Consider the following 231,678-nt stretch of genomic DNA (forward strand, 5'->3'; position numbering starts at 1 on the left):
GAGATTTTTATCTACTCAAGTTGTGTTTGCTGTCTCGATACTTCATCGTTTTGGATACAATTGTGCAGAAAAAATTTATATCTTTATCTTTTGATAATAATTTACGAATGTATTCTTCCTGCTTCATCCACTCACTAGGCTTCGAGCCGCTACGGCTAGATATTTAGAAAATGAAAGAAGCTGACACTCATCCAGTATGCAACTGCGGAGAAACTTGCAGCAGAAAATCAAACAAACGGCCGTAATATAGCACAGCAAGCAAACAGATTGTTTTGTACTTAGTGAACACAAACTGCACTGCATTCCGGTGCGCGTGTTGCATCGGAAAATTAAGCAGCGAAAAGGAAAACCAATATTTCTAGAAAGGAGAAGGAACCATCCAGAAACGATAAGTGATCGGGATCCCCTCAGGAGAAGTGTACAAATAAATTAACCCTAATTAATCGCACTGGGAAGCGAAATAACACTTCTATCCCGTTCGCCGGTACGCCGGTGGTCCCGCGGCTGTGCACAGCGAGAGCAAATTTAGATTAATTAAATGGCCGATTCATCCAACGGCGGCAGAACGACCAGCACCACTGGTTTGCTGATACTGGAGCAGCAGACACAGCCACTAGCCGCGTCGATGGCACCCTTGCCGAAGAACGCCAACGGCACCGACACAGTGTCGGACGAGCAGCAAAACGAGCGCAGAATGGCACGGGAAACAGAGGAGGCCAAGCGCCGCATGAAGAAACGAGTAGATTTCATGGAAGAGAACCTACCGCGAAAGGACGACGACGGCGGGTTAAAGGCGTTCGACGAGGTCGCTTATCGAATGTGTGCGCACACGAAAACAACATCACAGAAACCGATCCGGATGACTACTGCCACTATGTCGTGGGGTAGTGACGGTGGACCGGTGTACGTGGGGAGTCCGGTGACGGATGAAGATTTCGAGCAGCTAATCGATAGCCGCATGCAGGACCTTGAGGACATACGGTCTGATTCGGACTCAGACTTTGGGGACGATCATGGCTTACCGCCCCAGCGCGTTCCCGTAGTGGCTCGTCGAGGAGACGCTAGAGCACTTCGCGAACCCGTCGTGAGTGGGGGTAGTAGTGGTGGTGGTGCTGGGACCAATGTTGGTAGACATCCGTCTGCCTCCTCTTGGAGCGATGGCAGTAGTACGGTGAGCGACGTAGAAGAGGAAGTGGATCACGAGCAGGAGAAACTGCAGCATCATGAAACCGTTCAGGACAGGATCAGGACACGCACTCCTACGGAGCGAGCTCCATTGAATCTACCTTCGATGGAAGCGTCTGGTTCGCCTTTCCGAATGCTCATGACCCCGATGTGCCCGATGAGTCCGGGAAGGCGGTCAGATAGCAGCGTTTTGTTTGGGCCTTCCTCATTACCCATAATCCTTCCTTTTCACGTGCGCCGCCGATTGTCCGAATGTCGCGAAGAGGATGAAGAGGACGAGAAGCAGCAGCTGTCTTCACATTCCCCACCATCGGCTACGATCCGATCACCGGTCGCAATTCCTTCGATCGTCATTGCTACGAGCGGTGAAGCTGCACAAGAAACGGCACCGACAGTAACCTCCAAACCCGCCGCCGCGCAGGACGAAGAAGCCGAAACGGCTATCCCACGTAAATCGCGTTTCATGGTTACGAAGACAGAGGAGCAGCAGCAGGAGCAGCAAAAGCTACAACAGGACTTGCCTCCCAGTCCTCGGCTTCGACCGGAGACGGCCGCATTAATTCCAGTGCCAGCATCTCAAAACTCTCAGACGATCCACTTTCCCTGCAGCAGTAGCCAGCAGTACGGCAGCAGCCAGCGGACATCCGTGCATTCAATCTTCTCAACCGATGCAGCCGCAGCTCACCATAATACGCCACATCTCGATCGGCGCTTCTTCGATACATCACTGGTAGAGATCCGTCCACTTACTCAAAGCCGAAATTCGCTCTCATCGACGACGGGTGCTGACACGAGTGGCTATGAATCTGGAACCACTACAAACTCATCACTGTCCCGGGAACAACAGGCGTCTTCGTCGCGAGAATCACAACCTGCCAAGAGCAACATTCCGTTTGAATTAGATGAGGTGTGGGTAAAGCGTCCAGACCCGGTAACCGGTCCCTTAACAAAAGCAAAAGCTCCCAAAGCAAAAGAAGTTCTGTCGACGAAGGGCGGTGACCGAGCTGCAACCCTACCGGTGAATGCAAAGCCCAATTATGCAGCATTCACAGACAGTCCCGAGAAGAAAAAGTCATCCGCAGTGAAGGCAGCAAGTGTAAGTTTTGTTGGTGGAAGGTATTGGAATATTCTTCTTCTGTTTTTTGAAAAATTATTTTACTCAAATATTTGTCTCAGCTTTGACGAGAGAAATGATCCATCATGTGCAATTCATAAAACCGTAACTTCTTTCTCTTCCTCTATCTCTATCGTCTTGATACAAAGTACTCGATCTCTTGGACAGATGTCCTTGTCTAGAGGGATGGGGTGTGATAATAGTAACCTAGCATAACCTAAAAAGATAACAACGAACGAACAGAGCATGGGTTGATAACCAATCTACCAGTGTCACACTTAACTGGGATATTTCTGTCGGATGTGCAAATGCTTGTATTTAATTAATTTCATCTTTTACTTTCCTCCCAGGATGGAATCGATGGCGCTGCTGTGTCCGGACAATTTCAGCGTCCTTCAACGGCACCGGCCACTTCCGGTGAATCATCGACGCGTGCCTCTAAAAAGCAAAAGAAAAGCGAAAAAGAAGCCAAGAAGCAGGAGAAGGAAGTTATGAAACAAAAGCGAGAAGAGGCACGTCGACTCGAGAAGGAAGCGGCCAAGCTGGAAAAGCTTAACCGGAAGCACGAAAGCATATCGCGAAGTACGGAACGGGTCGGATCTGGCGGTCGTTCTGGATCGTTGGAGAGGCGCCGCAGTGGAGAAGAAGCGCCCGTACTAAACCAATCGACCGTGCACGGTAAGTCGAAAGATGCAATAAATGCCTGTCTGCTTTGAAAGGTTCAATATTGAAATATCATGAATTTTTTGTTTATGGTTTTATTTTTCAGGTATCGCTAGTCCAAATCGAAGACCGACAATATTCGATGTGTTTCGACCGCGAAAGGGTTCCGATTCGCGAAAGAAGAAAGATGATGGAAGTAAATCCGGCTCGGACAAGGACAGTACCGGCATGGGCAGTGGCCCCATCACCACTTCCGGGGGGATTATGAACAGTATGAAGGCAGCCCTACACGTCGGTGGGCGACACAGCCACCAGCACCAACAACCATCAGCCCAGACCGGACCTGCCGCTGCAGCTGGGTCGAAAGTGCGCGATGGTTCAGCACATCCGCATGCGGGCAGTGATGCACAGGTAGAATGCTAGAGCAATTAATTCACTGTGACTAGAGCTTCCTCTCTGATACCAAATGTTGGATTTGTTGCTTTTTAGTATTACCACACGGTAACGGCTGTGCGCCGGGCCGACGTCGGCAAGTCTCCTATGACGAAGGTGATGGATTTGTTTAGGCACCGTTCCAATTCGGCCGTTTCCGAAGCGGATAAACGCAAAGCGGTAAGTGATTCTGAGTTAGTTTTTTTTTTTTTTAAATAATACTTCTAGACAAAAGGGCGCATGAATCTTGATGTGTTTCGTGAGTTCATTTTCATGGAAGATAAAGAGTATATCTGCATAATTTTAAGCCTTTTTTGCATTGAAGAAAATTGCTGTAAGTTAGTGTCTAAACCTCTAAAGACACTACGCGACTATTGACTTGATAGTGTACCTATGTTTTATAAAAAAAACATATTATATAAATAATCCCTGGCATCAAAAAAAGAGTGTATTTATAAAACTTTTAGATAAACAATTCCAAAAACGCTTTTGAATTCGTACCCAATACGTATAAATTCTACTCGAGAAAAATCTATCACAATAACTGTTCGAAATAGGTTGACATCTAGATGGCGCTAGCATCGTCACTTAATGCTAGGTTGTTGTCCATGATAACATGTGCTGTTCAAATTGAATGAAATAATTTATATTTTATAGGAAAGAAACGAATTTGTCAAGTTTTACTTTTATAACTTTTGGAATTATACATTTGTTTGATGCATCTTAATATGCTCTAGATATGGTCAAATGACATCAAATGTTGTAAAGAAAAAATAACTGGAATTGAAAGGATTGATAATAAATAGCCCAACGCTTCAAACATTATCATCCCATGTCAGATAGATTATTGCTTACTTGTAGAATGATTGATACTAACAAAATATGCATAAGTAAATTAGGGAAATAATTTTCCCTTCTTTCCTTTGTGCAATTTAATGGTGCGAAGATAATCAACATATCAACAACAATGCGGCTTGTAAGAAGTGATGATCGTTAATATTGTAGAATTTTATTTAGTGCATATTAATTGATTCTGACTCTTATTTTAAATCATATATACAGTTGTCATACTTCATTTGGCAAGTCCATGCGGTATTTTCCGTGTCGAGGCACACATGAAAGAATGTACGTTATTTGTTTCCTGTGTATCGATCTTTTGTGTAATACGTAGCGAAGCACGTACTGTTTGGAAAAATAATATTACACCATAACAAATTAAGCAATCAAGAAAAACGAAATCTAAACAAATGAGCAAAAGACTTTCCACGTTCTGGGGATGATTATTTTATTCACCTTCAATACTTGCGAGGAGTGAATTGAGCGCTCGGATTTTTATTCTGTACTATTATCATTTACATAGCAGTTATGCTGATCCAACAAAGGTATTTGTTTAACAATTCTTCAAAGTACTCCCACAACATCTGCGTTGTTTATGATACCCTTATACCATCAATATTTGCACATTACGCAATCCAGTGTGTTTGTTACAACGATCAAAGATCACTTGGTTGAGTAAAGCTGATAAACAAAACGGACCAACACATTTTTATGAGCCTAAAAAGCTTCCACACACGACAGCAGGTCCCATTTTTAATCGAAGGTGATAGAATTATCAGCTATTACTACTCCATAAACACGCTAGTAGATAAGCAATAGATACGCAATTATCTTCCCCACACACAGCTATCAAGCAGTGGCAAACTGGAAGTACGCAAGGGCCAACCAACGCACCGCCATACGACGTCTTTGTTAAATTACGTCAGAACAAGAGCGCGTTACAAAGAGCATGGCCGGTTGAACGCTTACTTCCACGGCGTGTATGCTCTTACGTGGGCTTTTGTTTGGGAGGAGAGTCTTCAAACATTGCCATTTTTTTGTGTTTTCTGTGTTGTGTTTTCAATTAATTTGTTTGCCAGACACTAGAGAGCCATCCTCTTACTTCGAAGATGGCAGTGGTTCACAACAAAAATGGTCTCCTCCGCTTTGTAGTAGCACCCGAACCGTGTACGTCGCAAGGTCAAACGGTGGCTTGTTTGACGTACGTTCGGACGGGTTGGCAGTTTTTGTAAAAACCAACAACCTACAAACCGATCGATCACTCGCTGGCAGCAGCATCCGATTCAATTACTTCTCCATCAGCGCTCTCCACCATACGACGGAACATCGGCCTACCACCACCACTTGGAGCAATGGTTGCAGGCAGGTGGAGGGATCCATCGTCTCGATCGAAGAGGGAGTGTGTAAGAGCTAGACACTCAGATTCGCGCGCACAAATGTCACACTGCGTTCATTGGATCGGGTGGATCTTTGCGTCCTTCTCGTAAGGGTGCGAAACGAGCAGATTCACCTGGGAGGCTATGTGATGTAAATCTGTGTTTTTTTGTTTGTTTTGTATGCTTTGTACCGCGATTGATAGTAAAAAGATCGGATCGATTACGCTCGCATGGAATTTTCTCTTTCTATCTCTCCCGCTCTATTGGCTGTTTGGTTTTGCTTTGACAACTAGCAGCAGGCTAGCTACTAGCGGACCCTGTGCCATACCGATGTGGCGATGACGTCGTCGCTACTCAGTGTGACCGATATCGCACTGCGCACAGGCAAGCAGGCAGGTTCATTTCGAGTGAACGTGCGCGTTCTGGAAGGTAATGACGTTTACCGGTCGGTACACAAGACTCTTGCAAAGCGCGTACCGATGTTGTGGCGTTAGGTGTCCGACATCGTCTTTAGTCTGGCTGTACATTGCGTCTGAATAGGTCGCATTGCGCTACATACACACACGGGTGAACTCTAGTGATTATTGAATGCGGACGTGTTATGATCAGTGCGCTCTACGAATCGGTTGAAGTTTTGTTAGTACGACTTGAATAAGCTGTTTAAACGGATCGATGAGTTCTGGTGCTAGGTAGAACCACGTGCCCAAGTAATCTCACCACAGAATTCCACACATTGACCGGCTGCTTTCGGAACACGGAAGGCCATGGTTGTGACCCAGTTTGTTATTGAAGCCTCCCTTCTCCGGATCGGCCAGTAAAGTGCAATGTGAATGCACTTATCTAAGGCCACAAAGCGTGTGCACGACCACCGGCGGCAATCTCCGCCATCTCGTCACAAAACGAGATCAAGTGACGGATAGACACGCGTAAATATAGTAGGTGTTTGTAAGCGTGTATGTGCTCGGTGCGTGCATGTATGGAAATGGGATCGTTGCATTGGCCAGTTCAATCATGTGGTTTGTTATATTGTTGTAGGTCCGCCACCGTCCAAAGCTTGTCCGATCTCGCGACCGGACGCTCTCACCAGTTGCTCACCGTCGGATGGCTTTGTGACGTGATCTTCGTTCGTCTCTAATGCAGCAATCGATCATTGCAGTTGGTGGCTTTTGCTGCGCTGACCCACACCAGTGCAGGGTCAATCTGTTGCTGGGGTGGTTGATTTGGTGGTGCGTGTGATGGGCTAGGAAAGTGAAACTATTCGTATAGCGATTCCATCACGAAGCAGTCGTGAAAAGTGACGTGCAATGGCCATCAAATGTGGAATGTTTGTAAAATGGAATGATGAAGAAGGTTCGAAAGGATGGAAGTGTGGTGGTGGGGGGTGTAGTGTTGTGCTAGACATCGTGTGACAACCTCCCGACGTAGACTTTTGATCGCGAGAACAATTGCTCAATCAGAACCACTCGGTAGTGGGATACGTTTATGAAACTTCCGGCTTAGCAAAGAAGTGCGAAGTGGGATATACGATAGTGCGTTTCTTTGTGAAGCTTCATGTTGAGGCGTTGCATAAAGTTTTAGTTGGGTTCTAGTCGGAAAGAAGGTGTAGGTATTGTGCCATTTGAAAAATCTTTATAATATGTTTTGTTTGGCTGTATCGCTTCATCGTAAAGTCTTGAATTAAACGTATAATAATGCCAATAGTGCTAAACTGAACGATACTGAAAGGCCAAATGATTCAAGAATATTACTCCTCTTCGATTCGTCTAGTACGTGCGCTTATCAACTGTTGAAGGGAAGAAGTTAAAAAAGTGGAAAAACATGTACCTCCCCTATCTAATATATGCAACTACTCGATCGCCCATGGACGTCTGTAGCTGTTTTCGTGCAATAAAGCTGTTTTTAAAGTCCTCGAGGTTCGCCACTGTTGACAAAACACTATTTTTAACACTGGATGTCAATTCACAGCACTTCACAGTTTGTAAATGTTTTAATTGACATTTGACCAAACAAACCTCCTGTCTCTTCGGCTCTGAGTCATTTGAAGACAAGTGTGTCTGATTTTGAAAGCGTATATCTACCAATTGCCAGGATTGAAGAACCGGGAGCAGCCCCATTTTCCATTGCACATCAAGTGTGTTTACCTTACTAGTCCCATTAGCTTAGAGAAGGAATAGGTCCGTTGTTGTATCCTCTCCGAATGCACTTCGCAGTAGTGTCGGATTGAAGGTTGCACTGTGCATGCGCATATTGAACTCATCGCTATCGCTAAACGTGTGTTGCATCTCTTGGCTGCGGTAAACAGTAACACCAGGCTTATCGCTTGTCTACACCTCCCCCGTGGTACAGGGCTCTGGGACAACCTGGACAGATGTGATTGTGGCTTTAGGGGGCAGGAAAGGGTAATCCAATAGCCAATTGCTCAAACCGTATCGCAAAATCACTTCAAATTGTTTGCCTTTCCCCTTCGGCTGCTTCGGGATCCCGGATGAACTTTCAGCCGTCCCTGGCGTCCTCGCAACGTGGGTGATGAAAAATAGCTGATTGTTTTATAACATCCGGTTGGGGTATCAGTTGGAGGAATTATGTATTTATTTATAGTTCCGATTGTGGTGTATAAATATAGCCCAGTTTGGTACATATCAGTTTTACAAAGAAATTTCTGAAGTATGCTTGGATCGTTAAATTTGTGCTTTGCTGTACATTTCATTCAGTTTCATTTGCATGCAATTCTTCGTCTTTTACTGCTTGCCGGAACGAACGATATTCCATCAAACTCCGGAGAATGATCAACATCGATAAAAAGGAACAATCGAACTAGTTTTCATTCTCGTGTTGGTAACACAATTTGTGCAAAATAATATTGAATCGCTGGGCGCAACGCTAATATTTGAAAACTGATGATGTCTTGTGTATGCTCTAGATGTTTCCACATTGCCATCCTTGAGAGCTTGATAATGCGAACGACTCTGTTCGTAATACCATACAGCCAATGGAACAGAAGAGATATTATTTACTTAGTGATAAAAAACGCTTAAGAGGAGATTCAATTCAGGTTCATTTTTCCAAAGATTCTTGCTGAAAGGCTACCGAGACCGAGTTAGTTGAAGTGGGCCATAATTGTTTCTTGATGCGTGTGATGACGTTCGTTTCGATGTTATGCAACTCCGTGTTATTTTTAGCAACATTTTTAAAGCTAGCTTAAATCGATCTCTGTTTCATTCTCAGTTGTCGCCCCATCCAATTGACACCTTATTTAGAGGTAGCTTAGGGTCAAATGTATTCGCTAATGCGCTCTATTCAGCTCTATTAGTTAACAGCAGCGCTGTGCCACGGGGAGAACTGCAGCAGATCGTTAACTTCTTCACCCGATTAGCACCTTCCTCGGCTACAGAAGCTATATTCAGTTAGCGTGCTAAATTTCATTGTAAAGAAAAAAATCCTGAACGATTATTATTGCAGCAAAAATATACTTAAAAGAAACCACGGGAGTTGGCGAGAGGAGATCAACTAGAAGTTTATAGAAGATCGAAGTAAAGAGTAAATATTTATTCAGATTCATCTTCTCGCTTTCTTTTGCGAATGATTTATTTCTCTGCGAAAGAGTTGCTGTTTATTTTACCAACGGCGAAGAAATCCTTTCGCTTTGATAGATCTGAGACGTTAATAATCTGTCGATTGGGTTGATGGAAGATCTTTAATCTTCAAACTGTAAAGAACTTTTGGTTTTCTTATGACTGTTCTCTAAGAAGAACGTAGATAATTAAAAATATCTTAGTTTAAAACTAAATCTAGGCATTTAAATGAAGTTTTGCTTATACAGTGCCCTAAAGGGGACGTTAAGGTTATGAAATAGTTTAGTATGGCTGGAGTAGATCTCCGTTTGTTGAACGGCTCCCCAAAAGACCTCCAGCCTTTAGTGTTGCCAATTATTTGCATTTGCATACGGTTGTGTTTGCCTGCTCCCGGGTGCATTGAAAAAATGCTACGCCATACTGATGTACCGAAAGCACGTGTCTGTGGCTTTGTCGCTGGAGAGATGCATTTCCGACGTGATGTTCATTCCGTAAATTTTCATCCATCCCCTCGAAGATGATGAACGTACGAGTCAGAGAGTAGAACGACAGTTGACATGCTGAACTAATATATGCACCATTCGCGGTGACAGCAGGCGGTCGAGTGAGCTTTATAATTGCGGAACAGTTGTAGCTTGTTGTATGAGCGGTTTTTTGTTTGTTATTCGTTTGTTTTTGTCTCTCCGTCAACCGTCATGTAGACTGGCGATGTAATTTCAGACGATCTGCGGTGGATTAGATTTTGTTCGCGCTCGTGCGGAACAAAATGTCTTTGGATAGGCGATCCCGGATGTGTGCTAGGAGGATGGTAACATCGATTAGAAGTTACCCTTCATGATTTGCCGTGCTGCCCTTTTGCACGTAATTAAAGTCGTTATTGTACACTGAGTTGTTTTGGAAGTGGCTAAGAATAAAGTGAAATAGAAGGTTTTAAAGCGTGTAGATAGCCATATGCCAGACTTGTTCTGGTCTTGAATTTCTGCAATATCATATATAGCCATAATGGATGGAAGGATATTAGTTTACTTGTTAAAACCTGGCTCGTTCTCTATCTTTAACATAAGCATATCCGTTCCAAAAATTTGCTCCTTCTTCTTCAATAGCATCACAGCTCCTTCAAGTCTTTCCATTACTTCATTATCGCCCACGGATTTATTGTCACTCGTAAGCTCGAGAGGGGTAGGTCCGGATTTTTTTAACCCTAAAAGTCGAAATCAAAATCTTAAATTACAAAGCATTGTCTTTTCTTGGCTTAACGACCTACAGGGCCACACTGGCCGGCCATCTAACGGCTTACTAACTGGACTCATTGAAACTACTCAGTTTTAATAGTCAAGTCCTCACAACAGGCGAACGGTCCAGACTATTGTAAGAAGACAATAATATAGGGCAATAGAATAGAGAAGTGACTGAAAACACACGCTACAATCACACCTGTAGCCTGATTCGATTATAATGGATAACAGAATAAATTATTTTCGGTTATCGACAACACGCTGTCAGAGATAACAAGAACATGAAACCGATAAGAAAAACTTTGTTTTAAATAAAATGCAATTAAAGAATAGCTTTGTTGAAATACGCTTCATCTAAAAGTTGAACCATTTTGTTGTTTTTATTATGTTTACAATTGTTTCTATCGCTAGCATCCTACACGTGGATCTGTACTAGCGAAACACGGATGTCGTGCAATACAGCCAGGTTGATTGTTGTCAGCTTAAACACCGTCAATTGATACGTTGTTTTATATTTGTTGCACACAGCAAAACCTTCACCTCAATTGCGTCACGGTTCGTGTTATGCTGCTGGAGTAGAACCGTTCTTTATCAAGCAGCGTGTGCCCTGCATCCTTTAAAACGCGCCAATGGTTCAATGGTTTAATTTAAAACCGTCCGGTGAGCAAATAAAATAGCCGAAGCCAATGTTCTAATAATGGCGCGCATCTATGTGTGTCCAGAAGTCTTAAAACCGTTTCCCCTCATCCTAGCCACTTATCAATTCATCAGGCACGACGAGACGGAAGTGGGTTTCACAAGAACGGCCCTCGCCAATTGGGGTTCCGTTCTGTGCGGTGTTATCCATTGCTTTCGATGCAATTGTTTTGTTTGTTCACGCGAGCCGGTAGCCCCAGAGCACTTGCTTTGGAGGTCTCCATTTGCAGCAGGTAGAGATGGGACTGTGACATTCTGCAGCAATATGGGATGCGCATTTGGATGGCTGGTTTGAATATGAAATGCTATAAAGTGGTCTCCTCCCCGGGGGGAGGGTGTTCGGTTCAATTTGTGTATGTTTGTTTTATTAAAGCTAGAACTAGAACAGTGTCTAAGTGCATTTGAAAGGGGATCAACATTGTGGTTGTTGTCGATAGTAAACAACTGTGGTAAAAGCACATCCATTTAATGATAGATTCCTTTTCCCGTTCGTTTAGTTAGGCTCGAACGAAAATAAAAGTACGGTTCATAAAAATTGAGTTTCGTGCTGTACAGCCGTATGCTTCCAACACAATTATATTGCGCGTGAGTGAAAATTTAGTTATTTAATTGCGTGCGTAAGTGTGAAAAACCACCGGAAACGGTGGAGAGTGAAATTAGCTTACACAATCCGGTCGGAACATGTCGACCTACCTGAAAAATAAGCTGCTACGGCGGCAATCGGGAGGAATGGAACTTCCTGGCCGCCAGCATCGCAGCCGTTCCTTGGACGTGGAAGCCCTACAGCGGTCCGGTGTGCAGGCATTAATGATTGTAAGATGGATTTTAGCTTAAATGTCGGGGATTTCCTCCAGGTTAATCCCGTGGGTTCTTAATCGTTCATAGAATAATTGGGGATTTTAATTGAAATAATCATATTGCATAAATACGGGTGCTCCCATAAAATATAAACCATTCAATTATTATTTCAAATGCATTGAATTGCCTTCAAATTTGAATCAGGGGGCACAACAAGATCATCTATCTGGTCACAAAAATGATTACTTGCTCATATGTTATTAGCATCGTCTTTTTAATACTTTTTTCTCTATCTTCGTTTTTTTTTCAGAAAGCTGCCGCACAGCATCAGCAACAGCTAGCCGTCCAATGTAAGTACTGCACAAATAATAATACTTTTTTAACATATGCGAGCCCTGTCAGAAGGGGTCGCTCCAATCGTCAAATGCATTTCTCTGTCAACTTTAAGTATCATCAAAGATAAAATCAAATGACGTGCATCATCTATTTACTTATGTACACCGTCGCTCGTCTGTCTCTGTCAAATTAAATGTGAACAATATAAATGTGGTGGGCGCATTGCTGACAGAAGTGCACAATTGTGAACTTCCTGTTCGTTGCATTTTGACGCCATGTGTATGAATTTTCTCTTTTGGATCGTAACTCTCTCACGTGTTTGACTAGTTCGCTGGCTCGATATCTATGCTTCTCTTTGAAATTCATGTGATCGATCACGTCATCAACATTAAGCTTTCGCTCTACGGTATGGAGGAATTGTCTTTATTTACTGTATAGTGATCGATGTAATTGTGTTTCAATAATTTTTGTATGATGATGGTGGTATGGTTTTGATATTTGGCGCAGTTAAAATTAATCTAGGGACATCGTGGGAACATATTTTTGATTAATATTGAAACCTTATTGTAAATTTACTAAGAATCTTTACTAAGAATCCGAGGGAAGAGGCGACCGTGGCAGATCGATCTCCCGTAGAGAGCACTGACTATCCAACCACGTGATCAAAATTAGTGTAATACGCCATTTATGGCCAACATGACCTACGAATTGTGTTAAGCCAAAAAGTGATATAATAAATTTTTATAATTATTAGATAAATATTCGAATTGTTGGCCATTAAATTCGATTCTTTGGGCCTTTCTTAATATTTAAAACATCACTACGATTTTTTTAAATTTTACATGACATGTTAATTATTAAATTATTATTTAAAAAATACAATTCATTCAGTAATCACTTTTTTTTAAACTACGAAATTCTCTATTTATCGCGAATGCAACCTCACACACGCGTCTCCGATCAGAAGGGTTGATTACGTATTTGTTTTTGTTTTGCTTTTCCACCGGCTGTGTGCGGTTTCGTTGACAGATGTCACACACACATCGCTGTGGAGCGTTGCGAGCGTGGTACTCTCGAACGAGCCTCCTGTACCGCTTGTAGTATGCGTGTGCATTTGTGTGTAGCGTTTTTTTTTATCTGAATTTATGTTTACTACGCTGTTATGCGAAGGGAAACACAACACTCCGTGCGTACAGAGCATCGAATGAGTTTAATGAAAAAATCGAATATAGAACGAAGCAAAAGTGCGATAAATTTGCGTGTAAATCATGCAGAAAAGAAAGGAGAAACAGAATTCCGCCGGCTGGCTGATGTGACCACCGAATAAACACCCAACACACCAACTCGCAAGGAGAAGATGGGAAGAGCGGAGTATCGTATCCGTGGAACTGGTTGGGTTTAGAGTAACCTTGAAACGATTTTAGTGTGGTGTGTGTAGTTGTGTATAATTCTGTTTTGTTTTCTTGCCGATTGCGTCTTACTTTCCTCGGTAGTTCTCTTCTCTGCAACCTTTAGGAGGTGTGTTATGCCATCTTCCTAGTGTTTATCGTTCCGTTTTTTGTTATTTTCGCTTCTCAACTGTATTTCCTGTTTTTGAAACATTTGCCACGATTGTTGTTTCAAAAAAAAAAAAAAAATAAAAAAATACTGCTAGGGGCGGACCGACCGGTGAAAATGAATCTCATTTTGCACCGGAAAACACACACAAGTGCCATCGATTTTGTTTACTCCATTACACCAACCGAAGGCCGTACCGAATCGAGCATGTACATATTTATCAGTGTGACTCATGGCTCTAGAGTTTGGTAAAACGTGTAATCGAGTTCCCTGATACCGGCTACAGTTTGATTGATTGTCCCTTTCAGGCGTGTATTTTCTGCGAGAGTAGAAATGCAAACAAACAAAATTCAAATGCTCAGTTCACTGCTGGCTTACATCCTGGCCACCTTCCCATTGGCATTTTATTACCCATCGTCATAACGCCTTACCCGGCCGGTACAAACTGGTTATCTTGTTTGTTTGTTTCATGTTTTGCCTCGTGTATTGGCTTTTTATTTTTCTCAACAACCGTAGTTCCTCAATGCTCAGGGTCGAAGCATCTCGTCTCCTGTTTTCTCGTAGCTGTTTTGGTACTGCCCTGTGCCGTTAAATATTATCTAACCTTTTTGACACACTAACACACAGCCTGAGTTACGGCCAAAACCCTTGGCAATCGCGATAAACACCACACAACACAACAACATAACAATCGTTTATTTGAAATTGGAGGAAGTGTGATCACTTTTCTTATAGAACAAGGAAGACGTGCGGCATTATTGCGCAGCTTTTGCCCCACATCTGGCTAAGGTAGACAAGGTAGGGAAGCATTTGCGAATAGAAAAAAGCCGGTTTATTTCTTTTGAAGAATAACTTTTCTGATGAAACTGATGAATGCATAGAAAAGAATTCATTATTTTCAGAATTATAAGCCTTTTACTGCGTTTTCTTGAAAGCAAAAAAGGCAGATGAAAAGTGCTAAGAATGGTTTGTTTTCCTAAAACGCCGCATTCGAACCATTTTTAGCGAGGTGTGTGTTGCTTGATTCCTTGGGTCTATTCAATGTTGCACGCACACAACGGACGTATTACTTAATGCAATAAATCGGACCTGCATGCGAAGCATCGGATGAAAGTGTGTGCGTGGAGATCTAACCGTCCCTTTTGTACATCTCGTTTCACGCACTATGGGAAGTGGGTGTAAGGAAAAAAAAACTTGGGCTTATGCTTTATTGAGAAAATCTTGTCTATAATCCTTATTTTATAGACGAAAATACATATTTGTGTCAATAATTGAGTACCGATAAGTGGCGAGAGAAATCAATAATATTACCATGCTTATTGCTTATATTTGACACCATTTACACATCACAAAATTGCAACATAAACCACACAATTGATTTTTCTGCCTCTCGCTCATAGTGCAGTGGCGTTAGGGTTAGTTTGGTCGTGCGTATCCACGGCTCACCCATTTGCTCTGTGGTATTTGAAGCGAATGAAAGTGAAAGACGGACCTCATTTGTATCGTTGCGTAGTTGCCTCTAGCGCCAGTTCAAATTGTGTGTTTGTGTGTATTTCGCTGAAGAATTCAAATTAAAACCCTTCGAAAGTGTGCTGAACACAATTTTTATGTGCAAGGTATGGTGTGACATATGCGTAATAAAACTCTGGAATATAAGTGGAAGAGCGGCTACTACAGTGTCATCGATTCCATCTTAGAATTCTTCTACAAACAAAATGACAATCAATCTCGCTCTACGGTGCCTTAAAGTGTGGCTGTAGCTGGTATCAGTGTGCGTGCACGCATTCCTCTCGTTTCTTGAGGGCTTGAGTTAGTTTTTGGGAAAATTCCATTACATACAATTTTGCTAGAAGACGGGTTCTCCGAAGCCTTCGGTGTAAAAGCCAAATATAGCCCAAAAATCTTCCCCTTCTACATCGACCGCCGCTTTGTGTTTGGTGTGTGTCTACGTGACTTTCAGCGCTCCACCAACCGGGTCGCCCTCCCGCTAAAGCTCAGTAACCTCTACAGCATGCGTGTGGGGTGGGCTCCACTAATACGTGCGTGTCCACTACTATTCCCTCTCTACTTCAGCGTGAAACGGCAGCCATACGTAGTGAGTGATCAAACCCTCAAACCGCCGCCCAACTTGCTGCATTGAGCCCTGTTCGTAGCGTGTGTCTCTTTCTCACGTGTTTACAAAAATTAAATATTCATCTACGGTTCTTCTCTGGTACACGTACACACGATCGCGATCGTGAGAAGTGCTGCTGGGCCGCACTATGAGAAGCAGCAGCAGCAACACTCTCTAACGGGGTGCATTTATTGCCTGGTACGCACACATACGTGTAAGGAGCGGTTAATTCATAGCTCAATGTTGCCCTCAAACATTGATCAGTCTTCCACGCATGTTATGCCAGATTTTTTTATTGTTGTGTTTTTTTCCACGTATGCACGCGCGTATCTGTTTGTTTTGTGGTACGTGTGTTTATTGGGCAATCTTTTCCACCTTCTAATAAACTTAATTGGCGCCGTTTGCTCAACCGATCAATTATGCTACTTCCCTCGGGACACATTTCATGAACATCACATGGTGGCATCTGGATGGCGCGGAAGTGAGAGGGCATCCTCTAGAGAAGAAGTAGCTGAAGACAGATCATGGCAGCAAATAAAATCTTACGCGTGTCCGACTGCATGATTTGGACAACATCTCGTGATCTTGACGGGGAATAAAAATAACTTTTTCTTCGCAACCTTCTGCTCACCGTGATTGAGATGAAGTTGGGACTGTTTGGTCTAGATTATTTTATTTTGTTATTATTTCATGCTCCTTTGTTCGGGAGAATTCCGTGTATTGCCCGGGGCTGTATAGCACGCTGGATTGAATAAAATTGAACTCAAAGATAATGCAATTTGATTGCTTTCGATTGCACCAGGAAATTGACTCACGGTGGTGTCAAAAAGACAAAAAAAGCATTGTGAAATAAAGTAAAACACTTACAATTGCTCCTTTTTGTGCCAGTATCACCTTATGCACAATATTATTTTATCATTTTGAATAAATTGTGTTAAATAACTGTGAAGAGGTTTAGTCCTTGATGATGCTCTGATACCTAAACGCGATGGAAATGTTAACTCCTCATTTATATTACTTCCACAAGGCGTAGAAAAACATTCCGATCGATCATCCTAATGGGTAACTAATGAGATTTCTCTTTCTCTTTGATTGATGTTCCACCTCAACAATTGTATGAAACGAAAACCATCCTTTTGGTTCAGCATAACAGGAGCAACAATGCTTGGGAGAAGAAATTAGCAATGCTGGTTCTGTGTAGCCCTTGGGAATACAAAACAAACTAGAAGAAAAAAAATTGTTACATAAAAGTAATTACAAACAATATGAAAAGCGTCAGCCCAATCAACAGCTATCGTAGGAGTGTTGATTATTGCCTTTTTGTAGTCTTTTTTTGTGTTATTCTGCCCCAAATGAGTTCATGGAAATCGTGTCCAATTTTATGTATGTTCTGCTTTTCCCATACATAGGACAAAAAAATATCATCAAACAGTGTATAAACTTGGCGAACAACCTCTGGCTTCTTGTTTGCCCCTTTTTCGGAACCTTTTTGACACACAACAAGGATGCATCGGCCGAAAAACGATACTATTTCGAGGAAAACTCCGGCCTGGGATTAGTCCAAAACATGCTGTGTCTTCGCCACGTCTAATCGTTACCCGCATTAAGTTACCCGTGTACCGTAATTTGACAAGAGTAATTTGCAGGATCCTTGGCTTAAATGCTTCCCAAGCACTAAGCGCAAACCCAGTGTGGGAGTAAAAGGAGAACGCCCCGGAAGAGGTTTACGCTCTGGGCTGGGCACGTGTCTTATACCATCCACGCTTGCTTTTAGGTCTGATTTTCTTGATAGCATTATGTTTTATTTTTCTTTGCATGGAGAATTACGGTATGACCTGTTTTTATTGTGTTTTATTCTGTCTTAAGACAGATGTATGACCTTGTCAAAAACGGGAAGAAAAAAAGATTTATAATAAGGAAGGACAAAAAACCCTCAATAGCTTTACTCTGCAAAGAAGCAAAGGAAGCACAATAGCTTTCTTTTCTTAATGACAGCACAATATGAATAGGTTGACATATTATTTTCAGCAAGCAACGGGAGTGTCGGAAGCGGAAAACAAATGCAACAAGCGAAGGAAGCTTACGGTTTAGTAGCAGAGAAACACGGTTCTCAAACACCGGTTTTGCTTTGGGAAACAAATGGAGCCTGCAAAAAGGCGTAGTAGATTGCGAATCTGTACTGCTTGGTATAGCCATTTAATATTTATTCGCTAAAGACGCCCCAGACGCTGTTCGTTCACTCAAAGCTAATTTTTGCTCCAATCATCCCCCTGTGTGAAGTAAATTGCGCGTTATACCTTTTCCTACCTCAACGCAACAAAAGGTTTGACAGTACAAATTACTGTTTGAAAATGCTATTTACTCTCACTCACATATCGCACCATACACCGTGGAAAAAGCCCCTCGCAATGGAGACGATGGAGACGCCAAGTCGCTCGTATTCGTTGCGTTCGAACCTTACTCTCAAGGACATGGTCGCAATTTCACTCTCACTTTTATTTTTCCCCGAAAAAGCGTCATCATAGCTAGAACTCATTTCCCCGCTCGTCGGGGTGGCACTCATTTTCTTATGAGTGCTGTTCAACACATCGTCCCATCTTACTCTCCTTCACACGATTCGATGAAAAGCTTCAAGGAAATCACATCCCTTTCCTCGAGACTGTGTTTACGTTTCTTGTAGGCCCTTTTTTTGTTTTGACGTGCTGTTAGGTAGTCGACTACATTTCACAAACGTTTCGCCGTTGTCTCTTTCCAACAACCGCCACTCGTACTCATTCGTTCGGAACGAATCGCTGAGAAGCGTCTGCGCACAGGTTTTCGCCGTTTACGCGAGGTATTTTCCCGCGTGTTCTATTTCCTTCCTCCATGAGTAAGGTTTGTGTGTGTATGTGTGTGTGTATGTTCTCTGGATGTCACGTAGGCCACACACAGGTTACGATGTTTTGCGCCGTTTCTCGGAAGAATATAGAAGATTTTAAAGCTTTTCTGTATCGCGAAGAGCTTTTATCTTTTTTTGTAGAATGATGGAACCGGCAAAGGAAATGAGAAACACCCACCAATCAAGATGAAAATGGTTGAATGATTTTTTTTTTGTACCGCTCTTATCAAGATGAAATGCTTTGGCGTATCTTTTTCCGGGCCGTTTCAGCCAAGGGAAAAATGACCCTAAATCTCCGTGTGAAGAGTAATGGTTTGAATTGATTCTTTATTTTTTTTTTGGCCATGTTCGATAGCAATCAGAATTGCTCGTTTGAGCATACTGTTTAAATATTGTCTTTTAAAGCTTTTACGGTTGACGGTGTGGAAGCTTAGAATTTAGAATTTCAATATCACAAATTATCAAACATGGCAGAAAATAGAAACATATAATGTTTTATTCATGTAACAATTGTCTAATTCATTCCGGGTTCTATTTCATTGTGCCTTCTATCACGCTATCGGCATTGCCGCCTTTTTCATGTGTTGCACGTGATCCAGTTTAGTGTACGTCCTTTCGTGTCTTGACGCGTCCTTCGTGAATTGACGTCGTAGAATTACAACACAATCCTTGTACGAAGTTGTTTACTATTTTCATTCACCAAAAGGGCTTCTTAGTACGAACACCACTCCCTTGTGAAGCTAAACAGCACTGAAAGAGACTATATTAGGTAAATGTTGGCCATGGTCTATGTGTATACGTTGGCGTCGTCTGCCGGAAATGAAAAAGTTTTCATCAGTTTCCCATGATATGATCGTTTGAATCAGCCTTTTAAAGGTAGTTGCTGGCACGGCAAACTATCGTTGGCTTCTAGCAAGAGAGCGGGTGTATTCACGTGAGTCTCGTGACTGTTCAAAGGGTGGCCACCCCACCCCACCCCCCCTTTAGTTTCATTTCACATGCTTTTGGCAGTGTGCTTCTCATCTTGCTCTTAGTGGAGAGCTCAGTTATCTTGTGCTGATGGTGAGATGAGTGCACAACTTGGTACGCTGAGTGCAATTCGGTGTGTATGTGTGCATAGGGTGGTTTTTTGGAAAACCTCGTCTCAACAAAACTCATTCAATACGCTTTTCAAACTCGCACGAGTCGGACACAACCGGGAAGAGTCAGCACTGTGGAAATACGGTTCCACTTCCAGAGCGAGAGCAGAAGGTTGATGACGTTCTCCAAAAGCAGAACAGCGTGTGTAGCACGTGGACGGCTAGTGGTGAAACGGTGAGAACGGTGCTTGTTGCCAGTGCTTTTTGTTAGGCGGAATGGCAGTGTTGCAGGCGCATTTTTGCGAATTGGCAAAAATAAACAAACGGTGTTATATAAGAGTGGTTCGAAATTCTTTTCTTGTGTGCGGTGTCCGTGTGCTGTTGAAATGTGATTTGAAGTGTTCGGGAGTGGTATTTAGAATTTCGAAGAATTGGTTACGATATACGGGTGCGTACGTGAGCAAGAAACCCCTCTGCATTGACCTACATATTTTGGAGAAAAATGGAGAAACACGCACGCACCCTAATTTACTCACATTCCACCGACAAAGACCATGTGACTAGTGTTTCTGGATGAAATTTTCTTCCCACATAACCTAACTGTCATGAGTGCAAATGATTTCGATAAGACAAGTCTGTGTCTGGGTATTTTTCACGATGAGAATGAATGTTATCTAAATAGAACATTCTTTTTTTTTTTGTTTGGTTTGGTTGCTTCGGCATGCTGTTTTGATGTTTGAACAAGATGGCATAGCACCCGATAACAACAACACCGGTGAGATAAACAACTCACCGGTTGCGGGTGTACTATGTGCAACAAATTATGAAATGAGGAAACATTTTATGTTTGTCATTCCTTTTTTGTCACTGACAGTGGACAGTAGAAGGTGCGTTGAACTCACAAAAAAATCCTTATTTCGCTGTTCTCCGAATGAGAAACATCCCCCAGGATGGTTTTTCGGGGTGAGTGAGATTTCTGTTCTCATAGCTCACTCACTACTTTCAGCTCTGCGATTGCGGGATGATGAGACGCCTCGATAGGTGTTGGAGCAATGTGGACTAGCAAAACGCTTCAAAAGATGAATCTCAAACGAGATGCTTTGCGGTTGTTGTCTGCTTGATTTTCATCGTCAAGTGCCTTTACCTGCCCAATGCGACTCACCATCAGCGGTCCTAAGCTGTTTTTTTTTGCTTCTATCACCCAGCCCTCGGGATCACGGCAAAAAGGTGAATGTTTTTATCGATTTTCCCATCACAATCTTTTTGGCTTCTACGGAGCCGGTTACCCGGTGTCTTGGAACACGAATTTTGAAGCAATTTTGCTGGCGAAGAAAACTGTTGCTACGCTAAAGATAATGTTTTCGATATTGCTGATGATCGCTTGCCAGGATAGCGAGGTTTTCTCATTAAAGTTTTCATTTTCTAAGGTTATTAATAACAAAAGAAGGTTCACACTTTACATTTTTACTATTGATTAGTTTTTGGATATTTTGAAACATAAACGCTAGAGACAAAGAAAACCGGGAAACACTTCTCGTTCAGGTTTTCATTTTCCTTATGCATAAACGAGTAATCCATCTCGTATGGAAAGCAGCATTTCATTACGATCTATTATTCAGTACCAGTTCCAGGAAGTTCATCAACATTTTATGATGGTACATCGGGATATTTCCTCACATTTGGAAGACGGGTTTCTTCCAACAGAAATAGGACGTTCGTACAATCACGCTCTAAGCGACAGTTACAAACGATGACGGCATGTCTGGACAGTTGAGTGTGCGTGTGTGTGTTGTGGAGATTTTATTGATTTTTCCATCATTATCATCATCTTCTCGGGTCTGTATACTAGTTGGAGGAGGTAATCTAGCATCGTTAGAACGCCACACAAAATTGCGATAAACTGAACCAAAAAACCGACAGTGATAATGATAGTTTGTCCATCAAAATAATACCAAATTTGCTCTGTAAATAGAGTTTATCATAAATACCCAGAGTCTATAAGCAACACTAGATTTTTTATGTCTAAGCAAATACTATTTTCTGCCCAATGAATGCCCAAAGTGCTGCCGTAAAAAATGAATGCACAATTGCTGAAATTCATTATGAACTGTCAAAGTTACCCAACTTGAAAATAATTATTTCCATAAGCATTTCTTGCCCTTTGCTTTAGCCATTTAATTATTTACACATTTTTTTTTTCATATCAATCCAGAGTCTCATTTTACTCGAGCACACAAGCGTCAAATTGTCTGGCCGGGGCCGTTTGGCTGGTCAGTTGTGGGATTTAATTTAGCTTGAATCGAAGCTCTTTCCATCGTGGCGATCGTTTTAAGTGCATTCTTGGCTATTTTTTATTGCCCCGCTGTCCCGTACTACATTTCCCGCGATGTCACCCACCGTTGGATAAGTAAAAGAAATTAAATGGGTCCCAGAAAATGAAACGAAATGACACCCAAAAATAAAACCACAACTCTAAACGTACAATTCAATTTGCCAAACTGTACCTTCTTCTTGTACCCCACCGTGGGGGTATAGTATTCGAGAATGGTTTGTGCAAACGAATGCAATTGTGCAACATGACCGTCAATCGTTATTTGAGTGTCAGGGGAAGGAATTCTGTTTTATTTTATTACCTTCGACTGCAATGTTTCCTGTACGGGAAAGCTGTGTTTATGTTGTGCGTGTATGTCATCACATGTTCTGTCTCATCGGCTGCATCGGCACTAGAGGAAGTTTGGTGTCGGATTCTGCAAATTCTGCACTTTATTTCTGTTTTCCATAAAGTGTTGGTACTGTTGCACTTCACCCATTTCTTGAGAACGAGTTGCGGCCTAGTTTAATGTTAATGCGGTACAAATATAAAGCAATCAAACACTATTTTCATTCGAGGGGAAGGTAAGCTCCGTAGGGAAATTCAAAGATATGTATCGTAAAGATGGAATAAAAGTTCGACACATAAACAACTTTTAATTTAATCAAAGTCATCTTTTTTAGTATTCCTACGTTGATGTGTAATTGGACGGTGTGCGCTGGTGTGCTGGAGCCATTTACTTAGCCTCAGGATGTCCCTTTCCATACGATCGATAAGAGATCCTAACCTAAAGTTAGTGTTTCGTAACAAGTTCACATCTCTTATCATCGAACCCGATGGCTTCAAGGTTGCTTGAGTGTGTTTAATTAGTTATGATTGAATTAATTCACCAAAACCCCAACCATCAATCGAACGCTGTGTATCTCGTCTGTAACCGTTCAGTGCGTAGACTTTATGGGAAGAAGGGGTTCCATTCGAATTGAAACATACACTCACACACACACACACACGCACATTTTGAATTATGAAGCAATCAACCGAAAGAACTGGCCCTCAGCAATATCCATCCACAGGGAAAGGGTTTATGGCAAGAAGAACTGAAATCAATAAAGCAAATGAAAATAGTTCCTCCCCTCTACGCGCTACGTACTCTTATGTATCGTTTTCAGCAGGATGGTTTTAAATTTGGCAAGTGTTTACCCATTTCTCGTATAGCTTTGTTTGACCGCAGAATGATATTCCGAACCGATGCATAATGAAGCAAAAATTCCCGCATTGTAGTGTGCACCCACAACAAAAGGTTGCGAGAGAATATTGATTTTGTCTTTCTGGTGGAATGTATTTTGTTCTTTTTTCGTCATTAAACACATTGCCAGCTCACCACTATTAGACCTTGACATTCGAATGTTTTGGCTGCCGAATTTGGTTTCCGAAGATCGATCGATTGTTTGTCATGTGTTTTGGAAACCTAATGTAGTCAGTTTTTAAATTAGGGATGTTTCTTTTTTTTCGTACTAACGGTTTACTCAAAACAGTTTCAAAATTAGTTGCCTTCGTGCAGCGTGTATCGTGTAGTAGATAAGTACAGTTGAAGATAACAGGAAACTTGTAATCATGGTCTATTCCTAATTTTAACGACCCTTCTGTTTACACCCCATTAGTGGTAGAAGTACAGGAAGGACATACATATTACTTCAACTGAGTAGAGAGTTGTGAGTTTCATTCTGCTTCTGGAACATCATACTTATTGATGATAAAGTTGTTTAATTAAGCGTGATAATAATCTCGTACGATCCAAAGGTTTCCTACATTGAACGTTGCATTAGATTGTTGCATTGGTCCCGGCATCCGAATGTCACAATGCTATGGGTGATGAAATGCGTCAGATAACAAGTGAAACTTTACATTGTTGTCCATATTCCTGTTATGTTTTTTTCTCTGCCTTTCCTCACAACAATGAAGGGCACATTTGGAGCCAGCGCTCTGCTGCCATACACCCGCTATGATCAACAGGATGTTGGCGGCATATGGCGGCCATCTTGTCTACGATAGGAGATAGACAAATGGCAATAAATGGGTATGTCGCATCGTGTAACGCTCTGAGCGTCGTCCTGTTCGTTATGTGTCTCTTGTTTCATTTAACATTCAATTCCTTGTTTCCACGATAGAGAGTGTTGTTATCCTCGTCCGAAAGTTTTTCCTTCATTCTACCTTTTTTGTGTTTATTTTGTTTCAACAACTCGGAAAAAATCGAACGAGGCGTGTTGTTGGATGAGCGGAGGAGTTAGTGCGAAACCGACATGATTCCTCCATAAATTAGCACGGCAGGGGTGGGTTTGCTATAGTGTGTGAAGGTGTACTTTCCGAGTTGTAGATGTATGGTAGAAATGATGGAGGTGACCAAAGAAACCAAAGAATCGCCTTCGTTGACACGATTTTGCAGCAACAGCTGGTTCTGCGCCTCACGTTTCACATTAACATCCCAGGAGGGAGACATGGGAAACAAGCCATGCTAGTTTCGAGGTTTGGGTCGGTCCGAAACGCCATCGTTTAGTCGGTACACACAAGAGACGCAGTAACTCAGTCGCTGATCGTTTGTTGAACGCGAACGACGTGTTCCACACGCATTGTTCTTTGCTCGTACTGGTGATATTGGAGATAAGAAGTGGTTTACAGCGCGAAAACTATAAAACATGGACAAGAGACTTTCGGATGGATTTATTTACGTAAAAATAGTAGCCCGCAGATAAGATATAATGCCGGTCTACAGGGCTTTTTAATAATTTCCACGCATATTCTTATCTAAGTGTATGAGTAGCTACGAGCAAGAAGTGAAGTTCCTGGGTGCTTTTTGAAAATACAAAAAAGTGTGTGTCCCCACAGCAAACGCAAAGAGGATTGATAAATGTGCTTTGTATATCGCGACAGGTTTATCCACAAGGAATCCACAGAATGTGACTGTAGTGCGTGATAAAACCGTGTTTCAAACGAGGAAGCCTCCATCGGCAGCAGGTGTCAAATCAAATGTGTGGGTGTTCATGTGAAAGTGAGATTATACATGAAGCTTAATTGATAACCGCGTGTATGATCAGTGCATTTTAAACATTCAACCTGCAACCTGTATTAACTACATCTGCATTTAAAATAGTACACAACAAGAAGGGGTCAATAATTGGAGCACGATGCACGGTATCCAGCATCTTTTTCGGCAGCATGCGCTCGAGAAGCAGGCCAGTGCGGACAGTTGGCATTCGGCCAACTCGTCGAATCAGGTACTACAGGGTTCTACGTCGACAATGTCGTCGACGTCCTCCGCAAGTCAGCAACGGCCACCGAATGAACGATCGCAAAGCATCGACGAGTCGCAGGTGTCGCTGGCAAGTGAAGGTATGCATTTTTTATTTCGTCTTCCGTCTCAGAACCATTGTGTAAGACAACGACTTAAATGCTCGCTTGTGTGTGTAAACTAACTAGTAGAAAAACACTCGAAACACTTTAAAGAAGGTTGAACTACTCTCGAAGAGAAGTAGAACGAGTGGCGCTCGGTATATTTACGCCTCATAATAGGAAATGCTTCAGTGCAAAGTCTTCATTCGTATTGTTTACTATTTTTGGCCGAAAACGTTTTTCCGTGAATGGTCAATTAGTGGCCACGCGAAAGATGCCGCGGTTTGATGCAAAAGCATAAAATCACACTCGTGAGCATTTTATTTTCGCCCGGAAGATGGCTGCCACTTAACGCTCAGCGAGTTTATTTGCGTTCGTGATAGGGTTCTAAAAGCATAGCATAGGTCAATCAATCGTAAAACATTTGATTGTCTTATTTTACATACACACGTACGCGAGCAAGTTATAAATTTGTCGTACACACAAAGGTGAGGTTTCTTAATAGATTTTTGCACCACCCAATAGACTATCGGCTGGCGTCCAGTCCACGTCACATTATGACCGGTGCGTCAGTACGATCTCCTACGTCACCTCAGGAGTATTACAACTTGGGCGTCTCAATACCGCGCGGTCGCAAATCTCCCGAAAGTCGCGGTAGCCAATGTTCCGAGCTGAGCGCTGGAGCGAACGGTATCAAGCGCATGTCCAAGCGTGTGCCGGATCCGCGGGCAAATGCGTACAATCCGGTAAGTCGTGATACACGGACAAAGTACGAATGTTTGAGGAGAAATTGTGAATATTAGTTCTAAAACTCTCAACCACGTAACTGTACCCTCCACAGAACGCTCGACGAGGATCGCTGGAGAGTGCGTGTTCACCGCCGAACCATCATTACAACACTGCCGGCTATTTCCCGCACGATCTGGACGATATATACGAGTACAAGACGGATCATCAGTATTTCACGCACACTGGAGCGTATCAGCATCCGGCGTACCCACTAACCTCCGACCATCAGCGCAATCTGCTGTTCCAGCGTAATCACGGCTTCCATTCGCTGGACGAGTACGGTTCGTCCGGTGTGTCCAGTTCGAACAGCTCGAACAACCGGCTGCTGGGCTACCGGCATCGGTTCGATAATAGCAGCTTTGCCAGGAAGCTCACGCAAAGCATCTCGCAAAGCAGCATCGATAGTGGCCATTCGTCGACCTCGAAATCTTCGACCAACAACAACAACCACGAGAAGCGTAACCGCGAAAAGGGTGGAAATAACCATGGTAGCCACCATCATCACCACTCGATTACGGAGATGCTCAAACACCTGGGCAAAAAGGCACACATTTGGCCGGGACGCACGCGCCACTCGTCGATCAGTGAGGATCACCATTCGGAAGATCGGCGCATCGGTGGCGATGGTGATGGAATGATTGCACCACCGAAGGAAGACTTCCGGAGCCGATCGCGTTCGCTCGATGTCGATCAGACGCGCCGCATTCTAGACGATTGTGAATCGACGTACAAAATTTATAACAAAATTTTGCGCGAAGGTAAAATCGCTACCGGTAAGATGGGTGTCAAACTTAACGCTAAACGACGCTAGAGTGGGAAGATTGTGAAGCGACAAAGAGTCAGCAGGGGGAAGACTCCTGTTATGGATTCTCCTTTTATGGTGGACAGTATTGAAAATATTCATGAGGAAGAATGAGTCGCACTGCCGCTAGATTGAAGGTGATCACGAATTTTGTACGGTTGCTTTCATATCTCTCTTTCTTTAAAGTGAGGAAGACGCTGTACACTAACTTCTTGAAGGCAGTATAAGTTGTTATACAGCACGATCATAAAATGTAATCGAGGTATAATAGACTGCTAGATCACAACAACGAGCAGCCAATTATCTCTGGTGCTCTTTGCTGATCTCTCTGCTGCAGTCCTACTTCACGGCACACCAGAGCGCAATCTTCTGCGTTTCTTCTCCGGATTTATTGGTGGGTGTATATAAATAGGCAGCATGTTTTGTCGACTGCAACCACTTTTCGGTGATGGTTTGTTTCTCAAGCGGCGCGCTTACGTAAGCACGTGTGTGTTATCCCTCGTGTAGACGCGGCTTTTTAGAGTCGCGTTGGCGTGTGGCCAGTCAATTTTGGTGTGCAAACTGTCGCCCAATAACAAACCACCGCCAATGTTTTCGTATCCGTCCGTTTCTTGCACTGCGGTGGGTTGTGTTGTGCGTCTCTATCTCTTAGCTCCGGCCGGCAGGCACGGGTGTTGTTGTTTACATGAGCCTGGTAAACGGACGGAATTCGCCGGCTATTTGAAACCAACGCAATCCATAGTGCACCTTTGAGAATCTAAGTGATGGTGTGATGTGTTGATGAAACATATCCGTGCTGCACCTCCACGATGAGATAATCGAGAAGAAGCTATGACGAAAAATAAATTTACTATTGAACTGCTGGCATGTTTGACAGGCGCGCAAGTATTTGGTAGCGTATGCTGTCAGGCAGTGGGACAAAGTAAAAAATTGTTGAATCTTTTAAGCAAGCTTGTTAAACGCGAAGAGTCATGTTTGTTTTGTTTGATGTGAAGAATGATGGGGATAATGTCTTCAATCTCTACAACGTACAAACGTATTGTACGTTTGGTACGTTTGTTGAAGTTTGCAGATGAACTGAGGAATTGTATATTTTATTTCAGCAAGCAATTCAAGGAACTTAGCTTAACTGTGCCGACGTGGGGTTATTTTGGAGTAGTTGTGCTACTATTCCTAACTAACTATCCCATGCATTCAGCTTTGATACCTCATGAACTCAACTTTTATCCTCCTGACTTGGATTAAACGGGAAAAACATGTTTTGATGCATTCGAAAATCGGTTTGCATCGTGTGATGATGGTACGAGTGAAACGAGTGCGAGAGGGAAAAGTGGCCGGCTTGAAATCGATAAACAACACAAACAACTGGAACTAACCGTAACGTAGTGCGCGCGAGTGAGCAGCAACAGTGCCGGCAATTTTGTTTACGAAGTGGAGGCACGTCCAACACAAGCCCGCGTTCTTGATGATGGCGTCAGCGAAGTATGCTATTATGCAAATTTAGCTAGGAGTAGCTACGGGTTTTTTTAAACGCAACACGAGTGCTGCTTAAACTCCGCATTCTAACAACGACGGTGTATGGAGATCGCGCAATAGAGCAGCTTCATTCGCAGCGACAAACGGCGATATAAGCAAATCGGCAAGGGGCAGTTCAGAAACGTCCGCTTGTCCGGTTTGTGTAGGTTTGTGTGTGATCGAAAGGAGAGACACGAGGTCTTTTGCGTTGATGTTGTGTTTTCCTATCGATATAGCGATAAATAATTGGTGGGTTGGGTTCGAGTTCGGTGCTATATCGAAATTAATATATTACCGTAATTGGATTAATTTATTCGTCCGCCTACTCTGGTGGCGATATAATCTTAACGAGCGAATACCTCGATAAGCCAGTAGTGTCCCTTTCTAGAGGCAGTTCTTGCTGGATAATCGTGACTAAATTGCGCACTATCGAACGACATCTTACTGACCTGCCCCATCAAGAACCCGTGTGCGTGACGTCCTAGGGAACAACCGTTGCACCCTACAGGAGTTCCTCGTTTGATGTAAACCGGAATTCGCAAACCTACCTATCCTGCTTGCGTTTCTTGTAACATCAAGAGAGAGGTTCCCTTGTTGCTCCACGAACCAATGAATGTAAAACGAATGTTCCCTATTACACCGTCTGGAACACTCTCTTCCACTGGTCCGGTCCGGTCAAAGTCGACCTTCGAGCAAAAAACATCATCGAGTCCGGTCATTGCCGACCTCCTCCCGATACGGTCGTGAATTTGCAAATCAAACGTACCCATTTTTTTGCATATCCGCATGACCATGGTCCCTCGAGAACATTCATCGCAGTTTTTGAACCTCGTCGTCTGCGATGGTTGGAATGTACTGTGCGCTAGTCAGGACAGTTCGAAGGAGTAGTAACGTAATGTACGCGTGACGCATCAATTATCGGAATGAGTTTGTGTGTTTTTTTGTTTTGTATCGGTTTTAGGATTGATTAGTCACTTCCTCGTAACGCTTATGGTTGTCTGTTGTTGAGGATGTGTCCTTAGGTCATGATGCGCCCTTTACGTTACGTTATCAAAGGTCGCTTAAAAGCGTCGATCACACTATAATGAGTTATCAAAGACACAATGAACCAAAGCGACGCGATCACACAAACGTATGATGAATTCACCACAGAGAAATGCATTTGACGAACAATTACAATGCGAAATTATTCTAATTACATTTGTACCTTTACTTTCCCAACAGCCGCTCATATGCGAAGGGCTTCGGCCGAACTGGCAGAACGTCGACGAGCATCGTTAGGAGCGACGCGAGGACTTCGAGCGGACGGTACGCTTGATCCGTACCATGCAGCGATCCTGTTCCGTGACTCACGAGGGGTAAGTTAATGAATAAAACATGCATAATGCGGAAATCGCTTGATAATCTGTAGAATCGATTAAACTAATTCAAATCGAGCAAATCGTTGCTGTGATGTTGCGCGAATTGCATACCCCTTAGGCGCAACAGCAAAACAGCGGCGAGAACCACGTGGTTGGGTGAGCAACATCACGTTGGGGCTTGCTTTTCTGTAGGTGGCTGTTTTTCGGTGCTGATTCGCAATGAGATAATACGAAGACATTGTTTGCTGTTCCACTTTGACAATTATTGTTTATTATTTGTATGTATAAAGTTTGTGTGACTTTCTGATGTGTGGATGATTCTTAATAATGAAAAAGAGATTCATCGCTATCTATCTGTTTCTATTATTTCATCTACTTGCTACCGTTTGTCGTTAGGGCGACAATGATTGATATAATTCCTGCGCATTTGCGTTTGCCGCCAGCAGCCTGCCACTGGTCAGAAAAGTCGACCTGTCAAAGTTGACGCGTGAATTGTATTAAATTAGCACCCTTTTGTGCCATGCTTCCAACAGAGTTTTTTCGATGTTACGATCTATGCTAAAGCTGTGCTCTTTGAATAAGAAGGATCCAACTCGAAATGGAAGGCATATTGCTGTCTTTTTTTTTCGATTGCAAATTGAAAGTGTAAAATAGCTTGAGAGTCATATCGGAAGGCAAATAAACTTCAAACAAAGGTTTACACATCGATCGGAACATCGTTCCTGAGTTACAGCTTCTCGACTGGCGCCAATCGTAGTCTCTCCCCTCGTTAAAAGTGACAGCGAGGATAGGCGCGATAATTGGTTTTACTGCACAATAACCTGCGCGTTTGATTGTGCTGCACACAAACACACGGCGTGTCGGTGTGAGCTTACTAACAATTACTGGAAGGTTGTGTCGCCGGTTCCGCAGACCAATGGCGCGAGTTGCTGTGAAATTGATTGTAATACCCCAGGAAGCTAATGAAACAATAAAATTAGAGCTAGAGCTGCTTCCGATTGAATATTCTGATTTACAGCACAGACGGCGGAGTGCGGTTAATAATTTCTCTTTACAGCTTGCAGACCTCTCGATCGAAGTTCCAATTGTATTTGGCGTCAACTTGTCTATCAAGCTGTTAATAAACAGAACAAAAATAATGTTGATAAGCATTGTCGTTTGCCAAACCTGCCTCCATTTTACCCACACTTAGACGCTTGCCGATCGCTCGGTTCATCTTTTAATTGAGCGAGCGAAGCAAACACAGCGTGCGATGACTAATTGGCAATAAAAGTGTTCTCTGGCGCCCTTCCTCCCCCCAACCCTCGAACAAGGGGAGTGCTAGTGGATTGCGCAATGGGTCAAGCCGGCAACCGAGCGAGAGAAGGCGTGTGGTGTTTGTACATTCACCATCACTCTGTTGCTTCTCATTCGAGGCAACAATCTCAGTTGTTTACTGTTTACTTGTTGCTCACTGAAGAAGAAGGGTAGCGCAAGATTAAGATCACTTAATCATCCAACTTTTCCCTTTTTCTTGTAGTATGGATTGTATGGACCGGGTGTTTCCAAAAGAGAACACGAGGCTCGAAACACTTTGAGCTGATGGTCGTCAATACTCGGGTGCATCCTCACAAGAAGTTCTCATTAGAATACACAACTCAACTGCGAATCTCAACAAAGAAAGCTTCTTCTTCCCCATCGACATTTATACTTAAAATTTTGTGATACGCAATAGACAGAAGTGCAAACACAATCGCGCACCTAAAGCAACACTCTGCTGCCGGCAAAGCTGCTCAGTTATCTGAGCCAACTCCTTATCGCACCTATCCGGTTAATCATTAACTCTTCTCATGTGAGTGATAGAGTAAACCGCACCCTCCATCCGAGGCAAGCAACCCCATCCCTGGTGTTAAGTGAGTGAGTGCGTACATGGTTCGTTTGTGTGCACACGCACACGTAATTGTGCTAGCACCCTCGTGGGGCATTATTCGCAAAGCTATGCGCGGCGACGTTCCGGGATGTAATAAGCAGCTGATAAGAAACAATTTGCGCTGTAATGTCTGGGTGTGTATGGGCGCGCGCGCGCGCTCGTGTGAATGTATGAACACAGCATTTTTATGCCAAGCCATCACCACCTTCTTCGCGATTAGAACGCACTGTTTTTGTTTGCTGGTGGCATTTGGCGAGATATTCGCATACACTCGCTCTCTCGCTTTAGAGGTGTGTGCTGAATGATTAGGTTCGCTAAGGCGAACCAACCACACCGGGTCACTACTATCGCTCTTATTAAGCTTGTATGACGTCACACACAAGTATGTTGGAGGTTTTTGCCTATTCGGCTACTACTGCTGCTTACTGAGTGCTTTGTCCGGGAATGTGTGCACTACTTAGTGTCGACGCACGTCGTACGCATCGGAAAGGTTAAGAAATGCAACCATCTTGGGCGCCATCTCGACAGAAGTTCAGATATAGAGCTGGGCGGGCGATATAGGGTGATATAGGTGGAAGCAGAATTGTGAGTGTTATGAGATTGATAGTGAGAGGAACAACCGAGACGATGCCGCCGCCGCACGACCAGAGCGCGTCGTGTTTATATGTGTTGCACGAGTTGTGTATTGTGGCCTCGAAAACATCTACCGGGCGGCGCGCAGTTTGAGTTCATTCGTTCGCGAAACCAGACGCGTTCCGCGATCCGCGAACGCGACCCAACACACATACAAACCGAGAGTGACAGTCTGGCAGTGCGGTGTTGCAAATTTGTAAGGTCCATGTTCGTTTTAGCAGCCGCGTGTGCCGCGAAAAAGGACTAAAGGCGTGCCTTGGATCGTGTTTTGTACAGGAGATTGAATGTAGTATTCGTGTTTTTTGTCTTTCTAAGTTAATCAATTGTGCGCGATACAGAGGGTGTAAATACGGACGAACGATTGATTTGAAGTGCTTGAAAACATCGTAAAGTGCCAAACTTACAAGCGTAGGACAGAGTTCATGCTTAGGTGGACAAAGATTCGCCCCAGGGCGGAGAGTTACTACTACCGACCGATAACGAAACGGCGTGCGATTAATTTATTTTTCGCACATCATCACCACCAATCTTCCTGTTCACGTGCGCGCACATTCCGACCACCGAAACCAAACATCACTTCTTGCAAGTTGATCGTAATAAAATGTGGCCCAGCCCCCCCTTTAGTGTACGATTGGTGGGTGTGTGTGTGTGTGTGGGGGCGGCCAGAGGAATTAAAGTTCGTCGCAATTTAAAAACCCGACCGCGTTTTCGAAAAGAAGTCGGCAACGCACCTCAAGATGTGTGTTGTTGGTGGTGCGTGAGGATAAAAATAGTTACCAACATGAAAAGCCCGATCAACTAAACCGCTTTACTTCGGGTTGTGCTTGTTTGGGCACCGATAGCTGTGGCGACTGATTAAGGGTAAAGAAGGTACTACTCTTCTGGGTGTATGGATCCTTAGCGAAACTGTTGTGCAAAGTTTCTATCAAACCCAGGAAGTTTACAATCCTATCAGCATTTTTTATACATGTTGCGCAGATTGGTGGATGTGTCTGGAAGTGGATCTGTCTGCTAACATTAACAACTTTATTAAAAAAGGAGAAGGGAGTTTTTTGGTCACCGACTCTCGCTAATCGCTTTAAGCTAAAAGGGCAAAACAGTGCTCACTCCAAACTAGAGCCCGCAGCATTGACGAGTTATTCGGAGTTGAATCGGTTTTTTTTTTTTTTTGAAGAGTCCTTGAAATTGTTCCAAACCTGTTCATGAAATGAGGCTATTGAATGGTGGTTCGCAACCATCCCTTTCCGTCTGGTTTGTTTTGGACACATACTAACCACTCAGTTTACGGTTGTTGTTGACCTAGGCCGCCGAGACTAGGAACTCGGCGGCGAGTACGTCTGAAAAATGAAACAAGTAGTAGTTTGTTGACCCAAGTGCGGGGTCCATATTACAGATCAATGTTGATTTGACTATTCAAGGATTCTAACGCGTTTTCTTGTACACAAGCAATATTTCGCACAAAAGTGGCAGTGAGAAACTACTTAAAGAAGGCCCTGTAACGATAAAGATGTCTTGTTCTTACTTTTGAATTCGACACTTGAGATCAAGCAAGCAAATGCTACAAGTAGAGTGTTCATAATCTTGCATTACTTAGTATAGTAAGCCCTCTTCATTGACTAGTTACATCCAGTTAACTCGTCTAATAAATCGATTAGCATTCGTGTCACCGTATCTCTCGACAACTGTCCCTAATGCAATAAAACAGAAAAAGTAATGTATGTTGTTTTGCCCCTTCTCGAGAGCAAACTAATGCGCCCCAAACGTTACCAACCTGATGCAAAAAGGCACCTTATTCCCTTACTTATATTCGTACGTGTTCGCGTGGTGTGAAAAAGTGACGCGAATACAAATACGCATACGGCATTCGATGTGTTTGCGTTGCGCGGGTGCGCGCTCTGCTCTGTGCTCGATGAAAAGCTGAGATTGATTTCTGATCCGCGTCATCAGCGATTGGCAACGTGTGTTGGTGCTGCTGCTGCTGAACCTCTGGACCGTGTAATACCCTCAGCGGTGGAATCGCGCCGGTAGTTTGGCGCCGAGGGGTTAAGAAGTTGGATTTTTTCGGTTTTGGACCTGACAGTTTCGGTTCAGCCACGCTGTATGGTCGTGGTTATCGCTTCTCGCTTCCAGGGGGATCCTTACTAGGTAGGGGGAAATGAAGACCCTAGGGGTCGATAGGCTACACCCGGACCCGGTGATAATGAGTATCGGACCAAATATTTGGCTTACGTCCAGCAAGAGAGAGAGAGAGAAAAAGAAACAAAACCGCGCCGTTGCTATGGATGTGGAATGATATTCCTGTCAATATTCCGCACGCTTTAGGTTGATTCCTTTTCCACGTTCAAAGCGTAGATCTAGATCTGTTTGCGTGTGTTATTTCCGTATCAGCCCACGCTAAGTGAGTTCCGAGTCTCCGACGGTTCTTTGAGATTTTGATGATTTGCATCTACATGTTGCTTCTTTTATTTTGCTACTCATTGCACCACACTGGGCCGCCATATCTTATCTTTAAGCAGCAGGCGAATTGAGTGTGGGAAAGGAGAGCGAGGGTGGTTTGTTGATGCCGTGTTTTTATTGGACCCAGATTGAAGGTTTGTGCTTTTCCGCTTCATCACTGAGCTAGCTTAAAATCAGTAAGCGAGTGGAAAAAATAAAAACGAACGATTACTTCGAGTACTTTTACTTAAAATCAAAATACTCGAAACACATGGCATACTTGCAGCAAATGAGTCGCGAAGGTTGGCATAAAAATATTGCAGATTCGTAGATCCTATAAAAAAAAAAAAAAAAGAAAATAGATTAGATCCTCTTACGAGTGTATTATTTATTTGCGCCCAGTACACGGAGCGCCGGGAGTTAAAAATAATCCATTTATTTCAATTAAAAACATCCATAAATTGTTATGGACGTTGCGCGCCCATGCTGCTCTCCACCGTGGACCGACACGTGCGGTGTAATCTGGTTACATTAATTGAAGACCACACCGGAACGGGAAACGGGATGTAGCTGCCGGTTTCCGGTAGGAAGAGTTGTTTACAAACCCAACCCTCCCAAGCCCAGCCACCAAGGGCCAAAGGAAACGGTTCCTTTAGCTCTTGTGCTCTTTATTAAACCAGGGTTGGCAAAATGGTGCTAATAAGTGACGGTGTTTCGGATTGATGGATTGGTCGTTTTGGCTTCGTTGTCGTTTGTCGGAAAATCGATAGCCAGCAGCATCCCACACACACGCACACCACTCTATGGCAAAGTGAACACAGTGGTTGTAGCATTTTTTCATTTACTAGTCGTCGCGAATTCCGTAAACAAATAGCAAAGGTTAGTGGTGAACCAACACGCGTACAGTGGTGTGAACCGGGTGTAAGGAATAGGAAGATGGTATGTGCCTGCACTGGTGGACGAAACCCAATTGTAGTGTGTTACCAACCGGGGGTCTTCTAGCCGGAACCGTCGATCGCGATGATCTAGTTCGAAAAGCGGGTGCGACGATAGCGCATGCTATGTATTGAACGATCGTGATCCAGCAGCAAGTGTGTTGCATCTTGTAATAATACTAAGTGTATCTGTGTTCCGTTTCCTTTTCCTACCTCTCAATATGACCTCGTTTATCCTCGTGCTGATGGTGTGATTTTTACTTTGTTTAGTTTGTGCTACAAATAAGACGCTTTGATACGAATCGTTTCGTCCAGCGTGTAACCTGTACCTTTTGTGCCATACAACAGCCCTTTACCAAATGTACGTCTGTGTGTGAGAGGTTCTGTGCCATAGAGCGGTTAAAATGTTCCGTCGTTTTTCGCTGTTCGATGCGGCTCCACCGTCCAGCACGGTGTCCGTTTCGCGCCCGAAACCACCACCCGTGCCAAAGTTGCATCACTCTTCGTCCTGTGCGACGCCAAACACGCCCGTGCCCGAGTTTCGTGTGCCACCACGTACCGATCCGATCAATATTGCCGGTCCGGCCAACAGTGCGGATAGTACGCTCGTGATCAATGGCAATCGTACGCCGCACCTGTTGCGGGACGGGTCCAGTACCAGTGAGCTGCATCATTTAAATCAACCAACACCGGGCCATTCGCCGGGATCGGTTGGTTCCGTATCATCAGCCAATGCTGTCGCTGCACCACCGGCCGGTGGTGGCATTAAGCTGTTGTCATCTTCGCCGGCCTATCATCGCCAGCCGTCGATCGGTGGTTCAGCGCCTGCAAACTCGACTAGCGTGCTGCAGCAGCAACTGTTTGCCTCCATCTACAACCAGGGCTCGAACCGGGCCAATAATGTTCCGGTGGTACAGGCCGCTACTGCAGCAAACGGGCACGTCCGATCGACGCGTGCCGGAACAGCTCGGGAACGATACAGTTCCGGGCGCTCCATAAGCAGCCCTGTGTCACCGAACCAGTTCGGCGAGTGTCCGCTGTCCTCGTCGATGCCAACAAGCATTAAGTACTACTACACCTCACCGACCTGGTACTCGCGGTTTAGTCATTCACTGCGCAAGAACGTGCTGCGTCGTTCCACCAGCGCGCACAACAGTCAAAACGTAATGTTCTATGTTCCTTAAGATTTATTTAGTTTAACTTACTAGTTTATATTTAAATATACAAATTTCATTCTGATATGCAATCAATAATGGAACGTGTTTTTCGTTTTTTTTTCTCATTTTAGCTGCCCGTAGCCGATCCATTCCTGGAGAAGGTTCAACTATCCGATCTAGGTAAGTGTGTGTCTGGCGATGCTGTCTTGTGGTGCAAGATTTCAACAGTCCAATCATCTTTCTGCTCGGGTTTGGGATCTGTATTTATAAACCTTACGTGATCGATATTTGCAAACGGTGGTTTACTCCTCTCATAGACCACCCTGATATATGTGTGTCTTATAGCGGCCATTTGTTGTGCTGCTCACTTTTCACTCAAAGGTTGATAGATTGCCAAAACATCAACCCGTTCAGTGGAGAATTTTAAGGAAGATTGCTGCCACGGGCACATAAATGTCAAATTGTTTGTGACAGTTGAGAGATTTATTAGCATCCTTGCTTGCTACACGTACTGCAGGTGATTTGGATTAGATAAAATTTTGAAAATGTTAAGTACGCGTAATAATAGGTGCAAGGTGAAGGATAAACAGTTGGATGCTTAGAAATTCTGGTATAAAACGTATACGTTAAACATGTCATGATTTGAGACAAGCCCTATAACGACACTTCACGTCATTTTCTTTATCGTTATAAAACTTATAAAATATCCAACCTCAATGGTTTTAGCGCCATTATCAATAACAATGAGCATGCGTATGAAGTAAGATATACGAACAAGAGGGCGATCTGTAAACTACAATTCAATCGTTCTTCCGATGCTGCTGCTGTGCAGCTTACCATTGGACCCTGCAAAAGCGGCATTCCCGAAGCTCACCGGACATGCGCAATTAAAACTAGCGACGTGTGAGAGAACTACCTTGAATGTTTGCAATTTCGGGCCCGCACGAACCGTTCTCGGTCAAGATCGGTCAAGATCGCGGGCAAGATCTTCCACCACCTTTTCCCCGTGTCTTACCGAGCCTGTCTTATGATGACTGCTGCGCAGAACACATTTTGCCTGCGAGCAAAGTGTTGAGTGCGCATTGGGCTGCCAGGGACAGCTGAGGAGCGCAAGCAGCATCGCATCGTTTTGTTGTCGTCAGCGGAAGCAACTGAAGCTTGCCGGGACGGACACAGTCCTCGGATCAGTTCTTCGGTGAATGCTGGGAGTGCCTGTACACGGCACCGCGCAGACGAAAACAAAACCAAATCCAGTGTCGGTCGTGCTTTGCTGTAGATGCGTTGAGCAATTTTGGCTTTCCTTCCGTGACCGTGATTGTTTGCCGTGTTTCGATCGCTGCTGGAATGTGGTTCCGCTCATCGTCGTCGGTGTAACGCGTAGCTGTGCTTCAATATCTCTGTGATTCCGTGATCTCATACCACGGAAATATAGAATCCATTAGTAGAGCGTGTGTGAGTGCGTGCGTGTGTGATTAGGAGGACGTCTCGGACGAGTCTCTGCCATTTTTGCGTAGTGCGCGCAGTGATCGTTGTGTAAATATTATCACAGAATGTTATTCCGTGTATCCTACACAAAAACGCAATCAAAATTGGCCGGTCTAGCTGCTGTAGTACTGCGTGTTCTTACACCTACTAACTCAAAATATGTAGCAAATACAACAATCCCCCTCACGGTTTCAACCTCTGTCGTTCTAATAATGCACCTCATTCAGAGTACCAATTGTTCAATTACTTGAAGCGTTCGGTCTAGCGCTAACGGAAAAACAAATATCGAGAAGATTTTTTTGTTTTGTTTCTTTCCTAGGTTTAGGTTTTGCTTGCTTCGTTGTGCTTTTACTGTGTACTAACGTTCTGTCTGTACACCACATGATTGATGGTAAAAATAGCAGCATAGTAGGAAAATATTGGAAATCATTTACAATTGTCACACGCTCGTATACGCTTTAAGCAGTCGTGTTGTGCGTACGCGAGTGCATATAGGAAAACCAGCTAAAGCGAGACACATTAGCATATTTTACACGAGTCATAGAGTCGTTAGTGAGATCGGTATATTTTGTGGGATAACTATGATGTGTTTTCAAATTTATTGTATTCCTTTCTATGACGTCATAGTGCACGTAGTTGGCAACTTATATGAGATGCGTATACCTAAAAGCGATACGTATGGCTATGGGTGACACGTGAAGGACTCTTTCCTATCTAAACATATGGTCGCATAGAAAGGGGCACGTCCTTCCTCTTCTGCTTTGCCTATGACAGTGGCATTGATGCTGTGTGTTATTAATAGCCAGATGCGTTGAGTGAGGTTGAGAACCGTTATATGATGAATCAAGATCAATTAAATCGACGCATCACTGATATTTGCAGCTGCTGCTGTTACTTCTGTGTTCAACCTATGATTCATCTGTTGTAATTTTAGTCTGTCCTTGTGTGTTGTTATCACAAAGCATGTCCGTCGAATGTACAATGGTCTATAACAGCTGATCTTTATTTTTCGTCTTCTACTGAGTAGTAAAGGGATAGAAGAAAAGAGCTAACGATGTGCAGAAAACTGAATGATATTTTTAATCCACAAGTGGTGGTGTCGATCAGCACGGCCATACCCAGCAAGGATTGTCTAGACTCTTTAGTGTGCCATTGAATCATATTATGGGGCCTAGCGTGTTTAGGTGTGGCGTGTGGGGGATGCCATTGCTAATTATTCGATTGTCGTGTGCGGCACATTGCTTGAAGTTCGTATGAATTAAAGCAGTGTGTTGTTAGGTAGAAGGGGTAAAAAGAGTTAACAACGTGGCGACAGTTAGCCGTTACTACTTTAGAAGCTCACAAGAAAAAAAAATTGGGAGGGAAATCCTTCTGGGTGATTTACGAGGAGAATCTTTTCAGTAGCAGGTCGTTGCTCTTATTTGAACATTGATTTTAACGAGTTCTTGTTACTGTTTAGTAGAGAAATGTGTTATATGAAGAGAGAATACCGTAGGGGCTCGTATTCAAGAGATTCTGAGGTAAAGCTGCTAAATTGATATGAAAATTGCGCTGTCAACGGTCTAGTCCAACATTGCTCAAGAACTTAAGAAGTTGTAAAATTCTGTGTCATTTTCCCTTTCTTGGCAACGGGAACACCGATGTTAATTGAAAACGAATCTGACATTCATTAGATGCCATCAATTAGCGTCAGCTGTGCGCAAAAACACAAACCGACCTTCCTACCAACTATGACCGACCGGCAGGAGGAGAGTCGGTCCGCGTCCCGCTAGCACTAAAACGATTAGGTGGTCAGACTTGGGTTGTGTTCGCGGTAGTCATCTAAAATTAACTAGTTGTCAGTTGTTAGCGCCTTGCAGACGCCGTCAATAGTTTTGCTTTAAAGGCATAGTTTCCTTTGCGTCTAGTTCATGTACCTTACATACTTTTCGATTCTAAGATTGTGTGTAAATACCTATTCTCCTATGCCCTTCCCTTCTTTCTTTGGTCACTGTAGTATTCACAATTCCCCGTTGGTGTTTATTTCCCCTTCCTTAGTTGTGCGTGTATTGTGTGTATAGCTAATTCGTGTAGCCAATCGCTAACTGCCACCGATGGATCCCGGCATCGGGACCTGGAACAGTCTCAGTCGCTTCGGGAGCGGCATCAGCATGTCGGATAACGAACAAAGCCAGCATAATATGAGCATCTCGTCCAATCTCACCAGTTCCGCCTGTTCCAGTGCGAGTAGTCTTAGCCAGGACAGCAGCTGCTGTCTAGCTTCCTGTTCCGAACCGGACGGCAGTAGTAGTGGAGGATTTAGAAACAAAATCAGAAAGTATCTTATATTCGTGTCACACAACATACACAAAGATCGTTCTTGCTCTCATACAATTGTACACCGTCATGAAATGTGCTGTGTTACCACCATATACGTGTTTGTGTGTGTGTCTTTAATGCATGTTAATGTAGGACTTGCTTAATATCACCGAAACACACTCCAAAGATAAATCTGCAATTGCTTAACCACGCTAAAACAATGATGTCCATCTCGCAACACTCGTACAAAGTCAAACACCGCAACAAGTAATACACCATAATCTGCACCTTCTGGCGAGTAGTAATCTTTTGCCTAACGTCTCTACCTTGTCTTTATCCTCGTTGAACCACCACCGTGCAGTGTGTTATGTGAATCCAAACTTTAAGAAAATTAGTAACCATAAGAAACGCTCCAACTATGGCTGCAGGCGGCGCTGGTTTGCCGGCCGGGAGCCATGGCCCACGTTGCATTTCTATTCGAACTATGCCGGCCGGCTGGTTCTGGGGGCCGGCTACCACGATTTCTTCAACACCGAAACGTATCCGCTGGAGAGCATAAAGGAGTTTGAGGCAATCTCGAGCGCCTGGAAGCAGCATCTGGCGGAGCTACTCAAGAAAGGTTCGGGACAGAGTGAAAACATAAAGAAGGACAGGATTTATGGGATAAAGGGATAATCCGACCGAGCAGAGTCATAAATAGTCGTTTGCAGAAATAAGTTATAATTTTCATATAAATATTTGTTCATCGATACTAATTACTATTTGCCTTTTGCTGTCGCGTCTATTTTTGCAGAGGAAGATGAGTCACAGATTTTTGTCAAGTTCTTCCGGTTTCATAAGTGCTACGATCTGGTGCCGACCTCAGCCAAGCTGGTCGTGTTCGACACCCAGTTGCTGGTGAAGAAGGCGTTCTACGCGCTCGTCTACAACGGCGTCCGAGCGGCACCGTTGTGGGACTCGAAGCGCCAAGAGTTTGTCGGCATGCTAACGATCACCGATTTCATCAAGATTCTAAAAATGTATTACAAATCACCGAACGCGTCGATGGACGAGCTGGAGGAGCACAAGCTGGACACTTGGCGAAGTAAGTCGATTCGAGTCTGTCGCGTTCGATATATGCGCATGAGCTTATGCATTACAATATGCCGTTTTTGTTGTTGTGTTCCGTTGCAGAAGTGCTACAGGAAGATGTGAAAAAGCTCGTTAGCATCGGTCCAGATGCGTCGCTGTACGATGCCATCAAGATGCTGGTACACAACCGCATCCATCGGCTGCCTGTGATTGATCCGGTCACCGGCAACGTGCTGTATATATTGACTCACAAGAGGATACTTAGATTCCTATTTTTATATGTAAGAGGCAGTCAGCCAGCCAGTCTGTTCTCGGCTAATGGAACGACGCGACTCATTTGTTAACTTTCTTGTTTGCAGATAAACGAACTACCAAAGCCATCGTACATGCAGAAAACCCTCCGGGAGATACGCATTGGCAGTTACAACAACATCGAAACGGCCACAGAGGATACCAGCATCATTACGGCGCTGCACAAGTTCGTGGATAGGCGCGTGTCCGCACTGCCGATGGTGGACTCCGAGGGGCGCTTGACGGACATTTATGCCAAGTTTGATGTAATTGTGAGTTATCTTGCTGATGTTCGCTTGTTTCCTTTGGAAGTACAAGAATTAATACGTTCCCATTTCCAGAACTTGGCTGCTGAGAAAACGTACAACGATCTAGATGTGTCTCTCAAGAAAGCGAACGAACATCGAAACGCGTGGTTCGAAGGAGTACATCACTGCACACTAGACGAAACGCTCTACACCATCATGGAGCGCATCGTACGCGTCGAAGTTCATCGATTAGTGGTGGTGGACGAGATGAAGAAGGTCATCGGCATCATCTCACTGTCCGACATTCTGCTCTACCTGGTGCTGCGTCCCAGTGGTGACGGTATAGGCGATTCCGAGTCACTCCGTGCGACCGATCCAAAGCTAATGAAACCGGCATCATCATCCAGCAGCAGCAAACTGCAAGCCTCCAAGCGTGACAGCAGTAACGAAAGCATCGAGGAGGAAAAGGAAACCATCGAGGAGGATGCTGCTCAAAAGACTGAAATCGTCGTCACACCAACGCTAGAAGACGCGAAACAGGACGTAACGGCAGATGCTGAAGTAGAGCAACAGCAGCAACTGGTAGCAGATCGTAGTGACGAATCCGTCCCGTCCGAGCTAGCGGCAGAAGAGTTGGCTGAAGAAGCGAAGGAAGACCCCGATGATACAGCATCGACGCCAATCGATCGTAGCAGTGCCAACGATTCACCCGTCGCACAGGAAATGCTCGCCACCGATGTTCCGCTGCAGTCTGTCCAGCGGGAGGTGGGATTGGTTAGCGAGTAAACTGGCAAGCAAGCAGATGATGGAGGCAGCAGGCAACGACACGTTCGAAGACGTTCCATAAATTTGTGTGTGTGTGTGCGCGTGTTCTTTTTGAGACACGAAGTCGAAAGTCGGGAGTTTCTTCCATCTTTACTTTCGACGAGGGGGAAAAAAGGTGCGTGCTTGTTGTTGTTGCTACCTATATCTTTTTTTCTTCTTCTTGCATGTGTGTGATATCGGTTCCGTGTGGCCGCGTGTTTCCAATTGTAATGGAAAACCGGCGCGCACCGACACCGACGTAAGAAAATTTGGTCGAAGGAGATAAACGAAAGCGAAACTGGGTCGCATTGGTCGATGGTACGATAAATCCGTTGTAAAGATGTAGTTGTAAGTACAAACTAGCAAACAAACAAAATCCAATCAAAAATGCTTCAGCTGTACGAAGTAGAACACAGATAGAGGGAGAGCATTAGAACGAATGTGTAGAATTAGGCGTTTCGCGGATCTTAGGAAAACTCTTTTCAACTCTATTGCCATTTTTGCAACGCCAGAAAACCAAAAACATTCGCTTTGGCTGTAGAGTTCTACAAAAAGGTGATGGTCCATGTTGTAGTACTTTTTCCCCCTTACAATATTCTCTAATAGAAAAAGCAAGCTAAGGTACACACAAACATTTGGAGAGCATTATAGTAGAATAATCAAACGAGCGCGGAAAATTTTCGTCACGGTGCCGGTGTGGGATGTGAGCAGAATATGCGCGACACCCGTGACGATCTACCGATTATCTCATTACACTTTTTAAATTTCAATCGTTCTTTTCTTACTACCTAGACAGAGAGATGATATACAGTCCTTGCTAGTGGGGCGTTAGGGCTTTTGTTTTAATATACGTTTCTTTATTTTGAAAGATAATAGTTTATTCAATTTTAGCTGGATTCAATGATGTACGAAAAACGAAAGATTAAAAATGGTGACTGGTGTGTTGAGCGAGTGTTGTGTTGAGCAAAAATTGTACCAAATTTCCCCAGAATAATAAGGATGCAGAGAGAGGGAGGGAAAGGGCGTGTGCCTAAGGACAGAATTTAATATTGACATAGCATTTTTATAACCTTCTATTTCCCGAAAGGTTTTGGGGAATTTTCCTTGGTTATAGCTGTGCGATGGACAACATTCAATTCTGTCCATGTGTGCGTGTGTGTGTGTACACCCGTGCAATGCATGAAGGAAAAATGATGGCTTTCAAACACTAAGCGTGACTTAAATAATGCAGATTTAGTGTAGGTTCTGATTGGGCTCTGTTCGTATTCACAAACGATCGAAAGCGGCTGTTAACAGCGCATGCAAATGAAAGTGGAAACATTGTGGTGGTATGCAAAAACCAAACTTATTTGATAATAATTTAAAAATTATAGTCTGTAGAACAAGTAAAATATGTGCTGAATAACAAAAAGGTGGTAGCAGGCGCGAAGAAAAGTAGAACAAGAGAAATAGAAGAGAGACAGAAAGAAAGAGATACCATGGATAATGAATGGAAAAAGTGGAAAAAAGTTATAACAGCGAAAATTCAACCACATTGTGAATAGATAGGGTAATCTAGAAAAGAAAAGAAGCAAAAAACTATAGAGAAGCTAGCGTATACATATACAAGAATATTTCATATAATGCGAGCGGCACTACACACAACAATGAGATGAGTATGAACAAGATGGATCGATGCAATATAAAACAGGCTAAAGTTATGATCCGTTTGAGTAATGTTAGCTTCCAAAGGCATCATATACCCCGCTACGAAGAACCGAAACACAGGCAATTTATTGCAGAAATCGAATGTGTTTCAAACATTAAGGTTTTTGTTTTGTTTTGTACAATAATGATATGATTTCGGCTCTATTTACAGAGACAAAAACACACACAATTGAATGAAAATTGTGAAACGATATTCTGTTTGTGTGTGTTTCCTTGGTGTGGCAGATTGCGAATTCAAACGAAATCGGATTCGAAAACAGTCTAGCAGTAGCAACACATCAAGAAGACTCATAACGCGTAAATTTGGTGATACAATGATTAATGTGTGACGTGGTAAATCGAGAAAACGTTCCCCTAGTTTCTTCACACGAACGCGCTTAACTTTCCACCGATGCCGTTAAGAATAGAGATCGCTCTGCTCTAGTGTACCTTAAAACGCTTATTTTTCCCGAATTGGGAGAAATTTTTTCTCAATGGTGGAAAGCGAGCAAACATGTCGACATTAAGTTGTGCTTTATGGGGGAAAACAGGACTCGGAGGGTGTAGTAGAAATTGCCTGTGAAAAGTTTGAGCAAGCTCTAGCCCGTCAAACAGATGGGATTTCGTGCAAATTAAAGCCGAAGCGCATACTAAAACAAAAAAAAAGTTACGTTGTTTCGCTAAGATGATTAAAACCTAATGGAACGTTAAATCGCGATAAAAAAATTAAACAAACAAAAAAAAAAATACAAAAAAAACGATAGCCTCATGTAAGTACAGTGGTAGCGGCTATGACTTAAGAACATGATGATAAGAAATCTTCCAAATCGACGAACCGTTGGGATGATGGCACATGTGGACCGTACGAGGTAAGTTATATTTTATAGTTTTCTTCTCTATTCTGTTTTTTTTTATATTTTACTGCTTTTGAGTGAATTTACCATGTTCGCCGTAAGTTGTTTTAATTTTTTTTTACAATTGATTATGACGGTCCAATGCCGTATTGTCTTTTGTTTTAAAATTATTGCACCTAAAATTAATTTCCTTTCTTTCAAAAAATGTGTACAAACAGTGGAACTTGAATTCATTCATAAAATATATTTTCGATTGTCCATTGTGGGCACCCCTTCCCTATTTATCGGTCACTTAGAACAGTGACGCTTTGGAAGTGGTAACAACCGGTGTACACAGTCGTTGGTCAGCTCCCAATACCTCTTACGTACCGAGGACTTGTCTTGTAAGATTTAACTCTCTTTTTTAAGGCTAAAGGATTGTTAGAATCAGTTGTCCGAAGAAGGAACTTATTACTGGGTAGTACAGGAAGCTGTTGCATCGGTTAGTATAGGAGACGTAGATCCGATTAGCGGTTTATTCGCTGGGTGGATAGGAAGCGGTTGCGTTAGTTTTCGCCGTTTCAAGGCTGCGGGGGTAGACATGAAATTGAGACATATACAGGTTAAAATTGGAATCTCTAGAATCGTTGGGGAAGTGCTGATTAGTGTTGGAGGAGTCAAAGAAGAGTTTTAATAAATTATTTTCCAAAATTACGCGTATACACGGTGCTTCCCTCACACATTACAACTCATCGCGATTTTCCTCTTGATTTTGTTTTTCTTCTTGTGTTGTGTGTAGTGGAATTTCGACCGTTTCGACCGTCCCACGGACTCGCTGTTCCGGTATCTGGGACCCATTGCGGAAACGACTCGGCACAAACGTTACCGAACCGGACGCACTGTGGACCGAGTTGTGTTCGTTCGGTGTTTGTGTGTTTGCCGACGGATCCGGACTGGTGAGTGTAATGCGTGACGATGGTGTCGGTGTTGCGTCCCCCTCACTATGTGGTTGTACGTATGTGGGTGCAAGGGTGTGTGGTGTTCATGGGTGGAAAATGGAAAAACAAAAAACAAGCAACTCTGTAACAATGTGCTAACTTACTAAAACTAAATAACAAGTATGGAACAAACAGCTTTAAACTCCTATAAAACTGAACCTCCCAAAGTCAAAGAATACTCTTCTAATGACAGTTCAGTATGAAGTGCGAAGCGGCCTTCATAATAATTACCTATCCCGGGCCTGAATCTCCGAGCTAACCGTTACACCACGCGGCTTCCGGAAGTCACACTCGACCGCGAACGCGGCATCACCGGGCGTTACGATGTCCGGATCGTGCTGCACGACGACAATGTTCGAGTAAACCTCACCATTGTTCACCGTCTGGCACTGGTCGAGATCGAACTTCATCTCCAGCGTACGGCCGGCACGTTCCGGTTTGACGAAGCATGGTTTCGTTTGCTTGTAGTAGCTGCCCCGTGTGTACATTACGCCCTGGAAGTCCTCTTCCGTTTTTAGCTCGATGCGCATCGAGTCGGCACCGCACCGTAGGTTCACCTTTTGCAGACCTTGCGTGGAGGCGTCTATCTTGAACTGATCACCCAAATCCTGCTCGAAAAGGCTTTCTGGAAGGGGAAAGATAGAATTAATGGTAGATTTATTAGAAAATTGTGATACAGGAAGAAGCTATCAAGATATGTTAACAATGGAGGTGAAAAGTCTCAGTCAATGCCTTGTAACGATTTTAAATGTTTCTTAAAAGGAAGATCGGTTTGATTAGCAAGTCCTGTTAGAAGCCGATACGGAATACTATGTCTTCTTCTACTACATCTTCTTGGCATAACGACCTTCCAGATCATGCCGGCCATCTAATGACTTACTGGACTTGCTGCCATGTGCGATCGTTTGGTATTGTATCATAGAGTTCGTTCTAACTTAGCGAAAGCCCTGGCGCGAGGTAGAGGAAGATCACTAATTCTCTTTCGTGTTTCTTTATGATTTTTCGATCTTGTTTTCCTGTTTAGGCGTCTGGATAAGCTCTAAAAAGCTTAAAGTATGAGACGAATATTACAATTTCAAGAGTCATCCTTGCTTGTAGGAAGTCTTGGTATAGACCACCCTAGAACACAAATCAGCATTGTTATTTCATACTGACTTAAAAACCGGCAACTCATGTGATCATAACTTTGCAGATTCTTACAAGACTTTGATGACTTTAGAGCTTATTTCGCGATATTTTTATGACCAAAAAATTCACAACATAAAGCATTGACAGAACTAGAATACATAGGAAGGCACAGCGCTGATCGCGAAAGAAGAACACCAACACATGCGAGAAAGTGAATCGTACAACCGGTTCCAGGTGGTTGATTCTTCTCCAGGTGAACTACCCCACCTGACCATGGGGTCGGGTGTGTACATATTGTGGTGTTACGTGGTTACACAAAAGCTCTAAAGAAGCTCTCGCACGCACTGATGACGATCGGATAGCGGATGGGCGAAGAACCCGTTACACGCTGACGTTGCGCACTTACTGTACTGTCCGTGAGTCATCCTCCAAACGGATCTTAAATGATCGGCCATTTCTAAGCGATTTTAACCTATTAACATCCTATATAACTATACACACACCCAAGCACTAAAACACACTTGCTAGACACTGACCTTCGGGCTTGTTGTCCTCCTTTTTGGCAAACACACTGTAATAAGATGGTAGCAGCAACACCAGACAACACTGGAACAAAATGGTCGTACTCTTGGCCATGGTTGATACAGGTGAAAAGAAGGCACTCGATATTCTCAACTATTTATCCTGATCACTCCACTAATATAAATCTTCTTTTATGGTAGAAATCTTCGACTGTGCACGGAACACTGTGGGCCGTTCGACGGTCACTGGCTGAGTACGAGCTTAACCGACCCGCACCAGTCGCTATATATAAGTGTGTGTAGTGGTGTGAGCATCAAGTTTTTCCCACTACCGTTCCCGAGGGGTGGCGATCGCATCACCATCCCCGATGCTTCATTCCCGATTCGCTTCCTTCGCGCCATTCGTCGGCAACACGTGGAAGTTCGGCTCACTCGCAGCTTAACGCGTGGTTTCGTGCGTAACTGCAGAATGGAACGAGTCGACGATTTCCTACCGTATGTGTGTGTATACATTGCGTGCACCATGATGCCGTGCGCGTGCAGGAAAAGGGAGTTTTTGACCGATTCGCGCGATCAACAGAGCCCAACCTTACGTAATGCGCTGATAGGGCACGGAAGGATTCCATTGCTGGGAAAAAAAATGTTCGCTTTTCCCTACCCAGTGCATTTCCTTTCCGTCAGTACCTTAACAGTGCCATTTTTTGTTTCTCTGGATGGTCGGTAAATTTAGGAAATTGGAGATAGAGAAATATTGGACTCAATAATGGAATGCAACCGCAGTTTTTGCCTGCGGTACAGCATTCCTTGGGAAATGGAAGGAAGAAAAACGGAATTATAAAAGGGCTGTAAAGGGTGCCCGTTTCCGTCCTCACAGTCTGATCGTTTTTAATCAAAACCTTCCAACCGTCTTATCGGCCACGAACGATCGATCAGTCACACCACCACTACAGGGGGTGATGGTGTGAGCCAGGCTTTTTTCCGATTTCCGCGAACCATGCCAAACCATTTCCCCATTTATCGAATGGAAGGGAAGGACGCTGAGGGTAATTAGGATTTCCTAATGGTAAACAGTGGTAAATGCGCGCGAGCAACCACCTTCTTCGGGATGCATAATTTGCTATTTACCATTAACCTTCCTTTTCTCGCTGCTACCACACCACACAATGCAATGGAAAAGAAGGTTTGTGGCTCTATTTTCTTGTTTGCTTTACTGTCTTCATTTGCAGTGCGTGCAAGCTTGCGGCCGTGGGTTGTACATCGCAAGCACGTGATATTGCACGTGTTTTGCTTCGCGTTTACATATTGCGCGCCATAGAACAGAACATGCTTGTTTGAAGTCGTGTGACATGGATTATTTGAAGTGCTTTATTGAGCGAGAGATAAAAACTGGATCCTCTGTTCTGTTGATATATTAATTCCTTATGCAAAGAATAAGGAGGAAATCGCTTGTTAACAAAATACAGAAGGCTTACTGAGACAAAGACGCTAAAAAGTGCACGGGACTCATAGCGGTTCAGACACGAAATTAAATTCACGACACATTAACAAGAAAGGGTCCGAGGAACCGAAACGAGCGGCGTTTCTCAACGTCTAGTAATGGTCTCGAAGCTCGGAGGGTTCTCGCCGGGACGTAAAGTCTAATCGCAGAGAGAGTAGAGCCCCGGCGAGTCGATCCGATTGTCCAAAAAGGTTCGCTACAAAGCATCTCGGCGTGTTACATTCACGCTGCCGCAACGTATCTAGCCCGGGTAGTGCACAGCGACCGCTATAATCTACTGGTTCTAGTGCTCACAGACGTCCTAGTAAAAAAATCCTCTCTGTCAGATTAGACAGGAATTGGTCGCGTTCTTAGACTGGTTAGACTAGGCTCAATGCGTGTCAATAAAGACGATGGCCAAGTAACTTTAAAGGCAAATTTTACGAGCTGTAAGACGAATGGACTATTGTGCAGTGAACTAGATTATCTGGATCGATTCGCCGGTGCTACTATCGGGCCTTTGCCTATAAGTCCTGCCGACAACTTTCCACGGAACATCGCTGCACGACGTAGCGGACCGCCGTACCCGATTTGGCGACCGTCTGTTCCGTTTTTAAGCATGTGCCGTAACGTTGTTTGTGACTGTCACCTACCAAATATGTCCCGCACTACGCCTTTGAGGTATATTCGTGGTTTTCGTGGTACTTACTCTATGTTAATCTATTTCATCCGTGTTTAAATTCATGTATTATGCACTTAGTTTGATGTCCCGCTTAAAGGCGGCCTCACGTAGTCCGTTGCACTAAACATAACAAACGTAAATAAGAAACATAAAATCAAGTTACAAGAAACATAGAAACATGTCATCATGAATGGCCCCGGACCCAGCCGAGCCAGGGCGATCTTTTCAAGCCAGAGACGTCAGACTCTAAGCTCATAGTAATTAATTTACATGCTTCCGTCCGTAAATTTAATTTAAATTTTTGTATATTTGAAGAATCTCATGATTTTTATAACATTTTAGGAAATTTTCATCCTTAAGAAGAACTAGATTAAACGTTTTAGTTTATTCTAAATTGCTGACATCTTTGGAACATCCTCAACAAACTCGCTCTAAGGCCAGATGTAACTAACACCTGTTTTAAATTAAATAATTGTAAACGCTGACAAATATTCTCCATTTTACTATTAGATTTTTTTGTGGGAAGTTGCAAAAATCATTCCAGTTCACAATTTATCAAACGTAAGACTTGGCTTGAATACACTGTACTTGTACAATTATCCTCCTCGCCATCTAATAACAGTGATCGGGCCGGGTGATAGTGAAAGGGTTGTTGTTTTGCTTCCATCATTATGTTTCGCTTCACCCCACACAACACGATCGCTCTTGCACTTGGACTTGGGACCATCGTGCAAAACCGACTATAAAGAAAAGCGATCGGTTCATTTCCCTAAGCGAAATTAGTCTCTTTAAAAAAAGAGGGTAGTCGACTTTCACGCGAGGATCGAATAATGAGAACCTGCGGTGCCGTCGTACATCGTGCTGGGGCGGTAATTGGGAAGGCAAGGGGGAGTGGGTGGGCAAACAAAATTGAATCATAAATTTATGTTTCATTGCCGGCGCTCTTCCTCGAACGATTGCGCAACAGTCTGGGTGGCGCCCACTTATGTCACTTGTGGTTGGCCGGCAACACAATTACTGAGCACTTGTTGTTTGCCATTGTGTAGTAGACGGATTGCCGGGAACCATTATTCGTATCTGTTTAGCACTAATTTCCTACCATATCTGCACCATCGCGAACTGCCCCTAATCAATCAATCATCGCACGTTTATCGCTCGTCCGGACCCGACCATCTTTCACTTCCTTATCGACAGTACACTCCTGACGGTACGCACACGAACGTGGAGTGTGGAAAACCAGTTTTCCTCCGGTCGCAAAATGTGGGCTACTAGTGCGAAAGAACTAACCTGTGGAAGCTGTTGGTCCGGTTTGTAATCCGGAAGATGTTGGCAATCGGGGAGGGGGCAGCCGCTTGTTATTACGTCAGGGGATGAAACTGGTTCACTGGTGGGCAAAGAAACTCACTTTCCCGGTACGTGCGAAGAAAATGATGAAGTAAGTCAGTAAGTCAGCATGTTGATTCAGAGGGAAAGAGAGAGAATATTGAGTTGGAAAATGTGTCCATTAGCGATTAGTGTCCACTAGTCAAGGAATTGTTTCCTGGATTTATGTAAAGATATTGAATTTTTTTAAATCGTTGCAAAAAGACGTGAACGATCGTTTAGCGATCTTTACTTGGTACAGAAATTTCTTTCCAATCACTGCAGGTTTCATTTCACTATGAGATAGTTCCGAGGCAGATTTTGCTCTTCCGAAGCCGGAAGCGGCAATGGTTTTTGAGGCCCTTGGGAGATCGATGCAGTGGCAGATCAAGGAGTTAGGAGGCGGAAGGGATATTGGGACCCAACACCATGCACTAGCGGGGCTTTATCAAAAGTGCTGACAGGGTGGAGTTGGTGTGTTTCTGTTCCACAGGTACCATCTCCTGGTCGACGAGGCATCCCTCAGCTCAGGACCCCATTCGAGGTGGTGGCCCCACGTGGTCGCTCAGTCCACTTATAGGAATATCCGCCCCATAGATAATTGGACTCTTATCTAAAGCAACTTTATGAACTGGCATGCCCTTCTACTGACATGACCAACCCTTCGGACCGTAAGGACCGACATTTATTTTGTATTTCTTATTACGATTGTTATAATATTATTAAATGTTTGTAATTTGTTGTCTTATGTTGCTGAGCTTTCTAATTTTAGCAAGCCTAGCTTTGCCTGGTAGCTTCCAACTATCCCTTCTAATAATCTAATAATAATTCTAATAATAAGCTCTTTACACTGCAGGAAGCGATCAATTCCCAGCCGGACCGTTCCTCCCCAGTGAGGACTAACTATCCAACTACGTGGTATCGACAAGTCTAGTAAGCCATTCGATGACCGACGTGATATTAGAAGGTCGCAAAGCCCCATGAAGAAGAAAACTTTAAAAAAATAATGAGAAACAAAATTTTCATTATAATTTGCATTCCGTTTGGCAGTAAAATATGTGAATCGGATCAGGAGTGACCGAGTTATCACCGATTTTCCACGGGAATGTTTTGGTTTTTGCGAAATAACTGGACGGGGGGTGGAGGGATCGGGTTGAGGTGTTCCACAAAAAAGTGCGTGGCTCAAAGATGTATCAAACGGTATGCCGGACGCCAGAATCGGACCAGGAGTGACCGAGTTATCACCGATTTTTCACGGGAATGTTTTGGTTTTTTCGTAATAACTGAGCGAGGAGCGGAGGGATCGCGTTGAGGTTTTCTACAAAAAGGTGCGCGGCTCAAAGACGCATCCAACGGTATGCCGGACGCCAGAATCGGACAAGGAATGGCCGAGTTATCGCCGATTTTCCACGGGAATGTTTTGGTTTTTCCGGAATAACTGGGTGGGGAGTGGAGGGATCGCGTTGAGGTGTTCTACAAAAAAGTGCGCGGCTCAAAGACGCATCCAACGGTATGCCGGACGCCAGGGTCGGACAAGGAATGGCCGAGTTATCGCCGATTTTCCACGGGAATGTTTTGGTTTTTCCGGAATAACTGGGCGGGGAGTGGAGGGATCACGTTGAGGTGTTCTACAAAAAAGTGCGCGGCTCAAAGATGTATCAAACAGTATGCCGGACGTTAGAATCGGACAAGTATTGACCGAGTTATCGCCGATTTTCCACGGGAATGTTTTGGTTTTTCCGGAATAACTGGGCGGGGAGTGGAGAGATCGCGTTGAGGTGTTCTACAAAAAGGCGTGCGACTCAAAGATGTATCAAATGGTATGCCGGACGCCAGGATCGGACATGGATTGGCTGAGTTATCGCCGATTTTCCACGGGAATGTTTTGGTTTTTCCGGAATAACTGGGCGGGGAGTGGAGGGATCGCGTTGAGGTGTTCTACAAAAAAGTGAGCGGCCCAAAGACGCATCAAATGGTATGCCGGACGCCAGGATCGGACACGGATTGGCTGAGTTATCGCCGATTTTCCACGGGAATGTTTTGGTTTTTCCGGAATAACTGGGCGGGGAGTGGAGGGATCGCGTTGAGGTGTTCTACAAAAAAGTGCGCGGCTCAAAGATGTATCAAACAGTATGCCGGACGTTAGAATCGGACAAGTATTGACCGAGTTATCGCCGATTTTCCACGGGAATGTTTTGGTTTTTCCGGAATAACTGGGCGGGGAGTGGAGAGATCGCGTTGAGGTGTTCTACAAAAAGGCGTGCGACTCAAAGATGTATCAAATGGTATGCCGGACGCCAGGATCGGACATGGATTGGCTGAGTTATCGCCGATTTTCCACGGGAATGTTTTGGTTTTTCCGGAATAACTGGGCGGGGAGTGGAGGGATCGCGTTGAGGTGTTCTACAAAAAAGTGAGCGGCCCAAAGACGCATCAAATGGTATGCCGGACGCCAGGATCGGACACGGATTGGCTGAGTTATCGCCGATTTTCCACGGGAATGTTTTGGTTTTTCCGGAATAACTGAGCGGGGAGCGGAGGGATCGGGTTGAGGTGTTCTACAAAAAGGTGCGCGGCTCAAAGATGCATCAAATGGTATGCAGTACGTCCTGATCGAACCAGGAATGGCCGAGTTATCGCCGATTTTCCACGGAAATGCTGCTGGCAGAATTTTCCGGGAGTTTCTTTAAAATCCTCTTTAGTGTCCCTTAATATCGAAAAACACGTTGTGGAGATTTTTTAAAAAGTATTTTAAAGAAAGAAACCAAAATGAGAATAAAAAACTTGAAATTGAGGAAAAAGTTAAATTGTGCCGGAAAAATATTTGTCTTGTCGGAAAGAAATTATTTTCCAATCCAGTTTTAAAATTTCCATTTGCTACCTCCTCGGATTCATGCTCTCCTGTTACTCCTGGTCGAATTTTGCCGCATGAAATTGGGTCGGTTTTGACCGAAAATCTGCCACCAGGAGCGACTGGCAGTAACAGGAGAACATGCTTTCAAGCAGGTAGTTCGGATAGGCCGAAAATTTCCAAAATCTGTTTTAAAATCCAAAGTCAATTTAAAATTTTTGTTGGAAATCTTAAGTTTGGAATTCAACTTTTAATTTGGACCCGGGATTTTAAAACTGATTTTGGATTTTAAGCTTGGATTTGGAAATTTTCGGCGGATACCAGCCCCCGTTCGAATTTTGCCGCAAAAATATTTTCGAATTTTGGCACAAATTTCTTACCAAAAACGATTTGTAATAACAGGAGAGCATCCAAACTAGAAGGTAGCAGTTTCAGAAATGCTGCTGTGCTTAATACCTTTACAAATAGATGGCGCTATATGTCAGGTGTGAAATGTTTCAAAATTTCCATTTCGCTTGGTACTTTCGCAAATAGATGGCGCTTTAATTGACGAAAAGTTTCTGCATCTCTTTTTTGATTTTAGCGCCCTCTATCTGTCAATGTACTAAGCACCAATGAAAATATGAAACATTTCACACTTTGATATGTGGCGCCCTCTATGTAGCAAGGGACTAACCAGCGCAGCAAATCTGACCCGGTTTCCTCCTAGTTTGGATGCTCTCCTGTTACTACAAGTTGTTCCTGGTGCCAAATTTTCGGCCAAAACCGACCAAATTTTGATGCGACAATATTCGACCAGAAGTAACAGGAGAGCATGAATCCGAAGAGGTAGCAAATGGATATTTTAAAATTAGCCAGAAATATTTTTCTATCCGAGATGACGAATATTTTTCCGTACTATTTTAAGTTTATACTTCAGTTTCTAGTTTTTCATTCTCATTTCCCGTGGAAAATCGGCGATAACTCGGCCATTCCTGGTTCGATCCTGGTGTCCGGCATACTGTTTGATGCGTCTTTGAGCCGCGCATCTTTTTGTAGAACACCTCAACCCGATTCCTTGACTCCCCGCCCAGTTATTCCACGGAAAAGTGGTTTTTCGGTGGAAAATCTACGATAACTCGGTCATTCCTGGTCCGATCGGAACGCACCGCATAACCTTGGATGTGTCTTTCGACACGCCGATCCCTCCACCCTCCCCTGCTGAGTTTTTTTGTGGAAAACAAAATCTTGTGATGGAAAACGCTACGCTACAATGCGTTGGGGAAATTCGAATTGCATACTCACCAATTTCACCACAGTGGCTGCGTGCGTGACAATGGACGCAGCCGATGTTACTTTTCTCACCGCCTTACCATACCGCACAATGGTAAGGGCTTCTGGACAAATTTGATTTTTTTATCTCTTTCTTAATAACCAATAAATTAATTTTATAAAAACTACATGTTACTCCACTGCATTTCTGCTGTACCTTCAATCGGTTACGGGTAAGAATTTATTTTCTTTATATCATAATATAATCTTTGTTTTTTCTGCGCATTCGTTACGCGGTACAACGTGGTGTGTCTGTTCCGGAGTGGGTGGTGTTGGTGGTGGTTTTTACATTTTCTTCTCTTCTTTTCCTCCCAACCCCCCTCTTTTTCGTCTGAAACACTTTTTAAACGCTAAGAAAATGCACTCCGAACTGTACAAATGGCCTGCGCTTTCGCGTTTATGACATTCGTATTTTCACTTAAAATTTAACGGCTCTTTGCTGCCTCTCGTTCGCGCCCCTCTCGTCTGATTTAATCACTTTTTGCGTTTTTTTTAATACATTAGTAACACTACATACAAATATGGGCGGGAAAACGATAGATGGGAAAATGCACCTGTTTTGTTTTCTTGCTGTTTCGTTTGGTTGTTATTTGCTTTTGGTTAATTTTTTTGTATCCGCTCGTCCTTACATTCGTGTGCTATTCACTCTTTACAGATTTACAGGATTGTGGGTTCTTCTAGATCTGTTATTTTTTTGTTTTGCAACGATTTTTCCCTCTTTAAACAATTTGAATGCGTTGTATGTATACATGTTTTCATGTATTTTGATTAAAAAATAAATAAAAAAAAGTAGTAACTGGAACCTTAAGCACGCTCTACACCTCAACAGAAATAAGCCTGCCAACTACGATCGTTTTAGAGGTGAATGTGATTTGTATCGTTTTCTACCACACTTGTCACCGTTTCCTAGACAACTGAATATGCTGATGGTTTTCCCCTTAGTTTCGCCTTAAACTTAACATAAATTCACTGCTCTCCTTTCTAGAAAATAAAAGCTCAAGAATTAGTACTTATTTTCCCATTTCGCAACATGGCATTTTCCCCACTTTTTTTCAGTCCGTTTTGTATCGAAAAAGAAGAGTATTGTACAGAATAAACTGGTTATCATTTCACGCACGAGGATGATCTACTCCTTCTTGCTTGAGAATGGGCGTGGGGATTTGTTTTAATGCCCAGCAATACAGTCCCCACGTTCCATTAAGGGAACAATAATCTTTTCGCAAGTAAGTTAGTGAGGGAGTGAACATAACACATAACTAAGTTAACCTCATTCGTAAAGTTCCATGTGTTTGCGGAACGTTGGAAGGAAGGCGTTAATGTAACGGAGATATAAAGATGAAACGAAGACGGCAGCACAAACAAGATACAGTAGATTTTGTGCTTTTTCTCGATGGATATTGATGGATAGACTTGTCGGTTGTGGTAAGTGACTTATCGCCAAGATCCGGCTACTGATCCCATCCATAATTTGTTTGCGTTTCCTTTCTCCACGTTTCAAAACGGTGGGCATTTGTGTGCTTCTTTTCAATTAACTGCTTACCAAAACCTTTTCCTCATAACAGCAATGCAATTTGGTTGAGGAGCTAAAACACAAATAAGAAAACGTAAATGAAAATTTCTTACGTGCATATTTTGTTGTCAGCTTTGTTTAAATTTTCTTCTCCTATTTTTTTGAATACAGCTTCCTTCGTTCCATTTCAGTTTTGATATGATTCTGTTGTATTGTTGTGTAGGGTTTTTCTGGTTTTGCTTGTGTAATGTTTGTTATCATTTACTGAGGTTATTACTGCTGCCTTCCATGGTTCCTCCCTTCTATCTGCCTATCTATTGCACTATGGTTTTATGAAATTGTGTATTACCCTTCAACGGTCTTTCATATTCTTTATATTTCTTCTTTCTATTGCCACTGAATGTTGTAAGTGAATATAGGGATTTAAGAAAAAAAAGCCGTAAAAACAAAACTTAAAAGCTAAGCACTTTCCTAATCGTTATTAGCTTTACAAGCTAGCTCTAAAACAAACGCACACACAACACACACATACACGCACGAGATCGAGATCACATTTGCACATGACACATGGGGGCTTATGATGAAAGCCGTCTGACTAACTTTCGCCTGGAAGCAACACACATAAGCACGCAAAAGGTGGCTCCATTAAAACTTGCTTCTTTTCGCCCTAAAATCTTTGGTACGCTTTTTTTATTCACCGCCACTACACATATCAATCTCCGATGTGATATTCTCGATTGTCCTTTTACATCCTCTTTGCGACCTTTCTACTTATCATCGCTAAACGATATCGTAGGTTTATGTTAACATTAAAACTTAAAAAACAAAACTACAACCAACCACGGAAGAAATAATTACTGGATGTGCGCGCGTGTGTGTGTATCCGTGTCTGTGGCACACGTGTACACGTGCCGTGTATGCGTAAAGAAAACGTTCCTCAAGGAGTCACTTTATGCTAAGGCTGTTTCTCCTGCATATCAAAACCTGAGCTACGCTAAAAGCTTATCCACTAAAACTGTATGTACACGCGCGTTCCTAGTACCCATTGTGTACTAGGGGTTTTTTGTTGTTGTTGCTGTTTTCTGGTTGAGTTTTCCCCGTGTCCTTTTCCAACCCGCACTGTGGATGAACTGAGTAAAGAGGGGCTTAATCAGAGCACCAACCAAAGGAAAGCCTGTTGTTGAAAGGTGTTTGCTTCCGGTTCACTGAGGGCTGCGATGGTATTGCGCGATCTTCTGTAATATAAAAAAAAATGTAAAGAAATAGATTATCAGTCAATGTCAATCAGGGAGTCATCAAGAGCACCAAGGCATTCAATTTTTTATAATACACTGTTTTCATACTGTAGATTTAAATTTAAAAGTTTGAAATTTGTTTGCTGTCGATGGATTGTCACGACTTTTTATTGGATGGCCCTGTGTGTGTGTCTGTTCCTTAGAGGTTCTGCAATTAGCACTCATTGCTCTTTGCTTCATTTACAGGTGAAATATTAGAGCAATATAAATTAATATAAGCAATATAAGCAATATATATGTATATTGCTGAGTGAAGATGTTGAAAAGATTAAGGCGCAACGCATCTTGACGATCGATTATAATGGTTATGAGTTAAATAATTCATCAGAAAATGAAGAGGAACATCAAGGCTATATTGTCTCGCTTTTCTGCCTTAAACGGTTAAGATTATTAGTAATAGAAGGGCAGATTGGTATAAAAATTCAATCCAAATATAGAAGATAAAGCCGTCCAAATATAATAACCACTCAGAATAAGAAGCACTAAGAGCGGCTTCGAATAAATCGTTATGACGGAGAGCGTGACGTCGATTGAGGAGATCCTCAACAAAGTTCACTATGTAAGACTAGTAAAATTGGTTTGTCAACCCTCTATCGGAAGAAGGCCCAACGAAGATCGCAAGGTCTAAGGCTAACTTCAATTGTATATGTACATGGACAAAATTTTGATGAACGTTTTACGGATGTAGAGAATTTAAGCAAATTTTATTGCGCGTTGAGTTGTTGCATAAATTTTAATTATTGCTTTCAAGCTACCTGTCGAGACATTCCTTGAGTTGGAGGGAAAGCAGTTAATAATTACATATAGAGTGAAAGCACATTCTGTTCTTTCTTAGGCAAGTTACAGGATTTTGATCAGTATAATAAAATTATTCAAATTGATGATTATTGTGTGGCAGGGAAGTGATTCTACTATTCCATAACGGGAATTGAAAAACTGTATACGTGGGCTGCTGCATATATTTCTGGCCTAGGCCACAAGAAGTGTTTGACCCGTGAACATGTTTGTGCAATAATTTTTCACAACTTTCGACGTGGACTATCAAAGACAAGACTGCTTTGAAGAACTCAAATCGTTGTCTGGCGATGAAGCATCATCCTATAGCACTGTTAAAAACTGGTGTAATGAATTTAATCGTGGCCGACGCTCGCTCAATTACGAATTTCGAGAAGGTCGCCCAAAATCAGCCGTTGTGCCTGAGAACATTGATGCCGTTCGAGATCTAATTGCACAGGATCGTCATGTAACATACTGTGAGATAGATGCATCTTTGGACATTTCTTACACCAGCATAAACACAGTTTTTGTTGTCGTTGGATCCCGCACATGTTGACAATCGCTTAAAAATAGGCTCTCGTGTCGATTGGTACAACTAAATGTTGAAAAATACGATCATAGTGCTTCAAAAGATGTTCACAGGTGATCGTCACAGGTGACGAATCATGGATCTATGCGTATGAGCCCGAAACAAAACAACAATTGGTCAATGTGGAACCTTCAACCTCGAGCCAAATCCAACGAAAGTTATCCGTGGAAGAAGCACTTCGAATCAATTGGTTGCCTGTTTCTTCGGCAAAAACGATCACGTGGCGACTGTTCCACTGCAAGAACGTAGGACGGGTCAATTCTGAATGGTACACCACAATTTGTTTGCCAGAAGTCTTGGGAGAAATTCGAAAAACGAACAACAGACGACGAATCATTCTTCACCATGACAATGCTAGCTCTCACATATCGGCGCAAACCATCGCTTATTCGATCGGTCAAAACGGCGAATTGATGGGACATCCGCCCATAAGGGCTATGGGATTTGGCACCCAATGACTTCTTTATGCTTCTTTATGCCCAATGACTGATGCTCGGCAATTGTGCGCCACAGTTATGTTCGGCTTTTTCTTCTTTTTCAGTTGACCTGCTAGGTTACGCCGGACATCTAATGACTAAATAGTCTTATAGATACCACGTAATTGGAAAGTCAGTCCTTACTACGGAATAGTGATGAGAAAGTTCCGGAAAAAAGGTACGGAACGGAACTGGGTCTTTTTGGAAAAGGAACGGAACGATTTTTTTCGTTTATTTATAGAGGCTTTGTGTCTTAGAGACTACATTCTACATTCGTCTCTCAATGGAACGAACCTGGCACCAACAACTCTAGTTTCTTTTTTTTTAGTCATGATCGTTCCTTTCGTCTGGTTCGTTCCTTTTGCTTTGATCGTTCCTTTCGCCTAATGCTTTACTTTAGTTAGTTTCTTTCCTTTAGCTTTGAACCTGCCAGATTCAAAATTTCGACCCCAGTTCCGATCGTTCCTTTTAAGGCAAGGAACGAACCTGCCAGGTTTATTCCAGAACGCACAACTCTTCTACGGAAGTACAATTCGAATGGGATTTGAATCCCGGCACAACCGTGTGAAAACCTCCCAACTGCTCCTGCTACACTTTCAGTATAGCAAGTGTAACAAGAAAAATCTACTACACCCAGAATTGCACGAAAAAAATCTATTGATTATGCAATTTTATCATACAATTGGAGGATACTCAATAATGTTCAGCAACAAAACCAGCTAAAAGTTGCCAAAGCTCTCGAGGGCAAAACGTGCAAAGAAAAAAAAAACCTCACAAGCACAAGCATTTCGAAAACATTCCTGTGCGTGTTGTTGTTGCTGTGTATTTTAGCTTCCCTGTGCTTCAACAAACCAATTTCACACATACCCGGATTTTTTTTTTTAAGTAAACCGAAGTCCGCAGAGCGCGGTTGCGGTTGCTAGCGTTTAAGAGCCACCCAAAGTTTGGCCTCTCCTCTATAGCTGCGCTTCTGGCAAATCGTCTGAGGTGGGGGGATGGGGGGAAAAAAAGCGACCCGAACGTCGGTATGGAGTTTTTGGTTGGGCTGCATCAGGAGTGTTTGGATTCCTCTTGCCGGATGGTTTAGAGTGAAACCGCGAACCTGCGGTGAACGAAACCACCACACACACACACACACACCGAAGATTGATAACTTTGAACATTTTACATTTTGATCCGCTTTTTTATTTCACCGATTCTATCGCGACCGTATGTAGATCAAGTAATGGAAATTGTATTTTAGTAAACCGAACCATATCATGCAGCAAACATTTTCAGCAATCAAAGTACCATTTAGTGATGCAGTTGGAGCAAATCCTGTATGGAAAGCTACAGTAAAAAAAAAATGGCTCACATGTTGAGCGAGAACCATTTTTGCCACACACGTACTTCACACGCACGCAGGAACGTGACAGGAATGCGTTGGGTCAGATTAGGGAAAAAAGGAAATGTGAATCAAATGCGTACACTCGTGTGCCGCAATGTTGGATGGAGCTGGACGGATGAAACAATATTTGTACACTTGCGAGCATTATTACCATGCGCGATGTGGTCCATTTTCTACCCTCCGTGTTGCACTTAAAGAACTCCATTGGAAGAAGCACCTCGTAAATCTTCCGTAACTACACAGAGTCTATTTTAACTGACACAATCTTTTTATGTCCGGATAGAAGAAAAATAGATCCGGCATAAGGCCGTCGCATACACAAATTAACTTTAAACAATTAACTTTTAGTAGTCAATTGCTATCGATTGTTTTATTTGGAGGGCAGAGCGCGTCTTTTTTTTTCGTGCTGGGAATGGATGCCTAACATAATTGTATCCATCGCCAACGGGACCGATTGGATCAAGTCACGACCATTTGAGTGAACAATTGTCCATTAAGCAGTGAGACTCATCCCTCTGTCTCGCTGATGGATCGAAATTTAATCGGTTTCGTACGGTGGAGAGCTCTTTTTTGTTTCCCGTGGTCCCCCTATTTAAGCAACTACATCGGAAGCGAACCACACACACACACCGTGGTAGCGCGGTTTTTGTTCGTTGATAATAAAGTTGGCGACTCAATTTGCTGGCCAGTGATTCGATTCACCCATCGCAACACATGCACAGCTGACCACCTGCGGCGGTGGCGCTTAGCAATTGTTTTCGCTCGCGGTAGACCGATGATAGCTTCCCGCTTTCCATCTGGTGCACGCGTTTTGGTTCGATTCAGTTAACTTACTCGACGCTAGACTAGCAATAGATATGGTGTTTGAATACTTTAAGTTAAGATGTAACACACAGCAGTGCATTCAGATATAGGAGTTTGAACTATTCAATGGTACTTTTGAATCACTCAGTGGAATTTTTCAACTGAATAATCGAATTTTGCAATGCAATGCAATGCACTTAAAGGAGATTTGCAATTCAACGGTTGGAACTTTGCAAATTCAACGGTTGGAACTTTGAGATTACTCAGTACAATTTTCGAATTGTACTCAGTACAATCGAATGATTTGAGGATCATCATCAGAGGAGAGGAGGGATCGTTTGGAGCTCCCATGTTAAAATAGCAGAACGAAAAACGCCTTCCAATAATTTTTTGTCATCAGCACGTCGTATTATAAACATTTGAACAGGCTTAACGCAAAAATTGGTTGAAAAAGTTGATTTAGTCATAGCTTTAATCTTTTAACCAGCGCTCATTGTAAAATTTCACAGTCGTGTTGCAAATTTCATTGCATTAACGTAGCTGAATGGAATATTCCACGATATGATTACAAAGTTTCCCAAAAAGTTGGCCATATGCCACTATCTTACATGTTAATTCTATGATACAAAAGCTCCATTATGTAGATTGCAACAATCAAATTATTCAACAATCTATTTGAAACATTCCCTTAAGCGGTTCTACTATTTCATGACCCCGAAAGACCTGTAAGTGCAGGAATTAGTTGAAATATTAAGAAAAAGAAACAATTTTCTTCGTGGAATAAACTTAAATTCTTACTTTGTATGTTAGCGTCAATATTGCAGAAAGTTCTTTGGCAGAGCACCAACAAAGTTGTATGACAAGGCCTTAAACGACTATTCGCGATAAAGAACTGAATGTCATAATAGAACGAATATAGTAAGCTAGTAGATCGGCAGGTCGGTAATTCAAACATACTTTGTGCTCGATGAAATTAAGTGGGAGTATCAATGGGAATCTCATGTCTAGTCTGGCACATTTTTTGTTGTCCTATGGGATTCTCCAGGAAAATGTTAAAGACCATTAAGAGAATATTTTGATGTTTAAAGTACAGTACTGGACAAAATAATTCATTCGCTTCTACTATTCTTTCTACAAGCTCAATATTTCCTTCAATGGAATAGTTACAACAATGCTATCTTTAGGAAAGTTGTTGTCCTATTATCAGTCAATAATGTTGTAGAAGTGAAGTTATTAGAATTAACCATGACTTTCTAAATATATACCATCTTTCAGGAAAAGACGAGGATCGGCATGGACAAAATAAATCATACACCAGATTTCTTATTCACATGTTATGCTTATTTCAAATATCTACTCTTAATTTTTGAGCCCTTAATGTTTGACATGACCTTCAGCCTTCAGCACCGCTTCCAATCGACGAGGCATACACTATCAACGAGATTCTGTAGATATTCTGGAGCAATTTTCTCCCACGATGTTTTCAAAACATCAAAATAGTTGTCTTTGTTGGGGATCGATGTTTTGTCCACTTTATCGTCCAAATAGCACCACAAATTCTCTATCGGATTCAAGTCCGGACATTGAGAGGGCCATTCGAGCACCTCAATACGGATAGATTTGAAGAACGCAGTGAAACCTCCAAATACATTTGCGGTCATAATCCCCTTGATATTCACCAAACTTCTGACTCCAGACCACGCAAACGATCCCCAACCAGATTTCTAGCAATACCAGACCTGGCCGTCTTTTATGAATAAAAAAATAATAATAATAACCAGATTTCTCACATCGAGCGAAATTTGTTTTCCTGACATTTTACACTTTTCATATGACGCAATATTTTGATCCTCTAGCTTTCCAGTAAAAGAATCGTTAAATAAGCCACAGGGCTGGTAGTTTTACAGTGTTGCCAGAACGTTAGTTAATTATCTCGGCAAGAAAACAGGGTTTTTAAGTGTATGATTTATTTTGTCCATGCTAAAAAACCAACAGTTGGCTATAACAACTTCTTGTATGCATATAAAGCTATTGCTGACAATTATAAATCCTAACAAGTAGTATAACAGCAGAACGAAACCCGTAGTACTCAAAATGTTGGTCTTGTTGTGATATATAGTAGAGGATAGAAAATTAAATGTTGAAACCATTAGCTTGAAGAAGCCCAATTTGCAACACAAATCGGCTTTATCATCACGATGTTTGATTCAACGTACATCTCACACATAGTAAGTAACACTAAAATGTGCAGAAGAATGTTACTTTCGAAAGTTTGCACTCACTCGTTCTTTTCACAGTATGGCACAATTTTCAACCTTTTAATCAACCACATTTTTTCAATCCAATGATTAATTGATCAATCAAACAAACCACACACATCCAACAAACAAACCCGTGAATTTACAGCATCAAACGCATTAACGTAGTAATTATACGCATTATTACACTGTTACACATTTTGGACGCAATTCACCTTCAGGCGCAGTAGCTACAACAATTGACGCTTATATTTTCCACCCAATTGATACATGGAGTGTGCCTCAACACTATTGCTTTTCTCTCACTTCCCCATAGCCTAAGCCTACAATTCAATGTTAAATCGCCCGTTAAAAGGCGACCCGTTTCCGAACCGGACCATAATTGCTATCATGACCGGATATTTCGCATGAACTTTTACCCCCGTTCATTCTTCCCTGGCCCAACCAACCAACCACCAGCGCCGTGCTATGCTCAGTCAGTCGCGGCGTTGTTTTGAGGGGGGGGCTGTCGCGCGATTAAAAAGCGCTCTCATTAATTAACCATTCTAATTAGCAGGGAAAGCCATTTACATTTCCCGCCATAGCTTTAGCGCTACAAATCTGCTCATATCAGCGTTTTTTTTTTTGGTTGTATTTTTGCATTTGAATTTCCATGCGGATGTGGCGGGAGTTTTCTCATTCAGCCATTGAAATCCGGTCTACCGACGGTGGCGGCTGCCTTCCATCCATCCTATGACGCTGATGATGCCTTCTTCTCCTGCTGCTATTATGCGGGGGTATGCCATATTCAGTAGATTTAACGGAAAGTTCAACGAAGCGTCAACCCGCCCATCAAAAAGAAGGACACCATCGCTAGAGTGGAATTTAAGCTGAAAGGAGCTACGATGTCTCGGGGCCTCCGATGATACGTGTATGTGTGTGTGTTTGTGTGGCATACTTGAGCAAGCTCATCGTCTGATGTAGGCTACTTATGCATGCCCGAATTTCGCATATTCTATCTCGGCTTACAACGGCCGCGCCTCATCGGATCAACGGATAGGGAAGGATGATTTCGCGCACATACATATCTCGTTTGCCTATACTAGGCGAACTCCCGGATCGGTCGTTGTTCACGTAAAATGACTTCTCTTGCGCCAGTGATGAAGGCTAGGGTTTGGGTTTGCCGAACGAATGTCCCTTTTCCTTCACACTTTCCCGCCCCTTCCTCTATATCTCGCACAGCCGTCAATCTTCCTTGGAGGCAACAAATAGACAGCATCGCCAATGTTTTCTGATGCGTTAGAATGATTATGCTTGAAAATGAAGAATAAGGTCACCACCAACCGGTTCTATGTTTCCCGATGACACACCAAGCTGAAGCCTTAGAACGATGATGATGCAACACGACACGATGTGAGAGATGGAATGTAAATATCGAAATGTATGAATGCCGGCTGCTTTTATGGTAAACTCCGGCTCTGGTGGGTGTGAATCCAAAGTTGGGTCGTGCTGTGTGTGTGTATTCCTTCAAAATATAGTCTGCGAAAAGATAAACTTCTCTAGCGTGTGTGTGTGACGAACTTTTTTTTTTTTTTTTGTAAAAACTCTGACATTTTGCGCCCTTCTGTTCCGGAGCTCCAACAGTGTGCTCTGTTTTCTACCACCATGTGCTTTTCTTTTAGTATGAAATCTGCACAATCTGGAAAAGGGAGCTCTAACCGACCAGCCGGCATTATATCGGAGTCGGAATGTCACAACAGAACACATCAGCAGCCCGGCCGAGTTATGCCGGCAGCCACATCAAAACGACACACACCACTTCCCGGGGGGGGGGGGGGGGGGGTCAGAATAGCTGTGAACGACAGCATTCATTCAGCTGAGTAGAGCGAAAGTCTTACGGGTCGCATTTTACAACCAAAAACCATCGTTCGTAATCACCATACACACACACACACACACCCGCGCGTTATCGTACATTCTCACCACAGGACGAAGAAGACGAATGTCCTAAGACCATGGGGAAGAGGCTGCTGTTTGAAAGGAAATCATTGCCAGAGGTGAATGAATGATGATGGCGCTCGATTAGGCCTATATAGCACCATACAAAATTACATCTCTTGAAGGATAACGCCCCACATCAAACCATCAGAGCCACATGTAAAGGAAGCTTATTCTGCTTTTTAGAAATAGTTTTCCGGATAGAATGCTGTTAGTTCCTGTTATCGTGTACAAAGTTTTGCCAGTTTAAATTACCTTTCTACATAAGTAAAGTTTCGTTACGTTTGCGTAAAATATGAAATATGAACAATAATATTTGAGATATGAATTTGTTTTGGTAATTTACCACAAATTAAAAAAATGAGCAAAGCATCCAAAATTTGTACTAAATAATCATGAGTATGACAGCAGCGCCATCATCAAAAGGTAAACAAATATACATTAAGTGTTACAGTGCTGCAATGCATCGGCCTAAAGTGTAATTGATTTTAAGAAAGTTCTCTTTAAAACCCTTTCCATAATTATTCATCCTTCTGCGGCTGAACGTGTGCAAGCTTCTTTTGTAATATTTTTAAGGTCTAAAAAATACAATAAACTACTAAGCAGTCGGTCATGTCAAATATCGCACAAAATGTCGTGCAAATTACACACGTTACATCGAAATTTCAACAGCAAATAAATATGTTGCGTGTCCATTGTGGAGGCGAAATGTTTGATACTGCCAAACTCCCCTGCTCATGTATTGCTCAATTCACAATGTGCGTATCGAATAGGATGTTCTCCCATCGAGTCCAACACAACGTAAACCTTCGACCTAGCAGCAGCAGCAGCACCAGTAAAAACAGGCCCAGTCCTTGCCCGTCTAAAGGACGTGTTACAATGCTGCAGGCATCTCAAATTCGCAAGCTGTCAACCAGTCTCTCTGCACAGAGAGTTGTATGCGAACGATTCCGAGCGGTAAACACGGGGCCATACATTTGTCCCGTTGTCAACGGTATCATCCTGAGGGCGGCATCGAATAAATGTAACGTGTCCTTCTTCATTTTACCAGCCAACACTCCAAACTGGGAAAGCTCGGCAGCGCGCTTAGGGGATGAAGTTTGATCCGTGCGGGAGCCAGAATCATCGAATGACCTGTAGCGTAGACGGCCCGGAGCACAAAGTACACACACAGCCGGTACCCCGTTGAAGGTTTATCGAGAGCTTTTCGGGCATGGGTAAAAGGAGCCGAGACTGCAGAGATACGTGAACGTTGAAGAGTTGTTTCGCGTGAGTGACGATACAATGCGACAGCTTCCGGCGGTTCTCGGTATTTTCCCGGTTTCCCACTAATATCCCTCTACCTTCCCCAGGAGGAAAAGGCCCACAGTAGTAGCAGCGGCAGTACTATTGTGCTTCGTAACGTTCCCTCTATTCCGGGTGTTGTGAGGCCGAAGAAGACCGGGAGGCACCATCAAAGGCAAAGGTGCCAAGTTCATCGAAGCAAAGCATCGTTCAGCCTTGTAATTCTCGGTTTACCCGGCTGGCTATAAGGGCCAGCAGGCAGAACAGCACGACGCACACAAACACATTCTAGGATGCGTGCATGGGCTTTGCGGGTCCGGTCGAATCGATAAAAGGGGCCCCATCCGTTCTGCAATGTTTGGTTTGGACGTGCACATGACAAAACGAAGATTTACAGCTCAATAACGTCCGGAGACCCTTCGGGTCATATCACCCGTCTTCTAGTCCCTTCCAAACAGCCGGTAGTTGGGGATAGCCACGAACGATTCAATGGCAAGCATATTCTTGATGGTTCCTTTTCGGGATCTTATGGTGATTGTGTTTACAAACCTTCGTGGCTATTCATCTCCAGCAATCTTCAGCTTAGCCCGACAGGAAGTCGTCTGCCGGTTGATCAAACGAAATCAAAACACGATGGGTAGAAGGATGGGGAACATATATCACTTTCCGCGCCGCACCGGTGGGGGAAACCAATTGGATTGATTAAAACACTTTTCGATTGATAGGAGTTGAGAGATATGCGTTTTCATTGCAATCAATCAGACGAGCATGACGATAAAGCGTAACATTGTTTTAATCGATTTCGTACAATTATAAGTACGAGCTTTAGAGGGATAAGAATATAACAATACAGCTGTTTGATCATGCTTGTTCAAGGTAAAAATGTCAGTCCTTGAGCTATATTTTTCAACCATGAAGAATTGAGCTGAAAGTCATATCTTTTGAAAGGGACACACTGCTTTCCATTCAAGCACCATCTAGCAGCAAAGTTGTCCTCTAGGAACAGAGCCCTGTAGTATTTAGTTATTAAAAAAGTTTTTAAAGATTCATAGTAATAATTCGAAAGGATGATTTATCTAACTGGTTTCCCTCCTGTTCCCTCAATCAAATCAATTCCAAATTGAATTGGAAACAAGCGCTTTGCAAACAAATATAAAAGTGCTATTTTAATGAATAAAACTCAACCATTACACTTCCGTCAGCCTTTTACGTGGACAAACAAAGAGACATTGTTGTCGTCGATGCCGCAAAATCAATCATTCTTATCTCGTGGCTCCAAATCCTCCGAGTGGTGGAAATGCTTAAAGAATCAGGGCTTCACGAACGATTCAGCACAAGAAAGCACAGAATCAAGCGTAAAAGGAAATGTAAAAATGATTACCTAAGTGTACCTTCAGCTTTCGCCGGAATGTCACCTCAAGTGCCACTTTCCTTCATAATTTACTTTCTTCAACTGATTACGGTAATCATCGGAATCACTTGCACACACACACACACACATATCCTCCCATCACCATCCATTCCTTCCGGTGAAAGCAAGCAATTTAACTAGGGTTTGTTCTTTTCCGATACTTTACATCGTCGTCCTGTGAGGGGTGGTCGGTGGGGTTTGCTTTTGCAACAAAATCCCTTAAAAGAGTAAAAGAAATGATCCAATTCAATGCGGAACACACAGAAGGGAATGGCAAATTATATTTGCATATCCACCACAAAGTGACAGAAAAGTGGCCAGAGGGACGGGATGGAGGCGCTTGCCATGGCCTATCATTATTAGAAGGTTCAGTGATCCACAATCTGCCATTGTGCGCGTGAGGAGGTGATTGGTAGAAGTTCTGTTGCTTGAACTTAAATTGCGCGAAATAAAGTAAAGACGGAATAGTGACGTGTGAGAGTGTGTGTTTTTGCAGCAGCTAAGAGAACACTGCGTCCGGGGCCACGCAGCAGCAAGGGAAAAGCAATATCCAACTCCCCCGAAAAGGGGCGACAACAGAAAGCTCACCCCAAACGGTAAAGCAGTCTGCAGCAGCCGCCACAAAGTCGGATACAAGAGCAAGGTTTTACGATCTGTTTACGAATGCATAAATTACGGGGCAGACAAAGGAATGCTTCATCATTGACAGAGAAAAACACACACACACCCCCGCTCCGGGAGACAGAGAGATATCCCAAAAAACCATCGCCGTCGTGATGGCACAGCATTTGTCTGCCTGCCCGTTTAAAGATGGTATAAAAAGGGACACCACCATCCACACCCCCGAAAAGGAGGTTTATTGTTATAACAATTTATATTTCTTTTTAAACGCAAATGCACACCCCTGTAAACAAATTTGTGTTAAACTGTATCTAGGCATTTTAAATTTTTATGAATTCTTGTGCCAAAATGGATCAAATGATGCTCAGCATCTTTTCCCCCATTGTAAACATTGTCTGGTCCGGTCCCGTCCGGAGTGTGGACCATTCTGCACCACCCACAAAAGTGGGATTTATTAATTTGTTTATTCTCGCTTCTCGTCATCACCCAACCGTTCTCATAACCGTTGATGAGATCCGATTAAATGCAAGCAATAATAAACAAAATGTATAACTATTAATCGATTTTTTCTGTCTTTTCAATATCCCCCACACACCAAAAAAAAAAAACCTTCAAAACCCTCTCCACAAAAAACGCAAATCTGACTTGATCAAACATTTATAATACGATTTTATTGACACTTCATTATCGGATGGACACCAACTCTCTAGCTTCCCTCTGCCTGTACGGGCGTCCCATCAAACAGGGGGTGGAAAATGATGCCCGCTTGTGTCGTAATTTACATATTGATTTCATGAAAATAGTCCATTCATTTCCTCCCGAATTCCCCATCATCCCCGATGAAAGGATATTTGCTTCCGGAACGTTTGCGCGGTCCAGCTGGTACGAATTTTGTCAATAATTTTCAAACGATCCGAGGTCTTCATGGGCTAATGTAAGTAGCTTAGTTTATACAAAAGCTGTGCACAAAAAAAAAGAGTGTGAACGCGTGAGAGAGATGAGAATTTTCCAAATTAATTTATTTCCAGTATTTTCCTGATCCAAACCCTTGCCGCCGTGCGATTTACTTTCTTCTAATCCACGGTATGTAGGCGAGCGAATATCATTTAATTGAAAACGTTCCCTGAACCTACCTCTCCCACATCAAAATACGGTGGTAAGAAAATTGTAGCCCTTTGACTCTGTACAGGGTTTCTAATTTTGCACGCGCCTTCCATGCAGCACCAGCAGTGCTTTTCCCCCGTAGAGAAGCGGAGGGCCCATTAAAATAAAACAGAATCGGTGTGCCCCCGCTGGTGGCCCTGAGCTGGGCAATTAAAATTCAGCAAACAAAAGTCGTACAGATTCGCGCGAATTCCATACACATCCCGAAATGTTTGCCCATCCGTTAAACTCTTTCGCAAGCTTCCGATGGAATCCCAGGATGATCAACTCTCGAACGTATGATGTGCTGCCTGCTTGTGGTTGGGTGCAGATGTACGACTGTGCACGACTGGAAAGCTTTTGGCAAATTGAATAACGTTAGGAAATTTGGTGGCTTTTCACCCACAGTTCCACCCCAAACCGCACAACGATGATTCAGCATTCGGTTGCTCGCAATAAGGCGCACTGGGGCAAAACACGGCGGGTGAATTCGACAGGGATTCTTCATTACTGAATTCGGGACAGAGCAGGGGATAGGCTACGGTGTTCGGGCAGCGACTGCACATTGGATGCACTTTGCCCAGCACGCTACATTCTACTACTGAGACAGACGCAGTTCTTGGCAAACGTATAACGGCGGCTATTCGTAAAGTAGATCATTTTATAGTGTACTGCCACCGAGGACACTAAACACCAAACCGAAGCACCGAAGAGTTCGGTTCGATTCGGAGAATAAATGAAACTGTAGTGAGATATGGTGAAAATTTCCCAGGGTTGATGAAAGGTGCATAATTTAGACTAGTTTACGAGGACATAACTTTCGGTACGGATGAGACGGGCACTCATACACACATGCACGCACACACACCACAAATGGGGAGGTTTACACACAACAAGGCACAAGATAATAGTTTTCTTGCAAATACAACTAAAACGCGACGATCGGCCAGACCAGCCCAGTTGTGTCCATTTATATCGTTTTGCATAGACAGCAAACTCATCAAAATTGCATTCCTTTTTCGCAAACTATCATTTTGCCCGGGACGGGTCGCCAGTTGCATGAACCTGCAATAATGCATATTGCATTTCGGTTCGGAGATGGCAAACAGTTTCATTTATTTTTTATCAATTTCCATCACACGGTGGCAAAAGTTGTTCTTCAAGCATGAAACACGGGTCCAAATAATTATACAAAACGAAACCCAGAATATATAATTTTAGCGAATGGATTGAACGTTTTGCTATATGTTTTAGTGCAACGACAGTATAAGCTTAATTATCAATTTATGTTACGATTGAATAGAACAGGTAAAAGAATATATTTTACCTAAATTATTCAAATGAAACTGTTTCTTTTGCTTCTCTTTCTGTCCCATGGCCCTACTGGTTACAAGTGTCGCATGAATTACAAACCAGAACAAGAATTACAATATCTTCTTTCTAACGATATAATGATCACACAAAAAATCCTTCGAAGAGGATCTCAAACTGAACACAACGAGTTTCCTTTTATCAAAACAACTACGCGATCATACCTCACGAATCATCTCATTAATCTCGAAAATTATTCATCAACATTACCACGAATTATGCATTCAAATTACTTTTCAATCCCCATGGCTGCCTGCCCCCAATAACACCAAACTTTTATCGTAATCGATGACGCCTCTGGTTCAACAATTTCTCCTAAATAAGCAACTCACAACCACCGGTACACAACGAGAAAACAGGGAAATTCTATGTGCTACAGCAGAAGAGTACAGTTCCCTGCCAATTGAGGAAACACAAATCACATCACCCTCTTACTGGGAGGATGAGGCGTTAGGATGAAAGCGAATTGCTATTAGCCCTTAAGCACTACCACCACCGAAACTAATAACAACACAACATCGGTGATGATCGAAATAATTGTACACCTAGGCCCCCCAAACGACCGTCCTGCAGACGAAGACGGTCACACAAACGGAACAATGGAGGAGAAGAAGGCAACCTTTCATCATAGCCACAAATTTTCCACAACTGCGACAACAAAGACGTCGCACCAAGGGTAACGCCTCTTGTTAGCGCTTGTTTATCGCAGCCGCCTGACGAAAAGGTGATGGTGAGCTTTCGGGTGGGGTAAGGGACGAATTAAATAGGCTTTCATTCAATTAGTAGCATCCCTTCGCGTTATTATGCGCGCTATTTCCGGCAGAGAAATAGGAAGCACCAAGTTTAGTTGTAGCACGTGGATCGACTAGATGTCGCCAGTAATAGAAGCGCACGGTCGCACTACTACTACTGCTGCTTCGCGGTAACGAGTTTTCCCCGATGCAGACATATTATGTATTTCATATTTCCACTCACACGCGCACACCACAACGCGGAATCTGATAGTTTGCTGGTTTCGGTTCAAAATAGCAAATAAACCTACGATACAAGAACTGCGCGCACGAAACAGCAGTTCAATTTCCGGCACATTTCCCACCCTCCCTGGGAAGCTGATCCCTATTCGTTTCGTTCGAAGCATAATTAGAAACCACAAATGATGGGCCGAGAATCGGAAACGCTAACGATGTTACTCGAATACAATTTCTTTGCTGAGCTTCAGAAGCTGCATCGCTCATGGATTGGAATTTCAAAAGTGTTGGTAAAACCATGAACAAAATGCAGTTTGAAAATACCACCAGAGCCTTATCTTCGGGAATGATATTCATGCACGAAAAAAAGGGAATTTTTGTAGGCAAATTTATTGGCCTCGTTTTCCAACGATAGCAAATGTTATACACAGAAGGCAGCGGCTCCGAAACACCAAATTAAACACCCATCTGGAGGGAACGTGTTTCAACGTGGATAACCTAGCTCCTTGGCGTGCTTGTGCAGTGGTAGAATTCAGCACAGTTGAATCGCTTCTTTTTCGCTTCAAACGATCGATTTCCGATCGATGGTTTAGCTGGGGCCACCACCCCAGGGACAGCTAAACCACTGGCACCACGAACACTGCAACATGGTGCTGCAGCAGCAGCATGGTGGCGTGTGCATGGCGCCAGGAAAAACCCCCTTAAAACGATTGAAACATACCGTGAAAAAGGAGGACGGTGGTACATACAGGATGGTTGGAAAATTTCGTGCCTTTTCCCGGTTATAAAGCCGAAGGGAGAAAGAGCACACCGAGAATACGTGCTCGAGATTTCTTTCCCGTCCTTCTACACTAGAACTGTGAGCTCTGGGCCAAATTCAAAGGGATCAAAAGCTGCTAAGAAGCTGCTGTTCGATTTAGTGAGAAATGAGAATGGGTGAGGACACACAATGGGGAAAACGTTGCATTGAAAGCATTGGCACCACACAACAATAATGTCTAAGAAGCATAATGAAACAACCTCCAAAAAGGAAACCAGCATGGCTCGAAAAAAAAAATTAAGAGAGTGTTATCAAAACCTTTATAGTCCTTTAACAGCTACATGACTGGTGTTGTAAAACCTGATATAAAAACTTATTTGGCTGGAAAAAACGAACATCCTTCCTACTGCTATCACAGAGTGCACCCATTATTTCGAGACATTTCCTCGTGGATGTGCAGCAGTGCTATAAAATACTTAAGCAAAAGCTTTTATGAACTCTTCGTCTCAATAGTGTCGCTAGGCAGCTCTACTCCTTTTGTGGACCAACTGATTAGATCAGGCCCATCCACTCCGTGCAGTTATTGCACCGCTCGAGAGTACGTGTTAAAATGGCCAAGTCCTTCTTCTACATACAAACCACCCCTGAAGACATGAAGAATTGAAAAAAACATTGCACTATCAGAAGTCACCGGTGTGGCGGAAACTTTTCCCCCTGCTAAGCCCATGTATCCCTTCCGTACACCAAAGCAGAGTGCTTTCATTGGTGTGAAATTACATTCTTTCGAGGTTAAATCAAAGGAAACATCCTTCCTCTTGCCAGACGGGGGCACACAGCGCAACACAGCAAGTGTCTACTCACCGCAATATCCAGCATCAAGAAGTCTTCGCGTGTCTGCCCGCTACCGGGAGGCCGCACCGCTTTGACCCACCACCGAGACGCGTTTGTCGGGCAGCCGTCTATACACTACACTATTGCTCTTGCCGCTTCCTTGGGGAAAGCTTCCCGCTTTTTTCCTTACAATGTTCAAAGCGTTTGGCTCTTGAGAGTGGATCACTCCTGTTCGCGGCGTCAGCTTTATGCTGTACGCTGTGCTTCGAGGTTCTTTCCAACAAAGTGTGACGGACGCGCCACCCCGTCGAGTGAGTTCCTTCCCGTCGTACGACACTAATCACTGAAGAGAGCGACGACAGCGACGGGAACAACAAACCGGCAGCAGCAACAGAAAGGGTAGCAGCGGCCGACTAGCTAGTGTACACCTCGCCTGCACACACGTCCTGAGCTCATCCGATTCCAAGTCACATCGCAAACATTGTGTGCTTTCTTCGTTCCGGGGCTTGATTGCTCACCGCATACATTGCCGAGCTCGAAACGTAAACGAGGTCATAGGCCAAAAGGACCGTATACACATCACAACGCATCATGTGAACACGGGTGCTCCGTACAAAGGGCGACACGCTTATAGAGCTGACATGTCTGAGAAGGCTTGTGCCTTTTCCGTTCGCTCTGTTTTAAATCTCAGTCGGTCAGACGTATACACACACACACACACTTCCTCCTATCGCTCTGTCACTGCTTTCAAGATGTTGCACTCTGAAAATGGCAAAGAAGAAAAAGAAAAGCATAAATGAGATGAAATTAAAATATATTCTAATGAAATTAGCTAACAGTGCACACAGCATTCTGCGCCCAAACTGTGTGCCCTGCTTTTTTATGAATCCTTTCGGAGTGTTCCGAGGAGTGCTTTGAATACTGCTCTTTTTGTTGAAAAAGTATGTATGTTTTTATAATTTTTTTACGTCTAAAAAGGATTTATTAACGGTAAAGCACCGCAGGGATTGAAGAGGAATTTTTTTAACTGAATGCAGAGATAAAAAAAATCAATCTGTTTGTAGAAATGTATATGCACAGGGAAAATAAAAACATAGAATAAAAAACCCTCGCATAACTTTATCCAAAATCAAGACGCAAAACAATTCTACGGATAATAATAAAGCTTGCCTACCACTTCTTTAACTTTTCAAACGCGTATGCTTGGATCGCATATACAGGAAAGGACCTTCCAACCGCCTCATCGTATCAAGAAAAGAGAGACAAAAAAAATACACTGGAAGGAGGAAAATATGATGAAATTGATGCAACTAAACTGGAAGTGGGTACGAACAAGACGAAAACTCGGACCCGTTTTCCCATTCGGAAAAGTTTAGCGGTTCAAAAAAGTTTCCCATTTTTTTTTATTTCGCTTTCATTCTTCACCGTACACTTCAACATGGAAGCAAGAAGACATTTATGTGTGTGATAAGGCAACGGTTGTGTGTCCTGGTACCGGGAAGGGTCGCTCTGTGTGTGTGTCTCAGTAGTGTAAGCGAACGAACGAACAAAAAAAAAGGGTTCCGAATGTTTTAATCAGTCGGTCAACTTTTCACTTCTCAACATGTCCCTCTCTCCCCCATTCTGCTATAGCTGCTTTTACTCTGTGTCGGATCTTGGATCGCCAGAGTATGGGTATGTTTGGTAAGTGAACCATTTTTTTGTACCTTGGGTTTTCTAGATTTCGGTGTACACACGCATACAATGTCGGATTTTACTGGCAGTGGAATGCATGATGTTACTACGAGACCCTGAGGCAGTACACCACGGGAAGGGTTTTTGTCGGCAAGCGAAGAAGAGAAAATTTATGTTGACTTACAAAAATCTGGGTGCACAAGTAACAACCTTACATTTTCCATGCCGAAGAAACGGCTTTGCAGAGAAGGTGCGCAACTGTTGACCCTGATCCTCTCTTTCCCGAGAACAAAAATCGGCAAGGGACATATTAATTAAGTTTATTTTATCTTAAGCAAACATTCCACCCGCACGCAGTAACGCAACTATGCAAAATATTTCGCCTAATAATCTGCTGAAAAACGATTACTCACATTTTACCGAACATGGCCAACAGCGTTCCAAATATCAAATTCCCAAAATCAACACAGACCACACCGTAACAATAACGGCGCGAGCATAAATTGTGAACCGCTGCCAACTACTACCACAAACTTCCCGGTTATAACATTCCCGCGGGCTGCACGTTTTCCTTATCATACTTATTGGTTTAGCGCAGGTGATGAAATAACTCGCGAAAGACAGCAAACTTCCGGTGTTCGGTTCGTCCGTGGCAACATAGTACCGTCGTCTCATCCCCCAAAAAGCAACAACACCACGGTTCGTTGCTGACAACAGAGCCTGGATGGGGTGGAATGTTTTTGATCCGATAAAATTCCTTGTACCACTCTCGCGGGTTACCGTTCCGCCTAGGGTTTGCTGCCGGTTTGTCCCACGGAAGAAGGCGACTACGACGCCGGTGACGTGTCGTGATGTGTCGAAAACTTAGGCCTAGACAACTACCACCTTCCATTAGATAATGCACTACCGACTTTTGGACAGGCTAAGCTGGAGGGAAGAACTTTTTGGAAGCACTTGGCATGGAAGCATAAAGCAGAAGCACTAGAGCAGATGATGGTGGCGTATGAGCATGGCGTACTGAATAATGTTTCGTCCTTTTGCGAGAATTTTCAATTTTTTGTTGTTGTTGAAAAATATTCCCGCTTTTACCGATCCACGCTGGATGGAGTGAAGGATGATTTGGGAGGGTTCTGCTTAACCCACTTTCTACCAGAATCAAGCTCAACTCTTCAGGAAACAGCCGAGAAACAGCGTGGAAAATCAGGTGACTATCTTCACATTCGGAACGGTTCTTGTTCCGGTTGAGCAAGAAGAAAGTGACAAGAAGGCGCTACTCGATACAAAGTGGAACCTGCTCCACTCGAATTTGTCCCTTTCGCCCTCCTTTCTACTTGTATAATACAGGACGTCTCGTTTCGAGAAAGTTTACAATTCTGGCACGTGCAGACATACCTTGCCTTACCATCGCCTCCCCCATTTGGCCGTTTGTGTCCCTTACGTTCACCGATAAAATTTGTTGTTTGAGTTTTTCCTTGCTTTTCCATATTTTTTCCGCTCCTCTTTTTAATAATCACATTGTTTACCAGCTTTCTCACAGCAGATAAAAACGGAAAAGTGATGGCAGAAGAAAAAAAAACTAAAACGGAGCAACACCAAACAAGCGACCATTTTGCTTCCGCAGCCATCCTCGAAAACACTTATCACTACCCAAGAGGATGTATACAAACTACCCACCCCCACACAGCATGAGCTTTTGGGAGGGGATCTTGGGTGACTCTCGATGTCAGGACACCCTCCAAGTACCGAACGAATAACCAACAGCCACTTATTACGCGCGGGTACGACTGTTATCATTATGAACAATGCGAGGCCACAATGTATCTTTTTGGAGGGATCTGGGCACCTTGGTTTTTGGAGCTTGCTGGATGCTGTTGACACGGAACTTGAAACCTATTCATAAAACTTGGAACAATACACAAGACGCGCCAGGGGTTTAAACGCTAATGATAATAAGACCCACTTGGCAAAGGGCACGATGGATGCAAAACGAAAACATCTTTTTAAGATGAATCTTAACTCTGCATAGCGGTACAGTCGTCTTATGAACACTCCAAAACAAAGAGACATAGCAGTACGCACAGTGCCGTGTGTATCGTGTGCAAGCTTTGCAAATATCGTCTGTGAGAGTATAATACGTTCAAACAAATATACTTCTTTCGTGACTTTCCAGCTGCCCGAAAAGCTAAGATACAAACACACACACAAATATTTGAGGACTCGAGCAGTTCGCCCGAAGGTCTCAGTGCTAAACCGGCTCATAGTTGAGGCGGTCACGTGTTTCGAGCCTAGATGGTACGAAAGTTGGGACATGAAATTTTTTGCCTACGAAAATACAGTGCAAATATCCTTCGCAGAAACGCAACGGACAGATAAAGGATGATCTAGGAGCGTGCGTGTTTAAGATTGTCCCTCATTGGCCATTAGATGGCGTCGCCATTTTGGAGGAACATCGTGAAATCTTCGAAAATGGCTCTCAATGTCATCAACGGTGGGCCCACGTGTGGGGGGAGAATAGCCATCCGGTTGGATGGTATAGCATTACATTATTACCGGCGTCGACTCTTTGGTTCTTTGGAATCGAATTCAATCCTTAAGTCTTGTACCGCCGGCAGGAATGTGGGGTCTGTCGAAGAATTAACGATGGTCACTAATCAGACCAGCTTTTCTTAGTGCCATTGTTGGTCGGATCAACTTATAGCCACTGAAAGCAATAACTATGTCCAGCCGAAATTGAGCTTTCCTTGAACGGTGTTGTACTCGAGAAAAGCTAGGAACCATTAAACAGCGGGCCGGACGCAACTGGAGTCATATTAGCTTTTGATGTTGGTTGGTGAAATCTAATTTAAGGTAACAGCACCCATAAGGACACCAATCGCCATCGGGTCATATTGTCATTATGCGTCGGTCTGCACGCGTATTACTTACAGCCTATTCATACGTGACTTGCGAAGCAAACAGGACAGTGTGGTCAATAGGAATGTGTACAACAATGTTCCATGTACGCATTTACTATCGAAAGGATGTAAAAAAAAAATTCAAATGAATTTAGAAAAGCCCCTATTATTATTTATTTTGAAGTGTAGTAATCAAACAAGGCCTCGGGAAAGTATTGGGGGACAACTCAGAATTTCAGCTTACACCGAGCATAAATAAATGAATAATCAAATATCCTGAGCATGAGTGTCCATGTACATGCACATGCTGAACATACTCTAGGCTTACGGAGGGAAGATCGATGGGCAAATCTTTCCATTATAACACAGGACGACGAAAAAGGTTCGGTGAAGCTAGGACCAAATGATGACCACCTTGGGCAATATTATCGTACTCTTGATTCACGATCAATAGACAGCACATAAAAGGCATTCCCAATCTGATCGAACGTGTTGATATTATTGCTGTAAGAAACAGCATTCTTTGAGATCTACATTTAAAGCATAAGAAACAAGCTACTATTTATGCGTAGATGAGCAACAGTAAAAAAAAGAAGCGTCATTTTTTCACGATCGTTCAAAATTACAACCGTCATAATATGACACATTTTACTAGGGCACACACCATATTCAATCATTCCACCATTCCTTGAAGCTTGGTTGGTCTCGGTACTCCGTAGTAGGGGCGCTTCGTGCAAAACCTGCACACCGTACCGAAAATCGTTGCATGGGAAAATAAAAACCAATGCCCCGGCATAAAACCGCACGAAACACGCAAAGGAAATTATCCGTAAAAAATAATGTTATTCGCGTTGATTGCAACATTTATGTCGCTAGTGACACGTAACACGGTTGCTGGAAATTGTTGAACGAAGAATCGGAAAGGAAACACCTCAGCCTGTACAACCACATCGTGCACCTATATATGAGCGACACAACAGAAATCATTTCCCGTACGACGAAACATGACCGCTTACACGATGAATCCTCGCGACGATGCGCCCGATTTTATTTCCACACCTCCTACTGTTGGGTTGGTTTTATAGGTTCGAGTAACATCCAGCACCGGTAGGAGCACCAGGTTCGATTCCGATTCGTTTCAATTCCTTGCATGCAACTTCGCATCCCATCCCATTCTTCCAATATCACTAATTGCTAGCATAAAACCGATAATGACATTACGATGATGGCCATTCCGGAATCGTTATCTGGTCGTTTTCGTGCCGATGCCGGGTCGCGACGGGACGTGTGCCTCCCCGGGAACGTGTAATACCGGGGTGGATCGAACTAATGAAGAAGATGACACAACGACGAAAACCAATGATTCGACCGTTGAGTGTATGAAACTAAGAGTATTTTCGGTCGTTTGGTGGTGGTTCGGTGTGGAAAATGTGTCACTGGAGTAGAAGAAACGGGAAACGAAAATGTTAAGAGAAGAAACATAGAAAAAGGACACCGAGCATCGATGAACCGTGAACGGAAATGTACCGAGCGTGGGCACCCAAATGCTGCTGACCTAAGCGTCATCATATTTGATTTTAGGACGAACACAAGCCTCTCAATACTCGTTGGCACGTATACGAACAAGTGATTTGCACCTAATTTTGCAGAATTTTTGATACAACATGAACCATTTTCGAGCTGCCAGAAACATGTAGAACAATGGCCATTTGAAAGCTTTTGATGTTGATGGGTTTTGAAAAGATATACTTTTTTGTTTGTTTCGTCAAGCTCAAAGCGAGATGCGAGCATTTTGTTGATTTACTACAGCAAGTCAAATCTAATTCCAATGTTCGAAAGAGCATCCTATAAACAAATGATTTCCTCCAGGGCTCTTATCCATCCTTTTAATAGCCATATGGGTCGTAGATCCGTTCAAACGCTTTCCAGAACGGTAGAAAAACGGAAAAGTTTATTCTGTTAGTCTACATAATCCTTCAACACATGATTTGACACGGTCCGTTTGGTAGAGACTAAAACTTCCCCTGAACTGTACGGAATTTCCACAAGGGTTTTTTCCCCCGGTCAACGAAACTAAGGCTGTGCTTTTCCCATAATGCGCACACATGTGCACCAGCCCGTAATGATGGGTTTGGTACAGAAAGGGAAGGAGAAAAAAGCTAGAAGGACCTTTTCCTTCACGCACTAGATCCATCCATCTGTCACAACCCATGTCTTAACATCGGGATGACCACCTTACCCGCACACACACATACACGCTTCGGAACTTCTCAGTGTCAGTAACATTCCCCGCGACCATATGTTGCCATAAAACGGTCGGCCCGGTTGATCGTCAATAAACCGAGCACATGACTGCGTGTCCACCACCACCAAACGACCCGGCGATCAAGTAATTGAGGAATGGAAATGAGTGACTTTTATGGAACTCCATTTCTTCTACACCCTCGGGAAAGTCCTTGGGAAGGTCATGCCAGTATAAGATCGGAGGTAAGGTTCCGCATATGTTGGAGATCCGAGAGCTACGACCCATATTCCATCACCAGGGTTATTGGTTTCCTTGTCCACCATCTCTGCCGTTCCCTCTCTGACTCTATCTCTCGTGATCCAAACGATTTATTTATGCTCATTTGCAAACCGCGTCAGCCATCCTCTTGCCATCCAGTGTGCCCGCTAAAGCAGCTGTAGTTAATGAGCGACTATTGAACATCTGACCGAAGACATCGATAGATTTGGAAGACCCATAAAAACATCTATTGAAGTTGGGTGGTCCTCGGACTGCGGAAGAGTACCACACAATGATTGATTCCGGGTGACATGGGTTGGTCAATAAGATACGGGGGAGGGGACTGGTCGTTGGCGGTTGCACGACCCCCTGGGCTGTGGTATAAGTGATTCCAGCCATCAAAAGCGAAATCACCAGAACACATGGAAGAAATTTATATCGGAATAAATTATGCAAATAATGTCATCGCGGATTGTGAGCTATACTGAGCTAAAAGTCGGTTTGTAAGGTAGCAATCAACGGTGTGCGGTGTGATGCATCGAAGTGGTTTTCGTGTACAGCTCGACGGGGTATAGCGCCGGAATGACGCTTTTAATGAAATTAAAATTGTATTGCATTACAAGCACACAAACCAAACTGAGAGTTAGTGTGTGTGTGTGTGTGCAGTTTTGGATGGTAGATTATTATTGTTACGAACTAAGATTCCCAAACTGCAACAACAATATGGCAAAGTCATAGGAAACCATTCAGAAACAACTCCAAACTGAAGTGGACATCCAATCAATGCAAATGTAAGCGATTCTTATTAATAAGAATTCCATGGCATTACGAAAGAACCTCTGGATTAAGCAATTATTTCTGATTTGAATGATTTTATTTATTATTTTTGTGGGTCAACCCAACTAACGCATGATGCAGTCGATGGGAAGCTTTGAAGGAGTAAGTATTGCAGAATTAATTTGGGGTAAGTGGATTTTGTTCTGTTGTCAGTGTTTGTAACAATACCGCACTGATACGGGTATGGTCCGACACCTCCTGAAGATTAATATAGGATATCCATACCCTACTCTGACTCAATTTGTCCACGGCGTACAGAACGGTAACATATCTCTCCAAATATCTGAGCTTGGGTATACGAAAAAAAAACCAAACATTTGGGGAGGGGGGGGGTTTGTATGGCTAAATTGAGCGGGGGTGGGGATGACCAGCGTCTGTTCTCCATGTTAGGGGCGGCTGGTTGTCTCTTCTGTCCTGGCATCCGAAGGGACATTAACCAAGGATGCGTAGGCCCTCCGACGTGACAGTCGGTTGGGGGAGAGGCCTTGCAAGCCACCCCTAGAAAACAAATAACGCAACGAAAAGTCAGCAACAGATGTTACCGCCACGGACCAATCGATACAGAAAAATCTCTACAAGGAAAATCTCTACCGATCTCTTCAATTTCTTGGCTTCGCCGATGACGTTGACATCGTGGGCATAGCGAAGATCTGTGAGGCGTACACCCGACTGAAACGTGAAGCAGCAAGAATTGGATTGATGATCAATGCTACGAAGACGAATTACCTGCTTGACGGAGGCTCTGATCGTGATAGAACCCGAGAGGGAAGCAGCGTGTTAGTCGACGGCGACAACCTCGAGGTAGTAGAGGAGTTCTGCTATCTTGGGACTGTCGTAACTTCGGATAACGATGTCAGCAGCGAAATCCGGAGACGCATTGTTCAGGGGAATCGTGCCTACTACGGCCTTCACCGTCTGCTGAGATCCAGAAGACTTCGAGACCGCACTAAATGTGAGATATATCGCACACTGATTCGTCTGGTGGTCCTATATGGCCAAGAGTCTTGGACCATCCGAGCGGAGGATGCAAACGCTCTTGGCGTGTTTGAGCGTCGTATCCTCCCGACCGGATCTTTGGCGGTGTGTTCGAGCATGGAGTGTGGAGGAGAAGGATGAACCACGAGCTTGCTGAGCTATACGGAGAACCGGACATCCTGACGGTAACAAAGACCGGCAGGCTAAATTGGCTGGGGCATGTTATGAGGATCCCGGAGTCATGCCCCGCCAAGAAGATATTCGTCAGCGACCCCCAGTTCCGCACGAGGCGTCGGGGAGCACAGCGAGTTTGTAAGCTGGATCAGGTGAAGGGTGACCTGTCGGAGATTGGGTGCCTACATGGACGGGAAGCTGCAGCCAGCGATCGAGTTTCCTGGAGCTCTATGGTTGACCGGGCCATGTCACGACGACGTGCTCTTAAAAAGAGCAGGCCAACATGAGAGAGAGGATTTTTTTTCCAAAAAATCTTTGTAAATGTCAAAATCCGAATGGAACTATATAAAAACTATCAAGGTCCTATCTTTCGTCGTTTTAGATGGGGTTTCCCTAAACAGTAGTGAGTGGCAGGATCAGAGTTTAAATCCCATTCGGACCCGTAGTTGGTATCAGCAAGTATAGTAAGCCAACCGTTGGACGGGCGTGCCAAGTAATTTGTACAAATCTTCATATGGCGTTCATGTGTTACTTGTTTACATTTTTTCTTTGCTGTCTTTTGCACACCATTTGTATGCCATCCAGCGAAACTCAAATAAAAATGGATTTTCAACTGCTATGGCTCACCCCTAAGGAGCCATGGAACTGAATCCGTATGCAATCAACAACAACAAATGGCAAACAATTATCATAATACTACCAGCTCTCCATTACCGATAATACCAGCTACTGCCAAGAGGTCGCTTGACTACTTATTAAATGGCCACTCGCAGGGGATTGTTCCGGGAAGTAGTTGAATACAAATTGACGTAACGCAGCGCTTCTATTGCATTACTGGTCTACAATTGCACAATACACAAGCAACACGTTGCATTCGCAGCAAATTAATTCATCTCCCGTTAGTACCGATCGTTTCTCTAATTCGTCATTCATCAAAACTGAAGCGGGATGATAGTGTAGCTCCCCACAATCATACCAACCGACGGACAGAGCGACTGGGTAGTTGAATTAATGAATTTATGGTTTTATGTCTGCTGTGAGGTTTTATTCCTATCTGTATCCACCTCTCGCCATCACCCTGCCGATCTCCGGTGCCTTGGCGTCCATGTAAGCGATGTTGTGATAGCTGACGACCATTTAGTGGCGACCAATCAACGGTAGCGACACACCCGACAGCCAAACCACGCCAGCGTCGAAGCTTGTTGTTGACGATCGTTCGTTTTGGCGTATTTGCCGGAAGCGAACGACGCCAACTTTTTCCAGCGAAGAAGTACTACAGTGTCTTCTTCAGTATGGAGATAGAAGCGTGCAAAATGAGAAATAATTGACACGAACCAGGGGGCCGTTTGTCTAGTGCCCTGTTCTGATGGGTTCCAGCCGCACAATGAACGTCCTGCTCCCCAAATGAGTATGGTTGCTCCAGATTCCCAGGCAAAAGAAGGAAAGAAGATGATAAAAATTTATCTCGTCACAAGTATTGTCCGGTGGAGCAGATTGGCAGAAACAAGGCTGGAAGATACGAGAGGGCAGAATGATAGAGGTCAGACACAAACACTGGTGTCAATAGCAAATTAAGTTACTCGACGCAGAGACAGCGCTCACCATTGCGTACGCTTCGAGAGATGGACGCGAATCTAATCGAGCAGGACATGATACCGTGTCAACTGCGGGAGGTTCATCATCCTTTTGGTGTCTGCAACGAATTTCGCTCACTAGCCCGGACGAATTGCGTACGACAGATGAACAAATGGGCATAAGGTTGTTCCCGCTTACTCTCCTTTTTTTCCAACAACATTTTCTGAGCCCCCATGACGATAGTGGGTCCTTTTTTTTCGGGTAGAGTTCGGATCATCAATACTACGGTTTAGAACAGCACGCACGTCGTATATCAAGGCCCGAATGAATGTTTTATCGTTGCCGATGTGCGTACGATGTTAAGGATGCTGGCTGAAGGATGTATCCAAACAGGCGGAAGGGATCGATTTATACGAAATACCATTTGCGAAGATGTGTGATGGGAATTAGAAACGCGGAACAAGCCTTTCCGAACATGGTTCGACATGACTACGGCGAGCCTGATTACGTTTCTTCCTCATCTGCACTGCACGCATGCACACATACACACACACGCACTCAGCACACGCTATTTCGGACGATGGTCACGAAACGGTGGCAAGCTGGTGCTACACAGTTCATCCTATAACCGATCGAATTGGTTATTCCAAACTCCCTAACCTAATTCTCTTCAGCTCATCATCATCTCTGCCGAAGACCTAAGGGGATATCTGAAATGACCGTGCGTTCGGGGGACGCACCCGACACGTTACTTTCACTATCGATAGGACCGCGTGTCCGTTGAACCGGAAAGAACATACCAAATCGCTTCCCGCAAAACGTACCAAGGACATTTCATAATGGAAACCGATGAAACGTGCCCTTTCCTAGAGTGAGGAATGGAGAGAGAGAGAGAGAGAGAGAGAGAGAGAGAGAGAGAGAGAGAGAGAGAGAGAGAGAGAGAGAGAGAGAGAGCAAAAGCCGACGTCCAGAGCCAAACAAAATGGAATGGATTCACCCTTATTGGATTACGGATTCTCGTGGCACAAAATAGCGTGACCGCCATCGAAACCGCAACGGCAAAGCACAGTGTAGCGCCTTCTGTCCAATCCCAGGACAGAAGAACAAGCGAACGATAGTCATGGTCTTATCCTTGTGTATAATAGAGGTGACAGGTTCCGCTTATGTTTCCAACTCAATCGAATGTTTAGGTCACATTCCATTAACTCGTGCGATTGAGACTTGTGCGGGAAAATCATTTCATTATCCTTTCTGCGTGTACAAAAAAAAAAACTTGTGACAAATTGTGGCAATCGCGACTAAAATACAACGAAAAGTTAGTTCATTTGTGTACGCACTTGTTTTTCACAAAACCCATTTCAATAAATATTAAAACAAATACACATCATCATGCTCATGTGATGGGAAATCTTTTTCAGCATTAATCACTTCGAAGCGCGCGTAAGAACAATCTACCACGAATGATGGGTGTTTTGGATGAAATTTAAAAGCATTTTTCAAAATGACTACATTATCTACTTACATGGCGTTGCGACACATTCATTTCCGGCGACGCGAAATGAAGATGACTGGGCGTCCTAAGGACGATGAAGCTGGATGAAGCCATCGCGATGAAGGCGTGTGTGGTGTGTGAGCACATGGCATGGTGACACGTTGACAGGTTACATTAACTCGTTAACTGGAACATTTTTACGTGTATGTGAGTGTACTGTACGAGTTTCACATTTCACTTTTCATCACTCGTCGGTGGTAGACGGCACGCGTGCCCATACTTCTTCTACGCACGACCGTCAGGCGCGTTATTCTCATCACTCGTCGGGTGGTTTTCTTTTATTTTTGGTGAGTCGTTTTTTTTCCAGTACGGTATCACAGTAGGACGACGGAGAAACAGCGGAAGTCAACCTTCATCCGCATCCGTGGCCACATCTCAGATGCTACATTTGCGAGCGAACAAACACTTGCAGTGCCACCATTCTAGCATTTAACGTCCCATAATTTTTGCTCCACAATTGCTTTTTTCACACGATTTCCTTCCTGAATCCACTGTCGGTGCGTTTTAGGTTATAAAACTCGTACCACTTGCAAACCGTTGCTTTAGAAGCGAACGTTTTAACATTTGTTTTTTTTTTGCACATGTTGCCACCATTTTGTGTTTATACCTGAGAATGCATTTGTGCGGATATGCCTACAGGAGCGAGCAAAACTCCACCGGCAAATATGAGTGTTTGTTTGTCAGGATTTGTTTAAGTCCGCTATAATCATTCTGTTGTTGGCTGTAACTAATGCCCCGTAAAACGGTCTACACTGCACGTGGTTATGCTAGTTTTCATAAAGCTAAACTAAAGCCTTACACAGTATCACCACTTCCTAACGTCTTCAACGCGGATATGGACGCTGGGGATCGTACCGCCGAACCAACCGCAAACACGATGAACAAGGATAGCTCTGCACGTCCAGCGCTTTACATTTTCGCTTCAGCACCCACGTACGTATGGCAAGTCGATGATTCTTAAGCATAATGTGCAACACCGACAATCGGTTTGAATGGATTTTTTAAAAGCTTTTACTGTTGTCGCTTGGGTGCTATACAACTGGTGGGGAATCCATTCGCCAATAATCTATTTCATCCTCTTTGCATCTCTGCCCGTTCCCATTGGCCAGTCGCCATGTCACAGCAGTTCGATTCAGAGCAAAGGAAAACGGCAACGATCCACCCTTAGTGTGTTACCGTGCGCGAAACATTGCGCACATCGATAATTCGAATCCTTTCCCGTTTCCCGACGATTCTATCGCTGCAACAGCTTAGTTGCACCGACCGTCGGCGTGTGTGTATCCTCGCGCTTGCGAATGCGTTGCTTATTAGTCTTCTTACGCCTACGTTCACTGCTAGGACTAGTCGTCAGATTGAGCTTAGCACTAATGGGGTTGTCAACGTCACCGTGTGACGATCCAGCGTATCTACCACCACCACTTCCGGCGCGCTGATGATTGATTGTGTTTTGATGAGCAGCGGCGGTAGCGGTCGCGGTCGCGGTACTGTGGTTGCCGCTTCCATTTCCGCTAGACACTCCTGCCCGAAACGATGATGTTCCGATGGCCGGCAACGGTCCACCGCTACCACTGTCCGATCGCCAGCGCCGTCGTCCTCCTCTGCCGCCGCCGGTGGCGATGATACTACGGTCGTCCTCGCCGGGTGTCATCGCCGAGGCCGGACGAGTCCGTGGGGGCCGATATCAGTGATGTTCGTTGCTGGGCATGTCGTCAATGTTGCTGTCCCAGTTGAACTCCGTCACGCCGTTCCGCACGCCCAGGTTGCCCAGATGCGCGAACCGGACCTCGAAGTCGTTATCTTTGGCTTTGAGTCTTTCGAATCTGTGTGAGAGAAGGGGCAAAACCGCATAACATCCGTGGCACCAAACACCGGGAAAGAGAGAGAGGTAAAACAAATAGAAGAATATTTTAGTATGGAAAGCGAATCGCGTGGCTGGGCGCTGGTGACGGTAATGGATTGTCAACTTTGGGCTATCGGAGACCTCTAAGCCGCTCTGGGTGTATTGGGTAACACACACACACACACACACCAACAGGTTTTAGCTTCGTGACTTCCTGACGAGACGCACCGTACGGGGATGCTTTTCTCGTGATTTTGTTATTTATGTCTAGCTGCCGCTGAAAACGATTATACCCGGAGTAATCGATAAGCTAATGTCCTAACCGCTATTTCGTTGTTTTCTTTTCGTTTTTGGTTTCAGTTTTGAAAAAAGGATATGGAAAACGCTACGGATCTACACTGCAGGAATATTTTGGTAACGTCTAGAAACACTTAAAACTGTCCTTCCTCGGACCTTTATCGAAAGGAAGCATTTAGCCAACTCCTAACGCGCGAGCTTTTCTACCTGGTTTTCAAGTAAACTTCTCATTTTACAACTTCCACCTTCACATTTAAAATCCTAATAAAGTTACAAAAGCACAATAAAAACAGTTTACAATTCAATAAAATTCTTCGCCTGGCTCGCGCTTAAAAAAGTTATAAAATAACCAAGTCCATAAACTTTCCTTTTATCGCGATGGTCAGTTAATGCGCTTCGGTCGAGCATAATCTGCTCAAAACGACACGGTTAAGCCGCAAATGCAATAGTGTTACTACACACTTCTTACACTTCTCTGCACTGCAGCAACAGCAGCACAACCGGCGTACGCCAGCATTTCGGGAAGGTGTCAACAAACGAAAGTCTTCCATTTTCCCCATGAAAAGTATGGTTAAGCTACCGATTTACAAGGCTGCCACCGCGTGTCGGTTAAGCAAATGCAACCTAAAGCCGTGGCGTGCGGTTGTCTCATAATAATTCGCTGGTTTTTATTGCGTCAATCGTTGGTATGCCAAGTCGTGTTTAGAGTTAATAGTCGCTTTGGTGGTCGCGCCAAATATTGAAGAAACAAAAAAAAAAACATGGACAACAGAAAATAAACACTGCAAAGCGATAAACGCACTCACAGAACTACTACTAAGCCCGATCCGTTTAGCACCTTTTGTCAGGATTGTATGGCAAGGATGGGAAACATGGGAAACCGTTTTGCTAAGGGATTTTTCTGCTAAGGGAACGTTTAGGGTATGCTAGCAAGAATTTATGTTTCTGTCAAAACAACACACACTATCGTGTAACTGTCTTCGACTGTCTGTTAACTTCTTGGCCTCAATTTATGGTAAGATACAGCTGACGAGCAAGTAACACACACAACGGGCCAACTCTTATCTCCAGTCATTTATCACACTTGAACGAGTGCAGTGAAGATTACGTTTAAGACGAAGTGTGCCTCAACAAGAATAGTTTTAACATGCTGAAGCGACCGCCGATGAGTCTTTAGCATGCATTGCTACCGGTGGCGTATTTTCGTACCCCGGGAAGGAAACAAAAATCAAGCCATCGAAATATGCATTACGTCTCATACCAGAAGGAACACCAGACTGTAGGATAAGTTGCAAGGAACATGCATCGCTAGATAGCTAATACGAACGGTTGACGGTACGCGAAGATGAACCTGAAGTAACAAGCGAGGAAAAATACAATTGTACAAACAGATTGCATGTCAGGATGGTATTAGAAATAGCACCACCGCATTCTCACTCTCTCGACCACCAGCAGTACCTCCTCTACTACTGCTCCCAGGCAATCAAAACGTTCCGAACGAACGGTTTGGAGCACTTTCAATTAATAACTGTTCCGCCCAGAACGGAAAGATACACCGCGCACAAGGGAACAAGCTTTTTCTTCTTCGTACTGCATGTAGTAGTACATGTTGGCCACCGGAAGAAAATACAACCTGCTAAACGAAAGTGTATCTAGAAACCTGGACCGGATGATATCAGGGACGGGTGAGAAAGTTCTTCAGCGCTCACAACCCGTTCGTCCATGGCCGCTTGTACAGCAGTTGCACGCGACTAGCTATTTCGTGCTACGGCCTGCTAATAAACGCTTCGAGGCCGGAAGTGCCCACTTGCCACACGATACAAAATTGGACCCCATCGAATCCTTGTATCCCTTTGCCGTTGCCCTCATCGTATCTAACTTGTATGGAAGGAATGTATGGTGGTGCATACCTTTGGAACATTAGCTTCTTTGCAAACGCGTACAGTTCGAGGTCAAGCGCGTTCAGCTGGTCGATGCGGGCCCGCTGGACCGGTGTCAGGCTGTTCATCGTCACCGTCGACACGGTGGTGTTGTGCTGCTCGAACGGTATCGCGAACCGTAGGTTGAACGTTTCCTCGAAGATGTACTGCGAGATCTTCTGGTACTCGGTCAGGCCGAAGTACGACATGGCCGCTAGGTTGCGTTTGGCGCTGGCCAACATGATCCGGTCCCGTTCGGCCGCCGGCATGTACGTTTTGTTGTAGCAACCGACCAGTGCCAGATCGGCGAGCATGCGCGTCTGTCGGTTGGCGGCCAGATTGTTTTCGCACCCGGCGAACTCATCCAGCGCCACACCATTCCAGTTGGCACCTGTGCAGGAAGAGAAAGGGAAAAAGAAAACACCGCTCATGAGTGGAATATTCGATGGACCATTTTAAAGCTACACAACCCATAAAGTATTACCAAAACATTCAAAATGAGTCGATGGTCTACGAGAGGTGACAAAGTTTTCTCACGCTGTAATATTACACTATTCATTTGCGAGGCATAATTTGGGCACCCGTAAAGGCCATTTCATCCGCTTTCGTCCACTTTACGCGCATGAGTGTTTTGTGTAAACAAGCTGTTGATACCTTCGCCGGTAAAAACGAGAAACCCCAGCGGGGTCTAAGCAAACATGCATAACCGCGAGGTCATAACCAAACATCTTATCCGCCTTCAGCGTTCCAGGCCTTGGCTTGGTTGACTGGCTGTGCGAGATGCGATGTTCACATTGGAACGCTTGATGCTGTGTTTAACCAAACAATCAAACTCTCTTAAGTACTACAATATTTGATTACATACGCTTTATTGAAACAGTCGGAGTATGGAGTCAAACATGGCGCAAGCAGATGAAAATTGTACATATGTTTCGTTTTTTCTTCCCCAATTCCTACATGAATTAAGGAACCCCGATAGCCCCGAAGCAATACACACATTTCAACCCGAGAACATCAAAAAGACAATAAAAATGTTTAAATTTCATTACCAAATATGTGCGCGTGATTTTATTATCGTCATAAAATTCGTTAAGGATTCTATATCTGTTAACACCAAAGATGGCGCGCCGGAAGAACTCTTTCACAGACGCAGTGAGTGTTTCAATTCCCTCAAATTAATGTTGATTCGATTTAATTTCATTGAATTGATTGCAAGTGCTATTTGCATTCGGCACTTGATTGATATTCTCGCGAACATAAACTAAGAAACAGAATATATGCAACGAGTGCGTCTACAGATTTTCTTCACTCGTCATGTTCTTCTATCATCATGAACCGAAATAATCAACACCTCTGGAATGAACATGGATTAATGAGCTACGTGTTTTGCAGAAACACGACTCACAGATCTTATGCACTTATACTAAGGTGCCATCAACAGATGTTTCCCGTGGCTTATATTGTTTAAGATGATTGGAAGAAAGTTTGTACGGCAAAACTGGGACGCTTGATTGAGACAATCTTAAAGGATTGGATCACGGAATAATTTTAATTACGTTTACGATGGAAAGTGCTAATAACAACAAACTCATCTAGCCAAATCCCAAAAACACAATCAAAGACAGCGAATACATTGACGTACTCGAGAGTGCAACATTTTAAACCTCGAATGAGTGGCAAATCTATCAATCCTTGAGTAATTGTGTGCAGCACACACCCTAGCTTGATTATGCTGACGACGAAGTACAAATATTGATAGTAAACTTCACTTACGGGAACACCTAGTGCCGTTCGATCAGTTAAGTCACGTCGTCCGTGACCCATGAGAGTATGGTGATGCTATGATGAGGGACGGTTTGTTGCCATTCGACACGATTGATTGCACAGATCAATTTCGAATTCAAAATCATCAGCCACTCTCATTGTTTTATTTCTCCTATCGCTCATTTCACCACGAGAGCAGGCAGATCGTTCGGTCTGTTCATCGTTAACCCTACAGTCGTGCTAAGTAACGCTACAGAATCAGAATCTTCTGCCTCTAAGCATGCACACAGCTCGTGCAATTTGGTGATGGATGCGTTTGCTGCGCTGCGGCGACTTCACTACTAAGACGACAGATGACCAACGTCACAAACGTGGTGAAGAAACTGCATCAAGCAGTTATCTCTAGCATCATAAAAAAGTGTTGTTTACACTGATGTCTATCTTTCAGTCGTCATTGTCATCGTGCTGTCATAGATGGTCCTGATGGTGTGTGTAAATATAGCATTTTTATGAAAATCCATAAGCATTAAATTACGAGAATGTGAACTTCAACCACTTCTATATCCTTTGGGTTTGATCCTTCATCGCGAACACCCTCGCACAAGACACAACAACAGTTTGCACGGTAAGACCACGCTAGACGAAAGCTTCTACTCGAAAGACCAACCCTTCAGGGACCCATTTCTTAAGAATCGACCTCATCTTCCACGAAACTAGGGTGGAAGGCGGACGGGATGCTACGTCTCGCGCGCGAGTTAAAGTTATTGGGTTCGGGAATAGATTGTGTGTGTGTGTTGTGGAAGTCATTCCGCACCTTAGGAACGCCGTTCGTTGTCAGTATGCAAATTTACAATCGTTGATATTACTTTTCACCACGTGGCAGCAATGAAGAGAGCAGCATCAATAAAAGCCAACCCAGAGCGAGTCAAGAGAGCCTCCGGGTCCTCCGAAAAACAAAACCCGACCAGAATTGGCTTCTGGTGGCGAGAAGAAGAATATCATCATGGCGCCAGCGACTGTTAGCTCCATTTTGTATCTGCACCTTGTGTCTAGAGTGCGCGAGTTCCAAGAGATGTTGCTCCTTCGCTGTATTCCTTACTTTCTTGGCCTTTTATTTGCCCCGTACACGGCGATGATACGCTTTACCGCCACACTCAGTTGTGCGCCAAAAGCTCGCTGAGAAGCATCAAAGCGTGTAGGAAAACAATTATATTCGCGAACGTTGGTGCGGTTGGCAAATACATTTGGGAGATGGTTGGAGGATCGAACAAAAGAAGAAGAAAAAAAAATGGGAAAGAAAAGCACATCCAAAAAGGAAAACCACCGTCAAAGCGTAACGCTTGATGATGCTTCGTTCTCTTCTAGGTTCATCATTTGTACTGCGCCTCTCGCCATCCTTTCCCCTGACCGCGAAAGTAATGAATGTGCAATACGAGAAGGAAATGAAAATTACATGGAACTTTTCAGTCTCCCAAAGGAATGCGGCTTCCTCGTGTTCTCGAAGCGGTGAGAACTAAATAATTCCCCAAACACGATCCACGACGGTGGTCTCTTTATAGAAACACATTTGTGGCATGTAGAAGAAAGAGAATGTACACAGTGGGATCGGTTGACCAACGCGTTTAGGAAAATATATTACGTATTTCCACGAGAAGGAAAATGGAAACTACCATCCAACTAAAATTGGATAAAAACAGTGGTTCGGGGCAGAAAACATCATTTTCCTCAATCTCGACCACGAACGGTCATTGTATCGTGTCTAAGTACATACCACCATCCCCCTTCTTCGTTACCTTCCCAATTTTGACGTACAAGTTGCAGCAATGAGGACCGCATTTGGACGGTTTCCCTAGACTAGCCGAGCATTTTGGGACAATAATCGGAGTTTTTTTAAATACTTCCATAATCTACACAAGAAAGTCACCTCCAAAAGATCCATGACGAAGAAGTGAGGACAAAGATGTGAACCAGTTTTGAGCAAACGGAAATACGATGCCAGCCCGTCGTCCCTTTGCAGCTTCATCTTCGCCTTTTAGTTGGAAAGAAAACTGGAAATCTTTCGTCAAACAAACGATTATAACTCAAACAAAGTATATCCCTCCAGAGATTGTTCGACATTTTCCGGCTCACATACAGTTGCGTTGAATCGCAACGCCGTACACATCGTCGTTGTCGTTCGATGGTGGAAATGAAGTTTACTTTCGTGGCTGGTTTTATTTTTCTCTTCCATTCCATCCGTACAATAGTTAACGAAGAATTATTTAAGAACGAATTTTCATTACATTGTTACATTTGCAGCACAGTCCCATACCGACTGGTGGTAGAAAAGCAAAACAGAGGACGGAAAGGATATCCCCATCGTGTCACTTTTATTTTCCAGGTCACTGAGGATTGGGCAACTTTGTATGAGCGTGTTCGTTAGCTTCATCGCCAGGCGGTGTGTTCGTATATGCGCCAGGCTCTTTAAATCAAAATCCCAATTTTCCATTTCTGTTGGTGCTGTGACAAAATGTGTACGGTAAGGTGAAGCAGCAACCGAAACGAAGACATCATCATTTGTAGAACGAACGCACACACCATCCAGCGCGGAACACACCTTTTGGTGCCGACATCTTTCAGCGAAGAAAAATGAAAAACTTATTTTTTGTCCGGAAGCCAACAAATGAGAAGAAGGCACAGAACACCGGCGGCTTCAACTTCCGGATACACTAAGGCAAGACAAACACGCACACACGTACATATGGCCAGCGACACATCAAACTTCCATTCAGTGTTTGGCTGTGCGCACCAACCCGTGGTACGATTATTTTCTTATGCAAATAGATGCATGTTAGGGAAGATTAAAAACTTGGCCATGAATTATTCATTTCCTATCCTTTGGTGACAAGCGTAAGGAATTTTCTTGCTATTTTTTGCCTTCCCGGACATTGAAGCAGAAAAGCATCGACCGCAAACGGGTGGCCCTCACCATGCAAACGCTCGTTATTTGACAAATCTAACCATCATCAGCAAGCGTAATCAGAAACGGCTTTCATCCAGTGCGCGCCAACGAACGTTATTGGTGGCTTCCACTGCTGGAAGAGTGGGGAATATTCGAATCACGTGGTACGCGCTATCCTCCAATGGTTTTCCTGCATTATGAGCTGATCATACACCGGTTAAACCATTTTTGCAACACGCTCATTGCAGCCCACATTCTTCCTAATTTTGCTGTTTCTTTTGCTGTGGGGTGCGCGATAAAGCAGAATGAAAGCGATATCCATTTTCCATTTTCATGTGCCCTAACGCGGACCCGGGAGTGATTGGAGAAAACGGGCCAGTGCATGTACGTAAGCCAGTGACAGTGTTCTTCCCGCTCAGGACAAATACACGAGCCAGGTACAAACCGATGACTTGCAAATATACACATAACCACAATCTGCAACTGAAAGATGATTCTGGAGAAATTTGCAAACATACTTTGCGAACAGCTAGACATACATTTCCGCGCTGTGAATGGGAGGAAATTTTCCGCCAATTAAAAATAATGAGCATTGGTGTCGATTCGCCAAGCCAAGGAGGATCGTTTTCCTTGGTGACGTTATTAAACCATGAAGCAATGCCGTTGTTATTTCCCACCCTCTGCTTGAACACTGTAATGTAGAAAAGTTTTATTTTTGTTTATAATTTATCGAATGATTGAACAATCAATTCTCCTTTCAATTATTATACATAACATGGTGTAGGGGACATAACGTATATATAATACGAAATAAATAGGCGGAAATATGTACAATTGGTACTATCAATTCGCATACCAATAACCTCAAACGCAAGTGGCTTTCAGACTCGTGCGTTCTGCCAATGGTGGGCCCGCGAGCCATAACATGCTAATGCTGAAAACTATATGGTGTGGTGAACACCAAGGAGTATCCACAAGAAAAGGGGTTTTCTTGGGAGTCAATTGTTAGTCTCCACGGCACGATAATCCAAAGAGGCGCCAACCCCTTAGCAGACATAGAGAGGACAACTTTGGAACCATACTTGGCAGTAACAACATCCACAACCGAGCTCACCCGGAATAAGGTGCACTTGAATTGAGGGAGAAAGAAATGGATTCTCCAAATAGGATAAAAGTTTAATGAATTTTTAGGCTAAATATAAGACTAGATTTTAAGGAACACGGCCTGGTCGTCATTACGAAATAAAAAAAAAGCTTCAAACGCATTAAATCTTAACCTAATTCGAAAAACAATAACAATGTAAGCATATCTTTTGGAAAACGTTCACTTTTTATTTGTCCTCCAAAGGAATGGCTTAAACCGATGCTGATAGATGAAAATATTATTTCAATCATATTCGCCCAGCTAGCAGACATATTTTATAAATGAGTAATTCGTATAATCCCTTCACGATTGGATCAAATCATTCAAAGGACTAAGCGAATCATTCTCCATCATAGCTCAACCGGAACAATCCGTCAACGGTTTTAACTGCGTCGTCTATGATGGTTTGGAATGGGAAATGTTGGATCTATGAATCTCATGCTTCTTCTTTCTTCATGACCAGTTAGAGCATACCGAGCATCTTATGGCTTACCAGAGTTATTGATCCCTTATAGTTGGGATAATCAGGCCAAAATACGGGGAGATCTTTGGTCTTGCCGTGTAAAGACCGGTACCTTCGTCGTTTCTGTTATTGAACCATCCCATGAATCGCATGAATTTTTATATGTCGCTGTTACCCCAAGCTTAGATGATGTTGAACAATCTTTAAGGGTAGCAAAAGATCCAAAAAGCTCATTCTGGACAAGCCTAATACGAATCTTCCTGGGTCGTAAAGCAAGCAAAAATAATTATTTTTCCATGATAAGAAAGGTAAAAATAAATATCTCAACAAAAACGTAAGAAATAGATAAATGAACAATGAACAACAGGCTCAAGACAAGTCAGACAGAGAAGCCTAATCGGACAAATATCTATAACCACGCATTGTGCCCAGCTTGACCACCCATCGTGCATCGGTGCAGCACTCAGAAATGGAAATTGGGTACACTCAACCCATCTTGAGATAACCCAAATTGCAGACCTCGTGAAATCGTACCATCCAGTTGTTGGCGGATAAATTTATAACTCCTTGGCATCCACACCACCCCACGCGACAGCCGCCAACACGAACCCTGTCCATGCCGAAAGACAACAACGGCTACACCATTGTGAACATTCGTATAGTTTATGTCTCCACGCGATGATGATGCCCGGGAAAACGGTGTAAATTTGTTTCCACGAGATGTGCACAAAAACGAATTTCGTTCCGTTCTGGTGCGGGGGGCAAATCGTTGCTAGGGAAGATAACTCTAAAGAAAACCGCAATGAATTCCTTTTTATTTCCATCGTTCAATCGGATTTTGGGTTTTCCAACTGCCAACGAGGAAGAAGGATAGTGGTGCAGGACGGAAAAAGATAACATAAAACCGATACGGGGTTAGAATTGGTGTTACGAGTTTTTGGGTAGAAACGCATCACGGGTTCGTGACTATACAGGAAAAGCAATTTTCTTCTTTACCGTTTCCTTTTTTTTTCTCCCCTGAATGGCAGAAAGAAAGTGGAAACTACGTACAAACGGCACATGTTGGCACCTTGCATGTTTGATCCTTGAATCCGGAAACCGGATGGGCGTCACTAGCACTAAAAGATTTTTCGTGTTTAGTTGAAGCACTGCTATCTGAAAATTCCGTATTTGACGCTTTCCTTTCTGAGCTTATATTTTTGTACGAAAGTGGTGCACGCATCGCCATTTTGTGTGTTCAATATTCATAAGCAAATTTTTTTTCAAAAGATTAAATATAGATCGACTCTAAAAACCGACCAAATAATGGAAAAACTTGCACTTTTAACAGGAAAATAAGATGAAATATGTACATCCTGGCAAGATTAAAACGTTTCTTTACGTTTTTTCTATTTTTGTTGCTCTTGAAAAGCTTGTAGAATTTTCATTAAGAGAGATATTCCACTAAGAAATGTTCATTTGATATAAAAACAGCATCAACCACATTAAAACGTAGAAGCGTTCTTAAAAATTGACCGGCAAAGGAAGGGAAACAAAAAGTTGCGTTAATAAAACGGAATTGCAGGTGGAGCTAAAAAGGATACTTGAGCGAAAACCGAAGACTAGCGTACACACCGACAAGAACTGTCCTTCCGAGAACAACGGCAACCGATGAGAGCACTCGAGAACCGAACTTCGGAACGAACCAGAACACCGACCAGATGTATAAATCTACCATTATCCGAGCAAACGCACGGGGGAGAGAAGAGATCTGCCAAATCCTAGAACTGATCTACGCAGAAAGGGGAGGAGGTGCGCGTAAGAAGGGTTGCCATTTTCTCTATTCATCTATTTCAGATCCGAGAGCAAAATAAACGAAATCAAACGCGTCTGAAGATTGTACGTGGCCAATGAGTGGTGGTTGGCAATCCCCTTGGGTGTGCTTTTGCTGCGTCGGGTTTGTCCTTCGCCGAACAAACCTGGCACGATTTGAAGATGGCAACAGCCACAGAGTCGGTGGCTACGGTGGCTGTGGCTAGCTTTTTCATTTGCCTGTGTATTTGATAACAAGACGGGGCTCCTCTTTGCATGATCTTGACATATAAATCTTTCAATCGTGCTTACTCTTGCGTCGGAGGAAAATATAAAGATGAATACGAGGAGTAAGAGCAAGTATTACAGAACAACAAAACAAAACAAAAAACATTATCTATGAACCCAACGTACCATAACTGAATATCTTTATATTTTCACCATCAACCAGCCTCAAAATACCCTCGGAAAGACACGGACGGAAAATAAATGTAAAGCATCCGAAAGAGCAATTCAACTCCAGGGATAAAACGGGGCACTTTCATGTGTTTGCATGGAAAACTCCTTTCATCCGACATTTTTCCTCTTCCACGAGCACACCACTTACGATCAGCATTAGACAAAGGAAAATGGCAGCGAAAAGCTCAACAAAAAAGGCAACGCTCTATAGCCAGCTCAGATACCATATTTAATCGCGTGTTCGGTCGATGCATTTACCGAAGCTAAGCCAAGTGTGTGGAGCTAAATTTGGCAGATCCAAGATCAAACAAGACATTATTTTGAAACCGAAAAAACGATTAACCTCACTCTTATAAACCTTGGTAAAATGATAGCCTTTTATTGAAAGAATTTATGCTAGCCCAATACGTTTTCCAAGCACATCAGAGTGCACCACTGGACACTTAAGTTTCCAAATTTTGTTGGTAGATTCAAGCTTTCGAATGCTTGATGTAGTACTACAGTGCCCGAAAAGTAAAGTCACTTTGCGTTTTTTTCTAAAATGGGTTTTTATTAGACCAAATGAAGGTCATCACCTTCGAAGTAATCCCCTTCCGATGCAATGCATCTCTTCCACCTCTTCTGCCTTTCCTCGAAGCAGGTGGAAAACGCGGATGCTGGGATGTCCTTTAGTTCCGCCATCGCTGCGGCTTCTATCTCCTCGATAGTGTCAAAACGGTGTCCCCAAAGCGGCCGTTTTAGCTTGTAGAACAGCCAGAAGTCGGCTGGTGCCAAATCTGGCGAATACGGTGGTTGCGGAACAATATGGGTGCCAGTTGTTGCGAAAACTCCCTCAAAATGATGGCCGTATGGGAGCATTACTGTGATGCAAAAACCAGCTGTTGTTTTTCCATAAATCGGGCCGCTTTCGCCGGATTGAGGTACGCAATCGCCGCATTACGCTTAGATAGTACTCTTTGTTTGGCCCTTTGGTAGAAATTCCTTGTGAACCAACCCACGGTAATCAAAGAATACCGTCAGCTCGTTCGGGGAACACATTTTTACCGACCGAAAAACAAAAGAACAAATAAACATAACAAACTACAATCCGCTAATAGGACGATAGTGCGTACAATCTACGGGAAGGGAGAGGTGAAGGGATCAAAGGACGATTCCCATCTCTTTGGCGAAGTTAAACAGAATCTGCGCATATTCGTAGTCCTTCTGTCCCATGATATCGCGCATCGGCACCGTCAAAAACATACATTCTTCTGTACATACATTCTGTGGGGCTTCTGTTGGCGCATGCCAAATTTGACATCAAATGTCACCTTACTTTTCAGACACAGTAGTATATTAGATCAGACTTGAACGAAAACTTGGTCGAGGTGATCGACAATCAAATCTCTCAGAGTCTTCTTCTACGCTTTGAGGCAAATCCATTTGTAAAGTATTTAAACATATTCCAACATAAAATTTTAACAATTGGATAACAATATTAGTTTCGTTTGGTTTCACGTAACATAGCTAATTTAATTTAGATATAAAATAACGTCACCTTAAATGGCTTCAAAGCAAGGTGGGGGCGCATAGTCATGCGTAAATTCAAATAAGCCGAGCACACATAATCCCACCGACATGGACGGATGGATAAATGAAAACCCATCCCCCGTGTCTTTGCCAGGAAAAGTTCATAATGCTGTGGTTGCCCAAAAACTGACCCAAACGAATACAATTGTTTCGGTTCGTGTTTCATCCTCCAGCAGTACTTTCTCGTGTGCCATTGAATTGTTATATTGAAATTTTCCTGTTTCCGTTTCCTGACCCGCGGCGGCGAATGAATTGAAATGGAGTGTGTAGAAGGTACGGCGAGAAAACCTCATCACACCACCGGTCAACGTCTATCGCCGTCATTGTCGATGCGGAGAAATGGATTCCGTCGGGAGACACAACTTGATGAAATTAAACGAATTGCCATTTCCGGCCATTGGTATTTATGCAGCTCTTTTTTCCCCCCTCCCCAACCGGATACGACCAAACTCTGATGGCGAGTCAAAGTCTACCAATTTTTTGACGGCTCAAACGTCCCAAAACATTTTCGGGTGGGTTGCGCAAATGGACGAAAGTTGGAAATCCGAAGGAAATGAGCGATCGAGCTTACCAGTACAGAAGAAAGTAGTACGTTCTATTTATTCTTACGATTGAAAGTTTGAGGGAAAAAAAAGCTCAAACCCAACCCTAACCACTTTGGTGACATCTAACTCCCACGCTCCAACAGTCTCCCTCCGCTTCCGGGGACAAACGGGAAAAGGATTTCGTTTTTTATCGTTCTATTCTGAATGGAAAAAGTTTTACGAGTTAGCACACAAACGCTTTCATCCTTGGGAATACTGTGAAGCGATGCAAAATAAAGAAAATTTGCCGAACACCAGGTTTTCGTTTTTCTCCGCCTCGACATTTCCATCCTTCAAACGTCGAATCCAAACAACAATAAAATGTAAAATGCAAAGTGAGTAAATGCAAATGCTGCTCGCTAAATCCGGAAAAGGGTCTTTACGAGCGAGCGACGGAAATTCAAATTATCTTATCCTTCTCCCTGCATTCGATGATTAATCTTTTTTCAATCGAATTCATTCCTCCCATGTTCGGTGTGTATACTCTGAGTCTAGCATTTCACAACCATTACACATGCCATTACATTGATCAATATCCCTAGTTTCGCATCAATGGACGGCTAAATTGTACCGGAGGATGTGGATGCAGCAACAGGATAAATTTTAAACTGATAGAATTTAAAACAACAAACTGACAGAAAACTCACGAAACAAAAAGGATAACAGACCAGTTTTCCGGGAACTTCCTGTGCAGTAAATCGTCCTTCCCGGTTTGGTTTGGGAAATGTTGCGTTGTAAAATAACATCTAAAAAACAAAATGTAAGGACATTTGTCCGTCGGTGTATATCGGGTCACTATGTTTAACCAATAAAAAGTCGTTGTAGTAGTAAACTCTCGCCACGATTGCGAAGATGAAATGAACAAAAAGCCAGAATGCTTTGCCAGAACCGTGTACACGGAGAACAACACAACGCAGTAGGGATTCCCGAACCAGGTATAAACTTTTTCCCCATTTCCTGCTCTTCGTACAAGGTCATAGCGTTGTTGCAGCTAACTAGGGCGGTTATGAAAATCGTTTGCACAAAAAAAGGAAAAACAAACTAGTTTCCCTCACAATTTGTGCTCTCTTTTTTGCTATAATTCTCTATTTTCGCCTCAACGTAACGCCACCGATGGCAGGAGTGAAAGGTGAACGTCGAACGGCTGAAGTTCATTATCCTGACAAAGGAAAAACTCTAAACCAATACTTCTCTATCCATTCCTTTTCCCTGATGGATGTTCGCTCGTTTTTTCCCAGGAGTGTGATCAGGGATAGATTTTTTTTTATTGTCCTTACGGAAACCATTTCCTGGCGTTGCTTTCGCTGATTATGATAAAAGGGGAGCACAATTTCGTGCCCCAATTCCCAACGTATCCCACACCGAACGAACGAAACGGAAGAAACTGGGATAAAAACGGTGATAATAATAACAGCATCAGTACCACATCACTTTCTATTGCCGGGCGGGAATGCAAACACGCGCAATCGAACAAAACGCGATATTGCTGTGCTTCAAAGCACTGTGAGAATTACTGGGAAAAAAGTCGATTTATAAATGAATGAAAAGGTGAAAATAATATTTGTGATTTATGAACTTTCTCTCCCGATTTTAATCATCCTACAATGCGTTTTAATTGATAGGAAATATACATCCTGAAGACAACTAATTAAGGTCTGGTTTGTATGCAATTTATACGAGCTTTATAATTTCTGTCCGCACATACCACATACCACACATAGAAGCTCGCTTTAGTGTAGTACTCGAGAATGTGATCAACATATGCTCGTGCACCTATAGTTTACTTTTAACATACTTCAGATTAGTACATGAATTCAATTCCAATATGAATTTTAAAAGACTAGTCAATTGGCCCAGTTACAGGGCTAAGCTCCGTGGTATATCTTAACACCAGGGTGTACGCTGTTCCGGGATGCATATTTATATTCAAATTTGACCGGCCAATAACTTAAGATCTGAGGCATTTCGGGGAAAATGGCTAGCGTTTTTATTGGAGTCGTTCCGCGAAGATACTGATCGATGGTACAAATAGATCTAAAATGTTCAACACTGCGCAACAGTTTATTCTGATCTGAATTCTCTGTAAATATCGATCTCGATGGTTCCGATGAAAATCTTCGCAAAGATCGCCCACATACGCGTCCTAAAGGCGGTGGGAATTTTGAGGCATTCCTTCAGAAAAGCTGAAAGCGAACAGTTCACGCAGCTGCGAGGGAAATGAAACAGTTGCCTGGAGTGCACGATTCCACTCGACATCGTCTTGCAAAAGTCCGGCTGCAGTGGCTGCCTTCCGCAAGCAAGCACAAATGGTACGTTCTACTGTCCGTAGATCCATAAATGATGTTGGACCTCTGCACATAGGACAGTAAACCATGCAGCCGACCACGATATCGGTGAGATAAACGCGGGGAATCCACTGTTTCCCAGGACTGTTGTACCACAGCAGTCATCGTGTTGACTTTGCAAAACGATAATGGGCCGGAACTTTTTGATACGTCAATCTGCATGTAGCCACATCGTTGGCCATTAGCTCAAAAAGTTAGTTAGCGTTAGTTAGGTAGTGTTATGTAGTGACGGAGGTGGTGGCCGCAAGGGGCCTCGCCAATCAGGCGAGGTCCCTTGCGCCACCCCGGAGTCCTCCAAGTCCGGGTGCCTCGTGTTCCAGGGGCCTCGTCGATCACGGGGAGGAGGGAGGTTCTTCGGCCAAGACGGGCCCCGCCAGACAGAGGGGACTCACCGATTAGGGTGTCACACGGGTTAAGGAACCTCCTTTGAGAATTATACCCCATGGGATCTGTTATTTCGGAGAAAATTTGTAGATATCATGAATACGGAGAAACTTCACATCCAATTCGTCCTTTCCGACATTCGACATTCGTCCTTTCTCATACAATTTGTATGGAGAAAAATTTCACATCCAAGTAGGGGTAAAAACTACGCTTTTGCCCATTGCAAAATTTGTATAACGATGTATAAATCGAAAGTTTAACCAGTGTATTGAAATGTTTATAGCTACACTCTGTACATGTTACATTGCAATAAAAATATAGTAAACCTGCAAGCAAATACATTTAAAAAAAATTCCCGCATATTATTGTCTGAAAATTTTTTCAATTAAACAACAAAAACAAAATTAATCTGTACATATCATTCAGAGAGTGAGAGTTTTTTTGTTAGATAAAAATCCCACAACTCAACAATCTGTTTGTGGAAACATATCGCTTATATTGGTAGAAAACATCAGCCGCATTCATTTGATGTTCGAGTAGATTGGTGCTGTGTTTCATCCACTCGATCCACTGGCTTGCGTTAATCAAACATGATAAATACGTTTCAGGCTTCAATGAGTATTTCTCATTTTTGCTATCGGTGAAAAGTGGTGAAACTAAAACACTCGCTTGATTAAATGCAAACATTTATTTGCTTCCATGCTAGCTGTATGAAAGCGCACGGTATGCGAATGATAGGATAATACCCATAGTATTCTGTTTGTTTTGTACAGTTTTCGAATGCAAAACACTGTAGTATATCGTTTCCGAGGAGCACGCTGGTAAGAGAGAAGAACAACGTGTTGTCACATAATGCGATTGAAAAAATCTGAGAAGTTAAATCTGCAGTCGATGCAACAATTTCACTAATTTAAGTTTGATTTTTTGTGATTAGCATGCCAGCAAGCATGAAATTCAATTCCTAGAAGTTCATTCAATTTGCATTTTGCATGCGAACACGTTCGCATCGATGAGTATTTGCTTAAAATCATGATCGCTTTATAGATGCATCTTTTCCAGCAACAGTTGAATATAGTTTTTTTTATGATTCATCAATGTGTATAGCTGAGCCCCAAACACTCTATCAGCGATTTTTGGGATTGTTTTACTTATTTCTTCTGTTGACACAGTGTCAGCGAGCGATACGCCACAGAAATATGTAAATCGTAACCATCCAAACTCTCTAGAATGTTAATGAACTTTTCAAAAAACAAAAGCTAGCAGAATGCAAAATGCAACACATGCAAGAGACAGTGTCTCCTGCCCAAATGAAACCATCATCCTCCAGTACGTCTCCCCGTTTATGTACAGATCCAATAGCGAATTCTCGGTGTGCATACTAATTGCTGGAACCCAGTGGACGTTACCAAACGCAAAAAGATTCATCGTGTATGTTATAAAGATTATTTTTTGCACTTCGCTGCCCTTCTTGCCCTTTTCGACAACACGTGCTAAAACAACTATTTTCCAGTTCATCCATTTGGGTTCACATAACAACTATTATGACCCTAGAACTTGTTCAACGTTCCTAAACGGAAGTATGCCAGCGGATGCCAAAGCGTGTTAATGGACCCGCACGCATACGCACCAGACAACTCACCACAAAGGGCACACACGGACACGATGGAACTATTTTTATAATCCCCTGTCCCATCACACAATCGGGACCCGAAAAGTGACACGATTTGAATGGTTCACGCCGGAAGACCTGCCCAACCTCGTTCCGTTTCAATTACGGTGGTTTGCAAGCTTTACACTTCAAATTGATATCCCGAAGCACGTCCACAAGCTCGTCGCATCCCGAGACGGATGGTTGCCGATGCGCAACAAATGATGGCCCATACTACCGCCAACATCCTTCTGGGCGCTTTGCAGACACATTCCGCTTGCACAGACCTCATCCACGAAATCTTTTTCCCCAAACTCAGTCAACCGTGTTTGTAGATTTAAGCACAATTCCATCCTTCTCTGTTCTGGATGCCATGGCAAAACGGACGGAAGGGAACGAAGGACATCCACGCCACGGTCCATGGTCGACGAGGGCAGAACTCTTGTACACAGGACAGGAGTTTCGTGCCGTGTTTGGGTGTTTGGATTTAAAAATTCACCCCACGTCCTTCTAATTACAATGCAAGACACGACTACGATCCGACAAACAGTGGCGAATATGGTCGTCGTGATCCGTGGTAGATTTTTCGTCTGCTACACAACGACACGGATGTACAAATTGTCGGAATGATGGCGCGAGTGTCCCCCACCGGGAAAGTGTCCTTGGATGCATTACCATGCAACACCGGGAGCAAATCCGTACATGCAGACGAAGGAGCGCATATGTTTGACATGGACGGACTGTTTTTGCATCACGGCCACGTTGCAGCTTTAAGCTTTCCATTGATCGTAATGGCACGTTCTGCTGCGAGCGAGAGAACATGCCAGCAACAACAAAAAAGGGACGATAACATCCGGCAAACACTGTGTCGATTCTCTCGAGAGAATCAAAAATGACAGACGCACACACATCGCCGTATTTAAAACAACAGATGCTTCGAAAACTCCCACAAGAATGCGCATTATTATTATTTCCCAGTTCCGGAACTCATTTTCAAACTTACCATTATAGCAGGGCGGAAGCTCGTCCGGCGTCGCGTGCCGCCCGAGGCACCAGTGGCGAGCATTTTTCCACGTGGCGCCACGCTGCACGTGCCGGAACTCGGACAGATAGCGCGCGATCGGTTCACGCAGCAGCGTGATGTAGAAGTAACGACGTTTGGCCGTTTCGCCCTCGTTCTTGTCCAGCTCCTGATCGACGCAACCGGTCAGTTCGGTCCAGTCCGCGTGCAGACCACACTTCCAGCCGGTGGAGTAGCGCGAAAATAGCCAGTTCTCGTTCCGGTGCGGTCGGAAGCAGTAGCAGCGTTTCTTTTTACGCTGGCAGGTGCATGGACGCTGGAACGAGAGAGAACGAAAAACAATGTGAGTGATATTGGGATAAATGGTGAGAAAAGGAAATTATTATTATTAAAAAAAAGTCAACCATTGGTCAACATATTTAATCGATTGATTAACCTACTGTCCAATTACGGTGCTAATCTAATGCTAACCTAATAAAAAGTTCTCTGTTATAATACTCTTCTGAATATTCTTGCCATCAATTTTATGTATGCCTTGTATTAGATGGAAACCGTTGGAGATCCTTTGCTTCCAGTCCCTACTATAAGCATTACGTTAAAAATTTTCTTTTAAATTTTCAATGCTCATAATGATTTATAGATTTTGCACGATTATCCTCAAGTAATGTATACAGCTTAAAGAAAAATTCCTAGCATTCCCTTTCACAGAAGTTACTTTATCTCCCTGTTTGTGTTAACATAACGTAAAGATCAAGGAGATAAACCATCACGGGACGAAAGGGCGCAAAGAAGAATAGCCATATGCCTCACACAACCCGAAACGAAACCTTAAAGCAATCCCATCCCACCGATCATCAGTTGCGGCGGTTGTCGATGGTGATAGAATTTGTTATCTGCGCCTTTTCCAACCGCCGCTGCGGTTGAATGCCCGCATCACACAACACTGCAACCTGCCGGATAGCTGGCTGGCTGACTGGCTGCAACAACAAAAGATACACGACTGTTTCCAAACGGCGGCAGAATAGGTTGTTGGCGAATAGCACAGTGAACAACGTCGTACCGGGACTAAAAATAGACCCCGAAGGAAGGAGACGTGAAGGTGATGACGTGCAAGCACTGGGGGATGCATTCGGATGAGGCATTTATTTGCATTTCACCCTGACCAGCAGCACTCCCTGCGCCGTTGCATCACAAGATCTGTCTGGACCCGGGTGCAACGGCAACAAGACAACAAACACCGCGCGACCGGCTACCGGGGTCGTTTCGTTTTAGGGATCTTAAGTTTATTTAAATTCATTCATCTCCGCGTTTGGAGTTTTCCTTCGTCGTTTCGTCTTTCGTCCGCGCACTCGTTTCCGTCCCAACCGGCCCACTCTGTGTCCGCGTGAGGAACACAAATTTGAATCAACAATAAGTGCATAATTTCATTGCTTTATTGCGCTCGGGGGTTCTTCGCGTTGTGTTTCTTGGTGTGTCTTCTGAGGAAGCTACTTGAGACACACCGTTTGGCGACCGACGACAGCTGGATGGGTATGGAGAAAATATAGTAAAAGATAGTGTTTACGTACAATAGAAACGGTACGAATGGTAATTTACTGTGCAGGGAAAGCAGGAAGTAATGCTCCTGTCTGGAAGATGCCTTCACTCACCAACACCAGATTGAAATGGAAACATTGCACGCAGTATTTATGATCCGAGCGTCTGCAGAATGCTGCATATGATTGGATAATTACGATAACCCACAAGCGATTGGAACAAAGCACGGATACATCCCGAACGTTTCGTGGGATGTGTTTTCTTTTCCTATGTATAGAACCGAAAACAAACCAGCCAGCAGCATCAACCGGCACAGCACACAGTTTCATTGGAGTAGTAGCATAATATTTACATTTTATTGCACTTTTTTCCTTGGAAACAGTTCTATACAATACATCCGCTTGAAGTGAAAAGAAAGCACACAAAACAAAACAAAACGAACACTTCACATGCATGTGCAAGATCGTTCTTTCCGCTTTCCATTACAAGCAAGACTGCACTTTAGGGGATTTGTTTACGTAGCACAATTATGGTATTGCCCATTTCACTGCTGTTCGTTCTCAACCGGTTCCCCCGTTTTTTTCGGCCTCACATACCCTCTGTATCGCACTCTCGCGTTCCGGACGTGATTTCAAACCTTTCAAATGCCAAGAAGCAACATTTAAATCATCATGTCAGAGGATTTATCACAAATAAAATCCTCTCCGTACAACAACGATGACCAGAGATAATGGTCAGTGATTCGAGGAATGCAACTGCAAACTGCATGGTCCACCATAAACCAAAGTGTCCCTCGGCATGGACCAGAGAGTCCCCGTGGGTGCAATCATAACTGCAAGCACTGTGTGTGCACTTAAACACACCCACCGAGACTCGCACACGTTGCTCGCAGTAAACGCAACGGACCATTTGGCAAACGGATTTCAATCGAGGATTGGGTGGGCCTCGTTTATGTGTGTTCTCCATTGCAACTGCACTCGAATTCAACCGGGTTACGGGTCAATGGACCGTAACAAACATATATCCGGAGGAGATAAGCTTCCTCGTTCCATTCGTCGTCCTACTCTTACCACATTCATTTTTCCCACTGTGACAGAAACACCGACGAGATATGGAATTAATATTCCGAAAAAGAAACATACATTAAAAATGACAACATCCGTTCGTGCAACTTGATGTCGCCCGGTATAGGCCAAGCACGCACTCACACGGTCACGACAGAAAACGACGCTGACAACTTTACGTTGAGCAGGAAAGGTTGAAGCTCATCACGCTTGACAGTACACCGGTACCCATATCTCCAGTACAGGCTGAGCGAGTACAAACGCAACCGTACATCACGTCAATCAGGAAGATGTGCTACCGATAGATGCCAACAAATCCAAAGCACTGCGCCACTGTGCCGAGGAAAACGCACAACCGTGCTTAGTGTATTACACATCTGGCTAGCTTACATCGAGAGGTAAAATCTTAAATCCAGCACATGTGATGCTTCCCTCACATCAAACGATGCTGGCGTTGTTTATCGGCCATGAGACAGAAATTAGCTCTCCTTGCAGATGATGATGCTGCTGCTGTGCATTGAAAAACCAGATCATGACGCACAAACCCTCACCTCGATGGTGGCCTTGACGAGCGAGCGAACAATCGCCAAGTCAAAAAATGGCAAGATTAAGTTATTTTGATAAAACTTCAAACCCTAGTCACCCTCGTGCAACCCCAGCGATAGGAATCTAAAATTTGGATAAAACTACCTACAAAACTCCCTCTCTAACCGTGCGGAATTTGCTTGCCGGTTCGTCAAAGTCAAGCTTTGTGAAGAGAAGCACAAGAGCGGAAGAAGGATGTCTTTTTAGTTGGGACAAACACACAAGTTAATTTAGATAGACTTGATTTTTCAACCTCCCTGTCAAGATTGCATGCAGTGGGAGAATTTTCTTCCTTTTGCAAAGCCGGCGAATGAAACTGAAAAATAAACGATCCCCGGCGGTTCGCTTACGCCTGTAGAAAGCGGAAGAAACACAGGTTGACAAGCTTTATCGAACTTATCTTAACCAACTCGTACCACCACCCACTGGGAGCCGGTGGGTAATGGTAACACATGCAGACAAACGTACACACCAAAAACCCATATCCACATCATTTTACCTCCCGTGGCGAAACAGCGAGACTTTGGGGATCATATTGCCTCTAAAATGTATCCGACGTGTTATCGCACCAGCTCTCTGTTTTGGCTTATGAATGTACACGATCCCCGGCTATATTATCCTCCGCAGGCGACAAACAAACTTCCAATTTTCTTCCGGCACCAACCACACTAATCTGATGGTGGTCACACGATGCATACGGAAACTTCATCTTGAAGAACGTTACGCGGCAGCTGTACTACGATGCGAATGATGGTATGCTGAAAATTTGAGGCGTTGTACATTTGAAGCAGTGACACCGCGCTGTCCCTGTCCCTTCACTGTCACATGTTCAAGATGCTCGTCTGTCTGTGACGCGCACGAAAATAGAACTGAACATATGATTTACGAAACATCGGCACACCTATACTTCAAAACGTCGTAACTGACTTCAAAGAGATTTGGCTGAATCAATAACAAACTACTGCTTAGAAAAATTAACGACGAATATTATTAGCATAAAAATTGCATACCGTAACTTTTGACGGATTAATTTTTAAGCAGAATAAAAACAAAACTAATGTGAAATGAAGAATGCATCCACTGTTGAATAAAAAATGTAGCTCTGTTCAAAATTTTGCAACTAGTGCGTTAAAATGGAAGTTTTAATTTTCGATTTACAAACCCCCGTTTAAACGAAGCGTAAAATTATTGACAGTTTTTTTTAATATTTTTTTTTTTTCAACCGAAAACGGTTCATACCAGACTTATGTCGTCTGGAATAAATCGCGACTTACGGTCGGAAAACTAGCTGCCAAAATGGCGATATAATTTTTCTCGATAAAAATTCGCGCACGACCTGTACTGTGCATCCACAAGCATCATTTTCTCACATGGGTCACATGTGTGCTATACAAAATCAATTAACAAGTTATGAAAATAGATTCAAATTAGGCCATCACTACCGTTGAGTGCACCAGCTGGGATTCGCTGGCAACGTCACTACAAGCTATCCAGGATGGCAAAGGGATCACAGTGTGGGGAAATTGAACTGTTACAGTTTTAATCGAGCAACTTCTATTTTCCTCCAAACTTTAACAAGTAATATAACCAAATTTGAATCTATAAACCAAACATAAAAAAGAACTTATGAAAATCTGAAAGCGGAAATGAAGGCAAGGTAACATTAAATGAAAGTGATGACATTAAAGCAGGAACAAATACGGAAACGATAAAAGATATGCCCGATAGTATAGGCACGATTTCTAAATGACGTTTCTACTGAACGGATGACCGTAAAACAACTGATTCTTGATATGCTTGATTGTTTACATTCAAAGCTACGAGCTAGTGCATTGAAGCTATTATTTTTTTCAATATCGCCTGTTAAAATGCGAAGCATTTCCGTCGATAAGCGCAAAAGCATTATGCACAAATGGTGCTCGACTCCTAACATTTCGCTAAGTCAATTAGCGAAACCGGAAGGTATATGGACCGGGAAAAGCGTTCGAGCAAAAGAAAGGAATGTTCCATTCGCAATGTGGCTCAAAAACTGGGTACATCAAAAACGGACAACGGAGACGATGAGGACCGATACCTACATCTGGGAGTGTTTGCATCGACGTTTGCTGCCCATGATACGAAAACATGCTGGTCCAGTGTTGTTTTGGGCCAGATTGCGTCTGCTCACTATGCCAAAGATACGATCGCATCCTCGGAACTGCCCTCAAGCCAGGCCGATTGAGTTATTGTGGGATCTAACCAAGGCACAATTGAGAAAGCATTTTGAAGTTACGGAGAACATCGACAGTTTTCAAAAAGACTGGAAGAAAGCGTCGAATATCGTTCTGTGCCGAACCAAACGGGAGGCGTCAGATCAAAAGTGCGTTCATAAGCATACGATTGAATTAAAAAAAATGTTGTTTTTTTTGGGAAATAATCCAGAACACACCACAAACACTGTTTAGCAAATAAACATTCAATTTCTGGAACAGATTTTATTTTTTTATTTACAATTGGTTATGATGGTCCAATGCCGTATTGTCTACAGATTTTATTTGTTGTCTAATTTTTAATCGTGCTCATACTTTCAGGCGACCCATTAGACAGATAAAGGGGAGTTAAAATCAAAGATGGAATAAAAAAACTGTTTGAATGTCGCGTTTCCAAAGCTGATCGCTACGGCGAAAGTATCATAAGGGAACATTCAAAAACGACAGAGAAATATGACGCCGATTAAAATTTTTGTAACACTTTCTACTAGCCATGCTGTATTTTTCCTGTGAAATGATGAACTAATTTCAACCATCCCACAAGACCATAAGAGACATTTTTAAATTATTCACAGTACCTTCAAAGCATTTTGAAGCGTATAAAAATAGCACAAGCGAAAGGCGACCACCAAAGGGAAAATCAAGCGATTGTTAAGCGGTGCTAACACTCTGCAGTAGCAACAAAAAATCCTCAGATTTCCTCTGGTTCATAGCGAACAGTCAAAGCGGGCTAGCGAACCATGGAATGATGGACATTGTTGAAAAGAAGGACAAAAACCTAAAGCACCGAAACGCGTAACATGCAAATACAACTTGTCGAATGAAGGCGACATCGGGTAGAACAAGGGATTTTGTACCGTCAGCATGAAACAGCATTCTGTCACAAGAAGATCGATGTGATAGGTTATCGCAGTGCAATCATTGAATTATGATGCAATGGCATCCGTTATGCCGAACTTTGAAACGCTAAAGTTGCAGCAGCAGCTTGACGACTCCTTTCACAGCGTTCCCCCACCCGCTCTATTCGGTATGGACCGATCTGATTTCATGTAGAAAATTCGCCTCAACGAACTATTGCCCGACATTTTTTGGGTTTATTAAAAAAGACTCGCAAAAAATATGTATGGCGGCTACTCGCCATAACAATCTCCACCGACGGTGGACACCGTGTACGTGAGAGTCTATTGCGGGAGGAAATGCATCGAAACGTGATCGCGATAGTAATTGCTGGCTTGCGCTAAAAATGATCGATTCACCAATGCGCGCGCGTTTGCATGTACACCACACAGTCTTCCACTATGACCTCCTCCACCATTAACCACCATCATGCGCTTGGTGTACGTACTACAATCCTGAAGCAAAAAAAAAAAAAATTGCTTGGCTTGGTTTGAGCATTCCCGTACTTCCATTCATGAACACAATTCAAATAGCACACCCCAGGACTGCTATGAAAAGCGACGGGCACCAGTTAGTTGTAGCGCCATATGCGCTGACTCGACTAATACCGGTAGTGCCACCGTCTCCTCTGCTTCGCGTACAACGTTTGTGCAATAGAGTTTCCCCCCAAAAAAAAAGACAAAAAAAAAAACACACACACACACAATCTCCGGTGCATTGCAAAACCGACGAAAACAGTGTGGGTGAAACGTGCGTCTGTGGTCTTTTTTTGTGGTAATTTTTTGTCTGCTGCCAGGAACAGTTAGTTCAACGTTTCGCACGTCTCTATCCGTCAACAGTTTTATGAGCCGCTAGAGTAGCCATACGATGTCCCCCCTACCCATACACACCGTGTGAAGGAACCGCCTTGCGATGCGATGGAATCGACTACGACGACGCAGCACTCAATGTCCTGGTCTCAGTCGTCTTTCACGGGTCTTTACCCCAAAAATCGAACACTCCCTCCCCGAGCACATTTGTGCCGGGTATAAGTGATTTTGACTATTTTTCATTCTCGATATTCTACGATGCCGAGAAAAAAAATTACTCTGAATGAAAATGGAAACCCCCCCCCCCCCCCCCAATGGTGATAGTTTTCAATTTACCAACCATCCCGCTGTCGTCATCGGCGCTGTCGGATTTCAATAGTTTTGGACGCTTCTATTTGCTCGCTCGACGCTTCGGATCGTGCTCCTATTTCCGCTAGTGACAGTTGATATATTTCGTGTGCCCGGAACTGCGTGGAATCTCGTTGAAAGAATTCTCCAAATATCCCAGATCCGACCGGCAAATCGAAACTCCGTCCTAGGACTTGTGATATCCCCCCCTCTTTTCCCGAGTCCACATGCAACTTGTTGCGGTGTTCGCGAGAGAAAAACTGTAAGCAGGAAAAAGATCACCGCCCCCCCCCCCCCCTCCCCACCACACACACACTCCATCAAAGGCGCACGACCGATGGGAAGATCATTTGTGAGCTGTCAGCATGGGTCGTTGCGCTTGCTGGTGTGGAGCAGAGAGAAGAAAGAGAAGAAAAAAAACATATTTCAAAACCCATTGCCGCCGCCCCGGCAAACACCACAACAACAAACCGTGCGGTACGAGAGAGGTGCTAACAGTTTAATAATGTTTTATTGCCAAACTGCGCCAAGGGTGAAAGTGTTTATGTTTCAACATTCTTACGGTGCACTTGTTACGAAGCGGCTGCAAAAAAGAAAGCAACACACCCATCTCCCCCCCCCCCTCCATTTGCTTCGAAACTGGTGAAATGGAAATGTTACACAGCGTGGCAAAAAGTGTGTGGAATTCGAATTCGAGCAGACTGAGTTCTTGCAAAGTGGAAACGTACTTGAAAAAAATGCGTACTTTTTTCGTTTCTATTCCCCTCACGCCCCCTGCGCGTTCGCCACTCAACAAGCTGGATCTAATGTTTTTTTTTGCCCATCCGATTGAAACGTCTCGAAACGCCAGGCGACGGATGAGGTGTATAGGGCTGTGCACCGTATGGCGCCTCACAGCAATAAGATGTTTGAAATTCTTGGTTTTACCATTCCACCAAGTGGAATGAGCGATGGCAAGACAACAATATATCCGACATGGTGAACGGTGGTGGAACTGAAGTTTATTGATCGTTCACTGCATTTTACATCAATTTCAAATTAATAGCCATCATAAATAAGCATGTTGAAATAATGTGGGCACAGAGATTTGCGTTACGGAGGGACAGAGAAAAATTCATACGCCGGACATAAAAGATTATACTTTACTGCGCTAGAACAATTCAATTCAATTTGTTATAGTGCAAAGAACGACGAACAGCGGGGCAAGTAAATAAAAAAGGAACAGCTCTGGTGGAAGTTATCGTTTCACAATAATTTCGAACGATTATTGACAGAAACAATATTTAGGCTGAATGGAATAAAAATACATAGGATTGGTGGTTTGACGTCTTTTTTTTTATTTTACAGTTGACATTACATGTGTTTTATGGTCTGCAGCAGAAAGCTTGCCGCTTGCCATCTGCTAACACTTGTAATTTAGTTATATCTTATCAAATTACATAAGTTAGCGTAAATTGCGCGAGATTTGAGAATTTCACCAGAACTCAGTCAAGAAAAATCTGTACTAGTGATGGGTAAAGCCTCATTACTTCGATCCCGAGTCATCAGCACAGCACAGCTTCATCGTTCCGATTTTTTTGCATGGTTTTCCGAAGAAATGTGTTTGTTTCTACCTTCCAATAAAATAAAACTGGCAGGGGCATACGAAAAGATAGGAACGATGGAGCTGTGACACCAGCCTAGCACCGAAATAATGCGAACTAATTGCTCCGGAGTAATCCGGAGTTTACTCCACACTAATTCGGATTAACTACTCCAGAGTGGTTGGGATAAATCTCCAACATAAACTCCAGAATTGACCACGGAATGCACCGCGCAATCAATTGCAGGTTACTCCGTATTACTCCGTCAAGTCAATTGCTAATTTTATTGAGATGAATATAATATATAGGAGACTACTCGATACGAAATTTTATCCAGATTACTCCGGAGAAAACTCAGGAACAAACTCTGGATTACTCCGGAGCAAACCCCGCAATATTCCGCATAAAGCTCCGGATTTTTGCAGGAGTAAACTCCGGTTTTTATACGTCGTAGTCGGGGTGGATTCATTAATCCACTCCGGAATTCCCACCACTAATCTCTACCTTTATGGTGCGCCTCATCTAAGTTTGTCCAATCTGAACCGCTTAAGATACTTGAATTGCACAAAAACTTGCCTTTTTACAGATATTTTTTGAGTTAGCTTCGAGCGATACGTATCAAAAATATTTGCAAAAAGGATTTCTACATGAGATTTCCAATTTTGATTTTCATGCAATTGGTTTTATTGAATTTTTATAAATAATATAAATAATATTGTATTTTCCTTTGTTATGAGACATGCTTCAGAACTGTTTATTTCTATAAAAAAGAATTCTCCTTAAATACGAACAATTCTTAAAACAAGCAGCATCGGTCGTGTATCAACGTTTGTCTGGCACGAATTTACAGCAAAAGAAGGCGAACTTAACGATCTAGCAATGAATTACGGAGCTGTTTCTTGTACTACAATAAACAATGATAGCCCGCCCTGTTCCCAAATCAGCATCAAATGCCTCTTCTCTGTAAAGGTAAAAGCCATTCCCATCGTTCAACCAGCATCTTGGAAGATTCTTCTACCACCCAGAACGCATCATCTTTATCGTATCGTTCCACACAACACTCGCGTTATGTTTACATCGTCGTCGCGAGAAAATATTTCACGCTGTGCAAATTTATACATAATATTACTGCTTCGTGGCTCGACGCTCGGATTAAGACTGTCACAGACCATCTTCCAGGCTTTAAGATGCCCTCGAACAATAACTATTCGTCATCCTAATGGGCACCTTTCGGCGTCGATCACCCTCCTTTACCAAGCGGCGTAGAGACAAAGTTAGTGCGAGTGCTTTCCTTCTTCCTTTGCAAATGACTTTGAGATAGCAGGATCCACATTTCCACACACCAAAACACTCTAGGTTTCATTCCTTTTTTCCTCCCCACCATCCCGATAGGGCATGATTTATTTTGGGTGCGATATTTATGTTCCATTTAGCACTTTTTCTCGTGCCCACTGTTATTCGTTTGGAAAAATTTAATAGCGACTGCTAGCGCACCAAGGGGAAAAAATACATCGAAAAGATTTCACTTTAGACGTGTCATTTAAATGCTAACATGGGGTCATTTTCTGATTTTGGCTTCGTTTATCGTGGCACATTTAACACCGCATAAGTGAGGAGAGAAAACCAGCCGCTCAAAATCGAAGCTAGTCTCGTGGGGAAAAAGATGTTTATCCTTTCTGTAATCACCGCAAAATCGGGTTTCGTTTCTTTACAATACACACACACAACCAAAACAACCGACCGTGGACACCGTGGGGGCCAACCGAACGCCGGGAATGGGTTGTGCACACTAATCGGCATGGAATGTACGGCGCACACACACGCGCGTACACTCGTCGCTGGAGAATTGCTATCGAGACACCCCGAAAAACGTTCACTTCCTTTCCCGCCGGACTCACCTGAGACCGTGCGCCCGACCGTTTGGGTGATCAAATTACGAAACGGAAATAATTCCGACCAAATAAAACCAACAGGTTGGCGCCAAACAGTCAAATCCAATGGGGCAGTACTGAATTAACCGACCCCTCCCACCCTCTCTCTCCCTCTCTCTCTGCTCCCCGAAACCGGGCCGAAAAGGGCAGCGTACGATTAGAAGCAGCAGCACCGATACAGTAAAACCCCACGAGACGTGGTTTGGGAGCGGAGTTCCCTCCACCAAGCAGCATCATCGTCTGACCCATTGTGTGTTTCGTGCTTCGAATTTCCGGAAGCCCCCTTCGGTAGCAAAATGAAACGTAAAGCATCGTCGTAATACCCAAAAATAGGTTCACCTTAGGAAAGCGAAAAGAAGATCGATAATGCCGGGCGTTACGCACCAACCGAAATCGAACGAAGTACAACACATACGCCCTCGGTGCGGTAGACACCCGGGTCGATCGACAAATCTCCTTTTCCGCTGTGTGCCGACATATTTCTCGACAGCAGCAACAAAAAAAAAACCCCCCATCTCCAAATCCGAATCACAACCGAAAACACCCCTTAAACAACAAGGGCAAAACAACAGAAAAGCGGTGGAAGACAGCAGCAGTCATTCGGTCGGTCGGTTGGTGTAGTTTCAGGCATCAATCCGTCGATAAAACCGACATCGCGAAGGAGGACGGTTTGCGTCTTATAGTGCACAAGTGGAAGTCGTGTGTATGTGTATGTATCTTAGGGTTGAAAGACGACTGCCGTAGACCTTTGCCTGCTTCCAATCACCTGCCGCCATTCCCTACCAACTCTTAACGCCACCCCGAAATGCGGATAAGCCACAGGTTTCGGGAGTTTATGGGACACAATAAAAATAGATTTTCGGCCATTTCCTGATTTAAATGTCAACGTGAATAAAATAATGAGCGTACGCACCACCGACGGGAGGTGAGGTCTACCGTTCAAACACACAGTACCGCACTTTGGCAGGTTAATTCTGACACTGATGCAAACGGACCAAGGGTGTAAGGAAACGGAAAATCGATAAAAAAAAAAAAAAAACAGCTGACACAGGGTCATAGCTTCTATTGGAATTGAGCCGCCTGGTAAAGCTTTATGAAGGGAATTTATTTGTTCGTTTCGTACCGTTGGCTACAAAGCAGTAGTAGGATACTGATGAAGTAATGCAATAAGATCACACCTTTAGTAAGCGTAAGGTAGCAGCAATGGATATGGAAACCTTTTTTTTAATAGAGACAAAGATTGACTAGATTTTACACTGTGAATGTCAAACAGTGAAATACGAGAAATACTTTTGGAAACCAATTGTTCGTTTCCCACTTAAAACGCCATATTTGTGTTGTACTAATTAACGAAAGTAAATCAAATGGCCAATGAATGTTTTTGTTACGACTTTCAGAAACACATTAACTGCTCCGTCTTCCAACAGAGAGCAGAATGATGTTCTTACTTGCCCCAACAAACGATAAACTGTTGGCAAATTTAGACCGGGTCCACCGATCGCCTCCGAAATGGAACGACCGTGGGCAATAAAACTGAGAAAATGACAGGAGGAATTATTTTGACACTGTCCTTTTACGGTGAACCTGCCCGGCGACGCACGGATCGAATGAAGAAGCGCATGTGTCAATCCGCTGCCATTTACGGTGACCGAGAAGACACGGTCAATGGTACCACATTCTTCTCCCATCGCCGCCTACCTTCTCCCATCATAGCGTTCCATTACGCGGCCCGATTGTGTGCAAGGGTCTGTCTTGCTAACCAAAAAAAAAAAAACTGTCTCTCGAGAAAGAATGCGTCTTTCCCGGGAGACCACCAACGATTTCAGCACGTATCAGCGCTTTGTCAGTGATACCGGCTTAGTGACGGGAGGTAAGCAGAGTAAACCCAAACGATTTTCTGTTTCCTTCATATCACCCCCGTAGCATTACACCATAAAAAACATAATTTACGTTCATTTTCACAGTTGCGCGAGCGTACCACAAACAACACTACCGGTTGGCAAACGATGTTGGTCAGCAGAGACATCCAGCCACCCGCCCCAAAACTGAACCAAAAAGAACACTCCAAACACAATGTATGCTTCTCCTGTTGTCTGGCTGTGTACGCTTAATCAACGTCGCACCAAAGGCTGTATATGAATGGGCAGCATTTTGTAGCAGAAACCAGAAGCGATGCAAAAATTTGGCTAAAAAGGAACTCACCAAAATATGTTTGGGGTACTCCGTTTTTTTTTTCTTCGGCAACTAAACATGCGTTCCCACATTCATGAGGGTAATATCCGGCATGACTGAAGCACAGACTGGAAACCGCATCGAGATGCATTGTTTAGTGGCCATTGTGGATTGGGACAGAACAAACGATGAAAAAGAATGATCTTCCAAAGGTTTAAATAATGCAAAGCGATTATGTACTAAATCCCGCACTGTATGTATCGTAACAGGCATTCAAATTTTAATTTAAACCGCAAAAAAAAGCGATACAGATGACATTTTTGGGACAAATGGCAAACTGCCATAAACTCTATGTTAATTTAGTAAATTAACCAAGAATAGCCTTTGAAAACTGGCGCTCAGGGACCGATCTTTTATGTGATATAATTTTCACAACAAAGCTGCTTTCAGAGGCTGGACATTGCGAAAATATCTGCGAAATAACCTTTCAAAACGACCATTGACTCTTAAGATAAAGCTTAAGATAAAGAGTGCTCTGGATAGTGTCCTAAAACGTAAGAATGTTATAATTTAACTAACTGCAATGGATCCATAATTCGAAGAGGGTTTTTAATCGATCGTCTACGTCCATTTCCCATGGCTGATGAATGATTTACTTTAACCAGAACTATATCAACGCTTATACAGTATGGGACAAAACAAGTGCAGCTCAAATAGAGCAATAGAAAACGAGACATTTACTGCAGCAACCAGCTCTCAAATTGACAAATCATAGCGAGTGTATTGTGGACAAGAATCATTTTGTGCTGATTAAAACAGCTGCAACTTCTCGCTTCTTTGAACTATTATCTCTACCAAGCATCGTTTAAGAACTTCGTTTTACGTTGGAAAAATATTCGCTTGCTGAAAAAAGTGTTTATTTTGCATTATTGTAACATTACAAGGTAAATACACGTTGGGAATTATTGAGGAAGGTCAGTACTGACTTCTTTTTATATTGTTGTTACTAGACACCACTATGACACCTGACAGCCTTGCAGGGAAACCACCACGCCAAGAGAGGACACTATAATTGTACGAAGCATGAAAAATGCTTTCAAATCTTCGTTCAAGGTGCGAATGGATATGCAGCTATCTGTTTTGGACCGGACAATCAGACGACGCATGCCGCTGAAACCGGATTGTTCTCTCGACGTCCTGCGAAGAAACCTCTGATCTTCATTTAGGAACCGGAAAATAATATTTATGTTTGCTCAATCTCATATTGACTGGGATGTGCAGTAATGGCGGACGGTTCTGTTCTGTGATCAACATCTTTGGAAGCGACAGGATTTGCCGTGTACGTCGACCGACTGGAAAACGCTTAGATTCTCGTTACTGTCAGAAGACGGTGAAGCATGGCGGAGGCAATGTCATGGTCTGGGGATGTTTTTCTACGAACGGTCTTGGCCCAATTCATCAAATCGATGGAATCGTTTTATGTACAATTACGTCCCGAAAAATGTTATGTTATGTTACCTTATGCTAAATGCATTATACCATTTAAAAGGATATTCCAACAAGACAATCATCCCAAACACACCGCCAACGTGGTAAAATAGTGGTGTAAGGATAATGAAATCATGGTGATGAACTGGCCGCCCCAATATCCGGTTATGAACCCTATAGAGAACCTGTGGGAGATCGTCAATCAGCAAATTGATCGTAAAGGTGTTCATGGGCAGCAATTCCACAACATTTTATTAATCTCCTGATCGAGTCTATGCGTCGCAGCTGCAAGGCTTTTTATCGAAAACAAAGGATTTGTAACGAAATATTGAAAGCCAATTAAAATTTGGCAAACAAACACGCGAAGTTGCACTTGTTTTTTTGTTCAGGAGAAAAACGTCGATTTTTTATATTTATTTATTTTTTCATGAATTGTTATTTATATATAATGAAGTTTTTGTTATAATAAACAAGAAAAGTGCTGTGTCAATCAACTTAAAAACATCTTTCAAACAATTGACTTATTATGCACCTTCAAAGTAGGGTTTCACGATTGGGATTGATTGGTTGCACTTGTTTTGTCCAACACTGTATCACTTGGTTCAATTTTAGTTTTAGTACGTTGCACAAATGTACGCATACGAGCAAGTACACATCATCCGACGCAACATCATCCCACACTTGTACGAAAAAAGCGCAGGAAGTAAGGCACATAAAATGGATTCTCTTTGCATCGACTCCAGCGAGAGCTCGCTGTTTTTATGTTTCCTGCTTTTTAATCCTACGTTTAATGGTTAATATTAGTGCATTTCAGTCGGCACTAGAACGACACTATGGCGCGTGCATACACACACACGCACACTGCCGAACGGTGGGAGACCGTACCACAGCGTTTGTTCCTACAAAAACATTCACTCATATGGATGGAGGAGGATGATTGCTACTGTCACTGGCATCATCGACTGTCTATCAAATTGGTTGACGTTCGATCAACTGGCTTTTTTTTTACTCAATAAAATGGTTTCGATTCGTACTTTTATTTTCCTTTCAGTTTGCCCTTTTTTACCCGGGAATTGTATCGATTTATTTCACCTAAAACCCGCTCTTCCTCCAGTAATAGTGCAGATTGTGTCGATTTGTGACATTCTAACCTTTCTAACAGGGCTCCCCTGTTTCAAGCAATGCTCCCGTAAGAGTCAGCAATCATTTGCACTGTCTAATTGGAAGAAGTTCTTGCAATTTGGCTAACCGACTTAAGGTTTCAAAAAGTATCTCCGGTTCCGAAAAAGCGCACTTTTCCTCTTTCGCTTTAACAGAGTTGTTTGTTCCGAACCGAACGGAGAGATAAAAAAGGATTTTCTAATTTACGAAATTCCATTCCAGTGCCGGAATGGTGTGTTTGTGCCATTCTTTGTTGTGCTTGAGTGTGTAACATAAATCACGTCGGTTGAACGGTTGTTGTACTTTCATGGAAGACAATTCCCTTCCCTCGGTTTGGTTCATCTGCGCCCCTACTTGGGGCGGGAGCCACCGTCACCGTACCGTTCGTGGTACCAGGTGGGCACATATGAATTAGTGCTGACAGGGACAGAACAACAAAGCTGTGGTCAGTTAGGTTGGACAGTGGGTAGTCCATTTCAGTTTTCAGCCACCACCTGGAGTACACAGCGAGCGCTTCTCCATTTTGGAAAGTATCCGATCAGGTTAGAGTGAATTGTATGTAGTACAGTGCAGTATCTAACTGAAGAGGGCAAGAAAATCATTCAATGCCACACAATGTGCGATGCGGGAAATGGCGGCAATGGAAACAAATGGTGCGCCGTACAAACGAAATCATTAGACAGCGTGGTACACCGATGCTAGTTATTCCATCCGAAAATGCTGTCCCTCACCTTCCACAAGCAGTTGGGACCAATCGAAATATTTGCTGAGTTTACGGAAACAGGATACTGCTTCTGGCCGTTCCAAAATCGTCGGATGCTTCGTTACTGAAGAAGATGAAAGCATAGCCGGAAAAGAACAGAAGTGTCAAGAGGATCCACCATCAGCCAACACAAGAAAAAAAAGGAAAATTTTTCATCCTGTGTGTAAACACACACCGCCACACAAGGAAAGACAACATTCCAGGCCAGAATCCGACCGTTGTGACGTGGTTCGTTTCGTAACGTTTAGACTTGTTTTGCTTCTTGGGCGACTTTTTTTAACTTTCAACGTTTCAAGTGCGCAATCTTCCTTAATTTCTTCCCAAACGAAACAAAGAAAAAAGGGAACAAATAAACACGCTAAGGAAGTTGCTACCTTTTTTGGTACGAGGACAATATTCCCTTTTTTTCTAACATAAAAAAGTATAATTTAAAAAAATCGGTCATAACGAATTTGTTAAACAACGGGAGGAAAACCTCTCCGCGGTAATCCACACAACCACACACGGTTTAATCCCCCCCCCCCTCCCCCCATCTCCCACAATACTGTAATTCCTTACCTTCAGGTCCAGATCACGCACCAAATGTTTGCCGAAGGAGGTGCCGCCCGTTTTCTGGATGTGCAGAAACACCATCACGTCGTGTGCGTTCATGTCGAACTGGAAGTCATCGTTCAGCACCTCCTCGTAGCTGAGGCCCGGGTTCGCCAGCAGATTCTGCTGGACCGGTTTGCCGAGATTATCGTGCTCGTAACCAGCCGTCAGCTCCAGGCCGGACCCACCGCCCGGCATCCCGAGCCCCACCGATGAGGTGACTTCCCGGCGCGAAAGGGCACACACCTGTGTATGGGGGAAAAAAACAGAACATTAGATACAGTGAGAGTGAAACGATTTACGATCCCCGAGGGGAGAATTTTCGGAGGATGGAGATAAGTATACCTGAAGGGGGTTATGTACACACTTGCGCTTTCTGAGATGCGAAGAAAGAATGGGTTAAGCATACACAGCGGATAGCATCGTAGGAAATCAAACAGCAGCAACACCTTCAAGAAGCGTCCTCCTCTGCCAGTCATACAAACACGCGCGCAATCTCAATGTTTATATTTGCTCTCTAATTGAAATGGCTAGAACGCGACGGCCTGCTAATACCAGTGGACCTACCCCAACCCAGTCCTGCCCAAGATTATTCAAGCTAGCAAAGACCGTTGACTGATACCAGCGGGAAGGTAGAAACGAATGACCGCCGAGTCCTGGAGAAAGTAATCCACTGGTTCGTTATTGGATTTTGTTTTAAGAAACACTTCTGGATTGCTGGTTTCCACTCGAATTTCTTGCTCATCTCAGCAGCAGCAGCAGCAGTTCCTTTTAGCAAACCTTTGCAATTCATCCAAGGACACAGCGGCACAAGTAATCGGAGACATGAGCTCGCCCCACAATGTTCAGATGAGTCAGGGAAAAAAAGCCAAAACAAACTCGAAAGAAGAACTTTTTTTGTCAACGAGATTTTTTTGCCATTTCTCGTTAGCTGCTCACAATTTCTGTAGTAGCGAGCTTGTTAATGGAAGTCTTAAGAAACAACCCAAAGAACAAAAAAAAACTTTAAGGAGCCCGTGCATCACACACACAAACACACACACATGGTCCTCCTCCTTGGGGTGCGATAATTTATGATGCAAAGAACCCAACTTTGCAAACAACTTTGCCCAGCCTGAAGAAGCGCCAGGCATCAGAAATTACATCATCGAGTACGAAACACTTCATCGTCTCCTGTTTGTGTGGACGGAAAGTTTACTGACACGTAAAATCGTGACGGCATTGGCCGAGCTGGAAAAAAAGCACCATCTGTTGACACATTTGACGACGATTGTGTCTGGAGCAGCAGCAGCAGCCAAGCAGCAATCGAATTCCGCGCTCCGTTTCGTTTCTGCACCTACAAAACTACAAAACTTCTCATGGCACGATTACTGGACGGGTTTTGGAACTTTATCAAAACATCGTTAGCATGAACGAGCGTGGAAAGTTTGTGCTTTTAGTGTGTGTTTTCTTCAGTTTTGTTAGAAGAAAACCCCACTCACCCAGCATAGCGGAGGCTATCTCGTCGAACTATTGCTGTTAGCAGTGCCTTTAGCTTCCAGTGCGCGGCACGTTCGCTTCGGTTAAACATCTTAAAAGTATATCAACTCTTGTCCAACTTACAGCAAGTGAATGCTAATCAAGTCGAACTGCAGTAGAAGTATGTGTGGTAAATGAATGCTGTTGCCTATCTCAGTGACATCCTCTGGCATCGTTCCTAGCGCTACCTTCCCATCAGATGTGTTCCTGGGATAATTTTAAACCAGTGAGTGAACGATAGCCACAAGTTTAACAACAATCCGGTGTCATCTGTTTCTGTTCCGCCATCGACCGGCCATGTTCTACAAGTCCTCTATCGCAACCTTTTCTCAGCACAACTTCCCCCTTTCCTTTCGTCCGACCAGTCACAGTGATATATAGTGGCGCTGCCAAAAATGGCGAAATTATGATTGATATGGGAACGTTTTGGTGTCCACCAGCCAGTCGGCCACAATATGCAACACAACAGGGCCCAGTGACAGTGGGATGGAGATGGATGAATGATGAAATCAACGCCACACCGAACCGAAACCACACAAGTTAGCCGAATGTGTCCAACGGTACAAACACACACACACGAACAACATATGTGGGGCCACTTTTCCATCGTATGATGATGGTACTACCAGGTTTCTGGTTCGCTTGTTCGATGTACACGATGTCTGGTTAGCTGATGGTTTTATGAGACATTCCAACATTCAGAACCGCCTCCTCGGTTCTTTCTCGATCTGCGCACCCCTAGCGGATGCCTAAATTGTAACGGTCGGCTGAACAAATGAGATCGCATAAGGTTCTCGTCGGCAGCAATTGTTGATGGCAGCTTGAACTCGTGATTGAATGCTAAAATGAGAGAAATAAATTGTCCAATAGACCGGTGGCCGGGGCTCGTAACTCACGCACAGCACCGAGTGCCACTAGAGTTTTTGATGGAGGGCTCCGGAATCAATCACCCCTCCAAGGACGAAAAGAGCAGGGACCGAAGGCAAGGCCGAACTGAATGTGGCCTTAACTTCTACCACACAGAGAAAAACGACGGCATTCCCGAACGTCCCAAAACATTTGTTCGCTGCATCAAGAGGGGGCCGCCACAAAAAAAAAAGTTCTGAAGTCCGTTTGCTTCAGAAAACCGTTCTCGCAAAAAGGCGTCGATATGGTCTGCGGTTTCCAATCGCGAAAAACACGATGTTACAGGAACTATATACAACCACAGAGCAACCAAGGAATTTGTTTGGTTCGACATTGCTTCTCAAAACGTACCCGCCACCTACCAAGCGCACTTCACAGCATCGATGAATTTTCGAGTGTTTTCGCTCGAAAAACAAAAACCGCCGGAAAAACCAAAAAGTCCGACCGGTACACTTCACTTCATAGAGAGCAGGAGGGACGGGGCACGAGGTAATTTCCTTCTTAACCGCGGTTTGAAAACTGTATTTTCTAGTGGTGCTCGCTTGCTTTGGGAAATCTACAACGGGGTCCAGCATTCGAAAAAGCTGCTACACCGAGAAAATGTTTTGCAGAATTAAACCCAAATCAAACTACAGGAAAACGAGCGATATTTTGAAGAAAAGTATACACCGGCTGGTAAGCGACAGGGATGAACTGATTTGCATGACAGACGGAGAGCGGTCGCGCAGGGTAGAGGGGGTGGTAAAATAATTCAACAGCACAGGAAGCGGCCTGGCGGATGTGGTAGAATTTTAATCAAGAAATTCATTTCTTGGCCACACAAATTTAAGGTTAGTCTCGTTGGCAAACAAAACCGCAGCGAAAAACTTAGCGTCGGTCGGGTTATGCTTTTTTTCCCAGCAAGCTTCGAACGATCAGCATTTCCTTTTCGAGTATTTCCTCTTGTGAAGATCGTACCCGTTTGTGGATGTAAGAAAATCATCCAACTTTTTGGAAAAAAAACTCAGGTTTCATGTCTTACACATGAGGTGAGACGAGTATCGTGTTCTTGGTATAATTTTTCGTGCATGTCTTGCATATCAGTCAGATATTAAAGTACTGTTCATTTAGAATTTGGTCACTCTATTTTATGTATAGTAGAGCCCCCAGTGGTGCTATATGGAATTTTTTGACACCTATGTGTAGGTATTGGAGCATTCTTCCCTCTTATGGAGTGGATTTGGCATGATCGTGCTTGTTTCAGTTATTATTAACGATGGAGCTGCAACGTAGATAATTAATTGTGCACACTCACTTAGAAAATTCAACTTGGTCCGGGAGAAAACTCTTTAAAAACACGTCTTCTACTTTTGAATATGTTTTGAGACGGTTTCGGAAACGTCAAAGCATCATTAGAAAGGTACATAACAATCGTCTTTCAGGGACAGTGGATCGTCAGCTCAACTGAAAGTTGTTGAGAGCGTTACAGGCTAACTTTGGACTTTCGGATGGAGATATTGCTAAAAAGTACAGTGCAGCATGAGTGCCGTCAGAAGAATAGGATTGAGTGCAAACTACCGTTCTTTTCGTCCCTCAAAGCAACCAAACAGAACTCTGAAGCATATTACATCGCCAAACCACGTGCTCCAAAAAATGTAGATCCAGATTCTAACGAGGTACGCGGGTTGCGTTCTTATGGATGACGAAACGTACATAAAAAAAAGACTTGAGGCAGGATTCTGGTCAAAAAAAATTTTAATTATAAAAAAATTCGTTGATCGTTCGTTCAGACAAATTTGGCCGCAAACTCATGGTATGGCATGACCATCTGCAGCTCTAGGCACAAAACACGGTATTTTTTAACAAATCAATCTATGAACTCGACAGTTTATGAAGATCAGTGCCTGGAAAAGTGTGGTTTACTTTTTAATAAAGCTCATTTATGCCCAATTAAGCTCTTTCCATATTTGCCAACTGCCCAACACGCATACTATTGGAAAAAAACAGCCATTAAAGTGGATAAACCAATTGTGAGGCAGCTTATGATAAGTATCAAAAGAATGTTGCTTAAATTCATCCGTACAGAAAGAAATAAAATTTGCTTGAATTTTGTGATAAAAAAACAATAAAAAACCTTTCGTTTGATGTAGAAATTATAATTGAGCGTTGAAAATTTCTCTTTTTACAGCCTGTGATGAGTGGCCGTTATGAGTCCCAGGATCACATCTTCCCGAAAAAGGATTTAGAGGACTGTATTCCTCATTCTTATTCTTCGATGACACTAAGTATGTTTTGGATAAACTTTTTTATTTGCTAATAGTTTAACATGAAGAGATAATTAATTACTGACCGAATTTTAGTGTTCGGATTCTGCAGTGTAGTGCAGCTTCCCGTAAACCTTTCTTGCTATACTAGTTATGGTAATAGCATTCAAAAAGGCACACTTAATCAACTTGTTTGAACATATTTCTAACTGCTTAATTCCTCTCAAGACATTCTGTAAAAAGGAGCAGGAATTTTCAGATACTTGTTTGACGATGCGGTTAGTGAGAACATCTCCGCAAGAACCGTACAGGGGTGGCCCGGTGATAGAGTCGACAACGGCGCCGATCTTCACACGGCAGGACCGGGATTAAAATCACATCGGGATCTATCGCCGCTATAGTGAGGACTGACTATGCAACTACGTTCAACGATAAGCGTTGTGATGGGTAGCGGGGGGCTCCGAACTGGTAAGGGGGCCCCGAATCCACAAAGTTCTCCCTGATCATCAGATTCAAAAGGGACTCAGTAGCGTATCAATGGGTGGGCGGATTAGGCGGTGGCCTAGGACTGCTTCGTATAATGGTCCTCGTAACAAGGGCACATTTAACGATTCTTGCTGTCGGAAACATGTCTTCTTGGGACATAAAAGATACACACCCCCGTCAACACATTCGATTTTGATAGTGATGGGAACCGATAACCATTCCTCCAAGGGCAATCAAACAGCATGATCTGTCAGTCTAGGAACCCAAAACTTAGTAAGTTAGTTACTCAGTTAGTCAGTAAGTCCAGTAAGCCATTCGATGGTTGGCGTGACGAAGTTGGTCATTAAACAAAAGAGTACAAGAAGAAATGCATAAAGGACATGATATGCTCTAAGTCGTTTTCTACTATTCTTTGTTTATGAGGTTACAGAATAATTGATAATAACAGATAATTGTCGTTTGCCTATAATTATTGCTAAATTGGTTACAAACTGTACATTTCAATATAAACCCAGAGTTAGTCGTTATCATTTGGACTAGATATCAGGAAGACATTCCTTTTTCTCTTCCTTTGCTGAACCATCTTCAACTTATGCTAGAAGCTAGATCTTACCTGATCTGGACAGTAGTAGCCAAACCCGATGATGCCGGCAATGGTGAGAACGAGACATATGAGGATGATCGGTCGTCGGAGCCTCCAGCGGGGCTCCATCTTCTTGATTTCGTACACTCCACTGGACAGTAGCAATGTCAGATCACTATCTACCTTCACGGAAATACTCTTTTTCATATCCAACGAAGGGATCATTACCTTCTTCATTTGCACGGTAAGTTGCGTACACGCGTCGCTATGTCTCTATGTGTATGTGTGTATTCCTTGATAATTTCCTCTTTTCCTTTCCCTATCGGATCACTACTCCAGCTCGGATGTGTGTCACTTTGCGCTTCACGGATTACGTCTTCACTTTCCCTCTCGCTTACGGTAGGAGGATGGTGGTTGTTGGCTGTTGCAACAGGAGCCAACGTACGAAAGTTCACACACGTACGACCAACACTACTGTCTTGCGTGGAGGGTGGGAAACGTACTCAATGAGGTGATAATGATATGATTGGTAGACCGCCACCGTCGCCGCCACACAACAATTGAATCGAATGATCCACACACGCACACACACACACTAGATATGCCAACAAACCCTTTCCGATCGCGGACTCAACAAAAACGGTCGATGAACTCCCTCTGGTTCAGGTAGGGGGTGTGCTTCGAACAGATCGGAGTATTACTTCACACAGTATTTACAACCCGGTGGGCCCTCGTTGCAGAACAAAACAAACACAGTACGCGTTATGTCAGAACAACACAATTTTCTTCACGGCCTGCTGCTAAGTGCTGTTGCCAATCGACCATAGTGCATGTGTGTGAACATTGGCGTTCCGGTTATGGTGCTGATTGTTTTATGCTTTCTATTCTTCTCAGAAATGACCTTCGCGAGTCTGCACACTGACTGCACAAACAAAATGCACACAGTAAACACCATACACTCAGGGTGAGTCACCGACGAACAGGGACGAACTGGGACAACACAGTGCACTTTTTGCCTCCTTCGAAGCGTGAGTTGATTTAGTTTTACGGCAAAACGATCGATGCTTCCGAAAAGTGGCTCCCACCCCGCTGAACTAAGGGCCACATAACTCTACCTCACGATGTTTACCACCACAGCACCATCTCGATGGCATCTTGCGTGTGTGTGAAAGCAGGAGCTGCCGATTTCTAGCTGACCTATCAAAATTAACACCCCAAATGTGCTCGTCTACATCTATCGTACATTCGGTGTTCCATCTCCATTTCTCTCTACATTGGATAGTTATTTAACGCCAAATTCGGATCCTTCTTCGCATTGCCATCTAGGGCCACATCAAACACAGCGGGCGAATGGTGTGGGGGGCAGAGCAAATAACATTTGGCCTTCAGAGATGGAAGTAATTTCGGTTCAAAGGAAAGAAGGAGAATCTTTCCCTCCCGACGTCTCGCGGTTCTGGCTTTACCACCAACGAAAACAACACACTTCTCTACACAACACCCCACCGTACACGATTGTGCCCATGAGTGAGTGTGTGTGTGTGTGTGCTTGCCTCTGCTGGATAAGACAACAGCAATAGAAATGATGCTTTGTTTTGCTCGCTTTTGTCACACTATCTCTGCCGAAAGAAGGATGCTTTCTAGGACTTTCTGTAGCACGGAAAACACAGCGCACACACCACGGTAATGCGCTAAGTATGCACACGCATCACTATCGAAAAAGAGTAATATCTTTCACTAGCAACAAAACGATTACGACGGCCGCGCGCGGAGAACCGTTCCTTCGTGTTCCTTCGAGTTTCGCGGAATTTGTTTAACTGTGGCCATACACCGTGCATGGAACGGAGCTAGGCTCGCGGTTCGTTTTCTTACCAACACATTGACAGACGCGATTTTGACAGTTGCGAACAACACAAGCCTATTTCAGCACAGCAATAACAACATTAGTTTGTTGATTGTTTGAAGCATATTGTGCGTTTTAGACAAATGAGAAATTAGAGAATAATTCTGGCTAGGGATATTTTACCTTGTTTCAGGGAAAACTATATCCTATGGTTCATTAAAGGCTGATAAAAACGGATGTTGTTTCGAACACGTAATTCGAACATCGAATGACTGTGACAATATCATTTTGCTGTCATTTCGCATCCCAGTGAAAATACTAATCGTATTAAATAAAATGCATATCCAATGCGGTGATATTTTAATTTAAACCGCTAAAGAAGTGTTCGTAAAGATTAATCAAAGAAACGAAAAAACTTAGGCAGTTCGAGATGATAAACGACATCAGAATATGAAAAACAAAATTGCCAATTATGTATCTTTGATGTAAAACTTTCCACTCGTACTTCGAAGCACGTGGGAAGAGATACAATTATCCAGCTAACTTGTAAGTTTATCAAATTCCACACGAATGCTTGTATCATTTACCTTGATTCCAGGTGAACTTTCTGATTAAATACCTACTTATAGCGGGAAGATCCAGAAACGTAAACGAACAACAGTACAACTCCCTATCGGTGATTTCTTTTTCTCCTACGTACTGAACACGTGCTTCAAGGTTGTTTGCGTTGTTGCGCTTCGAACCCTTTTTCCCTATAAAAATGCGAAATATAATCGTACAGATGCGAAACTAAGTGCAAACGCCACAGTGCCGACACACGAAGCAAAGCACGTGTCATGCACTAGGTTAACGTACAGCAATTCTCATGTAACGATAATTCGTTAAACAAATGGGTAGCAATGACGCGACAACCACATCACGCTCCCATTGTACGCACTTGCATTAATTACCGCTTTTCTTTACTATCATAATCATCTTGCAAGAGAAGCTAACATAAAAACTCTCCTCCGATCTTAACCGGAAGCATTCAAAATGTTTCACACAATCGTGCAGTGCGTTCTGTTCTGTGCTACTGTCTACCTTTACCGGACATGGAAAAATCGTCGAACTTGGCAGCTATTGAGCCGTTTGCCTGGTCCTCTGAATTTTCCACTCATCGGTTCAATGTACGTCATCCCCGGGAGGAACACTTCCCAATATCTTCAAACTTTGGTCAATCTAACCGCCACGTATGGATCGGCTTACTGCATCTGGCTCGGACCGGTACCGGTGGTGATCGTCAGTTCGGCTGATCATGCGCGAACGATTCTGACCTCACCGTCAACTGTGGATAAAGCGAGCTTCTATCGATTCACACCACTTCAAGGTATTTTTTCGCTTCCTGCACATAAATGGCGAGCCCATCGGAAAATGATCCAGCCTAACTTTAATCAATCGATTCTACGCGGTTTTATACCACTGTTTGAGGAGAAGGCTGAAACAATGGTACGTGCGTTAGGCGAGATGGTTGAGACGGGTCAAACATTCGACATCTATCGCTTTACCGCTAGATGTACGTTGGATATGATTTTTGGTGAGTGATTTTTGCAGCATGAGCATAACAAAATGCTAAAGCTAAAGTGTTTGGTGCCATATTATCCTTTTTTAGCTACCACGCTAGGAACTGATATGCATATTCAGGAATCTTCCACGTGTAGCTATCTGGATGTTCTTGAAGAGTAAGTTGCTCATTTCTCAGCTCTAAAACTTTCAAAACGGATAAATGTGTCCCTTTCTTTCCCTAGGCTATTTGAAGTTGTAACCATCCGAGCGGTTGACATTTTTCTTCATCCCCAGTGGCTTTACCGGTGGACGTCTGTGTATCAAAAGGAGCTGAAAGCGTTGGAGGAATTTAGCCGTCCATCGAAAGCGATTTTAAACGAGAAAAAGATATCCTTTACTCCGACGAAAGATGACAAACAATTCAGTTTGGTTGATCAGTTAGTAAGCTCCACGCTCGATAACGAAGCTATTGAGCACGAGCTAAACACAATCATATTTGCTGGCAATGAAACAAGTGCAATGACCGTAGCCAACACTATCCTTCTGCTAGCGATGCATCCTGAGGTACAGGAAAAACTTTACAACGAAATTCGGGCTCACTGTGGCACTGCTGTGGTAGAAAACAACCGCCACGAAACTCTAAACCGGCTCACCTACATGGAGATGGTACTAAAAGAGTCGCTACGATTGCTACCAATTGCGGCCGTCATTGGCCGAAGAACGACGAAAGAAATCGATCTTGGTGAGTATCGTCTTCCATCGAATATTGATATCGTTATCGACATATTTGATATACATCGAAATCCTATCCATTGGGGTCCTGATGCCGATTGCTTTCGACCGGAACGCTTCGAAGCGCTACAGTACGACCGATTTGCACTGCTCCCGTTCAGTGGTGGATCGCGGAATTGTGTCGGTTTACGGTACGCTTGGCTTTCAATGAAGATTATGTTACTTAAGGTACTTACACGCTTCCGCATTGAAACGGATCTAAAGCTGGAAGATTTAACCACCAAAATAGCACTTACGATGAAAATCTCAAACGGACATATGGTGCGCCTGAAACGGAGATAATAAACTGTTCGTACCAGGCCAGGGTATGCAATGGGAGCGTATGATTATGGGTTCTATTTTTCGATTTCTTTGCTCATGTTTTCGATTTTTGCCTTCACATCGTCCGGAATTTCAAGCTGCTTCAGGTTATCCTCCCCAATTTCTTCTTCCGTCCTGCGATGGGAATAAATTACGTTAGAATAGCGTGCTCACAATATTTAGGCGATACGCCTTACCTGATCAAAATATCCACCACATTCTCCACCGCAGCCAGTACGGCTCTATCACCCTCCGGCCTGCATTCAAATTTGTGCAATTCGCGCAAAATCTCGTACGTACCGTGGTCTCGCAAATGTTGCCTTCCCTTGCGTGTCGCACACAGCTGTGCTAACGATTCTACCAGCATCTTGCGCACATCCGGATCATCCTCGCGCTTCTTATCCGGGCCGAGATATTGCAAATCTACCGGCAGCTTTTCGTTCGTCTCATCATCAAATTCTTCCGGTCCGGCAAGTGGCAGTAGGATAAATGGTAGAACATCCATTTCCTCGCTTAGCAGCCATTCATGCTCAGACGAATCAAAACACACGTTTTTAAGCAACCCGACAGCACCACCCCGACGTACAATACTTCCCTCGTGATGTACGAACGGAAGCAACCGGCCCAGTAGCCCTGTCGTCTGGTTGCAAAACACGGTACGACCGGCTTTACTTTGCGACACGTTGCTAAACAATGGACTGAGGTAATTAAGATGGCACTTTTGCTTGTTGTAATTAATGCGCGTAAAGCACGTGGTTAGCTTTTCCAACGCAAACTCTATCGCCAGCAGATGCTTCAGGACCGATTCGACGAGATGCTCGGGACGGGTGATGTTGCACAGTACCATACACCATGCATCGCTCAGCTTGCAGTTCTCGTCCAGTATCGCTTCATATGCGATTGGTATTAATCGTTCGGAAAGCTAAAAATCATACAAAGATCATTGCTTTAGATTTGTTTCCTTTTCCGGAAGCAGAGAACGTATTACCTTATCTACTACCACAGCGGCTCCAAACTCTTCTGCCGTAATATTAACAAGACACAGTACAGCATCCTTCGCTACGGACTCATCAGTTGTTAGATCAAGCAGATTATTTAGCAATGTTTCATTTGTAATGAGCAATTTGATCCCTTCCACTGAGCCTGTAATTCCTAAAAGTGCAAAAAAGCCGATCAATTACAACTTGTACATACAACAGTTCGTGGTACTACCATACTTACCAAGCACATGTGAGAGAGAAACGACCCGCAGATCGAGACGAGCAGATTTTGATAGAAAAGGGACTATTTCTTCTAGTGCTTCCATCGTGAAACAAACACCAAACCAAAAACACTTAAAAAGATGGACTAAAAATTACAAACGGCAGGTCCGTTCCAAAACTACCCTTGAAATGGGGGTTTGTTTTGATATTAGCACATGCGACTTGTTTTGACGCGCACGTGCGATTCAAATGAGCGCGATACTGATGGTCATTTCGGGTGACATGTTGGCGAAATTATTTTAAAATAATTTCTATAAATTAAAAAAAATGAGTTTTTTAATTTATTATAATTTAACTAATTCATATTAAATCGGCAGTATGTAAAAAAACAGAACAAAATGTTGAATTTTATTTGAATTGTGTGACACCGACTAATGTGTGCCTATGTGCTATAAATTTTAAATTCAAATTCTACAGATAACCGCACCCAGTGGCGGGTCTAGCGGTACGCGGAGTAAGCGGCCCCCTAACATCGCTTCGACGGGCTAAAATTCGAGCTAATGATTGCACCCAACACAGTCGCCGCTAATATATTGATGCAAATTCAACTATAAAATCATCAAAATCACATTTTATTCGACAGTTTTAAATAACCAGCAGAGTAAATCCGCTCAATTCGGCACATTATAATTAAAAACATTCAAACTTACAATTTTGCTTCTTTTCCACCATGCACGTGTACCGCTGTTTCAAACCGATCACCGATAGCATACAGTATTTCACCCGGTACTCGCTGATGTTCTCGGACCAGCTCCGCTATAGCATTAGCAACCTTCTCTTGCAGCGTGACCGGACTCAACGCATCATCGTGCGGTATCGGTTTACCAAGCACCGTGCGCAACTTCACCGGGAACCCACCGTAAATGGGCAGGACGGGTATTTTCAACACGCTGTAGAGGCGCACAAAAGCCCACCGTGCCACCGAAACCGTACGGAAGCATTCACGTATATTAACCGTAAACATGGGTATGATGGGCTAAAACAAGAACATGCTTACAAGCGTGTCTTCCTATGCGTTCCTTTGGGATATGCTGGTCAACTTACCACCTTCGCTTCTAGTGCAACTCGCGCAAAGCCGGTACGACTTTTCCACAGCACCTCGTACGCACTATCACCGAACTGTGCCTCATACACACCGCCCGGTGCAATGGACAGGAGCTCACCGGCACGCAATGTTGCCACGCATGACTGCACCGAGCCAGAGGTAACGCGCATTACGCGCGATACGAGACGCCAGCCGGGAATGTGGTCCAGAAATCGATCGCCAACCGAGTGTATCAGCCGGTCACGTTTCAGCATCATTTCGGCTGCGAGATAGTACATGTCGATGGGCAATGCACCGTGATAATAGATTAACAGTGCTGGCCCGGTTTCAGGTAGGTTCTCCAGACCGATTACTTCGTATCCTTGATGAAGAAATTATAAAAAGAGCCGTTAAATCTGTAATTTTTTGGACATTAATCTTTACAAATAAATTACCATGAAATATTCTGCTGTGAAGGTGCCATACGAGCGCCATAAACTTTCGAGCCGCCTTCCAGAATTCATCCTCATTGCTATCCCTCCAAAACTTTGATCTAAAAAAAATGGAATTTTTGAATTTTAAACCTAATTTTCACACAAAACTCTTCACAAAACATCCACGGAGCTTACCGAAGCAAATTGCAAATGTGCAAATAGGGTACGGACAATAAAATCAATAACACATACACCCATGGCAGAACGAACACCACCAGCAGAGGGAGCGATAAATTATGCATCCATCCGAACCAGTCAGGAACTGCAGCTGCCGGCACAAAGATATTGCTACTAACTCTACTTTTCTGTTCAGTTTTTTAGTACCAATACTTACCAATCAACGTACTGCCCAGTCCAGTGGACATCGTGCCACTTTCGTTGTCCATCTCGTATGAGCCCTACGTAAAAAGATCGTTCCGTTGTGTCGACCTATGCCAACATGCAAAAACTGCAGCATGCACTCATTGTCGGTAAGGGTGAAAGGTTATGTAAAATTTGCAACCGCCTGACTGGCCTGATGTACTCGCACGCGTAAAATTACCGTTGCGCGGGTTATCTAAGGGACGCCTTTTCACTCACTCTCACGCTCTTCGTGTGACGGATTGGTTGGTCTTATCAACGGATTTTGTTCGAACCTCGGGTGATCTAGTTAAGCGTATCGTTAGTACCATGTGGCCCAGCTGATTTTGCTAAAGTATACAGCTTTAGCACGGAATAACAATTGATAGAGATATGTTAAGTTTTTTTTTCCTTTCCTTTGATTCGTCTGCCACTGCGCCCGCTCTGACCCAATGCGTCAAAACAGAGATATGCAGCAGACGAAAATCGATATCGCAACGTGCATGTACACACCTGTTGAACTTTAGTCGGACAGGCCTATCTAAAGGGAAAAGGAAGAATACCAAATTAAAGGAAAAAGAGCAGTGAATGTGATATGTTTTAATGTTTAGGAGATGTTAGTAATGCTGTATGGCTTTTGAGATTACAGGCCAAGTCTTGTGTTCCATGGCTTCGGACACAGAAAGTACGACTGGTATCTAACTCACTACCACGTATTTATCTTGGAGCGTCTAGACGAAGAAATGCTTGAACCTGCTACGTAATCGTACCGAATAAGGGATTCGCCTTATGTGGTCGCAAAATAAGAGCGTAAATAAAGACGTTTTGTGATGCCTCATATCTACTGGTGGTGGCTTTTGAGAAACACGAAGGAGCTCGTTGTCAGTTAGTAAACTGTATCTAGTGAAAAATGTGTTAATATCTTTTTTTCCGACAATACGGCACTGGCCCGTAATAATCAATTATAAATAAAATAAATAAAAATCTTTTTTTCCATTATTCTGTTGGCAAGAGAAAAGTTTTTTGTTAATGGCCTACAAAAGGTTTTTTGGCCTTCTATTGTATCCAACATCCTTGCAGGGCTACGATACGGATGGTATTCGATACCTAGTCTGACACCGCTATTACCAACGGATCTCTCTGTAAAGTGCGTAATACATCATGTATGCCATGCTGGTAGAATTTAGTTTCGGGTAAATCCAATCGGGAATTTATACACGATTGCCTATTAGTGCTACTGTGAGATTCCGGTTTACCGAACGAATAATTCCACAAATCGGCCTGTTAACCAAGCGGTAATACCACCACACGATACGAGTACTGAAGCAAAAAAAAAAAAGAAAAACAAAATATCGATTGTTGGAAAGCCGCATACACTTACTTTTTGACTTCAACGCAAAAACAAACCTTCACTCACAGTTTCGATGCCACTGAAACTAAGACGCTGGCGTGACATGCTGCTCGAATAAACTATTTGGGGTGCGTAATTCGTAAGTGAATTAGCGTCTGGTAGAGACGTTCAATTGGCGCTGCAATACGATATGGAGAGCCGAGAGAACTACCCGTAATTGATGATTGATGCCCGATTTGCGTAGTATTTTTCGGAGGCTTGCCTCTTTTTGGGACAAGCAAAACAGAAGCAAACGAAACTGGTTAAATCTCATCCATTATTGTACACATCTATTAAGTACAGACATATTAAATACATCCGGTCACTTTGTTCGGTCACGTGCTGTACGTCCTGCAGCACACACACACACATACAAACACAGTAATAGCACCTACCAAAGGGAAAACAGTTAACTGTACGGTAAGGAAACAGCGCGTCTTGTTCATTTAGCTTTCGTCTTGCGTGTGATAAAACGATCCACCAGTGCGTGAAAGATACTGCCCGGGATACGCTGATGCTGGTTGATAAGTTCCTCGATCGCAAACGCCACCTTTTCTTGAAGATCCTCGGGCGATAAGGACGGATCGTACGGTATCGGTGCGCCCAGATGTGTGCGGAACTTGACCGGAAAGCCACCGTAGATTGGGCGCACCGGGAAGCGTACTGCATTGTAGAGACGGATGAAGAGTCGTTTGGCAAGACCAACCGAACGGAAGCCTTCGCGAAGATTTTCTGTAAACATAGGAATAATTGGCTAAGGAAAGAACGATATGATTAATTTGCAATTTTTACGAGTTGGACTCCTTCATTTCTCACTCCTTACCGCTTTCGACTCAATCGCTACCTTAGCGAAGCCGACCCGTTGCCGCCAGAGCAGCTCATAGTTGCTGTCACCGAACTGTGCTTCGTACACACCGCCCGGTGCAATCGAAAGCAAATTGCCATCACGCAACACGCTCGCACACGACTGAACCGTACCAGGGCTGATCTTCATCACACGTGCCAGCAGCTTCCAGCCGGGCACTTTGTTCAGAAATCGATCGCCAACGGTATAAATTAACCGTTGTCGCTTCAGGTAGACGCGTGCCGTAAAGTAATACATATCGATCGGGATTGCTCCATGATAGTAGATGATAAGCGCGGGACCTGTTTCAGGGAGATTCTCCAACCCACACACCTCGTAACCTGTCAGTGAGATAAGGGAGGCGCGAATTATCAGTTATTTGGCAAAGTAGCTGGATTGGGAAGTTCATTCCGTACGTACCATGAAATATCCATCCGTGGGCATCCCATACAACGGCGACCAGAGTTCGCGCCACATCCCAGAAGTCAAAGTCACCCTCATTGTAAACCTGCAATATAAATCGACTGTTCCAAAATAGAGACGTCGAATTATTTATACATGGCTGACAGGAAGCTCCAGTGACCCGTAGTGTTACACCCTTTGCTTACCTGTGCAGCTTGTAAATGTAGAGAAATGATATGGTACAGTAAATTAACAGCACAAATGCGCAAGGCAGTAGGAATGTAACCAGCACCGGTGTAAGCAACCGATACAACCATATCGAGTAGTCCAGGTCTATGTATTGTCCTGGGGATAACAGAGGGTTTATTGGAGACGGTAAAACGCTTGTCCCAATTTGTAAGTGTCCCTTATTTTGGTGGCTTACCGATGTACGCAAAAAAGGTAGAGTTGCCCACAGTCTCATTGCTCAGCGTTATCAGTTCGTCCGCCGAGCTCATCTTGACTTCCACTTCCACTGAACCAAACACAGGATACACCGGAAGGTACACGTACACCGTTCAGTCTACTGCAAACTAAACGAGCGACAGCATTAGTTAAGGGCAATGGTAATTAACCTGCAGCTGAGGGTGGCTCAAACTTACCCGTTTTTTTCAAGCGAACCACACGAAGCAGCACACCGCGCTGCTGGCCGAATACTTTCGCGTAGGCCAAGCAATGGAGTGGCGGCAGTCACGGAATATCGCACCGACCGTCGTTTGTGGCGGTGGTGCATTTGAGACGCGAGAATGTCAGGTGTTGGAATGTGTGTTTGAAACGTCGGGCTCGGCCTTGCACTTCCCACGTTTCGGTTCGCTTTTCTTTCTTATCGGTGGCGGTCACAAGGGACGGTAAAGATGGTGATGATACGAACCATCAGCACACCATGCATTGTGTTTCTGCTTTGAGGGTGCTGCACTGAATACACACTTTGTATGGTGGCACTTTGTTCCTTTGATCGATTCCTTTGTCGCGCGCGCGTCTGGTTCCACAACACCACAGACTGGTTTTGTTTGTTTGTATATACTGTGAGTCTAGGCAGTAGCAGCCTTGTGGTGCGTTTTCTCCTAATTACGAATCAATCGCGTCAATATTGTGAATGACACATCAAAATACAAAAAAAAAACATACAAAACACGATAAAACCACCCTCTGCGCACACCATTATTTTCGCGCAACCCCCTGTATTGGAGGCATGTTGTTTTGTTTACGCCACCCGTTTTTGACAGCTGATCGGGTTACCGGTGTTTGTGTGAGATGAGCAGTAATGTATGTGTATGTGAATAGAAGGGGGTTGTTGGTGTCGCGTACTACTGTTGGGAGAAACGTCAAAATTTAAATTGCACAGTTCGCTTTCGTTATGCAAAATTTCTCTTCCGATGCTATTACATATTACCTTAAATTTTCGCACTTTTTCAAAGAAATAATTTATTCGTGGTATTTTAGAAATTACTATTCATGATGACACCAAGGGAGTTTTTGAGCAGATTTATGAACCAAGTTTCCCACAACACAGCATAATATAATACGGAAAGAACTTTTTTTCTTGACCAGGCTTGTGGTATTGAATGTGAAGTGTATCGTGCAGATGATTTCCTTCTTGTACAAACAATTTATTCTTCTACATCTGCTATTTTAATTGTAAGAGGACGCTGCAGTTTAACCAATTTTTCGAAATAACTGGATAGCAATTCATCTCTAAGCCAGTACACGGGAATAGTGGAAAATTGAGATAAAAACTATATGTTGTCAGTCGGATTTGTTTCATTTGTGTAAGGAGATGGGAGGAGACATTTTCTATTTGAGTTTTTTCGAAAAAGAAACACAAAAACAAACGCGGCATGGGGAAATGTGCCGGGGGAGGCTTCAAGATTGGTAGAAAAAATTAATTAATTTGCATTATGCGCTAAACCGTTGCCGGAGAACAAAGCAGGGACAATCACCCAACGACATTGTTTTACGTCAGCTTCTTCGCTTTCTGATAGAGCGTGTCGACCACCTTGCCCATGTGCTGTATCGTTTCCAGTGCAGTCTCGTAGGTTTTGTCGACAGGCGTCTCCTCAAACACAATCAGCACACCGATCCCCTGGTCCAGGATGCCACTAAACTTCTTGTCCAGAATCATCTGTGACAGCTTCTTCTCGACCTGGGCGATGGGCAGGGCAATCTGTTCCGCGATGAAGCTCACCTCACACTGGGAGTACGGCTCGATAATGCGGCATAGATTTTGCTCGAGCATCGTATCGTACAGCGTGCCCAGATGTGCCTTCACAATCACGTCATCCTCCAGCTCCTTCTTGTACTGCTTCAGCGCATCCTGAAAGTCGGCCAGCGAGCGTTTGTGCGATGCTTCGGCGACCGCCTTCATGGCGTCGATATCGCGTCCGGAGTAGGTAATAGCCTGCAATGATTTGGTAATAGCATCCATCATATTACATTTTCGCTGCCCTAGGACACACATTTAGGTAGAAGATATTGAAACATACCAGCTTGCCACTGACAATTTGATTCACATCATCCGATTGGCCGAGCATAATCTTGCACAGCAGCATATACTTTAGTGCAGTCAGTGCCTTGCTGCTCTGCACGGAATCGAATCCTTCGAACGCTTCGTAGAAGTAGGAGAAGGCGGTTTTGAAGTCACGCTCATCGGCCGCATGCAAAATGCCCGATTGCAGATCGAGCGTAGCCTGAACCTTCGGTGCACAGTAGATTGCGTTCGCTGTAGTACGCGCGGACGTGAGAGCAGCACGTGCCTATGACGATTAATACCGGGATGAATTAGCTTTCTTGTATATGTTACGGTCGTCTGAATATCTTACCTTCGGTAAATTGCTCAATGCGTGATACGTTTTGCTCTCAAGCAACTGTACTTCGACGAGCAGATTTTTGTCGTCCAGCTTCTTCAGTTCCTTTAACAGCTGGCTACCTAGGTTAAGCGCCTCCGTGTACATGCCCGTGTCGAAGTACAGCGCAATGAGCCGCGCTTCCAGCGACTGCCGGAGGAAGGTGCGCTTTTCCTGCTTCGCCCACTCAATGCATTCTTTGCACAGCTGCACCTCTATGCCGGTTTCGGCTTCCAGGTCCAGGAATAGGTCCACTAACGAACGTACCAGTTTGGCAGCTTTCGCCTTGCTCAGGAAGCTCAGGAACGGGCGGGTCACTTTGATCAGATCGGCCAGCTCCTTGGCCTTGCCCTCCTTCTTGTACGTTTCGCCCAGTTCGAGAATTTTCTGTTCCTTCTGTCGGATCTGTTCCTCATCGTTTTCGTCCACCTCGAGATCGCGGGCAAAGTTGGTAATATCCTGTCTGTTCAGTGCGTGCGATTGAGCACGGTCGATCAGCATAGCGCCAGCCATCTCGGTATGCAACTGTTTTCTAGTACTGGGCCCTTCGTGTGTGTGTTCTGGTTGCTGTCGTTTCCGCTACTATTGCTGGTTTGCCCTTTGTAATGTGTAAGCAAACAACTCTTCTGTCACAAACTACACGGTACTGTGTGATTCAGGGTTTAAAACGTTGAGTGACTGAAAGTGTTTGAAAAAAAAAACAATTCGAATCCGTTTTATTTCCAGCCAACACCATTATTCACGCACAAAGGAGGCGGAGAGGAAAGAATGCGGTGTGTGCGGAGTGTGTCTCTCGGTTCGAGGACAATGACGTTCAAAATCGCACAAGTCATCGGAACGCTACGCCGAAGCAGATGTCAACAAGGATGGATTTTGTCCATTTTACACTGCAAAACACACGACCTTCCTCTTGTTCCTTACTTTGGTCTTTGCCACACACACTTTACTTACCGAAAGCAGAAGGATTTTCGATTGCTGGTCAATTATATTTCGTGAAATTCACGCAACAATAAGACGAAATCGTTCGTGGGTGATTGGTTTTTGATGAAGCGGTTTGACAGCACGATTTCTGTTCAGTCATTCTTATGACATTTCGCACGGGACGGTTGGCAGCGCTGGACTGAGAATGCCGCTGTGTCGTTTTTTGAAGCGTTCCGTTTTTCGTTCCAAATTTTTACCGCACTTTTCCAATATTAGAGTTTACAATTGAGAACACTTATGAGCACTTGATAAATGAACACTTGAAATTATTCCATTGAAAAAATTGATAAAAACTAGTCCGACACAAAAATTAGGAAAGCACAATAAAACAGGCTCAAATAAGGCAAATAATGGTTGTTACTTCAAGACTTTTTACTGTATGAACATTTCTGTATCTATTTCAAGCCTCCAATAACAGCTTTTTTCAATATATCGAAAATAAAGAAATATGAAAAATTTAAAACTAGAGTTTTACAATAACTTTTTCTTCCATCTTCCGGATGCAGGGGGTACAAGGGTTAAAACGTCTGCATCAAAATGAAACGTCTTGCGTCGGATGTCAGAATATTTTCCTATTGTCAACGCATTCGCTTGCAGGCACACAATCCAAACGTGGGTAGCAGAAATAACTTGTGAAAATCCATTAAATTCAGGGTAACTGCTTCAGCCAACAGGTAATTTTGGCTTTCCGCAACCGGTACTGAGTACCTGTAACGTGAAAAAAGTGTATAAAACCCTTTCTGTTGACTTTTATCTTCGTCAGAAGTAGCTCGAGCCCGTCAACACTCGGATCGCGCCGTAGACGTTCTGTGAAACTTAGATGCAGCAGTGAAGTGAAAAAGTGGTAGTGTTGAAAAAAATAAAGGTGACGAATACCCTCGGAAGAAATAAAAAAAGATTGCTGAAATTCTTGCCGTGGAATCTATTTTCTATGAGGTGAGTTATGACGAGTGTTTTCTGCGAGCGATATTTGCTTGTCTGCCAGGTTCATGTGTTATTTTGGTGCATAAAACCGCACACTGTTGAATTTCGTCATAAATGGCGGCGTTCACAGTTCCAAAAATAGAATCACACTTTTGTACCATTTTTTCATACTTTCTTGAGGATGCGAAGGATGCAACAGATGTCGTTTGATAAAAGTGAATAATTTGTATTTTCTTTTCTCCAGAAAATCGCCATATTGAAAACGCCATTCCCTGATACTTGTTGCTTGTGTGTGTGTACGTGCGTGCGTTTCCGACGCGCCCGAAATTGCGTTTCTGTTTAGAAGAAGTTTGAAGCAGTAGAACCAGCCGTACCAAGACGCGCAGAAATGAATGCAGGCCTGAGCAAAATACACTTTGTCAATTCGACGGGTGTTTCGCTGAACGATCGGTTCACTTCCATGACCAAGACGCAGCATGTAGGATTCGGACCGATGCCGACCGGGATGGATGTTCCCATTCCCCGACCAACTTCAGTTGCCATGGTAGACAACAGCAACCGTCGACTGATTGATCAGTGGGATCGTTTGCATGCCTTACACGCGCTGGCTACTAAGGTTTGTTTGCATGCATGTTGTATGTAAAGAGCGAGGTTAAAATAAAATCTTAATCGTCCACTTTCAGGCCACTACCAGCAACATTCGTCCGGCCCGACAGCGGCTGCAGCGCAATACGTTGGCCCAGCAGATGAAGCGTAATGTGACAAGGTTGCCCGGAGGCGTACGTCGTTTGCAACGATCAAACAGTTTTACCGATATTGCAACGTAAGTGTTTTACGATTTTTCTCGTTCATTAATATTAGATGTATAAGTTGATGCACTTTGAATATAGGTTAACATTATTGAACATTAATGGTACAGTACAGCCGTGTTGAAGAACGAGTAAGAGAATCATTTAAAAAAATTATCCTTGAATATAGGTTAACATCATTTTCGTTTCTGTTCATCGAATATGTTGTCATAACTCAAGGAACATCATTTTTAGTGCCACAAATCAGAACAGAGTTCTCTTTCTCTGTTGTGAAGCAATGGTAAAGTACAGCCCTGTTGAAGAACGAGTAAGAGAATCATTTAAAAAAAATATCCTTGAATATAGGTTAACATCATTTTCGTTTCTGTTCATCGAATATGTTGTCATAACTCAAGGAACATCATTTTAAGTGCCACAAATCAGAACAGAGTTCTCTTTCTCTGTTGTGAAGCAATGGTACTGTACAGACATGTTAAAGAACGAGTCAGAGCACAGTTTTTTGGTTGTAATTATCCTTGAATATAGGTTAACATCATCTTCGTTTCTGTTCATCGAACATGTTGTCATAATGCAAGGAAAACCATTTTCCGTACCGTGTTGTGAAGCAATCGTACAGTACAGCATTTTAAAGAACGAGTATAAGCATAAGTTTTCTTTAATTACTTCTTGAATATTCAATTATCCTTGAATACAGGTTAACATCAATTTCGTATCTTAATCGAAATTGTTGTCATAATTCAAGGAAAATCATTTTTAGTGCCACAAACCAGAACAGAGCTCTTTTTTTCTGTTGTGAAGCAATGGTACAGTACACCATTTTGATGTAGTAAGAAAAATGTTGCAGCTTGCTCTCAAATAGACGTTAACAACTCTTTTAAATTTGATCGCCAAATTTGGTGTCTAAATTATGGGCAGCATACACTGCGGGAATATGTCAGACACGAAAGGTTTGGTCGGTCGGTCCTGAAGCAAAAGGGACGGTACAAGAAAACGGCGTTAAATGTATTCAATGCTCCTTGGATATAGGGTTACATTATATTCGAATGCTTTTGATTTGAATTTAATGGAATAATTCAAGGGAAATTGATAGGAAGAAAAGAAAAGCCAGAAGCACAAGCTTTTAGTGCTTTGATTTCTGGGACATTTGCTTCATTACATAAACATTTTACTTGGACATTGCTGTGCTTTTGCAAGTTCTTAAATATACCGCATTTTGATATGTTTTTGTATAATCTGTATATATGTGTAACCATTAATTTTCGATTTCCTATTATCATCAACAGGATGAATGCCGACCGTGTGGAATTGTTGCAGAGAGTTCGTGGTCGTACTCCCACGATCTCTTCCCGGCTAGGGGCGACACGCACCGTACCACGCGGGCGCAGCATGCAACGTGGACGTAGCGCGTCGCGCACTCGCAGTACATCCCGAGGACGTCAGCCATCGCTGACTCGTTCAAACTCGCAAACGAATCTGCAGCGTGCCGGATCTCGCACTAATCTGACACGCGCCGGATCTCGCACCAACTTGACGCGCGCTGGATCCCGCACCAATCTGTCACGTGCCGGATCACGTACCAACTTGACCCGCGCCGGAAGTCGCAACGGACTGAACACAGTGCGTAAAACCATCGCACCGAACGATGCCCGTCGTCGCATTAACCGCAATAATCTGATCGCCAATCGGCTGGGCACAGTTAACGGAGCAGCCGTCACACGGGGCCGTAGCCGCAGTCGAAGCCGTGTTCGTGGAGCAGCAGCAAATAATATGCCGACAGATGTTGCTGCTAATGGCCGTGCACGATCACGATCCCGCAAACGTGCCGGATCTAGAACGCGCGCCGCAAGCGTAAACAGTCGGCTCGGTGCGAACCGTACAAACGAGCTTGTCGGCACAAGCGTTGGCCGAGTCAATGGAGGCCGGGTGACAAAACGAAGCCGCAGCATCCGCCGAGGTGGTGCGGCAAATGGGTCGACTGTCGGTGCACGCGCAGGACGCCCGCTAAAGAGGTAAAGCTTGTTGAACGCGTGCGACGCGTGCTGTGTACACTCAAAGCGAAGAAAGGCGATGACGGAAAGCTTATCTCTTGTCCGGGGCCCGGGGTCAGCCAGTGGAAAATGGAAATCTCAGAGAGATAGAACAAATCCCAGAACTCTGACAGTAAAGATGGGGAGCAGTATTCAGTCTCTGTCACTGACACTCCGTCAACGGTTTCTACTGAACCAACCGATTAGCCGGTCCAAATCGTCCTTTTCTACTGCAGCAGAGTTACTTCTCTAACGATTTTGATTCGCAAAGATTCAAGCTCATTTAAGCACTTTGGTGTGGATGCTGACATTTGCGCCCTAGCGACAAAAGGATACAAACACAGAGCATAGTAGGAGACAACTCGTAAAAGAACAAATCGTCACCTTACCTACTTCTTTTCCAAAACGGATAGATTTAGTCGGAAATCATCGGGTGTGCCAACCAACCAACGGTCTTCTCATTTTAGCTCCGGAACTACCAGTGGATAGAAACGGCATCTCTCACCTAATGTTGAATAATGATTGTTTGCAGCAAAACCATCACCGGTTTGAGATTGACACCGACGAAGCAACGCTGGTAAGAGAGTGCTGAGCACTCCTCGAAGTTGTTGCCGTGTTCTTTTGTCGATCGGAAGGGATCGATAGCACCGAACAGGCAGAGAACACACACAGTCGAGTCGATTTACTGCGTTTGCATACTATTATCTACCTGCCGTGCTCTTTCCAAGAACACGTGTGTGATATCGTGGTCTCTAACTCACCGGACTGATGCGCTGTTAAATGTTTGTGTTTCTGGCAAGAAACAGCTCAGCAAAGAATGCCATCCGCCATCCTTTGGAGTGCCGTTCCGGTTTGCTAAGCGTAGCTGAGATTTCGCGTGCGAGTTTGCATTGGAAAAGTGACACAAGAAGACTCGTCGCCTGCTGAGGTGTGGACACACACAGATGCAAACGTGATGGGCAAATATGAGATTTCCATGGACTGAGAATGTACACGGAAAAAGGAGAAAAGGACATTTCCCAAAACATGCTGCTACATCTGCTGTGTATGTTTGGTGGTGAGAGCGGGTCTGATGAGGCTGTTTGGATGGATTTGTGCTGTGTACTGGTGAGATAACCTTAACGAAACACTTATGTGGTTTAAACATATTTCTGATTGAAGGTATTAGCCGGTCGAGGGGGATATTTGCTTTGCCGCTATCGCTAAATGTAATTGTTTTCTTTCGAGTCGTGTGCCCATCATGCATATCTCGAAAAACTGTCCTGCTATACGACGATATTCCACCAAAAAGACGCTGTGGGGGAGATGTGATTACGGAGTGGTCTTCTTCACTGGAACTTGGACCTTTCATTAACTTCCGTCTTCGGTTTGACGACTTCGAGTGTGCCATGGGTGTTGTCACACATCTATGGGGCCAAATAATGAAAACGAGTCTCTGTCATTATTTTCTTTACAGAGAAGCACCCAAACGCAAAGGAGTCGCAAAGGGAGGTAAAGCAACTGGTCGAGTGGCAAACAATGGCGGTGCAGCTAATGGTAAGGCCGCAGGTGCCGGTGCATCCGGAGGAAGACGCGGACGATCCCGCTCGCGGCGGGAAAACTCACGCGTTCGTGGACGCAGTGGTAAGTGAAAAGAAGCCCCAAATTTGCTTGGCGATCATTTTGAGTTTACATGTTTGTGTGCTTTGCTCTTTCCAGCATCGAAGAATCGTACCGGGCATGTAAAGCAACAGCCCAAGAGCCGCGAACAGCTGGACAGCGAACTAGATCAGTATATGGCAAATACCAAGTCATCGCTCGATAAGGAAATGGACCAGTACATGAACGGCTTCGGTTCTGCGCGCATCTGAAGCAGTTTTTCCCAGATCGAACTGCCATACTTTTGGAAAGCACAACCACCAGCAAGGCGTTTAAAAAAAGCTAACTAAAGTAAACTGTAGCGGGATAGGACTACCCTATAATTCTACCCTTTAAATGGTATCACTTTCGTATCGTAAGAAGAGAGTAGTGGAGATATGCATAAAACCTCCGGGTAAACATTTTCAATTTATTACCTTTACCAGGCGTGATGGTGACTTACAGAATATGTTTGAAATTAGGTTTATTTAACTATTACCAGTAACAACAAAAAGCAAAACATATTAATTGTATCGTGTACAAAGGATTCTCACGTAGTTGTTAACATTACATGAATAAAAAGCAAAGAAAACGAATTATAATTTACCTTAAGTAAAACATTAAACAACATGTGTGTTGATCAAAGATTTTAATGTTGACTGATGACGCATAAACATAGCTTTCTATTGTGTTCGTTGTCAGCGGATAGACGCACATACAATACAGTACCGCTTCGCACTGGATACTGTGTGTGTGCGTGACCTGCGCACGGAAGCGTATACGCGTACGGTTGTTTGACAGATTTGTCAATGACATAAACAAAAACAGTGAAGTTCGCTGCCGGTACACGACGTTGAACCGGGAAAAGTTAAAGAAATAGGATAAAATTTTATGTGATAAGTACTAGCGGAACACGTGAATTGTTTCAGACTGACGTGTAAGTGTATGTATACAGGTGTTGGAAGAGATTAACCAATTGCAGCGACAATGAGTTACGAGGAAGGAACCCAACAGGTGAGTGCGCGTTATGCTTCGTGTGATATTCAGTTAAATGAGGAAGATTGTATTTAGTTTTATTTGCAGGAAATTTTCTTAAAAAGAAGTATTTAATGAAACGTTGTTTCATTGGACGATAGAGAACAAATTGTATTATAATGATAGCATTTTGCCTTCCAGTAGCACGCATAAATCACATTTACATGATTGTTTACGAGTTTTGTCATACTTTATCACCTTTCAGTCCCATTAAACTGATAAGTACTAACAAGCTTTAATTGATAACCAGGCCCCTGTAGGAAGGGAGTGAAATTGTAGCTTTGTAACGTTCCCACACCGTTTTAATGTACCATTTAATTCGTTCTCAAGATTGGTCCAATGGTCGGACCTGTGAACCCTAATGCAACGTATATCAACCCAATCGTACGCGCGCTGCTTTATGAGCCGCCCCGCATGAGCAGGACGATAAGCAGGGCGAATGATACCGAGAGCCAAAGTTTCACTTACACGGCTCGTTGGGCACGTATAGCGTAGTGATTGATGCGCTGTTACAATTTTATCATCGCATAAAAGTTTGTAATACCTCTGGCTTTAGGACGGTAATTCCATTACCAGTGGCTCAAGAACCACCGACACAATAAGATCATCAGAAAGGAGAAGGACAAACATTGGAAAAAGCATATCGGGAATATATTTTTGCGTAGCTCGTTTGCACAAGCAAGCTTAATGAAATCTTTACAAAGTCAATTTATGATGCTTCGATGATGTACCTTCGCAATGAAGAAGCTTGTCTTTGTTGCTCCTTTATGTTTGTTTTATTTTTTTGCATTAAACATTAAACAACGGACGAAATTCTCGTCTCCGCAACCAACAACAACACACACACACACACAGACCAGTGGGGTTAGGTTGGGTGGTGGTATGTGGCAATAAAACAAAACGACTGCTTCCGGGGTATTCGTCATGCATTGACGGGTTAGTTGTGTTTTACATCTTATGCAAACATTACTCCAAAGTACGTCATGGGGAACATGGGGAATGTACCCTTTTTTTCACCATTAGTATGCCCATGTACTCCACAACACAAGCTGCTGGTTAAGTCTTTCCTTATTGAATTCTCCTCCCGGCAATAACCGGATCTGTCTTCCTGTCTTTTGGGTTCCCTGTGGTTGGGGCAGGAGAATCGGTATGCTTTCTGCATCTGCACACATTCTTTGTTTCCCATTTAGTGACGTACTTTCCCGCCACGCAGTCTTTCCCTCTCCAAGTATGAGGCAGATCCGGGAAGATTTACTTCACGGTCGCTCGGTGCTACCTGGTTCTAAGTTTTTCCGGGAGCACCCATAAGCATGCGACCGAAATGGTTTTTGGTATTGCGCAAGAGTGATGTTGTACGGCAAAACCACAGAGACTAGAGGGTTTTGCAAATCGTCTTGCCCGCCCAACATACATCACACACACGCTGTGTTCGTGAGTGATGGTGCTTATCGCGGAAATTCAAACCGTGCACCATTCCGACCATAAATCCACCAATTCTTTCGCTCCACGTGCTTGCTTACCGTGTAGACATATCTGTGCTTCATCGCACTGTCTGTCTCCCAGTGCAGCCCCTACCCAGAGACCAGAGGTAGCAAGGACTAATCTACTGAGGAATAAGCGCGAAAGGCAAATGTCAACCAACGAGTATTTCCCTGCACACTAAGCACACTCGATGATGCGTGTGTAAACGTAGTTGAAAAGATTATGTTTGATCGCTCAAAAAAGAGGTAGACACCCTGGAGTATATCACCCGAGCTATATGTGTGACACCTCGTTCTTCGCTGTTCCCTGAGTGCTCAGCCAAATTCCAACGGGGGAAAGTTCTGCTACAAGCGTGGATCTCATGCTAAATCCTTTTCAAGCTTCTAATGCAAACAAAAAAAAAACACGTCTGTTATTCAAAGTTGCCCGTTGATGGATACAAAATGGCCCCATACGGTAGTACTCACACTCCGGATCTACTGTGTGTATTTGGGTTTGGGTGCCAGGTGTCGAAAGAATATCATATTCCATGGTTCCGTTAAAACAAACAGTACACCTTACCCCGGGTGGATGTAGAATAAAGCGAAATCCTGCGTACGGTGAAATAAGCTTACCCATATGCACCCATGGTACGTCCCCGTTCGTCGTTACACGTCACCTACGAGTACTGATTGTTGTTTAGACCGTTGCATATCCCGTGGTCTGGATACCAAATAAACCTGAATGAGCTTTCGGCTTAATCACCGTCGCCCCGATGGTGATGCATAGAAGATGGATAAGAGAGTGTGTGTCTATGTGTTTGGATGCTTTTATACTTCTTGAGTAAGTTCTCGTGTAAGAACTGCAACCGCGTACCTGTCCAAAGCCATGCAGTCGGTTAATGCCGGGGATAACTCCGTCTAACGTCGTGTAAAGAAACTCCCGAGACGTGCACAACCACACAGAACTATAAATAAAAGTATGGCTACACTTTCTTTACCACGAATCCTTTGCTGGTGGTAAATGAAAATTGCCGAATAAAGGGGGGAGTTGCACGTTAAGACAAAGCTGAGCAAGATTGGTTTATGTACTTTTTTTTACTATGGGGTAATTATTTACTGCAAAAAATTCCAGCACAAACTTCATTAGATTGAAGGGCCTGGATGGTGAAGAAGTGAAGTGCATTAACGCTAAATAAGTATCTTTAGAATTCCGATGGCAAGCTGTAAAAATTTCAAGCTCCCCTACAGCTTGATGCTCTTTTATCTAGTGAAGGAAACATTTTCATTCGATAAAACTAACGTAAATGGAACAGCTAAAAAAACACCTTAAGAGTGCACCTCATGTAGTCCACCGATCTGGATTTACGGTAGAATCAATGCTTCGAACAATTATTAGTAACATAAGCTAGCATTCTTTTGTTTTATATAATATCACATAGATCGCTGATGAATAATTCCGTGTTAAGATCTATGCGTGGTATCTTTCTGATCAGTAAAATATGTAAACTAGGACGTGAAATTTTTTTTCTTTGCAAGATAAACGTGCTGTTAATATGTAAAAAAATAAAAAAAATCTCGCTTGTGTTACAGATCACATTCACTTTTTGCTCGAACATTCACATTGTCTTATTGTTGAATATTTTAATTAAAAAGGTGCCTTTATGTCTTCACAACAAATATAGTTGAATACTAGAAGCCTTTTCAAATAAATAAATCCATATAATATTTTCTGAGGCGAGCCCGGTTGTAAGGTGCCAACGGGGCCAGTCTTCACACGGCAGGACCAGGGTCCAAATCCCATCCAGGACTCGCAGAGAGGACGAACTATGCAACTACTACTGGTATCAGTAAGTCATTAGCTGACCGGCATGACCTTAGAAATTTTGTACCATCAATGCATAATTGCTATCACGTTTAAGAGCATGCTTAGAAGGTGTAACTACTCTATCACCACATTTATATTCATTTATAGCTACTAGTAACCTGCTTCGCAGAGCGAAAGAGGCACATATCACTAAAATTCATGGTGAACAGTTAACTAAAAGTACCGAAAAGAAAAGATCTAATCAAAAACTAAATTTTTAATAAAAAAAAATTAACGATTTTTTGCGATGAGAACAGCATAAATTTACGGTCCACAGTTTACGACCCGTCGGCCCAATCGGGTCTCATCGAAGAAAAAAGGCTTTTCCAGTACATACTCTTAATCTAAACACTTGGTAGCTACACAATTCAGTCGGTTGTTCTTCTCAAGAAACCATCACAGAATATTTGAGTTGCAGTAGATTTTAACACAAATACTAACTAATAACTCTCCTATCCTCCTTTTATGAGGAAGAAGAACGTTTGTGCCAATTGTTAAAGGATTCCACGCTTCGCATTAGACGAACAAAACAGCATCGCTAGGGAAAAAAAGTTTTATTTCCATACATCCTACGCCATAACAATCACCACTCCCCAGTGATCTTTCGTAGCCCATTGCAGTCATTGTAAGTCATTTTGTCGGTCATTCATATTTAATAAACAGATACGACCGACCCACTAAAGATAAATTAGTTCCTCGCTGCTAGCAACATCGTTTTTATGCGTTTCCGCGTTAGTTCCAGTCTGTTCAACTTAATTTGCTACTCGAAGAATGCTTACCCAAGCCCCGACGAACTACATACTTCTCGGTGGTGCAAGCCCTTCCCACCTATCCTTCCCAACAAAGAACAAAAAAGAAAAAGAACAGACCATAAGAAATCAGAAAGACGAACTCTCTCTCTCTCCCTAAAACTGTCGATTCCAGCAGTATTCGCTATTAATGTCCTGTTATGGTTTTAGGTTGCCGTTCTTCGGTACGGTTCTGTGCTACTGTTGCCCGGTAATGCCTCAACAGGGTATCATCTCTCGCACAGCAATTTCCTCGATTCAGGTTCGGAACGCACCACCGTCTCCCGACTCGATAAAGCCCCTAAATTGCTACAATTCATTTGCTACTTTTGCTGTGCTGTTGCTGCCCAAATGCCTAAAGCCTAGCAGCAGTAGTGGATTCTGGAGGAGTTGACGCAACATGAAACATCCCGGCATCTTCCGCTTCTCATTTCCAGCCGCTTTTTTTCCTCCGAAACGGAACGGATTGATTGAATAACATCAATCAATTAGCAGCGGGACGGACGACACTTTGACGTAAGCGACGTAGAGAAAGCGAGAGAAGGAGCGAGAATGAAATAGTGGCCGCCTTGTGCCGAAACGAATATCCAATATCGGAACCATCGGATCGAGCGTTGTTGTGGAGCTCTGCGGCAAATGGAGTAGATTTGCCCTTGTTTCGTTGGTGTGTCCTTCTTTCCCACGAGCTTCACGCGAAGCGGCCTAAGTGGATTTTGAAGACACTCTTAAGGGATTTGTTTTACCTCCCCGGGTATTGCACGGGTTGTTCGCTTGTGCTTCTGAGTCCGTTTTCGGCTCCATCATCCATCAGGCAATTTGATTGAACCGAGATACACTGCCGAGGGTGTACAATGTTTCCTTCGCCCGGTCTTGAAGAAGTGCCACGGGTGAAAGTGCAGCCCCCGAGGGAGGAGCGGAGGTGGTTTCTTTTTATGCCACGAAACATTGTCGGAACTCGTGAACTCGTCTTGTGCGTCATGGACACGGATTTACTCGCGGTACGCTATCAAGTTATCGTAATCGTGAATTTGCAACATAAGAATCGCGGGGCACGGCAACAGCGGCAGCAAGCGGAGAATGTAAAAGTAATTTGTATTTTTATGAGCGATCGTAAAAGCTTCCAGCTCCCGCCAGGCCGTCAGGAGTAAATCCGTCCGGGTGGTACAGGAATTTCGATGGAAATAATTCAAGTTGCGCACATTAACGCGAACCATTTTCGGGGAGCGAAAGGTCGTCGTTGATCATCAGCCCGGGTTCGGTGAGAAGGGCAGCAGCCACCGGGGCAGGTAAACGAAGACTTTCGCGTATCGTTAATTTCGTAAATGAAGAAATGAACCAGCCACGATTGTATCCTGAGCGAATGGTACTACTGCACTGCCACTCAAGAACCTGTGCCCCAAGTGCCCCAAAAAGCGTTCGCGTTTGCTGTAGAATTGAGCTTTCTGGTTCGTGCCCGTGGACTAGCATTTCTACTGCCGGTGTGGGACACCATTCTAAAAAAAAGGAAAAGATCGACAAAATATTATTTCCTCCCCCCGGCCACTCGAGGTGAGTTCCATCTCTCTCCCTACCCTTTTTGGGTGAAATAATTAAGCAGTGCAGTGCTATAAAAAGTTAATCAAACGATTGCTAATTTGTTTACCACCGGGGTGTGTGCCGTGTCTGTTTTTTGTTTTTTGTTTATTCTGTTTTATTCGCTACCGTTTTGTTTTGTCCTCGAGGTGAGGTCCTGCTTTGGTAGACGGGGCGGCGAGTAAATTTACGGTTATCCGGTTGTCACTTTAAGCTGCCCCTTCGGAGTGGGTGAAATTGAGGTTCATTTTTTAACCAGCTCTTGGCTGTTCTTGCAAAGCGTTACCGAGCGATTAAACCACACGAAAAGGTTGTCCCATGGTGGAAATGGTCGAGTAGAATGTTGGCCACCGGCAGGATGGTAGTCGCCTCCTTTGCCTTCTTGTGCCCTGCTGGACCTGTCCTGTGGACCACGCTCCAACCTCACACACACACACACATACACACACATACAGAGCCCGGTGTGTACCGTTGATCATTTCGATTGTTATTTGTTTTCTGCGGTCCCCGGTTTGGTGGGAATTCGTGAAAAATTCGTGATAATCATCAGCATAACGAATATCCCACGTTTTCCCACCAGTCCACCGGTTTGGGTTTGGGAGGTTCTCATTCATTTGTTTGAATAAATATGCATACCAACAGGGTTATCTTTTATTCCCTTTTTTTCATATCTTTTTGCTGTCCTGTACCATGGGGACGAATATACTTGTCTGATCGCCATCGCTCGCCCATAACGAGCAAAGCGCTCAACAACAACAACAACAAAGAAGCAAATGGAAACACCGATAAAAGGATATATTAATAAAAAAAAGATGCACAAAAAAAATGAATAACGGAAACCACCCAACTCAGATCACTTGGTCAGCGCCGTACTTACGGGTACGAACGTTTCGGTGAGTCCGGGGCGGGTAAGCGCTCTGGGTATAATTTACTTTTATAATTTATTCCATCAATTCGCGTGGGCTAATTTTGGCGTGGGCCCGCTGAGCAGTAGTAACAACAACAACAACAACAAGGGGGAAAAAGCAAACAGAAACGAAAACTCTGCTGTGTGTGTTTGTGACTTTTGGAGCAAATGTAGCACTGGGTATGAGGACGTTCACGCTGAAATTGACTAACTGACATTCAACATTGTCAGCGCAACATGGATAAGAGTTTTTGGTATGCGAGTGTGGGTCATTAGTGATGATGAACGGGACGGCACGGGTCAATAGAGTCGATAAATTACTATGGCAAGCATGGTGCGGTACCAGTTTTTGCTGTGGGCTGATTATTTTCATACAATGTTGTAATAATCTGCTATCGTTTGATACATTCGAGGAAAAGATTGTAACGAGGAAGGTTTTTTATGTACGTTTTATAAAAATCTTTGAAGTGATAAATTACATGTAATTAGCCTTTAGCTTCCCATCGATCGTTGGTACAGAATTTTGGCTATTTGATTGCCATAGCTGGGGTTTAACATAGGCGAATAAATAGTTACATATGATGTGTAAGCATTTTCTCCATGATGTGGCGGATTTAGCTCTTCAGGCAGAGGCGGATTTAGCCCTTCAGAAAAAGCCTTAAGCGGAAATAGTTGTGGAGGGCTCATCATTATCCAAAACCAAAAGTTTTGAGTGGGGGGAAGTGGTTCTTTTGATGTTCCTCCAGACATCGAGGAGGTGGGGGAGGGGTTCTCTTTGTTATCAGAGTCACTTCCGTACTTCCCCAAACGTCCGCTCATTCCGCTTAAAGGAAGATTCGCCTCTGGTCACGTCAGTTTGATTCAATCAAAACTTGGATATCAAACGCATAACTCACGTGTGACTGTTTGTCAGAGATATCGTTCTCAAATTAAATCAAACTACAAAAAAGACATAAATACGAACGACCGACAATATGCGTAAGCAATAAGCTTGAGATTAATTAAGCTTGAGCTTTCCTTAAATAAGTTTTTTTACTGATATTAAACGACAATAAAAAAGTGGAAATTTTCATTAGCGTTATCTGTTGAATGTACAATAAAAAAGGAACAAATAAATCTCAAATAAATGATACTTTTGAAATATATTTCACTGCAATTTTAGCCCAGATTTTGTTTCCCAAATTGCGTTTGCCCTTAAAGCATCCTTGCCACAGCCACAGTCCACCATAATTCCTGCTCAGCCAGCCTGATCCGATTACTCATGCAAAATGGTAATAAAATGAAGCATTTTACTTATACTTCAATCAGATCAGCTTTTATGACGCATACCATGTTGCACGCCCCTAGGGGGAAAATGCTATAGACTTTTGGGGCTAAAGATGAAGAAACAATCTCCTTTCTTTTATCTGCAAATGTGACGTCATTTGGCTTGGAGTATGATGGTGGTTGAAGCCTCGTTTCTTCCCTCGGAAAGCCTTGGAAGAAAATTTATTCTTTTACAACAATCGTAACACAGGTTTGGCGCGGAGTGGCGATACACATGTAGAGAAATGGGTATGGATGAGACGAAGATTTATGCGTTTTCCGAAATAGGGAATTCACAAGGCTCAATGAGTAGTTTGGCCGGAAGCTTAAGCTCCTCTGTGCGCCCCATTATTGTGTGTCGTAAAAGTGCCCTGGAAGACAGTTGTCGGTCAGTCAGCCGGTCAGTCGAGATGAAGCTTTCGTCGCTACTAATTGCACACAGCAGCACACTAACTACCGACTGGCAAAAAACGCCACTTGACAGTTCGTCGCTTTTGACAGCGTACGTCCATTCGTCGCCTCGATTGTTTTATGGTTTTCCACGTTACGGGCAACACCCAATATTGCTATGAGGCTGCTGGCTGCAAGGCTTCCTCAAATGAAGGAGAAAAACACACTCTCGGCATGTGGTACAAAAGGACATTTCGGATGCTGGGTTACTCTTCCCACGCTCCCCTGCTTCATCCTCCCTGAACGCTTGTCACCTTTTCCACCCATTGTTGTCTGGGGGAGTTTCGGCCATTATCGGCCAAATGTCCTTTTTTCCTTTTTTTCTCTTTTTGTTGAGAGTGTGAGTGTGTGTGTGTGTGTGTGTGTGTGTGTGTGTGTGTGTGTGTGTGTGTGTGTGTGTGTGTGTGTGTGTGTGTGTGTGTGTGTGTGTGTGTGTGTGTGTGTGTATAGTGCTTTCACATTCAACTCGGTCCCACGGTGTGGTTTGTTTTATATCATCGGTTTGCCACAAGCAGTCAGTCCAACTGTGGGAACATACACACGTACTTTGCCGGCACACACACACACACACATACACCCCGCACGATGGCCATAGTGTCAAATGACAACGATTTATTTGCGTCACCAGTGGCATTAATTTTATTTCTCCCATACGTGCTGAATTGCGTATACAATTCGATTAAATGGCACCCATTTCGAGTTCCATAGGTCCATTGTCGTCGTGTCGTCCCCGCAGCAACATCAACGTCCAAATGAGTCTCCCGAACTGTGGCAAAATGGTAGTGCACATCGTCGGAATGAAATTGCAATTGATGGAACAAGATGAAGTTCGGCTAAGCGGGCACGAGCAGCAACGGGAAAGGTGGGTTGTAGCCGTGGGAAAAAAAATGCTCCAGATACAGAACTATCCGAAACGGCAAGACAGTAGCAATCGAAATGGAATCGAGAAAAATAGCCACCAGTTGGTGGAGACGCCTGGTGGTGCTGGTGGTGTTGTCGTGCAGGGACAAATTCGATTTTGGGTGGAAAATCGAATATGTGAACCAACCGTTCACAGTTGGATGGTTGGATTTTATTTACTTACCGCAGCGCAGCACGCGCTGTGCTGCAGTCGGTCGGTCGAATTATTCCTGCCGATTTGTTTGCCATCATCGCTGCTGCTGCTGCTGCTGTAGTAAATGACAGTTTTTCTGAGGCGAAAGAGGAGCCCTTTACTGAAGCTTTCGAGCAGGGATTTACGCTAGACCGATTGCAAAGGGAAGGGAAAGTGTTGCCGTAACCGGCTCCGTGCGCGCTCCCTTGGAAGTCCTCGGAGACGGAAATGATATGTTATGCGTCAGTCGGTCGGTCGATCCCCGGTGAAATTCCCGCGAGGTTTTTGGCCCCCCCAAAATTGTGGAGAAATGGTGACACGCTGCGGAAACGGTCGACGTCGCAGAATAATGCAAAAATGACACGCAGCAGAGCAAGTGTTGCGGTTGTCTATTGATTATTCAGCCGCCTTTGGTGCTGTTGTTGAGCTTGTTGTTGTTGGGGCCCTGTTTGCGCAGCGACTTTCCACCCCAGCCGGACCGGCAGCCGAAACTATTCTGGTGCGTGTGCGTTTTTTCGGGCGTGTGTTTCTTTTCGTGTGTCGCATGGTTTGGCATAATGTGTTTGCGGAAGTGCGTGCGTGGCATTGGGTGAAAAGGGGGGTGATTGGAATTGTTTGATGTAAATTTTGAAGCATCTTCACAAGCAAACGGCTGGTATGCATGCTGTGCGGGTATTATCGAGGATGAATTTTTGATTCAATTTTGATTGGAATAATGTATTGTTTTTGAATGAAATGACGAATAGGAAAACCACCTACCTGATCACATTCGGTGTTGAAATGAAGTTTTGAAAATTTAAATTATGGTATGGTTAAACCAAGCAATATTTTCAAAAGGAGACAGCTTATTTATATTAATTCTTGTTCGAAGCATTTCAAGTGCAACATGCATAACAGTTAGAACTAAGTAAGATTAGAAATAAACCTAAATTGTTCATTCATTTTTATATTCTATGTCCAGAAAGAAATTTTTGAAGTGAATTACACTAAAGAAAGTAAATCAGAAACGACCAAAACTTCTTAAATTTTCTGGAATTAGTTCAACATTTCCATCTTTCATTCTTCTTCTTGGCTTAACGACCTTCTAGGTCACGCCGGTCATCGAAATGGCTTCCTAGACTCTCCAATACCACGTAGCTGGTTAGTCAGTCCCCTCACTACGGGGGGACGGTCCGGGTGGGATTTGTACCCCGGTCCTGCCGTTTGAAGACCGGCGCCGCTGACGCCTACACCTTCAGACCGCCCCAACTTACACATTATGGTATTACAGGCTGTCCTTTTCGAAAAAAAATTAAACAATAACCAACAGACAATTCACAAAAGGCTGAAATTATTATTATAGCGTTTTTGCGGAAAGGGCGATATTAAAAAATGTATAGCAAAACATATGAGGCATTTAACTGCCTGACAATTCAATGAGATCATCTGTTTTTCTTATGCATTTGGCATTCAAACATAAAATTATTGAACAATGGAATAATAATTACATGCTTCCTAATGCGCAAAGTTACCTGTCTTTTAGAAAAAAAAAAAACATAAAAGATAGGTTAACACTAGAACTATCGCGATTTTGGCGCGTGTAACACTACCACGAGGGGAGGGATGGCGCGGTGATATAAGCGACAGCGGCGCCGGTCTTCAAACGCTAGGACCGGGGTTCAAATCACATCCGGGCCCGCCCGTCCGTAGTGAGACGGGCCCACGCCGGTTATTTCGATAACCGGCGTGACCTTAGAGGTCGTTAAGCCAAGAAGAAGAACTCGAAGAACCGCGATCAATCAAAATGACTGGGCGTTACCAAATAAATATTTTTTTTTATGATCTGACTATCATTTTCTTGTTTCTTTAAGTTCGTATACTTATCTTAACACACATTTGATTGGTTGTTACTTACATCAGAATTGAAAACCCATCAAATAGAACAAGTTTAATAATTTATCCTGTTGCGTTACAACCTCGAAGATTCAAATCGTTTACAGCAAAATGATGCCTTGATCTAGCTAAGTCTTGTCACTCATAAAATGTTTAAACTATACTTTATTTCTTGTATATTATATCTAATCTTATAGTTGTATGACAAGGATTACGTCTGCCGGTTATAAATAATCATATTTTTGTGAGAATTTCGCATTGAAATACGTTGTTTATCGTTACACAAAACCACCAGTCAAAATTATTGGTAAAGATAGAATTGCCCATTAATCCCATTGCGATTTTTAATTTTTTATTTCATAAAAATAAATATCCTATTAAATGTGTAAAAGTCATGCGTCAACATCGACAGAATTATTGAACTATAAAAAATTAATCCGCTTGAAAGGTTTGAAACCAGTCAAATTGAGTTAGTTCTAGTGTTAAAGTAGCTACTCAGAAGAATAATATTTCAGAAGGATTTTTAGAAAATAGTTTGAACCAAACAGATATCTTGTAAAATCGAAGTTTCTTCGATGTAGTTCATGATGAGTAAAATGACACACATTTTGAAATATTAAAAGATGTTTGCACATTTTGCTTTACCGCATGATATGTGCATTATGTGTCATATTTTATCTATTTATAATCATATATTTTAAGGTATTTAAAACTTCATTCAGTCCCATCTCATCCCAACCTTGTTGACTTTAACCTTTTTTTTTTAAGGTCTACAAATCCGTCTGTCATTCAGATTGCAATTTAACTAACCCAACATGACATTAGACAAGCACATTTGCATCTTGCAGTCGCTTGAGTGCATCCACTACAGCAAATTGCATTGGGAAAGCTCTGCAGCCGGATTGGTTAAATGTCAAATCCCGTCCAATCGCCTACGCACCCACACACACACACACAGCGTACTAAACCAGTTAAACTGCCCCGTATGCATCTCAAATCTGTTGCGCTGACATTTGGAAACGGGTTGCAACTGTAAACACACGCACACAACAAGTTCGTAGGTCAATTAAACCGTTTTCGTACGGCCCCCTTGTTTGTCGGTCCCCAGTAACCCGATACCCGTTGGCCCTAAACCAAAACGTTGCTGGATGAAACAGTCTGTCAGGAAGCTACTTTCGAACACCGAAACCATCCATCCGAAGTTGACAGCGTCTCTCGGGAGGGTGTCAGCTGCAAGACGATAACACGATTTACGTGCTGCATACGCACTCTACCACACCCACCACCCACCAAATCCTGCGTATTGGGCGGTATTCGGTAGGTTTGCCACAGGCGAATATTGATCAACCATCGTCAGCGTGCTGAAGTTGCAACAATAACGCCACCGTCAATAACAAGCAGCAGCAGGATACAAGTTTTGCCGGTGTGCTGTTTCTGATCTACCCCTCCCCTTAAAGCCTCGCTTGGTGTAAGGATGATCGAAAGCCGCGAGATCCATGGCACCGATACAGCAGGAGCAGTAGCGTACCGTTGCAATGCGGCGAACGGACACTGTTTCACTGTGTACGGTAGCCGTGGTGGTGACTCCCGATGGGACCGAGGTGTCTATTCGGTGGTGCAAAATTAAGTGCTCCCATGAATGCTCACCGTGGCCGATAGGCGAACAATGTATTGAAGCTGCACAGGCAGAAGGATTAGCACGGGGAGAGGGGACGTGTGCGGAAGGCTCTATATCAGCGTTCGGTTATAGGCGTACCGAGTGTGCCGAGGATTAATCTGCATAATGCAGAAGCAGGATGTATGGGAATGGGCCGGATTGTGGAAACGAGGGACGACGGCTAAGGGTGTAAATATTTTATAGAGGCACGAATATGCGTGCCCATGCCCACTACGAATTGATGCAGAAGTGGCGCATGGGTAGGCGAAATAGATCGTTGCTGGAAGTTTATTGAATAATGCAAAGAAGATGGCCTCGGTGTGCCGGTGTGCGATATTGGTTCTGCCGATATACCGATGGAAATTGTTGCCTTGCACTTGCTCCCTTTCTGTCTCTGCCCTGTGCTATACTGCTAGTCGTCAACGAAGTTCGTTTTTGCGTTTCATGAAACACGGCAAAACTTTACGATCGAATTTGGGGATTTTAAAGGCTTACAGTTAGCATGACGCAGTTATTTAACAATAGTTCATCATTTGAGTCAATCGTACGCGTTTGGCGTGTAAAACTGATAAGAATGATGTATTTGTTTCAATAGCAGTATACGATAGCTGCACGTAAAAGCTAGTAAATGTTGGAAAATAAATTTTGGCTTGTTTGATTTCCTGATCCTATGCATATTGTATCATAAACAAATTCTAGTATAGGCAAAACATTTAGCTCTAGAACAAAATTATAACTTAATAACGGTTCTACTCGATTTATTTATTTATTATGTTGACTTGTCCGCCAATAATGGCTTAACAAACCAAGTATTCTTAAGTAACTAATAGGAAGAAGAGGTAGAAGGTACTAAGAAGAATTGTGACGATAGGAAAATTCACGAAGACGAACACTAAAGCGAGACAGAGAGACATTATAGTTGAACAGGTGGTACATCTTGTTGAAGGCCAATAGAGCCCTGATAAAAAGGTCGTTCGAGCCATAAAAATGCGAGGCGAGACGGGACATCAAGTTCATTTAACAGGAGCCCTGCAATGAAGCACGGCACGGATATGGCAATGTCTTTCTTCCATGAGCTCAAGCCCATGAAGTCAACAGCGAACAAGATAGGGAGGAAGTAATGAGAGTGACGAAAGGAGCAGTGTAATTACTGATACTTTCCCTTGTATACCTTACAGACTATCCAAATATGAGTTCATAAAGGCAAGAAAAGATAACCTAAGTTATCCTGTCCATGAAGCAGATAAAATTATCCTCTGTTGGCCCTCCAATCCAATGCAAGCCCTCCAAACATCCTCCAATCCTAACCAGGGATAACAGTATCATGGATTGAATGGTACCTATTTTTCTATTTTATAAATTAGTTTTAAGTAGTATGTCCAGATTGTCCTCCAATAATAAATAATGGTCAATGGAAACTGTCAAAGCTGGAAGCTTATTGCGCGCCAAAAGAAGCCCCTTGTTTTTATTTTTCGTTTGTTAATGTGTAAGTTTTTGACAGCCAGTTTTTGCCACGCTTCAAGTCACAACATCAACCCGGCTAGGAGTGACAATTTGTTGTCGGAGCTGCGCCAAGTGTTTTTGTCCATATTGACCATGTCCAAGTTTGTGGAGCAGCGCGCATGTATCAAATTATGTTTGCGCAATGAAATAAACGCTGTGGAAACATGGCGGATGTTACAAAAAGCCTTCGGGGAAGAATCTATGTCGAAGAAAAATGTGTTCTCCGAACGAGCCGAGGCCCAAGAAGTCGCGCCAAAGCCATTCGAAAATCAAGGTGATGCTGACGGTATTCTTTGATTACCTTGGGTTGGTTCACAAGGAATTTCTTCCGAAGACTCAAACGGTGAACAAAGAGTACTATCTAAGCGTAAAGCGGCGGTTGCGGAACCTCCATCCGACGAAAGCGGCCGGATTCGTGGAAAAACAATAGCTGGTTTTTACACCACGATAGTCCACCGTCCTATACGGGTATAATTTTGGAGTTTTTCGCAACAACTGGCACCTATATTGTTCCGCAACCGCTGTATTTGCCTGATTTGGCACCAGGCTCCACCGACTTCTGGCTGTTCAAGAAGCTAAAACGGCCGCTTCGGGGACACCGTTTTGACACTATCGAGGAGTTAGACGCCGCAGCGACGGTGGAACTAAAGGATATCCCAGCATCCGCGTTTTCCACCTGCTTTGAGGAGTTGGCGAAGAGGTGGAAGAGGTGCATTGCATCGCAAGATGATTACTTCGAAGGTGAAGACCTTCTTTTGGCCTAATAAAAAAAAACGCAGTCACTTTATTTTTCGGACATAGCTAGTCCAATCCAAAAGAAGAACTTTGCCTTTCTGCCATACTGTCGCATTGAATGACGAAAAAGCCAATACTAATTTAAAAAAGCACGAAACATTTTTGTTCGCAAACATTAACATCGGCATGTCGAAAAATATTATCATTTATCCTTCAATTTTAGCAGTGCAGCAATCGGTTATAATATTTTCTGCATTAAAAAAAACCATGCAACAAAAAATACAAAGCATATCCAACCCAAAAAACGGTCCCTTTTGCTGGTGGTGACTTTGTGAAACAATGCAATTTTAATTACCGCATGTGCCGCGTGTTTACCGTTGGTGACGGCTCCTGCTCGCCTACATATGTCTTCCAGTCGGATTTTATTGCATCCCGGGCTTTCAAAATCATACCACCCTCCTAAATGCGCGTTGGCACCGGGCTGCGGGAGTATTGCAGGCAAAATGTATTCGATCGCTGGGTACGCAGAAAGAAGAAAAACGCTTTTCAGTCAGACCGCTTTTATCTACTTCGCGCCGTGGGATGAGTGTCAAATCCCGGCAACTATTGTGCTCACCCTGAATGCGATGTACATTAAAAAAGCAAACGTTATTTTATGCACTCTTGTGCATAATTAATTTTCACTCTCCCTCTCTCTCTCCCTCTCTGGCGATCACTGCACGCGCTCACTTTATCATTGCCACTCACTCGGTTACACTTGAGGCGGTTTAGGCGTGTTGGCCAAAATTGGTGAACAATCAGGTATGGCGAAAGGCGCCCGATCACGCTCGACCGGCAACCCGGTGCAATGCGTGCATTGTCGGGTCGTGGAATGCTTGGCACTGTGCAGCACATGCACTGGGCACCGGATCCGAGCACATTGGCCATTGGTGGTGCCAAAGTCGAAGGTCGCTTTTGTTTTTCTTGGGATTTTGCACGATTGTTTTAGGCGCGTATGTTCGAAAGCGCGCGTGATTCATGCTTTTCGTAGCCACGAAACCCAATTGCTTTTTTTTTTTGGGGAAGAGGAGGAGGAGGAAAAGGGGTATGGTGTCGCTTTGGGAGGTACATAAATAATAATATCGCACAAAACGGATGGCAGCAGCAGTTTGGGAACGCCACACAAACTGAAACCTCGGGGCTCGGTGATGCATATCGGACGGGCGCTACTACTATCGGGCATCAATGCACGCAACACGATGCAACATGCACCCTTATGCGCGAGAACCAATAAACGCAATCGAGGTCAACCCGCCACGGAAGGCCCAACTAAAACCCCGCCATAAATAACAGAAAAATGCTGAATTCTGCTGTACGCTCGCAAGAAGCCGTGTGGCTCAGGGTTTTTAATTTTTCGTTTTGTTTTTTTTGTGCTATTCTAATGATGTGTATCCCACGCTCACAGTACTGCTCACTTTCACGTGCATATTGGAAACACTAAACCGGGGGAACAGGTCGTTGTTTTGAACCGCTTTTATCAGTGCACCGTTCATCAAACAAAATGGTTCCATTTTGCTGCTCGCTTGAATATTCCCGAACCGGGAGAGGGATCATTGTGTGGTGTTGGCCCTTTTTTTTGGTGTGCACGAAGCTCGCGTGCCATCACGAGTTTCTGGAGCCGGAAATGCGCCAAAAAATTGGTTTATATTTGTTTGGTTACGTGCGGGACGGCCGATGATTGGAGTGGGTGTGGTGCATTTCAGTGCATTTGCTGCGAGTTGATTTCGTGAATGATGATTGCATGCTGACAGCGTTAATGCAATGTTTAGGTGGGAGCTATTTATATAAGGTGTTTGTTTGCATCGTTAATTGAAGATGTTTTATATGCAAATAGACAAGAGTTGAGAGTTGAGTTGTGTTGTGCTGTCTTCATAGTGCCTAAAAGTATGCAATGCGCTCTGTTATGGATAAATATTGGTCAAGCGGAATCTGTAGCGCGGTAGATCAGTTCGTTTATTTATTCGTTTAATTAAATACCTTTGTTCGGACGCCTCCGGAAATCAGACAGCAAAATAAAAATATAACAAATTGTAGAGAGGGATATACAAAGAACACAGAGAAAGATATACAAGAAGCTGTCGTTATGCGAAAATTAAATAATATCAATCAAACAAACCACAAACATTTTATGTCTCGTTTACAAACAGAGTGAGTAAGATACTATTTAGCACAAAACGTTTGTCAAAAATGTAGTAAGAAAATAGAATAAAACAAACAACTGATTTTCGATACAAATACAGTGTTGTAAACCTCGACAGGTCAGAATTCATTAGATGGCAGAATTCGTCGGACCTTCAGGACTGAAGAACATCCATCGCAACTTTACGTCTGCTCATTTTTAAGAGCATCGATAGTTCCTCTACCGAAGGTATGGCCTCGAAGTCTCCAACATTATAGTATGGGAAATCTCCTCCAGAATTCTCTTATCCCAGAATGTGGAATCGTGCTTGCCTCTGATATTTGTTACAAATTTAACAATGTATTCTGGCATTACTGACTAGCCATTCTGCATGAATAAAAAAATAAGACTTGAATAAAAATCCGAGCTTGTTGTTGACAATTGCATTACCGAACCTTGCTATCCAATGCCATTATTCTACAATGTGTGCTTTCGGTCCATGCCCTTATTACTTTGATAAGTTCTAAATTTTCTCGTGAATAACCAGAAAGCACACCCAATCCCAACAGCACAGCAAGCTAATTGAGCGCACCGCAAAATGTGCTAATTGTGTGCGCGTTACCGTAGAACATTATCCATTTTGATGGATTGCATCGAATATCACCGGTGACATTAGGCAGTGATTAGATCGTGATTAAGTTTGCCCTAAAATCCCATTGAAATCCGATCTCATCACTGTCCTCGCGAAGCCTAGCGCCCAACACAAACGCAACAAAATGAAAGCCACTACAAAGGGGTTGGTTTTCGTTTCGCCGCCGTGAAGGTGTGTGCGCACATTTTGCGACTTGATTGGTTCCAGTGGCGTAATTCTATCGCACGTATGTCGGGCACGATTGACCGCACAGCAGGCCTGTGTGTGCCGCTGTGTTTGTCTTGACAATCGTGGCTGCCCGGGCCGAGAGATGAGGGGTTTTGTGGTGCTGCGTGTTTATTGTAAACAGCCTGGCCTTCACCATGAACCTTGGGTTGGCTTGTTTCAGAGCACAATAAATGTTTGGGTGGCAGCATCAGCTTGTTCTGTGCGGGGCGCTCATGTTGCATGCAGGCTTGTGTTAGAATGGGATATTATTTCTCATTTTTTGGTTAAAGTTACATGAGCATTGAGAACGGAGCGGAAACTGAAGGTGTACAATCGATCGTCATCAGCAAATGGACAAGCTTGACTGAATGCTAAATTGTTCGGCAATAATATGAAATCGTGTTTGCTTGAATAGAAAAGAGGCAACACATTTTGGACCGAATAATATTAAAGTTTACATATTGTAGAGTAAATAGGAATCAATCTGTATACTTAATTAAATGTAACTTTTAATCTAGCTTTTACCAATTGCTATTCAGACATACAAATAGAGAAACGCGCTCTCAACCGATGAGTCATCAATTATTCATTCTATAAACAAGCTTGAAGCGGGGGATTTTCAGCGGGGGATTTTCAAGTAGGTGGTGAAGCCCTACAATCGTTCCAGACCGATCACCGAACACAAACGAACCTCAGTTCAGTCGACAGTTGTAAGCGCACTGCATACGATCACTATCAGCACCGGCTTGTTTCAGAAGATTAGTGTTCTTTCGACAAGTGTACTCGCCAGTGTAGTGTGGCGGGATTGTGAAGTGATTGTGAACGGAACAAGTTAACTAACACATGAACTAGCATGTCACTGGAAGCGAATATTGCTGTTAGTGAGGTATGTTGTATTGATGCTATTGATTATGCTGACCTCAACTTCAAGGTCAGCATTATCCTCATCCGTTTTTCAAACGGGGTTGGAGTGTGGAACATGAAAAATACATTGATCAAAATAATTGTATTGCTAAGTATGAATTAATGTTCGTGCAGTTCAATCTAAACAATCTAAAGGTGTGTTAAATTGAGTGGCATTTGAGAAAAATCCTGAATCTTAATATACGTCTGAAACAAAAATCCTTATTCTTCAAATGCGAACAAGCTTTCACGAGAAGCACATTTTGGAGAAAATTTACTTCACAGATAAAACGAGAAAAAGCTGGAAAAAATAAATGCAAAGCTTGCAATGGCGTACAATTGTACCATTCGACAAACGGTATGCTTTAACATTATTTGAAGTTAATTAAAAAAAAGAGCCTAGCGAGTGAGCTTAACGCATAATTGAGCTGGGACATAATTATGCATTTTTTCGACTTATTTTTAGAACTTTATCTTTGCGCAGCATAATTCCGACAAACAATTTATCAATATATACCGGCCGTTGGAGGGGACAAAAAAGTTTTACCGGTCCCAGTTGCTTGCTTGCTTGCTTGCAAACTAATAATTGGAAAAGTTGTCGCTGTTGACGGTTCTCGCCATCGACTAACCTTCGTGATAGTAACAGTCGAGAATGCTCGTCTTAAACTTTGCCTCGTTAGCAGCATCTATAATAGCCAGTGCCTGTATCAACCCTGGCCAACCGATGTCATGCAGCTGTCCCACACACATGCCCATTGCGTCCATCGCAATCAATCAGTCAATTATTATTCTAGCATCCGCGTTGGAGTGTTGGAAAATAAAACCACGGCAGGCTTAGCCGTTTAATTGTGACCGAGAGTTGCACAGCTAGACAAGACCCTGGCCACGGTCGTACATTATGCGAGCGGTAGAATTGTGTTCGTATGTCCTGAGTGGTTGCAAAACCATTGTCAACACTTCCAGTTCCAGCCAATATCGAGATGATGAAGCTGGATCTGCGCTGCATGCGGTACTGGCTTCGAAGGTGACAGTTTTATGACATTTCGAGAGCACAACCGATGTTTCCCAAACATGTAAAAGTAGAGCGTACACAGTCCCAACCGGCAAAAGCGAAAGGTCAAAAGGTAACTATGTTTTTTTAATGTCACTACGATTAAGTGGCCTTTCCACATGTTAGTGTTGGTTCGTTAGCGGGAGAATTGTTTTGATTGAGTTGCTATTTTTGTTTAAATTTTCTGTGGAAAATGCTTCATAGAGCAAAAGCAACTGTTGGACAACTCTATCGACAATTTTATTTAAAAAGGGGCAGTAAACAAGTGCCAAACAAGTTCAGGGGGAAAATGTTTGCCATAAATGGAAGTTTATGTTTATTTATCTTATAGTCTAGACCGCACGCGATGGCTCTACAATATTTTTCTCTTTCGATACATATTCTTACCATTTAATTGCCTCATTTCATACTAAACCAAAATTTATTATATAGTTTACTAAGAATTCCTAAAAATTTGCCATATTGGTAGTAAAATAATTAACAGCTTATTTATCTCCCTAAAGAAAGCCCCTCAACGAGGCATTCAATGTAGCAGCAGCAGTCTTGCAGAGAGCACCTCTGCAAGTCAAGCGGAATCCTCGAGCCGGCAATGAATTTGCATTGCAAATGTCACCAAGGAAATGTTTTATTTGCCATTTTTTTGCCATCTCCGTCTTTCCCGTTGCACTTCTCCTGCTTGACCTTTTGTGGATGCACCATATGCAATGGATGATGATGGTGATGGTGAGAACGGCAATGATGCGTTGCATACCTTCTTCACTCTGGGCAGCGTTACGGATGAATGTTTAATTAAGCAACTGTTCCATTAGGTGAACCAAATTGGAGCTAGTAAGTTAATTATGTTGATTAAAGTGTGCAGCACGAGTAAACACAATAGAGGGAGATAGCGCGAGAGAGAGAGAGAGAGAGAGAGAGAGAGAGAAGGGAAGGAAAGTGTTGAAAGTAAAGCAAGCAAAACAAAAACAAACCATCGTTTATTTCCCATTTTTGTGCCCTCGTCACACTACATCCGGCCAGCCGAAAGCTTTTAAAGTACGCGAAGACCCATTAAATCGACCACTCCATCAGCGATCCTCCGAAATGCGAAGTGTTTGGCGAAGAGAATTTATTATTTATTCACACATTAGCGCGCGCGCGAGCCCCTCATCGTTCCCTCATACACTGAAGCCTTCTGCTTTCCTTGCTATATTGCTACTGCTAAGTGCTGAGTAAACTGTTGCTTTTGCGAATCTCAATAAATTTCCCATGAACCGGTAAATGGCAGGCGCATGGTGCTGCTTTTTCTTTCTTTCTTCTCCTTGTGCTTCGCCACCGGTTTGTGTGCCGTTTGCATGGCTGGGACGGGGTTTTTCTTCTTCAAGCTGGGAGCAATTGCGCCTTTTTTCCACTATCTTCTCGTTCTGCCCTCAAAATACTTTCCCGTTCGATTGGTTTGGGTGGAGTTTTGGTAAAGGTAAAGGGTTAGAGACATAGCAGGCATACACGGACATACATGTTCACCTACCGTGAGACCACACGTACGCCGGGCCGGTCTTAAAAGGCAATAATCGTACAATCGTCAAGAAGTACTTTGGGCACCCGTATATGCCTCATTCCATCCAGCTCGAAATGTTGGGAGTTGAGTTGTAGGCTGCAAAAAATGGCCCACGTGTTGATGGGGAAGAAGTGGCGAGAAGGAGAGAAAGCGAGGCCGAAATGTTTAAGTTCAGCAAGCATTGCGCTCACTTTGTACAGAGTGAGTCAAATTTGTGCTAGTCTCAAGACATTCGGGTAAAGAGATTATGTTAAGTATTCTTTACATATCAACTTGATACCCACTAAAAATACCCACATTGTGAAGCTGGTGATCATATCCGGAGGTTCATGAAACATCGGCATTCTACCAAGTCAAACCCCCAAAAACAACATGACATTTTATTTGTTCGACAACATGTGTACCACACACTGTAAGGAAAGTGGTGTACTACAGAAAAAGCAAAACAAAAATTGCTTTTTCTTTTGGGAAGCCTTGTCGTCTGAACTGTGAACCCTTGCCACGATACCTCTCCTCGTTTGCAAATGGCTTATTTCTCACCTCACACAGCATAAACGAATGAATCATATCACCTCGACGGTAACCGGGAGGGAAGCAGTGTGTGATCATTGGAATGATTCGATGTTTATGCATTCAGAAGATAGACTAGACATGGGGAAAAAGTCATGTGAAGTGAAGTCACAAATGTGTCTTCGGATGACTTTCGATGGGAAAAACCCTAAAGCAATTGCTTTCTCGCTCCTGTCCACTTTTCCAATTCGGTTGCATTTCCCCCGGCATGGGGTTAGCATTTCTTGTACGACCCATTTTTTGATGACAGTTCATCTTCCAGGTTTTGTGCGAACTTTCCAGGAATGAGCTGGAAAGCCGCCGCCCTCCTTCGGATTTTTTTTTTATTTTGGTCGAGAGAGGTACACAGTTGGCCCCAAAAGACGATTGCCAAAAGAGTTGTGTACGATGCTCGACATTTGCCAAATCCCAAATGGCCCCTGGTGTGCGTGTAAAACCGATTCACCGTTTCCATGTTTTGAAAGACTGGCTCCGTAACCGAAAACCGAGACCATTGGAGATGTGTCCCGTGTATGCAATGGCGGCCATAGACTCCGAACGCCCAGGACACATTGTTTAGCTTCTGCAGAAGGCAGGCCACACACAAAAACCAGACCTGTACGTGTGTGTGTGTCCGTGTGTCTGCATATCTGTCAGTGTGCCCTAGTTCGTTTCCGTTAGTAACGGCCAAACGGACACCACTGGCTTGCTTGCTGCCGGTACGGTAGTTCGAAGCCCTTAAGTTCGGACTCAAAATGAGCCAAAAATGGAACACACCACACACTGAAAATGGGGAGGTGGCGTTTTATTCCGATTTTTCCCAGCTCCACCCGTACAATTGCTGCCAACTCAATCCCCTTCCCTGGACCAAGGCAGGGAACCTGCAACAAAGTTCTTCCAACAGTCTCAAACAGCTATTCGCAAAGCAGCAGCAGCAGTAGCGGTAGCGAGCAGGAGGAAACGACAGAGATAAGTTGTAGTCCTGTTGGTCCTGGCACTGTCCGCCTCCCATCTCTCCCCCCCCCCCCCCCCCTCTTTCTCTACCATCTCTACCATTTCCGAAAGGCACTTGGGTTGCACACTTCAGTTGGATGATAAATATTTGCACACATATTTGCTGACAGTTTGCAGCACTTTCGGAGTTTGCGTTCGTGATTGTAATTTCGTTTCACTTCCGCCCATGCATCGTTGCCCGACGCACCACACTCCCCATGGAACAATAGACGCACCAGCACCTCGCTCCTGTGCCCAGCGCCGTCAAATAACCATGCGGCTGACGGTACACGAGGCCCGTTTAGCATGTGTGGAAAGCGACAGGAAGTCCGGTGTGTTCTTTTTCACCCTCCTTTTTTTTCGGTATTGTATATGTGTTGTTTGCTTGCTTGTTGGCCGTTAGATTTGAAGCTGGGCTTGCTCACTTAGCAGCCACCTTCCGGTTACAATGTGCCAACCGAGGTCTAGGGTGTAAGTTTTTTTTTTTCATGTCCTCCCCATCTCCAGAGCACGTTTTAGTATGCGTGTCAGCGGAACATTAGAGACAGACGGCATGGCGACGACGTGCAAGCTATCCCTGTCGGTCCGAAAAGTAGGACCCCCGCACCTAAGTCAGAGTGTCCGATTTAATTTCTCATTAATGCGCAACACACTGCTAAATCACGGCACACAGAGGTGCAGCTTAAATTCATTGCCACGCTATGCATGGGGTTTCGGCTGCTTTCCCATCTCTTTCACGCCGCCTGTGCAGAAGGATTTTGATTAATCTACCCAACCGTATGATGGTGGTCAATTTCTAACTTTGTCTAACCACGAACTTTTTGCGAATGTTTCGTGTGTTTTTCACCCTTTCCATAGCGTTGCTAATTAAAATGGAGCACGAGTTGTACGTGTTGGTGTCTAATTCGTACCTCATCCAACCGAGTGGGCTCTGTACGAGTTGAGATTATTTAATTAACCCCCTTGAGAAACAAGCATTGTGTGTGTGTTCATTTATTTCATTTTATTGTGACGGTTCTACATTGAGGATGGAATGAAATTTCTTTGCCAATGAAAAATCAGACCTTCTTGATGGATCGCTTTTAAGCAACTTTGTAGCGTGATTGAATATGATACTTTAACTGAGTTGAATAAGTATCAGTCACTTAGGGCTGTGGTTCATCTGTAATGGACAAAATATAGCAAAATTATAAGCATTTCCTTTAACCATTCCTGTCGCTTCTTACAATTATGCACCTAAGGAATATTATGAAAATTTTGAATATCAGGATACAGTTTTTACTGATGAGGGTCGACAGTGCTTACTAATGAAAAGTACACGAACCACATAAGTAAAACCCCGACTGATAGGGAACGACTGGTATCATATTAAACGCAAACCGTATCCCTGTGGGAAGATTTCTTTGATTGTATGGAATTAATGAGTGAATAATTCTTGTAAGTTATTTGAGAACCGCACAGAACTAGTAGAAGTTAAATTTTTAGTCATTGTATTGATTTTTGATTGATTTTTGATCATCTAGGTATTAATGCAATTTGTAACAAACCAGAATTGCGCTTATTCGAGTCCGCTCGATCTAGTCCGCTAGATCGAGCGGATTGTTTTCGAAATTGAAAGCTTTATAATGAAGAATTGATAACTCTTTAAAATTTTAAAGTTTTTTCTATCGTTGATTATTACTTTTTCTCATATTTTTGGCAAATGGAGGATTTCTTTGAAAAAAAAAAGGGTTCTTTGGACGCTATGCATTCATCAATCCATGTTTTCACTCCTCCAAAATTGGAGAAGTGCTGTTCTGCTAGGGTATGTTGCATCGGTTGGAAAAGATGATAATCAGAAGGCGCCTTGTCTGGATTATAACGGCGGGTAGGGCGGAACATTCCATTTGAGCGATTTAACATATTTTTTAATTGGTGTAGCCACATGTGGTCGAGTTTTACTTGAATATACGGTCTTGGTATCGATGATCCCTTGGCTTTAGTTCGTCGATCATCCCCATAGTTTTTAAACACTGGAAAATGGCTGGCTGAGTTACCTCAAACACCCTGGAAACGAGCGTTGTCTTGAAGTTCTCTAACTTCATGTTTCAAGGAATTTCCAGAGCCTTTCCTAGTACAGAAAAATGCCACTTTTAAACCGTGCAAACCTCCAAGTTTTTTCACAAACTTCTATTTATATACGATGACTTTCGGTAGCTGATTTGTTCATGCAGTACTAATAATGATTTACGACGCTTGTACTAATGTCACACGAACTTATTTATAGTCCTAATATAACGAGAGTTTCATTTCTATTATTGTTGTATATAAATTAAAAATATATTAAACAGCATTCAGTAGCAACACTTTGCAACCCACTGTGCATCGATTACCATCGTTTGTCTTAAACTTTTACAAGTGACGTAAATCCAACTGCCGTGTCACTGTCAGTCAGCGTGGAGTCACTTTTATTTCAATTTGAAAGGAAAGCTTAAACTTGCTTACAAAGAGAGTGAGAGAGAAAAGCAAAAAAAAAAACAACAAACCAACCGAAAACTCAATTCCCATCTCGCCCAATAGCTTCAACCACAATCAGATTCGCAAGATTGCATAGAGAAAACGACCTGGCCCAGGCGCCTTGGCGTTTTTTTTTTCTTCTCTTCTCCACATTTCCAAAACGAGCAGGACGAGCGCTAAAAACATCTTAATGAATTTTAATGAGCGCTTTTTTCTTCGGTTCTGTCCCGCTTACCGCGGCTGTTGCGTTTCGGGGGCCCGGTATCCTCTCGTGCTTTGACCACCGCATTTAAGAAAACTGCCTGAGCTGTTTAAGAGCCGCCGGGTTTGTCATATCGCACGTTGGGTGCCGCACAGAGGTTTTGCAGAACCACTTCTCGTCTTGTGGAATCGATTCCTCGTCTCTTCTTTTTTTGGGTTCTTTTTTGCTAACGCTGTTAGGCCGGGCATTAGGGAAAGAAACAGAAAAGTCATTTGAATGGAAGTATCTCACAACCGGGTCGCCGGCAGAGTAGAAAGAAAACCGGGAAGATGATACCGGGAATACCGAACAGCCGGGCTATAAAAGGGAAGCTGTGGACCTTAACCGTAGAGAGAATTGGGCCCGGCGAAGGGGAGGAAGGTAACTCCACCCAAAACAAGCTCCCATTTCGAACCTGAGGAGTTTGTTGCAAGGACTCATAAATTATGCATACCGGGCGGCGGGTGGCTGGGGTCTTGAGCTTTCGGCGTGCAAATAGCTTTTCGGTTCGCATCGGTCCGGGTGCGTGTGCCGGTTTGTGCGATTTCGTTTTTCTTCTCTCACGACAGACACACAAACAAACTCACAAACACACACACATATATAAAATCAGGAAACAAATCACAGAAGAAATATGGAACACAATCATCGACGGTCGGAATACGTTGGCTTCCTAACAGTTTTCTGCGGTCATGGCAAAACATGGACAAATGGTAAGAAATAGGCTGCGGTGTGTGTGGAAGCGATCGAAATGTAACCGAATTTTGGCATCCGTTTTTGATGGAAAATCCTCAAAGTATCATCGTCACAGTCACATGCAACGGAGACAAATGGAGCTTACGGGTGGAGTGATTTGTGAGCAGGAGTGAGACAAAATGCCAATCCCCCATCTATCCTGCCACGCGTATCTACACGTGTTGCGCCAAGTGTGGTGAAGAAAATGTACGCGTGAGTTTGTGTGTGTGTGTGTATGTATGTTTGTAAGTATTTGTGCTGCGAACAAGTCAGCACCGGGAATCTGATTTCGTAGAAATGCGGTAACGCGCACGGTAATTCTGCTGCTACGTACCATCGTCGTGTCGCTCTGCCAAGCAACCGGGTTTTAGATGAAATTTCCAACCGAATAGCATTCAAATCCTTCAGCTTAAGTTTTCCCATTTCTCAACTCCGTAGCCTCCGTTGCTTCCGTAGCTAATTGCAACGGAACAGTTTCGGTGGTTGGTTGGTACGAGTCGAGAGGTATTTATAGACTTTCCGTTTTTCCTACGGTGGATCCCGGATCCCCCGTAATCGTTTTGGGGACGGTGTGCGAGAAAGTGTCTGGATTTCTTCTTCGTTATTCCAAGTGAGTGGAATGTGTTTCATAAGTGGCTTTCATTGTTTTAATATGTTTCGGCGAGAGGATTTAATCGCACCAGTCGTCAGCGTATTTTGTGGCCGTTTGAAATCACTTTATTGCATACCACTGGGTGGTATTATTGAATATTGCATTTTGCTTGCTGCTAGCTTGGGAAATATCCAATTAACGCGAGAACAGTTGTAGTAAAATCTACAAAAGCAATGAGCCATGTACCAAAGATAGCCACAGTGTACTTGTACTGTCAAACATATATTCCAACCTGATAATGTTCGGCTACATATTTTTGGTGCTCATTATAATGTACTTGGAATTGATTATAAGAGAATTGTTAGCCCAACCGCTGTACAACTTATTCATTTTTCCTTCCAAACAACATCCCCCTTGATCAATGCAGTATGTATGGACGAGCTGCTGAACAGTATTTCTGCGACTACTTATTACGATGAATTTGGAAATTCAACCGAATGTTTTGGCTATCAATGGATAATACTTTGAAAAATGCGCCAAAAGCCAGATTTTCGCAGTTATTTTTATTTGAAAAATTCTACGAACTGAGAAACATTGTATCTTTCCAATCCTTTTTCGTTCTTCGCCATTCTTTCTTTGTTATTTGTTGTGTTGTCTATGTTTTTTGAAGTGTCACGGTTGATCCGATAACGAAGCAACAGCATTCGGGGACAATTTCCACACTGCCGTAAAAGGGGAGGCAAGCGTACCTTACAGTACAAGTACAGTTCTCCAATATAGTTCAGTTTCGGGTTGGATTTGGTCTTCTCCTGCTGGACTGCACAGCAGAACACTGTACTCAGACAAATTCTTGTTTGTACTGTCCATGATAATTGTTGTTTTGGTGCAGTCCAGCCCCAAATCTAAAGGTCGACAGTAGAAGAGCACAACAATAGTCGCAAATCGGAAACAACCACGCACGCATTGATGCAATAGTCAAACCAGTTTCACCCAAACAACCAATAAAATACATATTATTCCATACATCTACATCATCAGCAACCACGTATTCAGCACTCATCCACAACCGAGCATGCCCGGGATAAGGCAAATAAAGAGGAAATGCCTTTTTGAATATTTCATATGTTACACATAGCACCCAAAAACAGTGGTGACAATACGGCGTTAAGCCGTAATACCATAATTGAAAGGAATATTAATAATAAAAAATGCACGAATCAAACTTTTTCATGCTCCTGGTTGTTTTCATTGTTTGCCAAATTGAAATGAAATTAATCTTGCGGTTTAATAAATTATTATAAAATTCTATTTTTAATTTCAAATTATTGCTATGTACTACAGCATAAGTCCACCACAAGGTTTATAAGCATCAAGGTCACTTGTTATGTTTACTGTGCAGAGTATTATAGGTTTCTCAGAATGATTTAGTGCTCTACCGAAAAGCGGATTGATTTCAGTACCTTCTTTTGCAACACTAAATAAATTTTGTTATAAACTTGTTCGGTGGAAATTTTGAATTTAGAACAGAATGGATACATTCTATCCATTTTACCTAGTTGAGTTATAAGGAAAGGTAGTCCTACAAAGAGCGACACACTGTAAATAAATGGCATACGATTCGAAAGCTCAAAATGACACAGATATTTTTAGAAACCTCATTACAACCGCAAAACCCCATTTTCATTTCAACTGCATTGTTCTTTAAACACAAACTAACTCAATTTGTATTATATCAAATTTAAAAATTTAAATACCAAAGCTTGATAACGAGTGGCCCAGCCTCAATATCAAAGAGCATATAGTATTATTTTATTTAGTTCAAATGTTACGGATCGCATCATTCTTGTGCTGTATTTTGTACGTATTTCTCGAGGCATTTCCATATCAGTTTTTTGCTATATTCTGGGTATGCTCGTTCGGATAAAATATAAAAACAATCTTGAGAGCATGTAGATGCAACGCTTTAAAAATCAACCTAATGAAACGCATGAATTCGACCTCGGGAAATGCTTGCAATCGCTGAACCACGGACGTCTTTTAGCTTTTGCGACTAACTTCTATTTATGTGTCGAAAATTTAACGCTGTTTGTGATGTCTTTGAGCACGGGATTTCTTCTGCCTAGTTCTTAAATCGTGTCCAACCCAACCGCTAGTTTAATTTTGCATTGAGATGCCATAGAAAATGTGTATAATTATGTAAACTGTGTTCTAATTGTAGCACGCTGTCGAGAGGGCTAAGCAGTCCATCATGTTAACATTTAAAAAATTAATTAATTAATCAACCTTTAAAACATCGGATGAAAAACAACGGATTGTATGTACAACAGTTCATGAAGCACTAACTGATCAAAGGAATATCTCAAACAAAGGAAAGGAATATATTATTTTCTTTGATATCACATAATGCCATGTCATAAAGCTTCGTTCAATTATTCCACTATTTAAATCCGCAAATGATCAGAACGTGTTTAATAAATGCCAGCCTTGGTTCGAACCATGTCTGCAAAATGAAACATACCGTGTTATTGAAATTGATTTTATCATATTACGATGTAAACCGTAACCCCAAAGTTCTCTTTTACCCCCTTCTCATGCTGCTTAATGCAAGTGAAAGCATTATGAGAAACATGCAATGGGTTAATAATAACCGCTAAACTTCACTTCAATCTCAACCGAACCAACCAGGCCCGTCAACTTCATGCCGGGCTTTTGCCGAACATTTTCAACCCTGCCTAAGCTCGCATCTAACTCACCCGCCCCAGTGCCGGAGTTTATTTCCCGGCCACATTTACGGCGGACACCACAGCTGTGCTTCCGCTGCACGACGGCTAGCATCGGCCGCAAGCACCGCGACGTAGACGGAGACGAGTTAATGATGGAAATATTTTCGGAAAAGCATCATCATACCCGACCGAACGGACAGCATAATCGGTTTCCATCCGCCTGTGCGTCTTTGCCTGCTGCTGCTGCTGCTGCTGGACGTGAATATTTTGTTTTCGACATGTTCTGTTCAACCCAGCCCACCGAACGTGGTCCCGGTTCGCCACGGTTAATCTACGGTGCTTGTGCTTGTTGTAATCGCGGCACGGTTACGGCGAAGAAGAAACACCGGCCAGGATTGCAAGCAAGCAGCAATAGGAAGGGAAAAAAAGGATGTGCGCAACGAGGTCTCATTACTCGTACTTGGGAGTTTATGCCGGGCGTCTACACGACCTACAGTTGGCTCTCAAACAGGCTCCATTATTTTGAAGCTTCGAGACAATCTTCGCACCCGTTTTTGGCGCGCCGAGAAAATAATCCCCGGGTGAAAGCGAAGGAAGTGAAGCGCATTAAAGGAGTATTTAATTTTCTCCCAAACGGGTTCTTGCCGGAAAGCGCCAAAAGGAAACCGAACGATGCTCGAGTACGGCAGGAGTCCATTGCGAAGCTTCCACCACCGAACCGGTGGCGTCGTCGTCGTCCGGGCAGCGTTTCGTGTGGTCAGGGTGAGGCAGCGTTGGGGCAAGGTTTCCTTCACCGTTCGCAGACTCGCAGCACGATAGAAGAAAAGACTTCCGTTGCGCTGTCGTTCACCGGCAAGGGCAAGGGATAATTCACAGTGGCGCTAATGTTAAAAGGATTACGCCTGAAAAAGCCGTATCGTGTTGTAAATGGTCGTTCGCGTTCCGCCGGTCCGCCTGGTTACACCGACAGCAGTAGCGGCCTAACACTTTTCCCAGTAGCTTTCTTCGCAGACCGTTCTGCTACCGTTAGGGAAGCTGTTCTGAAACGGTGGATTTTCACACGCAATCAAAAAGAAATTTACCTTACAATTTGAAGCAAACTTTCTCGCTACACACTAGAAAGCATCGGGCGCGCTAGAAAGGAAAATGGCCAACCTCGGGCACACATATGGGGCACTGCATGTGTGAGTTTGGAGGATAATGATACGGTTAGGGTAGCGATGGAGAGTGACAACGACGACGACACAAAACAAAAACAGACTCACACACGCTCCTGGCACACCAAGTAAAGTCGTTTGGATTTAGTTTAACTATTCCGGGCAGCATCTTAGGCGTTAATTTGCTGTTAACATTCTATCCATTGCTCGCACCAAGCAAGACGAGAGACGGCCATAATTTCGATACATACATGGGCTGGGTTTTAAATGGATTGTGTCACTAGAAATAATACTCCAGTGAAGCCAGAGCCTCTACAAGATGTCTCCTCTCAGAAAGCGTCGCTGATCTCCGATCGTTGCACCTCTTCCTGCGTGTTTACAGCCCCCCGGACCATCGTCCGTTACGGAACCGATACAAACAGCATTTACAGAAACTGTAGAGCTGTAGTTTATTTAATAGTGTTTGAATAGAGGAAGCAGTGCACGGAAAACAGATCCGCAGTTTAATTGTCTTAATGCTGTTTTCTATGGAGGAAAACGTTCCTCTTGTCATGTGGTTAAGACCGAATGGAGGCAGCAGCAAATCGATCCCTTTTCTAATGTCACTTAGTGTGTAAGTGACATTAATAAAATTAAATGTGTGTAAGGCTCATAGAATCGCTTTCCAATTCCAACCACAACCATCTTGTTGTTTGTTCCTTCCTTCGTGTTGCTTTTATCCTTTGTTTATCCAGATCCAAACAATAATTCTTATGGGGAACTATTGAAAAGACGCCTTCGGTGCTGCGAATTGCGTTATCTATTTACTTCTCTGAAACAACAACAAAACAATCGAGCAGAAAGCGTTGATGACGTCATGCGGTTGACACCGAATGGGACAAAAAGGACTAAAGTAGAGTCTTTTAAGTGATCGTTCTGTCAATTAGCTTCTCTATGACCGCCACTATGAGCAGTTATCTAATAAAAAGGCGCGAATAAGAACAACAATATAGGCTGTTTCTATAATAGTGCATAAGTAATTCCTGGCTAATGCAAATATTGACCTGTAATAATTTTTAAACGCCGTCTGTACACAGACAACATCTCACTTTGGACTGATATTTCCCAGCGAGTAAACCTTCGAGTTCGTGATTCAATAGTAAATTATAACTCTTAACCTTTGATGTATTGGGCAGTAAATCGAACACCATTTGCAAAACGTTCGCGACCGGAACCGGCGTACTTCACATCCAGCGTTGACGTGTGCTTTTTTGACCTACTCTAACTTCCTTGGCTAGCTCGCCCACAGCCAACTGTCAATCTGGCCTAAAAATTCAAATTCCTTCAAAAAAAAAGGCCCAACGTCAAATGCCAGCAATCCGCGGGCGTAAAACTTTCCCTAGCGCCAACCGATAGGGAAATCGCTCCGTTCAACCGTGCGCTCCGTGCACGGAACCCCATGCGTAGCAACGGACGTCATCGGGCGTTCGGTTCACTTGGTAGAGAGAAACTATTTACCCCGTTGCTATGGTCACCGTTCGGTAGGTTTCTTCAATAAGCACGTTGCCAACGCGGCGATACTTTCCGGGCGCACGGGAAAGTCAGAACCGTGGCGACCAGTACGACGGGTTCACATTTTCACGTTTTCCTCCTGTGCGGTCAGACCGGTGCGCGCTCGGTGATTGTTTCTGGCAAAGTTCCTGTCGTGATATAATCCCCAAGACGTGCGCTCCGGTCTCTTCAGGGCAGAGCCTTTTTTTTTGTGCAAGCGTGCGTGCGTGCGTGCGTCCTTGTCCACCGAGCAGTGTGCTTGTGTGTGTTCGTGTGCAGTACATGGGCTTGTACTGCAGTGTTTTCGATTGCCAGTCACCAGTTAGTGCACAAATTTTCCTCTCTTTTCCAAAACGGTCAACCGCAAGGCTAGAGCGTGTGTGTTTCTGAGATCCGTCGCACCATAGACAAACTAGGGGCCGGCAGCAGGCTAAACCCGATTGGCTTAGTAGAGAGTGGTGGTGGTAGTGGTCAAGTTGGTTGGTGATCGAGCGAAACCGTACGACTAAGTGACGTACCACCGCATTCTTTCCGAATCGTACCGTCGATTTGTGTGTGTTGTTATGGTGCTTACCTTTGACAGTTGGCTAATTATTGGGAGATGCGTTTGTGCCGTTGTTCCGTTTCGTTTTTATTTTCTTCTAATCTTCATGTAGTGCTAATTTCTGACCTTGTTTCTATCAGTGTACCTTACCTCTAACCCTCCCCCCCTCTTTTACCGACCGACCCCATTCCGATGTCAACCATGTTTATGCTCCGCATGTCCGTACTGACATCGGAACAGGCGTTTGGGGCTGTGTGCTTTCTAGAAATTGTTTGTTTTCTTTTCGTTCCCGTCTGGTATTTCTAATCTGTTTTTTTTTTTTCGTTTGTTCCCTCAGACAACAGGACTGGGCCTGTTGACCATAAAAATGGGGGTCACTTGTTGGGACACCGAGTACTAATGAAATGCTTTTGTTTTTGTCTTTCCATTACTTTCGTGTTTACATCCAACACTGCTTGTGCTGTGCTGCGTGCTTTTGCTTCCTGTCGACTTAACCATGATTAACCGCCCGCTGCAAAATCCTTAACATGGGATCAATGTGCTCCCGCCCGCCGGTACCCAGCAGCCGACGGAGCTCCCGGACGAGGACTTTATGACGAATCCTTCGCTGGCCATGGACGCTTGTTTCACCGCTTTCGACAAGGATGGGTAAGCAGTGTTGCTTGTAGTAGTTAGGCAAAGATGGATGCTTTTTTGCCCTTCCCTTACAGAGTACAAGTTTTAAGAGTTCCAACGAAAAAAATGGGGTGAAACATACGTATGAAGCTCAGTTATTACGCATGAGATACGTCAAATGAGAAGCTTAGTAGTGAGCTGCAAGTGAACGTGAGACAGATTGCGTGAGAACGGTCAAGCTGGTTTATTTACTTTGTTGCCTTTTGTAATGCAACTTTCTTCGCTGCGTACCTTCTCGTTACGATGATTGTACGATAAAATATTTATTTTCAAAACATAATAACACTACATTGTGCAACTCGGTATTATAAAAATATTCTATTACAACCTTGAATAACAACCAAAACATAATCATTCCCTCCTGCATGTTGGCAAACCTTTCCTCTCTGACGCTGCACACTTTCCCAGGTGATATCTTCGATTCACGTGTCCCCCAGTGTCATTGCCGGCGTGCACGGTTGAAGGTCCTGCTCGAATGAGTTCTACCCATCCCGGACTGCCGGTCTGCCCATTTGTTTGCCATTGATGGACGCTTATATTGAACGGTGGCTCCCCAGGCGCAGCAAAAGCACCAACCGGAGAATATGTCGCAGTGGGATAAAAATAAATCCGTTTTATGGCAATTCAATAAAATGCACTATCGCGCAATACTGGGGCCGCTTTGTTGTCACCGTATGCTTCAAATATGCGGCACGTACGTAACATCATCGAGAATGTCCCCAAACCGTGCAGCAATAATCGACGGGCACGCGCACGGACTGTGGTGTAAGGTTGATTGGTTGATTTCATGCCACCGCGGAGGGTGGGTTTATGTCGTCAAATGAGCGAACAATTCAACCGGTTGGATGTTTGTGTTTGTATGTGTGTACGGTTTTATGGTACACCGTACCGCTTTGATATGGGCGTATAAAAATTGACACTTGCGTGTTTCTCGTTTTCACGCGTCGATGATTCACTCTCGAAACCGAACTCTCGACGCCGAGTGAGATTAATACGGTTTTGATTGCGGATGCTAAATCAACCTTTACGATTGCATTGCTCCCAGTCATCGCCGTCATACCTGCCTGCCAGACAGTGCATAGTTATGACGTATGTGGTTGCATTTTAACTGCCAATAGTGGCATACCATTTAAATCAATCGTAAACTGGTAAACTGATGATTAGCATATGCTAAACGCTCAGGAAGAGCAGCAGCATGAGTCCGTGTGTGTGTGTGAGTGGAAGGAAAAACTGACTATTAAAGGGCATATCAATTATTGCAACACTTGCTACATTGGCCAGGAGAAACAAAGCCGATTGGATGGACGATTGGAAATCGACCTGTATCGATCCCGACACACATTCCTGTTCATCATGAATCAAATTCCGGCAAATTCCCGGCGTACATACACGTATACCGGGAACAGGAACGTACACATCCTCTTCATGCTGTCAGGTCACGTACATGAACGTACAAATCGTAGCAATGCACACAGCCAACCAGTAAGTAAGCGGCAGCTACCGTGGCGTGGTGAATTGATTTTGATTTATAACCCACCCACAGCTCCATTCCACCCATACAGCACACACACACACACACTACACGGTGTTCTTATTTCATGCAAATTGTCCTCCATTTATGGTTGATAGCATAGAGACGGATAAGCTTCAGCAGATACAGATCCAACACTGGATCGTCTTGCACCATCATCATCATCAGCATAGAAATGCGTGGGTAAAATTTCAAATCATATTGCTTCCATGTGCCGTAAGAAACAGGACGTGGAAATTCTTCGCCTTGAACGTGGTGTTGGAAAAAAAGGAGTAACGGTGAAGGAAAAAATTGCTTCCCGCGATTGTGAAAATTACTCGCGCGAACATCGCTGCACGAACCGACAAGGTGACGACCACGGTCACCTCAGCGTTCCCCAAATTTTCTTTCTCCCTCATAGTGTGTGTGTGTGTGTGTGTGAAGCTGTTGTGTTGCTGCAAGCGCCTCGCCACGGTGAAAGGAAAATGTATTACCTTTTGAACGGGCAATAAATTTCAAATTTTCTCACTGTTTAAACGCCCTGAACGACACACACACACATAACATCGACACGGGGGTACGTTCCGGTCGTGGCATGTCGAACTATTGGACGTGAAGCTTGTCGAAGTTTTCTTGCCAAAAACTTCCCGCCCGCAAAGAAGTGGCTTCCGGTAAAGTGCCGTACCATTCGCTCCCTCCGGGATGCTAAGAAAAAATGGGAAAACGCACCAGAGAGCTAAAGGTTGGAAAATTTATGTCTCACGGTCGGTTGAGATGTGACCTTCTTTCCCTGGGGATGTGGTAAGCGGCCGTGGCAAGTGTGTGTGTGTGCATCGGATGTTGCACGGGCAAGCTCTTGTCTTGCCTGGCTTTCGGCACAAAATTTCTCGCAAGAAGAAAGGTAAGCCTGGGCAGCCATAAAAAAAACAAGATTTCCTTCCAGCAGGCGGCGACTTTGCTCGAACGCGTCCGCTGCAACGCGCGTCGAGTGCAACAGCAGCCCCGTAGCACAAGCAGTCGAAGCTAACCGGCATTTCCTATTTTGGCAAGGCGAATTTCGTATCCCACCCCCCTCCTCGTGTTTTATTCCTATTGTGTGAGGCTGTAAAGTTTTACGAGTGCCGGAGTGCCGTGCTGCTAACTTGACTTTCGGTCGCCACGATTGCAATCGGCAAAGCAGCAGCAGCAGCAGCAGCAGTGATTGTACGTTCGCGCTAAAATACCGATAGCATCGGCCGTGTCTTGTGCCGCTTTCGACACGTATCGTAGATAAATGTTAATCCGCCCTTTTGTGTGCTCCCGGCGCCCGGATGCATTCGGGAAAAGCGGGGAATTTATAGTAACAAAACTGTGTTTTTTTCGGGAATCATCTTTACCCGTGGCACAGGGATATGCGAGAATGGAGAGGAGAACGAGGTACTTTTTACGATCGTTATTGTTAACATTGATGGGAGGGTGGGCTGGTTTTATGGGTGAAAGTTGAGCTTTCGATTGATTTGTGAAGTTAAGAGTTTTACGCCGCTGCCTTGCCGCTGGTTGCAGGCAAATGATAACTGCAACTGGGTGTTTTGGTTCCGATTTTTCTAAGGAGCTGTTTATCTATCTGGTGTACCATTCGGCAAATCTTCTTTGTATAGTTGAGACAAGTGGTATGGTTTTCTATAAACGGGTGAAGTTTTTCTTACCTCGCTCGGTTTGAATAAAGCTTTTGAGAAAACAAGAAAGATTTATGCCTTATAACCTATGACAGCTGATCAATGTAATGGTATTAATGCTTTACGATAACGACCCTAGTCATCTTGCGGAAATTCTTTAGTACAAAGGTTTACAATGCTCAGTCCTGTCTCCAGCGATAGGTGCTTTTCGCAATGCATTTGATGAATTTGGCATTTGTTCGATGTACTAGTGTTGCTTATAAACTTTTACAGAAAGTGTCTTTATTCATGGATTTGACTTTGTTGTCCGTTCACTTGATAAATAACAACAATGCATGAATTTACTCAAATTAACACTGAAGTAAAAGCTCCTCTAGCCGGAAACTGTTCGCTTTGTAGACCAACCGCAGGGGAAAAGCTCTCAAAATAAATGGTACAATAAAATATGTAATTAGTACTCTCAAGATCATTTGTTCTTGATGTACTCGATTGGAGATAAAGCAAGAAAAAACATTGAAAACTCCCGAAAATGTGGATGTGGATTGACGGAAAGTTAAACTAATTAGTTTTCCAAGGAAACGGATATTGTATCATCAACTTAAACATAATCTGGGAGTAATTGGAAAGGATCCTGGAGGACCATTACGGTAAGAAAACCATGGTTGATGCAGAACGGACATTGGATCATAAAATCTCAGAAAAATCTTTACACCATGTACGAGAACGCAGTATCAGCTGCAGGTTTCACTGAAAACATAATCGATACACTGAAATGATTGATTCTACACTGCCTGTACGATTCTCTTGATTTGACTGTAAAACATAGTTGTTTACTTCAATCGACGATTCTTGCATGCTAGCCTTATTGGTCATATTTAGGGTCATATTAGACAAAGAGAAGGAATTCGAAAAATGGATAAGCTGTAGATGGATGAATAATCCATTACCGTTTACTCGCCTAATTGGATACCAAGAAAACGCCTAATTTGTTGCGCAAAAACGAAGCCTTTAAAATTGTAGTGCTGGAGAATATTGGTACACTGTCAGCAGGATAGTCACCTGTAATGAACGATTTTACGAAAGTACATGATTATTCGTTGTAAGACATATATTCGAATAATATCCCTTTCGAACGAAAAATTCATTTGCATGTCTGTTAGCATCAGCAAAAAAAAAAGAGCGAACCGACACTTTTCAATCGCAATTGGATATAATTGGATTGCATTGATACGGTTTCTTTTCTTCTGCTCCCGAAAGAGCAGGAAGTGATAGCATATAATAAAATAAACTGCACAACAATTTTAGATCCAGGCTAGTGTGCTGCTGTGCACCGTGCCAAAGGCAGAGCAAAAACATAGCGAAAAAAGGCCACGAAGCTATTTCCTTTCCCCCTTTTTTATGGTGCAAACTCCAGACGCTCGTCGCTGCGAGTTGCACCGGCAACATCGGTGTCTTTGTGTTCGCGCGCTGCTTCCCTACAGCGAAGGCAGCCCGGTACCTTGCCCGTGTTTGCATACTTCATCCAGCGTTCGTTTAGATACGGGTGGTGCTTCACGCGCTCCCGGGTATATTTTTGTCCCAATATTTCCGTGTCCTCATCAGCGCCATTCTATTGTGTATTCGGGTTCGTGTGTCGCCACGCCAGAAGCGAGAAAACGGTCGGAGGCGTGTGTGTGTCTTTGTATGTGTATCCACAATCCATACAAAGCGAAACAGCAGCTAGAAAAGGTGTTGTGTCTCGCTATCGGGGTGCCACACAGATGCACCAACTGCACAATGAGGCTCTACGCTGTAGGCTGCCGGAGCAACCGAAGCAACCGAGACAGTGACGGCCAGCCGGTGACAATGGAACCGACAACGAGTGACACTCGATTTGCTGTCACAATATTCCAGTGACAATGATTAGAGAAAGTCTGTCGGGCTAGCTTTCCAAGAAGGGGCGGTGGGACAGTGTGAAAGAAGCAACAGCCCCCGGTTTGCATCCTTCCCCGAACCCTCATTTCCACGACCTTTGTCATGGTGGTGGTGAAAAAAAAAACATAGCAACAGTAAAAGAGTTGCACAGGAAGTGTTCAGGTTCGGCTCCGTTTTGGTTTTGGGTTTTCCATTTTTTCCCCTTTCTATTTCTCGTACCGTACGAACGGGGGGGAAGGGGACGTTGCTAGGATGGGCCCACTTCTAGGCTAGTAAGTCCATGCCATGCTGACAGCTGCCTCCCTGTCCGGTGAAGTTCGTGTCTGCTGAACTCCGATTGTGTTTTCCCATCGTCTATTGTTTTCGAACCCGGCCATCAAATTGGAAGCCTGTCATCGCCCGGTATATACGTGTGTGTGTGTGCCTTTGTATTGCTGTACACCAGAACAACAGGCACACGAGCGTGCACACGTCACTCTAATGGCTGATGGGGTGATGGGAGAACATATTGCGAGCGTTTTTCTAAGGGCGCATATTATTTGCCACCCAGCTAAACTCACCCATTTTTCCGCGAACTAATTTCACCAGACACGATCGGTCTTTTGCTTTTTGAGTGCTGTGCCAGTTGGGGCGTGAAAGGATATTATTGGCGGTGATATTTTGAGCGTTGGATGAGTGAAGGAGCAAAAAAAAAAAGAAGGACGCAGGATACATTTGGGCAAGGAAATGTTTTAATGTGAATCTCAGCGGTTGGAGGATTATTAGGTGATAACTGCTGATGGCAGAAAGATTAACAATAGCGTACATTCTTTTGTTAGTGGATGAATGTATTATTAAGATTTATTATTTTGATATAGGTTTTATGTTATCATTATGATATTATTAAAGTTATGAATTATGTTGTAAGTTATGTTAAAATTAGGAATACACAAGAAAACAAAAGATATAAATTTAAATATGAAAATACGAATAGCAAGACATAGGCATTCGGAGCAATGATTCAATATGCATAATTACTGGGTTTTATTATTTAAATCTTGCGATTTCTAGTTAGTGGCGTATATGTTTTTACGATGCAAGCAATAATCAATCTTGTATAATCTGAATAATTGAAATAGTCTATAATAACAGACCAACCTACCAGCTTTTACAATCGTTTGTCTACCAAATGTAGAAAAGCATGAGTTGGAGAGACCCTGTGACGAAGAGAAATCGGCGCAAGTTTTCACAGGGCAGGACCGTGGTTCAAATCTCATCGGCACCATGCTTCACTACGACTATCTGACTAACTTTTGACTATCCAACAACAACCAATAAGAATATTCGATGACCGGTTTAATCTAACATTTTTACTACTCCCGTTTACTGGTAGGCCTCCAGACACTGGATCACCGCAGAAAAAATGCACAAGCTCTTTGTGTCGCAAGACTTTTAAAACGATCCGTCAACGCTATAGACGTACATAGAGGTACATTAAAAACACAGATACGGCGCCAATGGCCCAATAGAAGCTATGAAAAGAAAATTCAAATATGTGTACAATATGCTTAACTTTCCCCTTTAATTTCAATTCGTTAAGCTGCTTGTTGAACCGATGAATGGCGGACAAATTAACTCATTCTACAATTGAATAAAAAATAATAAAAAATTTGTTCAATTGCCATAACTTCAGATTCGGAAGATCGGTAGTTCCTTCATTAATTCATAATTGTCATAATTTAAAAAAAACAAAATCTCATCTTATTTCATTTCAACAACCGATTGTCCCACAGCCTCTCGCCTTCGTACAAGCGCTAAAGGTCCTTCCAAATGTCATCCACTCCACACCGCAAAGGCACCGGTGGCGCACGGCACAATGATTCACAATTGCCTTTCAATACTTGCGAAAGGGAAAAGTTCGATCCGAACGAGACGGGTCTACGCGGCAGCGCACCATTCAAGCACTATCAAAAATTGTGCATATAAAGTGCAAAAACTGCTCACCCAATCACCCATTCCACGGGCGTTCCTGTGCACCTCAAAGCTCTCAAAGCAGGAATAACTATACGGAGGGGGCGCGCGTTATTCGCCACCGAAGCGAGACGCACAGGACCGAATCCTTCCGGGCCGGAAAGGCGGCGACGGTAAGAGGAAGGAAAACATTTCCGGATATCCGAAGTAATTTATTTTTTGTGTGTCCTTCCTCGTGCTTTCCGAGTCCTTCCGTTAGCCCAACAGCAGACAGAGCTCTGGGCTCTGTGCAATGTCAGCTTCAGGCTCACAGCAGCAGCAGCAGCACCAGTAGCAACTCTACAGTGAACGGGTTGATAAATTTCGATAGCGTGCTACCTTTTTGGATGGGTTCACTTTTTTGTGGCCTCTTCCCTTTCATCTCTCTCTCTCTCTCTCTTTACCTGTTCGGTCCACCAGCTGTGTTCGTTTCTGTGCTGCCATTTTGGAAAATCCGCTCTCATACGCAGAGCAGGGCGAGGATGTTGTTTGCCGTTTATTGGGAAGAATGGTGAATCCGCACGATTCCCCGGGTGGCTCGAAAGGTGGAAATCTAAAAATGGAACCCCTGTGCCCTCTTCCCATCCATAGTTGTTGGAGAGAAAAAAAAGGAGCGAGAGGGCGAGATCTTTTTTTTTCTTTTCTAACTGCATCTATCTACCATCCACAGGAAGCTAGGGGTTATTGGACACCATTCGTCAGCTCGTGGCAGTGATCAGATCAAATAAATAAACCCACAGAGCTATGAGGGGATGTTTTATTTTTTGTACATTCACAACACACCATACCCTTCTTCGCAGGACATGTGTGGCCTGTATGAAGGTGCGAGTGTGTGTGTGTGTGCATGGAACCGAATAAAGGTTAGCAAATTTATTCATGGCTTGGAAAAATTGGTCCACTTTGGTATATCCCGCACAGGGACGGTTGGGTACGAGATATCCCACGAGGCAACAAAATTAAATGAATCGAAATCGAGTTATATTTTCTCATTTGCGGTTATGATACCGCCATTAGTTTTCATCGATGGACATCAATTGTTTTCATTTATTTTTGCTTCTACCCAACCGCTCGGCTGGCTGGCTAGCTGAACGGACGAAGCTTCCGGTACCTAGCAGAGTATCCTATTTATGTATTTATTATCAACTTTTACATTCTTCTCGGTAGCATGCCGGGTCGGCAAATCTCTTTAGCCCTTTTGCTTTTTTTTTTTTGTTGGTAAATTGGTAAGCAAAAGGTTGTTGCCGTTTACCGGCAGCAACGACGACTATGTAATGTTCTATTTTGTCCGCTACTGGCGCAAGCACGGCAACGATGGACCTTTGGCGCACATTTTCACTGATGCATGATCCTCATCATCATCATTTTCGTACCCGGCCGGCATGGGTAACCGGTCTGTACAAATATGGAAATTTATTACGGCTTTATCCTAAAGAGGGATCCTCTTACTTCCTTCCTTATGATGATGGGTGAAAATCTTTCTTTGTTTTACAGCGATATAATGTTAAGCATTTTGTTGCTGTGTGTACCTTTCTTTTCTTGCCGCTATTTTCGGTCTTGTGGGAAAGACGTTGGGAGTTTAAGGTTAAACAAATGAGAAAACCTGTATGACCAAATGTCGCTTTCAGTGGGCGAAACCGTTTTAAGTTCCTTGCGCCAGTTAACCGCCAAATCTCGCCAAGCGAGGATGACCGTAGTATACTGGGGGGCAGATGTTGATGGAAGGAAATGGTACAATAAACGGAAATAAAATAAAAAAACAAACCACGACATCAGAGGAAGTGAGGTAATGTGCTAATCGCGCGCGCCTCGTTTATCTGTTGGAAACAGTACACTCTCCTGGAAATAGTTTTCCTCTGTGCGATAAACACACACACATAAACATACACGCGCGATGTAATAAATCACTCATAAAGCGGTCCCCGTGTAAGATACGGTCGCTGATACGGGGACACGCCAGAGGACAGCTCGCAGGGTACGGTAGGGTCTCATGTAAATTGTTGTAGTTTGGACGCTGCTCGACGTGTTGCTGGCACTGGCAGTGACAAAGTGCCGTTGAAATGTTGTCATAGTGGATAAGGCAAATTTATGGTGCTCATGTTTTAAAACGCGCCACCGTGCCGTAAGTTGATGTTAAATAGTTGTACGAGTGCAGTTACAACAACGCGTTATGTCGCACAAGCGTTTTGGTGATTAGTTTGTGGTACACCTGTTTTTTTGGTTTTACAACGTCGGGTCGAGGGAAGTTTAATGTTTGATTTTTGGGTGAAAAGGTGAAAAGGCATCCGTTTGCGCGAATGGGAGGTGCAAAAGTGACATTTGATACGTTGTTTGTTGTAGGGTAAGGTAAAGTTTGACACGGATTAGCAATTCAGGTTTATAACACCGTAAGGAATATCGTTGTCTTTAGTGTTGGATGTAAGTTGAACGTTTGTTTTACCCTCTAGGATGTTATCTGTGGGAACTGTAAATCGGTATGTTTGATATAATCACCAGTTTCTAGCAAAACTTTAGTATGGGCGAGAATTTCTACCAGAATTACTAGAAGAATTTCATTAAAATGATTTCGTTCACTCTCTTAACCACAAGAAAAGGAAAAAAGTAAGATAAAGAGTTGAAGATAGGGGAAGATAGGGGCCTCAACATAGTTCGACACTACAGCATTAGAAATCCTAACGCTAATTGTGTGCAAAATGTAGGCGATATAGGGAACACCGGCGCCGATCTTCAAACGGCAGGACCGGAGTTCAAATCCCATCCGAACCGTTCCCCCGTGGTAAGGACTGACTAGACCTAGAAGGTTGTTAAGCCAAGAGGAATATACCAACGTGACAAGCTTCAATACACCAACGGAAGAGAAAGCGGTCGTGTTTGGATGTTTGGAACCTATATATTCACTAATGTTTTAATATAGTAATAATATCATTCATTAATCACCAAAGCATGGTTGCTCTGAATCTTCTTTTTCTTCTTCTTCTTGGCCTAACGACCTTTAAGGTCATGCCGGCCGTCGAAATGGCTTACTAGACTGCCGATACCACGTAGTTGGTTAGTCAGTCCCCTCACTACGGAGGGACGGTCCGAATGGGATTTGAACCCCGGTCCAGCCGTTTGAAGATCGGCGCCGCTGTCGCCTAAATCACCGAGCCGCCCCCCGTTGCTCTGAATATCGGCGCTTTATATTGTTTATTTACTCGCTTTTACAAAGAAAAATCGCGTATTGCGAAAGAATCTTGCGTAATTCGAATTATTTTCGTGAGAGTTGGAAAGGTGACAGAGGAAAATTCGAGTCAAACAGAGTCGCATTGGAAAAATTATTTATTTGTCTGTATTAATTTAGAAGCAAAATAAGGCAAATTTTCGATTGTCGACTTGATTTTGGACTATAAAATCTCTTAATCGACGAAATATGTATGTTTGACGGAAGTGTCAGTGAGAGCATTTTTACGCAGAGGCGTCTTGGATAACCAGATCGCAAAAATAACAATTCCTTTTTAGGCAGCGTGGTATCCCAGTAGACGAAGTCCAATTATTATTTATTAAACAATTTAAAAATTTTATCAGAAAGCGCTTACCTTCAGTTCCAAGGAGCATGGCTGGACAGTTTACCTAAAAAGAAAAGAAAATATATCATTTTACAAATAACAAACAAAGAAAACCAATAAACAACCAGATCACTTTGCAATTTCAGCAAGTAGTTACATTCCGTACGAATGTATTGTTAATACTTCTATATGATTTTCAATACTCGATAATTATGCAAGCTAGTATAACACAATAGTTTGTCTTTATTGATTGCAAAATAAAGTGTAATAATTTTACTGCAGTTTTTTATTCATAAGGGACGACAGTTAACTTAAAAGTAAGATACTCCTTTCATCTTTGCTGGGAGACATTTCCTTCTCCGAGCTGTGAAAGGGCACCATATCCCGGGTTTGCTCGTTTGTTCCGTAGCGTATATCCCGTCATCCAAAGCCAAAGTCGTGTTCATAGCGAGGGTAACTTATCCCGGGGTGTGTGTGGGCGATTCCATGCTCGTAATCCTGATGGTAGCGGGGGTCTTGATCGTTTTCCATATCGAAGGTTCTTTGACTGTGTCCTTCGTCACCCTTTCGCCGGTTTGTCTTTCCATAGCATCGGTCGGTGCAACTTGTTCTACGTAGTTTTACTGCAGTTAATCTATTAAAATATACAATCATTGCAAAAAACAGAACGTCCACAATCCGCAATAATTCGTTACTGTTTTATCCAGCTTCAATTTGACCTTTATGTGAAAATCCTATGGAAAGACTGAAAATACATTGAATGGAATGGAACTACACGATAAACAATGGAAAATCAAATCAAGTCCGACGCAATTTGCCCGTTACATTGCCCAATGACTGGACAAACACTTTAATAAGTTATTTCAGCACTAGTAAAATAATCACAATCAATAGTAAATAATCGAAAAAGAAACCCCATTCTCGCAACCTAACTATCAAATTGAGTAACCTCAAATAATTATTAACCTAACTATCAAGTTGAGTAAGAATCAGCGTCGAAAAAAAAAACCAAATTTTTTGTAAAAACCATGTTCGGTCCCCACGCGGCAACACTAGATGCCTTGAGCTTTATGCATACAAAGCGCACACAAAGGCCAAACAATAGTCGCATATTCATCACCCATTCTCAGCATGTGAACAGACTATGCAGAACGACCGTGCCCATCTCCCATGGGACGGCGGCAAATGTGAGACATTGAACATTCGGATCGATACATCGTACCCCGGTGGTACCGCGCGTCCCATTCGGTACGGGTGTGAACACATGAAATTCAATCAATCCCATACACACACACACACATACACAAACCCGGGATGGCGAACGTGAGATGACGAAGCGAGAGTGTCCTATGCTGTGTGGCATGATTCGAAAGTAATTAGCGCTAGTTTGACGAGGCTATTCTTGAAAGACAATAATGACGCCGATGATGATGATGATATTTTGATGGAAATGAATAGATTTGCGAGCCTCGCTTTCGAAGTCGTTCGGGAATTATCGTATTTTCTCCTCCTGGCACTATTGCGAACTATTGCATCGAGCAACGGAGGATTGACGTCATGGGTGAGAAAATCAGCTTTCCACGCTGCTCCGTTTGGGTCCGGTCCCCACACATCGGCGCACCGGTGACGGTGACGTTTGATATTAAATTAGATCCCCATCAACACTGACCCCTGGATCCATGCTCGTGGCAAGCTAGTTGATGAAGAATGTTACCCCATTTATGAGCAAACCGGCTCGTCTGTGTTAGTTTCATCGTGTTGCATGCATAATTAACATCTTTTGTTTTGCAAAAAGTTGTTTGAATTGTTGTTTTGCAAGCACTTTACAAATTCTCCCCTCGAGATGAACCATTTAACTTAATTTCTTTTTCGCCGCTTGTTGTGTATGGGGTGATGATGAACCGCTGTGCTGCCTCAAGTCTTGCAGCAAAAGTGGCTCCGGTGCGCGTGAAGAGTAACAGAGTATTTAAAAAAAGACGCATTCCCGTAAGTGTGGGAGGTGGGGAAAGAACTGGAAATAAAGAAATACAATTCATTCATTGCACACACATACCAGTGTGCTTACCAGCCAGCTATTAATAGGGCTGTGAAAGTGCAGCAAGAAATTAGGAAATGATGGCGAACACTAAAGCTTCCCTCTTCCAGGAGATGGTGCGAGAACAAAAAAAAAAAGTTTAGCACTCGTTTCGATTTCATTTCCGTTTTGAACTCTTTCTTTGGGGTTAGTTTTCCCTTGACACCGGCCACAAAACCAGCCAGTCACCAGCCAGGCGAACAGGCAGCACATGGTTCATGGCAATTAAACTTTTCCCTCTACAGCTGCTTAAAAGACAGGCCATTTTTCTTGAAACTTTACCACTTCCCTGTCGCACGACAGCTTGCTTCCACGTCGATCCCTCGGGGACAGCAAACATGGATCTGTTTTGCACGTCTTAAGCAGAAAAGTCGACCGGCGCGCTGCAGTCGGTGCAATTATTCATGCGATTCGTACCGCTGGTGGTACACGTTTCCTTGTGCACACAGAAACTTGTATAAGCATTGTTTCGCTGTCGGAACGCCGGTCGGTGCATTTGGTTTACAAACGTCGTGTGGTGTGTTTTAAAAGTGTACCACCATTCGAGTGTTTTACCGAGGGGCTAACCTAAGGCTGTTATTTGTTAGCCACCAGGCGTCTCCATCGGAATATAAAGTTCGAAGGAGAAAAAAGCAGCAATATTTAGCACATGGTGCCCCCGTGCGCTGTTTGTAATACAAATAAAGCTGCCTGCCAATTTGCGATGGTTAGTCATTCTCGAAAAGGAAAACGGGGGAGAGGTGAAATCACGGAAACTAAGCTTTATTTACACCAATTTTACAATAATCATCGACATTTGATCGAAGTTTCGGATTCGCTTTTTTTTTTTTCTCTCGTCCTTTATTCCCCGAACACCGTACCATGTAAAATACACACCGACAAGGATGGATGACAATCGTGAAAATGTGAAAATCATAAAATTTGCCCCTATCCATGGAATACCATGGAGCGGATGCAAATAAAAAAAAGAAGCAATGTAGAGCGGATATTGATTGAGCTAGCTGGCGCAAAAAGGGGATAGCGAAAATGGTGTTTGCCGGAAAACTTTTCCCCGAAGCGTTGTCAAACGGCACAAAACAAATGCCTACGTCATGGGAATGCTCACGCGCGGTTCGTGATCAGCCACGGCGGGAAACGCTGAGCGGAGAGGGAAGAAAAATGGTTCCGGGTTCTGGCAAACAACTAATCGACGTTCCGACACGATATTGAATCCTGCTACTGCTGCTGCTGTTAGCTTTAGTTGGGCCGTGGGGGGTTTTTTCACCCCGTTTCCCGAGCACAAAATCCCCCTTTCGGTTCTTCGGTTCAATGTTTTTCCTCGCGATTTTCATTCCTTTTCCCCTTTTCCGCCGGCAGTTTTCTGCGCCATTTAAACACGAGGTGTATGATGAAGGAGGAGACTTCATTCCTGATCCTTCCCCCCCCCCCCTCCGTTTCGTTCCATTTCCAACTGCTCGGAGGAAAATGCCAATAGTTTTAAATTTCCGCTGAACATGCAAATGCTCCCCTCTGAAAGGGAGAAAGATCGCCGTGTGAAGATTTATACGAGTTTGAACTTGGATAATTGAGCAGTAATCGGGAGACCAAATCTACACCGGTGTCCCTGAGAGCACCGACGGCAGCAGGGCCACTGCTGAAATGTGCTGAAATTAGCTCATAGTTTTCGTGTTTTTGCTTCTGTTTGCTTCTTACTGCTTTTATTTTGAGAGACATATCATGCATTCGTGCCATGGGCAAGAAAATGGTTGCCCTTACCACCGCTGCCTTGGGGCACTACCTTGGGATTGGCCACGTTGCCCTTTGAAGCAGTGGTAAAGGACCCACTCAGGAAAGCAAAATTTGTTACAATTATACAATCTCGGCTAGTACCACCCCTCACGCGGTGTTCGGGGGGGTCGTTTCGCGTGTCCTGCATGAAAGAATGGAAAACACGCTCAAACGGTACAATGCAATGGTAGGGAAGTGGATTGTGTGGAATGAATTTTATTTCGGTGCTTTAGTTTGAATTTTCCTTCGCTCATTGAGACCAACTAAACAGCGAGCAAGAGGTTGCGTTTGATGAATTGTGGAGCAAAAAAGTTGTGCCGCTGATAAATCTAAGCGATCAGATTGAATCGAGTTTAATGTTAGCGTGTGGCATAATATGCGAAATGTTCTGCGTTTTTTAAGTAACAAAACTTCTTATTTAACAATATCTTCTTTTTTTCATGTAGTCTCTAACCTTTAGTGACTTCTATAATTGTGTCATAACTTGGTTACTTGAAAATAGATTTTTTAAATATTTAACATCTTTTGACTTCTTCTTCTCAACGATCTGCTGGTGGTCTTGTGATGCAGATCATCTAATGGTTTACGGTGGGCAGGATGGGAAAATCTTTTGATTATTGACAGACACACGTCACAGGAGAATAATGTTAAACATTAATAAGAAATCTTGATTCGAAGATAGATTTTGACTCGAAAATAGGAATTGTTTCGGAAATAGGAGAAAAAGTGCAATGAACTCGAGAAAACGGCCATCGCTCCTCGGCGGGGAAAAAGAAAAATTATTAAAAAGAGAGCGCGATGGCTGAACTTGCTATCTTTAAATCAAGACCAAGAAGTATTACCGCGCTTTTTTAACCCTCGTTGACATGTAATAGATTTCCAAGCAAACGTTAAACGTCTTTACTTAGAGGAAAATTGTAATAAGATAATAAGGCAAAAATAGTGTTCGCTTGCTTGTTGGTCGTCGTTGAGGAGCCGACAAAGTTGCATCCGCAACAGGGGCATTTCCTACCTGTTTCTTTGCCTTATACCGGACATGTTCGGTTGCCTACAATATCATAATTGTTGTATGTTTTCCACTTTTGATGAACTAACACATATTTGATGAAGAAAAAACACAGAAAACGTAAGTTAAATTAACACTTGACAACCCAAAAAATAAGCCCCATTTTAACCCTGCATGATAAATAAATCAAAACTTTATGAATAATGTCATCTAGCATCATCTCATCGTATAATATTGAAGTAAACAGGAGCAATATGTTTATTGATATAAGCAATGGTTTGCATAAAATTCCATTACACACCCAAAACAAACCGAAAGTACCCAAAAAGTCTAGCAGAAACCGTACGTGAAATGTCACACCAACGCTGCCTGCTGGCTGTAGCTGGCTTCTAAAGCTCGACTAACTGATTTACATGTTCCGAATTGCTCGTACATGCCCCTAATTGAAAACAATCGTCCCATCTTCAAACAGTGTAAAAGCACCCCTAGCAAAACGGTTTGATTTGTTACTTGCCGGCCCTCGCGCCGACGACCGCATTTAGAGCTCACGAAAACTTTCTCTTCATAAAGTTGTTCATATTTGCCTGCAACATACGCTTTGCCATCCCGTTTTTGATGAAACCACGCTAAAGTTTCACGAGCGCCAACGGTTCTGGGTGCAGTAGCGTCAACTGTACTGCAGTCTCCCGTATAAACGAACGAACCTTTGTCGTTTGGCTGATGCTGATGGTGACGTGTCGTGGTGGAATTTTTGATGAAAGGAAACAGCAACGGTAGCAATAAGCGTCCTGGTTCAACGATTATGATTTCTATGGAGCCCGCCCGGTTCTGGGTGCCGAGCATAATCACAATCCTATTAGCGCTGCAGCAGAACCACCCATTTTCACGTAGACCAACGCGTGTAACGAGCCAAGATAAATCCGGGTAAAAGTTTTCTATCAAAAGTTGCCCAGCAGTCAGTTACATCGGGTTTGTGTGTTTGTGTGTGTGTGTGGAGAGAGCAGAGAGCAAAACAAGAGGGGAGCAGTAAATAATTTTTCATCCTTTCTTGCGTACATTTTTTTTTCTGGGTTGTTGAATGCCAACGCCCGTAAAAACGGTATTTGTCAAGTAGTTGTGCATGGTGGTAGCAAATCATATCTCGCCCGGTTGATCATTGCCAAGTATTGTGTCAGCCTCGTACACCGATCATCACCGGTCCCTGTCCCGGCACGAGATATAAAGTGCAAAAGAATCTCGTTTTGTTTTCGATCTCCCCGTTTTTCTTTTTATTTTGCCCAGCTTCAAACTCACCCTCTCTCAATGGTTCGTACCAGTTTCCCTCAAAGCCCGTAGCAATCGGTGTCGATTGCGGTGAAGCATAAAAATATGCAAATTAAACCCATAAATTGTCCATGGAACGGAAGGCGAAAGTACGCCGCTGCCGGGAAAGGAATAAAATAAAGTTGTCCATAGGAGCTGCTGGCTCGATCGTAGCCGATTTCAAACTTTGGTGTGTGTGTGTGTGTGTGTGCTCATGACACAAATCAGAAAATCTTCAACCGAACTGTCGCTATTCCCAAGATGCTGGGAACGGTTCGCAATTTTCTGTGTGCAGCTTTCAAATGAAATAATCCTCACCACACAACCGTGTAGTCAACAGCAGCTGGGCAATACGGAAACTCGGTTTTTTTTATTGCGGACTGGGTGTGTGGGAATGGGAGGGAAGCGGAAATGGACAGGGTGAAAGCTTTCACCCGGTCTTGACGCGTCGATGGACGCGTGTTCGTCGCGTCCGCAAATGGAACTGACACTAATAAAGTTATAAAGTTGAGTTATTCATGGTGCGAAATAAAATTCAATCCCCATTCCCGGTAGGATTGCCTCTAATAGGAAGCCGCGCCGCGGCTGGTGTGCATGTAAGACGGTGACTGAGGTGACCAGCCCGGCGTGGAGCTGGCGTGCAAAATCAACACCCAGAGAGACGGAGAGAATTTATTTCCAACCACCCGCCAGTATCGATGTACGTCAATCAGACGCTTTGAGGCTTGTTTTGTGTTTGAGGTTTTATTCTCCGAGCCAAATCTGCACTGACGGCCATTTCCTCCCATTCCGTTTCCGCACACCACCACAAGTCCGTTTACACCTTTCTGATCACCGTGTGGGTTGGGTGGGTCAGAAAAAAAAGGTAAAAATAAATACCATGAAATAAAACCCACACCCGCACGTAAAAAAGAAATACAATGCTCCGTATTGATTTATTTAATTTGCATCGTCTACGGTTTCAGATCGGAGCGGTTCTAGTCGTCCTTCGGTGAAAGTTTTTCCTCGCTCGAGGGCGCCCTTTCAATGTTTCCTTCCTCCCGTTTAAACGGTATCGCGGAAAAAGTTTTACAGTTCACTCGACTGCATGTAATGTGGAGGTCTCCGTTCCATGGGACCGTGAAGCAAAACTTCGATAAAACCTTGCACATTGACCTTTTGCATAGCAAAAACAACAGCAAACAAAAAAAAAAGTTTTGCTGCAAAATTGTACTCTCTCCCGTAGTACCAAGAAAAACGCAGCATTGTGTGGTTCATTTTTTTTTTTTTGGTTGCTCTTAAGTTTGTTTCTAATTTTCCTCCCACTGCTCTTCGCTCTTCCCTTCACAGAGATGATCGGCTTTCACTGAACGAGTTTACGCTGATCTGTCGGGCACTGTTCCGGAATGATAAAGGTCACATCTACGTGGTACCGTCCGATCGGCTGGAGCAGATGTTTGCCGTGTTCGACAAGAACGAGGACGGTTACATCGATCGAGAGGAATTTCAGTTCTGCTGGAACCAATGGATCAAGACGGTGAGTGTGCTACCATACCATAAAAAAGCGAGTAAAACAAACCCCGTATGCCCTTTTGCAATCTTCTAAGGTTATGATTGTGTTTCGTTCCTCTCGTGCGCGAAGAATCGAATGTTCGCTCCCCATCCCGCTCTTTGGCCCGTGCGCACCGAGGAATGTGTATGGAAATTAAATTTATTTTCAAAAAGCAACAACACGACAGTGACGTAATAACGCCCCGCGCTTCGTGTGTGTGTTTGTGTGCGCCCCCGGTGCAGTTGTTGTTGTTCAAGTTCAATCGCTCCGCAAGCAATCGTATCCCTCCCGGACGTGCAAAAATGGCAATCGATTTCAATCAACGTTCTCTGTTCCGGGGTGGTAAACCTTCAGAGAAGAAAGCTCACCGAACCCGCGTTCCTCGTGCTAGCAGCGCGCTCGGTCGGAATGGAAATGGAAATGGAGTTCTCGTTCTTGAACAGCAGGAAAAGTACGCCGCGCTAGTAGTTCAAAGGCCACCGCCGTTCGGTGGTGAGTGGCGCTACTCAAGGCCAACGAGGAAACGAAGGGAAACACTTGGGATAGGAAATGGCAATGAAAAGGGGTCCAGAGGAACGAGACAGAAAAAGTGGAGAAGCAAAAAAAAAATCTGACTCGTAACTGTATAGCCAAAGCCAACCAATCCGGAGAAGTACACTAAGCTTGAGTATTGCTTGGAAGAAAATCAATCATTCCGGTTGCGCAGGAGTCCTTGGGACCGGATAGACAGTCCGGGGAGACGCGGGCAGGGCGAGGGAGAGCAATCTGTCTTCATTCCGCTCGGGATGAGTTGAAGCATTTGAAGTCAAACACACTGCACCACCTGTGTCTGCAAGCTCATCCCCCCATCCCCCCATCCCTACTTGAGAAACACAAAGGAGGAGTCCCAATTTCCTTCCGGAAATGGCAGTTCTGGTTTGACTGCTGGGGCGCTCTAGAATCGTATGGATTGCTATAGCTTTTGGGTGACAAGTGCAATAGTGCAGCTAACTGACCTTGCTGTATTGACTTTTCGTTTAACTGTTTTGGGCTGTTTCATTTGCCACGGCAAATCAAGCAATTGCTTAATTGCTTCTTAATTGTGCGCAGAATTTTGATACAGAAATATACAACATTTGACTGAGAAATAAACGTGAAATATTGGAAAAAAACGATTTTATCGGCTCTGTTCTGATTTTTGTGCGATAAAATTGCAATAACTAAGCATCGCTAAGGTATGAAAATTCCCATATGTTCTTCTTCTTCTTCTTCTTGGCCTGCTCAGGATTGGGTACGTCGCGTAGACATGGCCAGGTCGCCAATCCGTTTCCAGAAACCTGGGTCTAGGGCTGAAGCCTTTCATCCACGGCGGCATCCGATCTCGGACAGGTTTGACTCCACTTGATCCAGCCAACGAGCTCGCTGTGCTCCTCTACACCTTTCCTGGTGGGACATGACTCCGCCATTCTCATCACATGCCCTAGCCAACGTTTCCTTCCGGCTTTGACTACCGTCAGGATATCAGCATCGCTAAACGGCTCAGGAAGCTCGTGGTTTATTCTTCTTCGTCACACGCCCTGCTTGGACACACCGCCAAAGATAGTCCAACAGCATAGTCCAGGTCTCGCACCCGTAGAGGACTACCGGACGTATCAGTGTATGATATATCGTGTATTTCGTCTGTTGTTGGAGTCTTCTGGATCGCAGGAGTTTCTAGAGTCCGTAGTAGGCACGATTCTTCGGAAGTTACGATCGTACCAACGTAGCAGAACTTCTCTACCACCTCGCGATCGTCGCCGACAACTACTTCCGAATTGGGCTCTATCACGGTTAGAGCATAGTAGCTCTTAACAGCCTTACAAACTTCCCAGGGAATCCTTACTGCTGCAGGCCGCCTTGAACGCCTGTGCGAACGGTGGTGAACGGTGGAGGCATTTTTGGATGATCTGCTGTAAAGTAAAGATTTAATCGGTTGTCGATTCCAGAGGTTCTTATTACTTAATCTGAACCTCCTAGCGCCTATCAGGAGTCATTTCTAAAAATCTTATTTTCTTACCTTCAGAAGTGAAATCCCTTATACGCAAGGAGGCGCAAGGGGGGAATCGCGAGTCACGCAATTAATAAGGGGTTTGGAATGTATCTCAAAAAGGAAATTCGTTGCATCCTTCGGGATTTTTGTTCATAAACTACTCTCTGTATCCAATAGAACAAAGCCTCAACCTGACGAGTGTATACATTTTCATAAAAATTGACGTACACACTGCGAAATGTTCATTTTTGCCAAATCCCTTAAAGGATTAACGATTCCCGAAAACTCCAATATGCCCATTTCACACTATGTGACAAAGGGATCGAACTTTCCTTTCATCGTACATCATGAAACGGAAATAATGGAAAACCACACAGAGCACAGAGTGCTGATTTGGCAAGAACAGACGCACTAAAAACTTCAAAATTCTAGCAAATCATGCAGATCCGGTTGATGGTGATGGAAGCAAAAAAAACAATTCCATCCATTTCAATCAACGTCAATGCTTGTCGGCTTATCAATCAACGCGGCAAAACCGGGCAAAGGGGCAGTACAGGCGTTGAGCACTGCTGTTAACATTTACGACTGACGTACAGATTAATTAAACCATCGTGCACCAAGTTTTGCAGCTGGAAATGGAGACACAGTAAATCAATTAAAATGTCGATATTTGATTTCGGATCGCTATATGGATAAAGCTTCCAGAATTAATTTCTTTTTGTTGTTCTGTTTTTCTATGAGTGTGTGTGTGTGTGGCGGTTTGTGATGCAAATGTATTTTTCGAGAGAAATTTTATGTTCCATTGAGTGGAAAAAAATGCTACAAAACGCTATTAGGCATCGAGAGTGATGATTGTAATTTCATCGTAAAAATAAAATTTTAATCATTCAATTAAAGCGTGCCCGGACAGATAACGCCTGCCCGCTGCTGCTGCTGCTGCTGGCTGGATAGATTGATCGGGGGAAATTAATTTGCTTTGCTGATTTATGTGCTTCCGGTGGTTTTCGGTTTTTACACACATTTGGAGTTTCCACTCTAAATCCCTTTGCTACCTTATTATACCCTTATTTCGATGGTTCACATGCATGGAAACACTTCCACACCCCAAAGGGAAAGAACAGCATAATATCATGCAACAGCAAAAAAAAAAAAATGACTGAGGAGAAAATCTGCTCGACAATAAATTAAACCTCACCTTCTAGTTGGCCGCAAAAGTTGATGAAGTCATCTATTGCTCCATTAGCTTAAACGGGCTAGCTGCCAGTAACCTCATTGCTAAACCAGAAACGTTTTCGCTTGCCGGCGAATTTATTTTGCCATGGAAATAGGAACCTGCTCCCGGTGTCCCCGTCAACTTTGTTGAGTCGTTTCCTTTTCGTGCCGATGTGATGTTTCCTAAACGAGCTAGAAAAAGGACTTCCACTATGTCTATCAGCGATCGCTTAACGAAACGTATGGTGAAAGCCTTGAACAGTTTATTCCATGATTGGTGAGCTTTGTTTAGGCTCCTTAGCGTACTGTGAAGTTCTATTTTTCCTTCATATTACACCCATTAGAGGGATTCGGTTTTTACGCACCCAGGTTTAAGACGGGCAGGGACACATTTCCTTCACACATGTGCACTCTCTGGCATAAAGTTCCGGTCGAGGTGTTACCGACAGGCATTTGCAGCACTCCTGTCAAGAAGTTTGGCACGCAACGTATTGAACTGGTAAAATCGGTTCGATTTGCAACTCGATTCTCAAACGCTCTTGTTGTTTTGGGGTGACTATTTGGTTGGCCTGCTCTGTGCACAACCAGTGCAGACGGAACGGAAACGTTGCGTGAAATGAAGTGCGAATCTGAGTGCGCTTGTTCTGAATTTTTCCCTCCCATTTTTTTTTCGCCCTCTTTGTTTGGAGGAGTGTACAGGAGTAGATACTGCACTGTGTTCTTCACAGTTGTTCACAGTACATGGACACTTAACACGCTCCTTCAGCTCGACAGTGTTCGCGCCGAACAACACCCTCCAGCGGTCGAATAAAAAAAAATGAGCATAGCACAATCCCATCAGTATAATGACGCCAAGAGCGTACTGGATAATGTTGGTCAAAGGGGTTGTGCTCTGGTGTAGGCCATTTTTTCGTCCGTTTCGCAAACCCGGTTCCTGCACTCGGAAGCGGGCTGGTGTTTGGTTGTGTACGGGGTGGCACCAAATGAGCCACAATCGGGTAAAGCCAAACCCTTTCAGCCGACCACAACGTACGGCTCTGCATATCCGTATGCGTTCGAGCGTTGTGCAGTTCAGAAAGCGTTTTTATTTTAAATATACTCCTATCCCTGTGGATGTGTGGCGGGTGGTAAGGCGGATCTACTTACCGATCGTGTTGCTGCCGGAAAGATAAACCAGCCAGCAAACCCAGCTAGAGCACTCCATCTGCATTCCCTTCCGAGTGTTGTGGTGGTCGTCGGGCGTTTGGGGCCACACCGGGCAAGGCGACACTCGTCACACAGTAGACCTGCTACTGTACGAACAATCAAAGTACCCGTCGGTGAAATATCTTTGCACACGGGACCCAGTCGTGGGACGTGGCCGTGCGTGACGAAAACGACGAGAACGTGGGAAGCACGTGGTCCTTCCGTTGTGCGCCCGTTCCGACCCACTGTTCGTCGTTCCACGCGCGCACCACGACATGGGGATAAACGGTTTGATTGATGATAATTTTGTGAGAAGGATCTTTCATACACACACACACATACACCCCGGCCGGGGCGATTACGTGACGTGAGAGGATTTTATCTTCCGGAAAGGTTTTCGACACATGAGAAGTGGCTTTTTTGTGCGGCCTCCTCCTTCGCACGCTACATCTATTTGCTCGCTGCTCTGAGTCCGGTCATTGGAATGTGTTTGCTGGTGGATTTTTTTGTTGTTGTTGTTGTTGTTACCCTGCTTTTTCTCATTCTTTTATCGCTTCATCGGCGGGAAGTCCGGGTGTCCTATTATGCAAAAGCGGCATAATGAGTACGGTAGAAGATCCATCCGCCCGAGGGTGTCTTTTGTAGTACACACAAGTCCGTGTTCCTTTTTTCTGCCGCCCTTGTTGTTGTTGTTTTGTTGTTGAAAACGTGTATAATGGACATGGCTTATTGGTTGCCGAAGTCGACTTCTATCCTGAGTGCGGTAACACACACACACACACATGGTTTAAATGTGCTATAAGCTACGTCGTACTGTTTCCGTGATGAGTTGCAGCAGTTTTCCATTTCCACGCTGGATGGATATGTTTTTTTTTTTTGTTCTGAAGGGTTTTTCCCCTTTCTCATCCACCTGTTTTTCGGGGGTTTCCTAAAAAATGTATCTCATCACACAAGGCGGCATCTTCTTCGTATAGATATACAGCTTTTCATCACTCTTATGGTTCGTATCTTCTCATTGCAGATCGTGCGCCCTATCAGCGCTTTTCTCATCGTGGACGTTCAGAACGACTTCATCAGTGGTTCGTTGAACATCAGCAACTGCAGCGCACAGCAGAATGGACTGGAGGTAAGAAAGCGCTGTTAATGGTTTGGTAAAATTAACAACACTGCGGACTATTCATACGTCGTCGGTCAAACGCGATGAGGTTTTGAGTTTCCGTGAATAAAATGAGGGCAACTAGGGTGCGGAGTTGGTAATTATTATAAGGATTAAAAAGTTAAGATTCATTGTTTATCCTTAACGCACCTAAATGCAGGCTAAAGTGTTTGTTTAATATTATGGTTGTAACAAACGAAATTTTTTTTTTCGTATTAATAATGAGTATTAGTAGTCTGAAAATATGATATCAGATGAATAAAACATTCAGAAAGAGATATTAAAAAAAATACATCCAATAAATTTTAAGCAGGAAGGGAAGTACAACTGTGTTCTTAAATGGTTTTTTTTATTAGGCCAAATGATGGTCATCACTGATTGACCATGATGAAATGATGATTGGGGCGGCCCGGTGGTGTAGGCAACAGCGGCGCCGGTCTTCAATCGGCAGGACCGGGGTTCAAATCCCATCCGGACCGTCCAACCGTAGTGAGGACTGACTAACCAACTACGTGGTATCGGCAGCCTAGAAAGCCATTTCGATGGCCGGCATGACCTTAGAGGTCGTTAAGCCAAGAAGAAGAAGATGGTCATCACCTTCGAAGTAATCCTCTTCCGATGCAATGCACCTCTTTAGCCTCTTCTCCCACTCCACGCAGCAGGTGGAAAACGCGGATGCTGGGATGTCATTCAGTTCCGACCTCGCAGCGGCTTCTATCTCCTCGATAGTGTCAAAACGGTGTCCCCGAAGCGGCCGTTTTAGCTTGTTGAACAGCCAGAATTCGGCTGGTGCCAAATCTGGCGAATTCGGCGGTTGCGGAACATTATGAGCGCCAGTTGCTGCGAAAAACTCCCTCAAAATGATGGCCGTATGGGAGGGCGCACTATCGTGGTGCAAAAAACCAGCTGTTGTTTTTTTCACAAATCCGGCCGCTTTTTCCGAATGGAGGTTGTGAAAGGATTCGTATCGGCAACCGACGATTGTTGACCACCAAATCCTTGATTTGGACGACGTGGGCATCGTCGGTCGAGGTGGATGGTCTCCTCGGACGGTCCTCGTCTTCGATCTTCTCATGGCTATTCTTGAAATCACTTTACCATTTGTACACATTTTTCTTCGACATAGATTCTGCTCCGAAGGCTTTTTGTAACATCCGCAATTTTTCCGCAACGTTTATTTCATTGCGCAAACAAAATTTGATATATGCGCGCTGCTCCACAAACTTGGACATGGTCAATATGGACAAAAACACTTGGCGCAGCTCCGAAAATAAATATTGACAAACGAAAAATAAAAACAAACAAGGGGCTTCTTTTGATGCGCGAAATTTGACATTGCTAAGGAACTTGGCTAAAAAGTGCCGAAACTGTCACTTAATGTCCTGTTCATATCCTGATCAGTAAGTTCAAAATGCAGACGTTGAGGTGATAATTATTTCTATTCTTTCTTCTTGGACTAACGACCTCTAAGCTACGCCGGCCATCGAATGGCTTACTAGACTGAAAATGCCACGTAGTTGGATAGTCATTCCTCACTACGAGGAGACGGTCCGTATGGGATTTGAACCGCAGTCCTACTGTGTGAAGGCCGGCACCAGTGTCGCCTACACCAAAGGGGTCGCCCTGATGACCTTGGTTACGGGGGTAGCACAGAGCCCAAATCACCCAGTAATTTACGAGTAGCAAACCTGGTGGAAGTCCTCCAAACTCGCTCAATACGTTGGATGCAAACCCAAGCAGAGGGGTCCAGACGACTGAGCAGTACTCCAGCAATGACCTGACCAACGAACAGAAAAGAGTCTTGAGACAAAGAGGGTCAGTACACTCCATTTTCGTTTTATTGGTATCTACAACGATCCTTCGGCAACACTTGTCTCTTTTATTCATCTTTTTTTCTTTTTATTTGCATCTTTAAAAGAACACAATATACCAAAGGTATAACAATGTTCATTAAAGTGTTATAGGAAAAGTTTTTGATGATTCATTAATTTTAATATTCTCACCACACTCATAAATTAAGCAGTAAAGGACAGGCATTTTGTCCTTAAAAAACGATTTTAAAACAGTTGATGAATAACAACACATTGTCGGTACTGGCAGTACAGTACATCATGCTGCTCGCAGATAACTCCTTCTGCTCCTTCCCTTTGGTTATTGCACTAAAACTTCAATGTCGCTGAAAACAATATCGAGCCCTTGCCTGTCGTTCGATAAAACGAACCCCGGGTAAGGTTTTCTTTCGCCGGCACACACAAACCCACTAACCTCGGTCATTTTGCAAAACTGGTCTGCAGATGGGAAACAAGCACAAACAGAGGTCTTCCCCCCGCTTTTGGTGACCTTTGTCGAAGAAGCGTCCTAGGCCACCACCATGCAATATCCTCAATTTGTAGCTACATTTCCTACTCCACGTCCTCCCGCTGTTCGTTCCCGTTCTTCATGCGGCTGTGTACGTTCGTTCCCTGCACGAAAGAAGCCCTGCACAGAGATGCATCGCCGCAAGTAATCGGATGGGACGACCAACGATGAAAGGATGGCTATTTTCAACTTCCAAGGTGTAGGCGCCATTCAAAGAATGGCGGGAAGATGACTTGGGTGCAGGTTCATCGGGAACGAGTCAACACATTAACACACACACATACACAACTACCACCATCAGCAGCATCAGAAAAGCGAAAGGATGATGTGAAGTGAAAAGGCAGAAGGTAACGACGCAGATTGGTAAACAAAAGGTGCAGGTCGAAAGGTCTCCCTGCTGTTCCCCTCTTGCGTTGGTGAGCGATCGGTTGCTTTTAAGGCTTATCTTTAGCTGGGTGCGAGACTCGAGACTACTGCTTGGCCGGATGATGTTTGCCTGCTTTCGAACCAGCGTCCCACCGTATCCAAGAATGGAAGATGCGACGTAGAGTTTCGAGGTTTTTAGCACCTTCTTCATTCGGGCGAGCAGTGTGTGTGTCGATGTGTTTGTATGCGCATAAAAACACCCAGGACGTTATACGTCTATCGCAACGATGCACAAATATACACACACATACACACACACATACACATCCGAGGCATAGCAGAGCGGATGCCAATCCGTGCTCGGAAATTTAATATACCCCGGTGGTGTTGGGACGCAGCGCCGCTGCCCGATGTGAAAGGTCAGTTTGTCAAACCGAGGCCGGTTAGTGGAATGCTGCTCGTTCTACCCCGAAGAGTTCTGCGAACTGTGCGAACGAAGATAAGGACACGCTAAGATGGGCCCATCCCGGCACGGAACTTCCCGGCGTGGTCCGGGTAACGTCGGACGTTAATTAACTTCCTTTTGTTCGATGCAAAACTTTCGATAGTTTTCCTTCTCTATGTTGATGAAGGTAACCGGATATAGCTGGCAGAAGGGCGAGTTTGTGCCTTCGGATGCTGTCCGTACGTACACGATACCAACAAAACGCAACATTTATGATGTGTAATTAATGCCAAAGACGTGTGCACGGTGGGGGAGGGACATGTGTCGCCATGTTCACACAGCGAACCCGGGGGACAAGATTGATGTCGTCCACAGGCAGTGATGTAATTTTTAAAAGCAAACAATCTACTCTCCCAGCACCATCATCATCGCCATCATCAATCGTAGCCGTGTCGGGGTGACGTGGTTTGAAATAATGTGTACGCACACTGACTGCTGAGCGGAATCGGGCTATGTGTGAGGCACACGCGTGATTAATGAAAGTGTCACGTTCAAATCAATCAGCGAAGCTTCCAAATTCCGTTTCAAGTAAGCTCATCAAGCTCGCCGATCTCCATTATGATGTTTTAAGCCATTCTGATCCGGCCGCTGCAATACTCCCTAGCAGCGGGAGAATAATATCTTATCTTTTGCTTCACAAATAAAGCAAAACTACACAGCACCATAAACCTGTTGCCTGGTACGATGGCCTTTCAGTGAACACTTATTAAGCTCCCCACTAACCCAATATACACTGGTAGCCGGCGTTCATTAAGACTCCATTTCGTGCGTATTTCGCTGTGTCCTGCCGTTTGCGTGACTTGCGTGACATCACTGACAGCAGACCCCGGGCGCATTGAAAGGGCGCCGTCAGATTTTGTATATTCTCTCGCACGTCTCGGCCACACGGCTGAAGTGCCCACGGTGAATTAAATTACGACAGCTGTCAGACGGATCGAGTAGGCGTTGAAATTGAAACCGACGTGGTGCCCGGTTGCCATCATCAACCAAAACCATTTCGCGCACTGGCCCGGGCAGTGTATCATTTCATTGCTGTGCTTTTCTGCTTTCTTTCCACCTTCACTGACACACCGGGCCTCGGGTATGTGTTTTTTGTTCCTGTTGCTTGGTTAGGTTATCGAGCCGATCAATAAGCTGCTGGATACGGTTGACTTTGATGCGGTGTTCTACTCGCTCGATTGGCATCCGAGCGATCACGTTTCCTTCATCGACAACATCAAACAGCGTCCGATTCATCCAACCAGTCCGGTAAGTGTGGCTGCCGACCGATCTGTCCGCCGTTATCGTGTTATCACGATTTTCTTCATCTTTTTCTGTTGACTTATTCACCGCCCGCATTCTTTCGATGGTAGCTGAATGCGGACAATGCGCAGGTTTACGATACGGTCATCTTTGCCGGGCCGCCCCCGATGAAGCAACGGCTCTGGCCACGCCACTGCGTACAAGATTCGTGGGGTTCCGAGCTGCACAAAGATTTGAAGGTGAGTTAGGCGGGAAAAGGGCGGGAAGGAAGTTCTTGTGTTTATCAACATTTTTTTTATTCTTACGAATTTTGTTTGTAGGTTGTCGAGCATGGTGTGAAGGTGTACAAAGGTACCAACCCAGAAGTGGACTCGTACTCGGTGTTCTGGGACAACAAGAAGCTTTCCGACACGACACTGTGCGCTCAGCTGCGACTAAAGGGCTCGACCGATATCTACGTGTGTGGACTAGCGTACGACGTGTGTGTTGGTAAGTTACACGATGTCAACAAACGCTCCTTTGGTACAATCTGGTTGTTACTGGTATCGATAAGTAGTTACGTTAGGATGGGGAGCCTTGAAACACAATGTTCCAATCGTGCTCATTATCGGCTCGTGATTACGAAATCAAATTGTAGGAATTCGAAACTGGCACAGTGAATTCGGAGGATCGATTTGCTGCAGTTGTTGTTCCATTTTACAGTGGGCATATGCCACAGGAAGTAGTGGGAAAATCATTTTTCGAATAGTAATTTTCAATTTTCGCCTTGATGGAGACGCATGGTACTTCATGACTTCATGGTTTCTGAATTGGATAATTAACACTTTGACAGCCGCACGCTACGCATTGTTTACACCGCTGGTCACCGGCACCGTTTGCGTCATCCGCACCATTGTATCATTCCTTCGCTAAATGAAATATGTTGACCGAGGCTAAAGTTTTCTATTTTTTTTTTTTTTTTTGAATACAATCAATAATTTGTAGTAATTTGAATAACCTTTCTGGATTGTCTGATTTATTGTTAATGTGAGAAAAATTTAAAAAGAGAGTATTTGTCGATATCTGTTACGTGACTTTTATTTTTAGAAAAATTGGCGTACCTATCAGGAGATGTTTCTGAACAATAGTCTTCTATTTTCGATTTTTCTATTTTCGAAATCCCATAAGAATCTCCAGGCCGAACCATTTTTTTTTTTAATTCAACAGCCATTGTATCGAAACAATTAATGTTTTTCTTATCTATCTTTCCCAAATTAAAATTGTATTCGTAATATTTGTTGGATTCATAACTTACAAACTCCAATTGATCATTCCCAATAAATAATTCTACGACTTCTGCGATACTCTGTGCATCATTAGGTTGATTTTTTGAGCCAGGAGGTCCCGCAAAATCATCATTGTTTCTGAATGAATCACAAGTTGTCTAAGAGTCACTGTTATCTTCTTCTGATTCCTCTGAATAAGATTATGGGTTCGTCAATTATTTATTTCATTATCGTCTAATGAATCTTCTTCACTTTCACTGTTATTGATAATATCTTCTCCTCAAAATCCACCTTCATTATCCATAAACGTAGTGATCTTTCTCGCCTGCCATGCTGCAAGGGTAAACTTTATACAGAACGGCAACTAGCAAACAACGAACAACATATTTTACTTACATGATGCACTACCAACACACCACCAATAATCCACAAATAATGCAAAAGAAACGCGCTGTGTTTCATGCCGCAAAACCTAATCAAAACAAGTTTGTTTATCACACCAAAGCGGTGCGATTGGTTATCAATGCATTCGCGTCATTACACCACAGTGGTGTGATTGGCCGGCAAATTGTTAAGATACAAAGTTTTTCCTAAAAAACGTATTATTTAAAACCAGTACACACGAAGCTATATTTTTTTAGCAGGAATTTTTTTCAGCTGACCTTGGTATCTCAATGCTAGGCTTCATCTAGACTGAACTTTAACCAAATTTCAATTACTTATTAGGAATTATACAATAAAAGTAATATTTTGATCTGCTCGAGATTTTAATCATTTGATCCATTGTGCATCTGTGCGCGAGTGTACGAGAGTGTTCAGCAGACCCGTATTAGCGGTAGCTTTGCCATTTTCAATTTCGACCACGTACTCAGTAATTAAGTTTGTTTCAATCTTGACGGATCGTTCGTATGCAGCAAAATCCTGACGCTCTCTAGTGTGCACTAGCGTTAAGCGCACGAATAACTATCGATTTTCTTAAACGCTTATACACACGCCATGGGAAAACCTTTTAATGCTCTTTTTCTACTATCGTCGTTTAGTGGTCACTTTATCTAATCGATATAATGTTGCACACACAGTTCATGAAAAGTGAGCTTCATCAAGCAGGATGATTTTTAAAACCGTTGAGACAAACACATGTCCACAAAAATGATACAATTTAAAATTACCATTTTCATACAATGAGCAGGATGCGAGTGGCAAGTAAAAACAAATTGGGGGGGACATACAAAAAAATAATGGACGCCATCACTTCTACCACGGCCCCGCACTGCGGCATGTTTTCCCGTTTGCATTGATATATTTTCAGTAAAATCTCATTACTTGTTGTTTGAAATAAAATGAATGGGCGAATGCGCACGAAAACAGAACTGCTGCAAAATGATTCAATTTCCTTGTAAGTAAGGAAATTAAATCGAACTTCAACCAACTCCTGTAGCAACTGCGAGCAGAAAAATCAGTCACGTTCAGTACCAGCCTTTCCTTCTTCCTCCTCTCCCAAACCACCCACGATTGAGGTCATTTCCGGCGTAGTCACCGAATCTTCGGCCGGGATGCGCTTGTACGCTAGAGCTTTAATAACAAACTGAAAAAGGTTAAAAAAGCAAACCGAACACTGCGCCTCTGGCTTGTTACAGCGCATAAAAATAGTTAACGGATTCAAAACAAGGAAAAAAAAGTGATGGCACCCAACGGTTCCGGAGCCGGCTTCGATCCAACGATTCGGTTCGTTTTTTTCTCCAATTACCACTCGAGAAAGCAAACAAGCAGATGTAGCATGTAGATGAATCAAAGTGGATCTCCATGACACCGGTTGTGAGCACGGAGACTCCACGGTGGTGGAGTAGCGTTTCATTAAATAAATGAAAATTGGCCAAATTAATCTACTAATAGGCTAGGCAACCCAGGGTTCACCATTATTCACCTGGCCTGGTCTTGCTCGTTCCGCAATTGTCACATCCCGTTCGCACGGCCAGTAACGCAGGACTAATAGCCACAAATATCATCTCCAAATGGTCTCTCTCTTTCTCTCTCTCTCTCTCCTTTCGCACAGGTGCAACGGCCATCGATGCGCTGTCGGCTGGCTACCGAACAATACTGATCGACGACTGTTGCCGGGGAGTCGATCTGAATGACATCGAGAGTACCAAGCAGACAGTTATTTCCAGCAATGGCGTCATCGTTTCATCCCGCGAGGTAGGTGAAGCAGGAATACACGAATCCTCCGTTTTTTTTCGGGCTTCTGCCGAAAGGGAAATTAATTACTATCGAGGTAATTCTGTAGTCTGTAGCAGGAAAGAAGGAAAAAGAAAACACATAAGAGCACTCAGCAAAATTACCAACCTTACGGACTGAATCCCCGCAATCCAGCAACAAGAAAAAGCACAAAATTGCGAATTAAATCTTTTTTTTCCAACCAGCACGAAACTCAGGCTGTCTCAGGGAGAAGGGTGTATTTATTTTTCGGTCACTTTTCAATCACTTCTTACTTCGCAACCGACAAAATTTATCCCAACTTCTTGTTGTGTTTTCTTTTGCGCGGTTTCAGGTCAAAGCGATGGTGGAAGGACGGGACCGCCGCCCGGAGCTGGGTTACAAGTTGGCGATGGAGCTGAAAAATTCCGAATCAGACCTGTCGAAGAACAATGCCTGCAGAAGACAGTCCCAGCAGCAGCAGCAACAGCAACAGCAGCAACCATCACAGTAAACTCTCTTCACGCAACCCCCCTTTAGTTTCACGGCGCTAACAGTGATTGGCCCTCACTCCGAGAAGGAGGGGGGGGGGGCATTTTCGATTTGTTGGGATCCCTGTTAGAAGTTTATGCGTCCCAGAGTGTCCGAATAGAGGGAGGAGCCCTTATTTTAACGTTTACCATGTTTTGGTTGTCCAGTTTCGGGTTTACATATGTACGTGCGTTAAGATCAGAATTGAATTCTTCCCTTTTTTGTCTGCTGTGCGTGCGTGTTTGTCCCGAATGCAAAAGCTTATAAAGCTGAGCTTTTTTGTTCGTTTTATGCTCACCCCAAAGGCCCCAAAACAAAGACTAAAAAACCAGGCGTGAATGCTTCCGAAAAAGAGAGTCATAAAGCTTCTTTCATTCGAATCCGTTTTAGCCTACCGACCGTTTCCTATTTAGGATTGCGTTTCTCTGTGTTACTACTTGTGGTGCTTGGGTGCTTCCCTCCCCTTTTTGTTTTGCTGCTTTCTTTTTGTGCCTGTATCTGTGTGTATGTGGTGAGTTTTCCCTTTTGCTGCGCCCAACACCCAACACTTCATATAGCGCTCAGCTTCTTGGGGTACGGTTATGCTGCACCCATTACCGTTTTATAGGTTTCGGTTCTCTTTTTACACCTTCTTACCCTGCTATCCTGTACACCGGCACGATGCCGGAATAGAGCAAATCACAAAAAAAAAAAAAATAGAAACACTCAAATAAAACCAAAACCAACGCAACGCGCCAGGGGCCCGGGTTGGAGGATCTGATTTAACCGAACGACGTCCGTAGCAGCGGTTCTGGCTGGTCATCGAAGTTTATGAACCCGATCGGGCAAGGACGAAAAAAAAAGGCCCCAGTGATGAACGTGACACATCGTGCAAACATATCCTTTCGGAGCTGTGGCTGACGGTGTTGGTTTGATGCTATTCAACCAACCCGCCCCTCCCATAAAACGGGAAGCCAATGATTTTGTCGTGGGTCAAGGTGTAAATTACATTTTATAACCATGTGTGTGTGTGTGTGTCTGTGTGTGTTGAACCATCATAAACCGACGACCGCTGCTACTGTTCTACTTTACTTTGCAAAGGGAGGTATTTGCTGTTATTGTTTATATGCATGTCACACTGGGTGGGGTGGGGGGGGGGGGGGATAGCTATTTTATCAGGACGATTGAATTTAAATCCAGGGTTGCCCTATTTATTTTTTTATATTTTCATTCTCAACAATAACACATTGCTGTTAATGGCGGGAAACCTCTATTTCCCAAATGACGGTGCGAAGGGAGGGGAGTAAGGGAAAAAGGTTGTTTAAAAATCATGGTGCCGATCATTATTGAATGGATCCTTTTTAGTGCTTACTTGATAGTATAGATTAAGGTGATGGGAAGGTGGTTTGGGTATTTTTTAAATTTTGATTTCTTATTATCACTTTAAATCGATTTACGCTTTGCTGGTGATGGTGAGGACGAACATGGGAGGAACAATTGTTTAATGTCACTACGCACAACACTGCTAGCGTTTGTGTGTTTTGCAATGAATTGTAGAAAAGAGCGTAATAAAAACAGCAAAAACGCCTAGGGAGAAGAGAATGGACTAAGAAACAACTCCTCAGTTACTTAAACTGCGTCCTATTCGTTTACCTAATTTAAGTGATTTGTTCTCCACCGTTTTGTAGTGTAAAAAACACACAGACACACACACATACAAAAATGATCGATTTTACTCATTTTAGCGTGTGCAATGTGTAGCTGTAACTGTAGATACTTAAACATTCGGAGCTAGCTGAGCTTTTTCGACGCAGCATAAGGATAAACAAAAACCAAAACAAAAAGGTAAACCGAACAGATTATAGGCAAAAATTTAATAGAACATTTTAAAAAAAACGAAACACCAGAGAGCTTACGCACACCATTTGTACTACCAATTGTTTAGCGACACATTGTTACATCGATATTGCTCTCGTTAGGAGAATTAAACGTTTTGTGCGGTTCATTAAGGGTGAAAGAAAGGAATCACATTGAGTGGATCGAACATGGAATCGTAACAGGAATAGGTGAAATGGTACGCTTTAGAACGTTAGCATTTCGAGATGATTTTCAAAATTATTGACCGTCCTATTGTCCTATTCAATGTGTGCTAGGTTGAAAGGCTTACGGAAGGGAAGATTGCGCCCATTTCTGCATACCGCTCACAAAGCGGAAATAGTTCTAATGGGCGAAATATGATGGAGTAGGAAAGGATAGATTGTACACACGACAGGAACATTGAGGCGGAAAACAACCATTCTGAAAACAATTGAGACAAAACTTTTCAATGATTCGATACAAAATAAAATGAAGCATCATCTGCTGAACTGTTTAACAATTTTGAGCGGTAAGTTTTTGCTGTTGTTCGCTTATAAAATATCTACTTAATTTCAATATTTTTCGTAAAGGTTTATGAAATTAGTTAAATTCTTTCAGCTAATTAAATATCAGCATCCACTATGACGACATCGCAAAAGAAGTCTATACAATAGGAAGTTTCGATGGTCATTTTTGGTGCCTTCGACTACCTCCTTAATGTTTTGGAACCATTCAAGCGGCATTCAAACTGTATACTGGCTTCTATGTTGCAAGATTTTCATTTTCTAAATTTTTCTTCTGTGGTTCATCCTCTCGACAGCGTACAGAAACAAGAAAGAGCTAAAAATATTAAGATTACGTTATTTTCTTGCTGTGTTTGTCTAGACAGATGTTTTGCATGGAAAAGCTTCTGTAAACTGCATTGCAGATGATTGTTATCCATTCAATTGCCCAACTAAAACCCTATGCTAATTTCTATGTTTACAAACGGCGTCTTCCGAGATCAACGTGCATGACATTAAAATTGATTATGTCTTGTAGCGTATGAGGATTCTTCTTCTTCTTCCTGGCTTTACGACCCACTAGGTCATGCAGGCCATCGAATGGCTTACTAAACTTATCGATGCCACTTAGTTGAATAGTCAGTCCTCAGTATGGAGGAACTTTTAGAGGAGGGATTGGAGGACTCTTATATATCTCGATACGATTAACCTTGCCCTAGTGCTACGTCGCAGCACATACAGACAAGTTGACTTTGTTTTTAATTACATCATCCTAACCATCGGATGGTCTAGTTGCCAAACCTAGGATACAATAACATACCTAAGATGTGTTCATATCATAGAAGTATGTGACTCATGTCGAATTAATTTTCCCGGGTCTGAGACATTCGTTTTACTCGGAGATAAAATTCTTATGAATTCTTATCACGTTCCCAAAAAATCGCTAGCAATGCTAGAAATAGGGAAAAACAATTATATTACAGGCGAAAAAACTCCATAAAAACTATAAGATGAATGAATGAAACATGTTTTGCTTTTGATGTACAAGAGCTACCGAGAAATACTTAAGATAATTGTACGCATTTGGTTACGCAGCATATAGTTCGAATATAAATCATTCTATTTTTTTAACAATTTTGTTCTAGCAGTCTCGCAGTCTCTACACGATACACTAATTCGCTACAACCCTAGACGAATGACTGCCATTGCTCCGGAAATAAACTACCGACGCGCACAGAGCAGCAAATGAAGCCCGTTCCCCACAGCCACAGCTACTCAGAGCTCATCGTTTCTCATCAAGCAACCCCAAAGGAGCGTTACAATAACCAGAGCATGTAATGTCAAGATAGAGGCTTCGGACAAGTGTAATCCGACTAAATGTTTCCCCCTCGCATACACCGTACGTCTACTTCCACTCACTTGCACACGCAAACATACTGTGTCCTGAACGGGCGGCAAAGGATGGAAAACGATAAATCGGCCCTTCGGCAGCGCACGGTGAACGATAAGGCTTTCATTAGAGTTGCTGGTGCGTCGGTGGTCTTTCGTTAGCTTGCGGGTTACCACACATTGGGCGTCACCTTTGACCTATTGCCTGGATGGTTAGTGATGGTCGGGCACACATGGTGTGCAGGTAAGCCTAGCGACCCAGATGACAGATCAAAACTTTCGTGGGTCGAGCGGTGAAACCAACGGTAGCAAATGCCAACTCTTTGCGTAAAGTTCTTAACGCTAGGAAGCTGAACGTAGCCTGGCACCGTACCTTGCAGAGGCTTGAGAGAGGTCCACTGCAATGATGCGGGAAAGCGGTAGCTAAGAATCTTATCGTTTGAGCTTTTGTTTTCACTGCACGATAGCGATTCACCACCACCGGGGGGATGTAATTTATCACTCCCTGGTCCCGGTTGCTACCGAGCTGCAAATGTATTGCTCCCCACGAACTGTCATCAATGTCATCGAACTCTTCCCCTTTGGGCTTGACATCGATTGACCCAGCAGCAGCACTACGATCGATCGGCTGAAGAGTTATTGGATGCAGTTTTGCTATTTTGCTGTGTATTTTGCGTTTGCATCTCATTTCACATGGGCCATTTTCCACAGGGGATGTGATGTTGTGCTAACCTGTCCACGATAGGCGGATGGTATTGAAATAATCGATTTTGGACGAAAATACACAAAGCAGCGTGTAATGCATGCATGTCGTGATCTTCTGCTGTGACATTCGATGAGGACTTTGTATGAGAAAATGTACCCTAACGCCTAAAGGTATGTGATAGATAAGATGTAAGATAAAAGGTTTTACTTACCATACTCCAAGAAATTCACGACAAGCTGACCCGCCCGATAAGGCTAACCTATCAGAAAAAGAAGAACATTGTGGGAGTATGAGTGGCATTGCTTATACAGATTTATCATCTATTTTTAGCTTTGAAGAGATTTTAGACTATTCTATGTTGATTGTTTTATAATGTGAATCCAGCAGACAATAATTACTGGATAGTGATTAATTTTTTATACAATCCTGCAGCTTCTTGTTCTGCAGAAAAAAACTATATAAAAATAATTATTTATTTATTTACAATTAATTATAACGGTGCATTGCCGTATTGTCAATATAAAAATAATTATAATAACCCCACATTATCTTCAACTCATTAATTAAAATACACAAAGGCTGATGATAATGATAATTGATAATTATGCAAATCAAGAGAAAGTACTTTCCAAGGTTATCCAGCCAACGAAGAAGAACCTTACATTTTCCAACCAAAAATCGCCACACAATCTCATTTAAGATCGATAACAATATATTGATAAGAATTCTATGAAAGGGCCACCTTTCCTCCACATTTCCTGCTTTTTTTTACCTATTCAACTGCACAAGAATAAAAAAACATGCTCCGATACGGTGCTGCCAGTCTTTATTGCTCTTCTCATTCTGCTAGCAGTAGTGTAATGCTACTCGTTTCAGAAATCTACGAGATCGAACCATTCTTGACGTAAGCTATCGCCTACAGTGGGCTCAAAATGGTTAGTTAGCGAATACCGCACCACCACCGCCACGATGTATGTGGTGTAGAAGCGGGAGGATTTAGTTTTATTTCTATTATGAAAACATTTTCCCACTCCAAAAAGGAATCTTGTCTCGGAATTCCTATCCAACTCTCCGCTTTGCTCTCCAACCATATCCCAGTACAGGGTCTGAAAGGAAAGTTTATACCTTCAAGCTCGAGAGCTCCCACCAGGAAAGCAAGATCTATGCCGGGGTTTGTTTCTTCGTTTCGTTAGCTAGAGTAGCTGTGCATTCCGGCTTTGGAGGCAGGAGCAGGAAAAAATCCCGGTGCTCCATCGCAAGGAGAGGCCGGTATAGTGAAGAAGAAAAACAAGAGGCAAAACTATGCACACAATAACAAGCAACCCAAGCACATGGGCGGCTCAGTTTCCGTTACTAGTTTTCTTCACATTAACCTAGGCTTCTGGTACCGATCCGGCTCGCACGGTAACTTACGGCGGGTACGGCAACTAGTAGTGCAAGGTGGGATGGTAAGATAAACATATCAGCGATGAAACTTTCGCGACGTGAAGATGTATCTTTTCCTCCCGAGAGTTTCCGGGCCACTTCTGCCGCTTCCTACCCGCCGCGCTCGATGTCGGTTGAGTATGTTGTTTTTCTTTCGCAATTTTTAGTTTTTTTTTTTTTTGTTGTAGCAACGGTTTTGCTTGCAATCCACTCAATTTGCCAACTAGGGAGGTGAAGGGGAATGAAAAAAGAGGAGTTGGAACGAAGTACAGTGCAGTGCGATGAAGTGAGGAAGCGAAAAGTGCAGGATATGGACATTCTTTATTCAACTCTCAACAGCCACAATGCCACGTGAGCTCGAAGGTAGGAATGGAGCATAACAAATGGATGTCGACCATTGCGGTTACTTCGAACAGGGAAGATAGACCATTAATTTTAACGGCTATTGATGAATGGTAAGAGGAACTGTGTGGTTTCAGCAGTGGACGGCAAAGTTTGAGTGGAATGACTTTTTTATGAATATTTTCAGATTTATCAATCTTATTCTTACTTTTCGCAATACAATTTCTTGAGTATTATAAACATTTTGTTTATAAGATAGACGGTTCTGTGTACGAGGGATGTGTGAGGATGGTATTTGATATCCATCTGTAAAAGATCGGCTCTATTTGCGCTCAACCACACAGCATTATACATTAAAACACTACATATTAAATACCAAGGGACAGTGCGGTGGAAAATACGTTTGCGGCACCGATACATACGACAAACGATCCTGTTCTGCCGTGGATCCAACTATGTGTCATCGATGATTCTTACAGGCCATTCGAAGCCCAGGTCCTTCCGATGGTATAGACGACAGCAGCGCCGGTTTTTACACGGCACGACCGTGGTAAAATCCTATCGCTCGCCGTGAGGACTGACTAATCAACTACGTGGTATCGGAGAGTCTAGTAAGCCATTCGATGGCCGGCGTGCTCTAGAAAATCATTAAGCCAAGAAGAAGAAGCTATTTGATGGCCAACTTGACTTCATAGAACGATATGCCAACAATAAAACTTAAATACCAGACCACAAATGATACGGAAAAAATGATCACGATCGTGTTACCGTACATGAAATCGTATTGGTTGCCAACTGTCACATTACTATCGAGTGAGTAAACATCTCCAATTGAACACCCTGACGACGCGAACGCAACTAGAACATTCACATACCAGATGTAGAGATTGTACTGATTGAACGAACAATTTGTATAGCATTGGACATGCATTATACTCTGCAAAGTGAAGTAATTCACATTCACAAGAACAAAAAATGGAGCGGTGGCGTTCAAACATCTGCAAATAAGGCTGAGATATTGTATGCTAGACGAGACGGTTGGACAGTCGAAATGACTTCTAAAGTCAGTGATTAATGTAGCGATCTTAGCTTGCCCGATGCGATTTCGTCTGGATACGGCGAGCCTTTAGACAAAGGGCCCATTTATACTATTATTTCTACTAACAAATTATAGCACCAGCTTCTAATAGACACACTCATACTAACGGCAGTTTGAAGACCACTGAAATAGAATGTCCACGCGTTTCAGCCGCATGACGCCTTTAAGCCATTTCTTTTGCACTTTTTACTGTTGAAACCGTCATCGTTGGTAGCGCACTGATTCTGTGTGTTGAAAACGACGGCCATATCCGTCCTGTTTGTTGCGAAGTGTGCCGTGGCAGTATGAAGATCTCCGCAGGCACTTCCTTCCTTCATTTTAGTACATCATCCCAGTCAACTAGCCGGCCATCACTCCATATCCAGCAAGAAGCGAGGAATATACACATAATCAATCTCAATTATTTTTTATGCTGCTTATTCCATTATGAACCGAAGCGCGCGCACTGGCCGTCGTCTGACTGTCGTCCACAGTCTACAGGCTTCATTTAGCCCGTATTCATCACCGGGTTTTGTGGTGAGCGCGGTGGTGAAAGGAAATCCATCCTCGATAAGACCGGACCGGATGATGATCGGTCAGATGGAGTGGTGTTCGGGGCTGCTGGAGGTAGTTGCTGTTGGCTTCATTTTTGCATCGAATTACTCGTGGCTCACTCAGGCTAGTCTGCTGTTATTGTTTTTCCTCCCGCACACCGTACCCCCGAGGCCGCTGATGCTTGTCGTGCTTTTTTCACTTTTCTGCGGTGCAATCAAAGGCGGCGGCGATACCGTGCGCTGCTGATTTTCTGTTGCTTTTTTTCCTGCTGTTTTGCTCTCCTGTTTTGCCGCTATTCTCAAGGAGCTTGTTTGCGCAGACCAATCAACAAGCATGGTAAAGAAGCGACAGCAACAACAAAAAAGGGAAGCTTGAAACGTCTCGCTGCATCGTTACATCGTTTGTTCGGATCGTCCCGGTGCTCAGCATGTGGCCCTCGCCCGCGCCTCGCCTATTCATGTGATTGCTTGTGGATGAAGAAAATGAACATTTTCCACGAGTAAGTTGAATGCACAAGGCAAGCAAAAGCACCATTCCTTCTGCCGGCTGACAGCGTCTAGTTGCAGCGAGCCGGAAAAGCTGCCACACTGGGCAAACTCCCTCCGGGGGTAAGAAACGATTGTTTTCGGAATTTGTACCACTTGTCCCTTTAACACACGCAAGCACACACACACACACACACACAGATGGAGCAGCGGACACACCTAGACTGGGACAGGATTCAAATCAGGTTCGATTCACAAGCTGTTGGTACATTTCCCTTCGAAACATGCTTATTTTGTTTGTAAGGTATTAAGAGAAAACTTACACATTCGAGCAGTGTAATGCATCCTTATATCCCCCCTATGATGTGTTCCGTGTCTCACCATCCTCCGAATCCTCACAAAACCCACTCAACCGAACCTTTTTCCGTTTCTTGGTTCCGAGTGCCGAGCCTCGCGCGAATGCAGCGCGCAATATTCATTACTCAAAATGATTAATGCTTTCCATCATTATTCGCAGCACACTCTCACCAACCGACGCGGCGGCACTCGGCCGCAAGACAAATGACGACTCTTGTCCGGACAGCATCGCACAATTAGTTACATTTCACGCTCCAGCGTTGTTAGCCTCATGGTTTGGCCGCCAGCCCAGTGAAGGCTGTATCGTCATATTTATGGTTTAACTTCTTGTTTGCAGCGTGTAATTTTTCCTATTTTTCTTCTTGCTTTCTACTCTTCTACTACTACTTTCTGATAGTTTTGTGAGTAGCTTTACGATGCCGTTAACCCGGTCGTCTTTATTGTGCAGGTGCGATTTACATTTCTTGTGTAAATGGTAAACGCGACTGGTTTAACTAATGAAGATTTCCTGTATGTTAATTAACTTTCAAACTATATTTTTTATCGGTTCAAATGAGCATTTGGTCTGAATGTGTTAATTTTTCATTTGATTTTTTCACCATCCTATGAATATTTCTTTTTTAGATGGAAATATTTACTATTTAAAAAAAAATTTTTAAAATTTTAAAATTTTAAATGATACAAAACGATAAAAATATAAATTTATCATGCGACACAGAAGAAATTATGTTATGAAACTCGCCACAAACCTTTCTTGAGCTTCACTGAACCGCTTAACCTACCATGCTGAGCATAAACCCTACCCCGATCCGTGCCGTTTCTCTACGATGTCCATTCCATTCATCACTGTCATCACCGATTGGCCTCGGGGGTAAGGATCGGCAACCGATTGTGCAACCGTTCCCTTGCGGTAGCGACCGAATCACACAGTTGATGGACGAACACACACTGGATGACGTGGTTGCCCCATCTTTTGCGCCCTAGAGTTCGAGCCCCATTTTCCTGATCTGATATGATTATGATCGGAGGTCCAGTCGAATTGTGTAAGAATTGCTTCATTAACCGAACGACCGAAGGGTACAGTCTAGCGTTGGGGCTGTCCAATCGTGCACGGGCCCGAAACCCGGATTGGCGCACAATTATGCAAACTAAACACATACAGAGAACACGCACATGCTTCCCAATGGCTAACCCTTTGGAGATTTGTGTGAGAACACTGACCAGCTGTACGATAAATCACACCAATGGCAAATGTGAGTTCAAAAGCACGGAACCAGAGCTCGCAAACGCCGCATACAAACACAGCGTTGAATGTTAAAACAGTGACAAACACATCAGCAAAACAGGACAAGTAGGATCGGGGAAAGCAGCTCCTTACTGCCTGGGGAAAGCGTCCGTTTTTCCCTTTGCGTGCGGTTGCGGTAAAGGAACGATCGAACTATAGGGCCGCTACCCATCACACACGGCCCGGTTGAAGGGAACGAAAACTTTTAACCTAGATCACTTGCTCGACACCCACCACCTGGAGCCGTGGAGCAATATTTCCACCCCTTGGGACAAGTTTTCCCCAGGAAGTTTTCCAGCTTGAAGGATGTTTTCTTTTGGCCGGGCGAATGCAGATGGTGGTGCGTTTATTTAAGCCATAACTCAACATCACCATCTGCCGGATGATGGTGGTTTCAATAATTTTCTCCCCATCGGAAACACACGCGAGGGAATAAACGACCCATGCTCACAATGAAAATGGAATGCTAATGTAGACGATCCGCAACCGTTGTACATTTGCTCATTTTGTTCGCGTTTGGGGACGAGCATTCCGAAGCAAGCAAAAAGGAAAAACACACACCCAAGCAGATTGTCCTGACCGCTTGACTAGGTGCTGCTGCATTTAAATTTCCCAATTTGGCGATGGCGGGTTCCGGACACTGAAGGAACCGGCTCCCAAGGTGGCTTAAGTACTACCGAAACCAAAGTCCAAAACCAAGGGGAGAGATCCTCACCCATAATCGTATCAATTCGTTCAAATGGCTCATTCGTTTCCTCGCTGTCGGCACAAATTGGTCACCAAACGATGTGATGCCGTCCGCCATCATCGTTGCTGTCAGCGGCATCATCGTTTCGGCTCACCCATCGCCCTCCCCCTACACCACACCACACGGGCTACCGTAGCGTAACTAGCCATTGTGTGCCGAACTGTTCGGAAGCGCGGAAAAATAAAGCCATAAGCACGGGATTTGCTGCTGAAGTAAATGGTAATAAACGTAACAGAATTGATGTCCTGCCGTTTCCTTCCCCGGCGAAACAATAACTTCCTTTCCTTGCGCTTACCCACCCAACCAGCTTCCTTCATCTGCCATATCGTGGTTCTGCCTGTCCAAAATTGCCCACTGCTACTGCCACGGTCTACATGTATACATCCTCTTGTGAAGAAACAAAATTAAGGTACGGTGTAGCAAGACGAGAAAACTACCAGGCGTCTCCATGAACAAACAATCTCATCTCATCTCACGCGGTAAGCGAGAGAGACACTGAAAAGGCAGCTCGGGACCAACTCACCCATGCTCACTACCCATTTGCGGAGCGAAACGAGCAATTCCCACGCCATTACGTCACGCAATGCATCCCGTGCATATATACACGCGTATGTGTACGGTTCCCCGGTACGGACGCGAACCATCCCTTGGGGAGTGATTGCAGTGATTTCTGGGCCCGTTTCCTGTTAGCAACCACCCTGCTAGTCGTGCATGAGTGTTTGTGTTTGTGTGAGTGTAGTAAACAAACAGCTGAGCTACGGCTGAGCGTCTCGGAGTGAGTGCGGTACTCAGTTGCAGCGGTGAGAAATTTTAGTTTCTCCAGTACACGACGGGAGTGTCTCGTGGTGAGTGATCCCGAGAGCACGTGGAATTGTTCGTGAAGCGAGTCTCAGCATTACCGTGCTGCGTAAGTGTTATTTGTGTGCTTGTGTTTCAGGCATTCAAATGGCGGTTGAAATTTGCATCTGCCTTATCAGCATATCTTTTTTTCTTCCTCGCGTTCCATTTCAACGTTCTCCGCGGCTGTGGGCGCCACTGTCGATCTATCGGCCGTGCTGGAAAGATAATCGAAGTCGATTGGCAATAATAAAAAGGCCAGGATTACTACACTACATTTAGCGGGAACGACAGCGATGAATACGCGATGGTAAAGGCGCAAAATGGCTAAGGAGTGGAATTTTAAAAACATAAACAGCTTTCGAAGTACCACCTGCAGATAAGCTTGAAGGTCATACTGTCACTTTCTTTTTGGGAAGAGGGGAAAAAGCTAGGCACTTGTGATAAAACCCCTTTTTTGCACAAGTTTACTGTTACGGTACACAAGCTAGACATGCAGATTTTTATGTTAAATCGTTGCCAGTGTAAGTTACAGTTTCAATTTGTATAACAACGGGCAGTGAATGACAATATTACGTACTAAATCTATTGAAGCATGGACAAATTAAATATTTTTTACGAAATCCAGCATTTATATAATTACCACACTAAATTTGGTTAAGTACCTACAAAGTTTAATTCCTACAAAGTATTAAAAATATATTTTATTTTAATTTTTTAACTTATTAACATATTGATCATCCAGCAGAAATTGCCTCCAAAACATAACAAACATGAAACTTAAACACTTAAACAACTTCACATGGATCCAGGAAACTAATTATTAGACATTAAAAAAAACAAATAAACAGTAACGAGCACCAAGGAGAAATTTTCAAACGAGATGTCTTAAACCATTTAGAAGTTAATTTTGTATTCGTACCATTTTTGCATAACGCTGCACAATTTTTCTTCAAAATAATGTTCTTCTTTGCATACATATAAGGATTTTCTTCATGAGACAGTCTTCAATTTTATAAAAATTTTAACGGTTTTACAACAATCCAGACACATTGTCTTTTAATAAATCAAAAGTCACATAAGTATTAAATAGTTTGACCATACGGCGTCGTGCCGCTATTATGCTTCATAAAAAATAAACAAGTATTAGGTAGTAGATAAAAAATATTGAAAAATTCAAGGAAGCTTCGTTTATCACTATTAGTAAAGAAATTTGGCTTCGTTGTATTTGCCTTTGATTTCTTTTGCTGGCTTCGAGCACTAACTCCATGTGTTTGCTCATCTGACGTGAGATCTGAGGCTCCTAAAATGCTCCATAATTTTTTCCTCTATCCGCTACTCCACAAACGAGCAAATCACAAAACCTTCGCGAGCGAATCTATATACATAGCAGAGCTAACAGGAGAGTGTACGATGGTGAGAGAACATACACTGTCGAGAACGTGAGAGAGCAATGCATAAGAGAGTGTCAACAAATTGGGTACGAGCAGATTGCGTACCTTAACGACCGGATGAAGAGTAAAATCTGAGCCAAATAAACGAAATCCAAAAAGGCACAAAAAAGAATCGCTTCACCCCCTTTTACTGATTCTACTATCACTCTCACGCTCTCATGTTGTATCAGCTACGGTCTTCCACCCCTGAAAAACCACGCGGTTCACCTATTCGCTCTCACTTTGCATGGGAGAAAAACGTGAACGAACCAACCCGCCAATCACATAGCAAGGGTGAGTTTGAAATTCGCACAGGACTCACATCGAAGCACCCAGCGGCAGCAGCATCCAGGGCAAAAATTGGTCACCATCGATTTCAGTCAGGTGTAGTCTGCGTTGCGAACTGGTCGGAAGTGTTCTGCCTTTTGCTCTCCACCAGCGGTTTTCCATTTAGTGAGTCCTTTTTTTTTGTGTGTGTGTTTTTCAATCTGAAGTGCAAAAGAGTGTGTGAGCAAGTACAAAATATTCAGCAGCGAAAAAGAAAAGAAACGAAGAAAAAACGCAAGAAAAGCCCCTAGATACGGTGTTCGGTGAAGCTGTTCGCAATCGTTCACAACCTCCGATTCTTAGTCAGCAGATTTAGTTTCGTGGTTTCGTGTGCTCTGTGCATGTGTGTGTGTGTATTTGTGAATGTTTTTGTATCCGAGCATGGGGCATCAACGTCGCCAGTCAGCGCGAATTGTTGGGTGGTGGTGCTGAAGTTTTCCGAACTGGAGCAAACAAGATCTGGAACGCTTGGGTGCGTTTCCAACGCCCCTTTCCAATCGGGGACGGTGGCCAGTTTCTCTGTGCAGTCAAAGCCACTACACACCTACCGTTGCTTCGCAGTAGTAATCCCGTAAAAACACTCGCACTGCTCTCGGAATGCAAAATGAAAAAAAGGGTCAACGGGCAACAGAAGGTTTTCGAGGATGGGTTTGCTGAAGGATAGAAGTGGGCGAGCAACAGCAGCAGTAGTAGCATAACCGAAAAGAAAAATCCGTCAAAAATTGACA

At 43.5% G+C, this 231,678-nt stretch overlaps 10 protein-coding genes across 10 annotated transcripts; 4 read left to right on the forward strand and 6 right to left on the reverse strand.

Annotated features, from left to right (window-relative positions):
- Positions 1 to 515: 515 nt before the first annotated feature.
- LOC126556734 (uncharacterized) lies at positions 516 to 43,285 on the forward strand. Its single transcript, XM_050212202.1, has 11 exons — positions 516 to 2,281; positions 2,650 to 2,977; positions 3,069 to 3,373; positions 3,452 to 3,574; positions 12,219 to 12,258; positions 29,900 to 30,033; positions 37,238 to 37,286; positions 41,683 to 41,973; positions 42,063 to 42,241; positions 42,320 to 42,523; positions 42,593 to 43,285. The coding sequence occupies exons 1-11, from the start codon at positions 539 to 541 to the stop codon at positions 43,283 to 43,285; spliced, it is 4,089 nt and encodes a 1,362-aa protein (XP_050068159.1). The 5' UTR covers positions 516 to 538.
- A 3,279-nt stretch (positions 43,286 to 46,564) lies between these two features.
- Positions 46,565 to 48,584, reverse strand: LOC126559864 (uncharacterized). Its single transcript, XM_050216037.1, has 3 exons — positions 48,485 to 48,584; positions 47,052 to 47,445; positions 46,565 to 46,823 (listed from the first exon to the last, which is right to left on the reverse strand). Exons 1-3 carry the CDS (start codon positions 48,582 to 48,584, stop codon positions 46,565 to 46,567), a joined length of 753 nt encoding a protein of 250 aa, XP_050071994.1.
- Positions 48,585 to 89,320: 40,736 nt separating this feature from the next.
- On the reverse strand, positions 89,321 to 131,156 carry LOC126557979 (heparan-sulfate 6-O-sulfotransferase 1). The gene is made up of 5 exons (XM_050213907.1): positions 130,911 to 131,156; positions 125,112 to 125,390; positions 107,950 to 108,283; positions 91,846 to 92,245; positions 89,321 to 89,618 (listed from the first exon to the last, which is right to left on the reverse strand). The coding sequence occupies exons 1-5, from the start codon at positions 131,115 to 131,117 to the stop codon at positions 89,480 to 89,482; spliced, it is 1,359 nt and encodes a 452-aa protein (XP_050069864.1). The 5' UTR covers positions 131,118 to 131,156; the 3' UTR covers positions 89,321 to 89,479.
- A 2,578-nt stretch (positions 131,157 to 133,734) lies between these two features.
- On the forward strand, positions 133,735 to 135,339 carry LOC126558713 (cytochrome P450 4C1-like). The gene is made up of 3 exons (XM_050214767.1): positions 133,735 to 134,293; positions 134,369 to 134,438; positions 134,505 to 135,339. The coding sequence occupies exons 1-3, from the start codon at positions 133,753 to 133,755 to the stop codon at positions 135,334 to 135,336; spliced, it is 1,443 nt and encodes a 480-aa protein (XP_050070724.1). The 5' UTR covers positions 133,735 to 133,752; the 3' UTR covers positions 135,337 to 135,339.
- Positions 135,340 to 135,378: 39 nt separating this feature from the next.
- On the reverse strand, positions 135,379 to 136,668 carry LOC126558414 (protein HGH1 homolog). Its single transcript, XM_050214427.1, has 4 exons — positions 136,576 to 136,668; positions 136,343 to 136,506; positions 135,552 to 136,276; positions 135,379 to 135,489 (listed from the first exon to the last, which is right to left on the reverse strand). Exons 1-4 carry the CDS (start codon positions 136,658 to 136,660, stop codon positions 135,390 to 135,392), a joined length of 1,074 nt encoding a protein of 357 aa, XP_050070384.1. The 5' UTR covers positions 136,661 to 136,668; the 3' UTR covers positions 135,379 to 135,389.
- A 594-nt stretch (positions 136,669 to 137,262) lies between these two features.
- LOC126559850 (transmembrane protein 68-like) lies at positions 137,263 to 138,520 on the reverse strand. Its single transcript, XM_050216023.1, has 5 exons — positions 138,469 to 138,520; positions 138,270 to 138,402; positions 138,096 to 138,193; positions 137,661 to 138,022; positions 137,263 to 137,592 (listed from the first exon to the last, which is right to left on the reverse strand). Exons 1-5 carry the CDS (start codon positions 138,518 to 138,520, stop codon positions 137,263 to 137,265), a joined length of 975 nt encoding a protein of 324 aa, XP_050071980.1.
- Positions 138,521 to 140,305: 1,785 nt separating this feature from the next.
- Positions 140,306 to 141,627, reverse strand: LOC126558532 (transmembrane protein 68-like). Its single transcript, XM_050214556.1, has 5 exons — positions 141,534 to 141,627; positions 141,316 to 141,454; positions 141,128 to 141,231; positions 140,687 to 141,048; positions 140,306 to 140,617 (listed from the first exon to the last, which is right to left on the reverse strand). The coding sequence occupies exons 1-5, from the start codon at positions 141,604 to 141,606 to the stop codon at positions 140,306 to 140,308; spliced, it is 990 nt and encodes a 329-aa protein (XP_050070513.1). The 5' UTR covers positions 141,607 to 141,627.
- Positions 141,628 to 143,011: 1,384 nt separating this feature from the next.
- On the reverse strand, positions 143,012 to 165,992 carry LOC126558146 (26S proteasome non-ATPase regulatory subunit 11). The gene is made up of 4 exons (XM_050214106.1): positions 165,989 to 165,992; positions 143,968 to 144,508; positions 143,632 to 143,901; positions 143,012 to 143,546 (listed from the first exon to the last, which is right to left on the reverse strand). The coding sequence occupies exons 2-4, from the start codon at positions 144,502 to 144,504 to the stop codon at positions 143,103 to 143,105; spliced, it is 1,251 nt and encodes a 416-aa protein (XP_050070063.1). The 5' UTR covers positions 144,505 to 144,508; positions 165,989 to 165,992; the 3' UTR covers positions 143,012 to 143,102.
- LOC126559831 (serine/arginine-rich splicing factor 4-like) lies at positions 146,225 to 150,604 on the forward strand. Its single transcript, XM_050216003.1, has 5 exons — positions 146,225 to 146,512; positions 146,580 to 146,719; positions 147,989 to 148,714; positions 150,189 to 150,355; positions 150,431 to 150,604. The coding sequence occupies exons 1-5, from the start codon at positions 146,285 to 146,287 to the stop codon at positions 150,580 to 150,582; spliced, it is 1,413 nt and encodes a 470-aa protein (XP_050071960.1). The 5' UTR covers positions 146,225 to 146,284; the 3' UTR covers positions 150,583 to 150,604.
- A 19,201-nt stretch (positions 165,993 to 185,193) lies between the features above and the next one.
- Positions 185,194 to 217,627, forward strand: LOC126565783 (uncharacterized; the record flags this gene model as incomplete). The annotated part of the gene is made up of 8 exons (XM_050222996.1): positions 185,194 to 185,306; positions 203,422 to 203,608; positions 209,050 to 209,154; positions 213,527 to 213,661; positions 213,766 to 213,894; positions 213,976 to 214,144; positions 216,974 to 217,116; positions 217,469 to 217,627. Coding segments are annotated over 8 exons (1,140 nt in total), but the record flags the coding sequence as incomplete, so codon positions are not given.
- Between the last annotated feature and the right edge of the window lie 14,051 nt (positions 217,628 to 231,678).

Source organism: Anopheles maculipalpis, chromosome 2RL (genome assembly GCF_943734695.1).
Source record: "Anopheles maculipalpis chromosome 2RL, idAnoMacuDA_375_x, whole genome shotgun sequence".
NCBI lineage: Eukaryota > Metazoa > Arthropoda > Insecta > Diptera > Culicidae > Anopheles > Anopheles maculipalpis.

Coding starts and splice junctions, on each gene's coding strand:
- LOC126558414 (XM_050214427.1), bottom strand. CDS start 136,660: ATGGAAGCACTAGAAGAAATAGTCCCTTTTCTATCAAAATCTGCTCGT. Junction 136,507..136,575: donor TTCTCTCTCACATGTGCTTG/GTAAGTATGGTA, acceptor TTGCACTTTTAG/GAATTACAGGCTCAGTGGAA. Junction 135,490..135,551: donor GTGGTGGATATTTTGATCAG/GTAAGGCGTATC, acceptor TTCCCATCGCAG/GACGGAAGAAGAAATTGGGG.
- LOC126559864 (XM_050216037.1), bottom strand. CDS start 48,584: ATGGCCAAGAGTACGACCATTTTGTTCCAGTGTTGTCTGGTGTTGCTG. Junction 47,446..48,484: donor GGAGGACAACAAGCCCGAAG/GTCAGTGTCTAG, acceptor TTCCCCTTCCAG/AAAGCCTTTTCGAGCAGGAT. Junction 46,824..47,051: donor GAGATTCAGGCCCGGGATAG/GTAATTATTATG, acceptor ACAACCACATAG/TGAGGGGGACGCAACACCGA.
- LOC126558713 (XM_050214767.1), top strand. CDS start 133,753: ATGTTTCACACAATCGTGCAGTGCGTTCTGTTCTGTGCTACTGTCTAC. Junction 134,294..134,368: donor TACGTTGGATATGATTTTTG/GTGAGTGATTTT, acceptor ATCCTTTTTTAG/CTACCACGCTAGGAACTGAT. Junction 134,439..134,504: donor TATCTGGATGTTCTTGAAGA/GTAAGTTGCTCA, acceptor TTCTTTCCCTAG/GCTATTTGAAGTTGTAACCA.
- LOC126558146 (XM_050214106.1), bottom strand. CDS start 144,504: ATGGCTGGCGCTATGCTGATCGACCGTGCTCAATCGCACGCACTGAAC. Junction 143,902..143,967: donor CATTGAGCAATTTACCGAAG/GTAAGATATTCA, acceptor TAATCGTCATAG/GCACGTGCTGCTCTCACGTC. Junction 143,547..143,631: donor AAATTGTCAGTGGCAAGCTG/GTATGTTTCAAT, acceptor AAATCATTGCAG/GCTATTACCTACTCCGGACG.
- LOC126559850 (XM_050216023.1), bottom strand. CDS start 138,520: ATGGACAACGAAAGTGGCACGATGTCCACTGGACTGGGCAGTACGTTG. Junction 138,194..138,269: donor CACATTTGCAATTTGCTTCG/GTAAGCTCCGTG, acceptor CATTTTTTTTAG/ATCAAAGTTTTGGAGGGATA. Junction 138,023..138,095: donor TCACAGCAGAATATTTCATG/GTAATTTATTTG, acceptor TTCTTCATCAAG/GATACGAAGTAATCGGTCTG.
- LOC126559831 (XM_050216003.1), top strand. CDS start 146,285: ATGAATGCAGGCCTGAGCAAAATACACTTTGTCAATTCGACGGGTGTT. Junction 146,513..146,579: donor TACACGCGCTGGCTACTAAG/GTTTGTTTGCAT, acceptor GTCCACTTTCAG/GCCACTACCAGCAACATTCG. Junction 150,356..150,430: donor ACGCGTTCGTGGACGCAGTG/GTAAGTGAAAAG, acceptor TGCTCTTTCCAG/CATCGAAGAATCGTACCGGG.
- LOC126557979 (XM_050213907.1), bottom strand. CDS start 131,117: ATGAAGAAGGTAATGATCCCTTCGTTGGATATGAAAAAGAGTATTTCC. Junction 125,391..130,910: donor GCTACTACTGTCCAGATCAG/GTAAGATCTAGC, acceptor CCCCATACACAG/GTGTGTGCCCTTTCGCGCCG. Junction 108,284..125,111: donor TGCGTGATCTGGACCTGAAG/GTAAGGAATTAC, acceptor CTCTCGTTCCAG/CGTCCATGCACCTGCCAGCG.
- LOC126558532 (XM_050214556.1), bottom strand. CDS start 141,606: ATGAGCTCGGCGGACGAACTGATAACGCTGAGCAATGAGACTGTGGGC. Junction 141,049..141,127: donor CCACGGATGGATATTTCATG/GTACGTACGGAA, acceptor TCTCACTGACAG/GTTACGAGGTGTGTGGGTTG. Junction 140,618..140,686: donor TAGCGATTGAGTCGAAAGCG/GTAAGGAGTGAG, acceptor TTCTTTCCTTAG/CCAATTATTCCTATGTTTAC.
- LOC126556734 (XM_050212202.1), top strand. CDS start 539: ATGGCCGATTCATCCAACGGCGGCAGAACGACCAGCACCACTGGTTTG. Junction 37,287..41,682: donor GGTTCAACTATCCGATCTAG/GTAAGTGTGTGT, acceptor CTATTTTTGCAG/AGGAAGATGAGTCACAGATT. Junction 42,524..42,592: donor ATGCCAAGTTTGATGTAATT/GTGAGTTATCTT, acceptor TCCCATTTCCAG/AACTTGGCTGCTGAGAAAAC.